The 286032-nt window shown below is 45.0% G+C and overlaps 5 protein-coding genes, 1 long non-coding RNA gene and 8 other non-coding genes across 18 annotated transcripts; 9 read left to right on the forward strand and 5 right to left on the reverse strand.

Annotated features, from left to right (window-relative positions):
- Window positions 1–35709: 35709 nt before the first annotated feature.
- Window positions 35710–62643, forward strand: LOC122681622 (lipopolysaccharide-binding protein-like). The gene is made up of 15 exons (XM_043883874.1): window positions 35710–35840; window positions 36539–36653; window positions 39721–39849; window positions 40675–40830; window positions 43625–43688; window positions 46671–46734; window positions 47812–47903; window positions 50659–50835; window positions 53248–53457; window positions 54636–54806; window positions 57400–57467; window positions 58912–58957; window positions 59872–59935; window positions 61130–61206; window positions 62106–62643. The coding sequence occupies exons 1-15, from the start codon at window positions 35717–35719 to the stop codon at window positions 62136–62138; spliced, it is 1590 nt and encodes a 529-aa protein (XP_043739809.1). The 5' UTR covers window positions 35710–35716; the 3' UTR covers window positions 62139–62643.
- Window positions 50298–50461, forward strand: LOC122682347. The gene has a single exon (XR_006337359.1). It is a non-coding gene; the product is annotated as a U1 spliceosomal RNA (small nuclear RNA).
- Window positions 62644–66059: 3416 nt separating the features above from the next.
- Window positions 66060–66191, reverse strand: LOC122682302. The gene has a single exon (XR_006337319.1). It is a non-coding gene; the product is annotated as a small nucleolar RNA SNORA71 (small nucleolar RNA).
- A 1592-nt stretch (window positions 66192–67783) lies between these two features.
- On the reverse strand, window positions 67784–67916 carry LOC122682298. The gene has a single exon (XR_006337315.1). It is a non-coding gene; the product is annotated as a small nucleolar RNA SNORA71 (small nucleolar RNA).
- Window positions 67917–68911: 995 nt separating this feature from the next.
- On the reverse strand, window positions 68912–69046 carry LOC122682299. The gene has a single exon (XR_006337316.1). It is a non-coding gene; the product is annotated as a small nucleolar RNA SNORA71 (small nucleolar RNA).
- Window positions 69047–83056: 14010 nt separating this feature from the next.
- Window positions 83057–89024, forward strand: LOC122681981. Its single transcript, XR_006337180.1, has 5 exons — window positions 83057–83207; window positions 85082–85274; window positions 87074–87146; window positions 88366–88543; window positions 88630–89024. It is a non-coding gene; the product is annotated as an uncharacterized LOC122681981 (long non-coding RNA).
- LOC122682301 lies at window positions 84464–84598 on the forward strand. The gene has a single exon (XR_006337318.1). It is a non-coding gene; the product is annotated as a small nucleolar RNA SNORA71 (small nucleolar RNA).
- On the forward strand, window positions 87669–87802 carry LOC122682300. Its single transcript, XR_006337317.1, has one exon. It is a non-coding gene; the product is annotated as a small nucleolar RNA SNORA71 (small nucleolar RNA).
- A 5296-nt stretch (window positions 89025–94320) lies between the features above and the next one.
- Window positions 94321–95479, forward strand: LOC122682033 (spliceosome-associated protein CWC15 homolog). Its single transcript, XM_043884724.1, has one exon. It carries the CDS (start codon window positions 94450–94452, stop codon window positions 95143–95145), a length of 696 nt encoding a protein of 231 aa, XP_043740659.1. The 5' UTR covers window positions 94321–94449; the 3' UTR covers window positions 95146–95479.
- Window positions 95480–104125: 8646 nt separating this feature from the next.
- RALGAPB (Ral GTPase activating protein non-catalytic subunit beta) lies at window positions 104126–193323 on the forward strand. Of its 4 annotated transcripts, none has more exons than XM_043882952.1 (31): window positions 104126–104364; window positions 119159–119374; window positions 122411–122613; window positions 129730–129893; window positions 131396–131582; window positions 134815–134946; window positions 139298–139476; window positions 140771–140919; window positions 141046–141262; window positions 143680–143715; window positions 144930–145131; window positions 148033–148200; window positions 148713–148827; window positions 149196–149343; window positions 151160–151224; window positions 152874–153003; window positions 154814–154935; window positions 157964–158146; window positions 159277–159428; window positions 165172–165359; window positions 168505–168611; window positions 170289–170441; window positions 172820–173029; window positions 176836–176994; window positions 179885–180050; window positions 182430–182552; window positions 184042–184178; window positions 185573–185681; window positions 186434–186512; window positions 188594–188742; window positions 189214–193323. In XM_043882952.1, the coding sequence occupies exons 2-31, from the start codon at window positions 119189–119191 to the stop codon at window positions 189405–189407; spliced, it is 4512 nt and encodes a 1503-aa protein (XP_043738887.1). In that variant the 5' UTR covers window positions 104126–104364; window positions 119159–119188; the 3' UTR covers window positions 189408–193323. The 4 variants fall into 4 exon arrangements, with proteins under 4 accessions (XP_043738887.1, XP_043738886.1, XP_043738888.1 ...); XM_043882951.1 differs by having other exon boundaries at window positions 104127–104364; window positions 154802–154935; XM_043882953.1 differs by lacking the exon at window positions 143680–143715 and having other exon boundaries at window positions 104127–104364; window positions 154802–154935.
- On the reverse strand, window positions 152144–152226 carry LOC122682314. The gene has a single exon (XR_006337330.1).
- Window positions 152302–152443, reverse strand: LOC122682326. The gene has a single exon (XR_006337341.1).
- A 3318-nt stretch (window positions 193324–196641) lies between the features above and the next one.
- Window positions 196642–205070, forward strand: ADIG (adipogenin). The gene is made up of 3 exons (XM_043885039.1): window positions 196642–196820; window positions 202318–202450; window positions 204684–205070. Exons 1-2 carry the CDS (start codon window positions 196694–196696, stop codon window positions 202434–202436), a joined length of 246 nt encoding a protein of 81 aa, XP_043740974.1. The 5' UTR covers window positions 196642–196693; the 3' UTR covers window positions 202437–202450; window positions 204684–205070.
- A 70319-nt stretch (window positions 205071–275389) lies between these two features.
- On the forward strand, window positions 275390–282056 carry SLC32A1 (solute carrier family 32 member 1). Of its 2 annotated transcripts, XM_043883744.1 has the most exons (3): window positions 275390–276576; window positions 277086–277733; window positions 280126–282056. In XM_043883744.1, exons 2-3 carry the CDS (start codon window positions 277341–277343, stop codon window positions 281311–281313), a joined length of 1581 nt encoding a protein of 526 aa, XP_043739679.1. In that variant the 5' UTR covers window positions 275390–276576; window positions 277086–277340; the 3' UTR covers window positions 281314–282056. The 2 variants fall into 2 exon arrangements, with proteins under 2 accessions (XP_043739679.1, XP_043739678.1); XM_043883743.1 differs by having other exon boundaries at window positions 275390–277733.
- The last annotated feature ends 3976 nt before the right edge of the window (window positions 282057–286032 follow it).

The following is a 286032-nucleotide window of genomic DNA, read 5'->3' on the forward strand; positions in this document are numbered from 1 at the left end:
ATAAATAAAAATAATAAATGAATAAATAAAATTTTTAAAAGAATCCATTGATCAGGAATTCCCTGGTGGTCCAATGGTTAGGACTTCGTGTTCTTACTGCCAAGGGGCCGGGTTCAATCCCTGGCCCTGCAAGACATGCCAAAAAAAATCTGTGGATCATCTTGTATGGGTCTATTTCTGGACTCTATTTTGTTCCCTTGATTTGTGTCTATCCCAATGCCACTGCTTTGATTACTGCAGCTGTATAGATAAGTAGTAAAATCAGGTACCGTGATTCACCTAAATTTATTCTTCATTTTCAAATGTTTTAATTATTCTATCTCCTTTGCCTTTAGGTATACATTTTGAAATCGGCTTGTCTGTATTTACAAAAATCCCTGCTGGAACTTTGATAGGAATTATGTTAAACCTATAAGTAAATCTGGGGAGAAATGTCATCTCTGTTATATTCAGTCATCCAATCTGTGAACACAGTCTATCTCTCCATCTATTGAAGCCTTTGATTTCATAACATTCCATTGTTTTTATCATAAAGATCCTGTACATATTTTATTAGATTTATATCTAAGTATTGCATTTTAGAGCTATCGTAGATGGTATTGTGTTTTTAATTTCCGTTTCCAATTGTTCGTTGGTGATATAGAGAAATAAGACTGATGTGACTGATTTCTGCGTGTCAGCCTCCCATCATTTGACTATAGGTTTTTTTATTCCATAACAGCATTACTGGATTCCACCTCTTAATCTCTCATGAAGAAGTTCTGCTTCAATATTCATAGATTAAATTAGCCCGTGAATTTTGCTGCATTGTCAGGTTTTGATACTTGTCTTTGCTCAGGCTGCTATAACAAAACACCACACATGGTGTGGCTTTAACAACAGAAACTTGTGTCCCACAGTTCTGGAGGCTGAGAAGTCTAAGATCAAGGTGCCAGCCAATCTGGTTCCTGGTTAGGGTCCAATTCCTGGCTTGCAGATGGTCATCTTCTGGCTGTGTCTTAACACAGCAAGAAGAAAGGGAGATGTCTCTCATGACTCTTTTTATAAAGGCTCTAAAGGAAATCAAGCCTGAATATTCATTGGAAGGACTGATGTTGAAGCTGAAGCTCCAATACTTTGGACACCTGATGTGAAGAGCTGACCCTTTGGATTAAACTAACCAAATTCAGAAAGTCTAATTTTTTTTTTCATATATTTTTATTAGTTGGAGGCTAATTACTTTACAATATTGTAGTGGTTTTGCCATACATTGACATGAATCGGCCATGGATTTACATGTGTTCACCCTTTGGAAAAGACCCTGATGCTGGGAAAGATTGAAAGCAGGAGGAGAAGGAGATGACAGAGGATGAGATGGTTAGACAGCATCACTGACTCAATGGACATGAGTTTGAGTAAACTCTGGGAGATGGTAAAGATCAGGCAAGCCTGGTGTGCCGTAGTCCGTGGGGGTTGCAAAGAGTCAGACTGGACTTAGCAAGTGAACAACAATCCCTTCACAAGTGTTCAGCTACTTCTATAGTTATTAGTCTTCTGGGTTTTCAATGTCTTCTTAAGCCAATCCTGGTAATTTTTATTTTTTAAATTTATTTTGATTTTAAATCATCCTGATTTTCAAGAGGATTAACATTGCATCATTTTAAATAGGCTTTCGTAATTTTCCCCCTTACCTTTATTATGCATGATATCATGCAACAATGGAAAAGAACAAAGTAGATCTATCTGTGCTGACATGGAAAGATCTACAAGACAGAATGGGAGGGAAAAAAAGCAAATCTCAGAAAAAGAGAGAATTCATTTTTAAAAATAAGCTTTTAGGGACTTCCTTGGTGATCCAGTAGCTAAGACTCAGCACTCCCAATACAGGGGTCTGGGTTCAATCCCTGGCCAGGGAACTAAATCCCACAAGCCACAGCTAAGAGTTTGAATGCCACAACTAAAGAAACTGCATGTCGCAATGAAGTGAGAAGATCCCACACACTGCAATTAAGACCCAAATAAATAAAGCACAGTCAAATAAATAAATATTTTTAAAAGGTAATTTAAAAATAAAAACAAGCCTTTGTTTTGGAATTAAGATCTCCTTTTCGTGTATAAAATGGCTATAAAATGGTCTGAAAAGATACCCACTAATATCTAATTGTGAGCAAGAGGGAATTCTCCTGTGGGCTTCTTTTTAGAAGGGCTGCTCATATTCCCTCCAGGTGCACCCCACACACCCATCTAGGGCCTGAGACTTCCTTCCAGACCAGCCTTCATATTCCTGGGGCCCAGAAATTCCTTCCAGAGTCTGGGGGTTTGGGGTGCCTCGCCCTAGGTACATCCTCCTGAGGTTGGAGTGCAGCACTGTTGTGACCACTGTCAGGCCCGGTCAGTCACCAAAGGGCACTGTTTGAGGGCGTGGAATGTGCAAATTGGAGTCTCCATGTCTGTATGCAAGAATCTCTGGTGGTGTAGACAGAGCCGGCCACACGAAGAGAAGGGAGGCCCTACCACCTTGTTCTGGGAAGGAACTCTGGAGAGTCCAGAAATTCTAAATCCAAACCTGGTTCCCCAGGTCAAAATGAAAGTATATTTGTCCAGGTAGGAGGATAGAACATTTTATTTAACTGTTTGGTGGCTGGATTTACAAAAAATATATAAATCTATGGCAGGTGGGCCTTGGTCTGACTCTTGTCCTGGACACCACCAACGTCATGGAGGGTCTGGTTCATCCTTGCTACTTCTGGACTTCCCTGGTGGTCCAGAGGTTAAGAATCCACTACCAGTGCAGGGCACAGGGGTTCCCTCTCTGGCCCAGGAAGATTCCACATGCCACAGGGCCACTAAGCCCCTGTGCCACAACTATTGAGCCTGGGCTCTAGAGCCTGCAATTACTGAAGCCCACAAGCCCTAGAGCCCATGGTCCACAACAAGAGAAGCCACCACAGTAAGAAACTTGTGCGCCGCAACTAGAGAAAGCCTGTGTAAAGCAACAAAGAACCAGCGCAGTCGATGATTAATTAATTAATTAATTTTTAAAAATCATGTTACTCCTGGGAGAGAGGTGGAATTTGAAGGAGGAACGGGGAGAAAGGGTGTTGTGGGTTGAACTCTGTCCCCACCAAAATTCATACATTAAAACTCTAAACCCCACCCCCACCCCCCGTATCTCAGAATGTGACTGTATTTTAGAGATGGGGCCTTTTAATGGGGGTGAGTAAGTTAAAATATTGGCTGGGCCCTAATCCAAAGTGAGTGGTGTCCTTATAAGAAGAGGAAACTTGGACACAAAAAGGACTCCAGAGGCTCATGGACAGAGGGGCAACTGTGTGAAGGGGCAGCAGGAGGGTGCCGGAGCCTGCCGGCAAACGAACTGGTCAAGAACGCAATTACCAGAGTACCTAGGAAAAATAAGACTCAGAAAGAAGACTCAGAAAGAGAAAGATGGGGTTGAGAGGGACGGAGTCCGCTTGCGTCTGACTCCGCCAAATTTATTGAAGAATACCACGCCTATCTATACTCTAACAGGAGTTACTAAGAATAGATCGAGGGTTTTTGCATACGTGCAGAGCTACAGATGTTTTAAATTCCCACACTTAAGATCAGTAAAGCATTAATTACCCTAGCGCCCAACATGATTAAGATCATTAGAACATTAGATAGAAAACAGGCTTCATCAATAGAACATTAGATGGAAAACAGGTTTCTAGCATGATGAGCTTATCAGCACCAGAAAAACAGGCAAAAAGGTCACCGGTGTGTTTTTTCCCTGAAGGAGACAAATGCCAGTCTATACTTTAACAAGAAGGGGTGGCAGGACAAAGAGAGACCTTTTGATCTCTCTTAGAGCCGTAAGGGGCCTGTACATTCAGGCCGGCTCCCTGCAGGAGGGCAGTTGTCTGCACCCCAAGAAGAGAGACCTCAAAGGAAACCAGCCCTGCAGGCCCCTTGAACTTGAACTTCCACCCTCCAGAACCACAAGAAGGTAAATTTCTGTTTCTTAAGCCACCCAGCCTGTGGTATTTTCTTCTGGCAGCCTGAACTGACTTTAATTTTTTACTCTATTTTTTCTTCTTTGACTTTTATGTCTAATGCCTGTGTATCTGTGCATTATTTATGTAATTAGAAGATACATATTAAAAAGTTCCTTTATCATGCTTATCTTTCACTTCTCATCCTAATTATGTCTTCTCTGTATGTGGTCTTTTTCCCTTTGATTAGGCTAGCTAGTGGCTTCTCTGTTTTACTGTGTGGGCTTTTTTCCTGCAATGAATCAGCTCTTCCATTTACCAATTCTACATTTGTTTTGTATTTCGACTGATTATTTTCTGCTTGTCTTCATTCTGCCCTTCTTTCCTTAGAAGAATTTTGCTGCTCATTTTGTATTCCTGATTGGAATGCTTATTCACTTATATTTGTCTTTCTTTTTCAGAAAAATAAGTGTTTATGATGAAATTTCCCTTTCATGATGGTTTTAGCTATATCTTATTGCTTTAGACACAGAGTGCTTGCATCTTTTCTTTCCAAACTGGTTTCAACTTACAATTTTGACTTTCTTTTGTTCTCAAATGGAGTTTTTAATTTGGGGGGGAGGTGCAACTAGAGATTATCATATTAAGTGAAGTAAGTCAGAAAGCGAAAGATAGCATAAGATATCACGAATATGTGGAATCTAAAATATGACACCAATAAACCTATCTATGAAACAGAAATAGAATCACGGACATAGAGAACAGGCTGATGGTTGCCAAGGGTAGGAGGCTGGGGGAGGGATGGAGTGGGAGGTTGGGGTTAGCAGATGTGATCTTTTATATATAGAATGGATAAACAACAAAGTCTTACTGTATAGTACAGAAAACTACATGAAATATCCTATGATAAAGCATAATGGAAAAGAATATTAAAAAAAACTTGTATACATATATGTATATATATAAAATCACTTCGTTGTATAGCAATAATTAACACAACACTGTAAATCAGCTATATTTCAATTTTAAAATAAATAAACTTTAAGGAAGAGGTTTTAATTTTCCATGTGCTTGGGCTTTTGCCTCATTTCTACTTTTTAATTCCTGCTTTTTTTACTTGATAGTCAAAGCGGTCTCTACTATATCTTTTTGGGGAGAAAGGTGTTGATATTTTCTCTATGCTGTGCTGTGCTTAGTCACTCAGTCATGTCCAACTCTTCACAACCCCTGGACTGCAGTCCACCAGGCTTCTCTGTCTATGGGGATTCTCCAGGCAAGAATACTGGAGTGGGTTGCCATGCCCTCCTCCAGGGGATCTTCCCAACCCAGGGATCAAACCCAGGTCTCCCACATTGCAGACAGATTCTTTACTGTCTGAGCCACCAGGAAAGACATTTTCTCTATAGCCATGGTCAATTTTTCTGAATATTCTCATGGGTGTTTCAATGAAAGACACATTCTCTGTTTATGTTTTCATTTATTGACATGATGCCATATTATCACTCATATCAACCTGATCCGTCGTTTGATTCAGATCCTCTGTATACCCCTGTGGCTCTTGGTAAAGCCCTTTTAGCCAGTGTGGTTCAGAGGATTCATCTCTGTTCAGCTGGCATTGTATAAGGGTAATGGCAGAGTGTCCTTCTCACCTCTCTCTCACCTTGCCCTTGGCTTGTTGGTTTGATACTGGAGCCAGCTCAGAGAATACAAGGCTGTTAATGTTATGGGGTCCTCCTGCCAGCCCAGGTTCCCATCACCCCAGGCCTTGGGGACAGTCACAAGGTATGACCTTCACTAACACTCTAGAGTCCTCCGCTGCTCTGAGTTCTCATCTTTCCAAGTAAAGATGTTGGCCAAACCCTTCCAAACCTTCTCACTTACTTTTAGGAAACCTGCACCTACATGATATCTGAAAGATAGACAGGGGCTCCCCATGTCTTCCTTAAACATGTTACAGATAGTTCTGTGTGTCTAGAAGGCGCTTTTGACCATTTGCTCAACTCTGTCATGTTCATTACAGATGACACACTCTTCTGTTACTTGCTCCGTCATTTTGTCTCACTGCTGCTATTGTTCACCTGATAGGCGTTGGAAGGGGTCATCAGGCCTGTCACTCTGCCACCTTCTCCTCCTCATACACATCAAAGCCAATTGCTTCTGTCTCTTGCCACTTTCTGTGAAAGCCAATATCTATCTGGATCTTCACTAAATTGAGAGACTATGTGCTGAAGTGTCTGACACAAAATAAAAGCTATTAACTCCGCGGATCCCTGGGGACACCTCAAAGGTCATTCTGAAACTAGAGTTCAGCGGGAAGCCCGTGCGCCTGCTGATGAGGAGAGACATGGCATGTTAAAACGCCATTGAGACAGAATACGTGGCTTCAATCATATACCTCGGGGACAAAGAGATGCTCCCTATTGTGTCCCCCACAGGCAATTCAGTGTGGCTTCCAGGTAAGCAGCCACCGTGCTGCTCTGGTTTAATAATATTCCTCTTATTTTCCCCAGCAATACCAAGGAGTCTGTTGAGCTGTCTATAAACACAGTATTCTCAAATCTCCTTTGCTTATTCTTTACTGTTTTACCTTTCTCGTTCCCATTTTGTTCTTTTTTTCTTTCTTCTCCTGTTCCTGTAACAAATTCGGAAGCACCAGTGTTTCCAAAATCCAGGAAGTATTTTTATGACTCTTTTTCTTTGCTGAAGATCTTATTAGCTCTTTCTTCTTGTCTTGTTTTTGCTCAGTCGTGTCCGACTCACCGTGACCCTTTGGACTGTAGCCCACCAGGCTCCTCTATCCATGGGATTTCCCAGGCAAGAATACTAGAGTGGGTTGCCATTTCCCGACCCAGGGATCAAACCCATGTCTCTTGCGTCTCCTGCATTGCAGGCAGATTCTTTATCTGCTGAGCCATCAAGGAAGCCCCTATTAGCTCTTTCTTTAATCATAATTCTCATCTTCTCATAGTATTTTACAAAACAGAGGAAATTCTCATTTACTGTAACCGGCAATTATTATATAAAACATTCTTCATGTGTATTGGTCAGCTTTCAGCAGGTTGTGCCGCAGAACAAACAGCTCCAAGATCTTAGCAGCTGAGCCCCACAGTGGTTTATTTCTCACTCACATGACATGTCGGTTGCAACTCTGCCGTGTCCTCTTCCTTCTGGGTCTGGGCTGCAGGAAGAAAGGGAAGATCAAAGTGCAAAAGGGTCAAACTAGCCAAATCTAGTCCCTTTTAGAGGGTTTTTCCAGGGAGTCCACCCTTTCCTGTTTTGGGTGGGTCACCCATCAGCCTCCGACAGTGCAGGCAGCTGCTCTAGCACCTGCTCCTGCAGTATACAGCAGCCGGCAGCACAAAAGATGCTAGTAGCTTCCCCCAGCATCCTCACCTTTGGCAATTTTGTATTCAAGTGGCTTCATTGAGATATGTCAGTGGTATCAGGAAAGCTCTCCCTGGTATGAGAGAGGACAGTTTTCTGGCAAGTTCTGCCAGCACAGACCTCAGGGATTTCTCTGCAGCCCAGTGAACCAATCCTACAGTCTGGACCTCAAGCTGGAGAAGGGCGCAGGGGAGGGGAAGCTCTGTCTCAGCCCTGAGTGTGGAAACTGCTTCTTATATCTGCTATTTCACTGTATTCTTCAGAGTTCTCTTTACTTCTTGCTAGCCAACCTCTCTGTCTCCCAATTCATCCCACACCCACCCTTTTCCATCACTTCAATCCTCTGTACTAGTCAATAATCCTTTATATTAAACTTTTCCTATTCAAATTACCATGCGGTTTTTCTCCCCTGGTTGAATTCAGACTAATACCCTGGCCCAGCTCACATCTCATTGGCCAGAACCAGCTGCCAGTATCAGGAAATGTAGCTCCTTAGCTAAGTGAGTGGTCACATCAACTAACCCAGGGATCTAGTAAGAAGGAAGAAGGGGAGTTGAGATCTTTCATAAACAACAGGCAGTGTCTGTCTCAACAGCAGTACTTATTGATAAGGACGACTTCCAGATCTCCAGACAAACTTCTCTGTTTTCTAGGACACTTCCCTTGATCACACCCATTGGGGAAAACCCCCACCTGCCCACATCTCCAGGTGAAAATTCTTACCTGTCCATGTCTCTAGGCTCATTTCACACCATCTTCCCCAATACCATGGATCCCTTCCCTTAAAAATCCCCTTGATGCAATCTCTTAGAAAAGGATTAAGTAAGCAGAAACAAATTCAACAAGTATGGTTTGTTCTATTATGAGCATTACAGACTGAATGTCCCACAGTATCCCCATGAAACAAGAGGGAAGGGGGCTGGGCACAACCTTTAAAAGAATGACAGTCTTTGGATACAATATAAACTGGTTAGAACCATCTAGGTCCAAGATGGTGGAAGATTCGACTTCCAGTAGACCTTGAACTTCATTTTATGCTCACTGTAATATATTAGCATATGCTAAATGACACCAGGGCCCTGACAGTTCCAAAAGAAAAGTGAAATGTAAAACTGTTAGTCACTCATACAGTTCTGAGGATAATCATATAAGACCAAAAAGTGGGTGGTAGCCTAATTTCTGGAAATCTCCACCCCTTCTGCAAAATAGTTGAAATAATCTTCCCACTCATTAACCTATGAAATTACCCAGCCCATAAAAATTAACCATCTCATATTTTGGGGCCTCTCACCTTCTGAGATGGCCCACACTCTATGGAATGTGTATCTCTCCAAATAAAACCACTTCTTACCTATTGCTTTGTTCCTTGCTGAATTCATTATGTGCTGAGACATAAACAGTCTGAACTGCATAAGTGAAAAAGGGAAAAACAAATATTGTACATTAATGCATATATGTGGAATCTAGAAAAATGATACAAATGAACCTGTCTGCAAAGCAGAAATAGAGACACAGAAGTAGAGAACAAACATATGGACACCAAGGAGGGAAAGGAAGGGTGGGATGAATTGGGAAATTGAGACTGACATTTATACACTACTATGTACAAACTAGATAACCAATGGGAACCTACTGCATAGCACAGGGAACTCTACTCAATGCCTGTGGGGACAAAGAGGCAGGATATGTACACATACTGCTGACTCACTTTGCTATACAGCAGAAACTAACAACACACTGTAAAGCAACTAAACTCTAATTTTAAAAAAGAAGAAGAACCTGAACTTCAGTAGGTCTTGAGACCAGCTGTGTGATTTTAATTAAAAGACAGTGGGTTCAATCCCACTGGGTTTTGGCCGAGTTCAAGTCCCAATCCAAGTTGCACAGTTTCACCTCCAGTCTTTGAAATCTCCCCAGTCCTTCCAGCCTCCCGGGGTCTAAAAGACAGCCGTCCCCTTGGCCCTCCATGTGCTATGGCCCAAGTTGGGACTGCTTTCCTGGACATTTGAAGCCCCCTTAACAGGGACTTACACTGTGTCTGTTCCTTGCAGCTCCCTGCTCAGTTCCCCTGGTCTCAAAGCAGGAAAGAGCATCTCTTCTTTTCTCAGGAGGCTCTCCAAGCTCTCAGAGCCTATGCCTTGATGCATTCATTATTGCCCCCCATCTGCTCCTCTAACTTAAGTTTAAGTTCCAGTCAAGATGGTAGCAGGAGGTGGTGACAGAGACTTACTCTGTGACTGTGAAGAGGTTAACAATCCCCTCCTTGGGGGTAGTTGTGAGGGTTAAAAGAGAAAGTAACAGTCCTGCTAGTCACCCAGTACATGCTCAGTACATGCTGGTTGGAGTATTGTTGGGGTATCATTTTACAGTTTCTGGCTAATTCTTCAGAAAGAGGGGTTTTACCTCGAGGAGCTTAGGAAACTCCAAGTGAGTTCTGACTACTTTGAGGTCCTGGGGCATCAAGGGAAGTCACTGTGAAGGGACAGGGAGGGATAGCAGAAGACAAGCTGCTTAAACACGTTAGCTTGAATTCACAGGACGCTTCACTAGATCTTTCCAGAAGCAACATTCAAAGGGTAGACTGCACTGCCATCTACTGGCCATGTGTTAGATTGTTATGGCTGAAAGGAACATAGGCATGTAGACAGCTGGTTGCCTAGAATGCTGGTTAACCACTCAGTTTCCCCGGCCACATTCTCAGGGGGTACTGGGTATGTTTATCAAGTTCCTCAGGGGAATCTAATTATAATTATATGTAATGATTATATATATCTATTATATATAATGATTATACATATAATTTTGATAAAGAGTATTGAGGAACTCTTTGTACTATTTTTGCAACTTTTTAGCAGTCTGAAATTAAACTAAGTTCGAAAAATTTTTTTCACAGCCCCACTGAGAAAATGGTGATGTAATGCTCCCATAAGTTCAGTCACACATTAAAACCTCACCTTTTAACAGAGCTCTTAGTAGCCACTGGGCTTGTGCTAATTGTCATGGTTTATCACAGCAATCCTATAAGAGCAAGGTTATTATTACCTTCCAACTTTCACACGAGGAAAGCTTCACCTCAGAGGGGTGAAGTGATCTGCCCAAGGTCACACAGCTAGTAGGTGAATGAACTGGAATGGGATCTCTTGATCCAGAGTCATAAAAATCCAACTAGCAGCACATGGAGGACAGGGTTCATATTACTGAAAGGGCTGGGGACCACTCCTGTGGTTGCCAGATTGAACTCTACCATTTTCTCAAACATACCTGGCCTTGACTCTGCCTCTGTCCCGCCCATTGCTCCTGGATGCCCTTCTCACTGTCTTCAATGTCCCTCCCCTACATATTCTTGTGGGCTGAGACACCTCTTCCCCCATAGTTCCTTCCTAAGCCCTGTACCTAGGCAGGCACTCTCCCCACTCTGCAGCCCTGTAACCCTACACTTGTCTCTCAGACACTGTCCCATTCTCCATCTCCCACTATAATTCTTTGGCGGAGGCAAAAGGGTGTAGTTATTGCTGGCTCCAGCTCTGGACTCGGATAGGCCTGGCTTCTAAGCCTGGCTCTGCCATTTACTGGCTGTGTGTTCTCGGGGAAGTCACTTCACCTCTCTGAGCATCTTAGAAATAAAACAGAGCTATGATAACCCAACTCACTATAAAGAGAAAGAGAGGACTTCTCTGGTGGTCCAGTGGTTAAGAATCTGCCTGCCAATGCAGAGGACATGGGTTTGATCCCTGGTCCAGGAAGATTCCACATGCCATGGGGCAAATAAGCCCATGCGTCACAGCTACTGAGCCCACACTCTAGAGCCCACATACTGCAGCTACTGAAGCCTGCATGCCTTAGAACCCATGCCCTGCAACAAGAGAAACCACCACAGTGAGAAGCGCATGCCCCACAACTAGAGAGTAGCCCCTGTTCACTGCAACTAGAGAAAGCCCTAACACATCAGCGAAGACCCAGCACACCCCAAAAATAAACAAATCTTTTTAAAAAGAGAGATGAGCTATTACACAACGTTTCCTATAACATCTGGCAAACAGCAAGTACTTAAAAAATGTTAGTTACTATTCCGATGTCCTATCTCCATAATGACTGTTTTAAATTTCTTCAGATAAATCAGTTATAAACACGTGCCAAAGTTTTATTTCGATCATGCCACAAAGCCAAGTCACAGTTCTCTTTTGTTAAGGACATTCCCCAGGAAAAGAAGATGGCTGGATAAGCATTATTAAACTGAATACAAGACAAAGAATGTCTGATAATCAGCTGAGTGTTTGGGTAGCTGATTTCCCCAAGGAGGTTTTAATCTTGTTAAAGTTTATCAGAAAATTGCTTAAGCATTTATCAAGAATGCTAATTTCCTCCCAGAAGGCATTTGTGAATTGCATCAAGCAAAAGAGTTCTATGCTGGATCGTGATGGGAACAGTCTTCCCTTAATCAAATTCATAATAATCAAGGCTGACATTACTTGAGGATTCACTATATGCCCAGCCTGGAGCGATGTCACAGGCTTAGCCTTGAAGCAGATCCTGGGTGCATTTTGTCATTGTTCCCTGCTCCCACTTCATTCAGGGTCAGACCATGCAGGAGGCTACAAAATGCTGATGGAATGGGTGAACGGGAGCAGCAGTCATCACAGCTCAGGCTTTTGCATGATGTGGGATACCCTCTCCTGACCTGCAGACCAGCGAGATGGAAACAAACAGGTTTCTGAGAATAGAAACCATTCACTGTACCCCCAATATAATGGGGTATAAGTAAGTGCTATTCGGGAGGACAGGACTTGCTTAGACTTTCTGGTCCAGTACTGTCAACTAAGTCCTTTACCAGCTAGATGACAAGGTGCTTAATTCTGGCCACAGAGTCCAACAGAGCAACCAAAGCTCATTACCAAGCATGGATGCCTTTCCTCTGACAGACAATAAAGAGTTGGATCCAAGTTGCTCATTAGCTTCTTTAGGGACTTGTTGGACATCTTGCCACTGTATGAACAAACAGATGGACTTGACTGTTGGCCGCGAGGATATTTAGGAAGGAGCAGATCTACCTACTCATTGTGAGAAGCAAAACACTGTATCTGAAGGGGGTGCACTGCCTCCCAGCTGGTTTTGGAGGAAGTCAGGGGTCTTCAGAGTGTGGTGCCCTAACCAGCAGCATCAGCATCATCTGGGGATTTGTTAGAAATGAGAAGTCTTGGTCCCTACCCCATATCTACTGAATCAGAAGTTCTGAGGTGGAAGCCAGCACTCTGTGCTTTAACAAACCATGTAAGGACTTCCCCGATGGTCTGGTGGTTAAGAGTCCACATGCCAATGCAGGGGACATGGGTTCCATCTATGGGCTGGGAAGATTCCACATGTCAAGGGATAACTAAGCCCATGGGCCACAACTACTGAGCTCATGCTCTAGAGCCTTTGCTCTGCAACAAGAGAAGCCACCTCAATGAGAAGCTCAGGCACCACAACGAAGAATAGCCCCTGCTCATTGCAATTAGAGAAAGCCTACACATAGGAACAAAGATAGAGAGCAGCCAAAAATAAATAAATTAAGTATTTAAAAAACAAGCATTTCAGGTGCTTTGGGTGCACATTCAAGTTTGAATTGTTAGTTAGTTCAGTCGCTCAGTCGTGTCCGACTCTTTGCGACCCCATGAATCGCAGCACGCCAGGCCTCCCTGTCCATCACCAACTTCCGGAGGTTACTCAAACTCATGCCCATTGAGTCGGTGATGCCATCCAGCCATCTCATCCTCTGTCGTCCCCTTCTCCTCCTGCCCTCAATCCCTCCCAGCATCGGGATCTTTTCCAATAAGTCAACCCTTTGCATGAGGTGGCCAAAGTACTGGAGTTTCAGCTTCAGCATCAGTCCTTCCAATGAACACCCAGGACTGAGCTCCTTCAGGATGGACTGGTTGGATCTCCTTGTAGTCCAAGGGACTCTCAAGAGTCTTCTCCAAAACCACAGTTCAAAAGCATCAATTTTTCAGCACTCAGCTTTCTTCACAGTCCAACTCTCACATCCATACATGACCACTGGAAAAACCATAGCCTTGACCAGATGGACCTTTGTTGGCAAAGTAATGTCTCTGCTTTTTAATATGCTATCTAGGTTGGTCATAACTTTCCTTCCAAGGAGTAAGCATCTTTTAATTTCATGGCTGCAATCACCATCTGCAGTGATTTTGGAGCCCAAAAAAATAAAGTCTGACACTGTTTCCACTGTCTCCCCATCTATTTCCCATGAGGTGATGGGACCAGATGCCATGATCTTAGTTTTCTGAATATTAAGCTTTAAGCCAACTTTTTCACTCTCCTCTTTCACTTTCATCAAGAGACTTTTTAGTTCCTCTCCACTCTCTGCCATAAGGGTGGTGTCATCTGCATATCTGAGGTTATTGATATTTCTCCTGGCAATCTTATTCCTGCTTGTGCTTCTTCCAGCCCAGCATTTCTCATGATGTATTCTGCATATAAGTTAAATAAGCAGGGTGACAATATACAGCCTTGATGTACTCCTTTTCCTATTTGGAATCAGTCTGTTGTTCCATGTCCAGTTCTAACTGTTGCTTCCTGACCTGAATACAGGTTTCTCAAGAGACAGGTCAGGTGGTCTGGTATTCCCATCTCTTTCAGAATTTTCCACAGTTTATTGTAATCCACACAGTCAAAGGCTTTGGCATAGTCAATAAAGCAAAAGTAGATGTTTTTCTGGAACTCTCTTGCTTTTTCAATGATCCAGCAGATATTGGCAATTCGATCTCTGATTCCTCTGCCTTTTCTAAAACCAGCTTGAACATCTGGAAGTTCACGGTTCACGTATTGCTGAAGCCTGGCTTGGAGAATTTTGAGCATTACTTACTAGCCTGTGAGATGAGTGCAATTGTGTGGTAGTTTGAGCATTCTTTCAGATTGCCTTTCTTAGGGACTGGAATGAAAACTGACCTTTTCCAGTCCTGTGGCCACTGCTGAGTTTTCCAAATTTGCTGGCATATTGAGTGCAGCACTTTCACAGCATCATCTTTTAGGATTTGAAATAGCTCAACTGGAATTCCATCACCTCCACTAGCTTCGTTCGTAGTGATGCTTTCTAAGGCCCACTTGACTTCACATTCCAAGATGTCTAGCTCTAGGTGAGTGATCACACCATCGTGATTATCTGGGTCGTGAAGATCTTTTTTGTACAGTTCTTCTGTGTATTCTTGCCACCTCTTCTTAATATCTTCTGCTTCTGTTAGGTCCATACCATTTCTGTCCTTTATCGAACCCATCTTTGCCTGAAATGTTCCCTTGATATCTCTAATTTTCTTGAAGAGATCTCTAGTCTTTCCCATTCTGTTGTTTTCCTCTATTTCTTTGCATTGATCACTGAGGAAGGCTTTCTTATGTCTCCTGGCTATTCTTTGGAACTCTGCATTCAAATGGAAATATCTTTCCTTTTCTCCTTTGCTTTTCGCTTCTCTTCTTTTCACAGTTATTTGTAAGGCCTCCTCAGACAACCATTTTGCCTTTTTGCATTTCTTTTCCATGGGGATGGTCTTGATCCCTGTCTCCTGTACAATGTCACAAACCTCCGTTCATAGTTCATCAGGCTCTCTATCATATCTAGTCCCTTAAATCTATTTCTCACTTCCACTGTATAGTCATAAGGGATTTGATTTAGGTCATACCTGAATGGTCTAGTGGTTTTCCCTACTTTCTTCAGTTTAAGTCTGAATTTGGCAATAAGGAGTTCATGATCTGAGCCATAGTCAGCTCCCGATCTTGTTTTTGCTGACCGTATAGAGCTTCTCCATCTTTGGCTGCAAAGAATATAATCAATCTGATTTTGGTGTTGACCATCTGGTGATGTCCATGTGTAGAGTCTTCTCTTGTGTTGTTGGAAGAGGGTGTTTGCTATGACCAGCGCGTTCTCTTGGCAAGAATCTATTAGCCTTTGCCCTGCTTCATTCTGTACTCCAAGGCCAAATTTCCCTGTTACTCTAGGTGTTTCTTGACTTCCTACTTTTGCATTCCAGTCCCCTATAATGAAAAGGACATTGTTAGGTTAAGTTGTAATATATCTCTTCTTCTCTTTCTTTGCCTCCATCTTCTCTACCTACCCGCCTCCCATCATCCCCCATCCTTTCTCCCCTAAAAACAACACCTTCTCTGAATCCCCTGGGATTGAATCTAAGCACTGAGCTGGATTGTGAGACTACTGGGGGATCACCGAGAAAGATGCAAGATGATTAAACTCCAGAACATTGTCACATTCTCTCAGCTGAACCTTTGAGAGCAGGCCTACCTGGATGAGCTAGAAGACAGTTTGATGTCTGAGGCCACAGTACCACACGCTTCTGAGGCAGAAACAAGATCAGCCCACCAGAGTTTGGAGTCTGTGCTCTCCTGGAGCCAGCCTTACCTGCTCAAAGATGTTTGGAGCAAATAGCTTAAGGGAAGAACAGCAAGTGGGAGAAGAGGTGGGAAATGGCTGTAGGTGACCACAAAAAGGCCTGGCTCAATGGAGCCATTCAGAGAAAAATACAACCGTTGCAGCATCGATCTATGGAAATGTATCAGCATGTACTGGGCTCTTGAGTTGATTTTCTGAAGGTCTGGGAGGTGATACTCAGGAGATGTTCAAGGAAAGGGTGGCTCTTGAAGACCGGAGAACTTGGGACACTCATGAGACACCCACAAAAAGAAGACACAGTCCACTGATTCTTTCATATGTTTATATTTATTTACTTAATTTTTGGCTGTTTCAGGTCTTAGTTGCAGCTCTCAGGCTCTAGAGTGTAGGCTCAGTAGTTGAAACATGTAGGTTTAGTTGTCCAGTGGCATGTGGGATATTAGCTCTCTGACTAGGGATCGAGCTCAGATCTCCCACACTGGAAGGCAGATTCTTAACCACTGGATGACCAGGGAAGTCCCCACTAATTCTTTTATTTATTTATTTTTTAAAGTTGCTCAGTCGTGTCTGACTCTTTGCAACCCCATGGACTATACAGTCCACGGAATTCTTCAGGCCAGAATACTGGAGTGGGTAGCTGGTCCCTTCTCAAGGGGATCTTCCCAACCCAGGGATCAAACCCAGGTCTCCCGCATTACAGGCGGATTCTTTACCAGCTGAGCCACAAGGGAAGCCCAAGAATACTGGCGTGGATAGTCTATCCCTTCTCCAGGGGATCTTCCCGACCCAGGAATCGAACCAGCATCTCCTGCATTGCGGGTGGATTCTAATTCTTTTAATAAACATTTGCAAATCGCCATGGCGCATGTTGGATTTTAGGCATAGGGCAGATCTAGTACCTCACTCTGGTACTGTGATCCCTTCTAGCAAGCTCTCCAGTCAGCTCCACAGACATCTCTGGGTCTGCTTAGACCACTCAGGATCCCTGGCAGCTCATGCAAACTAAATTCCAAAGCCTCCTGCTCTGGACTGAGCCAAAATCAGATGTTAAAGCCTAACCCCCAATCGATGGTAATAGGAGTAAGAAACTAATTAAGGTTAAATGAGGTCATAAGAGTGGAGCTCTAATCTGTTAAAATGAGTGTCCTTACAAGAGACACTGGGCATATATACAGTGGAATACTACTAAGCCTTAAAAAATGAACTATTGTCATTTTCAACATCATGGATGCACCTGGAGGGTATAATGCTAAGTGAAATAAGTCAGACAGAGAAGGTCAAATGCTGTATGTTATCACTTTTATGTGAACCCTACAATATAAAATAGGCGAGGGACTTTTCTGGTGGTCCAGTGGTTAAGACTTCACCTTTCAATGCAGGGTACAGGTTCAAGCCCTGGTGGGAGAGCTAAGATTCCACATGTCTCTGGCCAAAAAATCGAAACATAAGACAGAAGCAATATTGTAACAAATTCAATAGAGACTTAAAATGGTCCACATCCAAAAAAATCTTTAAAAATAAATAAGTAAGTAAAATGGGTAGAACAACAACAAAAGACATAAGGGAAGCCTTTCTCTCTCCTCTCTCTCTGTCACGTGAGGACATGGTGAGAAGCTAACCATCTGCAAGGCAGAATCTATGGCCAACAGGTGCATGAAAAGATGTTCAACGTCACTAATCATCAAGGAAATGCAAATGAAAACCACAATGAGATATCACCTCACACCTGTTACAATAGCTATTATCAAAAAGACAGGAAATAATAAGTTTCAGTTGATGTGGAGAAAAGGGAACCCTTGTGCACTGTTGGTGGGAACGTAAATTGGTGCAGCCACTATGGCAAACCACATGGAAGTTCCTCAAAAAAATTAAAAATAGGACTACCATACGATTCAGCAATTTCATTTTTGAGTATTTATTCAAAGAAAACAAAACCATTCATTTGAAAAGATATATGCATCCCCATGTTCACTGCAACATTATTTACAAAGTATGAAAACAACCCGAGTGTCCGTCAGTGGATGTATGGATAAAGGAAGTGTGGTATAGATATTCAGCTATAAAAAAGAAGGACATCTTGCCAGCTGTGAAAACATGGGTGGACCTTGAGGGCATTATGAGAAGTGAAGTAAGTAAGACAGAGAAAGACAAATACTGTATGATCTCACTTATTTGTAGAATCTAAAGAAAGAAGAAAAAAAATAAGCTTATAGATGCAGAGAACCAATTGGTGATTGCCAGAGAAAGGGGCAGGGAGTGGGCAAAATGGGTAAAGAGAGTCGAAGGTACAAACTTCCAGTTATAAAATAGGTAAGTCATGGGGATATGATGTACAGCATGGTAACTATAATGAATAATACTGCGCTGCATTCTTTTTCTGCATTTTTATTTATTTACCTTTTTAAAATTTATTTTCGCTGCATTGGGTCTTCGTTGCGGTGTGTGGGTCTCTCTTGTTGTGGAGCACAGGTTACAGAGCGAGCAACCTCAGTATTTGCAACGCGCGGGCTTAGTTGCCCCATGGCTCAAACCTGCATCCGCTGCATTGGAAGATGGATTCCTTTTTTTTTTTTTTGGAAGATGGATTCTTAACCACTACTGGACCACCAGGAAGTCTCCTGATTTGAACTTTTAGAAAGCAATTATCTCATAACATTTTCGGGGAGATGACTGAAGTTTCTGTTATGATGATTGTCAGAGGCATTTGCAAGAACTAATCTGACTTAAGTTTCACTTGCGTTCATGAAATAAGCTAGATTGATTTTTTTGCTTGCATGCTTAGATGGTTTTGCCTACTCGGGGAATTCTTAAGTCCAGTCTCCATTTTAATTTTTAACATTTCTTTAAATCATTGTTTGTAGTATGCAGTCCAATCTAAATTTAAATAATACGATGACAATGAGACACATTGGAAAGTCTCTTGAGGGGGCTTCTGGTAGTTTTTCGTTCCTAAGAAAGAGACACGAGAAAGAAACGGTGTTTCTGTTTTTCCTGTGGGTGCTGTCATGTCTGGATACACCAAAGCAAACTTGAAAGCAACCAGAAGATGGTTAACACATGGAGATGAGCAGGTTCAAGAGAATCACAGGGAAGCAGAGCAGAACCATGAGCACACTGCACCTACAACCCACCTGAACACTGCCCCTCTTGTTACAATGGATGATAAATTTTCTTATTGCCCAAGCCAGAGGGTATCATGGATTTTGATTCCTTGCTGCCAAAATCCTGATACTCACTCCAACTAAAATTTAAGGTCTATAGGGTAGCAACTCTGCCCATTTTGTTCCTGGCTATATCCCCAGCCTCGAAAATACCACCTGGTACATGATAGATGCTCAATAAATCCTTGTTAAGGAATTAATGGATGAATTCGTTAAGTGGAAATAATGATATCCATTTGAGATGACTGATGTGAAAATCCTTTGAGAAATGGAAAGCACCAGGCATAACAACCCGTTATTAACTATCACGGTTATCTGAGAAGAGCAGCAGCCACCATTCCAGGCAGAGGGGCTGGCCCGAAGCTTTCTGGTTGTGCTCAGCACCCGCATAGCCCAGTGGTCCTCAAATATCAGCCCCTCCTTCCCCACCTTCACAATTTTTCCTGAGCCAAAGATCATTTATACCATTATGTACTAGTTCATCATTAAGACCCTATGAACTGGCAACCCCAGGCCTAAAGCCATCTTTGATACCATCAAGATTGCAGGTCAGATTTGGATAGCAAGAACAGAGTTGGCCAAAACATCAATTCGGGGGGCAGGGAATTTGATTTCAAACCTCTGCCATTTACTACCTGTATGGTCACAGGCAGATACATATTTTCTAAGACTAAGTGGATCCATCTGTGAAATGAAGATGCTGCGATCTCATCAGATGCTTGCGAGAATTGAACACAATCATTTATACAAAGAAGCTCTCTGGAAGCAGTAAGTAAGATGTATATGTGAGGGGTCTTGCGTGGTGGTCCAGAGGTTAAAACTTGAACTTCCACTGCAGGGGGCCTGAGTTCTATCTCTGGTCGGTGAGCTAAGATCCCACATGCCATGAGGTGTGGCAAAAAAGAGTTATGTGTGAGTAATTGCTCAGGAGACAGAGTCCCCTGAAATTCAGCGGATATCACCCCCTTCTACCTGTCACACACTTTTTCCTTCCACCCACAGCCCTCTTTCTTCACCAGGCTGTCTCCACTCTTCTCATCCATCTCAGTACCATTCATATGGGGGCGCACACACATATGTTCTTTGCCCTGCTTGTCTGCCTTCCCCACTGGACCACACAGCAGGACGCATCACATGCCCAGCTCCTTGTTCCCCCAACCACATCAGTACTTGGCCTGGAGCCTTCCCAACCAACACTTGCTTCATCTTTTTCTTAAGTTCTCTTCCCACCTTCTTCTACTTGAACTTCAGATACACTGCGGAGGAAAGTTAGATGGAGACGGTGGAAACATTTCCAAGTTCATGGGTTTGAAAAAGAATGCCCTCTTAAAGCTGGATGAGAAATCACTGCCCAGGCTTCTGAATGTCAGAATCTCTGGATGTACTCTGAGAAGCAGGAGGCCACGTGTGTCCAGATGCTCCAACACTTTTCATTTCTGTTCTATTTCCTCCTTCTTTAAGGGAAAGGCCATCTGCACTTTTTCCCAAGCAGCCTTGAGGGAAACTTAAGCCTATATGTGGGAAATCATTAGAGATTATTTTCTTATATTTTTATCTCCCCTTACTTTCAGGCAAGCTAGTTATATGAAATGTCTGAATAAAAAGGACTCATTGGACCTCCTGCACTTTCCTTTCTTGCTAAGTTTCCTTGGGCATACACCTACAGTTTGCCCACAGAAGCTAGTAGAGAATGGACTTGTGGACACAGCGAGAGAAGGTGAGGGTGGAATGAATTAAGAAAGTAGTTCTGACATATATACACCATCCTGTGTAAAATAGTTACTGGGAAGCTGCTATATAACATAGGGAGCCCAGCCTGGCACCCTGTGATGACCTAGAGGGGTGGGATGGAAAGTAAGGGGCAGGGAGGCACAAGAGGGAAGATGCATATATATATATATACCTTATATATATACCAGTTATGACTGATTCACACTGTTGTATGGCAGAAACCAACACAAAATTTTTAAGCAACTTCCCACCAATTAAAAAAATTTTTTAAAGAAGCATATGCTATGTATGGCTGATTCATGTTGACGTTTGGCAGAAACCAACACAGTACTGTAAAGCAATTATCCTTTAATTAAAAATATTTTTTTTTTAAGAAAAAGAAGCATATGGGAAAATCTTCAGTCCAGTAGTGATGTAATGAAAGACACTACCCTTATACCAACTGTGTCCCCTGTGTGAGTGCCAGGGGGAAAAGTCCCTCAAGTCTGCAGCCAGGAAATAAATGCTTTGCTTCTTAAGCGCAATTGGTACTTTTTCTGTGCCATATGTAAGTCTTGTTTTGCCACTTTGCTTTGGCTGTAGGGAAGCTCAGCGTCTACCTCTAATAACCTCTTACACACAGACTTTTCTTCCAACTTCACCTCACTCTTCTAACCTATTTTCTATCATCCCTGATTTCTTTATTTTCAGCTTACTATCATGTTATTCCTTTTGTAAGATGCTTTAAAGCCTATTTAAGTGAATTGATTATAGACATAAAAACATTTTGAGCCTGGTGTGCATTACTGAGCAGAGTTCATCTTGGGCACCTGGAAGAATTAGCTTGAATACATCTGAGCCCAAAGGCCATGTCTTTGAAAGCAAAATCTTGGATTTTGGATAATTCTTGGTGGATAATTCTCACTTACTCAACCAACTTACATTTCGTCGAGTGTGTAACCTGCTCCCTCTGGGTCCAGGGATGCCACGCCTCAACCAAAAACATAAAAGTGCAGCTCCTTGGTTCCTAAAAAATCAGAAATGATTTTTAAACATAAAATTGTCACGTCTTGTGGATAAGAATCCGCCTGCCAATGCATGGGACACGGGTTTGCTTCCTGATCCAGGAAGATTCCAAATGCCTTGGGGCAAAAAGCTTCTGTGCCACAACTACTGAGCCCACCCACCTAAACCCTGTGCTCCACAAGAAGAGACTCCCCACCGCAATGAGAAGCCCATGCAATGCAACGAAGAGAAGACCCCACTTGCTGCAACTAGAGAAAGCCCTCACTCAGAAATGAAGACCCAGTGCAACCAAAAATAAAATAAATTTTTGGTTTTATTAAAAGTGCCATGTCATTCCGCCATTCCACTTATGGGTATAAAACCAAAAGAATTGAAAGTGAGAACATAGATATTTGTACATCGATGCTTGTAGCAGCATTATTCAAAATAGCCAAAAGGTAGAATCCATCAAATGTCCATCAACAGATGAATGCCACATAAACATACTATGGTATATACAAACAATGGAATATTAATCAGCTTTAAAAAGGAATACCATTGGGACTTCCCTGGTGGTCCAGGGGTTAAGACTTTGCCTTCCAATACAAGGGATGTAGGTTTGATCCCTGGTTGGGGAGCTAAGATGCCACATGCCTTGCAGCCAAAAATCCAAAACATAAACAGCCGCAATACGTGACAAATTCAATAAAGACCATTAAAAACGGTCCACATCCAAAAAATTTTCTTTAAAAAAAAGATTACCATTAACATATGCTATAAAAGGATGAACCTTGAATACAGTAATGACAAATGAAAGAAACCATTCACAAAAGGATAAATATTGCATAATTCCACTTATATGAAGTACTTAGCGTAAGTCACACTCATAAGACAGAAAGTAGAATAGTGGTTACCAGGGGCTGGGAGGCAGAGGATGGGAAGGAGGTATTTGATGGGTAGTGAATTTCAGTTTGGGAAGATGAAGAAGTTTGGAGATGGATGTCAGTGACAGTTGCACAACAATGGGAACGCACACAGAACTGCCACAGAACTGTACACTTAAAAATGGTTAAAGTGGCAATCTTCTTGCTATATAAAACATATTTTCCCACGATTCTTTAAAATGTTTAAAGACAAACATTGTATGATATCATTTGCATGTGGAATCTAAAAAATGGTAAAAATGAACAGAAATAGAGTCACAGATGTAGAAAACAATCTTATGGTTACCAGGAGGCAATGAGAGGAGGGATAAATTGGGAGATTGGTCTTGACCAATAGCAGACTAACATATACATATAATAGATAACTAATAAGTACCTGCTATATTGCACTGGGAACTCTACTCAGCGCTCTGTAATGACCTAGATGGGAAAAGAACCTTAAAAAAGAGGGGATGTATGTATACGAGAAGGAGGAAACAGACAGAACAGGCTCTGTCTTGAAAGCAGGACTCCATCTTGGGCCAGACTGTGGACTTTGAGCTACATGCCCAGTATCTATGGAAACGACATACCAACTGGAAAACCAGGCCCCAAAGGAAGAGCCCCAGGGCTCTCCATCCCTAAGAAAATACCCTAATCATCTGTGTGACCGAATAGAATCATACATTCTTTTATGCTTATTGAGGAACGACCACAAGCCTATTGATAACTGTCCACTGTTAACTACCTAGGCTTAAGGCATATGAATCATGGGCTAACTTTGATTGTATCTTTCTTTTTCCTTTGTTCAGACTAGTTTCAGGGAGTTTGGGGAGGTGGGTTTGGGCACGTAGGCTTAAGGTATATAAGGTTTTCACAAAAACTGGTCAGAGTCCTTGGCTAAGAGGAGACTCTGCTTTGCGCCTGCCAGTGTAATAAACTGCACTCCACTATCTGCATTGTCCTTCTGAGTGAGTTTGCTTCCTGGAACGCGTGGCTACAACATATGTATGCCTGATTCACTTTGCTGTATGCCTGAAACTAACACAATATTGTAAATGAACTATTATCCAATAAAAATTTTTTTTAATGTTTAGTGCCTCTCCTCTGCCAGTTTTGAGCAAAGAGAATCCACTAAAACAAAGATTCCTAAACATCTCAGACCTTACCAAAGAGTTAAGGAATGTTCAGAGGAGATTATATAATGCACCACCCAGGAAAAGATTCTCTAACCTACATTCAGCATTGCCATTCTGAAAGGTCCCTTGTGGCCACCTTGAAGCCTGAGTTTGCTTTTACATTTTCACCCTACTCATCTCCCTCTTCATTTTGGTTCCTCTCTGGTCCCTCCCCTCCTCTGCATTTCAACTCAGTCTGTTCTGCAATTTCCATTTCCCTCCTCATTTACAATTTAAATAAGTTCAATTGTCTCCAATATCTACAAACTTGCATTCCGTGTCTTCCACTGAATGGAATCTATCACCTTTGGAAGGCTGATGTGATTGTATGTACCATTATTTCCGGGGACCCAGTCAGGTTGAACTTGAAAGAAAGTGTTCAAGGATTTAAGTGGCTAAATAAAAGGCTAACTTACTTCACAGCCTGGATAGTACAGGTAAGGGCACGGTCAACCCATTAACATAAAGACCTGCTCCAAATCATATAAGCCTACAAGAACCACATAGATTATTCTGCCTTTCCAAGGTAAACCCCTCCACTGGAACGCTTACTCTCTTCGAGATTCTGTTTTATTGATAATCACCCTTCTCAATTCCATTTTCTCCTCTGTCCTCCCAGTGGCTTTATGTGTCAAGAGAACATTGGGTTCAAGCATTGGGGTTCAAATGTCCAATGAGCTAAAAAACAAAAACAAGTTTTCCTCAACTCCTACCAGCCCAATGGTTCGTTGCGTGCGTGCTAACTTGCTTCAGTTGTGTCCAGCTCTTTGCGACCCTATGGACCGTAGCACCCTAGGCTCCTCGGTCCACGGGATTCTTCAGACAAGATACTGCAGTGGGTTGCCACGCCCTCCTCCAGGGGATCTTCCCACCCAGGGACAGAAGCCACATTTCTTGCGTCTCCTGCTTTGGCAGGCAGATTCGTTACCGCTGTCACCAACTGGGAAGCCCAATGGTCCTTTATCTCATCTCATATTTTTTTAGAAAGAAGAAGCCTGTAAGAAAAGTCCTCAACAATGGAGTCTGCATCCACAAAGGTCAACCTCCCAGAGCACAGACAGAATGGAGAAGGATGAAGGGTAGATCTATAGAGGCCAGTGGAGACTAACCAGCCGCTTTACCCTGGCAGATTTTCAATGCCATCCAAACACAGAAGACTCTCATATTTATATCTTTAGCCCAGGGACTTCCCTGGTGGTCCAGTGGTTAAGACTTTACCTTCCAATGAAATGAGTACAGGTTCCATCCCTGGTCCATCAGCTAAGATCTCACATGCCTCACGGCCAAAGAAAAAAGAATGAAACATAAAAGAGCAGCAATATTGTAACAAATTCAATAAAGACTTTAAAAATGGTCCACATCATCAAAAAATCTTAAAAAAATAAAATTTAGAGGCTGGCCAGGTTCAGATTTGGGTTTGTGTCAAAAATACTTACAGGTGTCTGTGTGCTTCTGTTAGCATCAAATTAGGAGTTATATAATATCGCTTGAGTGCAATAAGCACACCCACTGTCCAGATCTTGATTTCTAAATACTATTCTTCCATAAAAATAAACCAAGATCCTTAGAGAAATGACGGATCTCAAGGCTGAGGCAGACAAAGCATAAGGTGAGTGTGAAATACCTTCTTCCCCCAGAAGGTAAGGAAGTATTCTAAGAAAGATGGAGACATGTCAGAAGGACATGCAGTCCAGCTTAAATGGACTCCCACTGGACAAATCTGGTATAACTCAATATCAAAATAGATGATGATATTAAAGAATTATAACCCAAGGAATAAAATAAAGATCCATGAATCTGCACTAATGTAAACAAATAACTATATAAGTAAATAAGAAGGAAACACTCTTCCTTCAAAGTGCAATGTCAATTAATATGCAACTTCATATTTGGTAGGGATTTATTACAAAATAATTTAAAATTTATAGAACAGTTACAAAAACAGAACAAAGATCTCCTATATACATTTCACCAAAATTCCCCAATTGCTGTTTCACTATATTTAACTACCAAAACATAGTCTTGCATAGTTGAATTACAGTATGCAAATTTCTACCCTCATTACCCAACCAAAGTCTCCTTAGACATGTATGTTGGCATAGATATGAAAGTATATCCTTACAATAATTTTTTGGCAGTGGAATTAATGGATTAAGTGTCCTCAACTCAAATATTATCCAGTTGCCCTTTATAATAGCTTCCTAGAGCTGCCATAACAAATTACTACAAATATGGTGGCTTACAACAACAGAAATTTATTCTCTCACAGTTCTGGAAGCCAGAGTCCAAAATCAAGGTGACAACGGGGCTACAATCCCTCCAAAGACTCCAGGGAAGATCCTTCCTTGCCTTTCTCAGCTTCTGGTGAGAAACACTCACCAGAAACACTCCTGGTGTTCCTTAGCTTCTGACAGCATCCTTTAGATCTCTGCCTCCATCTTCTCAAGGCCTTCTTCCCTATGTGTCTCTCTGTGTATCCTCTCTTCTTACAAGGACACTCTCATTGGATTTAGGGCCCACCCAAGTCCAGCATGACCCCATCTCAGTCCTTATCTTAATCATATCTGCAAAGACCTTATTTCCAAATAATGTCACAGTCTGAGGTTTCAGTAGGAATTTGGGGGCCATACTATTTAATCCACTATACCCCTCTGAAATATGTGAATTTATACTTTTGAATTGTGGTGTTGAAAAAGACTCTTGGGAATCCCTTGGACAGCAAGGAGATCAAACCAGTCAACCCTAAAGGAAATCAACCCTGAATATTCATGGGAAAGACTCATGCTAAAGCTGACGCTCCAATACTTTGGCTACCTGATGCAAAGAGTCGACTCACTTGAAAAGATTGAGGGCGGGAGGAGAAGGGATGAAGTGGTTGGGTGGCATCACTAACTCAAGGGGCATGAGTTCGAGCAAACTCCAGGAGATGGTGAAGGACAGGGAAACCTGGCATGCTGCAATCCATGGGGTCACAAAGAGTCAGACACAATGTAGCGACTGAACAGCAGTAAAATTACTCCAAGAACATGATGAGTGCATTTGACCCCACATTCCTAAGCTTTAAAAAAAATTGTTGTTGTTTAAGATCAGCCTCTGTGGCTTCCCTGATGGTCCAGTGTTTAAGAATCCGCCTGCCAATGCAGGGGACACGGATTTAATCCCTGGTCCGGGAAGATCCCACACACCACGAAGCAACTAAGCCTGTGCCCTGCGACTACTGAGTTCACATGCCAAGAGCCTGTGCCCCCCAACAAGAGAAGCCATCACAGTGAGAAGCCCGCACACCACAGTGAAGAGTGGCCCCCACTCACTGCAGCTAGAGAAAGCCCTTGTGTAGCCATGATGACCCAGTGCAGCCAAAAATAAATTAATAAATTTAAAAAAAAAAACAGGATCACCCCCAGTGAACTATCCCATGAGGGGACCCAGAAATTCCTAAGTTCTCTGGAAAAGCAGGTGCCCAATTACATCCGTGAACTCCTGCTCCAGCCCTCCCGTCCTGCAGCTGCTTCAGGCCCAGTGGTTCCTACATCTGCCCTGGGTGACTTCCAGAACTCCTGGGAGGAAGAGGAAGTGCTTGCCCTCGAAACCCCCACATCCTTGTTCTGCAGGTCAGTGAGAGGACAAAGTTCCATCCTCCCCCTGAGGAGGAATTACAGCAAACCTTGCTGACACATACAAGCAATAACTTCCAGGCAACCATGACAGTCCTCGGGGAAACCCAACCCAAGAAAGCACAGTCTGGCAGCCCTTAAGATCCCATGATATCCCTCTTCTTCATGTTCATAAGAATGTTGTGATTTCCAGTGTTTCTTTTTTTGGGGTTTAAAACTTCCACCTCCTTCATCTTTCACAACCCTGGGAGACCACCACGATCAGCCAGGTTTTATAAAAGGACTGCAAACATTTATAAAGGGATACAGTTTCCCCAGATCCCACACTGAGTTGTGGCAGAACCGGTGTCCCCTGCACACCATATGACCCTCTGCACTGCTAAGCATCTCCTCTCCCCTGCTCCCCTCTCTGTCTTTGTGGGATAGATGGAGCTGACACAGGTTTAAGACCACCTTCGCTTTCCTCTTGGCCTGACAAATCCAGAGATTATTTTAGCTAAGTACGTGGTCGTCTGTCTTGTGGCCAAGATGGAGAAAGTCAGGGCTGGGTGAAAGAGCATTTCAGTGGGCTCTGTCCCACCTTGTTTTAAGTTTGGAAGGAATAAAATGAAATCCAAGGAGAAGTCCTTCTAAATTTTATCTCTATATATACAACCATATATAGATAGAGAGAGAGGCTATATAGAGAATGAAATAAGCAAAAATGAATATATCTTATAAACAGAAATTTATCATGATGCAGCTGCAACCAAAGAGCATTGGGGATTGCCAGAAACTACCAGAAGCTATGAAAGGCAAGGAAGGATTCTTCCCTAGAGTCTTCAGGGAACGTGTTCCTATTGACACCTTGATTTTGGACTTCTGACCTTCAGAAGTGTAAGAGAATAAATTTCTGCTGTTGTGTGACATCCGATTTGCAGTAATTTTTGCAGCATCTCTAGAAACCTAACGCACCTACCTTATAAGCAATGGTGAGGATTAAATGAAACGATGCTTGTCAAACACTTGGCATAATGCTTGGGCACAGTAACGTTGATCATCCTTACTTACATTATTTAACTCTGTGCTTCCCTTTTCTAACCTCGTATGTATTTGTTTATTATCTGTCTTCTCCAACAGACTGTCCCATGAGGATAAGGACTGTGTCTACTTTCACTAATACATTCAACAAACATATATTGAGCCCCTATCATGTGCTCTGTACAGAGTTGGGGATACAATGATAAACAAAATTGGCCTCCATCCCCACCTCCCTGCAAGACATTCACAAAGTGATGGAAAGGCAGACAATTAAAAATAATTTTTAAAAATATGGGAATTCCCTGCTCTTCAACTGCAGGGGGCACAGGTTCAATTCTTGGTCCTCAGGGAACTAAGATCCTGCATGCCATGCAGCCTAAATAAATAAATCATCAAGAACAAGTTTTAAATATTAAGTGCAAGGAAGGGAATGGAGATTCTTTGTCACTAAAACTGGTCAAGCATCTCCTACCAGACCACCCTCTCTTTCTTTATTTTTTAAAATTTTATTTATTTAGTTATGTTTGGCTGTGCTGGGTCTTCATTGTGGTGTTCTGGCTCCAGAGCACGCAGGCTTAGTAGTTGCAGCTCGTGGCCTTGGTTGCCCCATAGCATGTGGGATCTTAGTTCCCTGACCAGAGATCAAACCTGTATCTCCTGATTGGAAGGTGGGTTCTTAACCACTAGACCACCAGGGAAGTCCCCTAGACCACCCTCCCTTACATAACAACTCTAAACATCGGACCAATCTGAAAACCAACTCTCTAAAGGCCCTGGAGAGAAAGCCACAGTGGGGAGATAACTTGAGGGAAGTTAAAACTTGAAATAAGGGGTCAGCACTTGATGCTTCCCATTTTTATGGCTTTTAATATGAGGGAAGGCCATGCTCTAGCTTGTTTGAAGAACGCAAAGACAGAGTTTTTGCGTTCAAAACCATAGTGGTTGAAAGTGAAGGAAGAAACCTCTCAGAGCAAAAGGATCCTCAAATTCTGTGTATAAACTGTCTAAATCTCTAGCCAACTCCTCAATTGTGCATGAACAACACAGACTCTAAACAGCCCAAAATGAAAGTCACTCAGTCTTGTCCGACTCTTTGCAACCCCATGGACTATACAGTCCATGGAATTCTCCAGGCCAGAATACTGGAGAGAGTAGCCAGTCTCTTCTCCAGGGGATCTTCCCAACTCAGGGATCAAACCCAGGTCTCCTGCATTGCAGGTGGATTCTTTACCAGTTGAGCCACAAGGGAAGCCCAAGAATACTGGAATGGGTAACCTACCCCTCCTCCAGAGGATCTTCCCGACCCAGGAATTGAACCGGGGTCTCCTGCATTACAGGTGGATTCTTTACCAACTGAGCTATCAGGGAAGCCCCTAAACAGCCCGATTATGGCTAAAATAACTGAACTAAGGTTTTCTTTGCTGCCTAACAAAGAGGAGGCCAAGTTTTCAGTTAGATCAATCAAAGTGACTACCTTCTTAAAAAAAAAAAATTAATACTCTTCAGAGGAACCTAACAGAATCAATTGCTTTCACACCTCTCACAATGTCTAGGATACATGCTAAAACACTCAACGTGTGAAAAACAGAAAAATACAACCTACACTCAAAAGCAAAGACAATCCAAAGAAATTAACACCCACAGAATCCAACCGTTGGAATTAGCAGACAAGGATTTTAAAGTTTTTGTTGTAACTATGTTCCAAGACATAAGGAAAAACTGCTGAAGATGCGTGAACAAATAGGACACCTCAGCAGAAATATAGAAACTTTAAAAAAGAACCAAATGGAAATTCGAGACCTGAAAACAACAATATCTGAAATTTTAAAAAATAAACTGAATGGACCTAACAGCAAATTAAATATGGTAGAAAAAAATAAAAGAATAAGCAAGTTCAATAGGAAGTATCCAATTTGAAGAATGGGGGGTAGAGGGGGGTGATTGAAAAAATAGTGAACTGAACCTCAGGAACTTAGGCAACATCAAAAGACCCAACTTACATGTTACTGTAGTCCCAGAAAGAGGGAAAAAAAAAGAATGAATAAGCCAGAAAAAAAAATACTTTTTAAAGAAATGCCCGAAGTTTGCAAATCCCCTGGCAGTTCAGCAGTTAGGACTCCATGCTTCCACTTCAGGGGACACAGGTTCAGTCCCTGATCTGGGAATTAAGATCCTGGCAGCCGCAAGGCACAGTCAAAAAAGAAGAAAAGGCCAAATTTTTCTCAAATTTGGTGCAAGATATAACATTGCAGTTTCAAGAAACTCAATTAAACCTAAGCAAAATAGGGACACTGTTGCTTCTAAGGTTAGTTCCCACAGACATTTCACACTTGCACACAAATACATTTGCCCAATGATATTATTTACAACACAGTTTGTCATAGCAAGAATGGAACTAATTCAGATGTCCATCAAAATGAGGCTGGTTAAACAGATTCTAGAACTTTGATATAACAGAATATTCTGCAGTTATTAAAATGGAAGAGCCAGATTAGTATGTGCTGATATGAAACCATCTTCTGAGCTTTATTGTTTGGTGCAAAAAACAAAGTGTAGAGAATTTGTGTTATCGTGTATGCTTCTGTGGTCACGAAGGGCTTCTGGAAGGGTTAGAAAAACCCTCCCCTAGAGAAAGGAGATGGAGGACTGGGAACAGGGAAGGAAGGGTTATTTTCAACCTTTTGTACCACTTTTTGTCATGTACAGATACTGCTTATGAAGATAGTTTTTAATCAAGTGAGCTAGAGCTTTAGCCCCATCCTGGAAGAAACAGGTGAATGAAATTAAGCCCAGATAAAGGACCAAAGACAGACACAATGTCCTTGCTGCAGATTGAGGTCTGTGTGGGCCAGGAATGAACCCAAATAGAGGACAAGTTGTCCCATTGTGGGGGGAAGGAAAAAATGCCAAGACCAGGCCACCCATGGGTGTTCTTGGATTATAGTGAGCTCCCAGCCCTGGGGAGAAGAGGAACTTGTGTGGAGAGCAGTGGGCAGATCAATTCCAGAATGAGATGGCAAAGGAAACACACCCAGGTGCCCGGAAGGGCTGGAGGAAAAAGCACCTTAAAAATGTCTCGAAGGCATGTGTTCAGCCCACAGCTTTTGAGGAGCTTTAACTCTTGAGTTCAGAAACATGAACTTCCAATTTCCTGGCTCTGCCCCAAGTTTCAAGTCAAAGGAGAAGTGAAAACTATGATTAGAAGATTTCCTCTATTGTTGGTTCCACATTTTCAGCAAGACAAGGTATCTCATAGGATGGTCCTCAAGGCAGATGACCTCACTGCCCAGACTCAACAGGTTTGAGCACTCTGCACATTCCCAAATGTTGTCTTATTTGATCCCCACAATGATCCTGAAAGTTTCACAGGACTGTGCCTGTGTGGGGGATGGGACACAGGCTCACAAAGAAACATTCATACAGAACCTTGACTCAACTTTCAGCATCGCTATGACTTGGCCATCCTTACTCCTTATAGCAGTTGGGACATTGTTATGGATTGAACAGTATCTCTCACAAATGCATATGTTGAAGTCCTAGCCCCCAGGACCTGAGAATGTGACCTTATTTGGAAATAGGGTCATTTCAGATGTAATTAGTTAAGATGTGTCATTAGGGTGGACCTCTTATGCAATATGTTGGTGTCCTTATTTTTTTTTTAAAAAAAAGGATATTTGGAAACAGACATACACACAAGGAGAATGCCATGTGAAGATCAAGGCAGAATTTGGGGCAATGTGTTTGCAAAGGCGAGAAATGCCAAAGCTTGTCTGCAAACCATTGAAAGAGGGGGAAATGGCTGGCTGTACCTGATTACCTCTCCCAGCCCTGGCAGGTAATGCCACCAACACTTCAATCTCAGATGTCTGACCTCCACGACTCTGAGGAAATAAATCTCTGTTTAAGCTATTAGCTTTTGGTACCCTGCTATGCCAGCCCTAGCAAACTAGTATGGGCAGTATGTTCTGTCCCCTAAATCACTGGAGTCCAACCCCATTGTGCATCCTTCACGCAGATCTTCTCCATCCTCCAAGGGCTGCTGGACCTCCATCTAGAAGCCAAACATGACCTGCCCACTCTCAGCTATGCCTTCCCCACATCATCCTGTGGAAGAGGGGAAAGGATTCTCGACTGGTCCATTAAAGTCCAAGCAGAGGGAAACTAGCAGAGACTGACACCTCCTTCCCTAATTGGTTATCTGCTGAGTCCAGGGCTTGCTGAGGGACCCTATTTAGTGACCTAGAACATTGGTGAGAGAGGCAAAGATGCTCCGGGCAGACAAAGAAGAGGCATGGACCACCTCTCTGAGATGATCCCATCTTCCAAAGGGATGCAAAACTGGACGCAACACTGGCCACAAGTATAGCTTTGAGGGCATGAATTTGGGGGCTGCAGGTAGAGAATGAGTCTCTCACAGACTGGTTCTTGCCTAGACAGCTCTTTGGAATTGAGTTCCACATGGATTGAACTTATGGGGCCTCTGTTCCTCCACTGGAGCTGACAGATATTGAGCTTGGTCAGTGGTGACCCTCAGGAAGGGTCACCTTCATCACCACTGAAAGAAGCAAACAGGAGCCCCAACTCCTCCAGTTAGCCTCCCCTCCCTCTTCCTTACAGGAACAGAGCAGGGAAGAGGGAGGGGTATGTGAAAGAGAAGACCACCCCTCCACATAGACAGATGCACACACATGCAGGTACACGCTCATGTATAAACATGTATACACACACACACATACACATGCTTGCTCCAAGCCATGAGAGCCACGGAAGCCTGCACAGAAATAGAGGGAAAACATTAAGTAGAAGATGGGATTGAGATTTTACAAGGACTGGACTACATCTCTTTTTTTTTAAAGATTTTTTTGATGTGGACCATTTTTAAAGTCTTAATGAATTTGTTACAGTATTGCTTCTGTTTTATGCCTCCCAGTTTTGGCTGTGAGGCATGTGGGTCTTAGATCTCCCTCCAGGCATCGAACCCACACTCCCTACACTGGAAGGTAAGTCTCAATCACTGGACCTCCAGCGAAGTCCCAGACCAAGTCTTATTAGACCAAACATGATTTAAAAGTGACAGAATCAGGACTGAGATGTCACGAAGTCAGCCGCCTCTCCAGGGAAAATAAAGAATTTAACAAAGCGTGCATTCGTACATGCTAAGCTGCTTCCATCATGTCTGACTCTTTTTGACCCTATGGACGGTAGTCTGTCAGGCTTCTCTGTCTGTGGGATTCTCCAGGCAAGAATACTGGAGTGGGTCACCATACCCTCCTCCAGGGGATCTTTCCAACCCAGGGATGGAACCTACAACTCTAATGTCTCCTGCATTGGCAGGTGGGGGTTTTTTCAAAACCACTTGTGCCACCTGGGAAGCCCCTAACACATCATAGGGATTATCAATTACTAGAAAACAAAACTATTCCATGTTCATACAAAGACTGGATAACATGGCCCTTCAAGAGGACACGCCCCGCCACTGCTCACGCCTCCTCGTCTGGCGCTCTGTCCTCCATCCCCACCCCCACGCTTTACTCTCCAAAAATTCTTCGTGCCTTCCAGAATGTGCAGTGCTTTTTCAGGCTTCCATGCTTTGGCCTGTGCTGTGCCCCCTGCCTGGGGTAACTTTCCTCTCTCTGTCTGTTTTACCAAACCCCTACATGGACTTCAAAACCAAGCTTGAGCACATCTTCTCTCTTGTTTCCTTTCTGTGCTCCCCTGGGCCCTAGCGGGTAAGCTGTCAAAGCACCCTCCATACTTCCTAGTACTTATCACAGTAGAAACATCTTCTGATTTGATGGGGAGGAAACAGGAACTGGGAAGACACAGAAGAGGAATGAGAGTAAGAGTTTTCCCTGTACATCTTTTTATATCGATTGATGTTTGAACCGTGTGAATGTATTTCCTATTTACAGGAAATGATTGATGTCTGAACCGTGTGAATGTATTTCCTATTTACAGGAAATTAAACATGCAATACAAGGATTGTTCTAGCTGCTGTGCGGAGTACTCCTCCACAATAAAAAGGAGAATGAATTATTGAGACACAAAATAATATGGCTTAATCTCAAAAACATAATGCTATATGGAAGAAGTCAGAAAGAATGCATATTGTATGAATTGATTTATATGAAGCTTTAGAAGAGGCAAAAGGAATCAGTGGCAACAGGAAGCAGGTCAGTGCTTCTCTGGAATCAGAGAAGGTGGAACATGATTGAGAAGAGCCAAGAGAACTTCTTGGAGTGATGGAAATTTTTTATCTAGATTACAACGTGATCACACACGTGATACACGTGTGTCAAAGCTCACTGAAATGTCCACTTCAAATATGTGTGTTCTACTGCATATAAATTATACCTTAAGAAGGTTGTTTTAAAAACAACATAGGTGGAACTTCCCTGGTGGTCAAGTGGTTAAGACATTGCCTTCCTTGGTGGTTCAGCTGGTAAAGAATCTGCCTGCAATGCGGGAGACACCGGTTCGATCCCTGGGTTGAGAGGATCCCCTGGAGAAGGGAAAGACTACCCAATCCAGTGTTCTGGCCTAGAGAATTCCACAGACTGTATAGTCCACGGGGTCGCAAAGAGTCGGACTCGACTGAGCGACTCTCACTTTCCAGTGCAGAGGGTGCAGGTTAGATCCCTGGTCAGAACTAAGATCCCACATGCCTCGCAGCCAAAAAATCAAACCATAAATCAGAAACAATATTGTAACAAATTCAATAAAGACTTTAAAAATGGTCCACATCAAAAAAATAATCTTTAAAAATAATAAAAACAACTTGGGCAAGAAAAATCCAAGAGCCTGGGGTCTAGATTTGTGGAAGCCATTTATTATTTTCATGACCTGACTTGAGATGGTCTTGCATGACGCAAGTGGAGAACAGCAGATTCCAGCAGAGCCAGAATGTGGGCTTAGCAAGCTTGGCCAGTAGAAGAACCAGTTGGAAAGATGGATCATAGCCAAGTTGTGGGGGCCTTTGCTGCCAGGCTGGGTGTTTAGATTTCAGTCTGTAGATAGTGGGGAATGAATGGAGAGTGTTCAGCTAGAGAGAGGGGCATGGGGAGGCTGGCTCCACTGGCAGCCCTGGGCAGCAGCTATTGGAAGAGGAAGCGGCTGGAGTTTGTCCTATTACTTCTGCTCTCAGGCCAGAAAGAAACCTCAAAAAGTTTCACAAGCAACCTTTGCCCTGCATCTCAAACTGCTGAAACTTGGGCTGCCCCAAAGCCTTGAACTTTCTCAGCCCCTCCTAGCTGGCTCAGTTCCTCATCCGGCCCCTGGCTTTATAAGCACCTAGGATTCTGCTATCACCTTCACTAACGGAAGCTCCTACAAAGAGACTCTGACCCATTCCTGCCCAGGAAGGAGCTGAGGACGGGATGATGGCCAGACCATACTACATGGTAGTGGCTCTACTGTTGCTGGCAGAGTTCACCAGGTTTGGAGAAGGAACCCCTAATCCCGGGTTCGTGGCCAGGATCACCAGAAAAGGCCTGGAATATGGTAAGAGGAAGGTGGTGATTCCTCTGGGGCTCCTTGTTGACCACCAGAGTGGTGTGGTCATAGGGTTGAGGAATCACAGGCTAGGGTTCTGCCACTGCCTGGCTTAGAAACCTTGGGTATCAGCCTTAGAAACCTTGGGGCTTCAGTTTCCTCATCTTGAATGACAGAAGCCAAGGATAGGACTAGATCAGTATTTCTTCCAAGGGTGGTCCATGTACCACCCATGTTAGAATTGCTGGAACACATATAAAATGCAGGCTCCAGAGACCTAACCAAGACTGGTTGAAGTTGGATCTGGATATCTGCATTGTTCACATGACCCAGGCAATAGTCAAAACCCTAAGGTTTGACCAAACTGCAGTCAGTGATTCCTCAAAAGCCCCACAGTATCCCACTATCGCTTCCATGACCTTGATCTGGATGAATAAATAACAATGATTGCCGCTGACCTGGCACTTTGCATTCATGATCGAATTTAATACTCAGACACAGGTTAGTATCATCATCATCGTTGTTGTTGTCACCATTTTACAGATGGGGGAACTGAGGTTCAGGGGGTATAAGGAGATCGCTTGGGATTACAATAGTATGCGGTAAATCCTGCATCTCATCCCCGTCCACATGACTCCAAAGCCTAGCCATTCAACTGTTATACTTAGCTACCTCCCACTGAATGTGTTAACTCTATGTCCCCCCAGCCCGTCAGTATGGAGTAGCCACCCTGAAGAATGAGCTGTCCACCATCAAGTTGCCTGATTTGTCAGGAAGCTACGGAATCGGTTGGCTTGGAAGCGTGAACTATGTGTTTAGTGGGTGAGGTCTCTGTTCTCCCCCACGGGGGCAGCAGAGGGGGAAGAATGGGGACCTAGGGTCATGGGGAAGGGGGATAAACATTGGACCACCACTTGGACTAAAGGTAAAGTAATCATGGAAAGCTCTTGTGGAACTTCTGGAAAGTGCTATGTGTTTTTTGAATCATCTGGATTAGAAACCATTCATCAGTTCCTATGTCAGTCCTCCAAAGATTTTTGCAGTCCTCTGGATTTTTGCTCTACCAGGGAACTCTGGGGGCTTCCCTGGTGGCTCAGATGGTAAAGAATATGCCTGCAATGTTGTAGACCTGGGTTTGATCCCTGGGTCAGAAAGATCCCCTGGAGAAGGGAATGGCAACCCACTCCAGTATTCTTGCCTGGAGAATTCCGTGGAGAGAGGCTACAGTCCCTGGGATCACAAAGAGTCGGACACGACTGAGCGACTAACACACAGGGAACCCTGGTTACTCTCCAGATCAGGGACCTGTTTGAGACGTACCATCCACCCCTCAGAGCCTGTTAGGAGTTGCAATCAAGGACTTTAAGTCTTTCTGGACCCTGTCCACATTTTATTTGCATACTACCCCTTGAAGATAGCATCCACACACATCCCCAGTAAGAAATGAAGCAGGAGCCTCCTGGTCTCTGGTTAACAGCCCTGGTTCACTTTCTCCCTCCCTGTGAGATACAACTGACCTTACACTCCCTCCAACTTTCTCGTATTCAGTCCTAGAGCCCTCACCCCTTACTCTTTTTTCATCCATTCTTTGGTCATATGAATTCTCCTTCCCCAGCTTCCTCAGTGTCCAGAATAGGTTCTTGGGGATCGTTTATCCATCACTGACAGAAAAAGCTGCTTTTTAGAATCCTTCTCAAGTCTCTCAAGACAATTTCCCTGAGACAGTCAGCAAAAAGAAGCCATTTTAAATTTATGCATACATACAGAAAATATCCAGGACCTGCTGCTTACAGGGCGATGCTCCTTACCACAGCCCTAGAGCATGCCCTTGCGCTTGTTCACGCTGAGTTACTGTGGTCTGTTAGCATCCGGATCTACCACCAACTGTCAGCTCTCCAAGGGCAAGGACTGGGTTTTGAATCTCTATAGCCTCTGTGCCTGGAGCCAGGTCTGACAGAGCAGGAGGATCTCAAGGAATTTTTGTTGAGTGGACAAATAAGTGTTGCTCTGACAAGAACCACCAACTTAAATGACCACAGTGAGTAGTGAAGAGGAGTGTGCCAGGCAGGGTGAACGCGTCCATCAGGCACTAGCTGGGAAAGCAGAACCCGTGCCAGGAACTTCAGTGGAGGGAACTGCATATAAGAAATTTGCTACAAAGGTGTTAGAAGAGTTGAAAAGCCACTTTGGGAATGATGACGCAACCTAAAATTAGCAGCAATGAAAAGCTACTAACATCCTTAAAAGCCAGAGAGAAAAAGACTAGAAATATCAACACAGTACAAGATCCAGGATCTCTAGGTAGGAGCTAAGATCGTGAAGGAAGGGGTGGTCTGCAGGAGCTGCCCCAATGTGGAAATGTAACCACTACCAAGACACAAATTGAGGCAGAGAGAAGGAGAAAAAAATATCCTGGCTTTCTCCCCTTTTCCTAACCGCTCATCACTCCCCAATGCATCCCATTGGCCAGTCCTAATCAGATTTCAGTTGCAAAGAATTCTGGGAAATGTAGTTTGCCTGCATCAATCCCAGCTAATATATGTCAGAAGAAGGGACGAACAAGCAATAGACCTGTAAACAAACAAACAAAAACAAATGACCAGAGCAATGTTTACCTGGAAGGCACCTGCCCTGTAAGGGGTCACTGCTGCTCACCTGCAGTTGATTGAGGCTGTAAGGGAAAGTCAACTATGTTTTTTGTTTTGTTTTTCAAGAGAAGCCAGACTTGTACGTTTTTTCCTTCACATTTTAGGTGGAAAACTTTCCAATCTTAAAATGTGGCAACCAATTCAAAATTTTTAAAACGCTATAGGAAAAGAAAAGTGTATCTACATCATACCTCTCATATGTATGTCCCACAGGTCCCAGCATCTAAATCGTGAGCCCTTATTTGTATTCCAAGTGGATGAGGGTGGGAAAAGGGAAGCTGAAGGATACATAATGCAAAGGATACATAATGCAAAGCCAGCTCACAGTGTTATGAAAGTGAGATCCAGATGCTTACCATTTGAAAGGGAAAAGTTTGGTGGAAAGGAAAGTTTGTGCTATTTCAGAAGCCAGAAACCAAAGAAGAGGTTCCAAAGGCCAACTCCCCACTGACAATCAGTGGGCGAGAGTTTCAGGGGTGTATGGGTGGAGGGACCGGGCTGCATGCAGAAGCAGCACAGTCAGCTCTGCCAGTCATCCTGGAATTGGCCATTCAGTGGTCTGACCAGCATCATCGTGACTCTTTTAAGTACCATTAGTCTATAGTTACAGGGTTGGTTTGTTCCCATTTCTTGGAGGCTGATTCTTGGAATTACGTCATAGCTACCTTCTGGTCCTCACGTGGTTAACTTCTTCCACATAGTGGGGGTTTCACTATATACAAAACGGCTCAAAGGATAAGGCTCAGAATATTATCTAAAGCCCCTGAGGAGGAACTAAAGGTTCTTTCTTTAATGACTAAACTATTATTGTTTGGTCTGGTTTGACTGTTTTCCTTTGTTCATGCGTTTTCTCATTTCTCCGATTAAATGTATTCTTTGACTAAAGTTTTTCTACAGAAAGGCAGGCAGATGGCATGGGGGCAGGGGCAGACCATCCACAGGATCCTCGAGGTGGTGAGAATCCAATAAATAGGATAGACAAGGGCAGTTTGTGAGGGTGGATGTCAGAGGCGAGAGGAAGGTCTTTGGTCTTGGAAGATTGGGGAAGAAAGGCTTCCTGGAGGAGGTAAAACCTGAGCAGACCATGAAGGATGTGAGTGAAATTATTTCTTTGTCCTTTTTGGTTTAAGTCAGTAAATTTAAAAGAGTGTGAGAGGCTGAAAGGGGACTCTCAAGATTCATTTGGAGGACTGATGTGCCCCTGGTTTTTCTGAGTCTGATGATCTGTCTTCCTTCCCTAGAATGAGGATCCATCACTTCTTACTCCGGAACTCCCAGCTGAGTCTACAGCCAAGACAGGGTATCAGAGCCTCCTTGTCCAATAACTATGTATCTGTCAGTGGGAACTGGAAGGTGGAAAAGTCTTTCATGTGAGTAGTACTGGTATTAGACTGTCTCTCGACTTTGGGCAAGGGCATATCCTTTCCTGGGCTTCCCTGGTGGCTCAGTGGTAAAGAATCCACCTGCCAAGTAGGAGACATAGGTTTGATCCCTAGGTTGGGAAGATCCCCTGGAGAAAGAAATGGCAACCCTCCCCAGTATTCTTGCCCCAGCGACAGAGGAGCCTGGCAGGCTCCATGTGGTTGCAAAAGAGTCGGACACAACTTAGAGACTGCATAACACGAAACAAAATGTCCTCCCCTACTGGAATTCCCTTTCTGGGTTCTGAAACCTCTCCAGTCAATAAATGACCCAGATCTGACCATCCCTAAGCCTTAGTTTCATTATCTGTAAAATGGGGTCAATAATAACCCACCTCATAGATGCAATTGTGGCTTATATAGAATAACAGTTTTAAGGCATTTAGCAGTGTGCCTGGCACACAGCAAATACTCAGCACCAGCTGTGTGTACATGCTAAGTTGCTTTAGTCGACTCTTTGCAATCCTACGGACTGCAGCCCGCCAGGTTCCTCTGTCCATGGGGATTCTCTAGGCAAGAATACTGGAGTGGGTTGCCTTTTCCTTCTCCAGAGGATCTTCCTGACCTAGAGATGCAACCTGCGTTTCTTATGTCTCCTGCATTTGCAAGCGGGTTCTTTACCACTAGCGCCACCTGGGAAGTTTAAAAATTGAGACTCAGGACACACAACTAGCTGGTGGGGTCTGAGAGACAAACTTGGGTCTGCATAAGTTTGGCTCATCTTCTGGGAGGTGACTGACTCTATACCCTTTGCTTCTCATTTCTCCCACCCAGTACCCTACAAGGTACGTTTGATCTGAGTGTGGACGGCATTTCCATCTTGGTTTCTCTGAACTTGGGCAAGGACCAGTCTGGGCGACCCACTGTCTCCGTGACCCGCTGCCACAACTCCATCGGCCATGTCAGTGTTGAAATTTCTGGATACATGAGGTAAGTGACCCCCCAAACACACTTTCTGGAGATTGTCAGAGCTGCCTCAGCATCCAGCTCACCCAGGGGACTCCTCTGATGGGACATAAGAGCAAAACTGAGGATCCATCAAGGTCAGAGGCCAATGAACTAAGTAAGGCCTAGGGGCCAAATCCACCTGCCAACCATTGTTTAAATTTATCTATTTTTAAGTATTCATTTATATATTTGGCTACACCAGGTCTTAGTTGTGCACATGGGATCACTGATCTTTGTTGCATGTGAGATGTTTAGTTGCAGCAAGTAACTTCTTAGTTGCGGTTCATGGGATCTAGTTCCGTGACCAGGGATTGAACCTGGGCCCCCTGCATTGGGAACATGGAGTCTTAGCCACTAGACCACTAGGGGAGTCACAGCCACGAGTAAGCAAATTTCACTGGAACACAGCCATGCCCATTCGTCCAGGACTGCTTTAGTCTGACAACAGCAGTGTTGAGTAGTTGGCAGAGACCACTTGGCGTGCAGTGCCAAAAATATTGACGATCTGGCCCTTTAAGAAACAGTTCGCCAATGCCGGGGCAAGACTGTCTTTCAAGGCAAGCCAGCATTTCAAAGTGATTTCCCTAGAGGGTCCACTCAGTGAATAAGGAATGAAGGGTGGTGGTCTGTGGGATGACAGCCTCTCACTGTGTTTGGGTTGGCACTGCACCACTCAGATCCCAGCAGGACACAGAGGGCAACTCAAAAGGCTTAACTGACAAGAGCCAGTGGCAAACAAGAGGGGAATATTAACTGGAGTGTGGGCAGGATTAAGGAGTGTTCAGCAAGGGAGGCAAGGGGGTTACCAGAGCCTGAAAGAACTGAAATCTCAGAGGAGGGGACAGAGGACAGGACTATAGTGGTCCAACAGACAGGTGCCTGGGTATAAGTACCCCATCTCCTCTCTGCTTCCTGCCTGTGCCTCCCATTAGCCAAAACAACCAGCAGCCAGAGAGCAAGAGAGTTTGGGAGATGAATCTCTAGACATCAGCCCTCCAGGACACAGAGAAGAACAGAATGGAGTTGGCAGGGGAGCTTCTTGCCTGGAAAATTCCATGGACAGAGGAGCCTAGTAGGCTACAGCCCATGAGGTCACAAAGAGTCAGACATGACTGAGCAACTAACACTTTTGCTTTTCAAAACATATATAATTAGTCCTCTATAACTACATCTTTAGTTTGGGAGTGAGGGTTTCTTCCTGTCATTTGTTACTATAAATAAAGCTACAAGGATAACCTTGAGGAATAATACCATTTTATACCTGGTCATATAAACTCTAGGATTTATTCTTAAATTGCTATGTGCATTTTTTAATTTTAATATTTACCAACAAATTGCCCTCCAAGGGACTTGCTAGTTTTCACATCCATTAGCAAGGTAAGAAAGTACAATCGCCATCACGGGCAGATCATCAGAGATTAAACTTTTTGCCAACCTGAAAGGTAACAGTGTCTCAGCTTTAGTGAGTGTCTATCTTGTGAATAATGTTGTGCATCCTTAAGAGTTACATATTTCATGTTTTCTAAACAGATTCTTCATATCCATTCTTATTCTTCTCCCCAAGAAATCTTTAAACTTTTGACATACAAATTCACCAGCCTCCTTTAAGTTGCAAGTTACAGAAATTCAACTCAGGTGTTTAAGCATTGAGAATGGACTTCACTGGCTCCCATATACCTAAAAAGTCTGTGCATGCTCAGTCACTAAGTCATGTCAGAGGATTTTGCAACCCCATAGACTGTAGTCCGCCGAGCTCCTTTGGCCATGGGATTTCCCAGGCAAGAATACTGGAGTGAGTTGCCATTTCCTCCTCCAGGGGATCTTCCCCACCCAGGGATTGAACGCACATCTCCTGCATTGGCAGGCAGGTTCTTTACCACTGAACCACCAGGGAAGCCCCAAAAGCCCATGGAGGAAGCCAAAGCTGTGATTGGTTTCAGGTGTTTGATATTGCCAGGAATTGCTCTGTCTCCTAGGTCTAGGTCTGCTCCTTCTCACTCAGGGTCCTCCACTCTTAGAGTGGCAGAGATGGTCACAGGAGGCCAGGTTTCCTTGTCGGTTAGAGCCCACCATCTCAGCAAGCAGGAGCAGCCTTTTCCATAGGGCTCCAGGTAGATCACTGGCCAATGAACTTTAACCAAGTTCTCATTGGTCACTGTGGGGTCACAAGACCATTCCTTGGATCAATCATTTTGGACTCTTACTGGCTGAGCCAGGGTCTAGGGCCCACCTCTAGACCTAGGGGTTAGGAGTAGGGTTAGTCCCACTGAACCACTGGGACTGGAAACAGGAAATGAGTGGATTTTAAGGAAGGAAAAGAATATTGAAGATGTTGATGTATATAGTTAATACCACACCCCTACCTAGCCTACTCTCACCTATATTTCTGATTTAGCAGCATACTATGGGTCACCATCCCTCGGATTAAATTAATCTGGCCAGGTCCCTTCTTGGACTATCACACAGGAAAGCTCAGATCCATGGGTCACCCTTCTCTTGGGAAGTGAAAGTGAAAGTGTTAGTCACTCAATCGTGTCTAACTCCTTAGGGCTCCATGGATTTGTAGCTGGCCAGGCTCCTCTGTCCATGGAATTCTCCAGGCAAGAATACTGGAGTGGATTGCCGGTGCCCCGCTCCAGGGGATCCTCCCAACCCAAGGATTCAACCCACATCTGTGTCTCCTGCTTTGACAGGCAGTTTCTTTACCACTAGCGCTCCCTTAGGAGTCTCAGCCAATCATAAAGTGGGTTCTGACCTGATTTCCTCTTTTCTCCAGCTGGATCCTGAACCTCTTCCATGAAAGAATTGAAAACAATGTCAAAACCATCTTGGAACAAAAGGTAAATAAAAGGATGAGCAGATTTGTAGTTAACACGCAGGTCATCGGCATGTACACGTTTGGTGTGTAGACACAGTCTTGGCTCTTAAATATGTTGTCATTGGAATTTGCTTAGCAAAACCTTCTTCATTCATGATGTAAAGGAGAATATCATGGCTTTCCCAGATTTGAATAACCACACGTGCTAAATTGACATTTGGAACTGATAGAGTGATATCTTTGTTACAAATAATGTTCGACATGGAGAAGTGACTTTAAATCCTTTCCTCATACCATATACAAAAATCAACTCCAGGTGGTCTAAGGATTTAAATGCCAAAATAAATCTAAGAGTTTCAGGCAGAAAACCTAGGGTATCTTTCTCATCTCAAATAGAGGAAAATATTTCTCAAATAATGTTCCCTCTCCTGACCCAATAAAATGCACCATATTGAAAACAGCAGTGAGGTCAGCCCTTGGTATCTCTCACTTCTCCAAAAAGCCTTGGTCTTAGAGGCAAAGAGGTACCTCTTCCATTTCCTCTCTGTGTATCTTTGGGCAAATTGAGGGACCCCCCTGGAGTCTCAGTTTCCTCATTGGTTAAATGGAGACAATGACCCCTATTTTGAAGGGAGCTGTGAGGATTTAATTGGATAGAGGTACACTGGGTGTGTTCAGAGGGCTCACGTTATTACTGTTACAGAGTCATTTCCCAACTGGGTTTCACCTCCTTGAACCTTCACTGTTGAGCTCATGAGCTCTGTGAGCAGATGCTTTAGGTTTAAATCCCAGCTCTGCCACTTCACTGGCTGTGATGCCTTGGTTAACTGACCTAACCTCTCTGGACCTTAGGATTCTTACCTATAAACTAGAAATAGGGCTTTCCTGGTGGGCCGGTGATTAAGACCCCCCACTTCCACTGCAGGGGTGGGGGCACAATTTCCTTCCCTCGTTGGTAAAGTTCTGCATGCCGTGAGGTGCAGCCAAAACAGTAACAGAAATAATCATAGCACCTACCTTGGAGGGCTATTGTGAGGACCATACAACATCATAGCTACAGGCACTGACCAGTGCCTAGTACAGAAGAGGAGCTAGGTAAGGGGGGCAAGCTTAAAAAAGGGGGGAAGGCAAGCTTATTTTCATAGACATGTATGCTCCTGTAGCCTTGTGCAGCAGGTTGAGGCCAGAGGCAAGGGTGGTCTCTGCACTACCAATATAAGAAACATGGGCCAGAAAAATCCAGGGACCATGTGTCCACTGGGAAGCGGGGCAGGTGTCAGAGAGGCTAAGCACAAGAACAGACAGTCTCCAAGGATGCGGTCTCTGACCGGCCTCCACGGGGCTATGAGTGCAAAGCCCCAGGTGGCTCTGCAGAGAAAGGGGCGTGGGGCGGATGGATTCAGACCTGGATGGGCTGGCTGCCCAGGTAGCACTGCCTTTACCCTCTGCTTCAGGAGAAGCCAGGGCAGAAGTTTGCATCAAACAGTGGTTCCCAAAGTGGGGAAAGCTCCCCCGAAAGGAGAGTACTGAGGCTTCAAGCCTCAGTGCTAAATTATGCAGAATGATAAAATGAACAAGGGATTCCCTATGTGGTCCCTTTTCTCTTTCTTCTTATGTCAAAGGGGAAGTCTCCATTTAGGGCTAATATGTGCTGAACACTTTCCTTTAACAAAGAGGGGGCATTATCTTGTGGGCAGCTATATCTAGCCCACCTTGCAGAATGGCTTTTCAACCCCTTGGACTCTTTTTCCCAGGTATATCCTGTTTATGCCACGGGATAACAGTTTCCCTTTGACAACAGTGATAGTTTTCTGTATTTTTTATTAAACGTATGTAGTTTTTAGGGGCTTCCCTGGTGGTTCAGACAGTAAAGAATATGCCTGCAGTGCAGGAGACCAGGGTTTGATCCCTAGATCAGGAAGATCCCCTAGAAAAGGAAATGGCAACCCACTCCAGTATTCTTGTCTGGAGAATTCCATGGACAGAGGAGCCTGGCGGGCTACAGTGCATGGGGTCACGAATCGAACACGACTAAGTGACTATATAGTTTTTAAAAGGCCACTTGGTGTAAAAGAAATATTAATTACATTAAGAGGTAAGAAGGGAAAATTCATAGAAATGGTATAGATATGGAAACGTTAGGAAATGACAAGCTTCCAACTTCTGGGATCTCCCATTCTTGACACGGAGGAGGAAGCTGGTGGCTGGCTGAGGAATGGAATTCTCTGACTGTGCTTTGGGGCGCCCTCTGGTGGCCCTAGTGAGTACTGCCTGCAGACCGGCCACCGAGCTCCTTCACGGATCCGCGAAACCCAGATGGCAAGGAATCCCAGCAGGAAGAGGGCGAAGGAGCTGGAGGATGGGGTGGTGGAGCCTCTGATATAAGAGCTGCCTCCTGCACCTAGAAGCTCTTCTGTTTTTTCCCTCTGATCTCTCTCTCTCTTTTTTCTTTTTTAAAATATTTTTTTATGTGGAGCACTTTTAAAATCTTTATTGAATTTGTTACAAGATTGCTTTTTGTTTTATACTTTGGCTTTTTGACCACCAGGCATGTGAGATCCTAGCTCCCCAACCACACCCCCTACATTGGAAGGCTAAGTCTTAACCACTGGACCGCCAGGAAAGTTCCCCCCACCAACGCCTGCTGTCTAATAAATGCATACTGCACTTCTGGGCACTTAGCAACCAAGACATTGAACTGAAGACCATGACAATAGCAGACCACAGGGTAGTGCTGACTTGAACACCATCTGCTTTTAATGAGGGTTCCAGAAAAGTCTAGAAACTTAAGCTGGGCAAACACAAATGGGCAGTGACCAAGTGCTGTGGTTGATGGAGGTCTCGTCTCCGTTTTCACCATATTTTCCCTTCCCTCCACTCACCTACCTACAGGGTGGGCATGTGACCCACAGTTCCTGAAGCAGCGGTGGGGAAGTGGGCAGGGACATGGCCTGGGAGGGAGATGGGGAAGGCCTCACGTGGCTGTCTCGTCCACTTCCGGCAGATCTGCAAAATGGTCAAGAAGTCAGCAGCCTCCCACCTGGAGCCCTATCTCCGCACTCTGCCAGGTTTGGAGGCCCCTCTCTTCTCTGGGTGCCGTCAGGTGCCTTGGCACCCAGCACCCCTGGGACCATCACCGTCATCTCCCAAGAATCCTGGGAGAGTTTTCCCCATCAAGTATCTCTCCATCCTACATGGTTGGACACCTGGGGGTCTGCTCTCTGGAGATGGGGGTATGAGGTGATCGAGGGTGGGGACTCAGTAACCTGCTGGGTGCACAGGTGGGCATAGGATTACAAATACATGGGAGAATCACATGCTGACTCTGTACTGGCTGCTTGAACAAAACAGGGTTGCTCTGAGATTTCCATGCACCCCTGAGCCTTGCCCATCCGACCGCCACAGGGACCTTGTACAATCATACATCAGGTCAGGTCCTCCCCTCTTCTTAAAGCCATCAAAGACTCCCCTGACTCTCAGAATATCGACCCCGCAGTGGGTGACGCAGCATTGCATGGGCAGGCCTGACCACAAGCTTCATCTTGCTCTGGGCAACTTGGCTGCCACATGGGTCCCTGTGATTCCACTAATACACCATGTCCCGTGCTTCTACAAGATCTTTGCATGTGTCGTTCCCTCTGCCAGGAACATCCTTCCCTGAGCTCCCCCTTCTGCCCACCCTGGCAACTGATCAACACCTATTCCTACTTCAGATCTCGGCCCAAGCAAAACCTCCTCTGACTCTATATCCCCTACTTACCACCTTTATATGGCTAGCATCATCCTGTGAATTTATGATACCTAGCAGAGTTGTGATTTTATATCTGTTTGCTCAAATACTTGTCTTTTTTTCCCTTCTGGATTGCCAGCTCCAGAAGAACAGAGACTTTAACTCTCCTACTAACCTGTTTCATCAGCCTCTTGCATTCATTGTGCCTGGTATATAGCAAGGACTCAATAAATATTGAATGAATGAGTGTATGAAGCACTCTCTTTGTGACTGAAGTTACCTTTATCAGCACCAGCCCCATTTTCACTCTCCAAAGGCTATATGGGAAAAGAGCTCTGTAGATTTGCACAGTGCACAACTTGAACAACTGTGTTTGGCTCCCTTGTTCATAATGCTGTCTGTCTCCTGCTCATAGTCACCTTGATGATTGACCAGATTGCCGGCATTGACTACAGTTTAGTAGGAGCTCCCCAGGTGACCTCCCAAGGCCTGGATACACCCTTCAAGGTAAGGGGCTGTAGAGAAAGGGCCTTGGAGCCGGGGGCTGACAGAAATCCAATTCTCCCTCTCAGAGTTGGCTTCTACTCTCCTCCAGACCTTCTGCTTGTCAGTCCATGTCCCTGACCAGTGCCCACAGTGGGAAGATGTGATACACAGCCCACACTGCAGAACAAAACCTAAGATGAGGTCTCTGAACCAACATAGTAAATCCATCTGGAATTCAGAAGACCTGAGCTCAAATCCCTAGCACGTGTGTGCTGAAGAATCTTGGAAGAATTACTTAACTTTTCTGCGCCTCCATGGAATTCAAATAATAATAGCCTTATATCATAAAGTGACTACAGGAATTAAATGAGATGTGTCTAATGTGCATAGCCAAGTGCCTGGCATGTAGTATACGCCTTACTCCCTATGCTAGACTGAAGAATGGCTCCCTTAGATGTCTGTGTCCCAGTCCTCAGAATCTGAACATTTTACTGTATATGGCAAATGAGACTTTGAAATGTAAGGTAAAATGTTTAATTAAATGAAGGATCTTGAGATGACAAGATTATCCTGGATTAATGGGCTAGCTGTTGTCATCACGTACTGTGCTTAGTCACTCAGGGGTTCAACTCTTTGTGCCCCCAGGCCCGTCTGTCTGTGGGGATTCCCAGGCAAGAATACTGGAGTGGGTTGCCATGCCCTCCTCCAGGGGATCTTCCCAACCCAGGAATCGAGTCTCCTGCATCACAGGCAGATTCCTTACCAGCTGAGCTAACAGGGAAGCCGGTTGTAATCATAAGGGTCCTTATAAAAAGGGAAAGAAAGAAGTTGCTCACTCGTGTCCGACTCTTTGCGACCCCATGGACTATAGCCTACCAGGCTCCTCCGTCCATGGAATTTTCCAGGCAAGAGTACTGGAGTGGGTCGCCATTTCCTTCTTCAGGGGATCTTCCCCACCCAGGGATCGAACCTGGGTCTCCTGCATTGCAGGCAGACGCTTTACCATCTGAGTCACCAGGAAAGCCCCTTATAAAAAGAGGGTAGGTGATAAAGGATAGGAGGCTATGTGACAACAGAAGCAAGAGCTTGGAACTAAGGGTCAGAGTGATGCAAGGAAGGGGCCAGAAACTAAGGAATGCAGGTGGCCTCTACAGGGTAGAAAAGGAAGCAGATTCAGCCCTGAAGCCTCAAGAAAGAAGGCAGACTTGCCAACATCTTGAGTTTTAACTTCTGACCTCCAGAAACGTGAAGGACTACAATCTCTGTTGTTTTAAACCATTAAGATTATGGTCATTTGTTACAGTGGCAGGAGGAAAAGAAAACACCCTGTCTTAATTCTGGTCTTTCCCACAACCCCTGTTGAGCTAGGTCCTAGAGTGTCACCCCTCTCCAGTTTTATTTATTTAACTAACACCTAACACTTACAGGGCTTCCCCGGTGGCTCAGACGGTAAAGTGTCTGCCTGCAGTTCGGGAGACCTGGGTCCGATCCCTGGGTTGGGAAGATCCCCTGGAGAAGGAAATGGCAACCCACTGCAGTATTCTTGCCTAGAGAATTCCATGGACAGAGGAGCCTGGTAGGCTACAGTCCATGGGGCAAAGAGTTGGACACAACTGAGTGACTTCACACTTTCTTTACATGCTTTTTACTATGAGTGTGCATGCTACGTCACTTCAGTCGTGTCTGACTCATTGCAACACTATGGACTATAGCCCGCCAGGTTCCTCTGTCCATGGGATTTTCCAGGCAAGAATACTGGAGTGAGTTGCCATGCCCTTCTCCAGAGGCTCTTCCGACCCAGGGAGCAAACCTACATGTCTTATCTCCTGCTTCGGCAGGTGGATTCTTTACCACTAGCGCCACCTCGGGAAGCTCCTCTTACTATGTGCCAAGTGCTATTTTAAGTATTTTCACAAATGTTAATGCATGTAAATTTCATACCACCCCTATGAAGTAGAAGCCATTAGCATCATCCCCACTTTTTTCATTAATTTTTTTGGGCGGTGTTGGTCTTCGTTTCGGCACATGGGATCTCTGCTGCAGCGTGCGGGGTCTAACCCTGCGGCACACAGGCTCTCAGGTCAGAGGGCTCCAGAGTGCAGGCTCCGTAGTTATGGCGAATGGGCTTAGTTGCCCCATGGCATGTGGGGGTGTTAGTTCCCCAGCCAGGGATCGAACCCGCATCCCCTGCCTTGCAAGGCAAACTCCTAATCACTGGACCAGCAGGGAAGTCGCGCAACACCTCCATTTTTCAGGTGAGGGAGTTGAAGCACAAAGAAGTCGGAGACTTTCCCAAGATCCCAGAGTGAGTAAGTGGCAGGCCAGGATCCAAAACCAAAAGGTTAAGCTCCAGAATCCATACTTTTCACTGGATGGTGCTCCTTCCCCTGCATCCTGAGCCAGGAAGAACATAAGACACAGCCCCCACCCAAAAAAATAGTCTATCACGAAGGTGGTTTTCCCAGGGCGAGGCTTATCCATTGCACTCCGGATGTGCTGACCCCTGCGATTTCCCCAAATGTGGGAAACTCGACTGCATAATTTGTGGTAGTGGGGGACAGCATTCGCGCTTTCCCCTGAAAAAAAAAGAAAAAAAAAAAATAGTCTACGATGGGAATTTCAGGTAGCTGTTAGGGTCTACGTACTGTGGGGCCAGATGAATCGTCCAAGACACCAGCCCTACAGTCTAGAGAGGAATCGCCAGCCCAGCCGCCACCTGGGCCTGACCTCTTCTCTGGTAGGAACCCTGGAGGCCGCTGTGTCCTTCTGTCTGCAGGGTGAATTCTTCAGCAGAAACCGGAACTCCTCAGTCCCCTTCGATGCTCCGCCCATCAGGCTGCCCCAGAAACATGACCACATGATCTACTTTGCTGTCTCCGAATATGCCTTCAACACGGCCAGCAGGGTTTACCACCAGGCCGGGCAGATGAAATTCACCATCCAAAATAAGCATGTGAGTAGGGGAGGGAGGAGGCTGGGGGTCCCCAGAGAGAGCATCAGACGGGACAGTAGATCCACTGTGAGTGCTCTGGGGAGCCGGGAGAAGAATGTGGAATTTGGAGCCTGCCAAATAGGGCTTCGAATCCAGGCTGTGCCTCAGTTCCCCTCTTTGTGCATGTGTGCCTATTTTACCCCAGGGATTATATGAGAGACAGCCTGTAAGAACTTGGAGTCTGATGCATGTATGTATGTTAGCTATATTAGCAGTATTTTTTTTTCAATTTTTATTTTTGGCTGCACCATGAAGCATGCGGGATCTTAGTTCCCCGACCAGGAATCAAACCGGCACCCCCTGCATTTTGAGCTTGGAGTTTTAACCACTGGACCGCCAATAAGGTCTCGATAGTATTTTCAAAAAATAACACAGGCTCTGGTGTGTTGTATTAGGTACTCCAAGAAGCAGATGCCAAGACAACTTCAGACTTATAAGAGATTTATTAGGGAAACACCTGGAGAGATAACGGGCATTGGAGGACGGCGCAGGTGGGACGAGCCCTTAGACAGAGATGCCTGTGAAGCAGAGGGAAGGCAGGCAGATGCGGCAGAAGTGCTGCTGTGTGTCTAAGTCTCAGCTAAGCCGAAGGGGAGCCACAGCACCAAGCTTGCTCATTAGAGGAGTGTGTATCAGGCGGGCGTCAAAGGAGTCTGGCTCCAAGGTGAATCCTATGTGTGATCTTTCAGATCCACCTGCAGGCAATGACATTAAGCTTTCCGTGGCAGGTCTCACCCAGTCCAGACTTGGTTCATGGCCAGTGTTTGCTAGTTTTCAGAGGGACGTACTCTTAAGGACTCAAGCCCGTGCCTCGCCTGCCAACTTGCTTTCCTAGCCTTGATACTTCCCGTTCAGAGGCCTATTTGTGGATGGGGAGAGGGCGTAACTTCAGCTGAGATCCCTTCCTGGGGGCCTTGAAGACAGTTTTCTCCAGTTTGACTCAATAGTCAATATTTTTTCTTTTTGGCCTCCTGGTCCTTCCCCGTCTCCTCCACCACCTCCCACTGGGTCCATGATGGTATCCTATGTCCTGCCACAGGGAAAAGGGGGCCACAGCGGGGCCAGGGTCCTTTCTGGTTTAGCCTCTTGCTTCCTCTCTCAGAGTAAGCAAATGAAGCCTTGATTGTGACTTTCAGTTTGACTCGTTGTCTTAAGCAATCACCTCGAATCCTGAAATCTGACAAAATTCTCCATCTCTACCATGTGGGCTATGCTCAGTCAGGGGCTGGGAGCTGTCTGGGAGAGGGTGGCCCCAGTGTGAATGGTGTGAGGCCTGAGTGTGAGGCAGGGGGTGTGGGGGCCTGTCAACCAGCTGCCTTGCTCACAGCTGATGCCTCTGAAGGGAGATCTGAGCAGGGTACCCTCACAGCCCCGAGTTGAGCACTGTAGTAAGTGCTAAATAGAGTTGGACTCTAGAGAAGGCTGAGCGCCAAAGAACTGATGCTAGAGAAGACTCTTGAGAGTCCCTTGGACTGCGAGGAGATCAAACCAGTCAACCCTAAAGGAAATCAACCCTGAATACTCACTGGAAGGACTGATGCTGAAGCTGAAGCTCCAGTAGTTCGGCCACCTGATGCAAAGAGCTGACTCATTGGAAAAGACCCTGATGCTGGCAAAGATTGAGGGCAGGAGGAGAAGGAGGCAACAGAGGATGAGATAGTTGGATGGCATCACCAGCTTAATGTAGTGAAATGAGCAAACTGCGGGAGATAGTGAAGGACAGGGAAGCCTGACATGCTGTAGTCCATTGGGTCCCAAAGAGTCAGACAACTTAGTGACTGAACAACAGCAACAAGAAGCTGCCCAAATGAACAGTGGGGATCTTTTTTCTCTTTTTTTAATATTTGTTTATTTGGCTGCTCTAGATTTTAGTTGCAGCATGTAGGACTTTTAGTTGTGGCATTCAGGATCTAGTTCCCTGACCAGGGATTGTACTTGAGCCTCCTGCATTGGGAGCATAGAGTCTTAGCCAATGGACTACCATGGACGTCCCAAGGCTGAGGATCTTAAAGGGGGAAGAGATGGAGGAAGGTGTACTGTGGACGGGTATAAAACAGGGCTCGCCAAGCTGAAAGATGAGCAAGTCCAAAGGCAGGGGTAGAGAATAGCACCATGAGAGACTTCTGGCCAGAAAAAGAGTTTGGGGGTGGGGAAAGCCATATCTGAAAGCACATTAAATCCAGACTGTGGTGGTTACCAGCTCTTGTTGGCCCTTTAGGGGAGAATCCTGAGAAGTGATGAATAGCAATCAAAGACATTTATTAAGCCCTTCCTATGCTCCAGGCCCTGCAGTTAGCTCTTTACCTTTAGAATACCTCGTTCAGTCCTCGCACACCCTGTACAAGTGCTATTATGATCATCCTCCTTTTCCAGATACAGAACCTAACGAAGTTTATCAACCATAAGTCAGCCCAAAACTGGCGGAAGCAGCAGCTGAGGCCCCGCTGCCAGACCTCCAAGTCCATGCCTCTAACTACTCTGGTGTCCTGCTTCTCAAGTGGCTTCCTGCTTGGTGTGCTGCAGATTCCCTTGGACTTCCCAATCCAGCTGCATACCAGCTCATTCTGGGCCATTATTCCTCAGGTAAGACCTTAGGACAAGCCCATTGACATGGGCCAAATGTTGAGATTGTGTGTGGACATCCATGAGCTGTGCATAAACTTTCTCCGAACAAACAGCTTACTTATTAACATAGTGAATAAAAGTAAGCTATTAAATAAGTTATTAAGATTTTTTTTTACTTCAAAATTTCCATCATTCTCTGACTTCTAGAGGCATAAAGACACAGGATCCAGATTCAGATTGCCTGTGTTTGAATCTGGGATCTGCTGTTTCCTGTCTTGGTAACTCGATCTTGTTGGGCCTCAATTTCTTCATCTATCAAATGGGAACAACTCTAGTACCTGCCCCCACTGAGTTGCTGCTGGGTTGGCCATTATCAAATGGGAGATAACACTCAGCCAGGACAAACATTCAAGATCCTTCCAGGGTGCAAATGGGACACATTGGGCAGGCTAATAACTGGGGGCTAGACCAACAATCAATATTTGTTTGCTGTTTATGTACGGCAGAGCTGAAAAGTAGCAGGAGCAGAGTGGAGAAGAGTTCTCAGCCTCCCCTCTCTTGAGCCAGGCAATTCAGCTCTGGCCCCAAACTTGCACACTAGTCTTAACACAGTGTAGGAGGCAGTATAGCGACCATCCAGTTATTGGAGCTTTCCCATTGTGGTATTTCTACCCATCCCGGATACATTATCAAAGTGCTCTTTCCAATCATAAAGCCATCCACTGAAAAAGAGTTCTAAAAATATAATTGCAAAAAAATATATATATATATATAATTGCCTACTAACAAATATTTTGAGAATATTAGCTAATTTTTTCTCTCACTATTTTGAGTGTCTTTTCTTCTAAATCGGATATTGTCACATGTATGAATTTTTGTGTCCATTTTCATGGAATAATGTGAAACTACATTTTGTGTGCATATCCCCATTACTATTGAATTTTAACATGTATTCATTTATTTATAGCCATTTGTATTTCTTATCAACTAAACTGCTACATTAACCATTTAATATATATTTTTAACCTTTATTTATATATACATATAAAATTCCCACCATCCTATGATTTTCCACTGCCAGTTCAGGGCCCTTGAAGATTTGAGTTGGGGTTCTGCCCATCTGGCCTTCCCCAATACAGCTCAGGGTCCCTCTGTCTGTCTCATATCCTCCCCTAGTATCGCCCCTATTTTTCCAGCTGGCCAGGTTGTATCCTAATATGGAACTAGAGCTTGAGACGTCACCTGAATCAGCTCCATTCCTGACATTCACTCCCGGAAATGTGACCTTCATGCCAGTGATGGACATCCAGGCCTTCGCTCTCCTGCCCAAATCTGCTGGCCGCAAGCCCCTCTTCCAAATCAAGGCGGTAAGTCTGAATCTATCCGGGGCAATAAAGGGTCATGTTTGCTATGGGTAGAAGCCCCTCCCTTGGTTAAAGGACTGGGAGACTACACAGCTGAAGTAGCTGAAGGCTATTTATTTCTGGTGTGTTTTGAGTGGGTCTTGCACACTTGGTCTGAACAGCCAAGCTTCCCAATATTGCTAATCAAATCATAACACTGTCAGAGTTGCAAGAAACCTTAAAAGTCATTCACTCCAGCTGAGGTGGAAATTTTTAGCTTTCTCACTGTTACAATTACTTAATTTTAAAATTTATTTAATTCAAAGCATTGTTGTTGTTGTTGTTTAGTTGCTAAGTCATGTCAGTCTCTTTGCAATCCCATGGACTAGAGCCCTCCAGGTTCCCCTGTCCATGGAATTTTCTAGGCAAGAGTACTGGAGTAGGTTGCCATTTCCTACTCCAGAGGATCTTTCCAACCCAGGGATCAAATACTTGTCTCTTGTGTCTCTTGCATAAACCTATTTAAAATGTTATAAATAAAAATCATCAAATTACCTTTTTAAAGAAAGTATAAAATTTAAAGAACTTTTAAAATAGCAATACCCTCCAAATTTATTCACAGATTCAACACGATCCCTATCAAAATCCCCTCTAGCTTTTTTGCTTTCAATGAAGGGAGTGCTGTTTCAATCCCTGATCAGGGAACTGAGATCTGAGAACCCACATACTGCGTGGCAGTATGTGGGGCCTAAAAAACCAAATAAACAAACAACAAAACCTTCCTTTCTCCAACCAAAGAACCAGAAAAATGAAGTCTAGTAAAATAGAAAACTTTTAGACAATAACTGTTTTACCATAGCTTCCTGGTGGCTCAGATGATGAAGAATCTGCCGGCAAGGAGGGAGACCTGGGTTCAATCCCTGGGTCAGGAAGATCCTGGAGAAGGGAATGGCTACCCATCCAGTATCCTAGCCTGGAGAATTCCATGGACAGAGGAGCCTGGCGGGCTACAGTCCATGGGGTCCCAGAGTCGGACACGGCTGAATGACTAACACTTAACTTATTGCTAAACTCCAGAGAGAAAAGAATAAGCGAACTAGAGAATAGAACAGTAGAAATCACCCAATCTGAATTACAGGGGATAAACAGACCAAAGAAAAAAAATGAAAAGAGCCTCAAGAACCTGTGGGACTATAACAAAAGATCTAATATTCAGGCCATCGGAGTCTCAGGAGAGGAGAAAGTGGGAGGGGCTGAAAAGTACACAAAGAAATAATGGCTGAAAATTTCCCAAATTTAGTAAGACACAGACAAAGCTACAGATTCAAGAAACTGAGCACATTCCAAACTAGATAAACCCAAAGAAATCTATGCCAAGACATAAGAATTAAATTTCCGAAAATTAGAGGTAAAGAAAAAGTCTTGAAAGTAGCACGAGAAAAAGAACACTTTATCTTAAGGGAAAAACTTTTCCAGTGGCAGCATGTTTTTCACCAGAAAACATGGGGGTCAAAAGAAAGTGACGCTTTGTTTTTTTGTTTTTCATTTTCTTGGCCGAGTCATTCAGCATGCAGGATATAGTTACTCAACCAGGGATCAAACCTGCAGTGGAAGTACAGAATCCTAACCACTGGACTGCCAGTGAATTTCCAAACATGATATATTTCAAGTGCTATCTTAGCTCAGGCTCCCACGACAAAATATCCTAGACTAGCTGACTTAAACAATATCAATTTATTTCTCATAGTTCTGGAGACTGGGAAATCCAAGATAAGGTCGGGAAGTAACACACATTCCATTGCCCAGAACTCAGTCACATGGCCATACCTAACTGCAAAGGAAGCTAGGAAATGTAGTCCAGTGGGTTGTCTTACGAAACTTGAAGCCGACTCTGCCACAGACCCTTCCCTGTTCATCTTCAATAGTTCTTGGCCACTGTTCAAACTGATAATGACCTTGTCTATGCCTGAGCGGAAGCCAGCCTTCTGTCCTTTGGTAGGACACAGTGTTCCATTTTTCCTACCACAAGTCTCTGGGCTATCAATCAGGTTTCAAAGTGGAGCTGTTCAGTGATGTTGCCACAAGCATTCATTCAGGTGTTGCAGGTAAGATCTCACCTCCTGGAAAGAGGAAATGGACTCAGGTAGAACAGCTAACCATCACAGATAGGACAGGCTTTATGGAGCCTCCAGATACAGTCACCTGGTTCAATCCCACATCTGTAACAGGTCAAGCTTAATCATTAAACATAGACATCAATTACTGGTGTCTTTAAACGTCCCTAGAGCTTGGGGACTCTGAACTTTTGGTGGCCTGCTTACAGATGGACAATCTCCCCATTCAAATGCTCTGTCTTTAGTCTGGGCTTATTTCCCCCTTCCTGATGCTTCCATGAAGATGGAGATGTCTGAAACCGCAGCTCACCTCTCTTTAAAGTCATCTGTGGAACTACCAGCCTCCTGCCTCCTCAGTCCATAATCCTTAAGCAGCTGCTTTTTGCTCATATGTCCCACATCTGGCTGTGGTATCTATTTCTGGAGATTTGTCTCTTGTTCTTGGACCCAATAGCATGTCTTCTTGGGCCAAGAATCTGGATCATCCTCTTTTGCTTTTCTAGAGTACCAACATCTCCATCACCATCAATGGGAACTCCAGCAGGATCACTGGTTCATTGGCCACAGGGAGGTAAGAGGCCATGGGTTGGGGAAGAGGAGAGAAGGGGATGGATTGGCACTTGTCCTAGCAGTGTCCTCTGTTCAGAGCCTTCACCTGTGACCCACATTTCATCCAGTCTGGGCTCTGCTCCTTGCTGAGGTACACATGCAATGGGTTTCCTAGAAGAATGAATTCCTGGTCTCAAGGTTAGATGCTGTTGGCTCATATAGACTGCCCTGACCCTGTTAAAATTAACATCTCCTTAAGAGATCTTTGAAAAGAGAAGTGGGCTTCCCTGGCAGTCCAGTGGTTAAGACTGTGCTTGCAATGCAGGGGGCATCAGTTTGATCCCTGGTCAGGGAACTAAGATCCCAAATGCCAAGTGGCCAAATTAAAATAAATAAATACAGGAATAAAAAGTAAACAATGAGCTTTCGGGGCTTTTGGAGGTCCTGGAATTCGAGTTTATGCATATGACTTGGGGGGTCTCTGCAGTGTCAGAGGAGACAGCCAAGGGTTTAGACTATGAGGAGACAGCAAAGTAAGGAGGATTCGTGAGGACCTCACACAATTTTACCAAGGGATTATCAAAACTGCCCTGCCCTGTGAGCAGAAAACAGAGAGACTGATCCAAGGTAATTAGAATTTCTGAACAGGGGGACCAGCTCAGCAGCCAAGGAAAAGCCTGTGAGGAGGGAGATCAATATGGCAGGTGGGGGGGTTGAGGTTTGGCTTTTATAGTGACGGAAGTCAACGTGCCAGCATCATTTATGGTGCCTCTCTTTTCCATTTTTATTGTCTATTGCCATGCTGTAAAAGTAACGCATGCTCATGGCAAGGAAAAAATTGGAAATTACCAAAGTATTAAAAAAAAAAAAAGCAGACAAAATCCCTCATCATTTTGCCACACAGAGATTATCACCATTAATAGTTTCATGGTTCCTTCCAGTTTTCTTATACATTTTTATATCGTTGGAGGCATTCATTACCACTTTTTTTTGTATTTCACTTTTTTCTGGTTAATATTTACATTATCATAATTTCTTCAAGTTACCAAAGAGCCTCAGTGAATGTTATTTTTAACAATGTCACTTCTTAAGTCACAATGCATGCTTCATATTTATTTCTCTGACTGCATCAGGTCTTAGTTGGAGCACATGGGATCTTCATTTCATCACCCGGTAGTTGTGGTGCAAGGACTTACTTGCCCTGTGGCATCTGGGATCTCAGTTCCCTGACCAGGGACTGAATCCCTGCATTGCAAGGTGGACTCTCAACCACGGGATCACCAGGGAAGTCCCACACAGTACATGCTTAAAGGCTTAAATCCACAAGCACACTGCAGAGGAACCCTTGGGTGTCCAGCCTCCAGAAATGCCCTTGCCCACAAGCACCACACACCCCACTGGTGAGGGAACTTGGGAGAAAGTACCAGCCATAGCGTGGGGTGACCTGTGCTTCTCTTTCTGCACAGTGAGCTGAAATTGGAACTGAAGCACTCCAACATCGGTTTCTTCAATGTGAGTTGTTTTCCTTCATTATTTCTTGAATGTCCTCTCCAACCAGGGCTTCATGGGAAGAAGCTTCATGGAAGGGCTCCAGAAGAAGCAACGAGGTCCCAGAAAAGATGCACTGTAGTCTTGCAGGAATCAGGATATCACATCTGAAAGTTAATCATCCCAGTAGGGCAAAAAGAGTGATGGGACATGAACGTTCAGAGCAGGAGTTTTGGAGGACAATGGGTCTGGGCTCGTCCATCAGCTCTGCCACTTCCCACCTGTGTGACCTTGGGCAAATCACTTAGCCTTTCTGAGCCTGTTTCTTTGACCATAAAATGGGAATGATGATAGCATCTATCTCTAACGGGGACTGCAATTTGAAATGGGGCAATGAATTTAGTAAGACACCTTGACCAAATGTCACACATATTACACTACACTCTCAGTATATGTCACTATAATAATGGCCAGGTGCATAATCTCTTCTCAAAAGCCCTTGAGACAGATGGGTTTCAGAACTGGGAATTTTGGGGAGGTACTGTGGAGCATGCCCCCCTGGATCTGGGGCAACATTCTATAATCAAACATAGTCATAATTTCGCAACAAAATTTTAAAACATTCAAATAAGGTAGAATTTAAAAAAACAGAAACAAAAAAACACCACTAAATAGCACCAGGACAGTTCAAGTCATGTTTTGTCACAAAACGTGCCTGTGTACACCTGTGGAGAATGAAGGTCAGAGATTTGGGATTTGGGAATTGTGAGCGAGGAACCGTTTATGTGTCATGGTGATGGTCATTGTCAACCTCTCTTTTGTAAATGGGATAACAGGCTGATGTTTTCAGAGTGGGGAGTCAGATGCTCTTCCCATGGATTTCTGTTTTTATTCCTGTCTTACTTGATACCTTTGCTCTGGCCCCTCCTCTGCTCCAGGTGAATTTGATGGAATCCATCTTCAATTACTATGCATTCCACATTATATACCCCTCTCTCAACGGTAAGAATAGCTGCTACTACCTGCCCCATGCAAAAGCTGAATTCTACACTTTCTGTAGGATTCATGGTTCATTCATTCATTCAACAAGGTGAGCCTCTCTTCTGTGGTGGCTGGGGGACTAGCAATGCAGGATCTTTGCCCTCATGGAGTTCACACGTTGTTGGGAAGGGGGACATGTGAACGCCAACAGTTAGATAAACGACACCATAGAAGAAAGCTGTGGGAACTAGAGGACTGCAGGAGCTAGGAGGAGGCGCTTGGAACAGACTTGGAGGTCAGTCTAGAGGGCTGGGCTGAGTCCCAAAGCGCAAGGAGTTAGGCCAAGGGAGGCCGAGCATTCCAGGTAGCACTGTGGAGAGCACCTGGAGTTAGCACATTTTAATTTTTTTAATTTATTTTTGGCTGTGCTCGATCTTCACTGCTGTGAAAGGGCTTTCTCTAATCGTGGCGATCGGGGCTACTCTCCAGCTGTGGTGCTCAGGCTTCTCATTGCAGCGGCCTCTCTTGGTGCGGAGCACAGGCTGCAGGCAGACGGGCTTCAGGAACTGTAGTGCGTGGGCTCAGTGGTCGTGGCTCGTGGGCTCCAGAGCGTGGTTTCAGGTGTGATAGGGCGTGGGATTAGCTGCCTCACGGCATGGGGGGATCTTCCTGGACCAGGGATGGAACCCTTCTCCCCTACGTTGGCAGGCGGATTCTTAACCACTGGACCACCAGGCAAGTCCTGGAGTTAGCACATTTGGGTCCTAGGGTGAGGAGAGGTCACTGACTTGCTGGATGACTGTGATGGAATTCTTGGGATAGTGGCTGCCTGTGAGACCAGTGGGCCTTCTCTGATGCCAGGGCCTTCTCCAACTGGCCTCACCATCTGGCTTTTACGACCAAGAGATACGAGCCGCAAAACTGGCCTGGAAAAGATAAAGTGGAGGAGATGGTGGTCCTTGGGGTTGAGTCCTTGCATATAAACACCGCTCACTGCATGTCCCAGCCCAAGTCACTTTGGATAGCAGATGAAAAGGGGCTCTTGAAGGGGCCAGTAGAAGCTTGAGGCCGAAGAGTGGACAGATGTGCCCTGAATCCAGTAGCCCACCACGGGTCAAAGCAGCCCACTCTCTCCTTAGCCAATTGCAAATGCAATGGTCTGCATCTTTGCATCTCCTCTGACCAGCCCACCGCTCTCCGCTCTTTATCTTTCAGCAAAGCTTGAGGAGGGCATCCCACTCCCTCTGCCAAGGGACACCTACCTCAACAGCTTGGAGTTCCAAATCCATGAGGTCAGTGGGAAATGGGAGTCTGAATTGGGAGCTCTAGACCTTCTGAGATGCTTGCTTTAGAGCTGATGGATACTTGGGGGAGTCCCTGACTCTCACATAGATCCTGAACTGAATCCTCATAGGAAAAGAATAATTTTGGTTTTAAATTTTGGAGTATAAATGGCAGGTTTTGATGACCTGGAATCTTGGCTTCAGTAAAATAGCTCAGTTCCCAATAATTCAGTTCAAACATAATGGAACCTCTACAATGTATAAGGCCCATTAGCCATTGATGGCAGGATGAGAGGGTGTAAAGGGGTCAGATTAGATGAACCACTTATTGAGCTGATAAGGGGCCACCTGAAAAGCCCAGAATGTCCATGGCTGGGAGTCCCCACTAGGCCCCTGACCAGGCTTCCCACCCTGGATGTGTGGTCCTGGAGAAAACCTGATGATGCTTTCTGGTGGAAGAAACATACCAGGGGCCGAGCCAAGGACAAGCATAGGACACTGATATAAATCCAGAAACACTAGTTTACCAGTGACGTCACTGTGTAATGCTTCTTACTCCAAGGTAACCCTGGGCTACATCCTTAGACATTAACTATGAGAGGGGAGTAAACTCAACCAGCACTCGTGTGTACATGGTTCTCCCAGGGGGGTAAAAAAAAAAATTGAAGCAGGAAAAGGACATTCATGGATGTCTTCCAGAAGTCAGATCAGGAAATTGCAGATGAATTCCTAGGGGCAGGCAGCTGAGGGGCACAGTGTTTAAGGCCTCCAAGGGCTTGGTTTGTAGGCTGACTTGGTTTTTTATTCAAGTGAGCATGTTTTTTCCTATAAAGGCTTCCCTTTCAGGAAGCTCTGATGCCGTGTGGCTCAGAAAATGATCTTTCTCGTCTTTTTTGCCTTCTCTCCAGAACTTCTTGTTCTTAGGGGCCAATGTTGATTAGCCTGACGATGGAAGAGTAACTGTGGCTGGAAGAGTGGATGACACAAGTGGACTGCCCTTGACTTTGCGGGGATCGAGGCTGCCTCTTCTCCCATGAGTGTCCCCTGTCCTCATGGACGCAGGAAACGTCCGACGCCTGAAGACATACCTGACTTCCACCACCCCTTCCTGTGTCCCTACATACCCTCTTTCAGTTGTCCTCAGCCTTTCTCTGGGGAGCCAACTCCAACTCCTTGCCTGTGGTCCCCTAGAGACAACTTCAGTGACGGAAAAAAGTATGAGCAGTGTTCAACCACCATGCAGCCCAAAGCATCCTGCTCAACATTAAACATACATGTGGAACTTCGTACATGTTATTTGATGTCATTGTTAAAGAAGCAAGTCAGACAGAAATGGACTTAAAGCCTTGTTCTGCTACTTTCTTGATGTAGAAGACTCACTGAGACCACAGACCACCCAGCGCCTATACAGGCTACAAATCTATCCAATAAATGATTTCAATTTGATTTGCCTGCTTCTGTCCCTGGGCCTAGTGCTAGAAGAGGTGGGATCAGAATAACAAAAACACATGGTCTCTGTTTACGTCAATCTTACAGCCAAAAACAGGAGCCAGCAGATTTTTTTCTGTAAAGGTCCAGAGAGTAAATCTTTTAGTCTTGGCTGAATATATTGTGTTTTAACTACTCAACACTTCTGTTGTAACAGAGAACAGCCTGCTAGAGTGCGTGTGGCTGTGTTCCAGTAAAACTTTATTTAAAAAAACAAAACAAACAAAACAGGCGGCCAGATTTGAGCAATGGGCCATAATGTACAAACCCCGGTCTAAAACAATCCACCAAGAATAAAAGGCATTTATAATACAATTAGCAAATTACTATCATACTCAGTTACAAAAGTAATAAAGAGCATAGACTTAGGGCAAGTGTGACCTGCTTTATAACTGTGGCTACATCACCTCTTTGCTCTCTTAGCAAAAATCTATTGAATCTCTCCAAACCCCAGATTTCTCTATTTTAAAATAGCATGAGAGGACTTCCCCAGAAAATGATAATGAACCAAAGCCAAATATTATCCTGGAATGCTTGGTTAGCAAAGAAAGTTGCCATTTTTCCTGCAGATTACTATTTATTGTTCTAATTATGGGCTGTTTCCTTCTCTGCTTCTGCATCTTTTGGCAGCAAAGGATTCCCCTGTTCATGGGTTTTCCTGGCCAAGGTCATTGGACAAACCCACTTTTCCAGCTTTTCAGGGTAGAAAGAAGCATAACCCCTCCCACCAAAAAGGCCCACTTCACATATACAACCTCTTCTGCTGGCAGGAGGCATGCTTATTGCTTTAAAATTTTTATTTTTGGCTGCTCTGGGTCTTTGTTGCTACATGCAGGCTTTCTCTGGCTGCAGCGAGCAGGGGCTACTGCTTTATTTTTAATGTCAGCAGACATGTAGACTGACTGACAAATACCTCTGAAAAGGGACCGCTGCCTGGAAGCTGAGAGTGAAGGATGACACACACAGGTTGGAATTCAGCGGGTCCTCTTGGCTTCTGCCCTCCTGGGTTATCTAGGCCAGCAGCACAAGCGGGCAAGTCTTCCTAGTGACGTACAGCACCTGCTGGGCTTCATGCAGGGGCAGGCCCATCACAGGATACCCTAATAAGAAGCATCATACCTCACCAGTTTAGAAAGTCAGCGATGCTTTGGTTTGTAGTTGACAGATACCCAGTTTGACTGGCACATGGGCTTACTGCCTCAAGGCATGTGGGATCTTAGCTCCCTGCCAGGGATCCAACTGGTCCCCTGCTTTGGATGGCAGAATCTTAACCACTGGACCATAAGGGAAGTCCCAATACCGTGTATTTTACACCCCAGACAAGCTGACCAACTTGTTCCAGCTTTCCCAGGACTTTCCTGGTTTTGGCAACCAAAGTCCCATGTCCTGGGAAACCCCTCAATCCCACGCAAGCTAGGCCAGCTGGTACCTGCTGAGCCCACCCCCCAGCTTTCCCAGTGGCATCGGCACCTGTCTCACTCCGGCACCCTGGTTCCTGTCAGAGCCTCGACTCTCACAGGTCCTGACCTGAGCCAACCACCAGCACTTGCTCATCTCCGTCCGAACACAACACCTCAAACAACAGCCCATGTGCCAAGCCTCAGGAGTAGGATGGAAGGACTTAACGGGTAAAAAGGATCCGGCCTGTGACCCACGTTCACGCTGCCCCACCTTGCTGGCACGTGGCTTGCTGTGGATTTAAAACACAGGTGAGGTGGTGTATAGTTTATTGAATGGGCAAGTGGAGAGGAAAATGATAAACAGCTGCCAACTCAGCAGAAAAACTCCGGGTCACTGAAGTCACTGAGGGACTGGGGCCAGCCTTCTCGGTCCACACCCTCCAAGGGCAGAGCTCTCAGCAGTGAGAGCAGCTGAAGGGGACCCGGGCCGCCAGTCCCAGAGCCTTGCCCCGGATCTCTAGTGCTGAGAGAACACGGCTCCCGTGACACTGTGAGCAGATGGCGGGCAGCTCTTCACGTGGGAATGGCACTCTCCATTCTCTGCTCCACTGGTATCCACAAACAATAGGGATCTACAAAAAAGGGCAGGCAAGACCAATGGTTGGGAGCTCCCATCTGCATAGACTTAAACCAGCCAACCCTCCGGAGGGCGGTTCCCAGCCGATGGCATTAACTCACCAGCCAACCCTCAGGGGATCGGTTCTCAGCTGGTTCAGTTCCCACCTCAGGGAGAAATACCAGCCATTCCAGATCCCAGGTGACCCCAAGGTCACTGACTCAGGACCTTGGGACTTCCTCAGCCACCTCCAGATCTACGGCTGACCTAGGAGGGAAGAACCATATAAGCATTTAGTCTCCAGCACCATCTCTTCCCCAGGTAACATCACTGAGGGTTCCAATCGACCAGGCCCAAGCTTCCAATTTATGCAAGCTCAACTAGAAATCACCAGAATAGATGCGGTAACAAAGAAAAACATCTCAAAAGTTTGGTTTTTACAACAACGGATTTTCTTTCAAGCACCAGATCAGGGCAGACAGACTAGACTTTAGTGCTGTCAGGGGCCCGGACACCAAACTCCCACTGTATCTTCATCAAAGGATGGACCACCACCCTCAGGAGCTCTCCCACCGTCATCCTATTCTGCAAAGACCCACTTAATACGGCCCGCCAAGGAAAATGGAAAGGCTGGCTGAGGAGCCCCAGGACCAGGGACTGGACAGGACAAGCCTCTGATGTACGCCAGGGGAAGAGGGCAGGTTTGAAAGCCAAGGGAACGCTCAGGCTGCCTACCGAGTACCCTGTGGCTCACATCTAACAGTCTCACTACCTTCACATTATGAGATGCGAATAGAGACACCTAGCAGAAAAGGATCAAACACGAATGCAGACAGGAGAGAACTAGACATGAGCCCTCAGACCAAATGTGGGGGAAGGGAGGCAGTGGTGAATGGGACCCCACCTCACCTTTATCTGGGAGCCGGACACACCTCTTGGGGTGCCATGTTGCATCTTCGGAGCACATTAAGCGAGGGCACTGGTGGAGGGTTTCTGCCTCCCACCGAACACATCTGCAGCACAGACAAAAGGCAGGTCATCAGCCCTCTGCTGATGAGGGCTGGGGGCTCCGTCAGCCACACCAACAAGCATGGTCAGTCATGGGCTGTCTTGAATAATATATTATGGGTTGTCCACACTCCTGTTAAGTCCACAGAGCAGAAGCCACAGTTTACAGCCCTCCCTCCCCACCCCATGCTCTTTCGCGCCACATGAACTTATTCCAGTGTGAGGACCAAATATGTGCTGACTGGTTTCTGCCAAGAGGCTCCTGAACTACAAAGACAAAGTGAACCCCTGCAAGTCCAAGGACCAGCAGAGGTCTAAGCTCTGAAGGGAATGGCAGGAGAAAAAACTAGTGTGTGAAAGCTCCAGGGTTCGGAAGGGATGGCTGGGCCCTTCAAACACGGGGAAAGGTCTTTCAGGGACTCCTCTCCCTGCAGTATCGATGACCAGGGCACGGGCAGCCCATAATCACTTTCGATGCAGGAGCAGCAAAGGGCAGAAGGGGAGCCAGAGAGGACAGGAGGCTGGCGCCAGGGGCCTGGGGAATGCCCGAGTCAGGGGCAGCAACCCAGCCCTGCCCAGTCGCGTCGAGTCCCAGCAGCTTTGCAGCACCCTGCCAAGACCCCACAAGACCTCCCTGCCAGGGGAAGTCAACACACTTCCAGCATAAAAAACAGCTTTCTGGCTGAAAACAATCAGGATGTTGGTCAGGACACAGCCATGAAACCTGTTTTAAAACCTTCACAGCTATCCTAGCTTCCCTTTTCACGAAGGTGGCTTCTGAGATGGGGGTCACAGGGCTAGAGGGGTTCAGAGGTGGAACCAGAGCCTCTGGTGCGTAGACCCACATGTTCCCCATCACAAGACTTGGAAGGGAGGTGCCCGGGGAGCCCTTCTCCCAAGCAGGTTTCTACAGGGCCCTCCCCTGTGTACATGGGAGAGACCGCCTCACACCAGGATGCCTCTGTCACCCCACTTCCCCTTACATGATCACCCAAGCCCCAGGAAACATGCAGAAGACTTTACAAAACACACAGAACTCCACAGAAAGGTCCAAACACCTTACCTGGGGCCCCGGGGCCTAGCGCCCAGCTGGCATGAAGATGGTGCCTCCCGTGGAACCTCTGTGCACAGACCCATCTGCAAGAGAAAGGCCATGAACGGGCGCGCAGAGCAGGTCCTGGCGGTCAGAGAACCACCGGCACAGCGGCTGGCAGACTCCAGCACCCTCACAGAGGGCTGTCACCGTAGTCCCTGAACCACCACACTACTGTCTCCAAAAAAGGACAAGGTGACTCTAGGAAGGGGTGTGCAGGTCATCTGGACAGGATTAACCCCCACGTCATCCTATGGGGCAACTGTGATGGATCTGCTGCTCATCCGTCTTGTTTTAAAAACAACATGCTGAGGTCAGGGTTTGGGGAGCAGCCCGTGGCCTACTGGCAGTGACCAGAATGGATCGGAAGGGCTAACAGGTGTAGGGGGAGGGCCGTGGGTCCACCATTTACTACGAGGGTTATGTACACATGTATCCTCAACGACACTGTGCCCTGTCCAGTCGGTTACTAGAAAATCACCCTCGGCAGGATTAAAGGCAGGTAACAGTAAGCCTAGCTTTCATTAGAGAAACAACACATCCAAGGGAGAAGGAAAGGAAGCTGACCCAGCAGGCTGGCTTGCAAGAGGGCATGGTGTCCTGACCCTCCGCAATGGGAGGAGTCTGATCTCCTTGCAACAGATAGGGCATCTCTACCTCTTTGGGTTTTTTTTACCCCCTTCTATGACCAGCTGCTATAGCCAGGCATCAGACACAATGCAAAGAGGCACTGCCCTCAAGATCACAGCATAACGGGCACGACCAGCAAATCAAGTTTTCCAGGAGGAGTTAGTGCTGGGTGATGGGGCTGAGGATGTGGGAAGGGGTGCAGGGAGGAGGCAGAGAAAGCTTCCAGGAAGGGAGCCCTCCCCTGCCAGCCCATAGACTCCCGAGGGAGGGGCGTGCTCGGGAAGAAGGGCGCTCAGTGAGCACACAGCAGTGGGTGCCAGGAAGCAACACAAATCGGGGGAAAGACAGACATGTGCGAAAGTGCCAGGGTTTGCAAGGGACAGGATGGACCCTCCAAACACGGGGAAAGGCTTTCAGCAATTCGTCTCCCTGCACTATCAATGACCAGGGCACCGGCAGCCCACGATCACTTTCGAATGCAGGGGCAGAGAAGGGCAGAGAGGGAGCCGAGCAGAGGCCACTGCCAGCATCCTGAGAAGCGGCCTGAACGAGGAACAGACCAGCAGACGGAGCACTGACCAGGCTCACAGCCTAAGATGGCAGATCTACTCTGGATCATTTCCCAATCCCTGCCAAGAGCCGAAGGGAAGACTGGCGGCAGAAACGCGGAGAACCCCTGGGTTCCGAAGGAGTGAGTGAACACACCACCAGGATCGAACAACAGACAGAATTCTCGCTCAGGCTCACCGACAAGCCCTCAGCTGGTCACTGGGTGTGAACCTCCATCCTCTCAACATCACTGCGGCCTCCACCGGGGCTCTCAGCAGCAGAAGAGCGCCGGGCCTCCAACCACACCCTCACTCCCCACACCTCTGGCCTCCCAGTCTGCACAGAACTGGGAGGATGAGCAGGACAGAAAGCACAGAATGAGCAGGGCACCACTTACCTGGGTCTCAGTCTCGGCTCTCCCTGAGGACAACTCTCGCCCAACGGCAGCCACGTGACACTCCTGCGGGGGAAAAGAGCCCGGCAGGTGATCAGCCCACCGGACAGGAAACCACCATCGTCACCAACAGGAAAACCCGGGTGTGAATGCTGGGGAATCCGGCAATGAACCCACGACAGCCTGACTCCCTCTACCCTCAGTCCGCCTCAGGCTTGGCCACTGTGACCGCGACTAAAGGACTGTCTGGTTTGGAAGGGACAAGCAAGGATCGCCTGAATTATAAGGAACATTCTTGCAACTTTTCCTCAGCCCATATTACCAACAAGCAATACAGGCAGCCTGTATCACTTCAAATCCAGTGGCAAACAAGGTCTCAGGGCTGCTGAGACCTGAGGCCAGAGTCATAAGACCACAGCAGTGGCAGACCCCACCCACATTCTTTCCCAAAGCCTCACAGAAACCAGCACTGAGCCAGGCAGACAACAGACATTAGCTGCCAGGAGGCGTCTAAAACGGCGGTAGGAGGGAGAGGGTGTGTGACAGCTCCAGAGTTCAGAAGGGACAGGAGTGAACCCTCCAAACACGGGGAAAATGCTCTCAGCAATTCCTCTTCCTGCACTATCAATGACCAAGGCACCAGCAGCCCACGATCACTTTCGAATGCAGGGGCAGAAAAGGGCAGATGGGGAATCAGGCAGAGGGGCCCAGGTTAGCAGCCAGCTCTCCACCCACGCAGGGGAAAGCTGCCCAGCCGGGCCCAGGACCCCAGGCACTAGCCTCACTGCCTGAAAAGGTTCTACTGCCCACCCCCCCTCATCAAGAGAAGCCAGGGGAAGACCAACTCTGGTTCAAAAAAAGGCCTCAATTACTCATCCACCCCACAAATACCAACTGAAGACCTACTACATGCCAAGTACTGTGAGTTCAAAGACAAAGAAAAACACAGACCCGGCCTCTGCCCTTCCGGAGCGATTGTCATTTTCCCCCGCGAAGGAAAGGAAAGCTCAAGAGAATAAAGGAACTCACCCCAGGTTCCCTGGCTAACGAGGAGCTGAGTCAGGATCTGAACTCAGGCCTGCCTGGCCCCCAAACCCAGCCCCATCCTCCTGCACAAGGGCTTTGCAAGGCAGGTCCCAGAACCCTCAAGCCCAAGAACCACCCCCTCGGCAGTAGGGCAGGAAGGCCACAGCTCCAGCACTGCCCCAGGGGACAGCTCAGTCCCTGGACGCGGCGGGGCCGCGGCAGGAAGTGTGGGTCAGGGTCCTGCAGGAGAGGAGGGGGCGCCGCCCGAGGCAGGGTCTTCAGCTGCGCAGGCCCTGGCCCGGGAAAGACAGGGGAAGGCCTTCGGTGCGAAGCAGGGGCCCAGGAAGCCAGACTGCTCTTCTAGGGCCCTGGGGGCGCCCTCAGTTAAAGTGGAGGTTTGCACACTTTCCCTTAGAGGTTACCGAGGGGAAATGGGCCAATGGTCACGAAGATATTTGCCCTGCAACCGACAAGCGGCTTCAGGGGATGAAACGCTGGAGTCGGAGGTGATGGGATGTGATCGGGGGGGCGGTTCTGGCGCACCACAGGTGCTGTTCACACCGGCTCCGCACGAACCTCCCTGCGAGACCTCGGGCCCACGCATCCTCGGACCCGCTTCTGACCGTCGGCGGGTCCAAGTCTCCCCACGGATGGGTGAGGCCAGGGGACCCCCATATTCTGAAGCGGCGTCGGCCGGAGGCCAGACGACCAGAGGCCCCTCTGTCGAGAAGACAAGTCCCGAGAGACCCACACGCATCTCAGGGGACGGGCTCGGAACCGGGAGCGGCCCTGGGCTCCAAGGCAACCTGCGGCCTGCGCTCCCCGCTCGGGTCTGTTTCCCCTTGGGCTGGGGAGGGAGCGGGCCACGTGCCCGGCGCTCCCCGCAGAGGACTCACCCGGGGTGCCCCACGACCAGACGGCGCTGGAGAGCGGTGGAGACAAAGCCGACAGTGCGGGAAGATGCCGGTGTCCGCGGATGAACCCGGATACGTGCAGATGGTGTGGAATCCATGACGAAACGTGGACAAACGGGCAAGAACCGCCTTCACGCTCACAGCGACGGCGGAAATGAAGCTGAGGCGGGGCTTGCGGCCTAGACCGGCGTTGCCTGGAGTGGATCCCGCGCAACCGGTTTTGCAGCGCCCTCTTGTGGAGTGGAGTCCAAGTTCTGCGTTGCATGAATGGGTAATTTCCAGAAGCAGCCTGGAATTTTGGCAGTAACGTTCCTTCACCTGCTCTGCTTTTCTTTGTGTTCTGTTTGTTGTCACTGACTTGTCATTAATCTGTAGGAATGGCTCCTCTTCTACCTGTTGTTGTTTAGTCGCTAAATCGTGTCCAACTCTTGCAACCCTATGGACTGGTAGTCTGCCAGGCTCCTCTGTCCCTGGGATTATCTGGGCTGGAATCCTGGACTGGGTTGCCATTTCCTCCTCCAGGGGATCTTCCCGACCCAGGGATTGAACCTGCATCTCTTCCGTCTCCTGCCTGGCAGACGGATTCTTTACCAGGGAGCCTAAGACAGGAACTGTTATTAGCAAGAGCTCACGTTTATCGTGTTGAGTTTGGACAGTAGGGGTTTTATCTGACTGACCATTGTATTCAGAGCACCTAGTTTCCGTGGCTGGCTCAGTTGAACAAAAGAATGAATTCTGACTGTGTATTCATTTGGACCTCGCCAGACTAAAATAGTGTTCCAATGACCTGCAACTGGAACGTGAGGATGACAGGGAGATAAGCCTAGTGTGGTGGGCAGGTGCTTTGCTAAAAGGTCACCCTAAAAGTAAAAGCAGCCTTGAAGCTGCTTTTGATCAAGAGGGACTTGATCATATTTGCGATTGGGGACCTAGTCAGATTTGCATTGTTCCGGAGAAGACAGAGGTCCCAACCTCTTGAAGGCGCTGCAGACAGACTTGAGATGGGGCTCATGGCCCCTAATCACACAGGCACTAACACTGTCTGCATCCTCGGCCCAGTGTATCTCTTAGACCTGAAGCAACCCTGCCATTAACTCAGTCCACATTCTGAACTTCAGACAGTCCACGTGTGTCTGAGCAAGGGTCTCATTCCTTCACATTCCCGATGCTCACTAGGTCACTAGGTCAGCGCAATGTGCAAATCAAGGCCTGACTGATACAACAAAGAGGGAAATAGGCGGAGGTGGTTTCTGAGGGTGAAAACACTCCATCGCTGTACCTGGGAGGAGCCGGTGCAGTTCTAAGACTGTGAGAACCTTGGGTGTCTCCGTGAGGGGGAGGAGTCGTGGGATGCTGTGGCTGGCGGGACACTGGACGAAGGAGCCAGGTGTGCACACAGCCCTGGTGTCCTCTCCTGCCTCCTGCTCTTGCCCTTACTCTCCGTGTGGCTATGACCTAACTTTGTCCAGCCTTAGTTTTCCTTTCTGGAAAATGGGCAGAGTCAGAGCTCCCCTCCTCATAGCGATTGCTGTGAGGATTAAATGAAACAGTGCACATCCAGAACATAGCACCGAGCAGATGGCCAAGCATGGTAGTTGCTCTACGTAAGTATTTTTGAAAAAGTCCAGAGTTTCTGTCACTGTGAGGACACCATGGATTATCTAGGACACCATGGGATTATTTATGATGGAGAGAGAGTGTGCTGTGTTTGAAGGGTCTAAAGGCAGTGCTATCCGGTAGAAATACAATGCCGGCTGAATGTGTAATTTTAAATTTCCCAGGAGCCACATTAAAAACATTAAGCAACTATACTCCAATAAACTTAATAAAAAAAGAAAAGAAAAGTAAGATTAAAAAGGGGTGGGGAGGCTTCTCTCATAGCTCAGTTGGTAAAGAATCTGACTACAATGCAGGAAACCAGGGTTCGATCCCTGGGTCAGGAGGATCCCCTGGAGAAGGAAATGGCCACCCACTCCAGTATCCTTTCCTGGAGAATCCCATGGACAGAGGAGTCTGGCAGGCTACAGTCCATGGGGTTGCAAGAGTCGGACATGACTTAGGGTTGCAAGAGTCGGACATGACTTAGCGATTGAACAAGCACCAAGATTAAAAAAAAAAAAAGATACAAAATGTGTAGAATGTACATACAACAAGGTCCTTCTGTATATAGCACAGGGAACTACATTCAATGTCCTGTGATAAACCATAATGGGAAAAGAGTATAAAAAAGAATATAGGGGACTTCACTGGTGGCCCAGGGGTTAAGAATCCGCTTGCCAATGCAGAGGACACAGGTTTGATTCCTGGTTCAGGAAGATTCCATATGCAGTGGGGCAACTAAGCCTGTGTGCCACAGCTACTGAGCCTGCATGCTGCAACTACTGAAGCCCGAGTGCTCTAAAGGTCACGCTTCACAAGAAGAGAAGTCACCGCAATGAGAAGCCAGGGCACCGCAACCAGAGAGTAGCCCCCGCTCACCAAAACTGGAGAAAGCCTAAGCACAGCACTGAAGACCCAGCACAGCCAAAAATAAATAAATTAAAAAAATTTTTTTTAAAGAATATGTATATGGAGTCACTTCGCTGTACACCAAAAACTAACACAACATTGTAAATCAACTATATCACAATAAAAATAAATAAAAAATTAAAAAATACCTAAAAGGTGAAATTAATTTTAATAATATTTTTTAGTTAACACAAGCTAATCAAAATATTATTTCAATATGTAACCAATATTTTTAAATTATTAATAGGGTATTTACTATTTCTTTTCCTTTGCACGTAGTCTTCGGAATCAGCGCATGTTTTATACCGACAGCACGTTGCCCCTGGGACTGGCGATATTTCAGTGCTCTGTGGCCACACGGCCTGGTGGCTGCTGTGTCCATCAGCCCAGGTCTCAGGCCATCTGGCTTCGATCAGCCCTTTGGAGCCAGAGGACAGAAACAGCAAGTGGGAGGCTGAGAGCAAGTCCCTTCCACAGGCCCCACCCTCGAGCCTGGGACCTCCTAAGAGGTCTCCTGCACCAGTCGGATGGGGAGCCTCATAGTTCTAGGCTGGAGAGTAAGAGGAAGCTGCCTTCAGAAGGCTGGGAAAGGTCAGAGCCATGATTCCAATCTAGATAATCTGCATCTTTCTGCCCGTGATGCCAGGGAGGGAATCTGGGCGGGCTCATTTCTGCATCCCCAGTGTCTAGAGGAGGCTGGCCATCTAAAAGGTGTGGCTGATGCTTGTCGTTCGTGTAACAAGATATTAAAATAGATATTTCAGCCGAGGTACCAAGGAGGCACCAAAATACAGGAAAGAATAGCTGAACAATAACAAACCACTGTTGTAATTTTTGAAGGTTCTCCACCTGATAAAATGGCAGCTGCCTTCCTAAAAGGGTATTGGATTAGATGTAGAATTTAGGAAGAAATAACTGGAAAATGGTTGCTTGTAACTCAATCCTCTAGTTTGAGGGTATTAACAGCATAGTGGGGCTTCCCTGGTGTCCAGTGGTTAAGAATCTGCCTTGCAATGCAGGGGCGACCGGTTCGATCCCTGGTCTGGGAAGATCCCACGTGCTGCCGAGCCGCTAAATCCGTGTGCCAGAACTACTGATCCCACACACAGCAACTACTGAATCCACATGCCCTACAGCCGTGCTCTGCAACAAGAGAAACCACCACAATGAGAGGCCCACACACTGCAACTAGAGTGTAGCCCCTGCTCTCTGCAATTAGGGAAAGCCTGTGCAAAGCAATGAAGACCCAGCACAACCATAAATAAATATATACTTTTTTTTTAAAGTACAGTGTTAGACATGAAAAAGAGGGAATTATGGGCTCTATGTCTTAAAATAGTCCCTCCTCCTTTGCCCCCAAGAGGAAGAGTAGGAGAAAGTTCCTTTTTCTCTGGTGATCCTCATACCGGGAGCTCCAGCAGGAGCACCTCAGAGCTTGATAAATGTCACCTAGCGTTGGAAAGCCCAGGTGACCTGTGCCCAACCCCTTCCTCAGTCAAAGGTACATTGTCTCCTTCGGCAGGTGTAGAATCTGGGGTAGGACTGGCTACCTGCTGCCCGAGAGGTTCTACTTTAGACAGAGCCTGCTGGGGCAGGGGGTCCCCAAGAAGGGGGCCTGTTCACATCACGTGGGGTTCAGTCAAAGGGCACCAGGAGGAGGATCTCTGAAGAACTCCTGAAATACGGGCCAAGGGAGAATGCACAGCCTTAATTTCAGGTCCAGCCTGGAGAGAAATGTTCCCCCATCTCACTCTTCAATTCACCTGATCCTGGAGGTGCTGGGAGTGGGGGGTAGGAGGACTGAGCAGAGACCTGGTGACTAGAAACACATCTGGATGAGAAAAGGGAGAAGGTTCCCATCCCTTCCGAGCAGACAGCAGCGCACTGTCTGCTTGGTCCCAGACAGTGGAGAGCAGAGAAGTCCTAACTACCAACGGTCACTGAAAACACGATGAATATATGAGATGAACATTTAAATTAATGGAATAGAAATCATGTTCACTATTTTTAGTAACACAAGACTTATTACCTAAGAAGGAACAGAGAAGTTATGAGGACTGCCTGATATTTTTCTAAGGATAGGGAAAAGATATTTCCATTTAGAAAGTTTAAAGAGAGGCAAAATATATATATATATATTTTTTATGATGACATATGAAAAGTCTCACTTTCAAAATACTGATCGCATTTATAAAGGATAGGGCTGTGACTGGGAGGCCAACATTCTGTCATCTTGGAGTTTGTGACCTCACAGTGGCTGAGAGATTCCTGCTGCCTGGACTTGGTGGGGCTGGGGTGGGGAGATGAGGTCTCAGCTGGCTAAACAGATTGTCCCAAGGAAGTGATGCCCAGGGTCTAGGCCTGAAGTTAGCAGCTGGCCTGGTGAGCCCTGCAGGAGCTCCAAGCTCCATCCCCACACTAAGAATGAACACCATACTGGCAGTTCTGATTATTCTGTTCCTCGTCCTCCTCCTCGTCTTATTGATGCTCTGTTACTACGTCTTTCAGGAGGAATAGGCTTGGGCTTCTGCAGCCTGGGACTGAGGGCCAGTGGTAGCCTTGGCCAGTCCAGCCGCCCAGGGCCTCTGCTGTCCTGTGGCCCGGGTCTGGGCCTGTTTGGGGGTCTTCAGCAGCCCCAAACCCTCACTGGATGCTCGGACAGACTGAGATGAAACAGAGGGTCTCTCTACCAGGGTCAGTTCCCACCGAGGTCCCAGCACCCCCACTTCCCTGGGTCCCCTAGCTGGGTTCTCTGACTCCCACGACCTCTCTGTTACTAGTCTTCCTTCTGGTTCATTTTTATCCTGGGCTGAAGGCCACTGATTCTGGAGAGGGGGTCAGTGTGAGCTCACTGAAGGTTTAAGTGGCTCAGGCCTCTGCCATGGGGGCAGACAGGAGAAGAGGTGGCTTTCTCCCTTCAGAAACTGGCAGGCTGGGCCCTGGGGGACCAGAGTCCAAGAGAAAGACTGATAACTTTGGCTGGTGACATTGGACTTTCCTTCATTCGGTGTTGGACAATCCTTGAATACAAACTTTTTGACTAATGACTCTGGATGGTCTTAGCTATTTAACTTGAGTTTCCCTGAACAACAGTTTTGGGCCTCCTTTGTTAACTAAATAACTGAGATGTTTGTGGCTAATTAACTTAAACTTTCCTGGCTTGAGAATCATTAACTATTTTGCCTGAATACTTGAGCATTCCAGGATAATGATACTTGATTTTGGCTCATTCTCTCTCACCATGCTAGTTGACGATATCAATTCTTCACTCTTTTTCAATATTTATGTATTTATGCGTTTGTTTATTCGGCTGTGCTGAGTCTTAGTTGCAGCATACAGGACCTTCTATCTTTGCTGTGTTATGTGAACTCTTAGTTGCGGCATGCGGGATCTAGTTTCCTGATCAGGGATGGAACCTGGGCCCCCTGCATTGGGAGTGCAGAATCGTAGCTTCAGGACCACAAAGGAAGTCCCCAATTCTTTACTTTTATGACCTTGGGTCATCCTGGTCAAGGGCAGCAGACATCCCTGACTAATTTTCTGGAGCTTCTAGGATAAAAATAGAAAAATTCTTCTATGATTTCACCATTATGTATGAAATTAACTGATGGTTTCCCTGGTGGCTCTGTGGTAAAGAATCCGCCTACCAATACAGGAGACATAAAAGATGTGAGTTCAATTCCTGGGTAAGGAAAATTCTCTGGAGGAGAGTATGGCTACCCACTCCAGTATTCTTGCCTGGAGAATCCCAGAACAGAGGAGCCTGGTGGGTTACAGTCCACTGGGTCAAAAAGAGTCAGAAATTAAAAAAAAAAAAAAGTCAGATATGACTGAAGTGACTAAGCACAATGTTATATGATGTATATTCTATTTTTAGATTTCTAAGAATTTTTCTGGTTATGAATATTTTTAATCAAATTATGATAACCATGGTAGTAGCTAAAATTATTACTAGTTTACTGTTTAATGTAAGACATCAACTACTGAAAAAAGCACTCATGGTATTCACATATTTCAATGCATTATTTTACCTATTTTAGTTTTTTAAAAATATTTATATATTTATCTGGCTGCATCGAGTCTCAGCTGCGGCACACGGGATCCTCATTGCGTCTTGTGGGATCTTTCTTCGCCGGGCACTGACTCCAGTTGTGGCTCAACGGCTTAGATGCTTCATGGCATGTGGGATCTTAGTTCCCTGACCAGGAATCGAACCTGTGTCCCCTGCCTTGTAAAGCAGATTCTTAACCTCTGGACCTCTTGATGAAAGTGAAAGAGGAGAGTGGAAAAGTTGGCTTAAAGCTTAATATTAAGAAAACTAAGATCATGGCATCTGGTCCCATCACTTCATGGGAAATAGATGGGGAGACAGTGAAAACAGTGTCAGACTTTAATTTTTTGGGCTCCAAAATCACTGCAGATGGTGATTGCAGCCATGAAATTAAAAGACGCTTACTCCTTGTAAGGAAAGCTATGACCAACCTAGACAGCATATTAAAAAGCAGAGACATTACTTTGCCAACAAAGGTCTGTCTGGTCAAGGCTATGGTTTTTCCAGTGGTCATGTATGGATGTGAGAGTTGGACTGTGAAGAAAGCTGAGTGCTGAAAAATTGATGCTTTTGAACTGTGGTTTTGGAGAAGACTCTTGAGAGTCCCTTGGACTGCAAGGAGATCCAACCAGTCCATCCTGAAGGAGCTCAGTCCTGGGTTTTCATTGGAAGGACTGATGCTGAAGCTCCAGTACTTTGGCCACCTCATGCGAAGAGTTGACTTATTGCAAAAGACCCTGATGCTAGGACGGATTGAGGGCAGGAGGAGAAGGGGACGACAGAGGATGAGATGGTTGGATGGCATCACTGACTCGGTGGACATGAGTTTGAGTAAACTCCGGGAGTTGGTGATGGACAGGGAGGCCTGGCATGCTGTGATTCATGGGGTCGCAAAGAGTCAGACACGACTGAGTGACTGAACTGAACTGAACTGAACTGACCTCTGGACCACCAGGAAAGTCTCTTAAATTTTTGAATTTTAAGATAAGCATAAAAATACTCTGGTTTCTCTTCAGATCGTATAAATCTTTCCCCTTTTAAAATAAGCATAACATAAAATTTACCATCTTAGCCATTTTTAAGTATTCAGCTCAGTAGTGTCCAATACATTCACATCGTTGTGCAGTCAATCCCCAGAACTCTTACCATCTTTCAAACTGAAACTTACAGCCATCAAGTAGTAACTCCACTTTCCCCAGCCCCTGGCAACCACCATTCTACTTTCTGATTCTGAGTTTGACTAATTAAGGAAACTTGCATAAGTAGAATCTTTCAGTTGTTGTTCTTTAGTTGCTAAGTCATGTCCAACTATTTGGGACCCCACGGACTGTAGTCGGCTCGGTTCCTCTGTCCATGGGATTTCCGAGGCAAGAATACTGGAGTGGGTTGCCATTTCCTTCTGCAGAGGATCTTCCCGGACCAGGTATCAAACCCACATCTCTTGCGTCTCCACCATTGGTAGATGGATTCTTTACCACTGAGCCACTAGGGAAGCCTGGAATCACTCAGTATTTGTCCTTTTATAACTGGTTTATTTCACTTAGCATAATATCATTAAGGTTCATGTATCTTATAGCATTTGTTAGAATTTCCTTCCTTTTGAGGGCTGAATAATATTCCATTGTGTGATAGACCACATCATGTTTATCCATTCATCCGTCAATGGACATTCGAGTGGCTTCTACTTTCTGGCTATAGTGAATATATTGCCATGCACGTGGGTGGACAAATATCCCTTAAAGACCCTGCCTTCAGTTGTTTCGAGGATATATCCATAAGTGAAATTGTTGGATCCTACAGCAATCCCATTTTTAATTTTTTGAGCAACCACCATACTATTTGCCCTGGCAGCTGCACCAGAGAGTTCCCTGGCAGCCTAGTGATTAGGATTCAGTGCTTTCACTGCTGTGGTCTGAGTTCAATCCCTGGTCAAGGAATTAAGAATCTGCAAGCTGCATGGCACAGGCAAAAAAACTCCTTTTCACACAGTAGCTGTGCCATTTTGCCTATTTGACCTACTTTAGAGTTGAAAAACTGAGACTCAGAAAGATTAAAAATTTTTATGTGTATTGAATTTATTCCCCAGGACTGCCATTAGAAAGTACCACAAACTGGGTGGCTTAAAACAGAAATGCATTCCCTCACTATTCTGGAGGTTAGAAGTCCAAAATCAACGTGACAGCAGGGCCATGTTCCCTCTGAAACTCTGGGTAAGATTCTTCCTTGCCTCTCCCTAGCTTTTGGTGGTGCCCATCAACCTTGGGAGTCACAAGGCATTCTCCTGGAATGCCTTTCTCCTTCCTTGTAAGGACACCGTCTTATTGGATTAATGGTCCTCCCTCTTGCAACATGACCTCATCTAACTTACCTCTTAATTACATCTGTAAAGACTGCTTCCACAGCAGGTCACATTCCCAGGTACCAAGTGTTATGACTTCAACATAACACCTTTTGAGGGGTCATAACTCAATCCATCATATCTTGTCTTCTTCCCAATTCTGTGATATCTACCACACTTTTGACGTCATTGCAATAAACTACTAGACTTCCCAATAGAAAACCATGCTTGCATTTGTGGGACAGAACTAATTTGGTGGATTATTAGACCATAAGCTTGGAACAAGGCAGATACAATGGGTTTCTTTCATTCATCCCTATACCTCCCGGTCATTAAGTGAAAGAAGTGAAAGTGAAGTCGCTCAGTCTTGTCTGACTCTTTGCAACCCCACGGACTATATAGCCTACCAGGCTCTGTCCATGGGATTTTCCAGGCAAGAGTACTGGAGTGGGTTGCCATTTCCTTCTCCAGGGGATCTTCCTGACCCAGGGATTGAACCTGGGTCTCCTGCAATACAGGCAGACATTTTACCGTCTGAGCCACTAGGGAAGTCCCAGTCATTATACAAATAGAAAAACAAAAAGCATTTGTAAAGGGGCATAGCTTTTCCAGTGCCTTTATGGGGAAAAATCATTAACTGAACAGTTGTTTGGGGAATTGTTTAGATGGTAGTTTTCGTTGTTCCTTTTTTAATTTCCTGCCAGTCAGGCTGCCTGCCATCTGTTGGCCCCACCCACTAGCACAGTGTCGGCACAGAGTGGAAGCACTTACTTACCATGTATTGAGTGAATGAATGAACAGAAGGTTCATTGGCAGAGCAGTGCCCTTGCCCCCTTTTTGCTGCTACTGTTCTGTTTTGATGACCAGTAGCAAGTGGCTGGTGGCTTCTCCTCCCCCAGAGCCTCCTTAAGCCCATTTTGTCCACTCTTGAAAGAGCCTTGCTCCAGGCAGACCTAATCATCAGCCTACTCCTGTTCTGGATAGGTCCCCAACACATCCCCGCCAGCAACAGACCCACTTCAAACATCCATCCCTTCAGGAGTTTGCAGAGCATGCACTGCAATTTTGTTTTGTATTTAACGTCTGCAGACACATTGCTGACTGACAAATAAGGCCAAGCCACTGAGCATGGACTGTTATCTGAATGCCCCAAGCAAAGGTTGTCACACTACTTTTATTTCGAGACTTCAACATGCTGCCCTGTTTGCTGCAGTCTCGTTAGGTAGGCCAGTGTCGTAGATGAGAAAGTCATCTGAGATAAACACACACAGCGCATCAGGCAACTGCTGACCTCCCATGCTCCATGCCACTGGTGGAATACCTTAATAACTGGCTATGGACGGACTTTTCACCAGGAGTGTTGGAGACAGAAACCTAACTTATGCTAACAAAAAATTACATTATTGGGAAGCTTATATAATCAAACAAGAGGAAGGGCAGAGGTGGAAGTGAGCTTCCAAGGTGACAAACACCAGGGACTGAAATGCTACCAGGACTCTGTCCTGCATCTCCCCCTCTCTCTTTCTGTGGACTTCCGACTTTACATTTACTCCATTTCTTGCATGTGAGGTAGCAGGGGGATACATGCTGGGTTTTCCCTGAAGTACACATCCATCCACCTTCCACTGATGGGAGGCAGGATCACCACATATGGTTGTGCAGGTTGAGCACTGCCCAACTCAGGGACATGCCATTCATATTATAGTCTCTTGCTGAGAAGCAGAGATATTAGGGATGCTTGGTTGAACATAGAAAACACTTGATGCTTTCCTAGAGCATCCTTCTCTGGGCCAGCAGAGTCATCCTATGTTCTACCATCCTGAAGGAGGGGGGAATTCAAAAAATCTCCATTCTAATCCTTAAATGGTGGGCCCTTCTAATGAAGACTCTTGGGAATATCTTTTTTTGCCCCTCACATGCTGCACAGCATGTGGGATCTTAGCTGCCCCACCAGGCACTGAACCTCGGCCCCGGCATTAGGAAACTCAGAGTCTTAACCACTGGACCACCAGAGTAGTCCGTGGAAGTATCTTGAAAGAGCAACACTTGGGGGGAATTTTCCCACAAGCTTCATGAGGACAAGTGGAAGATATTAATAACTAAACCTGTGACAGTGTAACCCGTGCAGGTCCATTAGAATAAGAGAAAGGTTTGCAAGAAGTAGAGGGACCTTCAGAGAAATGCAATTCTTAACTCCACAATCTTGGAACTCTCAATTCTCAGCTACTTTCCAGGCCAAAGGACAGGCACTTCCACCTTTCTGTAGCTGGGGGAAGAGTCACCCCTCTGGGAGGTGTCTCATCTCACGGGTGGGTTGGGAGGTACTGGCCGTGCAGAGGTGCCTAGGTGTTGAGCATGCATACATCTCAGGGTCTCTGTGGCTTGCCCTGCTTGGGATGCTTGGCCAAGACCCTGCTCCTTCCTGGGTGAGCTCACTGGGTAGGCAGGCCATACCCAGGGATACAGTGGGTGGAGGGTGGGTAACAACAGTGAAAGGAAGAGGGGCCGAAAGGTGGTCAAATCTGAGCTGGGCCCTTTGTCCGCCTGTTATACTGATCAAGCCTGGTTCTACCTGAGATTTACCAATATATTTTTAGGATGTTTACATTCCTAAATAAATTAACTTATAATTTATGTTTTCTTTTATTGACCTTTTCTAATTTGGGAATTAGGTGAACTTAGAACTGTTTTCTCTTTTTCTCTTATCCAGGAGGCTGTATAATATAAAGCTTTGTAGAACTTACTTATTAAGACACTCGGTTATGATGTTTTCTTTATGGGAAGACTTAACTACTGATTCAATTCCTTACAGTGTTATGAAATTGTTTGGGTTTTCTATTTTTTCCTTAAGACAATTCTGTTAAATAGTTTCCAGAAAAGTGCTCATTTTACCAACGTTTTAAATTTTACGAGTAAAAAGTCAAATAGATTGTTCTCTCATTTTTTTACTTTCTGCTCTGATTGTACCAACTTCCTCATTGCTAACATTGTTTGGCTCTGTTGCTCTAAATATGATAATGCTCATTTTCTGCTATTTTAGTTTCTACTCTTGTTGTTTTATTGATTTTTCACTTTGGATCCTTTCAGTTGTCCTTTTTCTCATTTTTTAAGCCCTCAGGAGCCAGGAGCTGACTGAGACACATGGAATTTTTCTTACACTTCAGAATCAAGTGAGCCGCTCTGCCATTACAACAAAGAAAATTTCTCTTCCTTCTCTTGAATCAATATTTAAAGATCATCTATTACAGGCCATGCAATGAGATGCCCCATCCAGTTTCTAACTTCTTCACATCCCAGCACATACATCCACTCCCCCATCCTTACCCCAACATCAGCTTCTTAGTCTTTCTCTTCCTCCCTTTTCTGAACATCTTCCCATTTCCTTTTTCTGTTTGAGTCCTTCAAAACCCCAATAAGGCACACTTCCACCGTGAAGCCATCTTAATTTGGAAATTGGTTGAAGTATGAGTCTATTCATAGCCCCACAACTAGCCTCCAAGCTCTTCAGGATCCACACTCTCTCACACTCGAGATACAAAGTTAAAGAAGAAAGTATAGTTTTCCCAGCTTCAGCCCCCCACACAACACTTTGTCAGGAGAAGGCAGGACACCATAATTGACGTTCCCAGCAAGACTGAATTCAACAGGAAGAGTGAATGCCACAGAAAATCAGAGAGAAGAGAAGGAATAGACAGGTCAAAACTACAGACGTCCTAACCATTTAATAGTCGGATGGATGGTTGGGGAGATGGAAGAATGCTTGAATACTTGGCGGGGCAGAGTTTCAACTCCGATCCACTAGGGGGCGCGAAGAGACTGCTAGCGCGGGGTCCATCCGGGGATTCGCCGCTCTAGGCCCCAGCCAGACTCTCAACTGCAGTTCCGTCAGCGCCCAACAGATGGAGGGCGGGTCCTGTCTCCGAGTCGCCGGGAACCATTCAGCATCTTCTTACGTCGTCCAGTTTGACCTGCAGCCGACAGTCTTGGCGCCCCGGGTGAGTCACTGCAGGACAAGGCCGGTTCTCCGTCCCCCCCCCCCCCCGCCCCCTACAGGAGGGGAAACAGGCCCGAGGGGTCGGGGAGTGCAGGTCAGCTTCAAGCCCAGTCCCACTCTTGGTTCTGAGCCGGTTCCCTTAGCTGCATGTGGGCCTCTCTGCACTCTTGTTCTTGACAAAGGGGCCTCAAGTCACCGCACTACCGGCCGGCGCCGTTTTGGAGCGTCGGGTCCTGGGCCTCACTCGCCCGGCGGGGAGACTTGGGCCCACCGACGGCGAGAAGCGGGTCCGGGGATGCGTGGGCCCGAGGTCTCGCAGGGAGGTTCGTGCGGAGCCGGTGTGAACCGCACCCTTGCTGCGCCAGAGGCCCGGATCACATCCCATCACCTCCGACTCCAGCGTTTCATCCCCTGCAGCCGCTTGTCGGTTGCAGGGCAAATATCTTCGTGACCATTGGCCCATTCCCTCTCGGTAACTTCTAAGGGAAAAGTGTTCAAACCTCCACTTTAACTGAGGGCGCCCCCAGGGCCCTAGAAGAGCAGTCTGGCTTCCTGGGCCCCTGCTTCGCACCGAAGGCCTTCCCCTGTCTTTCCCGGGCCAGGGCCTGCGCAGCTGAAGACCCTGCCTCGGGCGGCGCCCCCTCCTCTCCTGCAGGACCCTGACCCACACTGCCTGCCGCGGCCCCGCCGTGTCCAGGGACTGAGCTGTCCCCTGGGGCAGTGCTGGAGCTGTGGCCTTCCTGCCCTACTGCCGAGGGGGTGGTTCTTGGGCTTGAGGGTTCTGGGACCTGCCTGGCAAAGCCCTTGTGCAGGAGGATGGGGCTGGGTTTGGGGGCCAGGCAGGCCTGAGTTCAGATCCTGACTCAGCTCCTCATTAGCCAGGGAACCTGGGGTGAGTTCCTTTATTCTCTTGAGCTTTCCTTTCCTTCGCGGGGGAAAATGACAATCGCTCCGGAAGGGCAGAGGCCGGGTCTGTGTTTTTCTTTGTCTTTGAACTCACAGTACTTGGCATGTAGTAGGTCCTCAGTTGGTATTTGTGGGGTGGATGAGTAATTGAGGCTTTTTTCTTTTTTTTTTTTTTAAACCAGAGTTGGTCTTCCCCTGGCTTCTCTTGATGGGGGGGCGGTAGAACCTTTTCAGGAAGTGAGGCTAGTGCCTGGGGTCCTGAACCTGGCTGGGCAGCTTTCCCCTACCTAGGTGGAGAGCCGGCTGCTAACCTGGGCCCCTCTGCCTGATTCCCCATCTGCCCTTTTCTGCCCCTACATTCGAAAGTGATCGTGGGCTGCCTGTGCATTAGTCATTGATAGTGCAGGGAGAGGAATTGCTGAAAGCATTTTCCCCATGTTTGGAGGGTTCACGCCTATCCCTTCTGAACTCGGGAGCTGTCACACACCCTCTCCCTCCTACCGCCGTTTTAGATCTGCTTCCTGGCACCTGGAAGCTTACTAAGTGCTGTGAGGCTCAGTGTTAGTTGCTGAGAAGCTTTTAACTCATTGTTGACCAGGGGATTTTTGCAGAAACTAATGTCTGTGGCCAGTGATTTGTTATGAAAGTGATATTGATGCATTTGCAGTCAATAATGTTTGGGTAAAAAAAAAAGTACTAATAATAAGTCTCTGGTCAATAATGTGTTAAAAAAAAAGGAAGATAAAGCATGGGCTGTTTCTTAGAAGCTGGGGCTGGTTGTGGAGCCACTGTTTGGGTAATTTTCACCAAGAACGTCCCTCCAGAAAGCCAGGTCCACCTCCCCTCTTTCCCCTTTCCAGGTCCTTAGTCCAGCTTGTGGTCTGGAGAGAGGCTTGACATGAGGTGAGGATACTAATCATCCTTCATGGGAATCATTGGTTTTCTTGTCTTTTGCCTGTCTCTGCTCAGATCTCAAGGTCAGTGCCGTGAGTGTCACCTGCTCGGTGCCTGGCAGGTGTCTGGTGCTCAGCAGCTGTGCACCATCTGCCCAGCAGGAGAGAAGGACAGGACAGACACATCCCAGTGAGGTGGCGTGGCCCATCACATCATGGAGAATCAGAGAAAGACTGCTTGTGGCCAGCCAGCCTGGGGAGAGGTGGAGGTACTTCCTGTCTTCTCTTCTTGGAGTTGTTCTTCCTGTTGACCAGTATTTATCCATTGGAGTTTCCTTGGCATGAGACAGAGCCCAGTCTACTAACAGAGTGTTCCCCAAGGACCTGTGGTTACGGTGGCAGGAATGAGAACAGTAATGCACCTGGACAGGCTTAAATAGACACCAGACCTCACCTCTGCAAGAGGCCTGAGGTGCCTTTACCTCCTCACACACACCCCCACCCCCTAACCCCTAACCCCCTGCCCAGGCCAGGCATGGCCTGTGAGGCGCCACACACTCGCAAACCTGTCCTGGACTTTCTCTTTCTATTCAGGATCCAGCTTCCAGAATCTGTACAGAGTCATCTGAGTTTGCACAAAAGATGATCTGAAAAGCCATCTCTGTCTCAGATGCAGATGAGTTGTGGTCCTATGTGGAGTAGTGAACTCCCACCCTGGGAATGAGAGGTGTGGCTCGTGAGTGGGGAACACAGCCCATGTTTGTGAAGCAGCCAGCTTCTCAGAGAACCCAGGTACTCTGCCTGGGTTCCAGGACATGTGGTGACCAGGTGGCATCTAGGTTGATTGTTGCAGAGGAAGCAGCATGGTGCATGGGGGTCCCTGAGAGGTGTCCCCATCCTGTCAGGAGGCAGCTGGCTCAGGTGAGTTCTGTTCCCTGGAGATCGGGGGCTTTGCCTCCTGCAAGGTGCATGAGGTCCTGTGTGGTCTGGGAATAGACAGAAGAGAGACAAGTGTGCCTTGGTCCTGGCACTCAGCTTCACCCTCTCTGGGGTCTTTGAGGACACACCTGGTTCCTCTTTGTGTGCGTGGTCCTGAGAGCCCTTGGGGAGACCTTCCTCAGATTGTTACGTGGGCAGCAGAATATGTGGAGCGGGGAAAGGATTCTGACATGTCCCCTGTACCCGGGTGTCACTCACTTCTCTGCCTCCTCCTGCCTCTGGGACCTTCTCCTATCTCTGGTTTCATCCTCCAGAAAGCAGGACTACAGTGAGGCTATTTGTCTCCGGCTTGTGTCATCCCGGTCTGTTACAACCTAAGAACCCCGTCACTTTTCTTTCAGAGGTGTCCTCGCTTTGTCTGTCCCTTCTGGGCTGTGTGGAAGGCTTTTTAGCAGGACTGGAAGCAGATACTGGGTCCTCATGCTCAACTGGGCTGACTGCTCCAAGCCTCTGCCACTGGCCTCCTTTTTCAGTAAGCCCTATGTCCTTTTCTGCCGCTGCACTTGGAAGCGATCCTGGGCTGCCGGTGGCCTGCTTACTGGTAGTGCAGACAGAGCAAACATAGCAGGGGTGTCTCGCATCCTCACTCCCTAGTTCTGGGACATTTTTACACTTCTGTGTCTCTTCTGCCCACCCCTCGGGCCTCCAGGGCCTCGGGGTCTGCTGGGGTGTGCTAGTGTCATTGCTGGGGCATTTCCTTCTGGCTCCTGCTGTTGGGAAACAGGCTCCTTTTGTGTGTTGCTTAAGTTCCCCTTGATGCCCAGTTGTCAGTCGGCCATAGCACGTTCCCATAAATCTGGCGATGGCATCCTTTTCTGCCTGTTACTGATCAGTTACACATCAATCAGCATTGGCACCCTGCCACAGATCATCCACTGTCTCCTTCTTCAGAATTAACTACTGTTTTTGTGTGAAGAAATAGCATGTCTTTTCAGGAAATAACAACAGCCAACACTTGGGGGATGTTTACTGTCTGGTAACTCTTGTGCTAAGCCCTTTCCTGGTGCCTTTGCCCTCCTATGAGCAGGGGCAAGTCGAGCACTCACCCTTGGCTTCTGGTCTGTTGCAGACGAGTCCACTGTGTGCAGAGGGGTCATGGAAGCTGTCGCGTCAGGAGCATTCTAGACCCCGGTGTCCTTGAGGTAAGATCTCTGGTCCATTCTCTAGAGTGTTGGGTCCTCTCACACGGTGGTCGTGTGTGTGTTCCCAGGGGCTTTGGGTGAAGATCTAGGGGAGCTGAGAGGTGGGATGAAAGCAGCATCCACAAGTCCCCAGGTCCACTCACCACCCCAGCCCCGGGCAGCCTGGATCACGTCTGGCGCTTTGCTGTCTTCAGCGGCTGCTGCAGGGATGACACCTCTCGAGTCCCATTAGGGCACTGGGAGTTATGGGGTATCTGCCCTCCTCCCCGGAGTGTGGCCAGAAGCATGTGAACCTGGGTGCCAGAGATTCTGCCCCTGGGCTTGAGGCTCCTTTGACCGCCATCTCAGTCAGCATCCTCTTCAGAACCTGGTTTCTGTCATTTGAAAAACCACAGGTGTGTCAGAGGTGACTTGGTGGTACCCAAGACCACGCGAGTCCTGTAATCTCCAGTCATAATGTTTTCCCAGTGTTTCTGCTCAGCATCGGGCTTCTCCTCCCAGAGCGCTCTCTGCCCCCTATGCACCTGCATTCAAAAGAGACCACGGGCTGTCTGTGCTCTGGTCGTTGACAATGCAGGGAGAGAAATTGTGGAAAGCAATTTCCCGAGTTTGGAGGGTCCGCACCTGTCCCTTTCAAATGCTGGCGCTTTCCCACACCCCGGCTTCTCTCCAGCCCAAGCTTCCCCCTCAGCGTGGCCTCCTGTTACCAGAGCCAGGCCGTGGCCGTGTCAGGCTTTGAGACGTTAGGGGGTGTAAGGAGCCAGGCTGCGTTAGGCATAATGAACACGCGCGATGTCAGGTGGTGTGTGGTCACTGCTGTAAGATTGTCAAGGGGAGCAGCTGTTTGGAGGAGGCGGTGGGCCGGCCTTGGAAGGACTGAGACGTGATGACCACAGGACGGACTTCGGGGGGAGGGGAGGAACATGAGGATGAGCTGAGGCCGGGGTGAGTGGCGCACCTGGGAGTCAGATGTGCAGGCAGGTAATGGAAGTGTGGGGGGAGGGCGGCTGGCGGTGGCGGTCCCCCTCTGACATACAGTGGGGGGCGGACCGACCAGGAGGAGCTCCTGAGTGCAGGCTCTCCAGCTGTCTGTCTGCCAGTTCTGACATTTGCTCTGTTGCCCTCAGAAGGTGCATTTTTTAATAGATAATGTTCCTTTTGACTCTTCTCTGGGAGCTTTGAGTTTGCTGTGACTGACTGTTTGGGGGCATTCTCACAGATGTTGGCTTGAAGAAAGGCGAGGTAACATCGGAGAGCAGCCCCGTGTCGTGACCTCCTGCCCTGTGACCTCCCCATCACGCTGGGGGTGCTGCCTTGGAAGACGCCTCAGGGATGGGAGCACTGGCCTCTCAGGATGGTGAGCTGGGTCCCAGCTCTGCTGGAGGAACCTTCTCATGGTGAGTTACTGCCAAGGAGCTAAGTTGGCCTGTGTTTCTGAGACAGACGTTCCAAGCTGCCAGCCTCATCTGACTTCCTCCTCTAGGTTGTTTTGGGTCTGATCACAGACGATGGCGTAGCAGACTGAAGAGGGGTGTTGCTGCATGACCACCGCCAGACCTTCTTCTCCTGTTGCCTCAGCACAGTATGGAAGGACTCGGCCCCGTGTGACCAGGTCAGGGGCCTGGGAAAGGCCTGGGACTCTGGGGCCCTGGGATTCACAGCTGGAGACCTTCAGCTGGTTCTGCCCCTCCCCAGCAGGTGCCACAGGGCACGGCAGACCCAGAAGACTGGTTTCCTTCCATCTGGACCAGGCCCTCCAGTGGCCTCCATGTCCCCCTCTCTGTTCCTGGTGTAACTTTTAGAACCAGGGGTTCCTGTTGGAGGCGTCTGTGCTGGGCATCTTGTCCTCTCACCCACTTCAATAAATCATGAAACTGCCCTGCCGCTTGCTTCTTTTGTTTCCTTTAATCCCTGCCTCCCTCTGCATAGCTGGGTGGAGAGGCTGTGGGTCACATGGGCAGGTCTTCCAGTTTCCACTCACTGAGACTTTCTACCTCACACACTCCTGAGGCCTGACCTGGGGATGAGATGTAGAATTGCGAATTGCCATGGGTTTGAATGATCCCAAGTGCTCTGGGGGCTCAGGTTTCGGAGAGAAGGGAGCTGTTAAGAGTTGTTGACAGAGAAACGTTTGCACCAGGGCTTTGGAAGGATGAGGGTGGGCTGGACGTAGAGACAGAGTCAGGCGCTGAATTTTTCCAGGAGGGCAGGAGAGCCCTGTGCTATGGGGTGGAAGTACATGGGGTGAATTTAGGGAGAGGGTTTTGAGCAAGAGTAGAAGAGGGATGTAGTAGGAATAGCTGCCCGCGGGAGGACTCTGGGGGTGTGGTGGGCAAAGGCCAGGTGTTGGGCTTACATAAGAGTTCATGGTTAGTCAGAAATCCAAAGTGTATTGTGACTTCCCTGGTGGTCCAGTGGTTCAGACCATGCTTCCACTGCAGGGGGCACAGGTTCAATCCCTGGTCAGGGAGCTAGGATCCCACATGCCATGCAGTGTAGCCAAAAAAAGAGGACATGTTTTTGACCATTCAGCTTCTTCACTTTCAAATTATAAATGATGCTCACCCCAACCCAGCCTCTTAGGTCTGCCTTCTGCCACCCTTGCCCACCTGACCCTCAGCCCCAGGAAAGGTCTCCCACTGTCCAGGGAAGACACCTGGGGCCTCTTCATGGCCCATGGTCTGTGTCCACCCTCATCTCACAGGTCACACTCCAGAAGCTCCACATGCCGAGCCATGCTACTACATAATGTTCCTGACCACGCCGCCACTTTGCGAGCCTGTGTACACGCCTGGAAACCCCCTTTCATTTCAGATGCTTGCCTGACTCAGCTTGTGTCACTTCCTGCAGGAAGCCTTCACTGGCTAAACCACCGCCCAGCCTGGATTCCCTGCCCTTCCTTTCATTCACATCAAGAGTCGGTTTTGTGCACAGTGGGCTTCTCAGGTTCGATCCCTGGGTCAGGAAGATCCCCTGGAGAAGGAAATGGCTTTCATTCACATAAAGGGTCAATTTTGGGCAGGCCTAATTCTAGGAATCGGTAAATGGAAGAAGGCAGAAGAGCAAAAACCCCTGACTTTATGGTGCTTCCATTTCAGAGGACAGAGACAGACCATAAAGTATTAAAACGTCTAGTATGCTAGAGAAGGACTAAGGGAAAAAACAATTGAGCAGAGAACTAAGACAGGAAGCCTGAGGGCAAGCTGGGGGTGTGGCCCTTTGAGTCTGGAGAAGGCCTCCCCAGGAGGTGTGATTTGAGCAGAGTGAGGGGCGCTAACCTCCGAGTGTTCTTGTGCACCAGCTGTCACAGCATGGACTGGGGCTGGGAGGCATCTTTCCTCTGGGATACAGGCCCGGGGAACGGCAGGACTATGGCTACTTAGCAACATCTGCCATGTGCTGAGGGTGGCGGCCGAATCAAGCTGGGGTTAGCTAGTCAGACCAGGCTGTGTGCATCGGGAGGGCAGGCTCTCCACTGTCAGCTTGGGCCCCTTCGCCCCACCCCCATCCACAGTCATCACCCAAGGGCAGGCCTAACCTATGACCTGGTCAGGGAACTAAGATCCCGTGTGCCATGCAGCGTAGTCAAAAAAAAGGACGTTTTTGACCATTCACTTGTTCACTTTCCAATCATAAGTGATGCTCACCCCAACTCAGCCTCTTAGGTCTGCCCTAGGTCGAGGACCAAGAGCAGTGCTAACCAAGCCAGGCATGTTTTCCTTTTGAGCTGACTGTGTCATGCGTGCTTGCTCACTCTTTTGCAACCCTGTGGACTGTAGCCCAGCAGGCTCCTCTGTCCATGGGATTTTTCCAGGCAAGAATACTGGAGTGGGTTGTCATTTCTTACTCTTGGGGATCTTCCCAACCCAGAGATCGAACCTGTGTCTCTTGTGTCTCCTGCATTGGTGGGTGGATTCTTTACCACTGCGCCACCTGAGTTTGTCAAGAGCCTGAGTAACTGCTTGCAGGAACAAAACAAAACAGGAAGAGATGGAGGATTTAAGTCCCTTTAACAGCAGAGTCCAAGACTTCCCTGGTGATACAGTGTTTTAAGCACCCACTTTGCAGTTAATGGGACCTGGGTTCAATCCCTGAGCTGGGCAGATTCCACAGGCTGTGCAGCAACTAGGCCCACGTGCCCCAACTATTGAGCCCAAGTGCCTCGGAGCCCATGCCCTGCAACAAAAACCACTGCAACGAAGAGCCCTTGCACCACAAAGTAGAGGAAGTCTGCGTGCAGCCACGAAGACCTGGCGCAGCCAAGAATAAAATAGAGCCCGGAGGTGCAGAGAGGTGAGCTCCTGTTGTAGGCAAGAGAGCCACTTCTGGAATTCCTACAGGGACAGGATGAGATTCCAATTTCTAAACCACATTCATACTGCACAAGGCCTGGCTCTGAAGTCAGAGCAGCTCTCAGACTTGATATGAGGCCTGGGGTTCAGCTTTCCCTGAATTTTTACAAGGTGTGGTCGGTCATGTGACCAAAATTCCCATCTTCTTTTTCTTTCTAAGAGCCTTTACTTTCACCATCACTGTGCCATTAAATGAGTCTCTGCTGATAACAGCCTATAGTGTGTTACAAGCATAGTGGCTGACACAGGTGAGGAGCTCAATGTATATTTAATAAAGGATGAAGCCAGTGGTGGCCTGGACCATGGGTACAAGGAATAGTTCACCAAGGCCCCTCTGTTTCTGTCACCTCAACTGCCATGTCACCAGGATACCTAATTCCACCTACATTAGGAAGAAACCTAGGGAAATCATTAAGAGCCTGTTGGATTTTTTTTTTTTTTTTTTGGCTGTGCCCTGCAGCACTCGGGATCTTAGTTTCCTGACCAGGGATCAAACCTGTGTCCCCTGCAGTGGAAGCACAGTCTTAACCACTGGATCGGCAGGGAAGTCCCAAGAGCCTGTTGAACTCTGATGTTGTCCCTTAACTGTTGTGGGGCCTGGAGCACATTATTTTGCCTCCTTGAATCTCAGTTTCTGGCTCTGTAGTTTGACCATTATAAGGACCTACCACAAATAGTAACAATGAAACAAGATGATGCCTGCTAAAGGCATAACACAGTACCTACCTAACACTGAGTGCTCTGTACACATCAGCTGTTTTTGATGAGTCTGTCTAGCTTGCTGATAGTTAAAAATGAATAACAAATATAAAATGTCATTATGACAGACTCATCTGTTAATGTGACACCATGAATACTTACTTCTGTGTAGATCTGCAGGCATTCCAGTGGGGCTGGTGTTAATCATCTCTATCATGGAATGAACTTTTATTAAATTCCATGTGCTATACTAAGTGAGCCTGTGTATATAATTACTTCACTTAATCTTCACAACCAGCCAGTGAGGTAGACTTAATTATCCTCCATTTTATAAATGAGGAAACTGAAGCTCAGAGAAATGAAGGGACCTGTCTCCCTTCCAATGAGCAGCCCAGCTGGTTTCCATCTCCTAGTGTATGAAGTAGTGAAAAATGTTGCAGGCTGATTTCATAAATAGCACAAGCATACGAGGTTGTCAGATGCTTGTTTGTACTGGAAAACTGGAAATTAGGATATTTTACTATTCCCTCCATCTGTTTCAAATTATTGCCTATTATCCAGTCTTCCTAAAATATTCCGCATTCAAACCACCAGTCTTGAGGACTGAACTTGTGAACCTGAAACATACAGAGACGATGGGCATGTTTCAGCCAATGCCAAAATATTGTGTGCATCTCCCTTATGGTTGTGTCTGAAGCAGGACTCATCCTAGCTCTTCCAAGCTTGAGGATACTTTTGCAGGGTACGATTCAAGTGACCTAAGAACAAGGATTAGGGTCAAGAAGAGCCATGAGGGCCTTCCCTGGTGGTCTAGTGGTTAAGAACCCACCTTCCAAAAAAAAGAAAAAAGAACAAAAAAGGAAAAAAAAAAAAGAACCCACCTTCCAATGCAGGAGAAGCAGGCTCTATCCCTGGTCGAGGGACTAAGATCCCACATACCTTGGAGCAACTAAGCCTGAGTGCTGCAACCACTGAGGCTGCACATTCTGGATGACTAGAGTCCCTGCACCACCATGCAAGGTCCCACATGATGCAATTAAAATCCTGCATGCTGCAACTAAGACCCGGTGTAGCCAAATAAATAAACAGTTTTTAAAAATACAACTAAAGTAAAGGTTATTTTAAAAAAAATAAAGAAGACCTATGAACCTAACAGCAAGAAGCAGAGACATTACTTTGCCAACAAAGGTCTGTCTAGTCAAAGCTATGGTTTTTCCAGTAGTCATTTATGGATGTGAGAGTTGGACTCTAAAGAAAGCTGAGCACTGAAGAATTGATGCTTTTGAACTGTGGTGTTGGAGAAGACTCTTGAGAGTCCCTTGGACTGCAAGGAGATCCAGCCAGTTCATCCTAAAGGAAATCGGTCCTGAATATTCACTGGAAGGACTGATGCTGAAGCTGAAACTCCAATACTTTGACAACCTGATGCAAAGAACTGACTCAATTTGAAAAGACCCTGATGCTGGGAAAGATTGAAGGCAGGAGGAGATGGGGACGACAGAGGATGAGATGGTTGGATGGCATCACTGACTCAATGGACATGAGTTTGAGTAAACTCCGGGAGTTGGTGATGGACAGGTAGGCCTGGCGTGCTGCAGTCCATGGGGTCACAAAGAGTTGGACACAACTGAGCAACTGAACTGAACTGAACTGAACTGACCAGAGGCCCTGGTGAAGCCACTGGTGGGAGTTATACATAGTAGAATCAAGCCAGGAGAATGGAGAGCTGGGAGAATGAAGTTTCATTTGTCCCTGCAAAAAAAGTCTGAGAATCGGAATACAAGGATCAATAAGAAAGTTTCTGCCCTCAGGGCTTCCCTGGTGGCTCTGCGGTAAAGAATCTGTCTGCAATGCAGGAGACACGGGTTCCATCCCTAATACAGCAAGGTTCCATATGCCATGGAGCAACTAAGCCTGAGTGCCTCAACTGTTCAGCCTGTGCTCTACGGCCCAAGAGTTGTAACTGCTGAAGCCCACGAGTGCCCCAGAGCCTGTGCTCTGCAACAAGAGACACTATTGCAATGAGAAGCCCACATACCACAACTAGAGAGTAGCCCACAAAGCAACAAAGACCCAGTACAGCCAAAAATAAATAAATAAAATTATATATATATATAAAAAGAGGTGTCCCTGGTCTCCGGCTGGTCATCGAGAGCGCAGCGCCAAGGCGGCTCTGCAGAGGGCCGCCCCTCGCCCCCTGGGATAGGGGAGAAGAGTCAGCGGGTTCCCTGTGATAGCCTGGAGCATAAAAGATGACAACAGCAGCTCGGCCAACTTTTGAACCTGCAAGAGGTGGAAGAGGAAAAGGTGAGGGTGATTTGAGCCAGCTCTCAAAGCAGTATTCAAGCAGAGACCTACCCTCTCATACAAAGATAAAATATAGACAGACCACTCAGGATGCCCCTGAAGAGGTTCGAAACCGTGACTTCAGGAGAGAGTTGGAAGAGAGAGAGCGAGCTGCTGCAAGAGAAAAAAACAGAGATCGGCCAACCCGAGAACATACAACCTCCTCTTCAGTGTCAAAGAAGCCCCGATTGGACCAGATTCCTGCTGCCAACCTTGATGCAGATGACCCCCTAACAGATGAGGAGGATGAAGATGAAGATTTTGAAGAGGAGAGTGATGATGACGACACTGCAGCTCTTCTTGCAGAGCTGGAAAAAATTAAAAAAGAAAGAGCTGAAGAGCAGGCCAGGAAGGAACAAGAACAAAAGGCTGAAGAAGAAAGGATTCGTATGGAAAACATTCTGAGTGGAAACCCTCTTCTTAATCTCACTGGCCCATCCCAGCCTCAGGCCAACTTCAAAGTTAAAAGAAGGTGGGATGATGATGTTGTCTTCAAGAACTGTGCAAAAGGTGTAGATGATCAGAAGAAAGACAAAAGATTTCTAAATGATACGCTTCGATCTGAATTTCACAAAAAGTTCATGGAGAAATACATTAAATAGTACAGTTTTATGTGCTGAATTGAAGGCTATAACATGTAAATGATCTGACTTCATTTTGATTTATTTTTCCCTCCCCACCCATGTCTAAATTGTGTATAGGCTTCCCTAATTTTTAGTTCCAAAGTATCTTTTCCTTTATTGATTAATTACTTGGTAAGGACTTGGGAATTGGTTTAACCCAGTTTCCATCTCAATATTTCCAGTCATGTGTTTTCTCTTAAATATGGGAAAAGAAACCTGCTTATAACAAATATTTTTAATAATCTAAATAGCCAAATCTGTGTCCCCAACTTGTTTGTTGAAATGTATGCAGCTAATAAAACATTGCATATTTTAAAAAAATAAATAAATAAATAAAAATAAAATAAAAAGAAAGTGTCTGCCCTCCCAGGGATCACATACAGCTTTAAGTTCTATTTCTAGGTATTTATGCAACAGTCACTGTGTGCGGGCCTGGCTCTAAGATGCACACAGAAACCCTGAGCAAAGCTGAGGAGGGGCCTCATGGAGTGTACAGTCTAGAACATTACATGCCACACATGTAATTGACAATTTAAACAAAAAAAAAAACCCTAAAATTTTCCTAGGCACTGCATTTAAGAAATAAAAAGCAGATGAAATAATTTTAGTGATAGATTTTATTTCATCCACTACATCAAAAAATACTGTCATTCCAAAATTATAATGAAGGTTAAAAAATGATTGAGATGTTTTCTTTTTTTTCCCAAACTCAATATTGGAAATCTGGTGTGCATGTTATGCTTACAGCATGTCTGGGTTATGCTTATAGCACGTGTGGCTGGTGGCTACAGCACAGATCTAGATGATGAGGGGCTCAAGGCTAATTCCATCAAAGAAGAGTGTTGCAAACATGCCTCCTTTACTGGAAGACCGCTGCATCTTGTAGGGGCCTAAAAGAAGCTGCTCCAGCCTGGGTTTGCCATCCCCTGGTATCCCTCTTCCTTATCTAGTCAGAGTGGGGCCAGGTACAAATCAGGCATGCCTGATGGAATGCCTGAGGCATGTTCCTGAGCTTTCCTGAGGCAGGATGCCAAGTTCTGCAGTGCTAGCCCAGCACAAGCCCCGCCTCCCAGTGTTAACCTCCGTGTGCCCGAAACGCGTTCATTCAGTTACCACTTGTTAATTGAGCACCTACTAACTACCAGCCTCTGTGCTAAGTAAGCAGTGGGAACACACACCAGTGAACATAGATAGCGGACAGCTCACAGTACCATCATGATAAACAAGTAACCCACAAATGAAGAAAACATTAAAAACTAAGACAGACTTTCCTGGTGGTCCAGTGGCTAAGACTCCAAGCTCCCAACATAGGGGCCCGAGTTCAATCTCTGGTCCAGGGAACTAGATCCCACACTGCCACAACTAAAGATCCTGCATGCCACAACTAAGACCTGGCACAGCCAAATAAATAATTAAAAAAAAAAAAAGATCACTAACTTGGGAAACAATGCAAAAAAAGAACAAACTATAAGAACGCTATGGAGGGCAAGTGACAGGTGCTGTGAGTCTAAACAGGGATACCTGACCTCTTGGGGGTCAGAGAAGTTCTCTCGGAGGAAGTAGAATTAACTGGGCAGAGGAGGAGTGGTCTATGTGCAAAGGCAGTGTCAGGGATGCTGGGAGGTGCTCTAACATGGCCATTGTGGATAGTGAGTGCCACAGAGGTTTAGGGCAGCCACCTGGAGTGGATGGGAGAGCCCTGGCTTCAGAGTCACACAGACCTGGTGCAACTCAGCCAGAAACTTGGGTGACAAGTTTCAACTTGTCTGGGCCCCAGTTACCTCCTTTAGAAGGACATGCATGCTTGCTCAGTCGTTTCAGCCGTGTCCAACTCCTTGCGACCCCATGGACCGTAGCCCCCCAGGTTCCTCTGTCCGTGGGATTTTCCTGGCAAGAATACTGGAGTGGGTTGCCAGGCCCTCCTCCAGGGGATCTTTCTGACCCAGGGAGCAAACCCATGTCTCTTCTGTATCCTGAATTGCAGGCGATTCTTTACTGCGGAACCATAGGGGAAGCCCTTAGAGGGACATGGTGAAGATTAAACAGAGGGATGTATGAAACTCTTGATTTACCAGCTGCCCTGCCTCATTAAATTATTGACCCTTGTTATTATTTATTGAAGGGTCTTCTGCACCATATCAAGAAGATGGCCAAGTTTTGTGTTTGTTTCCTTGTCTTGGGGACTTTGACAGAAAGATGCCCTGGAGAAGGAAATGGCAACCCACTCCAGTATTCTTGTCTGGAAAATTCCCTGGACAGAAGAGCCTGGCGGGATATAGCCCATGGAGCTGCAAAGAGTCAGACACGACTGAGCATGCACATAGGCATCACAAAGGGGACTTTGGAGTTGAAAGTTCTATATTAGAAGTGTTTGGAGAAGTAGAGGCAGAGCTCTCCCCTTTAATTTTTTCCTGACTTTATTTTTACTAGAAAATTTGAATGATATGATTAATAGGCTTGACTTTTAAAAATGAACATTTTATTGGGTTGACCAAAAAGTTCATTCAGGTTTTTTCGTAAAAAATTATGGGAAAACCTCAATGAACTTTTTGGTCAACCCAATGTTTTTGAATAGTTTTAGATTTGCAGAGAAGTTTAAAACCTGGTACAGAGCGTTTCCATGTATCCTTTAGCCAGGTGTTCCTAATAAGCACATTTGTCAAAATTAAGAAATTAATATTGGTATTAAATACTATTAACTCCAAGCTCAACTTGGTTATCCCCAGTTTCCCCACTCATGTCCAATTTCTGTTGTTGTTGTTGTTCAGTCGCTTGGTCATGTCCAACTCTTCGTAACCCCATGGACTATAGCACACCAGGCGTCCCTGTCTTTCACCATCTCCCGGAGCTTGCTCAAACTCATGTCCATTGAATCAGTGATGCCATCCAACCATCTCATTCCTCTATCGTCCCTTTCTCCTCCTGCCCTCAATCTTTCCCAGGATCAGGGTCTTTTCCACTGAGTCGCCTCTTTGCATCAGGTGGCCAAAGTACCAGGATCCAATCCAGAATACCACATTATATTTAGTCACTATTTTTTCCTTATTTTCCTTAACCTCTATTCTGAAAGAGTTTCTCAGTCTTTCCTTATTTTTCATGGCCTTGACTGTTTTTTTGAAGAGTGTTGGTAAAAGTATTTTGTAGAATGTCTCTCAGTTTGGGTTTTTCTGATGTTTTCTCATGATTAGACTGGAGTTATGGGTTTTGGGAAAGAGTATCACAGAGGTGAAATGCCACTCTCATCATGTCATATCAGAGAGTACATGACATCAGCATGCTTTATCACCTTGATTACTTGGTTAAAGTGGTTGCTGCCAGACATCCCCACTAACTATTTTTCCCTATCCATACTCTAGTCTTTGGAATATAGGCTTAATTTTGATAGATATTTTAGAGAACATATTTAGAAATCTATGCTCAACAATGAGAGAGTTTATCTCTTTCTCAAGCACATTTGGAATATTTACAACTATTGACCACGTTATCTGCTGCAAAGCAAGTCTCAAATACCAATGCATCAGAATCACACAGATTAGAATATGTGACTACAACATAAAGACACACAAGCAAAACGTCAGGGCTTCCCTGGTGGCTGAGTGGTAAGGAGTCTGCCTGCCAATACAGGAGACATGGATTCTATCCCTGGTCTGGGAAGGTTCCACATGCTGTGGAATGGCTGAGCCCATGCTCTAGAGCCCGGGAATCGCAACTACTGAGCTCACGTGCCCTAGAAGCTGTACTCCACAAGAGAAACCAAAGAGAAGCCCGAGCGCCGCAGCTAAAGGTGTAGCCACGTGCACAACCAAAACAAACAAATAAATAAAGACAATACCTTAAAAAAAAAAAAACTTTAGACAATGCTTAGACTTTAACCATAATGAAAATACTACATATAAAAACTTGTGGAATGCAGCTAAATCGGTATGTTAAGGAGAAGTTTATAACTGCAAACGACTTCATTGAGAACTTCTCTCCAGTAAAGGGAACATGTGACTCAGCAGCCAGTAGACTTCCCTGCGCTGTGGACAGGAGTGTGGACAGGACTTCAGAGGGTTGCCCCCCAGTGTTCTGGTCTTGGGCTCTCCACCAGGACGTTAGCCTGGAGAGCCCTGACAGAATCAGAACCACAGTAAAACACTGAGATTGAACTGCCCACCATGTCCGAAAAGTGGAGGTACAGAACAGATTCTTTTCAATTTTACAGAGAAAAGGGATGAGATGTGTTCCCTATCGTAGCTTTGTGAAGTAAGTTGGCCTTGTGGTTTCTGTCAGAGGTGTTAAGGGAAACCAGAGTTTATGTTATATTTGATTTAGATCCGCTAAAGACATTGCTTTGTTGGGAGCAAGCAATTTATCATTTAAAAAAAGCTGTCCTTTCCAAATCCAAGACAGACAACTTCCCAGTAGTGAAAAAAGCCACACAAAAATACAGGTTTAACCTCTTTTTAAAATAAAAATTTCTGAGTAATGAAGTTTGCTCCAGTGTTACAGGTGTTGCCTGTAAGTGCTACCTTTTTTCAGAGTGTGCCGCCTCCTTATAAACATCTCACCACTTCTAATAGACCCTCTGCGGGTTCTGCTCTCACAGGTTTAGCTGTGTTCCGCTTGAGGCGAGTCAAGACTGGGAAATACAAAGCTTCACAAAGACATCAGTGGGAAGAGTGCACTGGCATTGCAGAGCAACATCTCAGAAGTCCGCAGAGGAGACAGGCATGGCCGCTTTTGCCAAAGGGAGTGAGGTGACCATGCCGGTGGCCAGCTGGGGAAGAGACTGCAGAATACACAGAGTCAAGGCCATCTACTGCCCTTCTCTCCACTGCTCTGGCTGCAGTAGGTCAGAGAGGCAGTGTGGTCTGAACAGAGCGGTGCAAGCCAATGCCTGGGCCCATGCTTGCAGCTCAAGCATCCGCAGGGGACTGCTGGTAGCTCAGAATCTGAAACCCAGCCTGGTTTCAATGTGAGTGAGAATCATCAAAATCAGCATGTTAAAACCATTTTGGCAGCCCAATCGTTCACAAATTGGTGAAAAAATTACTGCACCAGATACCAAGAGTGAGGTCCTCGCCAGGCTGTCCACTTGGAACCACAGCTGGCTATAAGGCTCATGACATAAGTCCTGCAGTATCTCAGGGCATCTGGTCAACCCACACATACATGAGAGAAGGGTGAGGGGTAAGATAGAGGGTCGAAGAGTTCCTTAAAGAGAAGAAATGGAGAATGAGACCCACAGGGGATGGATGTGGTCTGGGACTGCTTAGTCCTGCTTGGATGGCACTTCTGGCACTGGTCAGTCCCAACCACTGGAGGGAACCTTAGAAAATTTCAAGTTAGAAATTTCTGGCTAACAGACCCCTCATGGGGACTGGTCTAACTGGGGCACCTGACCAAGATGGCATTGTTGTCCTAAGAAAAGCACTTAGAAAACTTTGAGGAATACCAGTCCAAAATGAAGTACTGCTTGAAGCACAGGGTCTGGGGCAGGGTACCCCTCGTTGTGCTAAGTCGCATCAGTTGTGTCCAACTCTTTGCAACCCTATGGACTATAGACCTCCAGACTCCTCTGTCCATGGGGATTCTCCAGGCAGAAATACTGGAGTGGATTGCCACGCCCTCCTCCAGGGGATCTTCCCAACCCAGGGGATCTTCCCAACCCAGGGATCAAACCCGTGTCTCCTATGGCTGTTGCACTGCAGGCAGATTCTTTACCGCTGAGCCACCAGGGAAGCCTGGGGACGTCTTGCCCAGGTCTAATAATGGTTACTACCACTACCAGTGGATATTATTCATTAAGACTTTAACAGTCCAGCAAGAAAGTGGGTTCAGTGCTGAGCCAACGAATTTTCCACCCACTCACCTATCTATCCAATAAATGTTCACTGAGCACCAACGCTGTGCCAGTATTGTGTTAGGTTCGGGAGAAATACAAGTGGGTCTTCTCAACCATTATCTACACCAAGCAAGTTCAGCTCAACTAAAAAAAGAAAAAAAGGAAAAAAGAAGAAATTGGCTACAGACAACATACTTCTCATACATCTGTTCAGTTAACAACTTTTCTCAATTATGGCTCTTGAAAACTGTCCCAGTTACTATGATTCCATACAATTTACCCTAAAACTTAGTGGTTTAAGACAATGACAATATTTATTTTGCTCAAGAATCTGCTGTTTGGGCTGAGGTTCTCTTGTCTTTGTTCTGCTTGATTTTAGGTGGGCTGGCTTGAAGCCTGGGGACTGGAATCATCTGAAGGCTTCCTCATTCACATGTCTGGCCATTGATGTTGTCAGCTGAAACATTCTCAAGTTGTCAGCTGAAACATCTCCATATGCTCTCTTCCTGTGGTCTGAGCTTCCTCCCAATATGGTAACTGGGTTCTGAGGGTGAGCATTGCAAAAGAGGGTAAGCCAGGTGGAAGCTGTATCCTCTTATCCTCTTTATGACCTAGCCCCAGAAGTCACAGAGTATTGCTTCTGCCCTATTGGCTATAACAGTCACAGCTGCCAACCAGACTCAAGGGGAGGGAGTATGGATCCCATCTTTCAGTGGGAAGATGTTGGTTCCATTGTAAGTACTGGGGGATAGACAATGTATATTGGTGTCATCAATTTAGGAAAAAAGTCTGCCAGAAAAGTTGATGTAACTGTTCCATTTCAGTTTCAGATGATAATTCCCCACTTTATTCTACTTTTATAGTTAGATTTACGATGGAGAACCAATCTGTTTTGGAGAATCCAAATGTTTTTACTACATAGCATTTCACATCTCTTCAGTCTATTGTGTATGCATACTTTTCCCCACGTTTCAAAGTGTTCTGATATTTAGGCTTCATTTTCCCTCAAGGTGCCTTGTGTGTGCTATAATTTTATTTTTATGTTGGTTTAAGAGAAACCCTCAAAGTTTTTTTAAAAAACTGATTATGAAAAAGGTGCAGAAATATCACCTTTAAAGAATGACTCACATGCATCTTTCCTCCACCTCCCCTGCCCCCACCTAATATTAAATCTTATCTTCTTGGTCAGTGTATTAGTCCTTACACCTTACATTTTATGTAGAAGTCATATTAGTCCTTATATCTTACATTTTATGTAGAAGTCATATTCTTAATTTAAGATTATTTATTTATTGCTTATGATTTTTGTTTACATTTTTTCATTGCTATATTTTTTGTTTAAAATATTTAGGTGTCTTGAGTTGGAATTAAACATTTTTTTCCTCATCAAAATTAATGGAAATATAATTTTTTTCATTTATCAGCTTTTCACTTAGAGGCAGAATTTGCAGGAATGAATTAAAGTCACCAGGTAAGAGACAAGATTATTTTCATCAACTCCCCAAAGGCTCTGACAGGTTCCCAGTCCTCTATGTCTGTCATTTTTCCAGTTTCTATCATCCATCGCTCTTCTAATTTGTCACCTCCATTATTAGCCCCTTACCTGTCTGTTATATTACAGGAGTTCCATATTTATCATGTTAGGAATGAGTCTGATTGCAAGTAACTGATAACTAAAAAAAAATTGTGATCTAAATAAGAATCTCCCCCCACCCCCCACCCATTCCCCTATAAAACAGGAAGGCAGTCCAGGGTTTGTGCAGCTGCTTGAGTATGTCCCAAACCAGGCTTCTTTTGTCCTTCTGTTTGACCTTCCCTAGCACAAGCCTCCTCATGGTGCCAAGATGACTGCAGTACCTCCAGGTGTTGTGCCTCAGTTCCAAGCATGAATTAGGGGAAGGGTGAAGCTCACAAACTTCTCCAAAGAGTTCCTTTTTATTTTGAAAAGGAAGCTCTCCCTTGAGACTTCTACCTATATCTTATTGGCCAGAACTTTGTCTTACTGCCACTCCCAACTGCAAAGGAAGTTGGGAAGTGTGTGCTTTGCTTTCCAGCCTCTGTAGTTTAGAAAAGCAAGTTTAAGTGGTTGGAATAAATATTGAGAGCTTCTCATAACATTTGCCACGAGGTGTTTAATTGAAATGTATAGCTATGATTCACAAAGTGACCTAGATATAGCTCTCCTCTAGCTACTTTCGTGTGTGTACAAAATCTTAAACACTCTTTTCTTTCCATGAGGACTCCACTTCCTTTGTCACTCTTTGCTCCATGGTCTCTTCTGAGGGTAAGGAGGAGGAGTCAGCATCTTCTATGCTCCATTCTGCTCTTTTAGATAGTGACTGCAGCGCTATTACCCTGATCCCCACCTCTCTGAATATCAAGGACAATCTCAAGGCCAGGTTCTCCCTCCTCTTCTCTTTCAGCCCTAGTTTCCTCTTCTACACCCTCAAGGCACTTGAGCTGTTATCTCTCTAATGGCATTTATCACTTTCTTCATTGAAGCTGAAACCAAACGATTGGAAGTGGTACTGTTTACGAAACGTGTGGTGCATTGTAGGTGCTCAAATTGGTATCTCTTGCTATTATTACTACTAGTAGTAATGTCTTATTGCCTTTATCAGACTCAGCTCCTTAATGACAGGCTCTGAAGTTGATGTCTGATTCATCTTGGTAACTCACATCTGGCCTGGAATTGTGCATTGCTCATAATGCTATAAGGGGCGGGGGGAGCGGTAAAGGCCACATTTCAAAAGAACGGTGCTGTAAAGGTGGGACGTGAGAAATTCCTGGAACCTGAGTAGGAGCTAGAAACTTGCAGAGAAGACCTTACTTCGTTCGCATCAAAAACAGGCAGAGTTCCGACTGATTCGTACAGACGCAGGTGGACCGCCTCCCCGCCCGTATTGCGATGAGGTAGGAGTATCCGTCACTCCACTCCTGCTCTTCTAGATCCGGAAAAGGAGGAGGGACTATGTCCCGCGCGCGGCGATCTGGGATAGCTGCGCACGCGCAGCTTCCGGCTCCGTGTCTTGGGAATTATTTGACGCCGCCGTCTGGGACCCGCACAAGTCTCTGATCAGGCGTGCCGCGCACGCGCAGTGGCCGAGTCGGCTCGGGGAGTTATTTGACGCTGCCGCCCCTGGCAGTCGGAAGTTGCCTGAGCAGATCCCAGCCGGCCGGCCCGACTGGCCTTCGTCGTCCCCGGGCGCCGTGGGAGAGTCGCTGACGAGTGGACAGAACGACCGCCTGAGGACAGCCGGCCAGGGCAGCGAAAGCGCCGGTCCTATGGCGCGGGTGGCGTGAGGCGGAAGGCCGAGTGCGGCCGGCGGCGGCGCCCACCCCAGCGATGCGGGCCCCGCCCGTCGCCTCAGGTAAGCGGGCGGGCCTCCAGGTCTCGGCCAGACCCTCCCCTCTTCTCCCCTCAGGCTGGTCCAGGGATGTCTAAGCCTTGTTTCTCGGCCCCGGAGGCTCTAAAGGCCCGGCCTTCGGAAGCGCATCTCATTTTTGGGGGGGGGGACCCACGGGGTCCGTGGGAGCTTGGCCCAGGAGTCGGTGGCCTCTGTCGGGTCTGCTCAAACCCGGGGTGGCTCTTGAGAGCTGCCCTGGCCGGGAGAAGCTCTTTCCTGGCAGCCTGGGGGAGGGGGCGGGTCTGGAGGGGAGCTAGACAACTCCGGCGAAGAATCTGGTCCAGCAGCAAGGTTGGTCGAGTGGCTGCCGCCCTGTGGGGACGATGCTGCCCATTGTATGGTGACTCTCGAGGAGGAAGAGTTAATAATGAAGATGAACAATTAGCCCTTCTTTAGCGCTTACTATACGCCGGGCGTTGTGCCAGGCCATTACGTTCACCCCATCCAAGTTAACAACAACTCGGTAAGGGAGGATGATTATCCCCATCTTCCTGATGAGGCAACTGAGGCCCGTAATGGTTAGGTGACAACTATGCCCAAGGTCACAGAGCTGGTAAATTTGACTCCAGATTTAAGTTCTTAACTATTAGGTCAGTGGCTCTCCAACTTCGCTGCACGTAAAAATGACCTGGAACAGCTTTTAAAGATTTCTGATGCACAGGTAACAGAGCCAGGCCATTTAAATCAGCGTGTCTGGGAGGGGAGCTGGGGGGCGGGGGGCGGGGACGACGCCAGACAGCGGTATTTCTTAAAGATCCGCACCCACCCCCACCCCCCGCCGCCGTGAATTCAGTGTGCAGCAAAGTTTGGGAACTGCTAGATAATTTTGCATCTCAAGAAAACGTTTCAGTGTTTCTCCAGTTTAACTGTGTAGGATAATCTTCTGGGACTTTTTTTTTAAAACTCTGGTTCCACCCGCAGATAATCTTTTCATTAGGCTCATTGCACCTTGTGAAAGCCTATTGGGGGTGGGAAGTAACTTTCTGTGCAGGATTTCCTAGTCAGCTGGACCTTTTAAAGTGCCTACATCTCCTGCGAAACTGTTACCTTTCAATTTTCCTAGATACACAGTACTCACGGATATAGTGTCTCTGATCTCAGGGTCTTGTTTGCATATGTTGTTCTTTGCCTAGACTGTCCTCTTTGGTTTCTCCCTGCGCCACCCAAACACACACACTTCTGCTGTTTTCTTACACACGTGCACGGAGCCTTTTCTTCCTATCTTTGGCTGCATAACTCCCAGCGTTTTTAACCTTCAGGATGCCTCTATCTGTGACCCTTCCCCTCCAACCCCTCACTCCCAACAACCTTGGGTCTTTCCTATCTGCTCCTTAGCATGATCCTAATGAAATTTACCAATGATCTTTCTATGCCATATTTCTCTTTCTTCTGCTAAGATTGTGAGCGACTTGGACCATCTTTTCTCATCTCTGGATTCCTCCCAGTGCTTTGACATACAGACTCAACAAAGGTTTTACTGAATGGAATGTCTGAGTCCCTCTTATGCCACATATTGCATGCGGCAAACAGATCCTTCTCTATTTTCATATTTGCAAAAGGTGTTTGGTAGTTCTTAGTCTACAGAGTTTTGCTCTTTTTTGCTTGAAAATACTCTAGTTAGGTTAATTAATTTCCCCAAGTTGAATAAACACATTGCATTCTTAGCACTTGAATTGCACTAAGTTGCACACTTAGCACTTAGGGACACACTTGAAAGGACTATGTGCAGTCAACATTGGTTGATTTTTAATATCTAGTTTCATCACAAGCAGATACAATCAGTTCTGTAGTGGAAACCTTTTTTATTGCTCTTAGACTTTTGTCTGTGTTCCCTGCTGAACACTATGCTGTCCAAAGTAAGTGTTTAGTTATCATCCACTCAGTGTAATTGGGCTTTCCTGGTGGCTCAGAGGGTAAGGAGTCTGCCTGCAATGCAGGAGACCCGGGTTCGATCCCTGGGTCGAGAAGATCCCCTAGAGAAGGGAATGGCTACCCACTCCAGTATTCTTGCCTGGGAAATCCCATGGATAGAAGAGTCTGGCAGGCTACACCCCATGGGCTCACAAAGAATTGGGTACCACTGAGCAGCTTAACACTTTCAAATGTTACTACCTTGTTGGCACTTGGTAAATACTAATAGATGGAATTGCTGCTGGTAGTTCATCCTATTACTGGGAGGGAGATTTTAAGAAATACTTAACAAAGATTGAAACCTTGATGTCAGAAGAATTGACAGTATATATTTATTACAGAATGCCTGAACTGCTATTGTCCAACATATTTACAAATTATAAAGGAAGGCAGGCTGGTAATTCAGATTATATTTGTTCTTGGCTAGTCTTAAAACCATGTAAGGTTTATAAGAGTGAGTGAGTATGTGTGTGAAGGTCATTATGAAGAGGTTTTTTGACAATAAAGATTTTATTGCAGTTAAAGATGGTGAAGTATAGGGACTGAATAAAAAGCACATTTCATGTAATGGCGCTCTTTACATTATACAGATTGTTATAGAAAGATTTTCTTGGTTCAGTTTTATATTGTTTTCTCAAATTTTAGGCTAAGGCTAATGTAGAAACTGATGGAATAATTTATGTTAAATCCAGATACTCAAGAAACTTGCCCTTGTTTCTCTGATCAGATGTCGCAGAGTATCCCATTCTGGCCTCAGCACATGAAAGAAACTCAATCTTTAAGCCTCAGGTTTAAGTCTCTAGTTGATCCCCAAGAAAAGGTGAAAAACTACACAGACTCAGTTGAAGACCAAAAGTGACTGTAATCATGAGAGCCTGAGGACTAGAAATGATTCTTTTAAATACGAGGTGCCCATCGGAGTTAGTAGATGTGTTGCCTGACATCTGTAAAGACCTTTCAGATAGAACACATTATTTTCTTTAAAAAAAAAAAAAAAAAAGAATACATTATTTTCTTTGGTGCAAGCTGATTAAGAGTTTTAGAAATAAGGTACATGGAGTTTAAGTTTTTATAGATGAAGAAAGTTGGTAACTTGCTCAGGACTACATGGTTGGCTGTAGCACATCCAAGACTAGGATGCAGGTCTTCTTGCTCTGTACACAGTATCCCCTTCCACCCTCACGCCTCTCGTAAGAGGATGTCTTGTTTCTTGTGTGTGTGTGTTTTGGGGATGGGGGAAGTGGACAGCGTAGTGTGCTATGGTTGAGATACTAAGTTAGATAAATAGTGGGTGCTTTTCATCGTATGACATGTACTTTGCTGTATAAACTGGGGATGTTACGATAAATAAGACACAGCTCCTTTCCTTCAGGAATCTATAGTCTAATAAGGGTTGTAATAAAAGTAAAAGTGTAGTATCTAAGGCAGCTTTGCCAAATAGAAATTTCTGGAACTGTTCTATATCTGCACTGTCCAATATGGTAGCCATTAGCCACATGTGATATGGAGGACTTGAAATTTAACTAGTGTAACTGAACTGAATTTGTAATTTATTTCAAATTTAAGTAACATGTAGTTATGGTTACTGTATTAGAGCAAGTGTGAGACATCAAAGATGAGCATGAGCATTGTGGTGGTGATGGGGACAGGCAGAGTATTCTTTTGGGAGGGGGGTAGGCTAGCAAAAACTACCTGTTTTCACTTTTCGGAAGAAATGCAGGCAGAACTTGTCTCTCTCTCTTGTAATTCAGGCATGTTATAGGATCCCTAACAGTAAGAATCTGGTGTACAGGTGAATACATTCCTTTTTGGCCAAGGTTGATTGATATTTGCCATGGTGGTCAACAGGACTACAACAGAAATATGAAATATGTTCTTTTTGTCTTTGTTAGTTATAAAAGTTCTATGCGTGACCTTGAACACATGTATGTGCCTTAAGATCCAGCATTTATTTACTCAGTTCATTTATTCAGTGTTTTGGCACCCTATACCCTATTTTTCCTTAGAGAAATAAAGCATGCCTGATAGTGTCTATCTTGAATTTGTACTACTCAGAGTATGTTGACTTACGTTGCTTTGTTTGATCCTTCTCCCAAGTCACTGTAGCTAGGTACTGCAGGTATTCTCCCTGTTTTAGAGGTGAGGAAACTATGACAAAGAAATGCCAAGTGACTTGTCCAAGGTCATATGGTGAGGTGCAGAGTCCGAACAAAAGAAGGAGCATTGGACTTCACGGCAAGAGGTGGAATTTCTTGTCCAGCTCACCTGTTGCTTGATGTGACTGTGAGCAAGTCATAGTGGCTAGTGACATCTGTCTTCTTAACTTCCTGGGCTTGTTACGGAATTAAAGTGAAGTAACGTGAGAACTTTTTGAAAATGGTCAATTGTACAAAGGTGCATTGTTATCCAGCACGATCTGCAGTAGTTTTTTTGTTGTAGGCTGTTCCCTTCATAAATCATCGCCTCAGTTATCATATTGAATGCTACTGTATCATGGATTTATTCATCGTGGGTTTCTCTTCTTCACCATGAAACTTTTTCTTGAGCAGCCATTGTGTCGTATTCATATTTGCCTCCCTACATGTTAGGACAATATCTGATACGTAGCAGGTGTTTTATAAATGTTTGTTCAATGAAATAACTGATGTATGAATTTATTTTACAAAGTTAAAAACAATTGTTTTCTGTAATTAGATTTGAAGTGCCTTAGGAACAAGAATGATGTTTATTCATTATGATATTCCCCATGCTTGGTGTATAGAAGGCATGTAATAAATATTGGCTGAGTCAGTTGATGTAATTAATGCCAGACTGTGGTCTTAGTGTATCTACCACCGTATTGATCATTTTGGTAATTTGTCAGTTAGACCAGACCTTCATGTTACTCTGTGGTAGTTCTTACAAGCCATAAGCTGTTACCTAGCACACAATAACCTGACATTAGAAACATCCAGAGATTACCTAGAAAGTGGATATGTGTACAGTTGGGAAGGATATTAAGTGATCTTCAGGGGGGCACTGTCATTTTTGCCTTCCTCCTATCTGGTAAAAAATCCATCTGCAATGCAGGAGACCCTGGTTTGATTCCTGGGTTGGGAAGATCCGCTGGAGAAGGCATAGGCTACCCACTCCAGTATTCTTGGGCTTCCCTTGTGGCTCAGCTGGTAAAGAATCTGCCCGCAATGCGGGAGACATGGGTTTGATCCCTGGGTTGGGAAGATCCTCTGGAGAAGGGAACAGCTACCCACTCCAGTGTTCTGGCCTGGAGAATTCTGTGGACTGTATATAGTCCATGGGGTTGCAAAGAGTCGGACACGACTGAGCAACTTTCACTTTCAGTTCAATATCACATTTACTTCTGGAGTGTTGAAAGTGGAGACTTTGCTGCTAGCAGCTCAAGTTAATAGCCGACAGCCCTGACAGCTGGGAAGGAGACTCATAAGAACCTTAACATAGCAGTCAAAGCTCTCAACCATCTGACTTCAGTTATGTCTTCCTATTTCACCACAGCGCCCAACCCTCCCTGCCATGTTCCCATCCTTCCTGCCCTTCCCTTCCTCAGTGTATCAGACATACTGGAGTCTGCTTTTCTGCTGTCCCCTCAGCCTGTGTTGGATACTTCCATCAAATTTCCTTAGTAGGAATTCAGTTCCTGTTGTGTTATTCCTGTGATAAAATTAAACGTTTTCTCATCTCTGCCCCCAGTTTTTACTACATTAATTTCAGATCTCCAGTCCTAGTATTCATAGTCTTTCATAATTATTATCATTATAATTATAATAATGAACTTATTCCATAAATTCAAGATAAGTCACTGCTTATCTTGAAACCCTACTGCCTTCTGTATGTAGCTTTCTTTTCTGCCAGTCTAGGTTTTTAGTTTCTGATGCCATTTTTTGCTACTTGACGCAAGTGTCCTTCCTCTTATATATTAGCTGCCCCTTCTGATCTCTTATCCACTGCATTTTCTTATCTCTGTTAAAATTTATAACCTTCTTTCAGTACCCAATTCATATGCCCCATGTACTGTAGTCTTCCCTGATCTTATCCTTTTGTTTTCCAGCTCAGCCTTTCTTTCATCCAAAAGTAATCTTTTGTCCTCTAAACTTAGAAAATATCTTGCCTAAAGCTTTTCTTGTTTTTTTTTTTAAGGGGGTGTTCAGAACTTGAATTTTTTAACTTATGTTAGTTATTTATGTATTTTTTTAACCTCCTCAATTAGACTATAAACTTATTGAAATAGTAACCAAGTCCTAGTAATCTGTTTCCTTCCTGATCTACTGCATTGTACATAATAGATGGTTATTAACTGTCTATTGAATAAGTCAACTTGATGCCAGTGTCTGAATATTTGTGTGTATGGTGAAGTCTACACATATATACTTACCAATTCTTTGACATGTTGTTCAGTCACCAAGTCATATCTGACTCTGCAGCACGCCAGGCCTCCCTGTCCCTTACCGTCTTCTGGAGTTTGCCCAAGTTCGTGTCCGTTGAATCGGTGATGCCATCCAACCATCTCATCCTCTCTAGCCCTCTTCTGCCTTCAGTCTTTCCTAGCATCAGGGTCTTTTCCAGTGGGTCAGCTCTTTGCATCAGGTGGCCAAAGGATTGGAGCTTCAGCTTCAGCATTAGTCCTTCAATGGGTATTCAGAATTGATTTCCTTTAGGATTGACTGGTTTGATCACCTTGCTGTCCAAGGGACTTTCAAGAGTCTTCTCCAGCACCACTGTTCAAAAGCATCAGTTATTCGGTGCTCTGCCTTTATGACATGAAGAGTTATTAATTAGGGGCTTCCCAGGTAAAGAACCCACCTGCCAGTGCAGGAGATGCAAGAGACCATGGGTTTGACCCCTGGGTCTGGAAGATCCCCTGGAGGAGGGCATGGCAACCCACTCTAGTTTTCTTACCTGGGAAATCCAAATCCCATGGACCAAGGATCCTGGAGGACTACAGTCCATAGGGTCACAAAGAGTCAGACATGACTGAAGTGACTTAGCATGCATTCATGCTATTAATAAGAACTTATTATATCAAACTGTACAACAGTTCTACTCAGCTAAAACTACTCATATTTTTTCTGTGATCCTTCTAATTTTCAGTCATGAATGTTTTTCTCGTTGTAATCATGATATATACATCCCCCCATACATGTTCCAAACATCTTACGTGTCTTGATTCTCTAATCACCACAACTCTAAAGTGGGCCGTTATCCTACTATTATTCGCATTTTACAGATAAGGGTGCTCAGATGCAGAGGTAGAGTAACTTTTGTAAGATTTCTTAGCTTGCAGGTGGTGGAGTTGGGATTTGAATAAAAGAAGCTTAGTTCCAGAGTCCTGGCTTTTAACCAGGACTATTTGTTTAACTATATGTTTAACTCTTATTTGTTTTCATGCTTCTCATCTCTATGTCTACATTATAGTATATAGAGTTAATATGCCCTAATTATGAAGGTATTCCATTATTGATGGACAGTTAAATTATGCTCACTTCCCCATCTTAAGTGCAATACAACAGTGAATGTCTAGTGCATTTCTCTATTGAATTGTTTTTATGAGGATAAATAAGTGATATTAATATTACGGCGTCAAAGCACCTGATATTACTATGTCTCCTACTGCTGCTGCTGCTGCTAAGTCACTTCAGTTGTGTCCGACTCTGTGTGACCCCATAGACGTCAGCCCACCAGGCTCCCCCGTCTCTGGGATTCTGCAGGCAAGAACACTGGAGTGGGTTGCCGTTTCCTTCTCCAATGAGTTAAAGTGAAAAGTGAAAGAAGTCGCTTAGTTGTGTCCAACTCTTAGCGACCCCATGGACTGCAGCCTACCAGGCTCCTCCATCCACAGGATTTTCCAGGCAAGAGTACTGGAGTGGGGTGCCATTGCCTTCTTCCATTTCTCTTACTATGTATTGTGAAAACATTCATGCTGTTCTTGGGTGAATGGTTAGAAAAATGGCATCAGCCCGAGGTGCCTTACAGATGTGTCCGTTTAGTGGCAGGATAGAACTAGAAACGGTTCCATAGTGAGTGGGCTAGGCAGTCAAGGCCCAACAGGATTTTTGACTTCGGAGAGGCTGATGCTGATATGAACATCCCTGTCCAGGAGGACCTAGACTATGTAGCACTTCTGGTTCCTAAAACTGTTGACGTTCTTTGAGATCTCTGGGTTTGGTGTTTGGATAGCCTGAGCTGTCCAGCAAGAGGAGTTTCTTAGTTGTGTGTTTGAGAGCAGCTGACCCCTGACAAAACCGAGTCCAGCAGGACTTAGCCTGCCGGATCTGCCACGTTACACTCGACCCTCATCTTTTTTCCTCCCCTAATGGCAGCAACCATGAAACCAAATGATGTTATAGGACCTCCACAGATAGATTAAAACCCCAGGCCCTGGGGCAGAGATGGATTAGGGTAACTTCCAGGGTGGCAATGGCCATTCATAATATATGCTTCCCTACCTTCCTTCCCCAAGAATCATGCTAATTCAGTTATCAAAACTAGCATATGCTTTTATCTTTGTTCAGAGTCATAAATTGACCCATGGGTTCTTTTTAGCTTGCATCCTGTTTTGTTTTGTTTTTTAAACTTGAGTCAGCTGAAAACATTTAAAGAGTAGACTTTACAGAGAAGTTCAAATTTTCTCTGTGTCTCTTGAAAAATTGGGTTTGCATTCCTTAAGGGTAATAGTTGGCTAGGGCTGAGTAGTGACTGTGCCATTAAAGAGAGCTTTAATTCTCTAGTTTGCCACAATGCCCACCCTACCTACTTCACAATTGACTGTGTTTAGTTTCCTAGACTGTAGGTTTGCATCATTCCCAGACCTAATATTTGGTAATGACTGCTTCACTGTGTTGAAATTAACACATAATATATAACCTAACAATACAGAAACTAAAGATCTGTGAAACTAACAGTAACAAATTAAAACCATGAATTAACTATCCTTCCGATAAAATTGGTATTTTAGTAAAAATGCTCAGGTCCAGCTATCCTAGAGGACATATAAAGTGGTCAGATGCTTGTGTCTGCTTATAAATTGAGAAGTAAGGCAGTAATATGGCACTTCATATTTGACATTTTGAAATAAGGGCTAAGTATATACAAAGTTCTTATGATTGTGTTCCTGAAAGCAGTGTGTGGTATTAGCAACTCAGATACCACAAAATGCTATCATTTTTGGTGATGTGATTGTTCTGAAATGGTGAACAGTTCTTGGTATAGTAAGGTTCTGAACATGAAAAACTTTCCTCAGGTTGCAGGGTTAATTGTGTTACTGGAAAATTTGGTGTATATTAAAACACCACTAAATATTTTGTATATATGAGTAAAAGTTAGATCTTTAGGCTTAGACAATTGAAAACACAATGATTTTTCTGGCAGACATTAGAAAGTCAGGTAAAATGTAGCATAGTTGTAGCATAATTATTCATTGTGCAGTACTATCTTCTGAATTATAAGAAGATCTGCCCATAAATAACCTGGATCTGCCTGTAAATAACCGGTAGCATGCCCTGATCATAATGTTAACCAGAAGTGCACTTAATGTTTCCCAGATACCCTCCGGGGGGTGGGGGGGCAGTCCTTTTTTTAATTAAAAATCTTTCCCTTAAACTCTTGAAATGTGTCCCATTGGCCTTACCTCCTAAATCAGAGTGTGGTTTTATCACACATTTTGCTAGTTTAATAGGTACGAAAGGATACTTTTTAGTTGCTTTACTTTTTGATTTTCTTATTTGTTTCCAGTGTTTATTTTCTCTTCATTGTTTTATTTAACTTGCCTGTGCAGTTGGCCCTCTCTGTTGGTGGTGCCGAATCTGCAACTTCACCCAACCAGGAATTGAAAATATTTAGGAAAAAAATTTTCAGAAAGTTCCAGAAGGAAAAACTTGAATTTACCATGTGCAGGCAGCTTTTTATATGGCATTTATCTTGTATTTACAACTATTTACATAGCATTTTCATTGTATGAGGTATTTATTATAAATAATCTAGAGATAATTTATATGGGAGGATGTGCATAGATTATGTGTAATTACTTTATGTAAGGGACCTGGTTGTTTGCGATTTTAATATTGTCAGAGGGTCCTCAAACCAGTACCCCGTGGATACCAAGGGACAGTTGTAATTACAATGTATATCTTTATCTTAATATTTTTGTCTTTTATGCATTTTATTGAAGTTTAGCATCTGTATTTTTCTATTGATGTTACATGCATTTAAATATTTTAATTTAACCTTTTCATTGTGTCTTTCTATTCCTGTCTACCTTACATGTTTCTTGAAATGTGATAAGCATTTTTAAACATTTATTTCGTTTTCTTCCATGTAATCATTTAAACATTAATAGATTTGAAGAATTAAAAATCTCTTACATTTAAAAACTTTAAACAAAATTTTAAGAAAAATTTAGGAGCTATTAGTCCTGTTTGATTGGTCTTCCAGAGTGTTTTTCAAGAAAGATACTCCTGTCTATACTTCAGAATTGAGAAGGGTGGTAGCTGTTTCTTAAAAGCAAATTCTCAGGCCCTAACCCAGACCTATAGAATCAAGCTTTTTAGGGATGGAGTTTTGGAATCTGCCTTTTAAACTAGAAGGGCTATTCTTATGTGTACAGTGGAGTTTGAAAGCTAGCTTGTCTTTTTTTTTCCCTTAAAACACTTTTTCTGCTCCAATAATGTATTGCCTGGAATGGACACTAAATATTACTTAAATATTCCTTAAATATTTGAAAACCTTCCAACTACTTTTTTTTTTTTAACTAATAAATACCTTAAAGCGAATGGACATTTTCAATTTTTTGTTTGTATACAGCATGTAAAATTTTGGACTTCCTTCGATGGCATAAAGGGAACAGCTTCTAACATCTTCCTTTTCCCCATTGGTAAACCTTGGCATTCTAAAACTTTCAGTACGCACTGTGTGCCAAGGACTTCTCAAAGATTCAGGAAGTGAGGTTTCCCCTCAAAAAGGTTGACACACTTGTGGTAAAAGATATCTTTACAAAGCTAACGAATAACCTAACGTGACACTTAAAATGCATAGCCTGTAATAGGCACTCAGAGATGGGGTAGAGGGGTGATTGGAGGATCAAAAAAAAAAAAAAGTTTTCCCAAAGAGGATACTTGAGCTGTACCTTGAAGGGTAGAGACTTCATAAGGTGGATTGAAGTGGGGTACAGCATGAGTTGTAATAATAAGGTGTGAAAAAACTTGTTGAGTTTGAGCAATCATCAGTAGTTCTTGGGGCCATTGCTTGGAGGATGGGATGGGAACGTGGCAGTAGAAGATAAAACTGGGAAGGTGGATAAGCAGTTTCAATTAGAATTTCAGCAAGGTTTTTTCCTTTATTTGGATAAAATCATCTTAAATTTTATATAAAAGAGTAAATGCCTGAGGATACATAAGAAAGTTTTGGAAAAAAAATAGTCAAGGTAAAGGGAGCTTGCTTTCTAGATACTAAAACATTGTATAAAGCCACTGAATTTAAATCATGATAACATGAGCATAGAAGTAGACAGATAGTTGAACAGAAGAGGTTTGTAAATTTCTACATAAATGGGAATTTAATATATGACAAATTGGTATTTCAGGTCAGTAGGAAAGGGTGTGATTTTAAAAAAATATATTTGACTACATCAGGTCTTAGTTGCGTCACTCGGAGTCTTTTGTTGCGGTGCCTGGACTCTAGTTGTGGTCTGTGGGCTCAGTAGCTGCAGCATGCGAGCTCTCTAGTTGTGTGCTCAGACTCCAGAGCATGTGAGCTCAGTGGTTGTAGTGTAGGGGCTTAGTTGTTCCACTCCATGTGGGATCTTAGTTCCCCAACTAGGGATCAAACCCATGTCCCTGCATTTCAAGGCAGATTCTTTTTTTTTTTCCTTTGTTTTTATTAGTTGGAGGCTAATCAAGGCAGATTCTTAACCGCTGGACCACCAGGGAAGTCCCAAGGATGTGTTTTTAATAGATGATGTTGACACAACTGACTATAAATCTTAAAGGAAATAAAATTGGATCTTTCCTGTAACACTTACAGAAGTAAATTCCAGATGGCAAAAACTTAAATGTGAGGACCAAATTATCTTTCTTGGAAATCTAGTAGACTACATATATACATTTTAGGGTTATGTTTTTAAACTTTTGAACCTAGACCCATAATAAATATTTTATGTATTTTATATTGTGACCCAGAACATACGCATATATAAAAAATGAAACAAGATTTCACAGAACTTTGCTTACCTTTACTGTGTATGGTGCCTTTATTATATATTCTATTCCATATAATTAAAAAGTATTATCTCTTAGATTTATTTTATGACCCACATTTTGAAAAGCACTGATATGAAGGATAGGAGGGAGAAATCGTCTAAGGCAGACTCAAAACTAGAAAGGTGTAAAATAAAAATATATTTGGCTAGAATAGTGAAATTTCATTTTATACCTCCAAACTGGCAAATAAATAAATACATAAGTAAATCTGATTCTTGACAAAAGATTGGGAGTAAGAATGATGGAAAGGCTCTCATCCATTCCTAATGTGAATGGGAGTTACTACAGCTTTTGGGGAAGCGATCTGGCAAGACCTGTTAACATTAAAAATACATATACTCTTTGATCCAGTAGTTTCCCTTGTAGAAATTTAAATGCCACTGATTAAGGATATATAAACAAGCCTATTTTTTGCATTGTTATTTCCTAGTGACAAAAAATGGGAAATGAAGTAAACATACTAGGAGTATTCTATTTATTATAGAAAATGAGAAATGAAGTAAATATGTTAGTTTTTTTCTCCTGAAAAAAACATTATTAGATTGGTTGAATAAATTAGAATAGTACATAACCATGAAAAAGAATCTGTTATTAAAAGAAGTATATTTGTGAGGTACTGGTGAATGGGAAAAAGTATATAGTTCCTAGCTTTGTGTGTATATAAATTATTTTAATATGACTGAGCAAAATACAAGAGGACATGTTAGATTGTTTAAATGGATTATCTATTCTGGGAAGTGAATTACTTGGCTAGGGAATGAAGGCAAACAAATGAAAAGGGTGAAAAATCACACTAAAACAAAAAACCCTGTAGTATAATGTTCCTGTGCATTTAGGTAAGAGATTATAGTGTGTGTATGTATATTATACTGTGTACTATATGTATATGTATTTATGTGTATATATGCTTATTTAAAAAGGTGAGAAAAAATGTATGGGTATAAGTTGTCCTCTGATGGAATGGCACCCTATCAGAATTTCCCCGCACCCTATCAGAGTTTCCCCTTTTTTCCCTTCCAGTTTTGAGAGAGTTATTTTAGGGCAGCCAGGGTGTGGGGGGACACCAGGATACCCTTGTCGGGGGTTCCTTATAAATCCTAAGGAGACTGAGGCAACTTGAATAGAGTCTTGTATCCACCCATCCTTCACATTGTAGGTACCTTGTTTGATGCTGATTCATCCCTTCTGCCTTTGTGTTTTCAGGGACTCTTGTCAGAGGGGGGCCGTATCCTCTTGAAAAACACTGGTACTTGTTGAGCCGGAATGAGGTTTTCTAAGATAAAATTAAACAAAGCTACCCATTTGAAGAAAAACTAGGGATGGAACTTTTTAAAGTTTAAATGTACCCTTAAGGGAGGGGGGTTCAGGATGGGGAACACATGTAAATCCATGGCTGATTCATGTCAATGTATGGCAAAAACCACTACAATATTGTAAAGTAATTAGCCTCCAACTAATAAAAATAAATGGAAAAAAAAAATGTACCCTTAAACTCTGTTGGTTGGTCCAACAGATTTCAGAGCAAGTAGAAAGTGAAAGTTTACAGAAATGAATTGGAAAGGACCAATCATCCTTGATTTGCTTCATGAATATGGCATTTGTGATTATAATATTTACATTGTAATCACATAAATAATGTTTTCTGTGGCTAGAATTTTTTATTTGTGTAGTAGACTTAGATATCATTTCATAGAGAATATACAGCATTGGGAAAAGCAGTCTATATCCTGGAGAATCTATAGGCTAGAGAGGGGCAGTATGTGCTCCGGTCAAGATCATGGTCCGTGGAGCGCAACAGATATGGACTCAAAACCCAGCTCTATCATGTTATGGTTCTGAAGCCTCAGGGAAGCAGCACACCTCTCTATGCCTCGGTTTTTTCATCTGGGAAATAGGGATAATGTGACTTAATTTTCACAGAGTTGTGATACTTTCATGAGCAGTAGGTAATATATGCTCAATAAGTGGCAGGTATTAATAGATTTTCTGAGGGATACTGAGTTCCAGGTGTTCCATTACCAGAAGAGGGTATGCCACTGCTGTAAAGAATGAAATGTTCTCGAAGAATTTTATATCTGATTTAAGGGCAGTGGTGGGAAATTGCAGGGGTCTGTTCCTAGTATGTAATAGGTACTTGGAAACTGTTGACTGAAAAATCTGTGGCTTGGAGTAAACCCTTTCCTTTGTCTCCCTTTTCTACTTGGAGCATACCCTTCTTCCATCTTTTTCCATCCTGAAACATGGAATGAGGAGGATTCCCTCATGCCGTGAGTGCCCCAGATCTGATTATTTTATCCCCTTGCACGGTGGCCATCTGCCCCAGCTCTCCTCTGGGCTTCTGAAGGCTCTTTTTGGGGAGGTGCTCAGACAGCTGCTTCCCAGGGTCTGCCTTTCCTACCTTATCTCACCAAGAGGCTATTGAGAACATTCTCAAAACATTTAGGTGTTTGTTTTTTTTTTTTTCCCTCAGTCATCTCGAGGCAGCTGCTTTATCGTGCTATTTAGGGTAAATATGTATTTTAGTTATTTTTATTAGCTTCCAGCAGTATAATCTGATGTGGAATTCTCTTTTGTCTTTTCAGGTGCCATTTGGATAGTCCTTTAGCGGCACGATGTACTCTGAGTGGAGGTCGCTGCATTTGGTGATTCAGAATGATCAGGGCCACACCAGTGTGCTGCACAGCTATCCAGAGAGCGTTGGGCGAGAGGTGGCAAATGCGGTGGTTCATCCTCTTGGGCAGGCCTTAGGTGCCCCTTCAGTGGCTGGGAGTGAGAGTTTGTTAAAAACTGACAAAGAAGTAAGTGTTTCTTCATTTCATTCTACTATGGGAAAATATGTTTGTTACTGCATAATTTATTTAACATTTTATAGGCTTCCCTGGTGGTTCAGACAGTGAAGAATGTGCCTGCAATGCAGGAGACCCAGGTTCAGTCCCTGGGTCGGGAAGATCCCCTGCAGGAGGAAATGGCAACCCACTTTAGTATTCTTGCCTGGAGAATCCCATGGACAGAGGAGCCTGGCAGGCTACAGTCCATAGGGTCGCAAAGAGTTGGACACAGCTGAGCAACTAACACACACTTTTAAAATGGATTTCTGCTCAATGGAGTGTGACTTCTTAGTTTGACCTTAATTGGGTTGCGAGTTAGAGCTCAAGAGTTTGTGGGAGTTCAAGGAATAGATTGTACCATTGTGCTGTTGGGACTTCTGCTAGCTGGACCCAGTTCTCCTTCTCCACTTGAGCTGTGTGCTGAGCAGACTTGGATGTCAGGACGTCAGGCCCGTTTCCCCAAGTTCTAGGCTCAGTCTTCAGATTTCTGTTCACAGGTTGTGTTTGGAAGGTCTTCGTGTTTACCTCTAAAAGGCCTCTGACCAAAGGCCTGTCTTGTGTGGTTTTCAGGCTTCTCATGTGCATTGAGCCTGAGGCTCTCTCGCTGTCTCCATCCTGACCTGTAAGTTTCAGAGTACTGCAGAGCAGTTCTGTCTGTATGGCTGTGAGCCCAAGTGGTTGGAATGGGGTTTACGTTTGCTGTCCCTAAAGATGAGTTTTTGGAGGGGCTTGGCCTGGAGCTGGTCCTCTGTTCTTGGGTTCAGGGGACTGACATTAAAGTTAAGTTGCTTTAAGTTGGACTTAACCTGCCCATCCCTTTTCACTTAAGTTCTGATTTCTCCTGAGGAAGAGATTAGACTTAATCCAGGTATAAGACCACTCTAGATAGACTGAAGATTATAGCTCAGGAGGCAGTTTATTTACCCTCTGTAGGCCATGGATTACCAAAGGGGAAGCCTTTCATACTGAAGAGCCTTTTCTTCTCGGAGTGCCCTGGCAGAGACCTACCCTGAGGAGTAGCACTTGCCCTGGTGCTCTCTCTTCTTGGTGTATCTGTAATTCCTTGCTGCCTTCTCCTGGGAAGAGATGGCATGTGATTAGGTGGTGGTGTTCAGTGCAGCTCTTTCTACCCTCGAAAGAATAAGAGATAATAATAGTTCTTAAATCCAGTGTCCTCTCAAATTACATAATTGAACTATTGTGTGAAGATATCACCAAAGGTATACCTTCTCCTTGGTCTTTCCTCTGATAGTTAGGAACTTGGCAGCCTCTTTTAAAATTCTTTCTCTTGTTCAGCTTAATCCTGCTCCGCACCCCTCCCCACCTCATTTGTGATAGCCTCACAGTGTTGTTATAGTTGCTTTTAACATTAATTGCTGTGGCATGTTATTTTCTATTATACTGTTGTTACATATTTTCTACCTATGACCTTTGTAGTTTTGTTCTAAGCTGAAAAATTTCAGTACATGTATTTATCTTGTTACATTCAGCTTTAAACTGCTGAAATCTTTGTGAATCCTGAATTTCTGTTTTACAAGTTAGTTATTTTTTTAGTTTTGTGATTTCTGCACATGGTCAGCATGTAATCTGATTTTCTCTAAGTTAAAATCTTGGCAGAGCCTTTGGCATGCCATTGGGCATCTTCTTCCAAAATGATCTTGTTACAGTAATCCACTGCTAGTCTCCCACGTTATTTTGACCAGTTACAAATCCAGCTATTCTACCTTCTTCTGGACTATATGTTGTCTCCATCTTGGGCACAAGGACCAAATTTCTTAAAGCCCAAATCCCCCTTTGCTGGAGAAGGCTTTTAATGGCATGGTGAGAATAGCTTTAGATTTCTAGGTCAGGGATCTAGTTTTCAGCTCCAGCATTTTGAAGCAGATGCTTTGGGCCAAATAGCTTAATTTGCTAAACTTCAGTTTTCTTATGTCTAAAATGAGGATAGTTTACCCTTTCACATGGGTTATTCTGATGGTTAGATAATATTTATGAAAGTGCCTCGGAAACTGATTTTAAATCAGTACCAGATTTATACCAGCTGCCTTCATAGTAACCCTCTTAATAGAGGAATGAAGCTTGTCTAGCATGACTTGTTCTTTTTGAGCAGGCTAGTTCCCACTGACCCTTCTTCCCTTTTATAAGTACTCACTGATCATCTGCTTAGTAATTTGTCCCAGAGTTTTGTCTGGAATTCACTTAAACTTTCCAGTCTACATTATCTGGAATATAATTTTATCTTCTTTTGCAAGTTGGACCATTTTCCCCTTCTCATTGTACCTTATTCATTCATGATTGCTGGCAGTGGTTCAGCACTCTCTTAGACAATTTCTCTCAGCCTCTATGATTCAGACAGGTCAGGAGGCTGGAAGTCATTTAGTGTAGCTAAGTGCCTTTTTAAGGTGTTACCCACCTTCAGTCCCTTCTGACCTGTGTTTGATCTTGCCCTGCCGTTTAAAATATTATTTTCTTTGCCAGATGAAAATAGTTACACAGTAAGAGTTGGACAGTTCATCTTCCTTCCTGTTGTTTGTTAAAGTTGCATAATCTGAAAATGGAATATGATTAAATTTATGTAAATGATTTCCTAAATGGCACATACCCACATGCAAATTAAGTGGAGGAAAATATCTAAAATTTTCTATTTCTGTGCATCTAATCTCTGTGGAAAGCCAAGATGACCTGTACTTTTTATTTTACATAGCAAACAATAATAATGTCTAAGGGGTGAAAGCCAGTGTAGGCTTGATAATTAGAAATAAGCACATAATTTTTTTTCTTAAATCTTTTACTTAGAAAGTGTTGTCTGAGTATGTCTTATACATGGGAGGTGCATTTTCTAAAATTAATCTGATCTATGTTGAGATGAATATACTTCAGTTGAGAGGTTTTTGGCAATAAGAAGTTAACTTTTTTTTTTTTTAAGAAGTTAACATTTTAAATCAGTCTACTGATAAACAGGGAGGGATGTGTAATAATTCTATATCTATATTTTCTTTTGTTTAGGTAAAATGGACCATGGAAGTAATTTGCTATGGACTGACCCTTCCATTGGATGGAGAGACTGTAAAATATTGTGTTGATGTATATACCGACTGGATTATGGCTTTAGTGTTACCGAAAGATTCTATTCCTTTGCCAGTTATTAAAGAGCCTAATCTATATGTTCAAAGTATACTAAAACACCTGCAAAATCTTTTTGTACCAAGGTAAGCTATACTAGCCTATCTGGCCGTTATCCAGATCATAGTAAAATATTCATCATTGTTACTTTTTTATGTTATAGGAACTGATTTCATTGTTAGTCCTTTGAACAGTAATTTTCATGTTTTTTTCAGTTAAAAAATGTGTTATTATGAATGAGAGAGATGGGCTTATATAATGTTTTCTAGGACTCTTTAACTGTGTTTTCATTTTAATAGCTTTTGGCTTTGCTTCTAAGATCTGATAACTATTAGGTATGAAAATACTGTGACCTCTTTCCCTTACAGTCAAAAAACCCTACTTTTGCCTAACATAATTCTTATCTAAACTTAAGCTAAAGGATAACTAAGCCCTATACCTTAAAATGAATCTTATGAGAATGAAGACATAGAAGCAAGCAGATTTGAAATTATGGGCAAATTTGTAGTAGACCAAAAGAATACTTTTGACAACTTGTTACTGAGTTTTTCTCCTACCTTCTGTGACAGAGACCTTAAATATTGTAATGTACGGTTGCCTTACTTATGTCTAAAACATTATGTCATTTTAAAGGATTTTGGAAATAATAGAAAATGGAGAGGAAAACATTAGTTGCCTACGCATTTGTAGGGATTTCCTTTGAGAAAAACCTGTTTTCATCTATGTGTGTGTTTTCTTTTTTGAAAATGTCTGTGGAAGGGTCAAGAGGGCTGACGTCCATCCTTCTGGAAGAGTTCTGGTTAGGACTTTTGGTCTGTCAGATGATGAGGGACTATGAATCATCGAAAAAACAGCTCTGTAAATTTTAGCTTTTTAAATTTAGAAGGAAGATTGCTTTGGAAAATCTGAATTAAAAAAGAGAATCTTCATTATGTGCTGTGATCTATAGGATCAAGCATACCTCTATGATAGATCTATAGGATCTATCATACCTCAAGATATTGTTGGTTTGGTTCCAGGCTGCTGCAGTAAAGAGAACATTGAAATAAATTTTTTGGTTTCCCAGTGCATGTAGAAGTTATGTTTATACTATACTGTTATCTGTAAGTGTGCAATAGCATTATGTCTAAAAAAAAAAGTACATGTTTTAATTTAAAAATGCTGGCATTGCTAAAAAGTGCTAACTATCAGCTGAGCCTTTAGTGAATTGTAATCTTTTTGATGGTGGAGGGTCTTGCCTTGATATTGATGGCTGCTGACTGATCAGGTTGAGTGGATGTGGCAGTTTCTTAAAATAAGACAACAGTGACATTTGCCACGTTGATTGACTCATCAGTTCATGAATGATTTTCTGTAACATGCAGTGCTATTTGATAGCATTTTGCCTACAGTAGAGGTTCTTTCAAAATTAAAGTTAATCCTGTCAAAGCCTGCTACTGCTTTATCAACTAAGTTTATGCAATATTCTAAATCTAGTTTGTTTTCATTTCAATAATGTGCACAGCATCTACACCAGGAGTAGATTCTGTCTTAAGAAACCACTTTCTTTGCTTATCTGTAAGAGGCAAGCTCCTCATCCCTGAGAGTTTCATCATGAGATTGCAGCAGTTCAGCCCTATCTTCAGGTTCCACTTCTAATTTTAGTTCTCTTGTTATTTCCACCACATCTGCATTCACTTCCTCCACTGAAGTCTCAAGCCCCTCAGAGTCATCCATGAGGATTGGAATTGGCTTCTTCCAGACTCTTATTAATGTTGATATTTCTACCTTTTCCCATGAATCATAAATGTTCTTAATGCCATTTAGAATAGTAAATCTTTTCCACAGAGTTTTCAATTTCTACTTGAAATTGGAAATATCCATCAGAGGAATCAATGTCTATGGCAGCTGTAGTCTTACCCAATGTGTTTTTTAAACAATAAGACTTGAAAGTTGAAATTACTCCTTCATCCATGGGCAGCAGAATGAATGGTAGGTTAGCAGGCAGCATTTATCTCATTGTACATTTCAGTGTTGACTGAAAAAAAATGCACAGCCTAAAAGTTGAGAATTACATTTTATTCATTGGACTTACTGAAAACTATAACCTGGATATAGCCTCTCAGATGCTCAGAGGGAGTGTTCCAAAGAGGTAAGGAAGGAGCAAGGATATATAGGAGTTTTGCTGGGAGGAAAAAAAAAGCTGTGTAGCAGAACATGAAAAATTACTGCTAGTCAAAAAAAAAAAAGACATCTCAAGTTAATGATTTTAGTGCCTTTCTTTGTATAGGAAGATGTAAGAGTTTGAGCTTATTGAAATTATTCCTTTGATATCCATCTGAACTGTGTAGGCCCAGTATTTTGTTTCCCTCTGTCCTGAATTCCCCTAGGGTGTACTGTAGGGGGTGGCTGTAGTGACTGGTGGCTTTATGGCCACAACGTTGTTTACTGAAATGGCAGGCCACATTCCTTGTCCACATCCATCAGAGCTCTTGGATGACCAAGTGCTTTGTAAATGAGCAGTAGTATTTTAAAAGGCATCTTTTTTTTTTCTGAGTAGTAGGTCTCAATAGTGGGCTTAAAATATTTAGTAAACCATATTATAAATCAGTGTGCTGTCATCTAGGCTTTATTATCATTTATATGGCACAGGCAGAGTAGATTTAGCATAATTCTTAGGGGTCCTAGGATTTTCAGAATGGTAAATGAGCATTGACTTCAACTTGAAGCCACTAGCTGCACTAGCCCCTATTGAGAGTCAGCCTGTCCTTTACATTTTTGAAGCCAGGAGTTCTCTCTAGCTATGAAAGTCTACTTAGATGGCATCTTCTTCCAATAGAAGCCTGTAGTCTGTTTTGTCTCCCCTGAAAATCTGTTGTTTAGTGTGGCTACTTTCATCTTCCTTAATTATCTTGGCTAGATCTTCTGGAGAACTTGCTACAGCTTTTACATTAGCACTTGCTGCTTCATCTTGCTGCTGCCCCCTGCCCCGCATGTACACCTTTTTTTTTTAATGGCGACAAGCTTCTTTCCTTCAACCTCATGAACCAACCGCTGCTGACTTCAGACTTTCCTTCTGCAGCTTTCTCACCATTCTCAGCCTTCACAGAATTGAAGAGAGTTAGGGCCTTGCTGTGGGTTAGGCTTTGGCTTAAGGGAATGTTGTGGTTTGTTTGATCTTCTATCCAGACACTAAAACTTTCTTCATATCAGTAATAAGGCTGTTTCTTCTTATCATTTGTGTGTTCATTGGAGTAACACTTTTAATTTCCCCTCAAAAGCTTTTCCTTTGCATTCACAATTTGGCTTACTGATGCGGGAGGCCTAGCTTCTAGCCTGTCTTGGCTTTTGACCTGCTTTCCTCACGAAGCTTAGTCATTTCTACCGCTCTACAGTGCTGTGTTAGATTTTGTTATACAACAAAGTGATTCAGTTTTGTGCGCGTGCATGCACACACACACACACATTCTTTTTCAGATTCTTTTCCATTATAGGTTATTACAGGATACTGAATATGGTTCCCTGTGCTATTACAGTAGGTACTTGTTTTTTCTACAGTAGGTACTTGTCATTTCTAGTTTTTGATTTAAAGTGAGAGACATGATTCTTTCTTTCACTTGAACATTTAGAGGCATTGTAGGGTTATTAAATGGCCTAATTTCAATATTGCTGTGTCTCAGGGAATAGGGAGGCCTGAGGAGAAAGAGAAGACAGGAAAATGGCTGGTTGGTGGAGCAGTCAGAACACATTTATCAGTGAAGTTTGACATCTTATATGGGCATTGTTTGTGGTGCTGCAAAATAATTACAGTAGTAACATCAAAGATCACTGATCATCAAATCACTGTAAAGATATAGTAACAATGAAAATATTTTGAAAATTACCAAAATGTGGCAGAGACACAAAGTGAATGATGCAGTGGGGAAAATGGCACATATAGACCTGTTTAGTCAATGTAGGGTTGCTACAAGTCTTCAGTTGGTAAAAAACCCCACAATATTGGTGAAGTGCAATAAAACAAATTACAGTACATTGAGGTATGCCTGTTAACCCCTTAATCTTATCGCCCCTGTCACCAGCCACCCAATTCTACTTCTGGTGGTGTAGTCATTCAGTCATGTCCAACTCATTGCGACCTTGTGAACTGCAGCACGTCAGGCTTCCTTGTCCTTCACCATCTCCCGGAACTTGCTCAAACTCATGTCCATTGAGTCGATGATGTCATGCAACCATCTCATCCTCTGCCACCCCCTTCTCCTCCTACCCTCAGTCTTTTCCAGGTTCAGGGTCTTCTCCAGTGAGTCGGCTCTTCACATCAGGTGGCCAAAGTATTGGAACTTCAGCCTCAGTCCTTCCAATGAATGTTCGGAATTGACTTCCTTTAGGATTGACTGGTTTGATCTCCTTGCTGTCCAAAGGAATTTCAAGAATCTTCTCCAACACCACAGTTCAAGTGCATCAATTCTTTGGTGCTCAGCTTTCTTTATGATCCAAGCCTCACATCTGTACATGACTACTGGATAAACCATAGCTTTGACTATTTGGACCTTTGTTGGCAAAGTGATGTCTCTGCTTTTTAATACACTGTCTAGGTTACATTTGGGTGAATTAAATGCTGGTTGTTTGTATTTATTGATTTCAAATAGAAGTTATAACAGGAAATGGTGGCAAGTAAGTGGTAGGAAGACATATTGTTTGTAACTGAGCAGGTTCTTCTAAAATGATAATACTTTTAATGCTTTCTTATTATCTCATTTAGGAGACTAATTTACTAGGCTCTTTCTTAGTAAATGGGAGAGTTTCATGGGTAGTATTGTCTCCTCTTTGTACTCTTACCACCTCTCAGTGCTCAGTTACTTTTATTGATGAGAAAAATCAGTTGCATTTATATTAATTAGGCTTTTGCTTTTCTCTTTTAAGAAGCATGACTGCCATATAAATGGTTCATTTTACTATTTGGTAATTAGCTTGTTTTCCCAAAAGTGTGCGTAATTCTGAGAGGGTGCTGAACTGAGTATTAGAGTTCTCCTGGCTAATTGTATCTTAGGGAGCTAAATATTTTCAGTGCTAAATATCGGGAGTTATGATCTTATCTCCTGTTATTGGGAGTTTTTTGTTTTTGTTTTTTGAGTCAGATAGTCACAAAATCAAGTTTACTTAATTAGTTGTTTTTATGAAAACTAACACTCAAAATAGAGGAAACAGCCTCTACCACTTTCCTAAAGATTAGGTCAGAATGGATGTAGCCTTTCTCTTTTGCCTGTCAGTTTGATTTGGGGGAGCACATAGCTGAGTGAAGAGTGACCCATCATTTAAAACTGATTAGGGTCTTCATTGCTCGAATACACTGTACTTTAGAAAGTATGATGTTCTTCTAAAGCAGTGGCAAACTTTTTTTGTAAAGAGGCATACAGTAAATATTTTAGGCTTTGTGGGCCATACCGTAGTGTCTGTCACAACTATTCAACTCTGCTGATACAGAGAAGCAGCCATAGACGATATATAAATAGCATGGTTGTGTTCCAATAAAGTTTTTTTTACAAAAATAGATGACAGGCCAGATTTGACCCACAGGCCATACATAGTTCACCAGCTCATGTTCTAGAATAGTTTTTCTAAAGTTCACAAGTTGCTTTTGGAAATATTAGGGGGAGAAGTGCATTTTCCCCCTTTAGGTCGAAAAGAGCATTTTTGACCTTTCTATTTCTTTTTCAGTAAAGATTACCTTGTTTCTCTTAGCTGTAGAAACTTGGACACTGCTCTTGAATTTAGGCTGTCTGAGTGATGCCACAGTACCTAAGAAGCAGATGTTTCCTTCTCTGCACTAGGCAGGTAGTACTAGGAATGGTAGGTAAGCCTGGGTTACCATTTGGGAAGTTTGTAGTGTTATTGCTAGCTTGTAAGAGTGTCTCCTCCAGGACCACAAGTGGTATTTTTATTTCTTATTCTGGGTTTCCTCTTATATGGCTACATGAGTTTTGGGACTATTGTATATTTCTTACTCTTGCTTAGTAGCAGACCAGCAGACACAAGCTTGAGCCTCTTGGCTTCCCATGGTCCGGATTCACCTCAAACTGGACATGGGACATCTCCCTGTTCTTGGGGACTCTTGTCTTTCCCTAGGTGAATGTCTCATCATTTCACTTTAGGTCTGGCTTTTTAGGGGGAACTTAGGGTTGTCATTTTCTTGCAGCTCTAGTGTAAGTGTTTGGTTTTATGGGTCGTGGCCCAGAATCTGAGAATCTTTATCCTGAGGTTGTGATGGAAGTTCTAAGAGCACTCACTTCATTGTCTGGATTTCTCGAGGAGGCTCTGAGATTCCCTCCTCTGATAGAGACATGTTTTATTAATTCTTTGTGACATGAGTTATGTAGAAACTTGGCCTCAAGATTTATTTCAGTAATATTAGTTACTTGCCTTGGTTTTCACATGGGAACTCTGGAAGCCAATTCACTGTTTGCCAATGCAGTAGGTTTACTGTGATTCTTGAAAATCTTAAGGTGATCCATGTTGGACAGTGGGGATACGGGCTGGGACTTGTACTTTTATCTTCCTCCTCAACCCTAGCCCTGATACACTGATGTAATAATACTGTTGGAGAAAAATGGTGTTGTGAACTAAAGAGAGTTATAAAACTTCTTTGGGAGTATCTTCGGTAGCTTTGGGTTAAGTTGCCTTTTTTTATTAGACCTGCAGTTAGCAGGTGCTCATTTCTGAGGAAGTTGTCTCTACATCCCATCAGTTTTGGGGACCTGTTAGGATATTTCGTTTTTTAGGCTCTTCTCTAGCAGACATGAACTTCAAAGGGATTGTGAGCATTATGAAATTCATGCTGAATTCTTGTGAACATATGTTTAAAATTTTTTGAAAGAATACGAAGGCATTCTGCTGTGTGAGCAGCAGAAGTGGCTGTGAGTATTTACTCATTCATTCAGCAGAAACCTATGGAGTATCTGTCGTATGTGCCAGGCACATTTCAGACTTAGAAAACCCAGAGGTGAAGTCCACTTTCTAGTATCCTCCCTCTCCCTGGGAGCTTTTCAAGCTCTTTAGGAGTGGTAGGTTTAGATCCCAGAATGCCAAACTGCATTGGGGAGGAAGTAGCTTTGAACTGAAGAGGGTGTGCCTAGTTCTGTCTGCTGGTGCTGTTAGGGAGTTGCCTGTCTTTAACTGTTGTATTCTGTCCTTAAGCTTGTCAATGATATCTGATCTATCTTCTTTAGACAGGAACAGGGCTCCAGTCAGATCCGACTATGCTTACAGGTCCTAAGAGCCATTCAAAAACTGGCCCGTGAGTCATCCATTATGGCCCGAGAAACCTGGGAAGTCTTATTGTTGTTTCTTCTGCAGATTAATGACATACTTCTAGCGCCACCAACTGTTCAAGGTTTGTTAATTATTTTTTCTGATTTATTGCTGAGCTCCAAACACAGTTTACTTTTAGACTCAATGAGTAGTAGACTCAGTGGGGATTTAAAATTTGGCACTACAGTTGACAAACCAATATGAGGAGAGACTCAGTGAATTAATATATGTTTGATAATGACAGTAACAGTAGCTTGTTCATTGTATTAGGACAGAGCCTATTTAAGAAACAACTAATGTACCTGATTACAAAATAGTTATCCAGGTAGACTGAAAACTCGATGGCTGCAGAAGATAATTTTGTTTAGCAAATGAAACCTAGAAAATCTTAAAAGTATTCTATTTGGAAGTATGACAAGTATGTCATTCATTACCTAGCTATCAAAAAGCCTTCAGTTTTATGAGTTTAGAATGTATTTTAAGATGTCTTGCTTTGTATAATATAGCACAGTATACACAGACAATAAGTTGATAATTCTAGTTCCAAATTCCCCTGTTGCTTATTCATCTGTGTATTCTTTTTACTAACACATGTGAGTATGCTTGTGCTTTCACATAAATGCAGTGTCCAGGAAGAATTTTAGTGTTGAAAGGGACTCCATAATAGAAATACCCTGTCTGGGATTGGCAATGAGCTAGCCAGACAGGTACTGTGCCTCTCTCTTAAACAATCCCCATGCCAGGGATTCAGCACCATAAGTCAAGCCATGCATCCCCTTCTGGAGCTTATTATTGTTGAAACTTCATTTTTGCTCATTTGAAATCCTTAGAACTTATCGTTCTCTACGGAAATCCAGTTTGCCTTCTATGGCTAGGCAGAGTACAGACCGCTGCTGTTCTCCTTAGTTCCCAGGCGTGGAACCGAGAAGCAGCTCTGTTTTCATGGTTGAGGCTTTGTCCTGCCAGAACCAGACCTTTGACTCCCTTCTTTGTCTCCCTCTCCCTTGAAGGGTGGCTTTCAAACACATGAAGCATTTTATAGCAAAGTTTGAAGGTAGGAAGTCTCAGGTATTTGTTCTGATTCCTTTTCTTATTGGCTGTGTGAACTTGGGCAAGTTACTTAAATTTCCAGAACCTGTTTTCTCATCTTCAAAATGGATATAGTTGATAATTGGTAATAGATATTATTGATATAAAAACCTACCCTGCAGAATGAATGTGCGGTCACGTGTATGAGCTGTGTGGCACAGACACTGGCTAATAGCACTCGTTCATTGTAGGCACTCATCCTTTCCCTTCTTCCGTGTGTGCTCCTGTCTCACTACTGGAAGGTTAAGAGCTTCCGTAAGAACCCAGCAGGGCCACTTGAAAACTTCCCACATGATAATGGGTCGATGTGTCCATGATTTCCTTCATAAGAGCTCCTTAGAGTAGTTTTTTGTTCTTACTATTAAGTGGTTATTTGAAAGTCAAAACTTAACATTGCAGTTATTTTCATTTTTTGACCAGTTCTCCCAGATCAGTGAGTTAAAGATTCTGCTTTACAAATAAGTATGCCAAAGATGTTTTCTTTTTGTTGGTAAGGTGGCATTGCTGAGAATCTAGCAGAGAAGTTGATTGGTGTTCTCTTTGAGGTTTGGTTACTAGCATGTACGCGGTGCTTCCCAACACCTCCTTACTGGAAAACAGCCAAGGAGATGGTGGCTAACTGGAGGCACCACCCAGCAGTGGTGGAGCAGTGGAGCAAGGTCATCTGTGCGCTCACTTCAAGGTAAGTCACCGTCATCAACTTGCCTTCTTTCATCCGTCTGGCCGTAGTCAGCCTTCCCCTAATTCCGTGTTTTTCTGGGATTTATGGAGTACATGGTAAAAACCTCTATTCTGTGTCTCTTATTATTACACTTTAGTTAATAGAATCAATCAACTTTTAAAAATAGATGTAGCAGTTGGCCTAGTACCTGTCTAATCTAAAACCTTTTAGATTGAAAAAGTATGTTGGAGAGGTAGATGAATTCTGAGCCCTACTATTCCCACTGCCCGAATCCCACTCTAATTCTAATTATTAAAATGTTTAGAAAGAAAGTGAAAGTGAAGTCGCTCAGTTGTGTCCGACTCTTTGTGACCCCCGAGTGCTGTAGCCTACCAGGTTCCTCTGTCTGGGATTTTTCCAGGCAAGAATACTGGAGTGGGTTGCCATTTCCTTCTTCAGGGGATCTTCCTGACCCAGGGATTGAACTCGGGTCTCCCGCATTGTAGACAGACACGCTATGGTCTGAGCCACCAGAGAAGTCCAAAATGTTTAAGATCATTGTTAAAAAAAGCCAAAGAAAGTTATAACAGAAAGAGTTAAGTTCACCAGAAATCTTATTATACGTAATTTTACAGAAATAGGATCATACTATAATGTTCTCGTCTGTAACCAAAGTAGGCAGTTTTTTATAATAACGATTTTGTTTTTTGGGTATTTTTTAGCCATTTGTATATAATATCATCACTATTCTGTGAGTAAACCGTTAGGCTTCATTTTTTTCAGACTTTTTTTTTTCATTTCTTGTAATATATGCTGAGCATTCTTTTTTAAACATGATCACAATACCATTATCATACATGAACAAAACATTAACAGTTTTCTAATATTGATAAGCTGTTGAGTGTTGAGATGTTGCTGAATGTCTCAACTTTTTAAAATACTTGATTCCATTGAGTCTCTTTTTTTGGGGGGGGCGGCCGGGGCCGGTGGTGGTCGGGGGGTGGAAATACTTGATTCCATTGAATCAGAACACAGACAAGGTTTGGACATCGTATTTAGTTGACATATTTCTTAAGCCTATTTTAAACTGTAGGTTCCTGCTCTCTCATTTTAATATCCTTGCAGGTTTTTTTGTTGTTGTTCAACTGGGTTGGTTTGTCTTATTGCATGCTTCACATTCTGGATTTTTCAGATTATGTCCTAGTTGTGTTAATTAATATGTTCCTCTGTCCCTTATATTTCCTGTCAGCTGGTGGTTAATCTGACAGGAGACTGGAGGCTTACTCTGATTTAGACTTAATGGGAGGGTTAGTGGTGGAGGTGGGAACAGATAATTTATAGATGGTATTATGTATCAGAAGATAGATTGGTCTTTTTATGAGTTAACATATATATCTTTATCATCATTTAAACTAAGATGAATTTTTGTTTATTCTGGTATATCTTTCTGAATGTCACTATTATGAATCTATTTTTAAATAATACATCCTTTTATCTTGATTATAAAAGTGCAATACATGCTTATTATGGAAAATTTGGAAGACATAAGGGGGAATATCCATCACTTAAAAATAACCAATCTTTGAATATATTTTTTTCTATCTTATGTTTTTTAAAAAATCAATTCGAGATTATTCTATATAGTGTTACCTGCTTTTTTTTAACTTGATGTCTGATTCTTGTCCCAGTAATTACATGCACCTTTTTTCTTACGTAGATCTCAAGATCCTATTTTAAATGGCTTTATAGTTTTTCATTATATAAATGGAATTATATAATTCATTTAATAGTTTCTCTGCTGTTTTGATAGTTAAATTGTTCTCTGTGTTTTCCTTTTTAAAACTATTGTTGGGAATTCCCTTGTGGTCTAGTGGAGAAGGCAATGGCAACCCACTCCCGTACTCTTGCCTGGAGAGTCCCATGGACGGAGGAGCCTGGTGGGCTGCAGTCCATGGGGCTGCTGAGAGTCGGACATGACTGACTTCATTTTCACTTTTCACTTTCATGCATTGGAGAAGGAAATGGCAACCCACTCCAGTGTTCTTGCTTGGAGAATCCCAGGGACGGGGGAGCCTGGTGGGCTGCTGTCTGTGGGATCGCACATTGTCAGACACAACTGAAGCGACTTAGCAGTAGCAGCAGTAGCCAGTTGTTAGGACTCTGTACCCTCACTGTCAAGGGCCTGGGTTCAGTCCCTGGTCAGAAAATTAAGATCCCATGAGTCACTCAGTGGGGCAGAAAAAAACAAAACAAAGAAAGCTAAATAAAGAAGGATATAAAAGTAAAAAAATATATATATTGTTGATTTGTGAGTACTTTACACTTAGTCTTTGTATGTATCCTGGTTATTTTATTAAGATATATTTAGATTAGCTATAGTAAATCATAATCTATTCTGAATATAATAGATTAATAATTAAGTCAAAGGGCTTTGAACAGTTTTAATACATTTGGAATATTAGTATTTAGTTAAGTAATTGAATTGTCAAATTCAATTTATGGGACACATACCATAAATTCTAAACTTCATGTAAAGTTATGTTGCAGTTGTTATGAATAAATTATAATAAATTAGTTATGTTGAAGGCATTTGCAGTGTGATGAATCTTTTAAAAAAGAATTTATTTTGTATGACTATATAATCAACATAAGTGTAATTGTGCATGATTAAATGATTTGTTATTTGCAGTTACAAATTAAAATTTTAAATAATTTGTAATTTTATAAAATTACATATAATTTGAAATTTATAGTATACATTATAAAATTATATTCTGCATAAGTGTTCTATACAGTGTTGTATATTACATACTATGTTATATATAATAAGTTATGTTAAAATTTATAATATGAGAAGCAATATTTAATTTATAAAATCACTTATCATTTTATAATTATAATGAAATCATATAAGTAAAATAAACTTACAATTAATAAATTATAAAGAAATAATTTTATAAGTAACAAATTTATAATATAAATCATATAACAAATGTATGGACTAAATTATAAATATTAATTATTTAAATAAATTAATAAATATTTTAAAATAATTTTTACAAAACTGAAAGTCCTCTTCCAGTTTATTTTATAAAATGGTTTTCATTTATTTTACTCACCTCAGTGAGGTATAATACAAGTTTCATCTATTTTGTCCTATCATATTTATCTTACTATATTTTAATGCTTGAATGTATCTTCAGTTCTGTTAAAATGAACTTAGTGGTGTGATTTTTTTTTTTTAATTTTTCAGATTGCTACGCTTTACATATGGTCCTTCATTTCCTCCATTTAAAGTTCCCGATGAAGATGCCAGTCTGATCCCTCCTGAAATGGATAACGAGTGTGTTGCACAGACATGGTTTCGCTTTTTACATATGTTAAGGTACCCTTGTTGTTGTATTTCATGTGTCCTTACCCACTAAATGTCTTAGGCAGGAACCATACTATAACTCCTTGTTGGAGTTCACAGTGTGGCTGCTAAGCCCAGGGGTCAGATGGAGCCAAACTGGACAGTACACTCATCTACGTCACATGCCCCTTCCGTCCTGGCAGGATCAGGCTCTCCTCAGCTGCTCTTGGGCCGCACTCTCTAGGGGCTTGTTCCCTGCAGTAGGTGAAGCATTTGTTCTCTTGCCTGTTGCTGCTGCCTCTGTGACAGTCTCTCTTCCAAGACTTTGTCACGTGCTGTGGGGGTGAAGACTACCTTGTTCCTCTCTGTGACCAGCACTGACTGATCAGTCTTATTCTCAGGGCCTTTTCTCTGGTAGCCTTGTTTAAAATTCCACTAAGGGAACAGTATAAAATTTCACAGGAACAAATTGCTAAAAGTAATAATACGTCATGCTCTTTCTTTCTTATGATATTGTTTTCAATTCAATTTCATTGCTTCCTACCATTCTCTCTTGTAGCCCCATCTTTGTGCTCTGTGGAACTTTAATTCTGTTGTGTGCTGTCTTGATTCATAAACTTTTCCCTTGCATTTCTTTTCTTTCTGGTTTGATGAGCCTCATTTTTCTGTTTGTATATTAGTGATTCTGAATTACTCTGTATGACCTGTTTATAAATTAGGGATCTTAACTATTTTCTGTCATTTTATTTTTCAGTTTGTAGTTTGTTTTTCATCTTTCAGTGATTTTAGTTTATTTTTTTACATCTACCTTTTTCTGTGACCATTTTCTGTTTCCTTTAAGATTAGAAAGTCTTTTGTGTACTTTGATCAGGTAGATACTCACCTGTACTCACTCACTGCTTCTGACTTTGTTTCCTTTTTGCCATTAAGTTCATTTACATGTATGGGTTTTGTCTTTGGGTTGCATATTATTCCATTGATCTTTTCATTCATTCTTATAGGAGAGTCACACTTAATTACTTTAACCTTCTGTAGTTATTGGTATTTGGTAGAACTAACGACTTTTCCCTTTTTCCACTTCTTAGAATATTTTTAAGAATCCCTCTTGCCTGTTTAACATTTTAGATGAATTTTATAATCCATTTGACATGTTATAAAGCACATGTGAAGAGAAGAACCTCACAAAACCTGTTGGGGTTTGGAGTATACATTAGGGTAAGGAACATGTCCTGCTTTAGCAGATGAACCTGAAAATCTTAGCAGCGTAGTACAATATGTTTCATAAAAGCCTTGGGTAAGGAGCAGCTTTGCTTAGGTAGTTGTTCAGGGCCTCAGGCTGGCAAAGACTCCACCATCTTCAACATGTGGCTTTATCAGGGCATTAACTCTGTAGGCAGAAGCCTCTGTATCTGGCTAGAAGATGGAAAAGAGAAAGCAAGGAAAATTATGTAGAAAGTTTTTATGGACCGGCTCCTACATTGATGTGAATCACTGCTACCCATATTCCTTTGGCTGGAACTCACATATGCCACATTAAATTACAAGAGAGCATAGGAGGAAAAGAGAAATTACCAAATAGCTAAGCAATTCTCATCTCTGCCAAAGATGAGAATTGTATTAGCTTGTATTATATTTAGAAGCAGCTGACATCTTAATATATTGTGGTTGCCTTTTAAGAGTAGGTGTTTTTCTTTTTAAGAATTGTAAATATGTTGTGGAAGTGTTTTGTACATATGCATAATTTTTTTTTGCCATTATTATTTATATTTATTGCTGATGTTGTGAAAGGCTTTTTTTTCTATTGTTAAATCTTGCAAGTGGCTATTGCTGCTGTAAAGAAGATGTTTTACCTATTTTACTTTTGTATATTATATTTGGGGTTTTAAAATGCTGTATTTCACTGATTCTTTTTAGATTTCTAGATATAATGGACACATGTATTTGCACATATCTGCAAATAAAAAATGTCTCCTTTCTAGTAATTTATACTTGAGTCTGTGGTAATTCATTAAAAGTGTTTTGGTTGCAGTAAGACCTGTGTATGAGTTCATTTTCTACTACTTTTTCCTTTGTGAGCTTGAGCAAGCAATTTAGTCTTTCTGAGTCTCAGTCTCTTTTTAATCTATAAAATGGAGATAATAATAGTATCCATCTTGTTATAAGAATTGAAGAAAATGTGAAACAGTGTATCTAGTATGTGTCAGGTGCTTGAAAAGTTGCCATTTTTGTTACAATAATTTTTGTATGTTTTAGTGGTCAGAATTTCTACAACACTGTTGTGTTAAAATGACACTGTTTTGACATCCCTCTTTTCTGATTTTCATTCAAATGCCTCTACTGCATGAAATTTTGAATGGGGTGTTGGTTGTTAATATTAGATAGTTACTGTTTCTTGTGTTCTTGATTTCATAAGCAATTAAAGAATTTTAAATTGAAAAATATAAATGGGAAATAGTGCTGAATTATTTTCAAGTCATATTTTGGGATTCATTTAAGCAATTAAATATCTTTTCTTCTTTTATCTATTGATAGTATATTAATTTTTTTCCCCAATGTTGAATCATCCTGTATCGTTTAAAGATAAGTTCTGCTTGATTATGGAATGTTGTTCTTTTAATATTTTCCCAAATTATCTCTCTTTCTGTTTTTTGACTAATTTATATTTTGGCAACTTTAAAAAACTTAGGAAACTTCCTATCTTTTTCTGTACTCTATTGTATGAAAGTTATATATTCCTTAAGAGTTTGAAATACGCCGCCAGTAAAACTGTAGTAGTGGAATCTTTTTTCATGGTAGTTTTTTTTTTTAGTGGTAGTTCTTAGATAGTCTTCTCCTGCTCCTTCGCTGTTTATTTCTTTACTTTTGGTTGTGCTGCGTCTTTGTTGCTGCAGGGGCTTTTCTCTAGTTGCAGTGAGCGGGGGCTGCTCTGTTGCGCTGCACGGGCCTCTCATTGGGATGCCTTCTCTTGTGGAGCATAGGCTATACGGCGCGTGGGCTTCAGTAGTTTTCAGTGCGTGGGTCCGGTTGTTGTGACTCCTGGACTTTGGAGCACAAGCTCAGTAGTTGTGGTGTGTGGGCTTAGCTGTTCCATGGTATGTAGGATCTTCCTAGACCAGGGATCGAACCTGTGTTTCCTGCATTTCCAGGCAGATTCTTTACCACTCAGCCACCAGGGAAGCCCCTACTCCTTCACCGTTAATTGATCTCTTCATACTCTGTCCTTCTTGAGCTGAAAGAATGTTTTAGTCACTTTTTTTTTGGATATACAGAATAGGAATTTGAACAAATGCTGGTGAAAAGGAGGTTATTGTATGATGATAAAGAGGTCTCACTGGGCGTCAGGAACCAGTGAACATTCATACTCGTGATTGGAAAGATCTGGGCAGCCTTGGGATAGGCTGCTCTATCATCTCTCTCGGCTGTTTTGCTGTATGCGTGTGCCTTGCTCTCTTTCTCTGGCCCTGAGGCACATAGGACCTTGGTTCCCCAACCAGGGATTAAAACTGCATCCCCTGCCCTGACGGCAGATTCTTAACCACTGCACTGCCAGGGAAGTCCTTAGAGGCTTCTTTTCTCCTCTACCTCACAGAGTGAACTACAGTTCTATGGATACAGTATGCTAATACTTGAAGCCCCTTTCCATACGGGCACACACATTCCTCTGTCCTCACTTTTATTTACTTGAAATTAAGAGTCTAACTGGATGGAAAAAGGTTTCAAAGGCCCAGGTCCTCTATAAACCCCTGATTTTTATTCCTCAGCCTAATTCTTTTGATCTTGTAGCTAGTGGAAGTTCTTTCCAAGTGGCTGGCTATGCGTTAACTAACGTTATTACTTTGAGTTGGAAAGGCTGTTTAATGGACACTTAAGCAGACTGTTTTGAGTGAAAACATAAATCTTTTTTTCAGTGGAAATACTCAAGCCCAAATATGTTGTTTTAAATATATCAAAATGTATGACTTGAGTGCATGCACAAGAATGTAAGCACTCATCCTGATTTTCACAGAGTTTTTTAAAAATTGGAAATGTAAATACTAAAGTAAAATTTCCTCCATGATGTTCTTGTACATTTATTTATAATTTTACCATTCTGTTGCTTAATTCCAAACATATAGCAATATATCCATATATGCTTTTAAAAAATTAAACATTACTAGTCTTATTTTGGTTTTCATTTTCTGAATAGGCAAATGAAGTTTATGTAAGCACACTGCAGGTCTTCTGTAGAGTTGATGTTTGCTTCCCTAGCCTATTAAACACAGATTCATCTCCTCTCTGAATCAAATAGGTACACACAGCCCTGTTCTTAAAATTAGATTGCATGCATTTTATTGCTAAAGAAATTTCTAAATGTATAATTAATTCTTGCTCTCTCTTTTGATAGTAATCCCGTGGATTTGAGTAATCCAGCCATTATAAGCTCTACTCCCAAATTTCAGGAACAGTTCTTAAATGTGAGCGGAATGCCACAAGAATTGAATCAGTATCCCTGCCTTAAACATCTGCCTCAAATATTTTTTCGTGCCATGCGTGGAATCAGCTGTCTGGTGGATGCATTCTTAGGTGAATTTTGTGTATGTTGCTGGATGTTTGAAGATAATTCTAGAGTCTGGTTTTAGAGGCTATTAGGGGACAGCCCAAAGAAAAAGACAAAGAGATTTGACTGCCAAGTAGTAAACTAGGAAAAATTACTTGCAACTAATGTAATAACCTGAGTGTTTTTGTTATTATTATATAAATGCTGGGTAGATCAGGTGATGCAAAGAGAAAAGAATATGACCCGGTAGATAAGTGGACAAAGGCTATGAATAAATAATTTGCAAAAGAAAGAAGTGTCATTTCACTAATAATCCTAGAAAATACAGTTTAAAATGTGTTAGGTATCATTCTTACATGAATCATTAGGAAGCAAATTATACATTTTGTGAAACGTTGTTTTAAACTGCTTTTCACATGAAAAGTCAGAATTTTTTTAACCTGTTAAAGAGCATTAATATTTAATGTACTCGGATGCTCAGTTGTGTCCGACTCTTTGCAATCCCATGGACTGTAACCTGCCAAGCTCTTCTGTCCATGGAATTCTCCTGGCAAGAATAGTGGAGTGTGTTGCCATTTCCTCCTCCAGGGGATCTTATTGACTCAGGGATTGAACCCGCATCTCTTACATCTCCTGCATTGGCATGCGGATTTTAGTGCCACCTGGGAAGCCCTTGATATGTAATACCTGTCATTTAAAAAACATTTGTTATGTGTACTTAATATATTACAGAGGTATTACAGAGGTAATACATTAGTTCAGTTAAGTTTGGCTGCCACTTGATCAAAAATACCAGTGGTTTAAACAGGGTAGCTTATTTTCATACATGTTAAGCCCCAGGCTAAGCTGTACAGGGCTGCTATGGCAGTTCCACCATTGTCAGAAACCCAGGGCACTTCCATCTTCTGGCTCTTCTTCCTTTGTGGCCACTCTCATGGGCCATGATGGTTGAAAGAGTTCCAGCCATCCTTTTAGTAACTGGGAAGGAAGCCACTACCTTTGATTGGTCCTTAAAAGACACTTAAAAGGAGGTTTTTCGAGAAGACTCACCCAGTAATCACCCACTTCTCTGTGGTCAGAACATGGCCACATCTGGCCATAAAGGAGCCTTCAGAATGTAGTTGTTTGTTCTGGGTAGCCGCATCCAGCTGAGTTTTGTGTTCTGTAACTCAGGAAGAAAGGATGGGTGACAGCTGGGAGGCAGCTTGTAGTCTCTGCTATACTAGTCGGTCCTGAGCCTTCACCAGTGTTGCTTGAGGCAGATTTGCTGACCACATATTTTGAACTATGAAGAATAACTCCTTTTGTCTTTCTTTAAAGGCATTTCTAGACCCCGATCAGACAGTGCTCCTCCAACACCCGTGAACAGACTGAGCATGCCTCAGAGCACTGCTGTCAATACTACCCCGCCACATAACCGGCGGCACCGGGCTGTTACTGTGAATAAGGCCACCATGAAGACAAGCACAGTAAGGCTTCATCACTATCATTATACCATATACAATTGGCTGTTTAATCTGCCATCCTTTTAAAAAGTCCTGCTGTTTTCGCAAACTTCTTGTGACTGTGGCTATACTCTTGTGTTCTTCTAACAGGTTAGTACTGCTCACGCCTCGAAAGTTCAGCATCAGACATCCTCCACCTCTCCTCTGTCAAGTCCAAATCAGACTAGTTCAGAACCCCGGCCACTGCCTGCCCCCCGGAGACCAAAGGTTAACAGCATCTTGAATCTCTTTGGATCATGGTTATTTGATGCAGCGTTTGTTCACTGTAAACTTCATAATGGGATAAACAGAGACAGCAGCATGACTGGTAAATATTGCCCAAGAAATACGTTACCATTTTTTTCTTTCCTTTTTTTTTTCTTTTTTATCTTTCCTACCTGCAAGATTAATATGTATCTTAAAAAGTTCTCTGTCTCTGACCAAGCAGTGTCTTGTGCTTAACCCCTTCCAGCTGAAGTAATTTTAAACATTTTCCTACGTGTCCTTTTCATGTTTATTCTATGAGGTTTGGCTTTTGTTTGGTTTTATTAGACACACATCAGGTTAGCCACATTTTGTTCAATCAGATTCCTTTCAGTAGGTGACCTGGAAGTTCCCTTCATGTCAGCCAGGATAATACTATTGATATAAAGAATTAAACATGATTGACCGGAAATTTATTCACAAAAAGTGTTTTCTTAGATTTTGACAGCCATTCACTCGTTACTACATATAAATCAAATTTCTGCTTCACAGAAGACTGTTCTTTTAGGTTTCAGTCTAGAAAAGTTTGTTTCAAGGGCACATTTTAAAAAAATATCATTTTTAAGACTAATAATTAATAACTCAACCTTGATATCTTCATTTAGATTTTATTACAGAAATGAAACTCTTATCTAAATCTGGTCTATGTCATCTTACCATTATAGTTGTAAGTAGTGGCATTAGGGTGCAGGATGGGAGGGTGGGGTCCTATAGAATATATTGAATATTTATTACTGAATGAATAGAGCTGAATAATAATAATGGCTAACATTTATTGAGCTGTGGTTACTTTGTACCAGGCACTGTGCTTTATGCATTAATTCTGCTCTATGTAATAATATAATTAATATTGGTTGATTGGTAAGAAAAGCACTTTTCCCCTGGGGTTGGAAAGAACTTGAGATAAAAGGATGCCTAATTGCATTAGATGATGCATCTTCTGTGGTGGCTCAGACGGTAAAGAATATGCCTGCAGTGCAGGAGATGCGGGTTCTATCTCTGAGTTGGGAAGATCCCCTGAAGAAGGGAATGGCAACCCACTCCAGTATTCTTGCCTGGAGAATTCCATGGAGAAAAGAGTCTGGTGGGCTACAGTCCATGGTGTCGCAAAGAGTCAGACCCAACTGAGCGACTACCACACACAATGCATCTCTGGGGAGTGTTGATTTCAAGGATAAAACTAATAAAAAAGCCATAAAGGTCTCTTGCTTTCTCTCAGAAATAAATTGTTTTCTTTTATATATCATCTCAGAACTAAGGGTCTATGGCTGTTAGCATTATACACATGTAATTATTCTGGATGTTCTTAGAAATCTTTAAATAATTTTTAGAAGAGTAGTGGATATAAAGGCATTTTCAGGAATATAATTTGAGGTTGCATGATTGAGTTTAGGGATTCCTTGTTTGTTTTGTTCCAATTCAGATACCTTTTATTCTACCATTTCATATTTTATTTACAAGTTTGACTTATGGATAAGTAAATGTATTTATTTGATGACTAAATGAAAACACTTAAAAAACTTCTATTTTCTTATGTTCATGTGCCTTATATTTTGAATTTTATGACCCATGTTTATGTTTATTGTATTATATTTTCTAGATTGAGTCAGTCATATATTTATTTTCACTAAGATATAATTCTTTTACAGTGTAACTTTTGGGTATCAAGCTGTTGACAGTAAAATCCCTGAATCCAGAGTGGTTCAACCTGCTGCTTTTTTGGTGGGCTTGCTTAAAGGGAACTTAGAAATCTTCCCACTCAATAGGGAGTTTTTAACAGCTTTGCTCATCTTCTAGTGCCAAAAGATAGAAACTAAAATTCACATCGTATGTGGGCAACTAATTCTTCTTTTCAACTCCTAACCATTTTCCTTGGTGGGGAAAGGATAGCAGCTCTTCTCCGACCTTGTGTTCAGAGATGAGAAAAGCTGTTGTATTACTCAGGAGATAGGAGGTGTCCAGACAGTTGAATGGGTTAGAGTCCTTTTGGGTGCTGCTCTTGAGGTTTTGGGGGTGGTGGAAAGTTGGAGAATACTGACTCTGTTAGTCTGTTTTCTAAGTACTGGCTGCCATCAAGGAATTCTGCCATATAGTTCACCTCTAACAAAATGTTTGCTTTTATGAACTAGTTAGCTTTAGATTTACATGACAGTACACAGTGCTTTGTAAATGTAACATTGAGCTGGGAAGGGTTAATGAACTAAAATTTTAATGCACGTTATGGGCAGTTCAGAACCTCAATTCCTTGTAGTTGTGTAATTTTCTTCGTTCATTGTTTTGCATGATACAAAAATCATAATTTTGGATCTGAATGCACAATTTCCTGTTTTTGAACTAGCTTGTGGTATCATAAAGCTTTTAACCTAACTTTTAAAAAGCTAAAAAGCTTCTTAACTTATTGTAAAATTTCACCATCTTTAAAGTATTTTATAATTACTGCTGTCCTTTGATTTGTTTCCATTTATTTCTATTATCTTGCAGCATCTTTTATCCAAATTCTTCTTTCTTATAAATCTTGTAAGTAGGAACCAGAAGCTTCTCCTTAATTGCAGTCATGTTTTTATTTTTTTCATAATTCCATTAAAATTTTTGATTGTCATTGTCTCTTGTAGTTTTTGCACTTGGGAAGAAAAATACTTTTCTGTGTTTTGAATGGGGAAGATTGTTGGCAAAAGCAAATTAATCTGCCTGAATCAGTCCCATTATTTTTGTACACTAGTCTGGTCATGTCATGAATTCCAGGATTTTGCACTAACTGTGTTTTGGCTTTTTTTTTTTTTTTAATTTAAAGCTTAAGCTTATTTTTATACAGATTTAGTGTTTGATTTGTATGCATTCTGCATGTAGTGTTTTTCAAATGTATTATTGCTGGATACCTTATTCAGGACTAAGAATGGCTCATGGGAAGTTGCATAAAGATTTATGCTTGACTCTGCATTCTGTTAAATCTATTACTATAAAATAATTTAAACATTTCATGTAGAGTGATAAAAGATTTCAGAGTGACTTTCAGTACACAATGAAATCTTTTCCTAAAAACACGAGCAACTTTCGAAGGGCTTCTGTTTCAGTGACAACAAATGACCATGATAATCTTTCTTACCCAATCCAATTTTCTGATTTATCAACCTCAAGTTAGCTGCTGTCTGTGGTTGTTAAAATTCATTCTCATTTTGCTTGGTTGAGCAATTCTTTGGTGTGTGTTTTGGAGTTGGGTGGGTGGTGGGAATGCTGTCTCTTCCTCCCTACCCATTCTGTCCTTAGCTTGTCCTCTCCCTAAAGTATATACCCTGGCATGGGATTACCCATTCAGTTATGATGTCTGCCTGGGGTAATGTGTAAATTGCAGCACCTATTTTTCTTATTGTTTAAGCATCACTTTTATTGGGAGAGGAAAAAAACAGAAAAGCCAAATTCTGTGTTATATATCTGTATGTGTGTGAATACAGATATATATAAATGTACTCTGCTAATCAAAAATTCAGTTGAAAAATGCTTCTTGTTGAATCTGTTAACTGATAGTACCACTGTAAGCTAATTGTTACCCCATTTCAAAGATTTCAGAGAGCCCTTTAAAAAAAAACTTAAGACCTAGTTGCTAAACAAAAGCATTATTGGATTCTATTCAAGTAGCTATTTAATGACACCGACATTTGATCTTTGTGTCCAGGGTCCCATGAGCCTATTTGCATATCAACAAATATAATAAAACCCTCCTTTTTTCTCCCCAGCCATTACAACACAAGCTAGCATGGAGTTTCGACGGAAAGGGTCACAAATGTCCACAGACACCATGGTTTCCAATCCTATGTTTGATGCAAGTGAATTTCCCGATAACTATGAAGCAGGAAGAGCTGAGGCTTGTGGGACACTGTGTAGGATTTTTTGTAGCAAGAAGACTGGAGAAGAGATTCTGCCAGCTTATTTATCCAGGTCTTAGAATTTTTTTGTTTATTTTTCTATTTGTATAGTTGTGATAGTGAAAGTCTGTTGTAGCATGGCTTGATAGGCTGAATTGATAAGTAAATGTTGGTTTGAAATACCTGCAAATGCATGTAAGTAATTGAAGGTTTTGCTTGAATTCCTTTTGACCTACCGTACTAGATTTGGTGAGGACGCCCAATAAATAAAATACATCTCTTATGTTAGATGTATTTATTCCAACTTATTGATATTTAATAATTATAGAGAAATTTGGAAGGGCCACACTCAACTTTTGATACATTTTTTTTCCACAGTACTAGACACTGTAGATGATCCAAAAATGTTAGCTGTCAATCCTCTCTCTAAGGAGCTAATTTTCTCAGGCAGAGCCATGTACACAAGTAGTACCAGTCCAGCAGCGATAGGAAGTTGGCAGGAGAAAGACACAGATGAAGTGCTATAGACATTCAGAGGAAGCAGCAGCATACACTTGCTCTGGGGGTTCAGGAAAGAGTACAGAGAGTTGGATGATTGTGCTGGACTTACTAGATGGGTAGTTAACTTAGACTGTGTTAGCAAGTTGAATGGGGTCATTTTATCCAAATCTGTGCCTTCAGCCAGTCGTTTGAATGTCTCTGCCATCCATTCTGTTGCTTATGCCAGAAACTTGCCATCATTTTAGGCTTCTCTTCTCTCCCTCTTTATCTTTAGGTGGTCAGCCGACTCCTGCCTTTCTTCTACTTAACCCTGTTTCTAATCTCTCCACTCTGTCCCCACCATGACACTTCAGGCCTTGTCACTTTTTCCCTAAATTAGCTGGTAATGGCCTCCTATTTTTCTTGACTCTCTTTTGCCCTCCTCAACTGATCATTCACACAGCTGCTGAAGTGATATTAGAAAGAACATTCAGGTCTCTGGGTACATACTAGAGTCTCAGGAGAGAAGATTAAACTGGCTCAGAAAAAGTAGAGAATGTAGGTAGAAACAGAATGGTACATGCAGGGAACTAATCAGGAGTTAGTAATAATAAGCTGTTGACTTTAATGGAAACCCCTCTTCATGTGACTTAAGCAAAAGTTTGAGAAACTTATGCTATTTAATATCTTCTAAGATCAGGACATGCAGCAGGGTCTCACGAAGGGCAGAAACCAGGGGCTAGAAAGTATTCGGGGACCAAAACACCTTTCTTCCTTTCTGTTTCTCTGTCATCATGGTCTTCTAGACTGCCTCATTCTTCTGTTACCTGCATATCAATTTCTTACATTGCAATGTGTTTCTAAGTTCCAAATTTCCATGGCCTTTGCCTTAGTGACACAAAGGCCAGTTATTATTCTGAATCCCAATTTCAGATTCCTGGGAAAGAGGATCTGATTAATCAGCTCTCTGCCTCTGGTCTAGTCAGCTACAGCTGTGAAGGTGGTTCATACTGCATACAGGCACCCTTGTGGGGGTACATTTCTTAGGAGAGACTGTGGGTTGGGGTGGTACTCCAAATGGTGTCAGCAGCAGTAAGGGAGAAGGCTGTGACCATGAGCCTTCCATCTGGCCCATAAGATTGGATGGGTGGTAGTGTTACCAACCAAAGAACAGATGTGTGAGGGGGCCAAGGATGGGCTTAGTGTTGAAGCTGTTGAATTTGAAGTTACAGGTTAGCTCCTGTAAGGTGCCTGTGGGTTATTTATCAACAGATATTTATAAAGTTCCTGTTTTGTGCTGGACACTGTGCACAGGGAGTTCTAGAATCAGACTGTGCTGTCCTCGGGTCTCCAGGGTGCTTTGGGCTAGTGGACGTGGAGTTAGAGACTAATTCCACTATGTTTGCTGGCTTGTGTATTGTTTAACCAGACTAACAGCTTAGGGAGCCAAGGTTGTCAGCAGGGAACACTAGTATTACGAGGCATGTGGAATAAGATTTGTTAAAGGAACTAGACATAGACATCAGAGAAGAATAAGAGAAGAAGGGAGTACTCAAAGGGTTGAATGCTTTCAAAAAGCAGAGTAAATTAACAGTTAGACATGTCTTTTGGATTCAGCAATTGAGAGGCCACTGGTTATTTGTTATAATGTGTTTTTAGTTGAGTTCCAGAGAGGGAAAGTAGATTGAAATGCGTTCAGCAGTAACCAGGAGGTGAGGAGTTTTGTGGAGAAGGTGCCTTTTATAGTTGAAGAGTATACCTATATAGTGTCTCTTAAATGATAGAAGTTTGAATGCTTAGTTCTTTGGGGGTTAGGGGAGGATATTGAAAGTAAGGTACACTTAAAGTACATTCCTTAATGAATTCTTACTCAGGGTGACCTTCATACTGTGCATAAAGGGTCAAATGAGGTTTCTTTCTTTCATTGTGCCCCCAAAATAGCAGGGGAGTGGGAAAAGACACAAGACACTTTTTTTTCAGGAATTTTGGAATACCGCAAAATTTTACTGACATGAAATTTAATTTGGTAATTCCTCCAATTTATTGATAATTACTGCGGCCTTTTGTTTTTGGTTCTTCCCTGGTGGCTTAGGTGGTAAAGTGTCTGACTACAATGCGGGAGACCCGGGTTCAATCCCTGGGTCAGGAAGATCCTCTGGAGAAGGAAATGGCAACCCACTCCAGTACTCTTGCCTGGAAAATCCCACAGATGGAGGAGCCTGGCGAGCTAACCTGTAACTTTGAGTTGCAAGGCTTAATTAACACTGCAAGAAAGTGTAATAGACATGAATCTCTTTTTTTTCTTTTGATTAAGAAATATAACTTGGTTCTTAGTGTATTTGATTCTGAATTGTTCTAACTCCATTAATGCCTTTTAAAGGATAGAAGTAGTGAAGATTGGAAATAGAATTTAAGATGACTATGTAGAAAATATTAGTGATTATGAAAACGGTTGACCAGCAGTTTGTTTAAAATTTTTTTCTTGCTTTCCTAGATTTTACATGCTTTTAATTCAAGGTTTGCAGATAAATGATTATGTGTGCCATCCTGTCTTGGCCAGCGTTATTCTAAACTCCCCTCCTTTGTTCTGCTGTGACTTGAAAGGGATTGATGTTGTGGTTCCTTACTTTATTTCAGCTCTTGAAACCATTTTGCCTGACAGGTAAGCTTTCATCCTGTACTAGTATGTCAGTTGTTGGTTTTGGCCTGGTCTGTTTTGGTGCTTCCTCCCCGATTTCCCAGTTTCTCCTGTCCAGTGGTCTTCGTAACCCAAGGGCTCTCAGGCCGCATTAAATGACAGTAGAGCATCCAGACCCACCTTGTCCCTGAACTTCAGTTCTGATTTGTTCATGGGCGTGTTGAATCCTTTCTGGCCTGGTATAGAGGGACAAGAGTAGCCCCAGCCCAGAGGTCTTTTGTAGCGTAGGCCTGATATTTAAAATCAATCCATCAGATTCTAGTTCAATTCCCTAACAGTTTAACAGGGTGATTCTCTCTCCCAAACACACACAAATTACAGAATATAAACTCAGTGGAAAGTAGTTTCAGCATTCTCTGTAAAACCAAACCCAGTACTTGTATTGTGAAAAATTAACATAATATATATTTGGCAATAGCTAAAAACATACTTCAGTTCAGAAATACTAATAGCTATTTTTTTTTTTTTTTTTGCAGAGAACTTTCAAAATTCAAAAGCTATGTAAATCCAACAGAACTGAGACGATCTTCCATTAATATCCTGCTTTCTTTGTTGCCCCTCCCACATCACTTTGGCACAGTCAAATCTGAGGTAAGGTTTTATTAAAGTTCTTCATATTCTGTATGTTTTGTGTGCTAATTCAAGTCAAATTATATTTTTAAGCTGGAGCAGGAACTTTCTTAAAAATTTCAGATTATTTCAAGTGAATCAGCAAAGTTGATTTGTGAAGGTATTTCTTCTGTCACTCAACCATTCTACTATTTCATGTGGTGAGAGGCTAGTGTGTCTGATCCCCTATGTTGTGTAAGTTAGTGATAGACTTAGCACAGTGGCTACCATCAGTCAGACTGAAAGCCCTGCTCGTTGGACTGATCCTTTTTTTGTCCACTGTAGCAGTTCCTACAGGACTGGAGTGTGCCGCAGCAGGTGATGTTAAATGTTATTTGTTTCTTCCACAGGTAGTCCTGGAAGGAAAGTTTAGTAATGATGACAGCTCTTCTTATGATAAACCAATAACTTTTTTGTCACTGAAGTTGAGACTTGTGAATATACTAATAGGTGCCTTGCAAACGGAAACGGACCCCAACAACACTCAAATGATACTAGGTTTGTGTTCACACATTTTTTTTTAAGTGAAAACCCAGATCCTGTTGTTGACCTCAGGCATCTTGAGGCAGGGGTCAGTGATGGGAACCTAAGCGAAGTACAGCCCTACTTAATTCTTAATCAGAGGCAGAATTGTTTGCTCTTAACCGTGAATAAAATTTGAAGAGGTAAGGTGAGGGAAGGAACACATCAATTGTCTTGGTAGGTCATGTTGGCTTAGTTTTTTGTGTGTTCTTTCTCTTTCTCTTTCCCTCTTGCCCTTCCTCTCTCCTTGTGTCCCCTTTTTCTCCCCTTTCCTCTCTGCCATCATTACTTTTACCTCTGCCTCTTCCTCCTGCCTGTTAGAACATGCAAGTTGGGTGTAATTGTGGAAGTCATGACAGAACCTGCCAAGAGGAGATTGAGTAGCAGCTGTTTCTGTGCCTCCTCCCTTTTCCCTTCTTGTTTCCTGTTGGTTTTCTAATCATACTGTCTTGAATGACTTTTCATCATTATGGCCACTTCTATATTTTAAACCCTTATCACCTTTCAACTTGGTTACTGCAGCTGTCTGTTACTGTACTTTTTTGTTTTTTAATCAAATCCAAGGGAATGGTCCTAGGTGCAGGTACTCTGAGGAGAAAGAAGCAAATTGCATGGCTTTTATCCTTGAGCAAGTCTCATTGCAGAGATTGAAACACCTTCCCAGAGTACTCAGATAACAGCAGAAGGCAGTGCTGTTTGCATGTCATGTTGGATGTCTTTAGTGTTGAGAGAGAATAAACTGAAAGAGCAAGGAAATTTCATAGGGGAAAATGGAAATTAAATTGGATCTTATAGGGCAGGATTTGAATAGGCACCAGTGAAGTTAGGATTTCGTTTCAGGAGGGGAAATAGCAAGGCCAGAAAATTTGTGGTGACAGTAGTGGTTGGAGTGGGTGCGCGGTAAGTATAGTGTGTTATGCAGCAAGAAGGGAGAATAAATAGAAGAGTAAATCCTTTCATTTTGGAAAGGAGTTTAATGAACAGAGGTTAAATCTCAATATGAGAGAGCCTCCAAGTTGTAGTTTTTTAGATTGTTCAAAACACATAGCACTTGAAATCAGATTATTTCTACAGTTGATGGAGTATTTAGTTCTGCTTTATCCTTGTTCTGTAGACGCTCCCTGTGTATGTTCCAAGGAAGAGTCAATTGTCACTCTTGCATAGTTTGGCAAAGCTATGTCTGTTCTTTCAATCCACAGTGCACGGGAGCACTCCCCCCGCTGGGATGAGAAGTAGAGTGCAAGATTCACCATCTTGTTTCTTTACTAGTTCCTAGGGCTATGAGTTCCTTGGTGATAAATACATGCAGCTTGCCTTCAGAATATGCAAGCCCTTGCCCTGTGGGCAAGCCCTAAAAGCATTCTTAAAAAGCAGTTGGTCAGAAAGATATAGCTGTGGATTTTCACTTTGTTATTTTATACTGAAAAGATCAGAATCTGGCTTTTAAAATGTTCCATAATATTTTTCTTAGTTTATATTACCCATGAAATTGAGATGTTTACATCTAGTCTTTCACACCAATTTAAAAATTGGTCATGTTTTTATACAAAGCAAAGTTTGACATTCAGATTTATTTTTAAAAAATGTCATTTTAAAATTTGGGGGGCAGATCAGAATTAGGTCATTTTTGCAGAGTTTCTTTTCTGACCAACTGATGGATTTATCAGTAATCTTATGGAATTTCCAGGAATACTCTGTTAAAATCATATTCTTATCTTTGCTGTTAATTGAGATATTTTGTCCATTTTTGTATTCTTGTCATGTATTTAAATGTATTTTTTTGTTGTTTCAGGGGCAATGTTAAATATTGTTCAAGATTCAGCACTTTTAGAAGCCATTGGTTGCCAAATGGAGATGGTAAGAAGCATACAACATGTAATTAGTCAGAGAATATCAACTTCTGTTTTTATGTAAATTATATTCCAAAATGTCTGTCCTTGTGTTCTTAAAGGCATTTGTTTGTTAGAGTCAGCTCATTGATTCAGAGGGTCCTTTTAAAAATATTACCTGTTTTGAGGTTTCTTATCTTTCGGTGTCTCATCAGGTCCCTGAGAGATTCTGCAGGAGAGAAATTCCAGCTAAACACTGTCTTTACTCCTGGACAGTGTTTACCTAAAGCTTTTATGTCTTTTGCTGTGTTGGTGAATTGGCTTGAATAATCTAGAAAAATCCCCATACTCTGTGATTCCTTGTATCTGTAGTAGATCTAGTGTTGGCTGTAAACAGCATCTAGTTTATCCTTTTCTATCTCAGCTGCTCTTTCTGCCCTCTAGACCAAAGTTTGAAGGTTTCCCCAAAGCACTAGTGCTTCTAAATCAGAAATACTTTCCAGAGACTCCGATGCTCCCTGCTTCTGTCTTCAAGACATGTGATCCCTCTACCTGGAATAGAGGCAGGCAGTTGGTGGGAGGTGAATTAACCGAGTATGCTGGGGTGAGATGAGTAGATGTAGGCTGGGTGATCAGATTATCATTAAGGAAATTATGTTCATGTCCCACTAGGTGGCTAATAACAGTCACCTTACATGGATAAAATGAATTGTGTTTGTAGGGGAAATGAGGGAAGTCTTCAGCAGATACCTTCATTAGCTCCTGTACATATAAGAGTTGATCTTTATCTATCTATAGATAAATACTAATATATGCTAAATATACTAATCATATATTTATTGTTTGTGTATTTTATGTAACACTGGAAAGTTACTGTTATTTGTTTATTTGTGTTTTGTGTTTTTAAGATATATTCCTTTTTTTTTTCTTTTTTTTTTTTTTTCTTCCGGTCTCAGTCCGTTCTCAGAACACGCTCCATCACCTAGTTCCCAGAACTCAGATTGCGCAGTGGTCACGTCATCATCGATCAGGGCTCGCAGAGCGGCAGGGGCCACCCTAACCACACCCAAACCTTAGCCTAACTGCCTCCCCCTAACCTCCCAGCCCCCGGGTCCCTGGCCCCATTTCGCCTGACACGTTTTCATAATCCTCTCAGGCTCCGGGCCGGCGGCGCCGCCAGTCACGGGCCCGATCATATAAGGAAAATACTGCGGCCTCATCCGGGGGCTGCATCGTGGACCCGGGGGTGCCCTGTCCCCTACGCCACTCGCTACACCCACACCTGCAAACTTCCCTGCCCCACTTCGCGCGCCCGGACCTCCCGGGCGAGTTAAGATATATTCCTATTCTGAAGTTTTGCTTGGGAGGCACTAGGGTATTTCTTTACAGACCCAGAACCATTAACTATTGAAGTCTAGTGAAGATGGAAAAAGTCTGATCCTTTTAAACAGCAGCAAAGACGATTCCAGAATGGGCACCCACTAATCATCAGACCCTTGATACCACCAGTAAATGGTGTTTATGTAAAAACACCACAACAGTTTTAATCCTTTGTCAATTTTTATCTACGTATCAGTTTGTGCTATTTAGCTGGCACATTCCATTTTACCAGCATGGCTTTTAGTGATTGACTTCTGTCCATACTTGCATATTTGATTCATTTTTTTTTTTGACTAGGGTGGTGGAGAAAATAACTTCAAGAGTCATAGTCGCACGAATAGTGGTATTAGTTCAGCAAGTGGTGGAAGCACAGAACCCACAACTCCTGACAGTGAAAGACCTGCTCAGGCTCTCCTGAGAGATTATGGTAAGCCATGTTTAGTTTAGTTTTTTTTTTTTAATCTAAAGTTTATAGAATAACTTTTAATGCCCAGTTATATAAAACAAGCAGAGAAATTTTAAACTAGATTTTCATGTTCATGATTTTTATGTACTTAATATAGCAGAGAAGCTATTAGTCTAAAACATTATGAAAAAACAGATCTTTTAAATATAGCTCTACAGTTTTTAGTAGTTAGATTTTGGATAGTTTCTTAGATTTTATAAGTGATTTATAGGAAGCATTTCTGAATTCTGTACCAGGTGCTAATAATTTAGAGTCAAAGAGGATTTAGGCACTGCCTCAGTCTAATGGCAGAATTAGTCAGTATTTCAGTTTTTGCAGTGTAGTGAGGATGGGTAATGGTTTATGCATTAGATGGCAACCCAAAGGAGAGTCTGCCTTTGTTTTTGAAGCCTGTATACCCTACTATGTCTGGTTAGATTCTTCAGTCACAAAGAGTAAGGAAGCATTTGCAAGTAGAGCATCCTATTCTATAATGTCCTTTACCCTGGCCAGTTGCCTTCTGGGTTCTGTTGAATTTGTGGGTGCCTTTATGCATAATTTTTATGCATAAATACTAGTGGTGTATTGAATCTAAGATTATTAATCCAACTAGATTGGAATGAAATCTAGCTTCTTAGATGGAGTTTAATTTTTTAATCATTTGGAGAATTTATAAGCCCAGGAGTCCAGGCATGTTTCAGTGGTTTAAGTGCTATAAGTATCATTCAGCTTGTCATATACATAAGGTCATTATGTGGCTATTTAACACATTGAAATATTGCATTTATGAAGAAGTTATTTAAATTGTTATTTTATTCACTATGATTGGTTTAAGTATAGGTGAAAATTTGTTTATTTTTCCTGCTTCTAAGACACTTTGAAACTAAAGAAGTTTTTGCATTATTATATGTGTTCTAATATAAATGTTTGAAGTGGTTATTGTTTGTTTCAGTATTTTGAACTGGTGTTAGTGAGTTCTGCTTGTAATGTCATAAAATAGTTTTTACTAAGAAATCCAGATTTGTGTTAGTGTCGCATGAATGTCTCTCTTTAATGATCATTCCTTTTTCTGTTGTCACTGCCCTCTTTCTGATAGGATCGACAGGTATAATGTCCCTAAAGCTTCCTTTATAAATTTAATTTGTCCTAATTTATTATTAATTGAATAGTAATTACTTTTAAATATAGAATTGGAGGCTACATAAAAACACAGTAACTTGATTATTTAATTTTTTAGAGTATTAAAGTTGTCTCAGAGAATTAAATGTTCAAGTTTGCTTGAAAAAGCATTGCATGTGACTTCTGATGATATAAACCCTGAAAATAATTTCAGCAGATGCTTTAGGATAATTCCCAGCGTCTGAAGAGATTCTGAAATTTGAATTCCTTTCTCTGTAAAATTTCAAGGAAATAATTGATAGCCTTTTGATTGTTTCAATGTTTTTTTTTTTTAATGTAACTGTGAGTTAATTTGGAAATGTTGAGATTTATACTCTTATAAGAATGATACTGAAGCTTTCAAACCCCAGTGGATGTCTGTGTGAGAGTACCTGAGCTGGGAGCTAGAAGCTGCTCTGGTCCAGTGTGTGTGCCCTGCGCACCATTGTTCAGTCAGGCTGAGATGCTCAGGCCAGTGGGGCGGGGAACAAGCACTGTGTGGGTGCCCGTCATGCTCACTGTGGCTGCTGTGGTCTGTGCCTAGTGGAATGCTGTGCTTCTCGTTACTAATGCTTAGTTGTTTTCCCTCCCTGTGGGATGTGGCATTGGGGTTATATCCTAGCTCTTAATACAGATTCAGCTGCTGGGCTCCTGATTCGCAGCATTCATCTCGTCACCCAAAGACTCAACTCCCAGTGGCGACAAGACATGAGCATATCACTGGCAGCTCTGGAGCTCCTCTCTGGACTGGCAAAGGTGAGGTGACAGTCCCTTTGTTTTAGCCCAGCCGCCTTGGAATATGGCTCTTTTTTCTGTATCTCCTGACCCACTTCGTGTGGGTATTGCAGTCTTGATTATACTCATCACAGTTGATATTCAAGTGTGCAAAAATGAGCTTCCAAGTGAGATTTTACAAAATAGTCTACTTTTTTGTTTAATCGGGTCAAAGGGTGTGAATGATATTTTTGCTGTTAGATGATAGGAAACATTTCAATACTTTCTCTTTATTTGCACATTGTGATAGAATACTGGTTGATTTTGTGTTTACTCATAATACCCTTAAATTTTCAGCATGACATTTTGTGCCATTATAAGATCATCAATCATCTAATTTTAATGAATAAATACAGATTTGGCAATGAAAGAAAAATTTATCCTAAAATACACCATTTGGGCCTACCTGTGACTCTTCCATCTTCCATTATCAGAAATAAATGAAAGTTGGCTGTACTTTCAGATTTCTTTCCCAACTGTTTATCTATTTTGTGGAATCTTAGAGTTGGGTGTCCATTTGCATTTCTCTCTTTTTTTTAAATTACGGCAAAATTCACGTAACATAAAATTAACCTTTTGATGTGAACAATGCAATGCCTATTAGTACTCTCACAGTGTTGTGCAACCACCCCCTCTTTGTGGTTCCAAAGCATTTATCACCCCCAAAAGAAACCCTGTACCCATTAAGCAGTTGTTTCCTGTCTCCCTTTCCCCTTATCTCTAACAACCACCAGTCTGCATTCTGTCTCTATGGATTTACCTATTCTGATATTTCATAGAAATTAAATCATACAGCCTGTGACCATTTGTATATGGCTTTCTTCACTTAATATGTTCTTGAGGTTCATTTATGCTGTAGAAAAAGTCTCAATCTCATTCCATTTTGTGGCTAAATGATGTTCCATCATATTTATGTACCAGTTTGTCTACCTGTTCCTCTGTAGCACATTTGAGCTGTTTCTACCTTTTGACTCTTGTGAGTAGTGGTGCTGCTGTGAGCATGCGTGTACATGTGTTTATTTGAATGCCAGTTTTCAGTTATTTTGGTTATATAACTAGGAGTGGAATTGCTGGGTCATATGGTAATTCTGTATTTAATTTTCTGAGGAGCTGCCAAACTGTTGGCCTCAGCAACTGAATCACTTTACATTTCTACCAGTGATGTAGGAGGGTTCCAGTTTCTCTGAATCTTCACTAGCATATAAGTGTTTTCATATCTGTAAAATAGGCAGGATTATCTTGTGTGTAACAGCTGGTGATGTGAGGATGAAGTGAAATGAAAAATGTAGAACACTTTGTAAGTACAAAGGTGATATACACACATAAGGTGATACTGTCTGAGATGGTAAACTTTAAGCCCTCATTTTATAGATGAGGGGACAGGTGAGCAGAGGCTGTGACTTACCTGAGTCATGAAAGGCAAAATAGATAAGAAAACCTGAGGTGTTCTCACCACCACTTAGAGCTTACCTTTACCTCAGAGATTCTCAAGCGTAGATGTAATGGCCGTAGTTCTGTGAAGAGCAGTTATTTGATGTCGGAGGTAAGAACAACCGTTTGTGAGATGTGCAGGGCCACATGGTCTTTGAGAGCAAGATACTGTTGCCTGTGACCTTCAGTACACTTGCAGTAGTAAGGAATAATTAACCCTAAATGGAGTGCTGTCTAGACCTAACAAATCATGAAGGGCTAACACTACCTGATTTCATGACTTGCTATAAAGCTATGGTAATCAAAACAGTCTGGTATTGGAATAGGTTAGACAGCTGGATCAGTAGATAGAATGGGGAGTCCAGAAATAGATCTGCATGTGTATGGACATTTGATTTTTGACACAGGTGCCATGATAATTCAAAGGAGAAAGGATAGTCTTTTCAGCCAGTGGTGCTGGAACAATCAGATATTTGTGTACCAAAAAAGAGAGAGAAAGGACTGTTAAATGGTGTAACCATTTTAGAAAACAATCCCCTGGAGAAGGGAAAGGCTACCCACTCCAGTATTCTGGCATAGAGAATTCCACAGGGGCTTAAAAAATGTGTCCATGGGGTCTCAAAGAGTTGGACACGACTGAGCGACTTTCACTCACATTTCACAGGGCCTTAAAAAACTAAACATACACCTATCATGTGATCCAATCAGTCCACTCTTAGGAAGTAAAAGAGCATATACTCTTACAAAGTCTTATACTTAGCAGCTTTATTTGTAATACTCAGGAGCTAGAAAAAATCCAAATGTCCAACAGGTGACTGGATAAATTAATTATGGTATAATCCATATAATGGAATACTACTCAGTAGTAAAAAGGAATGAAAAATTGATACACACAAGACTGTGGATGAATCTCAAAACAATTATATTGAGTAAAAGAAGCCAGACTCTCCCCCCACTGCAAATAGTCTATGATTTTATTTATAAAAAACTATAGAAAATGCAAGTTAACCTATAGTGACAAAAAACAAATCAGCAGTAACCTAGGGAGTGGGCAGAAAGGAGTCGGGGGGGGTTTTTTTTGGTGGGGGGCAAGTGTTATAAAGATGCATGAGAACATTGAGGGGTGATGAATATGTCTGCCATCTTGATTGTGGTAATAGTTTACAGGTGTATACTTAGGCCAAAATTTATCAAATTGTACACTTTAAATATGTATAGTTTTCTATATGTTAATTATACCTCTGGACAGCTGCATAGAACTTTGTAGCCCATAGAGCATCACTACGGGGTGGATTAGGGGGCTTAAAAAATGTGTGCATGTTCCGTTGCCAGCTTTTCTTGTGATCTGTGGCAGTGATGAGTAGTTGTATCCCAGCAGTTTAGGTTTTAGAGCATGAAAAAGAATGCTAAAATGAAATTTTATTGTTATAGGGTTTGAAAAATGCCCTCTCTTTTTATAAAGTATATATGATAGTACATCTGAAATATTATATTCTCAGAAAGGCTGGGCCTCAGTGTAGAGGCTTTGAAATTGGTACCATGGTTCTTGGCTAACTGTTCCCCAAACAAATATGCTCAGGTGAAGGTGATGGTTGACTCTGGAGACCGGAAGCGAGCCATCAGTTCTGTGTGCAGCTACATTGTATACCAGTGTAGTCGGCCAGCTCCTCTTCACTCCCGGGACCTGCACTCCATGATAGTGGCAGCTTTTCAATGTCTCTGTGTCTGGCTGACAGAGCACCCTGACATGCTTGATGAAAAGGTTAGTTTACTTTATATTAAAACAGAAAATAGGAACAAAAATGTATATTGGGAAAATATCTTTTAAAAGAGAATATCTAAATTTAAATCCAGTATTGCATACTTTAAGCTGAATATAACTTGTTATATTTCAGGAGAACACTTATCCTATAAACTATCATCATGCTTATATAGTTGATCCTTGAATAACATAGGGTTGAACTTTGTGGGTCCACTTACATGCAAATTTAAAAAAAAACTGTAAATACTGTTACATGATTTGTGATTGGTTGAACCCATGAGTGTGGAGCCGTGGATAGGGAGGAACTGCATATATGGAGGGCTGACTTCAATTTATATGTGGAACAGGAAAAAAAATAATAATTTATATGTGGATTTTTTATTCTGCTGGGGGTCCATGCCTCTAACTCCCATGCTGCTCAGGGGTCAACTGTATTTGATTGCAGATTAACCCGTAGAGAAATGCTTTGAAAGATGAAGCTTTGGCTAATTTATCTACGAACAATCAGGGTTTTTTCTTGAAAGGATGGTAGCCTTGAGATGGCCAGAAGATACTTTGGTCACCTATCATCAGACCAGAAAGGGCAGTTGATAACTAGGCTGCAAACCTAGAGAACACCTTGTTCGTAAAGGTTGTTTGTAGCTAAAAATTTCATTTCACACGTTTCTTTCATTTTAAGTAAACGCAGATTATCTAGGCTGCTTTCTTTTACCATTGTTCCATGTAATACTTTCCTTATGGGAAGACAGTTATAAAAGAATGCATAGTGTAAATAAGAGATACCAGGCTTATTGGAAAATTACACAGAGCTGTATATAGTTTATAACAATAATACCATTGATTAAATCTTAGTCATTTGCATGATGATGTATAGCATTAGGATACCAGAAATTGCTTTAAAACTATCCAGGTGTAGCTGAATTACTATTACATCTCTTTCAGTTGGCTTTCACAATTTATAGTCCATGGAAATTTTATAAGAATGATGACTGATAAAATTGAAGTGAATTTATCATTACTTATTATCTAGATCTCTCAATACTCAAATTTAATCTTTAAAGAAAAATTGGGGGGGGGCAAGTTTATTTCATTAAATTACTATGAAACTAATCTGCTTTTCCTTTTTCTAGGATTGTCTTAAGGAAGTGCTGGAAATTGTGGAACTGGGTATTTCAGGAAGCAAGTCCAAGAACAGTGAGCAAGAGGTCAAGTACAAAGGTGATAAGGAGCCAAACCCTGCCTCCATGAGGGTCAAGGATGCTGCTGAAGCCACCCTAACATGGTATGAAAGTGACATCACAGGGGTTGTGTCTCGGGGTTAGAACAGATTAGATGTGATCCTTTGTTGTTTCATCTCCTCCCCAGTTGTTCAGCATTAAGTGACATAACCTGATTTAGGATACTTTTCCCCCAGAAATAGAAAAGAAACTGTCTTGTTCTTTTGGACCAAAGAAACCAGGAACTTGAGGCTAAAAGTTTGGGTCCTTGTTTTTCTATGCTGGCTGACAGTAATTCAAGTCATATCATGTTAGAGCTAGAAAGGATCTTGGAGAGCCTTACCCACACCCTCACTCTGATGGCTGAGTCCAGAGACTTTGATCACACCATTACCTCTTCTGCTTTCCAGCTTAGAGATTTTTATTCTGTGCTACACCATTTATATTACATGTGATAGGTTCATTCAGCCAAAACTTATAAACATCCTCTTATGAACTAGTAATAGAATTGTAAAAATAAATCAGATTTAGTTACCACATCCAGAGAGCTTCTATTCCAATAGGGAGGAGTAAGATATGAACACAAATATCTATAATATTAGCTAGAGAATAAATGCTCCAAGAGAAGGGGTACATATGGAATGCAGCTGTGTTGGAAGAAAGGAATGAATACTTTTAGATTCGGGGAAGTCAGGTTCCTGAGGAAAATCACATTGACCTGACTCTCAGAGAAAGGATAGTTTGAGCTATAAGTCAGATTGCAGAGTGGTTACGGCAGCAAGAGAGAATTCCTATTTCAACTACTTTGGTAATGAAGGGATGGAGACAGGTTGGTATCTTGAAAAAGTAGCAGAGAGAGTTGAAAGAGTTTATGTTTGGCCAGTTAGTTAACAGAGTAGGAAGAGGGAAGAAAGGCAGTTTATTAACTGAAAGAGATAGGTGGAGAAGATTAGGTAGAATTGGTACAATTGGGAAGAAGTGTCTTATGAAAGGGTAAGTGTGGATGAAGATCTAGAACAACATAAAAAGCAGGGAGGAGAAATGTCAGGTCATATTAAGTTGGCTCATCTTGGTTTTAGTAAAAGCGGTAAGACAGCTTGAGGGCTTCCCTGGTGGCTTAGTGGTAAAGAATCTGCCTGCAATGCAGGAGACAGGGATTTGATCTCTGGGTCAGGAAGATCCCCTGGAGAAGGAAATGGCAAGCTACTGCAGTATTCTTGCCTTGGGGAATGCAATGGACAGAGCAGCCTGGTGGGCTACAATCCATTGCATCACAGCAGAGTCAGACACAACTCCATGACTACACAAGAAGACAGCTTATAGAAGATTTGTATGCAAATGAGCCTTTTCCAAGAGAACTTGGGGCATGCACAATAAAGTTGGGTTTATTTCTGTTCCTCATGGGCTTAGGTTATTCAGTAAAATTTTAGAAGCATGCTTGCTTTAGTTCAGTCCTGCTCACTGTGCTAATACTGGGCTTTCAATGACTGTGGACGTTTGGCTAACAGCTGGAAAATCAGAAAAATGTGTTTAATTACTAGAAATGATTAAAGTCCAGAGAGAAGACCATGCGTGGTCTGGGGTGGACTTAAGAATATTATTAAAAACTAAGATCTGATGTGTACCTTGAAGAGTAAAAGGGATATGAAGAAAGGGGGAAGGCTGTTTCTCACTGGGACTCTGCATTATATAAAAAAAAGTTTGCTCCATTCTAGCCTATGGATGGGACATTCCATTGAGAGCATGATTGGCAGTGAGGATTGGATATGAGCCCAGAATGAGCAGAGACTCATGCTCGTAGTCCCCAACCTAGGCAGTAGCTGTCTAGGTGGCTCATCTTATCTCTGCTGGCAGCTCTACAAAAGGCCTCATGTCTTAAAAAGGGCCTGGTCATGTATGAATGTGAGAGTTGGACTGTGAAGAAAGCTGAGCACCAAAAAATTGATGCTTTTGAACTGTGGTGTTGGAGAAGACTCTTGAGAGTCCCTTGGACTGCAAGAAGACCCAACCAGTCCATCCTAAAGGAGATCAGTCCTGGGTGTTCATTGGAAGGGCTGATGCTGAAGCTGAAACTCCAGTACTTTGGCCACCTCATGCGAAGAGTTGACTCATTGGAAAAGACCCTGATGCTGGGAGGGATTGCGGGCAGGAGTAGGAGGGGACGACAGAGGATGAGATGGCTGGATGGCATCACTGACTCAATGGGCATGAGTTTGAGTAAACTCCGGGAGTTGGTAATGGACAGGGAGGCCTGGCGTGCTGCAATTCATGGGGTCGCAAAGAGTCAGACATGACTGAGCGACTGAACTGAACTGAAAGAGTCATCATGAAACATCCAAAACCAATTTTCTCTGTTCCCACACAATTAGAACTTTGTGTCAGTATCATGACTGTTTTCCAGCTATGCAAACTTAAAATTTTGACTCTTCCTGATTTATCTCTGTTTTATCTGTCATTCCTCATATGAAGTCAGTGACCAAGTCTAGTAGACTTTAATTTTGGAAGTATTTCCTCCATTCCCTCAGACCTCAGCATCCTAGTCCAGGCCCTTCTCACTTTCTGTCTGATTTCCCTGTTTTCAGTCTCTCTTTTCATTTTGCATTCTGTTACTGGACTCATCATTTTAGATACTGTGCTTATTCTGCTGTGTGAGTGTTTGAAAACAGTAGAAGATTTCTGTTTATTGCCATATGGTGTGACATTTTTGGTTTGGTGTTCAAGGCCCTCCTTGAGTCCCCACTCAAACTGTGATCTTTCCTAGCACAGCCCTTCTGCCCCAGCTGGCTGGCCACTTGTGGCTGTGAACTGCGTTTGTTCATACCTGTCTGTCTACTTCCCCTGCGTTTTAGGACTTCCCTCTCCTCTTGGCCACATCCTCCACAGTTAACTGCTCACATCACATCTAGCTACCTCTATGGAACCTTCTTTGATTTTTCTCCTTCTTTTCCACACCTCTGTGTTCATTCAGTTTGACCCAGCCACACTACATGAGTTCTATGGTGTCATGATCACACCTGGTCATATTTGATAATGTGCTAGTCTTAGCTCCCCACCCTGGGAGCTTTTTACACCCAGTTCCCTTTTTACATTCCTCACAGTGTGAGCACACAGGAGATACAGAATGCAGATCAGCTTGTTGGTGTTTTTCCCCTTGTTGTATAATATACATTAGGACTCTTGGAAGTCATTTCAGTAGTCCCTCTGCTTAGTGATTTTTAAGAGTTATTTACCAAGTTATTTAGCCTCTAATTTTGGGATATTTTAACCCCCCCTCCAAGTGCCCATTTCATGTTAATTGTTGAAAACTTGGTGTTTCCATTGAGCTGAAATCTCTCCCACTTTAACTTCTACCCATTTGTTCTGATTCAGACTTTTGATCATGAAATCCTTTTTTTCCAAGGAGTGGGGATATCTGAAGACAATGCTTGTGTTCTTTTGTTTGTTTTTTATTTTACATTTTGGCTCCATTCCCTGGTAGGTGGAATCTTAGTTCCCTGACCAGGAATAAAACCCACACCCCTGCATTGGAAGGCAGAGTTTTAGCTGCTGGACCACTGAAGGAATCCCAAGAATGCTCATTCTTTTCTCTTGCTCTTTCTCATTCTTTTCTGCCAGTACCTTTAACTATTTTTCATATGACAGGGATTTAAAGTACTTTTTATCCTAGTCATTTTCCTTTCAGTGGCATTGGTCTGACTGTGTACCTCTTTAAAGGGTGATCACCTTTAAACTCTGTAGAATATTGTATTTTCATTAAAATTGGGTTTTTGAGAACCTAGTCAAGCCAAACCTTAGAGGCTATTTTTTTTTTTAAACACATTTACCTTTTGTCTTTCTCATCCTGAACACTTGTTTTGGGGTGTTTGGGTGTAATTATAGAATTTTACATTTAAACTTGAAATTTCTTTATGTAAGATTTACCTTATTATTTTTAATCTTTTAAGACTCTTTTGGATCCCAGCTCTTACTCTGATAACATTAACTCTGCAGCTCAACTTTAGGTCAACTGCAGATTTAATGAGCCTGTCATGTGTGTCCTAATCAGAAACTCTGATAAGAATATTGAACAGAAAAAGACTGACAAAGCACATGATAAGAGATTTCCTTTCTGGTTCACAGGGATTTTAAAATCTTATCTATAAGTTTTTAATGATACACTGCCAAGTAAGTTGCACGTCTTGATTTCAGAGATACTTCTCTGCCTTTCTAGTCTAGTCATTATCGAGAAGAGAAAATGTAGTTAGGCTGGTGTGATTTGATCTTAGTGACCTATTCCCTTCCCAGCATCCTATTTGATAATGTCTTAAAATCTTGCATGAAACATAAACTTACATGGTCCAGATGCTTGTGATAACCATCTCTGTTCCATATTAGAAAGCCTGTGTTTTTCCCATTACTGGTTTTCTACAAATCCTTAGGCCTGAACTCATCATGAAATTCTCCTTGTCCTTGAAATTCTTCGATAGTCCTCGTCCTAGGAGGAGAGAGAATGGAGGGAAAGTATCTGTTGAGCAGTGTTGTCTTCTGTTATCAGAGAGATTTGGGTTCAAGCATTAGAATGAAAGAGGAGAGGCTACTCAAGCTGAGAATTGCAATGATGAAAGTAGTAGTGGGGAATACTAATTTTGCAAATGAGTTGCTTTGGAAGTGTCTGGTGATATTAGGACCACAAGATAAAATCTGTATGTGTTCTTAAGATTCTTTCTGTGTTTCAGTTTCTTAATTATGAAATGGGAATAATAATGGTACCTATTTCATAGGGTTGTTACAATAACTAAATAAAATGTTATGTGTCAAGTGCTTAGCTCCAGACCCTGGCACACAGTAAGTGGTATTGTATAAGTTATTACTATTGTTCCTTGAAGACATGCAGGGATCTCTGTGGATGTAGACATTTTGGAATGGTTAGGCTTGATCAGTTGAATTTTAATTTAAAAGGTATTTTTTTCTTATATATTTTCATTTAATAATTACAACAGTTCTGTAAGATGTAACTACTAGTGCATCAAGTACCTTGTCTGTAAAATGAGGATAGCTATTCATGGCCACACAGTGAGAAGGCAGCAGGTCTTGGTTTCTGGTCTTTTAATGATCACTTATCTCTTCTGAGCCTGAGTTTCCTCAGCTGGAAAGTTGAGGGGACTTGGCTGATCTTCAGATCCTTGTCTGGGTCTAGAATGCTTTAGCTAGCATAGTCCTTAAACCTGGAGTGTGCATATTTTTAAAATATATCTTTAGGAGCTTCATGATTTGGAAATATGATTGGCCAGGTTCCCTGGGGAGCAGGCTTTGAGAGAGAGAAATTTGCCTGTAAGAGGTTTATTGGAAAGTGCTGTCAGGATCAACCCTTGTGGGGGAATGAGGGAAGTCGGACTGAGCAGAGGGAAGAACCAAACTGTGATACATTTGCAGCAAAGAGCTCTGGATCTGGGCTGGCCCTTCAGGAGTCTCTCATGTTGGGGCCCGGGTACTGGGTATAAACCCTTATCCCCTGGCATCAACAGTTCACTGGACATGAGCTGTCCCAGGAGGAGGCTGTGGTCTTGGATAAGGAGGTTCTCATTGGCCTCTCCAGGACTCAGCTGAAAGTTAGGGCCACCATCTCCCTGTATCTGGGGCAGTGGATCTTTCCAGTTTTGGAAAGGGAATCTGTACAGCACACCACAGCATCCACCACAGGGAGTAAATCTGACCCTCAAGGAGGAAGCATGGCTGTGGTCAGATCAATCTAGAGAGACCGAATGATGCATGAGGTAAAGTTATGGTCTTGCTTGGGGAATTAACTGTTATCTATTGCATTCTCTCTAGTATTATGCAGTTGCTTGGCGCATTTCCTTCACCCAGTGGTCCTGCCTCTCCTTGTAGTCTGGTGAATGAGACCACTTTGATCAAATACTCCAGACTGCCAACCATAAACAAACATAGTTTCCGGTACTTTGTCTTGGATAACAGTGTCATCCTGGCAATGCTGGAGCAACCTCTTGGAAATGAACAGAGTAAGTTTCAGCACTTTGGGCTTTTTCCACTGCTAAATCAACATGTCTATCAGTATTAGCAAGCTGTCTCTGGGATCGGGGAAGGAAAGACAAATTCTAAGTAATTTTGCATTTGTCAAAAAAGGCTTCTAGCTGATGAGATAGGAGCGACTGAAAAGCAGAGGGTCAGATAGTGGAATATACCTATGAAATAGAATCTTTTAGAGGTTCTTTTTTTTTTTTTTAGAGAAATACTGATTTTAATTCAACATAAGGTAAACTCTAGGCATCTGTCATCTTTCAGCCTAAAAATTAGCAAAACTGTTGAAACAAGGCACAATTTTTCCCCATACTTGTTACGTGGCTCCAGTTACAAAAAAAAATTATGAAAATGTTTAAACAAAAATAGAAGTCTGAGATTTTTTTTTAAAAAGTGAATTAAAAAACCTCCCACAAAACCTGTCAACATTGTTCCTTATTCTACAAAATAGCACCAGTAAGAGTAAAAGGTGTTAAAAACCATTACGACAGCATTTCTGAAATGCAGCTTGTCTGACCTCCCATTCCCCCTAAAAAAAAAAAAAAAAAATTTATCGATTCTTAATGTATATCTTTACCAGCTGAGCCACAAGGGAAGCCCAAGAACACTGGAGTGGGTAGCCTATCACTTCTCCAGCAGATCTTCCCGACCCAGGAATCGAACTGGGGTCTCCTGCATTGCAGGCAGATTCTTTACCAACTGAGGTATAGTGGCTCAGACAGTAAAGCGTCTGACTACAACACAGGAGACCCGGGTTCAATCCCTGGGTTGGAAGGATCTTCTGGAGAAGGGAATGGCAACCCACTCCAGTATTCTTGCCCCTCCCCCAAAAAGGGGGCTCAAAGAAATATTTTGGAGAAGGAAATGGCAACCCACTCCACTATTCTTGCCCCCCCCAACAAAAAAAGGGGCTCAAAGAAATATTTTGGAGAAGGAAATGGCAACCCACTCCAGTACTCTTGCCTGGAAAATTCCATGAACAGAGGAGCCTGGTAGGCTACAGTCCATGGGGTCGCCAAGAGTCAGACACAACTGAGTGACTTCACTTTCACTTTTTTTGGGGGGGGCGCTTCCCTTGTAGCTCAGTCGGTAAAGAATCTGCCTGCAGTGCAGGAGACCCAGGTTCGATCCCTGGGTTGGGAAGATCCCCTGGAGAAGGAAATGGCAACCCACTCCAGTATCCTTGCCTGGAAAATCTCATGGACAGAGGAGCCTGGTGGGCTACAGTCCATGGGGTCACAAAGAGTCGGGCACGACTCAGCGACTAACACTTAACAATGTATATCTATTAGAAAAGAGCTCCATAGCTTTATAAAAAGTTTATTTTGGTAGAATATTTTCTGTTGTTCCCTGTGTATGAAATCATTGTTCCTCTTCCTTCCTTCTTGACCTTTGGATCCTGTACCTCTCCTGTCCCGCCCTCACTCCACATTGTTCTTTTTCGGTTATTGTTGCCACCCAGACAGGCTGGAAATTGGAGGAGTCATCTTCACCTGCTCCTTCCTGTTTTTCCATTATGTATTTGGTGTCCAAGTTTCTCTTCCCTTAGTGACTTTGGCATCTTCTGCTCTCTGCATTCCTCCCAATACAACCAAATGCAGGACTTTATTATTTCTAGATTATTGCAGTTGCTTCTTGCCTGATCTGATTGTCCCTCCTTTCAGTTCCAAAATTCATTACCCTTCCCTCCATCCTACTTGCTGCCATTGCAGATCCGATCATGCCCATGCCCTCCTGAAAATCCTTCATTGATTTTCCATTGATGCAACATGCACTGTTTTCTTCCCATCTTTCCCCAAGTTATAAGCATCTCAAGGTGTATTACCACTGCGTTACCAATGCAGACTGCTTAAAGTACATTTTTTTCTGATGGTAATTGGAATCAACCAATATGTAAAGGAAGCATGTTTTTAGAGAAATGCTTATTGCTGGGAAGGGGAAGGAAAGTGAAGATTACAGAATCTTTGGGCATACAGGGACCCAGGGAATCTATAGATGAAGAAAGTAGGGCTCAGAGAGGATATCTGACTTGTTCATAAAATGAAACTAGATGTCTCCCAGAAGTTCAGGGAAATACCATCAGAGGTGTCCTTCATGTTGTGGTAAAATATAGTGCTTTTAATAAGAACTAGATCGGGCTTTTAATTGTTGCCCAACTTTAGAAGCACTGGTCCCAGGTCTTTCCTGCAGGTACCTCATCCTTCTCTACCTTAGACCTGGGATTGCTTGACTTTTTTCCTTGGCTTGTATCAATTATTCTTGACTCCTCCTGGTTCCCACTCCCAAGCTATCTGCTATAATAGTCTGTAAAATCCCAGTCTCCCTTCCAGGTTTCCTGGTCTGGGGGGTGTCAACCCTTTTCCAAATTTTTTAAGACTCCACTACTCTCATTCTAAATGATTTCATTGCATTGAAAGTCCACCAAAAATATAAACAATTGGGATTATTTAGAACAAAAGTTCTAAATAATTTTAAAACAAAAGTGAGAGAAATTTGAACAAGTTTGACTGTTTAGACCAGAGGCAAAAAAAGGGAATAGGAAGAAGGATCTGGGTGCTTAGGATGTCCATTCTGCATTGATTCTCCCTTGGGATGAAGCAGTGCCTGCCGGTGTTTCTGCTGTACTGGGCAGCAGCACACAAAGGCATGGGTGGATGTAACTTCAGCTTCACAAGCACCCAGCCTGTCTTGTGCATTTAGACCGTCTGCAGCACTGACAGTTAAAGAGTATTTGCCAGGATAATGTTTCCAAAAAATGTGTGTGTGTACTGCTGGAGGTATGTGATATGATGTTAACTGGTATGTCGGTAAACATTATTTTATGTATTTTTAAGCAGGTGTTTTAAAAATATATAATTAGCACACCAGAGTTCCTGGTTTTCCTTTTAAGGATATAATTTACCTTTTAAAAAAAAGAAAAAGGGAAGAAAGAAGTTACTAAAGAAAGTAAGATAATAGGCACAGCGGTACCTGGATATGGCAGAATCCGCAGAGGTGGTTCACTATGGAGAAAAGCTAGAGAAGCACTGTGCTAGGGCTGTCTTTATTAGAGGCTCTAAAATTGACAGCAGGGGTATTGTATATGTTGCCGGAAATAAAAACTTTTTCACCAACATTTTATTCTAGATGATTTTTTCCCCTCTGTCACTGTGCTCGTCCGGGGAATGTCTGGAAGACTTGCTTGGGCACAACAACTTTGCCTTTTACCCAGAGGAGCAAAAGCAAATCAGAAGGTATCCATCAGAAGTTACAGGGGAGTGGCTAGGAGTGAGTGCCTGTGTGTGTGTTTGTGTGTGTTGTGATTTAAAGGTTAAATAATATTCCAACAAAAATCACAGAGAAAATAAATATTTTTGATCCTAGCCAGGTTCTCAATGAGTTCACATCAGAGTCATCTTAGGAGGCTAGAATGCCAGGTCCACTGAAATACTCTTTAAAGACATCTTCAAGGCAGGTGTAATTTCAGAAAGCTTTCTGGGTGACTCTGATATCCACTTAAGATTAAGAACTGCTCTTCTGAGTATGGCTGAGTGCCTTTGCTGTCCACTTGAAACTGTCACAACATTGTTAATCAGCTATACTTCTAAGTAAAATTAAAAGTTAAAAAAAAAGAACTGCTGTTCTGAACAGTTGCCCCAACTTTTTTCATGGAATGTTAAATAAAATCTACGTACATGCCATATGAAAAAAGTTTGGCCAGATCCTAGATGTCTCTGTAAATAGTACTTAGTTTCTAATTGTTTCATTTAACTGTATAACTGTTAATATGCTCTGTAATTTTTTTAATGTGCTGTATAATTTAATGAAGTCTTTCTTTGGGGTGGCACAGTTTATTTTTTTATAACAGTTGTAAGTATGTGAATAAAATTTGCTCATGGGAGAAAGTTGGAAAATGAAAATAAGAAGAAGCTATTTTATTGTCACTCTTCAGAAGTAGACAGCCTCTGTTAATGTTTTAGTGGATTTTCTTCCAATCTTTTTTTCCCTTTCTGTACCTAACACTTCAGTAGCGTTTAGTCATTTTTGTATACTGCTCTTTTCATTTTTTATCACATTGTAAGCTTTTACTTAACGTTATTAAAAATTCTTTAAAACATGGCTTAATAAAATTTTACCAGCATTTGAGAGAGAAACTCACAAAATTATAGAGCATACCTAAAATAACTTAACATTCCAGATGTTGCTGTTGCTTAACATGTGTTTGCTCTGAGGAGCACACGCCTGTTTTCTCCTAGGGGCATCATAGCAGTCACCAGTCTGTCAGCAACACTGAAAGCCACTCAGTCCCGTTAAAGACTGAGGAGGAAGGAGGTCAGAAAAGGCCCTAAAACCTGTTTGACAGTTTAATATGTGCCATATATTTTTTTATTTCATTCTTGGAGCAGTCTTGTGATGTATTGTTTCCGTTTGTCAGATGTGGAAACAGAAGTCACATAGCTCATATATGTTTATTAAAAGAGGGATTCGGAGCCATGAAGACCTAGGTTTGGAGCCAGACTTTTTCAGTTAAGCCATGCTGAGTTTCTTATTATTGAATTCACTGTCTAGAGATGCCCAGTGGATGTAAACTTGTATGATTTGAGAGTCCTTGGGGGAAGAAGGAAGTTTGAGCCTTAAATTTGGAAATGCCTTATCTACCAGCTTATCACTGAATGTGGAAGATTCAGGCCTGGTACAGTAGAGGTCTGTAACACATATATCAGTCGCAAAAATCTATAAGTTGATGAACATTTTTATAAAAATAAAGAAGAGTACACTGGTGCCTTTACCATTAGCAGTAGTATTTGTAGATTTTTACTGAGATTCTGTGTTTTGTAACCCTAGGGAAACACAGACATCTAAGAGACCAGGGAAATACATGTCATTTCAGACAGCACCAAATGTAATAAGCGTAATGTTTTTTTTAACAGCTTTTTGTGCCTGAACCTCGTCCAGTTCCTAAAAATGATGTTGGATTTAAATATACTGTGAAACATCGACCATTTCCTGAAGAGGTGGATAAGATTCCTTTTGTGAAAGCAGATCTGAGCATTCCAGATTTGCATGAAATCGTCACGGAAGAAGTAAGATAAATTATTACCAGCTGTTGTTAAGAGAATGACTATAAACATCCTTAAACAACTTCTGCAATTGAGATACTGCCTTTGTTCGGTATTCCTGGAGGTGACTCTTAAGATGACCTAGATGTTTGTCATCTAGGAGGTTGCCATGTAGTAAGACAAATAGATTGTGGCTAAGTGAAAGGAACTTGACATTGGGCTGCCAGTGTCCAAAGGAACCAGTCTAAAGGAACTGGACTGGTCTGTGGTTTCATTAGTATGAGGGCATGATCCAGCCCTAGTGGAGGATATTTGGAGAGGGGAGACCAGTTCAGAGACCATTATGACAACTCAGGCAGGGGATGGGAGGACTGCCTTATTAGTAGTGGAAACTTTAAATATATGGCATGTCTCATAGAGATATTTTGATCTAGACAGTCTTGGATTGATGAGGGATAGAAAAGAGCTGAAGAACTTTAGATTTTAGGCTTGAGTGGCAAAGATAACAGTGCCATTTATAGAAATACAGACATTAGGAAGAGGACAGGTTTGGGGAAAAAAATTACTTGGTTTTAGATTAATCTAAGCACTTAACTAGATTAAATAATTGGTTGCTTAGGTCAAGGAAGAAGAGTTCTAAGAAATGAAAGACAGGTATGTCAGGGCATGAGCGAATAGAAGGGCAGGTATGGAGGCTGCTTACAGTATCAGATGCGGGAGAGACTGGGGGAAGGAACACTAAGAAGAGGCCCCTGGATTTTGTTGTGAAAATGTTGGTGACCTTTGAGAGCAAGTTCAAAGGAGTATTAAAGTGTAAGGTCTGGGGAATGAATGGTAAATGAGGAAAAGGCAGTGAATATAGGCTACACTGTTAACTGTTAGCAGTAAAGGGAAGGGTTGTTGTTTAGTTGCTAAACTCATGTCCAACTCTTTGCAACCCCGTGAACTATAGCTTGCCAGGCTCCTCTGTGCATGGGATCCTCCAGGCAAGAATACTGGAATAGATTGCCATTTCCTCCTCTAGGGGATCTTCCCGACTCAGGGATTGAACCTGCGTCTTTTGCATTGGCAGGGGAATTCTTTACCACTGAGCCACCAGGGAAGCAAAAGGTACAGAGTAGGAAATAGAATGAGGAAATGGCCTAGTGAAGGAAAGGCAAGGCTAGTTTTTCTTTCTTTTTTTTTTTTTTTTTAAATTTAAGAAGAATCAGAACTAGAAGGAGCCAGTGAAGAAGGGTCAGCGCCTACACTGTGAGGCAGGCTGGGGAAATGATAAGTAATAGAATAAGGCCCTGGAGGCAATCAGGTCAAGAATCTGTGATTGTATCTAGAAAAGGGGCACTTCTGGTAAGATAGGAGAGGAGAAAGGTTTAGGTTCAGAGACATTTAGAGGTGGAAAGAAGGGAAATTGAAGCTGCTTATGTAAATTTTAATCTTAGTTCTTAGAAATGACGTAGGGAAGCAAAGATGCTTCTTAAAATTGCCAGGCAGCCCAGCTAGATTACGTAGTATCATCTGTAGTGAAGTTACTTAACTCATTCTGCTGACTTTCTTCAAAAGCTCTTGGTATCCAGAGGCATAAGTAAAACATTTGAGTGAAGTGGAGATTGGCCAGGTGAATAAGGAAGCATAAGGAATAACATAGCCATTTTATATGCTTAGAAGAGGGTATGAAGATGTCAGATTTGGGGATCTAGTTTTGGCTGGGACATTGATGAAGCCAGAAGGCTTGGAGAAATAGAGAGAGGGGTTGTGTACCCCACAGCAGTGGTGAAGGGAGAACGGGTGTGCAGGTGAGCTGTGAGAAAGGGGTTTCGGAACTGGAGCTCTCATCTGAGATGCAGATTGTGTCACGGATGGCCAGAGTTGGGAGGGTTGAGGAAGTTGTAGGAATGTAGGCCAGGCTGTTCACCAAAGAGGATGAAATTTTAAATAGGATAGATCAGAAGGAAAGCAGAGGTAACTCCCAAGAGTATAGCAGCTAATCCATGCAATTGTGGACTTCAAAGAATGAGGAGATCCTTGCAGGACAAAGATGGACAGGGGTCTGGAAGAAGAGGGAAAGTGATGTGGAAGATGGAGGGGACATGGCAGAGAATGGCAACTCTGCCCCCTTTCTTGCCAGTGTAAAGGGAAGCAGAGGAAGAATGGTTTCACTTATAGCGAGGAGATAAAGGAGCCATTTTTGAGGCTGTAGGGACATTCTTGGGGTTTTATTTTAACTCTAAAACATTTTTGCTTGGTTTACGCATATTTGCTCTTGGTTGTATTGAATTGAAGCTCAGTGTTAATCACTGAAAATTATCTTCTGTTTTGTTGCTTATAGCCTTATTTTGATTTAAAAATTAAGATTAATCCTGATATGATAATTCCCCCAAAATGAAATGTTCGGTTTATTTCAGTTAGAAGAGAGACATGAAAAATTAAGGAATGGCATGGCCCAGCAGATCGCTTATGAAATACACCTTGAGCAACAAAGTGAGGAGGAATTGCAGAAGAGAAGTTTTCCTGATCCAGTTACAGATTGTAAGCCCCCACCTCCTGCCCAGGAATTCCAAACAGCACGTCTTTTCCTTTCACACTTCGGATTTTTGTCTTTAGAAGCATTGAAGGTAATTTTCATAAACTTCTATGAGTAAATATTTTGATAAATTAACACTCAACTGATGATAGCTAAAGCATTTTTGTGAAGATGGAGAATTAAAAAAAACAAACTATTTAAAATCTTACCTTTCATACAAGGAAATAAAATTCTGTGATGCTGCAGCTTACAATATGAGCTCCAAGGCAGTTTTCCCATGAGTGTATTCAGAGTTCTGTTGTGAGAGCTGCTTTGATAATATATCCACCTCTGACTTTTCCTAGGTGCTGTAGGACTCATGTTATATATGTTAATGACATCTGTAAGCAGTTAGAAAAAGAATGTTAAAACTTTTCCCCAGTAAACTTTATGAGTGAAAGTATGGGCTACAGTTGACTCTGCTCTTTCATGCCACTTTTGAAAAGGAATGAGTGTAAACACTTAATTAGATTCTGCAGTTTCTAGGGTCAGACTGTCTTGGTTTATGTCCTGGCGTCACTACTTACCAGCTGTGTGATCTTGGGAAAGTTACCCAACGTCTGAGTCTTAGCTCCTCATGTCTGAAATAGGGGTGATAAGGGTGTCATCTCACTGTGGTCGTGCCAGGGGTTTCATGTAGTACACAGAACAGTCAGCCAGCCTGTAAGGTAAATGTTGCCATTGTTCTTAATTTCACTAAAACAGTTTTACCAGGAAAGTGGTGGTATCTCTATTTCACAGATATAGAAACAGGGCCTCAAAAATGTGAAATAGCTTCCATGTATGTGAATTCAGAATTTGTACTAAGGCCTGTTTGTTTTGAAAAACACAACTGAAGATTGCCAGGCAAGAAGTCACTTATTGCACAAGTTGCCCCCTGCCTTACTCTCTAGCAGCTACTTGGTTGAAGACCATTTAACTTTTAAGAAACATAGAGGGGAACATTGCTGTCTTGAGTTTGGATTTCAGCATGTAGATGAAAAATATTTTACATTGTAGAAAATTGAATAAGTGGTGGAGAGTGAAAAATAAAAACTCTTAAAATGCAGAAGAAAAGAACAGAAAGGGGAAAATAATGAGAAATGCAGTGGTAAATGTGGAAGGAAAGGAACAAAGATACAACCTTACAGATGATTAGTGATATTCCTAGTGGAGAAAATTGGACAGAGTAGAAGCAGTAAATAAAAATATTCTAGAAGGAAATGATTGCGTGCTGTGGACTGAATGGAGACAAGACAAATCTCTGAGATTGCAGTTTTCCTTTCATGTTATCTACTGTAGTTGAAATGTTTAATCTTTCAAGAAAATAATTGCTGTACTTTCTCACCTGGGTCAGAACATAGGAAAAAGTCAGAAAGTAGCCTGATTTATTTTATGAATCTTAGCGTATCTCTAATAACTTAAACCTGACAGAACACACATGCTAAAGTATGTACAAAAGTATTAAGGAAAATACTAATAAAACTGAATTCAGCAGCATGTTAAACAAATTAACTTCTACAACCACATAAACTTTATCCTAGGAATGCAAGGAGAGTCAGTTATTGGTAAATATTAGTAAATATATAAATTAGTAAATAAATAAAGTTATTAAGAAAATAATTTGATTCTGTCAACAGATCAGTCAATAAAGCAGTCAATATTCAGCAAAACAATATTTAGTCTGATTTTTTAAAAATGAATAAACAGCCAAAAACTTCACCAGGGCCAGTAATGCAGATCTGTGTAAATGGCAGCCCATTTAGGAAACAAGATGGAGAATGAGGAAATGTTTAAAAAAAAAAAAAAAATGTGTAGGGAGATTCCCCCAGTGAGTAACATCTTACCTGACTATAATAGAGTAGAAAGGTCGATGAAATGCTAAAAGAAACTAAATAAGGGAAAAAACCATTGGAAAGGAAAAGACAATTCCCAGGTAATATGATTTCTAATTAGACAGCCATGGCATCGACTCAGTGGGCATGAGTTTGAACAAACTGCGAGATAGTGAAGGACAGGGAAGCCTGGCGTGCTGCAGTTCATGGGGTCACAAAGAGTCGGACACGACTGAGCTACTGAATGACAACAAGAAAGAGAATCAGTAGAGTGTCTAAAGTAAATGAAAGTTAAGATCACCACATATGAAGTACAAATATTAATGACTATAGCTGTTAATATCCAGTTAGAAATACAATGCAAAATAACTGTTACAACTGTGATACTGACAAAAGTTATCCTAACAAAATTTATTAGGAAAAACATAGACCTAGAGGAAAATACTTTAAGAAGTTATTAAGAGATATAAAGTACATGCATGTTATGTTCCTGAGTTAGAAGATCATCCAGAAGAACAAGCTGATGAGGTAGCTTTTAAAAAAAAAAAAGAATGAGGAGCCCTTGTCCTATAAGATGTGTTGTAGCACACTGCCAGACTGTGGTTCCCTCTCCATGATTTCAAAGTGAAAAATGAAAAGCAGAACGTTTTTTGTATGTTTGTAGAAAATTCATTTAGTAGAAAAATCTGCCCTGAATTGACACGAGGCTATCTGTAGTCTTTTTTCATAGTGTGAATGCTCTTCTATTTGACTGCAGAAATAGCAATGTCTTTAATGACAGGGTGTTGCCTCAGCCCTTGTTTGGAGTAGGAAAAGAGTAATCCTTGCTATCTCTGAGGGATGCTTTCCTGAAAAATACCATGGATGACACAACCTGCTGGTCAAGATCAAGATCTCAAAGAAGATAAGGGATGGGGGGGGACGGACAAAACAAGAAATGCATAAAAATTAATAGACTATTTTTAAAAGCAGTTAGGTTTGCAGAAGATCCGAGTAGAAAGTATAGAGAGTTTGCATATAACGTCTCTTCCTCCACACACATAGTTTCTCCTCACATCTTGCATTGTTGTGACATAATTTGTAACAATTGACGAACTAGTATCAGGTGGATTATTAACTGAACTCCATAGTTTACATTAGCGCTCCCTCTGTATTGTACAGTTCTGTGGGTTTTGGCAAATATGAAATCACATATGTCCACCATTATAGCACTGTAGAGAAGAGTTTCACTGCCCTAAAGTCCACTGTAGTCTTCCTAGTCATCCCTCCACTTCTCTGGAAATTCCCCCAACTCCTGACAACTACTGATCTTTTGCTGTCTCCACAGTTTTGCCTTTTCCAAAATGTCATATAGTTGGAATCATATAGTATGTAGTCTCTTCAGATTGGCTTCTTTCACTTAGCAGTTTGCATTTCAGGTTCCTCCATGTCTTTCTGTGACTCGATAGCTCACTTCTTCTTATCATTGAATAACATTCCGTTGTGTGGATTTATCACAGGTTACTTATCCATTCACCTACAGAAAGACTCCTTGGTTGCTTCCAAGTTTTGGCAATTACGAATGAAGCTGTTATAAACATTTGTGTGCAGGTTTTTGAGTAGACGTTTTTAATTCATATGGGAAAATATCAAGTTATGCAGTTGCTGTCCTGTGTAGTAAGATTATGCTTAGCTTGGCAAGAAACTGCCAAACTGTCTTCCAGCATGGCTGTACCATTTTCCATTTCCACCAGCAATGAATAAGAGTAAAATACATACTAAATTTTTTCTAGAAAGTTTGGTGTATTACAGAGATGATTGGATTTTAAATTAAATACATAGTATGATCTCAACCATCTTTAACAAAAAAAGGCAAAAAAACTGGAAGGAAGTACACAAGAATGTTAAAAGTTTCTGTAGTTTGGGATTATGGTTCTGCTTATTCCTGTCACTTTTTAATTTTTTTTTTTTTACTTAATGTTTATTAAACCATGAGCAAGTATTGCTTTTATAATTAGGATAGTGCAAAGAGATGATACCTTCTCCTTTCTTCCTTTGGTGGTAGGAACCTGCAAACAGTCGTCTACCTCCTCACCTTATTGCACTTGACTCCACGATACCTGGATTTTTTGATGACATTGGGTATCTGGATCTCTTGCCATGTCGTCCCTTTGACACAGTTTTTATTTTCTATATGAAGCCAGGTCAGAAAACAAACCAGGAGGTAAGATTTCTGGATTTGAGGGGTAATTTTTTATGCTGTAAATTGAAAAAAATTTACATGACTTGCACTTCTCTATGGTGGAAGGTGAGTTATTCTTGATCCTTAAAGATTTCTTGTAATCAGTTCAGAAACTGAGTTAAATGAAAACTATGATGCCTAGAGTCTTCAGTCTTTTGACTCTCAGTGAATGTGATGTAGAGAACTAGAGCATGTCTTCTTACCTTAAGGAATTCAGGTTCATAAGACACAAGTTAACCATGAAAAGCTAAAGTTAGGCCTTACTGCCCAGCAACAACTGTTTACTAACCATCTTCCCTGTGGCTCCCTCAATGTGCCCAAGTGTAGAAGTGATAATACCCTTTCCTCTTGAGGAACGCACTCCAGGTAATTTCACGAGGAAATAATTTTAGTCAAAGTATGCACAGTAGGAGAAGAACGTCTGAAATAAAGTAAAGGATAAAAACAAAATAAGTAAAACACAGTTGGATACATGTAACAAAGAGACTAGGAGAAGGATGAAGACAAATATAAGATAGGTGAGAACAGAAAACTGAGAGCAAATGTCAGGAGATCAAGTGTCTAATAGAGATAAATGGTTGAAACATGGATTGGACAGGTAGTTACCAACTGTGACTAAGAGAGGACCAAAGAAAGAAGTGTAATATATAGAATGTATTCACATGTGTAGAGCACTATGACTGTATTATCTTGGAGTTTCACTATAATCATTGTAAGACCATTAGCCAATCAGATTAAACACACTTGAAGAAATTTACCAGAATTACAAAATGTTTATACTAGAAGCATATTTCAGATTATTGGCAAACTACTAGAAAAGGAGAAGATTCTTCTCATTTCATGTTAGTGATTCAGTAAATACTTACTAAGTGTCTGCTGTCAGGTGCTTGGGTTCTAGTGGTGAACAAGATCTACAAGGTTTCTGGACTAATGGAACTACTCTTTAGAGGGAAAGACAGATGATTAAACACACAACCGTGATAAAGTGTGCTGATAGGAACATGTTACAGGAGCCGTAACATTAAAACCTAACCTGGTTTGAAGAAGACTTCCTGGAAAAAAAGACTTTTAAGCTAATGGTATGAGGTATACATTGACAGTAGGTTAAAAGGTAGAAGTGGGTTGTCACTAATCAAGAAACAACATGTGTAAAGGCCCTGGAGGTGAGAGAGAATTTCATTTTCATAAAATTCATTATTGGTTCCAATTTGTTTGGAGCTTGGGAGGCTACTGGTAGCCAGAGATGAGACTTACAGACTCAAGTTTTTTGGAAGATCCTCAGTAGAAGTGGATTAAATGCAGAGGGTGCGGATCTGTTTTGGAGGAAGTCTAATGCATGGTTCATATGAGAGTAGTGGAGCCATTTTCCTCCTACATATGGAAGAAGACACAAACCCTTGAGGTAATTCTTACACCAATTGAGTTTCCTTAGCTTTTTAGGGACCAAGGGTGACTAGAAAACAATTCGATTCCCAGAGGCCTCCTTTAGAATGGCTGAGTCCTGCCTTCCCTAGCCCCACCGGGAAGATTTAGATGAATTTCTAGCTGTCAGTCAGCGGCCTGCAAGTTGAATTTAACTTACTTATTGTATCTTGGCTACATTTTGAAATTGTTTAAAAGTCTCACCTCTGAATAAAACAAAACTGGGAGAAAACAAAAACTGGCTGTCAATCAGTTTCCTGGCACTTATAAGACTATGAAGGGATATGGGAAACTAAATAGGTACACTTCTGAAGAGAAGTGTTTAAGAGATGAGGCCTGGCAATGATGCCCGCTAGATTGAGAAGTATTTGATGTAACCCCATATTTTGACTTTGTTAGGTTAGCATTGTATGAACTACATCAGTGATCTGTGGGCTGGCTACATTAAAAGTTACTTGGGAGACCTCTTGAAAGTAGTAATTCCAGGATCTTATCTCTGCTGATCTGATACAGAGGTTCTGGAGTAGGCTAAGAAAATCTCATGTTTAAGAAATTCCCCGGATGATTTTGATACACTACCTTTCTCCGCATTTCATTTTTAATTTGTAGAGGATTTCTCATTTTCCTTCTTCTAGCATTGGACTTTGAACAGCAGCACTGTTGCTGTTTTGAGCCAAATAATTCTTGTGGGAGCTGTTCTATAAAAATAGGACATGTAGCAGCATCTTTGGCCTCTGCTCGCTAGATCCCAGCAGTGCCCCACCAGTTGTGATGTCAAAAATGTCTCCAGACACTGCCAGATGTCCCCTGGAGAGCAAAATCCACCTCATGAGAACCGCTGTTTTAGAACAAGGGACTTTTCTTTCTGGGGCCCAGGAATTAAATTTGGTACCTGGTGAAGAGGAGAGAGCCTTCATTGTTATCTGGGATGGTTGTATTCTCTTCTTTGAACCCAGAGAAGAATGTTTTCCCACTCATTTATTAATTATAGCTAGTCATTATTGAATTTTTAATAGGTTTGTGCCTTTTATAGCATTTGTCAAGACTTGTAGGTAAATAATCACATACCTATGTGAAGGCAGTGACCTAGTGTTTTTTGTTTACTTTTAGTAAACATATCTGGCTCAATAGTTATTTTGCTAGGGAGAGAGTTGAAGGATTTTCTAGCTTTATCTCACTTAATCTTCACAGCCATCATTATTATTCACTTTATAGATGAAGAAACTTAAACAGTGGGGTTAAGAAACTTGCCCAAAGCCCAGCAAGGATTTGAACCCAGATCTATATAACCCAGAAGCATGCATATTTAACTGCAGTCATATGTATAGTCCTCAGTTTATTCTCGTCTGACAAATCAAGTCCAAGCTACTTCAAAGAGAATTTTTATGAAGATACTTTGATATGCTCTTTTGTTTCCTTCATTATAGTTAATGATTGGTATGTATTTCAGATTTTAAAGAATGTGGAGTCTTCCAGAAATGTTCAGCCACATTTCCTAGAATTTTTGCTCTCCCTTGGATGGTCAGTAGATGTGGGCAAACACCCTGGCTGGACTGGGCATGTTTCCACCAGTTGGTCTATTAACAGTTGCGATGATGGTGAAGGACCTGAACAAGGTAAATCTCATATGGTCATTTGTTTTTTCTTATTTTGTTACTCTTGACTTTTCCCCTTTAATATGAATTTGTAGTCTTATGAAAGGAAAAAAAAAAACCAAGCAGAGGTATGGGATGGAGAAGTCTCTTTCCTCTCATCCTCACAGGAGATCACTTAATAATTGTATCATCTTCCAAACATTTTCTGTTAATATGAGGAATAATTATGTATGTACATATATAAGCATGTATGCTATATACATACATTATGACAACTAATATAAAATTAATGGCTTAATTATCACAAGGTTGGTAAATTTTTTATAGTGGGAGTGACTAAATTCCATTTTCTATAGCAATATTATAATAAATTTAGATTATAGCAAACAATAGTTTCCTAACAAGTATACTTTGTCTAATAAATACAGTTTTTCTACTAGCAGGTATGTTTTTTAGACTTTGTGGCTATCATTTAAGGTTACACTGTTAGGACATTATATAAAAAACCTTTGTAGTAAACAGCTGACTGAGAGATTCATACACATCGATGCAAATCCTCCCGAGGAACTGTAATCAGGATAGCAAGTACCAGAGCAACTATAAGTTTAAACTTAAGGCCTTTGCCCTACCTGGCTGGAGCTTTCTGTTCTAAGGGCCCTTGAAATCACTGGAAAGTTAGTAATACTTCTCTGAAGTGGGGAATGACTGTGTCTAGTGCTTTGAATTAGCAGAGTTCCTCTGTCAGCAAGATTATGCTCTTAAGTTTCCCATTAAATATCATTGTGACTTGTGACATAGTTTTCTCCTGCTTTCAACCAAGGTTGAATCAAAGTATATGAGAATATGCTCTAATTTCAATTGCCACATAACCTTTAATAGTTATGCTTAAGTGTATTTATCAACTAAATTCCTACAAGTAGAATTGATAAAAGATTTGCACATTTTTCAAGTTGATAAATGTATAAATGTATCACTTGGATGCTTAAGATTGCAAGTAACAGAAAACCTGACCCAAACTGGGCTAGATTTTGAAGGTCATTTGTTGCCTCATATAACTGAAAATTCCAGAGATTAGTGTACAGTTTTGTTGCCATTTGATCGGCACTTCTGTTCTATATCTCTGCAGTTTTCTTTTAGCTCTGTTTTCCATGTGTTGGCTTTGTCCATCCTGGCTTTCCTCACAGTGCAAAAAGGCCATTCCAGGCTAAAGCCATTCACATACCACACTAGTCTAAAGAGGAGAGGTTAGCTGGGTCTCAGAACCTCCCTTCTCCCAAAGCCAGAGATACACAGTGATTAGACCACCATGAGCCACCATTAGACTACCTCTGTGGCAAGAGAGGTGGAATGACCCTGATAGAGAGATGTGAACGAGGAGGCGGGTAGAATGAGTGTTGGGGCAGTAACAACAGTATCTGCTATGGTAGACACAACGCCTGCCCAACATCTAAACCAGGAGCCAGCACCTACAGCCCATGCCTGTCTTTGTAAGTAAAGTTTGTTGGCACTCAGCCTCACTTGTTCATGCATTATCTGACTGCTTTCACACTACAACAGCAAACTTAAGTAGTCATGGCAGAGACCATATGACATGCAAAGCTTCATTTACTATCTGATCCTTTGTAGAAAAAGTTTGCTAGATTCTGGTCTAAACTTCATTTGCCACTTCCTCACCAAATTAGGTGTCTTCTGATCTGTTAGGTGAGTTTTCTATTTTTAATTATGATTGAGTTTCAGCATCTTCTCATATTTTTATTTCTTAGCCGAGAACTACTTGTTCATTTCCTCTTCCCAATTTTTTGTCAGGTTGTTGGTCTTTTATGTAGGGCATTGTGTTCATTTTAATGGAGAACTGTACCAGCTCTCAAGAGTGTTATTTTGGTTAATTCTATCTTGCTGACTTAGAGAAGATACTATGATTAAAGTTGCCTGTACATTTTCATATTATATCACTGATCACTGGAGAAAATGGCACAGAAGCAAAGCTGAGGAGCAGTAGAGAGACCAGGGACAGAAATGCCCATGAGCAAGTGTACACACACGCAGGCGTCTGCCCCACCTCCCTTCAGAGGGACTGGGTAGTCTCTCTTTTAATTACTGTTACCTCTTCCGAAAAGACGATTCCCTGAATCTGCCCGATACACATGAACTAAGGTCCTGTTAATCAGGAGTGATCTGATTTAGTTTCAGAAACCGTGAAATTAAGATTTTATTGTTTAAAGTTAGTATTAAGCCATTTAATGAACATTCATAGTTTATTCTTCTTACACATTAATTCATGTTGGAAATGTACCTTCTATTTATTATTACTTTTTTTTAACCAGTTAAAATTTCATGTAGCAGGGTGATACTGGTTTTCCCAACTTTTTAGAGCAGTAATGTAGTGTTTCTCATTCGTAGATGAAGTGATTTCCTCTGAAGATGTTGGGGCTAGCATTTTCAACGGACAGAAGAAGGTGCTGTATTATGCCGATGCCCTTACAGAAATAGCTTTTGTGGTTCCTTCTCCTGTGGAGTCCTTAAGTAAGAGAATTTTTTTTGTGGTACTGGGTTTTTTTTTTATGGAACAATTTTTGTATTCACTGGTTTGTGCAGTATTATTGCACTGGGAGAGATTCTGAAGTCATCTAAGACATTCTTAAGCTTCAAAGACATGATAGCTTTTAGATTATGCAGAGGTGTGGGGTGTTAGTTCCTTTTAACTAAAGGAAGGTAGGAAAAGACTAGAAGACTGATCCTGTAATAATAATTTTTAAATAGCAAAGGAGATCCACTTTGACCCATTTGTTTAACTTTCTTTAATCTGACTAATTGGACTTCCCAGGTGGCTCAGTGGTAAAGAATTTACCTCCGAATGCAGGAGACGTAGTTTCGATCCTTGGGCTGGGAAGATCCCCTGGAGAAGGAAATGGCTACCCACTCCAGAATCCTTGCCTGGAAAATCCCATGGACAGAGGAGCCTGGCGGGCTAATGGGGTCTCAAAAGAGTTGGACATGACTTAGCAACTAAACAACAACAAATCTGATTAGTTTAACTAATACCTAGAAGCCCTGTTTTTCATTTTTCTCTCTAATAAGTGAACCCCCACCTGTTTCCCTGTTTCCATGTGAGAGCCTTTGTATGGAACCCCAGAGAACCCTGCAGTTCGAGGCTCATGGTGGTAACTGCCTAGTCTTCTAACACTGAGGTGGAGAAATTCCAACCTAGAAAAGGTGGCCATCAAGTGTGTTCTTCTCAAGGATCAGGAGTGATCATTACTTCTCAGTCTGAATTCTTAGTCTTATTTTGCCTTGAATCTTTGCTTCTTGCAAATTAAGTACATTACTTTGTGCCTGACCAGACAGGAGATGGAAAGCTTCACCTTCTCCATGAGACCGTCCATAGGATGGGATGCTGCACATCATGCTTTCACATTTCTCATTTCTAGGCTAATGACTTTTCCTGTACCCTGCTTTGGCTGCTTCTTAACCTTTGTACTTGGACCCTTGATTTTGCACTAGAGGTTCCTCCCTTTCTCTTCTCCGGAGCCAGTTGTGTCCCTGGAAGGAGGGCCCTTCCATGGTCTAGGCCAATGTCTGAGCAGCTGTTTGCCTTCATGTCAAGGCTGTGATCTCCTGCCTTAATTCCAGAAGCCAGGCCCCAACCGTCCTCTGTGGACTGAGTCCAGACCTGGTGTCTCTGGCCCAGCTTATTTGCACCAATTCAGTAGAGCTGGAGCCAGCAAATTATGGCACACAGGCCAAATTCAAAACACTAAGAATGTTTTTTGCATTTGTAAAGGGTTGTAAATAAAATAAAGAAGAATATGCAGTGAAGACCTATATAGCCAGCAAAGCCTGCAATATTTATTACCTGATCCTTTACAGAAAAGGTTTGCCAACCCTTCCTCCATAAGCAGTGCTTTGCTTAAGTAATTTAAGTTGTACTGTTAACATAGTTAGTTTAATAAACACATTTGCTCTAACGAAGTAGTAGGTATTTTATTTATATATATTTTTCTTCACCCTATAGCTGATTCACTGGAAAGTAACATCTCAGACCAAGATAGTGATTCAAATATGGATCTTATGCCAGGAATTCTGAAACAACCATCCCTGACACTTGAGCTTTTCCCTAATCACACAGACAATCTTAATTCCTCACAGAGGGTAAGTCACTTTGTTGATTAATCTCCAGAAATTTGTAGTGAAATGGAGGTAATTAGGTAATTATAGAATCACACCTGAAAAGCTTTTAACTTTAACCCAGAGAATAATTATATCTGTACTAATTCATTAGGATCTTAATTTTTTTTAATCAAATTTTCATGATTTTCTTCTTTTCAGCTTGCAACAGATGATTCACTCTAATTCCATCTTTGTTGTTTTTCTCTATTTAGTCATTTCGGTTCCATGCTTGGTCTTTCACCCATTCCTTCTCAAGTATAGGTTATTATTTGGTCCCTGAAATATCCAGTAAAGGTACAATAGTGTATATTTTGTAGCATTACTCATGCAAAATTCATCTTCAGTCTGACAGCGCACATGATGGCATTTTGAAGAGTAATCCAGTGTGTGAATAAAGGCACCGAGTGAGGTGACGCAGCAGCTACCACAGGAAAAGAGCATTTTGGTTTTACACTTTTCTCTTACCTTATCAGTGGACGTTACATCTTTGTCTGTGTTCTCCCCTCGTGTTATCTCCTAATCCTTACTGGAAAATGACCAAGTAGTATAGGAAGAGTATAGGATCAGTTTAGAGATGTAAGACAGTTGATATAGAATAAATAATAAAGACCAAAGAAGTGTTGTGCAAACTTGTCTGAAGCCCTTCTTCCATTGTAAAGAATTTTAATTTGGACCTCTCTACACTTAAAATTATTTTTAATATAAGTATTTGCTTAAAAGATTATGGGAAGGGTTTCACCTTTAAAATTGATTTAGGAAAAAAAGTTAGTTTGTATAAAATTCTGAAGTAGACTGATTTTGAAAATCATAAGTTGCTACATTTAAAAAAGATTTCACAGAATACAATTTGGAGAAGAGCAAGATCGGTAAAGCACCATGTTTTTATTTACCACATACTTTGCAGACTACTCACAAACTAAGGGGAAAAAAATTCATATCATTATCTCAGTAAATACAGGAAAAGCAGTTGACAAAAATTCAACACTGAAAAGATCCCCAGGAGGAGCAGTGATGTTACTCTGATAGAAAAAACATACTGCCTTCTGGTCACAGAGGTAGACTCAAATCCTCTTAAGTGCTCATTAAGATGTAGCATGAAAATTTTGTTTTTATTAATGTCAGTTATAATTGTTCAGTATTGCTTATCTTTTTTTTATTTGAATATTTTAGACTTTCATTGCCTTGTTCTAGTTTGAGACTTGATAAACAGAGAAACCAAAGAAGGGCTTTTTTGCAAATGTATTTTATACTTTTTTCCAGAAGTGACTTCCCATGATCTGATCCTTATGTCTCGGGTAGCTTGATGAATGTATGATTGTAGTTTTATTAAGCCAGTTTTTTTCCCACCCTCTTCTGCTTTTCTCTGCCTCATCCAGCTCAGTCCCAGCTCCAGAATGAAGAAGCTGCCTCAGGGTCGCCCTGTGCCTCCCCTCGGACCCGAGACAAGAGTTTCTGTAGTCTGGGTGGAACGCTATGATGATATAGGTATTGTGCAAGGACTTTGTCCATAAACAAGATTTTGGTAGGATGACAGTGACTTGCTGAATGTCTAAAAGGAGTGGCAACATAGGCCCTATATGGTGGCCAAGAGCTAGGACTGGAGTTCAGGAAGCCTGGGTTTCATTACGCCTTAGGTGACTAATCTGTTAAATGAATGACCCAGCACTTATTTCATAGTCGTGAAGATTTGATGGATACAAAGCCTTTAGGTCTTTTTGGTATGGCAGATACGGTTTTTGGCCACTTGGTCCCACTTCATGTGGCTCCCAGTCACCCCAGGACCTCTGGAAAGGGGAAGGGGGTTCACCTTCCTCACCCTCTTTCCACAATCTTGTTTCAGATTAATTGGTCCTTAGGGATTCCACTATGAATATTTTTCTCATGATTTTTATGTAAGCTGCACAAGAACATTAGAAATGTGTATTTACCCTAGAATCTCATTCTGCTCAGAGTTCATATTCATAGGAAAGTATAATGGTTGCTTTCTAACACTTCTAAAGCTCTTTCCAAGCCCTCCAGGACTATAGATTACATTCTTTAAAAACTCTGTGCTTTAGATGAACTTTTCTAAAATATGCCTTGAGGGATTTTTTTTTTTTTAATTTGTGAGGAATATTTAGGGCTATATGTTTTAGGAGAACAAAGTCCATATATTTGTTGTCTGCTATGTAAAGAGTTTAGGAAATTCAGTTTTCTTGAAGGGAGATACTAAATGTAATGCCATGATTTTCTTCCAGAGAACTTTCCCCTCTCAGACCTGATGACAGAAGTCAGTACCGGTGTGGAAACTACTGCGAACAGTAGCACTTCTCTGAGGTACTCCCTCACCTGCTTGACGTTTGTCAGTATTGACTTTTAAGCACAGAGAAAGCCATTTTTATAATACGGTGATTGTAATTTAATTAAGAAATAATGACTTTAATGAAACAAAAGGGATGAAGGCAATAAGAAGTAAACATAATTATGGGAAAGAATCAAAAAAGTTTGTAGATAAATGCACAAGGTGATCAAATTAGCAGGGATTTTTAAATGGCATAATTAATTGCTGTTTTACATTTATCTGAGGCAGAAAGATGGAAAAGTGGAGACAAGTATTAATGAAGAGTGATAATAGAGTAGCAGTATTAGATGGAAATAATGGAGTTACATTGGTCAAAACATTCTGGCTAGATAGCAGTTAAAGTATCCTCGTCACATGAGCTATTGAATGGAAAAATATTTCTAAATAAAACAGGATACTAACTTTATTATAATATTAAGATTTTTATTTTAGCTGCTCATGCACAAAAATGGATTAAAAACAGAATAGTAAAAATGTGTCTGTGCAGGCTTTACCATCTCAAAGCTTTTTGCTTGTCTTGTCTTTTGTTTAAACAAATAATTTATATCAAGCTTAACTTGATATTTTAGCTTTGAGTAAATTCCTTCTATTTTCCATGTTCTGGTTTATATTGCATATAAAATGAATTTAGTCTAACGTTAGAAAGATGGCTTATTTTAACATTATCATGTTAAATTTCTAGAATAGGGCAAATCATTCCTAAAATTTCTGTTTTTTATGCCAAAGTATCTTAATGCAAACTACAGATTTTCTAACATTCTGAATACATCAGTATACACCTCTGAAAAATTAACACTTTTCAAATATATAAAGATAACATTATCAGAGTAATAAAGTTAATCATAGTTCCTTAATTTCATTTGGTAGCCAGTTCATATTCAGATTTCTCCATTTCCCCTAAAATAGTCTTTGCAGCTGGTTTGTTCAAACCAGCACCCATTTCAGCCTTATATCCAGTACTCATTCCTTCAGGTCCCTTTTAATACAGAACAGTCCTGTTTTTCTAACTCCTTTTTAGCCTTCTTTTTTGACACTGACTTGCTAAAGAGACCAGAAGAGATTTCATGAGGCAAACTTTACTTGAACTAGTTCAGAAGAGAACTTTTAAGTGTCTCGTGCTGTTTTTTGTTGTTTTACTTTTTAGGTCAAAAGTGCTATAATATGTTTGGACTGTAAAATTTGTATTTTACTAGTAGTTTAGCAAAGTTTAGAATTTGTCTTGGGGACAGAATTAGTATAGGATTGATTTTTATTAGATGTCTTGAAAAATTGACTCTGTTGCTTTGGCCAAAATCACTTTAGAAAGAAGGCTTATTGTGTTACAAAGCAAAAACAAACCAAAACCCTGACAAATAGCATCAGAGAGTTACATGGGTATGTCTGGATGCACTGGCGTATCCCCAACACACATGTCATTCAGTCTCCTATGGGTGTGGTTGCTTGCCTTGGCACCTGTTGCCTGTTCAGAGGCTTTGAGGGCTTTGGCTGTGTCAAAATTCAGCCGTTTTTCACCTCTGCTGAGGAGGACACCTGCAACTGCCCCAGACTAAGGTGCTCCCAGCCTCCTTCCCCAGCCCCTAAAAAATTATGTCAGGGATTCCCTTAGTGGGCCTAAGCTACCTTCCCACTTGCTCTGAGGTGCTAGTCTTGAACATGGTAGAATTCCCTGCCCTCTGGCCAGCTCCATTTTTGTTCCCTACAAGGAGGAGGAACTGAGTGAAAGCCCCACAGCTGGCTGCTAGATTGATTATTCCGCACGATGTATTTTTCTGGCCTTTCCTTCCACCCGGTGTCCCCAGTGGTTTTCTAAGCACAATTTTAGGCCCTTGTTTTTGTCAGCTTCAAAAGGCTAACCCGAGTGATGGGCATGTAGGGCCAGATGTTGGTGCGGGGGCTTCCACATGGCCTCCCAGAAAGAAGATTTCCGAGCAGACTGATCACTTGGCTCATGTAAACACTGCCTGGCAGTAGTTCCCTTGGTATTCTTATATCACACATGGGGGACCACAGCTCTTGAATATCTGGAGTAAAAGGAGTGTTCTTTTCTTTTCTTAAGATCTACTGCTCTTGAAAAAGAAGTTCCTGTCATCTTCATCCACCCTTTAAACACTGGATTATTCCGGATAAAAATTCAAGGAGCCACTGGAAAATTTAACATGGTCATCCCTCTTGTGGACGGGATGATTGTCAGTAGGCGAGCGCTCGGTAAGCCTCATATGTAGCTGAAGGATTGAAGTTTCTTTCTTTCTTTTCTTTTTATTTAACATTTTTATGAACCAGAAAGAAGTAGAAATAGGAAATGGTAATATTACTTAATAGGTCCCACATGTAGAAAATGCTGTGGCTTTTATTTATAAGAGGAAGCATATTTTGTTCTGTTTTGAAGTATGCTTCAATCTAGTAAGTACGAGCAGAACTGTAATTCACAAACTTCCAGTATTGGAAAATGAATATAGTCTGTTTGTAATGGGCAGGAAATGGGTTGTCAGGCTAGAGTTTGATTCTGTTTTCCTCATCATTGTGTTTCTTCTGACAGTTTTATCTGTCTCTGTGAGGAGTTGTGTAAATGGAATAAGATAGTTTGAGTTTGCCGAAAATAGTTTGCTTGAATACTTATAGTTCACTTAGCTACCTGTTTATTCACGTTGATTTGAATGAAAACCTTCTGTTTTCAAGGTTTTCTGGTGAGGCAGACTGTAATTAATATTTGTAGAAGAAAGAGACTGGAGAGTGACTCCTACAGCCCACCACATGTCCGCCGGAAACAGAAGATCACCGACATTGTCAACAAGTACCGGAACAAACAGTTGGAGCCAGAGTTTTACACTTCACTTTTTCAGGAGGTTGGACTCAAGAACTGCAGTTCTTAGACCACTATCTGTCTAAGACTATTGAACTCTAGTTTGGGGCTATAATATCAAAGCAAAGCAATTTGATAGGTGATCACTGTAAAAATAAATCACTCCCCAAGAGCTTACTGTATAATCACCGGAATAGAAGAGACACATTATAAACCCATTTGAGAGAAGACTTTTTGGCTTTCTAGTGAAATGGGCTCCCAGACACAATCATATTCCTGCTGGTAATGATGATACACATTTTAGCCATAAACTTTTCTTTCAAAAGTGACAATTTCAGTTAAATACAAGCCTTTTGAGGAGAAAGGCTTTTATGCATCTCAGTTAAACACGTGCATTGGTAGTTTCAAATTTGCAGATTAGAAGTTGAAGATAGTTTTATACCTCACTTTTTAGGAGGTTGTGTTCAAAATTAAAATCTGTCTCAGAATCGTCCAGGACATTTAAAGACTCATGTTGCTAGCATGGAGGAGAAGGAAGGAGATCTCAACTTTCTGCTCACTCGTAGGTCCATTTGTCATCCATCTGTCATCCAACAATCGAACTGACAGAAAGGAACAGAAGTGTTTTTTGCTCAGTCTAATATTAAAATATTTCATAGTTTCTAGATTTCAAAAAGTTATTCTCATCACTGCAAAGGTCTGTCTGAAGGCCTCAGTTTCTGGGCAGCCCAGGAACGGATCTGAAATGGAGGCACGGCCTGGTCCTTTAACAGGGATACAGATGGAGTTTGTGGAGTTAAAAGTCAGAAGTGACACCTCCCCCCTCTTCATTATTGTCTAGCTCAGAGACAAAATGACAGGTTAACCGTTTGTAATTCCTTGGTAATTTCTTGGTTAAATAGTAAGAAATATAAATTCATGGCACAGGTTTAAACATTTTTTGGTTTCATCCCTTGTCTCTTATTTCAGGACCAAGCAGGAAACTGCAGTAGTTTATGAAGGATTCTAATTTGGGGTTCAGGAAATAGCCTCTCCATGCTCCTAATTCAGATCTCTCTAGAGAGCTGCTGCATTTCATCATAATTGAAAAACATTAGAGACCACCTCCTAGGGTGGCTGCTTTTAGAAACAGCTGTTGTCATATTTTCTGGACTTCGCCAGCTGAAGGCGTGACAGATCCCTGCCCAGGTTTTTGAAATACTTCTGTTACCTCGCTGCTACTTTCCTGCCAGGGATAAATGTTCTGAGGTGGCCAGACCCAGAACACCCTTACAAGGATTCCTGTTACAGTGCTAGGGTGTACACTGCTCATTTCTCCTATTCTTATGTTTATTAAGAATAGCATAAGAATATTTATGTTATTTTCTTTTTTATTAAGGTTATTTTGTGCTAAGAAGATAAGTGACATTTAAAAGTCCAAAGAAGAATGATCACAATTGTGTAAGGGGTGATTTCCTACTTGAACTCTGATGTCAGTAGATTCTGTAGGTCAGGACTACAGTGAGCTGTTTGGTTCGATGTTTCGGTAGTTTACTTAGAGGACAGGGGATAGTGTAGGACCTAACTCCCAGTGCAGATATTTCTATTCCAGAAGTATATATTGATATCTAGGAGCAAGAAATGTGGGCATAGCAGCTCTCCAAGTTTGCCTCACCTTTTTTCTTCCTGTTTGTTTTAAGCTCAGGTAAAGGTAACCTCTTCCTTCTATGACTCCAGTTTCCATTCAGGGTATAACATTTGATTTTCTTTTTAATCTGGGCAATAAATTGATGCTCCCCAAAATAATAATAATAATAAATTGATGTTCCTAGATGGTAGCAGTGGGGGAGGGGGATGTATGATTAGTAAGTTCTACTCTTAAATTAGTTCCCCAGCTACTAAGCTATAGAGTGAGGTTTAACAACTTTCATGGAAATTCCAGATTGACATTTCTTGGGGGGAAAATGGGCCCTTCTTTCTAATAGGTGTGGGCAAAGAAGGCTATAAATTAATGTGCAACTTGTAACATTCCAGAAGCTAAAAATAGCTGGTGTAGGTATGCCTCCTCAGTGTGACCCTTGAGATGACACTTTGACCTTTGGCATAGTTCTACTGTCAGGAAAGCATACTGTGGTGTACGTGTTAGTGGTGGGCTTCATGATGCTTCAGTTTGCTCTGATTTCTGACAACTCTTTGTAATTCTAATGGCTTTGATAAGTCAGAGAACAACTGTGTTGAGTGCAGTTATGATCTGGAAGACTCTGTGGTCTTCCAGGGAAGACAGGATGGAATCAGGGCTGTGCTGCTCCCAGAGGCATGAAACCCCAGTATATACAGCACAGAATACAGGGTACGCACACTTCATCAGGTGCTGGCTCCTTCTGCTCAAATTCACATCTACCTAAAAAGGGAGTGGTAAGTACGCTTGGACCTTTCACTAGTGTAGGTGTGAGTTTCATGGTCACTGAGATCTCTCAACTGCCTTTGTAAAAATCACTTTGAGTAGAATAACGCCAGAGGGGCATATTTAGTCCCAAGAATAACCTTTAATATTCCACTTGATGTTTGCTAACAGAGGTTCAGAACTTTTCGGGGGGTCTTTGGCTTGAACAGTTCGGTTGCTGCTGTAACAGGTGAACCAGGTCATGGATGAATGTCACATTTGGTGACGGGGAATGTGTTACCCAAGGGACAGAGGCAGGTAGCCCCTCGTAGTCCCTTCTCACATTTGAGGGGAAGGGGCTCTCTCCCCGTGTCTGCCTGAGAGCACCAAGGACAGTGAGGAGTGCTTTTGCGTTTTCCTGTTCAGCCAGCTCTCTTTGTCCAATGCTTCTTCCTGAGACCCCCTCCTATCCATTGGCCCTTTGACAGGAGTCGTTACTGGTAGGTTGACCCCCTCCCTTCCTGGCAATACATACACAACACGCATGCACGCTCTCTTGCATTTCCACGTCCTCAGCTGCCCTGAGGCAGCCCTTTGGACTCTATAAAACAAAATATGTCTCTGGGCCAGTAACGTCAGTTCCCTACAGGTTGCACATGTGAGGCCTTCATGAGTGGTTACTTCCTATATACACTGAGGAAACATTTGTCGAGTTCTGCAGAGTGATTTTTAGAGAAGCAGAGTCTTCAAGAGTATTTAACTTGCATTGGAAGGTAGAACTTTACCCAAAGAAAGTGGAAGTCGGCCTTGCTCAAAGACATGTTTCGCACTGGACAGTAAAAAAATGTATCAGAGGTAATTTGACACTCCTGCTGGTTGTTCTTCATTCAGCATTTTAAAACCTGTTCTGGTTATATTTTTCCAAAAAGAATTGGTTTACATGTTTACATAAAGCGGTAAGTTGTGTTAGATGGTCTGATTTAGGGATTTCCATGACAACCTCTTGTCCCGAGATGGAGAGATGGGAGGTAATCCACCCATTTAACGTGGAATCAAACTGTGGGTTCTCAGTAGCAAAAGAAGCCATGTACTGTATAGTGTTTTTCTCAGAATATCAACTCATGTTTTTTCAGATGCTTTTCTTTTTTTAACGGTGAGGGAAAGGTATAATTTGGGATTCCACAGTGCCTTGCATACAGTAGGCGCCCAATAAATATTTGTTGAAGCAAACCAAGTTTCCCAAGTCCTTGTCTCTTGCAGTGACCAAGAACATCTTTCTCCTCTGAAGGGCTTGGCAGTTGTGGCTAAAAAATAAACAGTATCATTATTTGCTTGAAATCATATACACAATTTGTATGAATTTTGGTATGTTGCCAAGACATGATCTTTTTCTTATTGTATTTTCTGTAAATATTTCTGGCACTGAACTGTAAAGTAAAGGCAAAATGTAAATATGAAGGTGTCCCGTGTACCCTCGCCTCCTGTGTTTCCTCTTCGTCGGTTAGGGAAGAAGGCCCAGAGGCTTGTTTGTATTTATGCAGACCCTTTGTCCAGAAGAAACCCATGGAATATTGAATGTAATACATTTAGTCAATTAAATTTTAAGGAGATTCTTATCTAACAATGTCACGTGTGCTTTTGGTTTGACTCTTGCATGGGTGTGCTTCAGAACTTACATCAGTGGGTTTTTACCCTGGTTTTGTAAGAGTATCATGAAATACTTAAAATTCAAAATTTTTTATTTACTTTCTTTTTTTAATTGGAGGATAATTGCTTTACAGGGTTGTGTTTCTGCCGTACAACCATGTGAATCAGCTATATATACACACACATGTGTATCCCCTCCCTCTTGAGCCTCCCTCCCTGCCTCCCCCCAGCCCTCCCTCTAGGTCATCACAAAGCACCGAGCATACAGCAGCTTCCGCCCACCGTTTATTTCACACATGGTATTGTGTACATGTCAGTGCCACTCTCTCAATTCACGCCCCTCTTCCCCTGCTGAATCCACAAGTCTGTTCTTAACATCTGCGTCTCTATTCCTACCCTGCAAATAGGTTCTTCCATACCACTTTTCTGGATGTCATAAAATTTTTTAAAGTTAAAAGTACTTGGCCTTTTATGCTGAAAGGAGGTCATGTAACGAAAGCAGTGCTGTCAAAAGGCCCACCTGACAGAGGCTAGCAGTTGCCACGGGGCTGGCTGGCTCTCTGTGTCTTGAGAACCAGAAATGCCGGCTGTGCTCCCTCCCTGCAGAAGATCCGAGCTCTGTCAGACTGGCCAGTCAGGAAAGCAGACACCCGGGGGGGCCTCCTCTGCCCACTGGTCCTCTGAGCAGAGCTGGCTGCAGCACGTTCCATGGGGCCCATTAGCACCCAATGCCTAGGTCACAGGTGGTGGGTGGTTGTGCCACTTGAGCACACAGCTATGGTGCTGGCCTCTGCCCAGAGCTGCCCCGCCAGCCTGCTGCTGACCACGTGACATTAATGTGTGACTTCTCACAAAGTACGCCTGGAAGCTGGGAGCTGCCTCCACTGCAGCCGTGCATCCACACCTGCTCCCCCCAGGACCTGCCACTGTGTCCTGGTGGCCACGGGAGCTTAGCCCTGGGCTGACTGCCCAGGGGCCCTGTTTTGGGGTCTGGAAAAGAAATGAGGGCTCAAATCTGTCTCAGCTACGTTGCTCAGTTCTTTCTGACCCCAGCCCCTTCAGGACCCAGGGCCGAGAAATCATCCCAACCCAGACTACCCATCTCCTCTACTCTTGGCCCCAGGGTCCTCAATGGCACAGCTCACCAGGGGACCATGCTTTGAAGATACACTTTCTAATGCCATCTGCCTTGACCTCTGCTGGGGACTCTGGTCATTCCACAGCTGGACTAAGATTCCCTCTAAACACACTGGCTCTCCGAGCCCCAGCTGTTACCCACTGTTTTGCTGAAAGTTTTCAATTATCTGTTTGGCTGTGCCGGGTCTTAGTTGTGACACAGGATCTCTACTTGAGTCATGTGGGATCTAGTTCCCTGACCAGAGATGGAATCCGGGCACCTTGCATTGGGAGCACAAAGTCTTAGCCACTAGACCACCAGGGAAGTACCTGTTTTGCTGAAATGTTAGTTTTGTTTTAGGTTCAATTTTTACTTTTGTCCTAGACTTGTTAAACCACTCATTACACACAAACAATTTCAACTTTTTATAGCTTGTTTGACTTAATTTCAATATATAGTCATTAAAAGAAACAATAGAGAAAATAACAGCATATATATCACCAAATTGGGCTGACCTACATCCAGACTTGAACAGCGCTGGGAAGTCCCTGGTTAACAGCAATCTGGAGTCCCAGTTGGGAAAGGGTCCCAGGTGGTGTGGCCACCCCATGGGAAAGACTTCAAATTGCAGTTTTAGGGGCTCCTGCTTGTAAACCCAGGCTGCAAACTGATCACTATCAGTTGATAGGCAAAAATGCAGCTCTGGTTTTACTTTAGTTTTTAACAATGCTTTTCATTTCACCGTGTGAGTCAGGATTTTGTTAGACCCTGGGGGATTGGCCAGACCTCCAGGGGCTCAAGAATTCCAAGGCCCATTCCCTTTCTTATCTAACGTGCTGCCTGACTTGCTGTGCTTGCAAGCAGGCCTGGAATCCAGGCAATGTCCAGGTAAATCAGGGGCCTGCTCTCCTGCTTCTGAAGCCTGAATAAGACTTCCTCTATTTTAATTTCCCTAACACCTGCCCCATTTTTACAGTGGTGTACCCCCCCTGCCCTTCTCCTTTGGTCAGTGTCTTCTAAGGAGGTCTGTCCACTCCATGTCTCCCCTAAGTCTACCACCCGCTTCCTGTAGCTGGTTCCCCAGCCTGGAACTGAGTCTGCCTGACTTTCCAACCTGTGCTTCACTTGATGCCATGGTCTCAAAATCAAGTCAGCATCAGACTGGTTGCCCATTGATGTGTGGAGTCCAAGCATCACCCCCAGAGGTTCTTACTCTGCCAAGCAGGGTGAACCGTGCCATTCGGCCTGTTTCCTAGGTCCCCTCCCCCCACCCCCATCTGCTGGCACTGGCTGAGGCAGGTGGGCCAAGCACTCTCTCCTGGCCAGAGCCTCCCTCCAGCTTAGGTGCTCTCGGGCCCTGGGTAGTCTGGAGCCTCCTTCCTGCCATGGGGCCTGACTCATGGAGCTTTCCTGACTACTTTACAAATGAAAGAATGAGAGATAAAAGAACAAGGTTAGTCTTGGAGGGTTTTCTCTGGTGGCTCAGATGTTAAAGCGTCTGCCTGGAATGCGGGAGACCCAGGTTCGACCCCTGGGTTGGGAAGATCCCCTGAAGAAGGAAATGGCAACCCACTCCTGTACTCTTGCCTGGAAAATTCCATGGTCTGAGGAGCCTGGTAGGCTATAGTCCATGCGATCACAAAGGACACGACTGAGCAACTTTACTTTCACTTTACTTTCAAAGTCTTAGAAGCTCTTCACCAAAAACCCTAATAAGGAGAGATACAGAAGTTTCCAGATTAAATAATAGTCATTTACTGGCTGGCTCCAAGAGGAGTCTGTGACCTCAGATAAGTGAACACCCTCCTGGGGGCAATTTGTATCCATTTTTTCTAACTTTTAGCACCTTGGCGTGCTAAGGATTATTTCCATCCTGCAAGAGGATTGGGGAGTAAGGAAATTCCAAGTGGAGAAATGTACTTGGAATTGGTTGTCGTATATATAAAATTCATGATTTCTGAACAAGCAAGAAGATTGTGATCCCACAGCATCTTACAGGGATTTAAACCCAGGCTGGCCTGCCTGGGAGCCTGGGCTTTTGTTCTCAAACTGTCCCACAACCCTAGCTTCTGCCCACTTGTCCAGAACAGCTTTCTCTTGGCCTGAAGGACAAAGTGGCTTCCTTGTTACGTCACTGGCTCAGTCACAATTGGGCTGAGAGCAGAGCGTGGCCCGGCCCGCCAGGTCCCCAGGGCAGCCCAGGCCGGCCCGGCCTAGCCGCACACGCACCATGAAGTATCCTCTGGTGCCACTGGTGAACGAGCTGACGTTTTCTTTCCTGGTGTTCTGGCTCTGTCTGCCCGTGGCCTTGCTGCTATTCTTGCTGATCATCTGGCTACGCTTCTTACTCAGCCAAGGTGAGCTGCCCAGGCCGGGCCCTAATCCTGGAGCTGGGCAGGGCATGGAACAGGGTGGGGTTGCTGAAACAACTGTCAAGAAAAGGGTTTCCTTCAGGTGTTCTAGCTGCTGGCTCTGCATTAACAGACAGTCACCTGCAAGAGAAAGGACTGACTTGCTAGTTTAGAGTTTCTGAACCTGGAGTCCCAGAGTGAATCTTGAGTTTGGGAAACAACACGTATGTGTGCATGTCTGTGCACAGGGCCACTGCTAGTACAGACAGTCTTTGGTCTGTATGAAATTATTTTGAGTGTGATTGCACATTTGGTTAAGGTATTCTAGATAGAAGATAAAACAATTTACTATTGCACTACAATAAAAATACATTTACGGTAAAATAAACCTGGAGCAGAAATGTACTTGGACTTGGTTGTCATATATACAAAATTCATGATTTCTGAATAAGCAGTAATCATGTACCACTGGTAATAAGAGCTATTAATATCAAAATATATATGTAAAATATATTTTATATTTTTGTATTTATAAATATATAAACAATAACAGAACTATACTTTTTGTATGAAAGATGGTATCAAATGTAAAATGTGTCAGCATGATAGTGAACACTTTCTGTTTTTGTGACCAACCAGTAATTTAGGAGGAACTGAATCTTAATAATAAATAAGCAAATACAAAAAGAAAACAAGGTGTCCGTTCAGGGCCACCGCTAGCAGATAAGTCTTTGGTATAAGCTGGAAAGAGGTGGCCCCTCTGGGCTGATGAAGCAGTAAGTGCTGTCCCTCCTGTGGACGCAGCCAGGGCCAAGGCCCCAGGAGTAGAGCCTGGGCTGGCTTTCAGCCCCTCTCTGCCCTCAGCCTGGTGCTTTTTCAATCAACAACGAGCTGGATGGGTACAGCGGCCTTGGGCATTTAGCAGGTACCCGGTGACCACTCTCTGGAGTAGGAAATGGCACCCCACTCCAGTATTCTTGCTTGGAAAATCCCACCCACCGAAGAGCCTGGCGAGCGACACACAGTCCATGTGTTCGCAGTAGGACGTGACTGAGCGCGCATGCGCACACAGACACCCCTCACACGGTTTCCGACTCAGATCGTGCCGCAGGGAGGATGTGGGTTTCTGTGGGACCCAGAAGCCGGCTGACATGTGTCCTGAACTCAGCTAACCACCCAGAGGAGCAGGAGGCAGGGCGAAGCTGGCCTGAGGGAGGCTGGGGGCGGTGGGCCAGCGGGGACGGGGCGTCAGGAATGACACTCTGCTCCCCAAGGCTCCCGGCCACTCCCCTCACCCAGGGACCTCTTCCTGGGGACCGCTTGACCCCCACCTCCTGCTCCGCCGCCCCATCACCTTTGACCAGCTGGGCAGGGAGGGCGCTGGGTGTGCTGCCAGCTCTGCTCAGATGGCGTTCAGACCGGCAGAGCAGTTCACCGCCTACTTGTCCCATGATCTCCAGTGTGGGGGCGGGGAATTGTGCAGTTGGGAGTTCCCGGCGAGGGCTTCCAGAAAAGTGTCTAAAGTGTGTTCTCTTTCGACTCCCAGGGTGGACCGCAGGCTGAGGGCTGTTGTCATGGTGTCAGGTAGAAGGCAGAGCCCTTGTCGGGGTAGTGGCAGTAGAAGCACGCCTCTCTGGCGCCTAGGGGAGGTGGGCCCAGGTTTCGGCCTCGCCCCTCCCCCTCCCCGCCCCCCACCACCTGCTTTTTTTGGCCGAGAGACACAGCCTGTGGGATCTTAGTTCCCCGACCAGGGATCTAACCCACACCGCCTGCATTGGAAGTGCAGAGTGTTAACCAGTGGGCCACCAGGGAAGTCTTCTGCCTTGCCCTTAGTTGTAACATAGCTTTTTGTGAAAACTGTACTGGGGCCTGATGCTAAACACTTGATGTGTATTATTTCATTTAATCCCCAGGATAACCCTGTGAAATAATCCCTATCGTACAATTGAGGAAAGTGAAGTTTGGAGAGAAGCAACTTGCCCAAAGCTTACACACCTATAAAACACTTGAGAGTGCCCTCTGCTTCCCGTGTGGGCTCCGCCACCTACCAGCTGTGTGACTTGGGACAAGTCCTTTCTGAGCCTTAGTCTTCTCCCCTACAAAATGGGGAGGATAATGGCCCCTTCCCTTTAGGCCTGTGGAAAGATGCATGTCAAGGGCAGGGTACACGGACACACATGGCACCTAGCAGGTGCTTGAGGGCTGAGAAGTAATCCAGGCAGTGTCGAGGTTAGAGGACGTGTAGGCATGGCTTTGGGTGACTCTTCTGGAAGGTGGGACACCGTCCCTGAGGTCCAAGTCAATAACTTCCTCCAGCAGTTCGTTCTCCTTGGAGGCTCAGCTCTAAGCCATCCACAACCTGCCCTGTTTGACCCCTTCTCTGACCAGTGTTCACCCACCGACATCTCACGTGGCAGTTTGAAAGACATCCTTTTGTTAATTTTGCAATGAAGAGAAACTGTCCTAAAAGTGAGGGGAGTAAGCCTCCCCAGGGCCCCTGTCTTCTTGGAATTCTCAGTATTACTGGGTCTGTTCTGTCCTTGTGCTGAGAATTGGCTGAAACCCAGGGTCTGAGTCTGCCAGGGCTTGCTGGGCTGGGACTCCGGGCACCCTGTCCAGGGGTTTCTATTCTGCCCTAGATTTCTTGATTGGGATCAGTCTGGTCTGGAATCCAGTATGAACAGCAGGCAAGAGGAGTTCTGGCTCCCCCCTCCCCATCCCTGTTTGGCCCGGCTCAGCGGGGCAGTTTCAGAGCCCAGAAGGCAGAGGGATGAGCACCCATGCATCCCATAAGGATGGAGGCACTTTTCCAAGTGCAGTTGGGAGCAAGTGGGTAGGAGGAGGGAGCTGCCTGGTGAGATGAGAGCAGAGGCAAGAAAAAGAAAAGATCGTGGCAGCTGAGCCCTGAAGGGCGGGAAGGGGAGTGATGCCAATCCCTAGCCTGACACGGGGAAGCAGGAGGTAGCCTCTGAACTCTGCCTTCGAACAAGGGCCCCAGACGGAACTGCACAGGACTGTGGAACCTGCCTTGGAGTCCCAAGCTACCACAACCTGGTGGAAGCCTGGTGGTTTCACCTTTCCAAGCTTCCTTCCTTGCAAAAGATGAATAACACTGGTAATTGCCTTCATGAAGTTGTTAAGAGGATCAAATGAGAAAGAGCGTGTAAAACACTTAGCACAGAGGAAAGAGGGACATGGAAACTCACATTACCATGTGTAGAATAGACAGCCAATGGGAATTCGCTGTGTGGCTCAGGAAACTCAAACAGGGGCTCTGCGTCAACCCAGAGGGGTGGGTGGGGAGGCAGATGGGAGGGAGGTTCAAAAGGGAGGGGATACATGTGTACCTATGGCTGCTTCATGTTGGTGTTTGACAGGAAACAACAAAATTCTGTAAAGCAATTATCCTTCATTAAAAAAAAAAAAAGCTCAGAGGATGTGTTCAAAAAATAGTCACTGTCTCTTGGGAGGAAAAGTCACTTCATCACACTGATTTTATTTTTTTAAATGATCTCAGTTCTTCTTTAAAAAGATTGATTTGTTGATTTTTGGCTGTATGAGGTCTTTGCTGCTGCATGCGGGCTTCCTCTAACTGCAGCGAGCGGGGTTACTCTCTTAGCTGCGGTGAGCAGGCCTCTCATTGCGGTGGCTTCTCTTGTGGCGCACAGGCTCTGTTGTCACGTGGCATGTGGCATCTTCCCGAAGCAGAGACTGAACCCGTGTGCCCCACATGGACAGGCAGACTCTCAACCGCTAGGCCACCAGGGAAGTCCCTCACACTGATTTTAAATTACAGTAACTGCTAACGTTGTTGAAAGACTGTTTAACATATCTCACTTGTCACTTAACCCTCTCTATACCAGAAGCTATTATGATGCCCATTTTACAAAGGAGGAAATCAAGGCTTGGCCTTTTCTTGGCCTGCATTTGAGGGGCTACTTTCAGCCTCCTTTACTTCTCTGTAACCGGTGAAACACCTTGAGTATACCAAGAAAAAATAATAATCTCTCCCATTTGCCTTCTTTTCTCAACGTGCCTTTCAGAGATAAGCCATGTCAGCAAGCTCATGTGCCCATTTAATAATACATGTAGGTTTTTTAAAAAATGGGAGCTGTGTTCTTTGGGTTTTTTAAAAAGGGATTTTTTTCTTTAATTATATATTTTATAGAAGTATAATTGACTTACAATGTTTCAGGTACACAGTAAGGTAATTCAATTATACATATACACAAACAATGCATACGTGTATATGTATAGCTGAATATGTATATGTATATTATTTTTCAGATTATTTTCTATTATAGGTTATTACAAGATACTGACTGTAGTTCCCTGTGCTATACAGTAAGCCTTTTTACCTGTTGCACACCTATTTCTTAAATTAGAAATCTAGCATTCTATTCATACTAAATCAAACAAGTGGAATCAAAATGTCGTAATTTTTTTAGTTAGGCAAAAATTCATAAATTTTCTAAAATTCAAGGGATTCTATCATATACTTCTCTGCAACGCCATCGATTGGGCTGGCCAAAAAGTTCACTGGGAAGGAGGTTACTGAAAAACTCGAACAAACTTTTTGGCCAACCCAATAATACACCACAGACATCCCGCAGGCAGAAGGATACAGATCTAACGTGTAACAGCCACAGGATGGAGGGGTCCTGCAGTGTGAGTGAGCCACACTTCGTCGCCCAGACCTCTCGTGATGGACACACACTTGGTTTCTGGAGCATTTTAGTGTGTGTGTGCTTCACCAAAGAACAGTGCTGTGAGAAAAACCACTGGACACATATACTCAGATCTTTGTTAATGAATGGACAGGTGGACCAATGGATGAACAGGTGGGCAGGCGGGCTTGTGTCTCCTCAGTGTCCCCTCCTGGACCATGTTCAATGCAGGTAGGTCATTTCCTCAACTCTAGGAAACAACTCCACTAAGAAAAAAAAATTTATTTATTTATGGCTGCAGTGGGTCTTTGTTGCTGCTTAGGCATTCTCTAGTTGGGGCAAGTGGGGGCTACACTTCATTGCAGTGCATGGGCTTCTCCTTACTGTGAGCTCTAGGGCTTGTCAGCTTCAGTAGTTACAGCATGCGGGTTCAGTAGTTGCAGCTCCAAGGCTCTAGAACTCGGGCTCAATAGTGATGGTGCATGGGCTTAGTTGACCCACGGCATGCGGGATCTTCCCAGATCATGGATCAAACCTGTGTTTGCCGCATTGGAAGGCGGATTCTTTTCCCACTATACCACCAGGGACGTTCTAGGGTCCTCCCTCTTCTAGAAGGTTGCTATTTCGTGGGCCAGCCTTCTTTTTTGGTCTCTGGCCACCATTCAAGGCCCTGAAATCGTCCTGGGAGGACTGTCTCTTGCGTCATGATTCTGCCTTGGCCCCCTGACCTCAGATAAGGCTGCAAGGATGACTATATCTGGCAGGGGGCTCCTTTAGCATCAGGAGTAGGAGATAAGAAGTGACCATCCAAGTGGCCTTGTCTTGTCCCTCCACAGATTCAGAGGAAAATGACTCAGATGTATGCCTCGATTGGGAGCCTTGGAGCAAAGACCCTGCCGAGTTTTGCCAGGAGGAGATGCTCCACAGCCAAGAGGAGGAGAGGCCCTGCTGCTGAGCCTATTCTGCCGGGTGAGGCCCCTCTGAGGGTTGGAGAGTTGGAACCAGAAGCCTCAGCGCTGCCCAAAGCCTAGGACAGCTGCCATCCTAGAAGTCTGCTCCCTCCACTGTGCTGGAAAGCTTGAGGTCTCTGCTATCAGAGAACCTTCTGCCTTGTTGTGTGGGAGACCTGGTTTTGCAGGTTAGAGGACCAGTCACCCCTGCCATAAAGGGAAGGTCCCCCTGCCTTTCATCTCTGTGACCTCACCTCCCACCACTCTCCTTAGAATCTTTGTACTGGCTCTTCCCTCTGCCTGGAAAATTCTCCTCCAGACATCCCTCACCTCGAAGGTCCTGCTCAAATGTCACTTTTTCAGTAGGGCCCCCCAGCCAATCTCCTTAATACTAATTTCTCTCCCCCTCACTTACTCTGCTATAAAATTTCTTTTGCCATGGCACTTAACATCCCTGACATGCTCGATAACTGACATCTCTCTTCCTAAGCATCCACAGCAATGCCTGACACAATGGGGGCTCCATAGATATTTGTAAGAGGAAGGCAAATGACATCATAACAGTAGTGATAGTAATAATGGGACTTCCCTGGTGGTCCAGTGGTTAAGACTTTGCTTTCCAGTGCAGCGGGTTTGGGTTCAGTCTCTAGTCAGGGAACTAAGATCCCACATGCCTCAGGTCCAAAAAAGCACATTAAATAGAAGCAACATTGTAACAAATTTTAAAATGGCCCACATCCAAAAAAAACAAAAAACAAGAAAATACAGTAATAGTAATAATAATGGGTGATAGTCACTGGGTTTTTAAGAGGTGCTAGGACCCTTGCTAAGCACTCGCAAGCTCATTTACAGAGTCCCAGATGAGGGAATGTGGAATGGCAGTGCAGTTAAATAATTTGCCCGAGTATCAGAGTTCTACACACTCCAAATACCTCTTGCTTTAATCCACCCTCTGAGCTGTTATCTGTCCACTCGAGGCCTTTTCATGGCTAGAATAGGATTCTTCCTTCCCTTTGCTTCCTCACAAAGCAAAACACAGCACCCAGTCGTTTCCCAGCTGGTCCCCATATCCACAAAGAGCGCTGCCATTGGTTGACCCAGCTGCCTGAGCTGCAAGCCCAGGAGTCAGGCTTTATGCCTGTCTTTTCCTCCTACCCACGTCCAGTCCATCAGCAACATCCTAAACGCCATCTCTCACACGTCCACTTCTCTCTGTCCCCAGGGCCACCATGGCCGCCCCCAGGTCAGCCCGTATATCTCACTGCTTGTCATCAAATGTTGTCCAATGCGGCAAACACAGGTCATGGAGGAAAGAGGCGGTGGCAAGAAGCAGGGACCTTCACTCAACCTCAGAGACACTGATTCTTAACCTTGTCAGGTCACGACCTTGACAGCTGAGGGCCCCTTTCCCAGAAAGCCACACACCTGGCTACGCACTCCAAGTTTTGTGTTCAGGGCCAGCTTCACAGTGGTCACCTGCGTAGTCCCACAAGTTTGCCTGTTCAGGGGAGCCTCGCGCTTTGTTTAACCTTCTGCTGTCCTCATCTTGAAATTTTTAATTTATTTTGGCCACGCCATGTGGTTTGTGGGATCTTAGTTCCCCAACCAGGGATTGAACCCAAGCCCTTGGCAGTGCAATCATGAAATCCTAACCACTGGACCTCCAGGGGAGTCCTCTGAAATTCATTTTTTTTTAATTCTTAATTTTTGAACAAGGGGCCCCGCATGTTCCTTTTTTTAATGGGTGCCACAAATCACATGGCCTGACCTGTTTGTGTCCAATTATTATTATTGGAGTATAATTGCTTTACACTGTTGCGTTAGCTTCTGTGGTACAACCGAGTGAATCAGTTCTATGTATACATATATCCCCTCCCCCTTGAGCCTTCGCACCCCATCCCACCCCTCTGGGTCATCACAGAACACCAAGCTGAGCTCCCTGTGTTAGGCAGCTTCCCACTAGCTATCTTATTTTACACATGCTAGTGTATATAGTGCACACATTAATGGGGTCAGAGAAGGAGACCTTTGGTCTCTGCCCTAGAATCCTGTCCCATTCTTTTTTTTTTTTTTCCTTTTAATGTTTAATTGGAGGATAATTGCCTCATAATGCTGTGTTGGTTTCTGCCCTACAACAACGTGAATCAACCCTAAATATACGTATGTCCCCTCCCCCTTGAACCTCCCGCCCACCCCCGTCCCATTCTCCCTGCCCACCCCTCGCTTACTCTTTCATCTCCCTGTCACCCTAGACCCAGCGTTTCACTACTTCCCAGCCTGGTTCTCCTGGCGTCAGTGGGGCCGTGGCCGTGGCCGACGGCGATGGGAGACTCTCCAGGGAGGGGAGAGGACTTTGGCGAGTGAGGTGCTCCCCTGTGACCCCAGTTTGGCTCCTCCACTGATGGACACACAAACGCCTCCAGAGACCCGGCTCTCCTCTGTTACAGATGACCTCCTCGGCCCCCCAGGGAGGAGCCGGAGCGTCTTATACTGTGAAGACAGCATAAGCGGGCCCTCGGGGAGAAGCTGGCCAACAGCTCAGAGGTCTGCCGGGGCAGGGCTGGGCCGGAGAGCGTGGATCCGTATTAAAGAAACAAAGGGGATTCCTGGGCTCAGGGGACCCTGACAAACCTGCTGGGCCTGATCAAGTCCACTCATTTGACAAGCTGTGGGGCCGGGGGCAGCCTTGGCACCGGGTGTAGTCCTGGCACTAACTTGTGCCATCCTGACCTTTGGGGATCTGTTCCCATCTGTCCACAGGGCTGGCAGATCATGCTCTGAACTTCTGTTCTCTCATTTCAAGCACAAAGTCACTCTTTTTTTTTTTTTTTTTGGCCACGCCACATGACCTGTGATCTTAGTCCTCCAACCAGGAATTGAATCTGGGCCCTCGGCAGTGAAAGTCCTAGCCATTGGGCCACCCAGAAATTCCCTCAGTCTCACTCCTTGATTAGTCTTCAGGTTGATTTTAATAACAAATATTCATTTAATAACTATTACAAAAAGAAGAGCTCCCGGTTAGTGAATGCTTACTGTGTACCGGGTGCTTTTCCAGGCATTTTCTTATACACATGATGGTTTTGAACCCTCAGAAGCATGCAGTGAGGTAGGGCCTTTGGTTTTCCCTGGGTGACAGATGGGGAAACTGAGGCACAGAGTTGTCAAGCACCTTGCTCGGAGTCACACCGGTGGGCCTGGGATAGAATCTCAGCCCTGACTCTAGTGCCAGCCCTGCTCCACTGTGCCAGTTCTTCTCCAGGGTTGGGGGGTTGGCTGTTGGAAGAGAACATGGAGGAGACACAGCGCTCTGACCTTTCCAGAAGCCCCGTCTCTGCACCCCCACTGGCTACGCAGAGGCAGCAGGGTTGATGGGCTGGAGAATAGGACAGACCCAGGGGGTCACCTGGGTCGTCATCTTTGTCCCCTTTCTCTCAACCGATGTCCCACCAACCCCCACAAGGAGAGAGAATAAGTCTGAATCATTAGAGCCAGAATTTTTTTTTTAGTTCATTAAATGGGCAACTTGGTTTTTTGTTACCTTTTTATTTTATATTGGAGAACGTGCTTCTGCAGGCAGGCTTGACCGTGTTCCAAGGAAGGATCAGAGCAAAGTTCAACCCCCTGGGGAACTTCCAGAACCTCTCTGGAAAGCCCTGCAGAGAAGCCCGTCAAAGGAGCAGCCACCGCTCAGCTGTTGCAAGTTGTCGTCCCTCAGGGACAAGACCCCAGGATAATCCTCTCTCGGTTTTTTTTTCAGTGAGGAATTAGAGCTAGAGGATTTTAAAATGTGAGACCTCCCCATGTTCAAAAGATGGCAAGCTACACTGAACATGCTAACATCCCTTTGTTCAAATGATGGCAAGCTATATTAAATGTGCTCTAACATCCGCTAGGGGGAGCCACTCTGCTACTTCTAATGGAGCTTGGAGGATCCTGATCTGGTTGGGAGCATTTGTCTTCTTTGGGGTCATGGGCAGCACTGTAATTTCCCCTAGTCACCTGAAAAATGCAGCCGGCCACTCCCTCCGAGAAGTGCTATGTGAGAATTTTGATGCAGTCCATCTGTTCCCTCCCGACTCTTGAAAGTTTCTGTACAGTTCTCTGAGCCTTCGTGGCATAATGATGCTTCCAGCAGAGTGCCCCAACTTTGGCTGCACAGTGGAACAAAGTGGGCAGCTTCCAATTATGCTGATGCCCACGTCCCATTTCCAGTGGTTTTGGTGCCACTGGTCTGCAGTTTTGCCTGGGCATCGGGACTTTGAAGGATTTCCTGCGTGATTCCAGTGCACAGTCAGGGTTTAGAACCACCGGTCTTTGGGTCTGGTCTCCACATCTAGAATGCAGTTCCTTGGCCCAGCAGGTCTCCTATTTCTCTGGCTCTCACCCACCTTGACCAGATGAAGGGATCACCCACAGCTGTGCTTTTCTCTGTCTCCTGGCCCAGCTTCAGCTCGGATTCAGGAAGCTTATATTGATTCTATTTCAACATGTTTTCATCTGTGTTGTCTATAACACAAAAAAGCCATACTTGAAAAATTCACAACCCAGAGATCAACTCTACCAGACTTACTATGTGGAAGAAATGTGGTTAACATCACTGGACAATTCAAAGAATGAGCACCCGGCATGAAATGAACCCGTCTGGTCTTAAGGGTACCTTGAAGCCATGTAGGAAGATTGTGATGAGGCTGTGGTCCAGGCCAGAGAGGAGGGGTGCTTCAACCAGGATGGTGGGAATTGGGGGAAGTGGGTGAATGCAAGAGATGTATGAAGGATTGAATTATCTAGAGGTTTAGGGAGCTCAGCCTGGCACCCCGTGATGACCTAGAGGGGTAGGATGAGGGGTGGGTGGGAGGCTCAAGAAGGAGGGGATATATATATATAGTTATGACTGATTCATATTGTTGTACGGCAGAAACCAGCACATTTTAAACCAAATATCTTCCAGTTAAAAATAAAAAAAATTTAAAAATGAAACAAAATTATCTAGTGTCTAGTCGGATGTGAGGGCTTCCCTGGTGGCTCAGCAGTAAAGAACACACCTGCCAATGCAGGAGATGCAGGTTCGATCTCTAGGTCGGGAAGATCCCCAGGAGAAGGAAATGGCAACCCACCCCCGTATTCTTGCCTGGGAAATCCCATGGACAGAGGAGCCTGGTGGGCTCCTGTCCATGGGGTGGCAAAGGGTCAGACATGATTTATCAACTAAGCAACAACAAATCGGATGTGAGGAGTAACAAGAAATCATTTTCAGGAATGGCCTTCGGCGCACTTGAAGCGACCATCTGGTAAGACCAGAATTCAGAAAGGGGAGCAGAGTTTATGGAGGGGAAAGAATGGGCTCAGATCACTTCCTTCACTGTGGCTTCCACAAACCATAGCGCACAGCACTTGAGACCACTGCATCTGGGGCTTGCAACCTGGATTTGAATCCTGGGTCTGCAGCTTGCCGGCTGGATATGTGTAGGTGGGCCATCTACTCCTGGGTCTGTCTTCCCATCTGTACACTGGGGACAGTAGCTATCACTCTTGAATATTTAAATGATGCCTGCACGTGTCTGGTGCTGGGCATGTAGTAGTAATAATTCGATAAACATTGACAACCTGAGATTGCTATTCACACTGTTCACTGAGGATCTGTGAACTTTTCTGCATATACTGCACATCAATAAAACACTGAAAACAAAACAAACACAAAATCACCTGTTAGTGATGCTCGGAACAAATTCTGTGGATGTGCTGAGTGCTCTTGTTCTCTGGTGGAATGAGGGATTTGTTGCCGCACCGCATCCCATGACTTTGGGACAGCAACGCCATTGGAACTGTTAGGGTTTAATTTGACTTCTTTTCTGCACCCTTGTCTGACGTCCTCAGAAAGTACACCCAAAGAAATGACTGCTCCTCCCTCACCGCTTAGCTGTCAAAACGGGGTCACAGGTAATGAATTTTGTTTTGGGTTAGTCACCGCAGTTTTCAAATTGTCACGAAAACAGCTAGAGGCCCATTATGGGCCTTTGTGATTCCAACCAAATCACAAAGCAACTAAAGAAATTGTGCTGTGTACTAGCAGGGGTTTCCAAACAGACGCGGGAGGTGCCCAGATGGGCAGTTTTGTCCAAAAGTACAAATCAAGCTGAACGGGCCCATTTTATAATGAACCGGGAATCGGTCTCCTTGAAGCTTCTGCTCGGTGAAATCAGCCAGGTGGTTGCCCTGGGCAGAGTTGGTGTCCTGCCTCTTTCTTCGGGCACTGGTGGACCTGAGGTTGCTTTGTCTCACCATCTTTGAAGATGGTTCAGGATGGGAGGGTGGAGCTCAGCGTTCGGGCAGGATCCTGCGGGTAAGGTGCTGGCGAGACCGGCCACGTGCAGACTGAGTTCGCAGGCGCTTGTTCACACATTATAAGGAGTTTCAGGGTGACGGCAGTGAGCGCTAAGCCCGGCGGGACTGCCGAGGCACAGGCTGCCGTGGGCTACACGTCACACACCCGTGGTGCTGGCCCTGGGCACTGGGCCACACCTCCAGAATGTGGGGGGACATACACGGGAAGAAAACTTATGACCAACCTAGACAGCATATTAAAAAGCAGAGACATGACTTTACCAACAAAGGTCTGTCTAGTCAAGGCTATGGTTTTTCCAGTGGTCATGTATGGATGTGAGAGTTGGACCATAAAGAAAGCTGAGCGCCGAAGAATTGATGCTTTTGAACTGTGGTGTTGGAGAAGACTCTTGAGAGTCCCTTGGACTGCAAGGAGATCCAACCAGTCCATCCTGAAGGAGATCAGTCCTGGGTGTTCATTGGAAGAACTGATGCTGAAGCTGAAACTCCAATATTTTGGCTACCTCATGCGAAGAGTTGACTCATTGGAAAAGATCCTGATGCTGGGAAAGATTGAAGGTGGGAGGAGAAGGGGACGACAGAGGACGGGATGATTGGATGGCATCACCAACTCAATGGGCGTGAGTTTGAGTAAACTCTGGGAGTTGATGATGGACAGGGAGGCCTTGCGTGCTGCAGTCCATGGGTTCGCAAAGAGTCAGACACGACTGAGTGACTGAACTAAACTGAACTTGAACATGGGTGTGACTCAGTTCTGGGGCTTTTTAGTCTCCTCCACCTAAGTGGCCTTCATTCTCCAGGGCCCTGGGAATCCTCCAGGCTTCACCAAGGGGCTGTTCTGTGAAGTGAGAGAACCCGCACACCTCTAAACATGTCCATCCATTTTCCTTTCCAGCCTGAGGACAGTAGGAAGGGACCCTGAGGCAAAAACTTGGGCCCTAGAGTGGACTTTTGCTTCAGCCTGGAAAAATCACTTGCTGGGGCAATGAGCCTTAGCTAGGAAATAACTTCCTGGGGCAATGGGTCTGAGCTCTAAGCCCATTTATTCAATCCCGGGGCTTGCATTTGAGTCTGGGAAATCACTTGTTCGGCCAAAACGCCTGCGTCCTCAGCCTCCAAACTTGCTTTCCTAAGTCAGGATCTCAGCCCTGGCTTCCTAGGCCATTGCTACTGAGCGGACTGGGTCTAACTGCGCAGAGGTTCTGTTCAGAAACAGATGTTCTGTTTCCCCGCAGCAGCAGAGTCTGAAAGGCTGCAAGCTCAGGCTTGCAGTCGGTGGGGAGGGGGGCGGTGCTGGGGAGGAACCTTCAGCATGGACTCCACTGACTCCAAACAAGCTGTGCTGCTCCTGCAGAGAGGCAGGTGGTCCGGGGAGGCACCTATGCCTGAGGCAAGGGCTCCTGGCTGGTGAGGATGCTGCCCAGAGGGCTGGTGGCCAGGCCCCATCTTGAGGCACCAGTACATGGAGAAATGGAATATTTCCTGCCGTATCAGTCAACAAGGATGTCACAGCCACCAGCGATTGCAGCCATCACAGATGGTGAGCCGGTAAGCCCTGAGGGAACTCAGGAAGGAAAGAACACCTGCCATCTAGCAGCCATTGGACTGTAGCCACTCCCAATAGTGAGTCCTGAGGAAGTGCAAGATGTGAAAACACAGGATGCTGGCCCCAGAGAGCTGAGGTGCATATCAAAGGAATGATTTCAGTGAGCCCAGACTTGAAAAGAACTTCCCATACATAGAAAAGAGCTAACTTGAGTTACCTGGTTTTCTTTAAGTTGCAATAATCTTTTGATGTTCAGACCACCTGCCTCTGTCTGGGGAGATTGCTGCCCAGGAAGCCCGAGGGTGGGTGTGGGCTCTGCTCTTAGTTCATGGGCCCCTTTAAAGGCTAAATGGCCCACCTCCTCTCATCAAACTAGTGCTTCAGCCCTTCGTTCAACAAATACATATTGCCAAGCTGTATTTGGGGGACTGGGACAGGAACGAGGCCCCAGTGACCCCGCAGGCTCTGCCTGTCACCCCGGCGGCCTTGCTAAGACTTTCTGGCCAGGTTGCCTTTCTTGATGGCCCAGATATGAAAACTGAAGAACAGCAGTGGCCGACAGCCCCAGCTCTGCGACGGGGGACTCAAGACCTGACCGTGAAAGAAGCACGCAGACAAGAACAAGGCGACGGACGGCCCCGAGTGGGTGAGTGCCCCCTACTCACCCACCCCCTCACCAGGTGGAAGAAGAAAGGGGCAAGGGGCAGTGGGAGGGCACCTGGTGGCCATGTGTCTGATCCTCCGCATCTGCAAGGACTCAGGACCAGGCTGCCAGGAACGGCGCTGCCGACTGCCACAAGGGGGCGCCCCGGGCCCATCGCAGCGAGCGAGGAGGCGGGGTCTCAGAAACTAGGGAGGTGACCCGGCTGAGCAAGGCGGAAACGCTGCGGTGCACCGGGGTCTTCTGGAAGCTATCGCGCCTGCCCCGTTTGTAGGCAGCTCTTGTGTGCTTTGCCAAGGGTTGGGAAAGTGGGTGTGGAGTGACTGTGGCGAGAAGCGGGCAGTAGAAAGGAAGGGACTCCTGAAAAGTGTTCCAGGAGAAGTCTAGAACCAAGAAGTTGGCAGTGTCACCTTGTGCATATGTTTATATGAACCTGTCTGCGTGGGTCTGCAGGTGCCCTGCACGCACTTCTGTTGTGCATGAGTGTGAACGCATGTGCACACATGTTTCTGTGCCTGTGTTTGTGTGTGCACCCTTTGGGGGACATTGTGAATGTGGACATGGCATGATCCGTGCACACAGCTGGTGTGGATGGCTATGTATGTGTGCATCTTGTATTTTGAGCGTGAGTCTTTGTGAAAGTGCACGTGCATGAGCGTTTACACACACACACATTTGAATTACAGGCATGCAAGTGTGTGTTCATGTGTAGGAATCTTTCTTTCTCTGCAGACACCCAGAGTGGCAAAGATCTGGCAGCCTGGCCGATCAAAGGTCCCCTGGAGGTGGCCCGGTTCACCCGCACCAGAGTGGCCCACATCCTCAGACAGGTTCACAGAGCGTTTCAGTCCTGGATCACAGGGTCGAGAGAGCAGAGAGGACACAGACAGCCTCCCCTTGCCTCTTACAGGAGCCTCTCCCCTGTAGGGAAAGGGTGCAGGTAAGGGAGGGGTCAGCACCTTGGAGCTGAAGCCCATTGAGGGGAGTCGTGCAGGCTGTTGGCCATTCCGTTTCTGGGGAGATCTGAACTGGGTTCTCCAAGCTTCTTAGAGAACTTCTTGGCTCCAAATCATAATGATAATAGCCATCATTCATTCATTCACTTGACAGGTCTTTAATGAATGCCTACTCTAGACCAGGCACCATGTGGAATGCTAGAATCACAACGAAAATGACGGGAGCCCTGGACCTACAAGTTCACAGCCCTGTGGAAGACATAAGACATGAGTCAAATAGCCACAGAGTAAATATCAAGTTACAAACTGTACTGGGTTGTATAAGAAATATAAGGAACAATGGGAATGTAAAACAAGTATAGTATAGTATGGTATAGTCTGGAGAATGAGGTAAGGCTTCCAGACACTGAAAATTGCACGTGCAAAGGTCCTGAGGCAGCAGGCCACAGAACTGAGAGAGGATCCATGGGGATAATCTACAACTGTCACTCCCGGATGTAAGAAACAGCTTGAACACTCAGGAGTCTCCTGATAGAACTGGCACGAAGGACTGTTGGACTGTCGGTTCTTAGCAAGTATCTAGCCCAGTTCCTCTTGTACAGATGGTAAAACTAAGGCTCAGAGAGGGGAAGAGCCTTGCCTAGAGCTGCACAACAAATTGGGGACAGATTTGGGAATTGAACTCGGGATATCCGTAATTATCATATGATAATTATATGATCCTTTTGTACTGATTATCATTAACATAATACTCATTCAATATTCACAATCCATCTTGACTCAGAATTTGCCCCTCACTGCAGGCTCTTGTCCTCATCTATCACCCCTCATCCCAGCACTCCCCTAGCTTTCATTCTGATGTCCAGCAGGAAGGGGCCTCGTGGTGGGGGACCCATGGCTGGCCCTCCCCCAGGGCCATCCAGCTGCCTCTTCCCTGCCTCTGGGTGCTGGCCTCTGGCTCTCTCAGGAGGGTCCTTTAGTCTCATCTGCCACCTGGGACCAAATATCACTGAGACCACCACTTCCAGGCCTGGGCTCCATGCGCAGTGGTTGGTCTTACCGCCTCTAGAAGAACTAGCAGTTTGCTTCTCTCTGTCTTATAGCAACAGGTTCACAAAGTCGGTCAACATCCTCCTCTGTGAAGTCAGAGGGACTATCAGTAAGTGCCTGATGGGGAATGGGTCTGAGCCGAGGTCCCTGGGAGCTGTTTGACCTTGAGGGCTCACCGGGCCCCTCTGGGCAAGGCCAGAGTCCACCCTGGGGTGAACCTCCGCTTCAGGCCTCTGTCTCCTGTGAAACCAGGTGGAACCTTGCTGTTAGCGCAATGTTCAGTTTGTGCACGCATTAGGTTCCGTCCTGGGGTTTGGAGTTTTGACTGGAGCTGGCTTCAGGCATGGAGGGGGCAGAAATTTTTGTTTAGTGTGACAGCTCTTAGCACCTCCAATGAAACTGATGTTTCTGGGCCAGGCTAGCTGAAGCCAGCCTTCTCTGGAGCCAGTGGCTATGGGTTCCTTAAGGAATTCTATATGAGCACAGGCAAAGTCGTGAACAAGAATCCATGCAGGTCTAAGTCCACAAGTGGTGTTGGCATAGAGCAATCATGGGGTGGGAGCCCGCTGTGGGGAGTGCATGGGAGTGAGGGCCCAGCTTGCATGAGCCCAGGCAAAGTTTGCCCCAGTCACCAGAGCTAGCCCTCAGATAAAGGGATATAGACGCTCTTCTTTGCTCCTGCTATCATCTTGGTCCAAGCCTCTGTCATCTCGATCCTTTTGATGATGGTGATGGTGGTGGTGATGATCATGGTAGTGGTGGTGATATGATGGTACTAAGTCTCGGTGGCTTCAATGCTTTAAAGAAAAAAATGGCCATCCTGCGTGACATGTGGGATCTTAAGTTCCCCGACCAGGGATCAAACCCCCACTCTCTGCAGTGGAAGTATAGAGCCTTAACCACTGGAGCACCAGGGAAGTCCCTTCTATGCCTTTTAACTACTCTCTTTCCTTGCCCTCCTGTCTGTCCTCTGTACAGTGGCCATGGTGTCCCTGGTAAAACAAGGGACAAAAAGCCCTCTTACTGAAAGCCTTCCAGAGAGATGCCACGCCACTTCAAGTGTTAATAGTATCCCAACCCCTTACTGGCCCGTGAGGCCCATCTGTTGTGTCTGCTGCCACTTCACCCACCCTACTGGCCTCATGAGCTTCTTTTCCATTCCTCAGAAGTACCAGGTTCATTCCTGCTTTGGGACGTCTGCATGGACTGTTTTCTCCTCCCAGAACATTCTCCCTTCAGCTACTCTCACAGCCAGCCCCTTTCATCTCCAGGTCTCAGCTCACATGCCACTTCCTTCCAGAGGCTTTCTCTGACTACCTTATTTGAAGGTGCGTGTGTGCTAAGTCACTTCAGTCGTGTCTGACTCTTTGCGACCCCATAGACTGTAACCCACCAGGCTCCTCTGTCCATGGGATTCTCCAGGCAAGTGTACTGGAGTGGGTTGCCGTCCCTCCTACAGGGAATCTTCCCAACCCAAGGATCAATGCTTCCTCTCTTTCTCTTTCTCACCACCTTAATTAATTTTCTTCTTAGCTTTTGTCACTGCCTGAAATTATACTTAATTTTTTCTCATCTGAGACCCTGACTGGGATGCAGCCTCATGAAAGCAGAGACCACGTGGGACTTTGTCCACCTTTGTGGATATAATGGTGCAGAGTAGGTGCTCAGTAAAAATCCACTTGCTGAATGAACAGATACATGAGTCCTTTCCTGCTCCTCTGTCGGTGTCCTCTGGAAACTATTGTTTTTGTCACCTGAATTAACTCTGATCTCCCTGGTGTGATGTGTGAGAATGAAGAAATGCAGGACTTCCTTGGTGGCCCAGTGGCTAAGACTCCTTGCTCCCAATGCATGGGGCTAGAGATCGATCCCTGGTCAGGGAACTAGAACCTGCATGCTACAATGAAGAACTAGTGCAGCCTAATTAAATAAATATTAAAAAAAAGAGAGAGAGAGAGAATGAGGAAATGCACCTGAAGGACCTATAGCAAGTGCTCATTCAGGACTGTCATTATTATTATTAATTATCAACAAAAGCCAGGCGGCCTGTGATGGTAATGAATGATATTATCTCCCCCATGGTTCTTGGCACCTGCGCTGGTCCCATGGCATACCTCACTCTCTCATTAACAAGGCTGGGATGCCAGGGAGCTGTGTGGTTGGAGGGAGGATCCTCCTCCTTAACCTTGACAGGAGGAGGGGCACGTGCCTCGGTGGGTGCTGGGAGCCCAGGCTTGGCTGCACTGAATTTGCCCATTAGCCATCAGCGGAGGAGCCCAGTTTAATCACATGTCAGTTTCCTCATTCATCTTTGGCGCTATCCGAGGCCTCATCTTTCCCCACCCTGTGGCATCATGGTGATTGATGACCTCACACCAGCCCTGCTGCTGGGTTAGCACAGCTCACAGTGGGTACCCAGCCTCTCAGAGCTCTTTGCAGCCTGGGGCTCACTGGGACTGGAATCACGTTTCTTTTAAGGAGCCCTGTCATGGACTGAATTGCATCACCCACCCACTCCCACCCCCAATTCATATGATGAAGCCATAGCCCTCAAGATGACTGTATTTGGAGATCAGGTTCTAAGAAGGTAATTAAGGTTAACTGAGGTCATAAGTGTGAGGCCCTGATCCAATAAGACTGGTGTCCTTATAAGAAGAGACACCAGTGCTCTCTGTCTGTGGGCACAGAGAAAAAGCCGGGTGAGGACATAATGAGGAAGCAATGATTTGCAAGCCAGCAAGAGAGTTCTCACCAGAAATCAAATTTTCTAGCACCTTGACCTTGGATTTCTAGTCCCCAGGACTGCAAGAAAATAAACAGTCTGTTGTTTTAGCCCCCAGCCTGAGGTATTTTGTTGTGGCAGCATGAACAGACTAAAACAAGCCCTTGCAGCCTCCAGCTTCTGAGAGGTAGGAGGACGGGATTTGAAAAGATGACCTCCAATGGCAGCGCTTCCTAGGGCGAATGGTGAAAATGACCGCTGAGCAGAGGAGGAGGTGTCTCACCCGGCATTCAGGTGAGTGCCTCCCCGGAGTGGCAGCGCTGAGACAGGGCCACCCTGGGCCTGGCTGGTAGATAGGGCTCCAGTCCAACTCCATGGGACTGCAGGTAACTTGCCCAAGAGAGAGATTCTTGTGCTATCTCTACACCACCGAGAGTGGGGAAGATGAAACGAGGGAGTATGCAGTCACTTGGAAATGACATTAAATGCCCACTGTGATCCCAGCCCTGGGCTAGGCTGGGGCCAGGGTAATAAACAGGATGAGTCTCAGCCCTCAGGGCACTCACAGACTATCGAGAGAGACACACTAACTTAGAAACAAATGATCTCACATTGTGATCAAGTTCTGAGAAAATGAGGCAGACAAGAGAGATGGGAGGGGGCGGGGAGGGGGAGAGAGAGAGATTGGGGTGGGGTCGGGGTAGGAACATGAGTGGACCTTTGTTTACAGTGGCCAGAGAAGAATCTTAGCTTTGGGGCCCCTGGAAACAGATTCTGAGCCACGAGCTGATTCTGAGCCAAGAGCTGGAGAGTGAGTATTTGGGAGGTGGTCCCAGGAAGACCCAGTGAGAGCAGAGATCTGAGATGGGGAAGGGCCGGAGCCAGTGAAGGGTGTGTTTTTGAGCAGGTTACAGCCATGACCAGCTGGGGCTAAATGCTGCAGGGATTTCTGGGAAAATGTGTAAATGTGCCTCTAATGCAGGCCAACCAAGGAGCAAAGAGGATGAAGTATTATCCACCGATTCTTCTTTGTTGGGTTGAGTGTTTCTCCCAGGTGTGTTAACTACCTGGCTCATCCGTCCCATCCCGCGGACTCCGAGGTTGGGCATCTTCCTGTGTCAGAGAAAGACACTGGGCAGAGAGAGTCCTGGGTGCTGGCAATCGGAAGCCTTCATGGTGGGCTCCAAGGGGCGTGGGTGGGGTTGATGTGTGTGGAGTGTCTGCTACCAAACTCCTCTCTGAGGAGATCACGCTGGAACCGACATCAAAATGATGAGAAACCAGCCATCGGAAGAGTCAGGAGAAGAGGTCTGTAGGTAGAGGGAAGGAAAGGTCTCAGCCGTGGCCATTGTTGCTGGAGCATCACTTGCCAGGGCAGAGAGATGGATCAAGACTCCCTCTGAGAGATTACCCAACCCTCCCTCCTCACCCCCTTCATGCAGACTCCTCCTACCCTTTGTCCTCACCTGCAGCAGAGTCACTCCACGACTGTCCCCTTGCTCCTCCTCTGCTCCCCATGTTGGCCCCACATTTTCTGAGCTTACTCTGTCTTCTTTGGCCTCAGAGCCTTAGCTTGTGTTCCCTCTTCTGAGAATGCCCTTCCACCCCATTTCTGCCTGATGAAAACCTCCAACAGGCAATCAATAAAAATTTCTGTTGAGAACCAGACACTGGGGATGGAGCATTGAATTAACACAGACCTTCATCTCAGAGTTTGCAGTCTACTGAAGAAGAAAAGGAGTTAAAATGACACATCCCACAAATTGCTATTTGCAGATTACCATGGTATTGCTAATTACAATTGTGGGGAGTGAGGTGAAAGAGAGGGGAAATGGCCTAGCTCTGAAGTTTTCCAGGAGGCTGAACTTGAAAGATGAACAGTGAGAGGTGGAATACCACTCTGGGCGGGAGGAACAGTGTGTTAGGCTCTGAGTGGAGGAGATCCTGAAAGGCTGGTGTGGCTGGAGCTGAGAGAGGGCGAGGGGACAGTGGGCAGGCTGGGCAGAGACTGGAACTGGATCCAAAGGTGTTTGGGGAGACTGAAAGGGTTTACTAATTAATTTATTTTTGACAATTATTTATTTATTTTTATTTTTGACTGTCTTGGATCTTAGTTGCGGTATGCAGGATCTTTTGTTGTGGTGGTTGGGCATTGCAAGTTGCCCCCCTAGGCAGTATTAGTTCCCTAACCAGGGATTGAACTTGCATCCCCTGCCTTCGACTACCAGGTAAGTCCTGACTGGAAGGCTTTAAATCTACCAGATCAGTGGCCTGAGAATTCTGAGACCACTCCCAGGTTTGCTGTTAGCAAATCTACATTTGGCCCCAATGCCCTGGCATGGGACGGTCAGTTGGTCTGCTCTGGGGGACGGCTACTGCCCCAGGCCCTTTCAAAGGGTCTCATATGTTCTTCCAGACCTTCAATGAATTCCTTCCTATCTGGGAAGCCTTCTAACCTTGAAATCAGAAGAGATCTCACCTCCCATGTCCTCCCCTCCCCACACTTGGCTCTTGGCATCTTAGGGGCACTAGTGTGAAGGGGAAAGTTCTTCTGAGGGCAGGGCAGCCCAGGCTCAGCGGGAAGGGGGCTGGGGGGTGAGGGCCGGTACCTGGCTGTGGGCAGGTGAAAGTGTTAGTTGCTCAGTTGTGTCCGACTCTTTGCCACCCCATGGACTGTAGCCTGCCAGACTCCTCTTCAATGGGATTCTCCAGGCAAGAATACTAGAGTGGGTTGCCATTCCCTTCTCCAGGGAATCTTCCTGATCCAGGGATCGAACCCCAGTCTCCTGCATTGCAGGCGGATTCTTTACCTCCTGAGCCTGTAGACTCTCCCCCTATACCTCCCAGGGTCCACACCCCTGCTTGCCCCTCAGACCTGAATCTTGCAGGATATGTGTCATCGTGATCTATAAGGGACTTCATGACTTCATCCACAGACTTGGTAAGGGAGGGTCTCGTGTCCTGATTGTCAGGTCTGGGTGGGAAACAAGCTGACATCCGCTGCTGTGCTTTGCATGTCCCCGTCCCCAGAACCAAGGCTAGGGTGGTAGAAATGAGATTCCTGGCAAACCCATCCTGCTGCTCCCTGCCCCCTCCCGGGGCTGCTCAGAGGGTGGGAGATGCCTTCTATTGAGAACCCCCCTTCCCACCCCAGCCACTTTGCCTTCTGGGGGAGGGGAAGGGGAGCCACTTTCATTGTCCCTGAACACTGGCTGGCAGGGGGCCCAGGGAGGGGGCTCCCCAATAGTGAATCTGCAGCTGCCTGTCTTTAAGGTAAAATTACCGTAATTACTCCAATTACCAGCTCCATCAAGAGCTTTGGACTGAGGAGGCCGGTGAACAATCAGTTCTGAGGAGTGAGTCACCGGGGTGGGGGCACAAATTACAGGAGAAGGCGGCGGTTAATGTTAGAGCTGGCCCTCGACTGAGGTGGGGGTGGGGAAGTGCAGAGAAGTCACGGTTAGCCAAACCCCACTTTACTCTCTCAGTGCGATTTTTTCTCCTATGTTGGAAAGAAATTCAAAATAAAACTGTCTGGCTACTCCTTTCACAGAACTCCCCACACCTCATGGCCAACTGACTTGGTTCATCTTCACCTCCTATGAGAGTTAAAAGAAAAAAATAAAAATGAACCAAAACAAAGGAAGAACACCAACTGGTATCTCGTAGGATCTTGCCCTGGGCCAAGCCCTGTGCCAAGAGCTTTTCAAGTTTCGTCCTTTCCAACCCCCTGGAGCACGTTCAGTCCATTTTACAGATGTGGGCATTGCAAGTTTCCTCTTGGCCTAGATGCTCCAGACCCCAGACCCTGGGCGTGGTTTGCCTCTGCGCCCCTCATCCCTGCCATGTCTGTTCTGATAAATCTGCTCTTTAAAAAAAAAAAATTCATTTATTTTTGAATGCATCAAGTTCTAGTTACAGCACTTGGGATCTTAATTGTGGCTCATGGGCTCAGTAGTTGCCCCAAGGCAAGTGGGATCTTAGTTCCCCGACCAGGGGTTGAACCCTCATCCCCTGCATTGGAAGGTGGTTTCTGAACCACCAGCCCACCTGGGAAGTCCCTAAATCTGCTTTTGGCACACACACGCAAGACATATTGTGAAGGAAAGAAAGTGCCAGTTTGGCATACTTGGTGGAAAACTGAAAAGATCAGCTGACTGATCAGGCCCCTTTAAATCAGCCCATCTCCTCCCTCCCTGACTTCTCCATCCAACTTGCAGCCTGGACTTTGGGGCCCGGAGCTCCCGAGGGGCCGTTCAGCGTGGACAGTGACCTTCACCACCAGGCTCACCCACCGAGATAGGAAGGTGACCCTGGTCGCCCACGCTGATGATTTCAGTGCTGTGGAGTTGTGTGTATTTCACCACTACTCACAATATATACAGAAAATGTACCCATTTTAACCATTTTGGGGGGTACAGTTCAGTGACATTAAGTACATTCACATTGTTGTACAGTCATCATTGCCATCCATCTCCAGAACTTTTTCATCTTCCCAAACAGAAACTCTTGGGTCCATTAAATAGAAACTCTCTGTTCCCCTCTCCCTCCAGCCCGTACCAGTAACCATCATTCTAGTTTCTGTCTCAGTGAATTTAACTACTCTAGGTACCTCATTTAAGTGGAATCATACAACGTTTGTTCTTTTGTGTCTGGTTTATATCACTTGGTAAAATGTCTTCAAGGTTCATCCATGTTGTAGCACGTGTCAGAATTTCCTTTCTTTTAAAGTCTGAATAATATTTCCTTGTATGCATAGACTACTTATTGTTTCTTTGTTCACCCATTGAGGGACTTTTGATTGTTTTCACTTTTTGGCTATTGTGAATAATGTTGCAATGAGCATGGGTGTTTGAGTCCCTGTTTTTAATTCTTTGGGATATAGACCTGAAGTGGAATTGTTGACTCATATGGTTATCTTATGTTTAATTTTTTTTTTTTAAGAAACCGTCATCCTGGTGTTTCTACTTTACGATAACTAAAAATTACCCCCCCAGAATGATGTTAACTGTTGCATGATTATTTCCCCCATACTCTGAACAAAAGGGACATTCCAAGAAGGGGTGCTCTCTGGTACTCTGCCAGGCTACTCATATGCCCCTTTGAAAAGCATGGCTACTGTTCATGGATTTATTTATTAACTCCACAAATGTTGACTGGTACCATCTGTGTGTCAGGAGCCCCACTACATTCCAGGGAGATAACAGGAAACTGGACACGATATCAGACTCCAGGGCTTACAGCTTGGTTGGGAGGCAGGCGTCGGTGGTACAAAGACCCAGAGCCATTCTCAGAGCCCAGACCCGGAGACGGTGTCTCAGCCCGCAGCGGTGGCGCTTATGGGCTGGCCCAGACTCCGGTGTCCCTTCTCTTCCCTGGGTCTCAGCTTTATCGCCTGTGAAATGGAGGTGACCAGTCTCCCCACTCCCCACTTCACTGATGTGGCAACATGGGACTCCATTCCTCTCATTCTCTTTTATTTCTTAAAATAATTTTATTCATTTATTTATTTTTGGCTGCACTGGGTCTTTGTTGCCGTCTTCTGGTTTCTCCTTGCGATGGCTTCTCTTGTTGTGGAGCACAGGCTCTAGGGTCTGTGAGCTTTAGTACCTGCGGCGCTTGGGCTTAGTTGCCTCACAGCATGTGGGATCTTCCCAGACCAAGGATCGAACCACAGAAATTGTCCCCTGCCTGCAAGCCTGACTCGTAACCACTGGACTGCCAGGGAAGGTCCTCTCATTCTCTTTAAAATCTCTTCCGGCTCTGTGGATCAGGAAGAGAATTATCATGCCCATTGTAATGACAGGCAGACTGAGGTTCGTTGAGGCAGGGCCTGTCCCGAGTCCTCTGCAGGGTCTTTCGTTCGGCGGTCTCCCCCTGCATATCTCCTCTCCTGCCCCCAGTCTTCCCTGAGCCTGTGGGGCACCGACCACTTCTCTAGCTGGGCTCCTGCTGAAGGTTGGTGTATCCTGGCCTCTGAGGGCAAAGATGGGGGGTTAGCGCTTCCTAGGAACCTCCCAGGCCTCCTCCCCCTTCCTTGCTGTCTTATCCCTGGCAGGGACCCCAAGGCTCCAGCTGGGGCATCAGTTCCCAAAGTTCTGGAAGCTGAAAGTCCAAGATCAAGCTGAGGCACGTTTCGTTTCTCCCAAGGTCCCTCTCCTAACCTTGCAGACCGCTGCCTTCTTGCTGCGTCCTCACATGGTCTTTCCTCCGTGCCTGTGTATCCCCACTTGTCTCTTCCTCTCCTTATGAGGACATCTCGGGTTTATGACCTAATTTAACCTTCAGCTCAGTCGTTCAGTCGTGTCTGACTCTTTGTGACCCCTTGGACAGCAGCACGCCAGGCTTCCCTGTCCATCACCAACTCCCGGAGCTTACTCAGACTCATGTCCATTGAGTTGGTGATGCCTTAATTGCCCCTTTTAAATCCAGTCTCCAAATACAATCACATTTGAGGGTTAGGACTTTAACCACTGAATTTTCAGGGGGTGGGGTGCGGACATGATTCAATCTATAGCAAAGACTCAGTAATTAAAAGGAAGAAATGAATGACAAATAAGAGAAATCAGACAAAATATCTACACACTCTATGACTCCCATACAAAATGCTAGGAAAGTCAAAACATGTTTACAGTGACAAAAAGCACTTCAGTATCAGCCTTTGCGGAGGGATGGGTGGGAGACTCCATAGGGGGCTTGACTGCAAAGGGGCAGGAGGGAACTTTCTGGGGTGATGAGACTGTGGCATCTTTTTTTTTATTTTTTTTGTCTCACTGCACAGCACGTGGGATCTTAGTTCCTTGACCAGGGATTGAACCCCTAGGGATTGAACCCCAGTCCCCTGCATTGGAAGACAGGACCTTAACCACTGGACCACCAGGGAATTTCCAAAAATGTTGCCTCTTGACTGGGGTAGTGGCTGAATGGATGTATACATTTGCTGAAACTCGCTGAACGGTAAACTGAAATGGGTGTGTGTTTTATGCTATGCACATTATGCCTCAGTGAAATAACAGATGTCAAACCCTATCTCAAAGGGTTAAAAATAAGGTTCAAGTTAGGTGGTTGTTCAGAGTAGATGAGTTAATGTCTGCAAAGTGCTTAGATTGGAGCCCAGCACAGAGTAAGTGTGCAAGTAAATTGTAACCATGGTAACCTGAAAACAAGACTTTTGCTCAGTAAATGGGGCAAGAGAGAGAAATAAACAGAGGGCATCCGGAGGCATGGGGAGGGGGCGAGGGGCCGAGGAGGGAGGAGGAGAAAGGCAGGGGCTGTGAACATTGTTCCCTGCTGATCCAGGGGGAACGCCCTTATCACCTCTCAGCATCTTCTGGGCTCTGGGGACCAGCCACCGGCCACCCAGCCACTGCTCTGTCCTCAGCCTTCTCTTCTTCATTCATTCATTCATGCACTGAACACGCCCACTGGACTTCCACCCAGTACAATACCAGGGATCAATAGCTGCTTCTGTTTACGGAGTGTGTTCTGGGTGTGGGACGCTGCTCAGTGCTGGATGGTTTAGGATGAGCTGATATTCAACTGGTTTTCACTCACAGAAAAGCAGCTTGTGGTTCAACCAAATACATGATCACGTTCTATTCTCATGACACATCTGTTGAGGAGATATTATTCTCCTTTTTTTGTGGCTGAGAAGGTTGACGTCCATGGAGGTAAAGTGGCTGGCTCAAGGTTCCACAGCTATAGAAGTAGCTGGATTTGAATGCAGGTCTGACTCAGAAACCCTTACATTACATGGTCTTTGTCCTTAAAGTATCGATCCAGTGGGGAGATGAACACATTAAATATATCTCCCTGGGTCTCCCCCTGAGGATTCCTCCCTGAGTTCCCATACAGGCTTCTCTCTGCCCCTTACACTCTGGGGATGAGAGTCCTTGGTCCTCTGAGGATGCCAAGGCCCTTCCTGCCCTACCCCCTTCTCCCTTGCACCCTGGGACATCCCGTCCCTGCCTGGCCTGCCTCTCCCTGGGCCTTGGGGGGGTTGTTGCGTGGGCAGAGCCGGCTGGGCCCCAGCTGCTGCAGTGTTTGTGCTCCTCCGCTGCCCCAGGAGGCGTTCCCATTCTGCCCATCTTGTCCTCACTCTGGGCCAGGCCCTCACCAGCCTTGCCCTCTTTCCAGCCTCCCTCTGAGTTTGTGTTTGTCTTTAATTCACAGCTCATTAGCAGATCAAAGAAGACAGGGATGCCCTGTGTCCAAGAGACCCCCAGGCAGCCCCCTCCTTACACTCTGCAATGCCCTCCTCCTTGGCACGAGGCAAGGGACTCCCCTGGTTGCTCTTTGTGAAGCAAGAGAGAGGCCAGACTCCCCCATCCGTTGCTGGGCCAGAGACCGAGCTGGTGGGGGGCTGAGGCTAGGGTGCTGGGAGGCAGCATCAGCCCCCTCCTCCAGAGCCTGTGCAGGACAAGGACAGTTAATTCCTCTAGTGTTATCAGCTGGGCACAGGCACTGGTTGCATAGCAACCCAGATTGCTCTCTCCAGTGCTCAAAAAAAAAAAAAAAATCAGCAATTTCTCCAATTCCACATCAACAAGATAGAAACGGGCCTGGGGCAGCCCTGACTCCCTGCCCCCAAGTGTGACTTATTTCCTGGGAGCTTCTAGCCATACCCTTTGGTGGGGTCCCCGCTCTTAAGGCCTGCACCTCCTTCGTCCCTCCCACTTACCAGGATGGGTGTAGGAATCACCCTACAATAATCACCCTACACCAATCACCAGTCACCCTACAGTAGCGTGCAGTTGGGTCAGGACCTAAGTCTGGGTTTGTGCAAGGAAATGCGGGGCAGGCCTGGGATCTGGGTTACAGGATGAATTGCAAGGGCCCCCGCCAGTCCTGGCAATAACATCAATTTTTTCATTCACTTAAAAAATATTGATTGCGGGAGGACGTTTGCACACCTATGGCTGATTCATATGATGTTTGACAGAAAATAACAAAATTCTGTAAAACAATTATCCTTCAAATAAAAAATAAATTAATTAAAAAAAAAAAACCTTGATTGTGGACTTCCCTGGTGGTCCACTGGTTAAGAATCTGCCTGCCAATGCGAGTGATCCCTGGTCTGAAAACTGAGATCCCATGTGCCTCAGGGCAACTGAGCCCATGTCCCACAACTACTGAGCCTGTGCTCTGGAACCTGTGTTCTGCAACAAGAGAAGCCACCACAACAAGAAGCCCTTGGGTCACAATAAAGAGTAGCCCACACCTCTGCAAGTAGAGAGAGCCTGTGCGCCACAACAGAAGACCCAGCACAGTCAAAAATAAACACATTGGAGAAGTTAATTTTTAAAAAAGAAGTATTTATTGAGCACCTGTTGTTGTTGCTTAGTCACTAAGTCATGTCCAACTCTTTGTGACCCCCATGGACTGTAACCCGCCAGGCTCCTCTGTCCATGGGACTTCCCAGGCAAGCATACTGGAGTGGGTAGCCATTCTCTTCTCCAGGGGAATCTTCCTGATCCAGGGATCGAACCCCGGTCTGCTGCATTGACAGGCGTGTCCTTCACCACTGAGTCACCATGGAAGACCTTATTTAGCATGTACTGGATACCATAACCTTACACTCTCCAGATTCGGTGGCTTAAAAATGGTGCAAATTCTTTGCCACTCCTCTCCTGGAGAAATAGACTCTATTTCCCTTCTTCTTAAGTCAGTGCTGACTCTATGACTCTGGCCTGTTTGACCAGTAGTATGCGACAGTACTGACACTGTGTAGCTCTGAAACTGGATCCTAGGAGAGCAACAGCTTCTGTCTTTGTCACTTGAAATGCTCCTTCTTGGAATCCCACCACCATGATGTGAGGAAGCCCAAGCAGCCCGTGGAAAGACCCTCTTGAAACCTGTATCATTTGCCAGCCATGTGAGAAAGCCATATGATGGCATGGGAAGCTGAAGAAGCATCCAGTTGAACCCTACCAAAGCCTTGACCCACAGAATGATGAGCAAATAATACCATTGTTGCTTTAAGCTAGTACTTTTTAAATTTTAATTTTTATTTTATATTGGAGTATAATTGATTTGGGCTTCCCTGGGGGCTCAGCTATAAAGAATCCACTTGCAATGCAGGAAGCACAGATGTGGGTTTGATCCCTGGGTTGAGAAGATCCCCTGGAGGAAGGCATGGCAACCTACTCTGGCATTCTTGCCTGGAGAATCCCTTTCTTTATAGTCCAAATCTCACATCCATACATGACCACTGGAAAAACCATAGCCTTGACTAGACGGACCTTTGTTGGCAAAGTAATGTCTCTGCTTTTTAATATACTGTCTAGGTTGGTCATAACTTCCCTTCCAAGGAGTAAGCATCTTTTAATTTCACGGCTGCACTCACCATCTGCAGTGATTTTGGAGCCCAGAAAAATAAAGTCAGCCACTGTTTCCACTGTTTCCCCATCTATCTGCCATGAAGTGATGGGACCAGATGCCATGATCTTAGTTTTCTGATGTTGAGCTTTAAGCCAACTTATTCACTCTCCTCTTTCACTTTCATCAAGAGGCTTTTTAGTTCCTCTTCACTTTCTGCCATAACGGTGGTGTCATCTGCATATCTGAAGTTATTGATGTTTCTCCCAGAAATCTTGATTCCAGCTTGTGGTTCTTCCAGCCCAGCGTTTCTCATGATGTACTCTGCATATAAGTTAAATAAGCAGGGTGACAATATACAGCCTTGATGTACTCCTTTTCCTATTTGGAATCAGTCTGTTGTTCCATGTCCAGTTGTAACTGTTGCTTCCTGACCTGCATACAGGTTTCTCAAGAGGCAAGTCAGGTGGTCTGGTATGCCCATCTCTTGAAGAATTTTCCACAGTTTATTGTGATCCACACAGTCAAAAGTTTTGGCATAGTCAATAAAGCAGAAATAGATGTGTTTCTGGAACTCTCTTGCTTTTTCAATGATCCAGCGGATGTTGACAATTTGATCTCTGGTTCCTCTGCCTTTTCTGAAACCAGCTTGAACATCTCGAAGTTCACAGTTCACGTATTGCTGAAGCCTGGCTTGGAGAATTTTAAGCATTACTTTACTAGAGTGTGAGATGAGTGCAGTTGTGTGGTAGTTTGAGCACTCTTTGGCATTTCCGTTCCTAGGGATTGGAATGAAAACTGAACTTTTCCAGTCCTGTGGCCACTGCTGAGTTTTCCATATTTGCTGGCATATTGAGTGCAGCATGTTCACAGCGTCATCTTTGAGGATTTGAAGTAGCTCAACTAGAATTCCATCACCTCCACTAGCTTTGTTCGTAGTGATGCTTCCTAAGGCCCACTTGACTTCACATTCCAAGATGTCTGGCTCTAGGTGAGTGATCACACCATTGTGATTATCTGGGTCGTGAAGATCTTTTTTGTACAGTTCTTCTGTGTATTCTTACCACCTCTTTTTAATATCTTCTGCTTCTGTTACGTCCCTACCATTTCTGTCCTTTATTGAGCCCATCTTCGCATGAAATGTTCCCTTGGTATCTCTAATTTTCTTGAAGAGATCTCTAGTTTTTCCCATTCTATTATTTTCCTCTATTTCTTTGCATTGATCTCTGAGGAAGGCTTTCTCATCTCTCCTTGCTATTCTTTGGAACTCTGCATTCAAATAGGTATATCTTTCGTTTTCTCCTTTGCTTTTCACTTCCCATCTTTTCACAGCTATTTGTAAGGCCTCCTCAGACAGCCATTTTGCCTTTTTTCATTTCTTTTTCTCAAGATTATCTTTAAAGTGTGAACCAGTTTCTATTTTGTAAATAAGTTCATTCATATAATCTTTTAAGATTCTGTATACAAGTGATATCCCATGATATTTGTCTTTCTTTAACTTTTTTCACTTAGTATGATAATCTCTAGGTCCATCCTTAGTTTTGCAAATATCAATTTTTCATAATTTTTTGACTGAGTAACAGTCCATTTTATATATATATATACACACACACACACACACACACACACACATATATATACCACATCTTCTTTATCCAATCCTCTGTCAGTGGATTTCAGGTTGCTTTCATGTCTTGGCTATTGTAAATAGTGCTGCAGTAAGCATTGGAGTGCATGTATCTTTTTGAAGTATAGAGTTCTCCAAAAACTATTAAGTTTTGGAGCAGCTTATTAGGCAACAGTAACTGAGACACTAGGAAAACTTGCTTTTTTTCACTCATAGACTCCCAGATAGCAGTAACATGGCTTAGGTATCTGATGTTGCTGGGCCTTGTGCTAAGCTCCAAAGTAAAATGCCACTCAAAAGAGTTGAAGTCTAAACTTCTGTATGGCTGGGGAGTATCAAGAGGTGGCAGGGATGCAGGAAAACGGAGCCAGGAACTGAGACAGAAGCAGGTAATGAATAGAAGTAATTTGTAATTAGAGGAGTCAAGAGAGGCAGTGAGGAAGGCATCCTCAGCTCCTGCCTAGTACACATAATTTTAAATTTGGGTACCAGTCTGCTTATTTGGAAGTGGGTGTCTGAACCACATTGGAAAAGATTCTGATGCTAAGTCGGTTTCAGAGAGCTGTGATTGATTAGTGATGTCTGCAGCGGGGAGGCGAGGAGAATATAGACACACACACATACATGTGCCTCTTGAACCCACACTGTCTGCTGGCCTCTATGGCTAACTCTCCTGGGCCTGCTTGAATGCGGAGAGAGGTTGGAAAACAAGGTGTTCAGATAGGTCCTGTGAGGGCTGAAGCCGTGAAGACCCTAGATGTACACTCTTATTTGTGTCCTTCCATGTAAACTAGCAGGGCAGCTTCAGAGGGTTCGTTTTAGTTTAGGTTTTGTTTTGATTTTTCATGTCTCCTAGTCAGTTGAGTTCAGAATTCCATTGTCTCATCCTGTGTGGTTGGGTCAGACTTTCTTGGCCTTTACCACACATCAAAACCACTGATGGAGAATTCCCTGACAGTCCAGTGGTTAAGACTGCTCACTTACAATGAAAGGGGCATGGGTTCAATCCCTGGACAGGGAACTAAGATCCCACATGTTGTACAGCCAAAAGGTTAAAACAAAACCAAACCAAAAAGCCCGCTGATGATGGGCAGCAGGCATGGGGTGGGGGCAGAGTTATGGTGTGTAGGAGGCATGGGATGAAATGGCAGGAGATGAGGCTGGAGAACTAGGTTTCTCAGAGTGTGGTACACTGAACAGCAACACTGGCAACCCGGGAACTTGTTAGAAATGCAAATTCTTGGGTCTTACCCCAAATCTACTAAACCAGAAACCTCAGGGCCAGGACCAGAAACTATGTTTTAACAAGTCCTTAGGTGGATCTGGTGTGTGCTCATGTCTGAGAAGCCCTGGGTTATCAAGAGCAGAGGGAGGAGCCATGGAAGGTCTTCTGTGATACGGAGGGACTCCCGCCTTGCTGCCTCCACAGCCTTCCTCCTTCTTGGAACCCCTTGACAAGAGCTCAAGGGAGGAGGAAATTTCCTCACGCTCTTTTGGCTGCATGCATGGGTGCTAAGTCACTTCAGTCGTGTCCGACTCTTTGCAACCCTATGGACTGTAGCCCACCAGACTCCTCTGTCCATGGGATTCTCCAGGCAAGAATCCTGGAGTGGGTTGCCATCCCCTCCTCCAGGGGATCTTCTTGACCCAGGAATCGAATTCGCGTCTCTTGTGTCTCCTGCATTGGCAGGGGGTTCCTTACCACTAGCGCCACCTGGGAAGCCCAATTTTGGCAGCAATTCATTCCTCTCTCCCACTCTTTTGCCATGTACTCCAGCACCAGTCACAATGGCATAGTCACGGGTAGTTGTGGGCAATTCCTTTATTCCGATGTGCCCATGATGTGTACAGGTGTCACATCAACCTCTCCTACAGTTCAGTCCCTGAGCCCTGACTTGCTAGTGAGATGTGACTTCTGAGTCAATTTCATGTGTGTGAAGACTGTAGAGGGCTCCGCCGGGCGCTGATGGATTTGCTGATGGAGCAGTGATGGAGAAGGAATGCCATGGAAGCATCTTCCACCCCTTCACCCCAGTTTTTATCTGAAAGTCTTTGTCCCTTATCTGGCCTTTCTGAGATACCCCTCTTCCATGAAGCCTCTCTACCTGCCACTCCCCACCTTCATCCTGATTATGCCCCTCCATCACTATGAGCTTACAGCCCCCTAACCTTGTCCATTGCAGCACCTTTCATGCTATTCTCTGATTACTTGTTTAACTGTTTCTTTCTCCACCACAAGCCTGGGACCTTGTGCATCTTACTCAGGGTGACATCTCCACAACCCTGCCCACAGTAACCTCTATTCCACTTTCAGCATCACGCCAAGGGCTTTATGGGCATTGTGTCAATTAAACTTGATACTCACCTTATGAGATAGGCATTTTTTCATCCCCATTTTATAGATGAGGAAACTGAGGCACGGGAAGTAACATGCATTGCCCAAACCCACAGGGCTAGTGAGTCACAGACTGCCTGCCTGCAACAAGATAAACACATCTTGTTTTGTGAATACTACTGTTATTTTTGTTTTTGTTCCAGGGAGGGGGAAGATGAAAAAATTTCCTGAGCATCTTTTTTTAAGATTTATTTATTTTTGACTGTGCTTTGTCTTCATTGCTGTGGGCCTTCTCTAGTTGCAGTGAGCAGGGGCTACTCCTTGTTGCAGTACAGGAGCTTCTCATCGCGGTGTCTTCTCTTGTTGTGGAGCATGACCTCTAGGCAGTAACCTTCAGTAGTTGTAGCACACAGGCTCAGTAATTGCAGCTCATGGGTCCACAGCGCTGGCTCAGTAGTTGTGATGCACACACTTAGTTGCTCCGTGGCTTGTGGAATCCTCCAGGACCAGGGATCGAACTGTGTCCCCTGCATTGGCGGGAGGATTCTTAACCACTGGCCAGGGAGGTCCTTCTTGAACACCTTTCTTGGTCCCTGGAGTCTGCAGCCATCTCCTGATCACTGGCCTGAAGTCCTAGCAACACTGCTAGCGACACTGAGGAAGGACCTGGCAGAGATGAGTCTTGTCTGGGACCAGGGACCACGACGTTTCGGGGACAAGGAGCCAGTGTCTCTGCCTAAACTCGGCCATAGTCCAGGGACTTCAAGGGAACTGTGCCTGCAGGGCGCTGACTGGCAGCTCTGGCAGATAGCATCTCCCAGCTCCCGCTCTCTTCAAGCTACAGTCATTAGCTCTGCAAATTAGCATCGTAATTGCCTCTTAACTATTCATAGCCATGAAAGAGACCAAGATGGTCCTGCCCATCCCCCTCTCTGCCCAGAGACCCCCTCAGCCTCCCTCTCTGGCTAGGAACACCCCCTGCCCACCCTCCCAAGAAGGTTCGTTGCAATCTTGAACCTCTATTGCTCCATCCCCTGAGTGAAGGTGATGATTCAAATCTCAGAGGCCCATTGAGAGGCATGGAAAAAGCCGGGCGCAGTTCTTGGCACCTGTGAGCGCTTGCTGTTGATGCTATTGTTCTCAGCGAGAACAAACATTTGCAAGTCGGTGGCTTGGCCCCAGGCTAGCACTCAGGTTCTCTCTGCAAAGAGTTTAGAGCTCTTCCTCCATGCTGTCTCAATCCTTGACTTTATCTTTCCCTGCCAACCAGACCTGGAGGGCTTGTAATCACCAGAGCAGACAGTAAACAAGACCTTTCCTAAAGGCATTCTCCTTTCTCATCATAATTAGAAGATTTTTAGTTTAAACCAATCAGGGCTTAATTAAACAGGGGATTTGCCCCAACTCTGTTAACCACTGAGTCATTTAGTTTGAGGCTTCCCTGGTGGCTCAGCGGTAAAGAATCGGCCTGCCAATGCAGGAGACATGGGTTTGATCCCCGGGTCCAGAAGATCCCCAGGAGAAGGAAATTCTTGCCTGAGAAATGCCATGGACAGAGGCGCCTGGTGAGCTACAGTCGGTGGGGTCACAAAGAGTTGGATATGACTCAGCGACTGAACAACAACAACGTCTGGTTTATCTGTTGTAAATGTAAAGATGCACTAGAGTCGTGGTGAAGGGACTGATGTTCAAGCCCAGCTTCCTGGGTTCAAATCCAGTTCTGCCACTTCGTGCAGGTTGACCTTGGGCCAATTACTTGAGGTCTCTGTACTTCAGCTTCCCACTCTGCAAAATGAGGATGAAAATAACAAACGCTTCCCCGTAGGACTGTTGTAAGGTGTCAATTGGTCACTATGTGTGCAGTAACTAGAACAGTGATACAATATAGTAAGTACTAGGTATTTGCCCTTATTACTTATTAAACATCTTTTACTACTCACTTGTATGGCTTCTGCACTGTTTTAGGGGAGAAAGTTTCTGCAGTGATCATCAGCAAGATGCTCTTAGGCCAGTCACCATCACACGGATCACAGACAAAAGTGCTTTCCTGCCCTTTGTTTCAACTTGAATCTAAGTCAGGCCAGGAGGGGAGAGCCCCAGGCTGGCCCCATTGACAGATGGGAAAATTGAGGCTCAGAAAGGTGAAGTGACTTTCCCCAGGTCACACCGATTGTGGATGGGAGAACCTGCCCTTGCACGCCATCAAGCCACCAGTGCTGGATGCCAAAAGGCAAAGGCCACAGCAGGCCCTGTATCTTCTCAACCCTCGCAGCCCCTGTCATCAGCATCTCCACGGTGGATGCAAATACCAGACCTTTCTTCAAGGTGAGAGGCAAGATACCTGGCAGGGGTTAGAAGCACAGATAAACCGAGTTGATGCAAGGATTAAATAAACAAATGTTTTTAGGGACCAACAGGGTGTGAGGCACATAACTGCACAGTGAGTAATCTCTATTATTATGACTAGTCTTGTTATCGTTTAGCTCAGAAAATCAGCTCTTAATGACCTCACCTAATACACTACTTCCAGGCCTGGATTTTAAATCCCCTGCACAGGTTAATGCTTTGTCCTGGCTTCAGATATATAAATCCTGCTGTGAGAAGGACATGCCCTCTTTAGTCATATTGCAACTCTGCTTTGGCAGAGAAGAAAGTAGCAGCTTGATGCTGCTATGTCTTTAACACAAGCCTAGCACTCCCGATCTCCTTTTTTTTTTTTTAATAATTTTATTTATTTATTTATTTTTGGTTGTACTGGGTCTTCCTCGCTGCACGGACATTTCTCTAGCGGTGGAGCACGGGCTTCTCATTGTGGTGGCTTCTCTTGTTGCGGGGCACAGGCTCTGGAGCTTGCCAGCTTCAGTAATAGCAGTGCGTGGACTCAGCAGCTGTGTTTCCCGGTCTCTAGAGTATAGGATCGATAGTTGTGGCCCACCGGCTTCGTTGCTCCGGAACATGTGGAATCTTCCCAGACCAGGGATCAAACCCATGTCTCCTACACTGGCGGGCAAATTCTTAACCACTAAGTCACCAGGGGAGCCCCGGAACTTCTTTTAAGGAGAAAGCAAGCAGCCTTGACTGGCTTGATTTTAGTAGCATTATGGTTCTTTCATTGTATTTATCTTTATAGATATCTTACCTTTATGGCTAGAGAGACTGGTTTTGCATTTACGGCCGTAATATGAATTCCCTTTTAAATAAATGTAAAAGTAGTAAAAGTTGAAATTTAGGAAGTAGTTGAAAAAGTAAGAGTTGAACCAATTTAAAGAAAAATATTAAGAAAATAATTAATAGTGTGGCTGGCACACAGATAAAGCCTACATTTTGATAGTGATTTGTAGATGATTAAATTAGAGAACGCTGCCTTTATCCAGAAGGTAAGAAGACTGAGCATTCAGAGAGAGGCCTGGAGGAGACTGGACTCTTGTGAGTGGCCCCTGGAGCCAAGCAACCCAGACCTGGGGTCAGCCAAGCCACTGCTGGGGCTTCCCCGGTGGCTCAGAGGTAAAGAATCTGCCTGCAATGCAGGAGACACAAGACATGTGGTTTGATCCCTGGGTCAGGAAGATCCCCTGCAGAAGGGCATGGCAGCCCACTCCAGCATTCTCGCTTGGAGACTCCCATGGACAGAGGAGCCTGGCAGGCTATAGTCCATGGGGGTCACAAAGAGTTAGACACAACTGAAGCGATTTAGCGCGCACACACGCCAGCCACTGCCAACTTCCCCTGGGCGTCCTCTGTCACAGATAGAGAGCCAGATGCTAGTTGAATGTGGGAAGGACGATTTTTATTGTCACGCAAAACAGGAATGTACTATTGCAATATGGAAGAGTCCAGTGTGAACTGAACTCAACTCAAATTTCTACAGAGGTGGCTGGTTGTATTAGAGGGAGAATGAAGGAATGGCAGTTGGGGGGGAACCAACTCAGTGCTCAACGGAGTCAGTGGAAATTTACAAGAAGTGGGAAGAGGCAGGTGATCCATGTGAAACCCATCTGGGTATGCTCCCACCCTCCCTCAGGGGCAGGACACAGTGGCCCATATTCAGGTGTCGGCTGGAAGAAACAATCCGTTCAGTAAGCAATTTTGAGTTTTCCCAGGAGGCACTTTAAGGGGGGCCTAGGGTCATCCTTGCTTTTGAACTGTGGTGTTGGAGAAGACTCTTGAGGGTCCCTTGGACTGCAAGGAGATCCAACCAGTCAATCCTAAAGGAGATCAGTCCTGGGTGTTCATTGGAAGGACTGATGCTGAAGCTGAAACTCCAGTACTTTGGCCACCTCATGCGAAGAGTTGACTCATTGGAAAAGATCCTGATGCTGGGAGGGATTGGGGGCAAGAGGAGAAGGGGACAACAGAGGATGAGATGGCTGGATGGCATCACCGACTCGATGGACATGAGTCTGAGTAAACTCCAGGAGTTGGTGATAGACAGGGAGGCCTGGCGTGCTGCAGTTCATGGGGTTGCAAAGAGTCGGACACGACTGAGTGACTGAACTGAATGGAGGGTCATCCTAGGGAAGTGGCCTTGAGCTGTTAGAAACTGTTCGTGTTTGTTCAAGTCCTTATAGACCAAGGGCTTGGACCAGCTGAGAAGAGGGGTCAGAAAAGCCGGGCTGGAGTTTGGTTAAGGAGAGAATCTTGGTCATCTCCGAGAGGGTCTCAGGCTAACCAAGGCACCACCTGTGCTCCGCATGGGGTATGTGCATCTGCAGGTGTGTCCCCAGCTCCCATTGTCCTCACGTGGTTTCCACTGGGTTTGCTGAAGTTCCACTGGGAGCCCAGAGATTGAGGGTGGGGGTGCTGGTGGGGTTGGAGGTGGAGGTCATCCCAAGATGACCTTCAGAGTGTTTTAAATAATATAATGATGCCAACAGCAATCTACGAGGGCTCACCGTGGCAAGAGCCATCTGCATGTTATTTAATCCTCCCCAAAACTCTGTGAGACAAATAATATTACCCACATTTCACAGATGGGGAAACCGAGGCTCAGAGAGATGAGGTGACTTGTCCAGGGGCACACAGTGGATGCACAGTGGAGCCAGTTGGACCTATATCTTCCTGACCACAGAGTGTTTTTTCTTGAATGGTAGAGAGCCAAAGGATACTGTCATCCCTTCAAAACTTGCCCCCCAATTTCTGGACACTCACTGTCAAGTGGTAGCATTTATTCCCCTCCCCTTAAATGTGGCTGGCCAGGAGCTGAGGGGTAGACCAATGGAGTCAATCAGACACTCAGCTCAGCACCATCCAAAGAAAATACATGGCCGTCACAAATGTAACCCACATATATCATTCTACATTTTCAGTAGCCATATTTTTAAAAAATAATGAGACAGGTAAAGTTAATTTTAGGAATATATTTTATTTAACTTAATGGATCCAAAATATTCATGTCAACATTTCAACACAGAATCAATATAAAAACTTATTAATGAGCTATTTTACATTCTTTCATTCACACTCAAAGTTCAGTGTGCATTGTATGCTTGCTTCACATCTCTAGTGGGGCTCAAGGGGCCACTGGCCACATGGTTAGTAGCTCCTGTAGAGGGCAGTGAACACTTCCATGCCAGGCACTTGGAACCTAAGGCTGGACTGGCCGTGGGGGCCTCAGGAGCCAGGTCAGAGACAACCGGCCCACACTGAGAACCCACCTTCCCTGACCGGACCTGCCAATGAGACGCACTTTTTGACCTGTCCACCCTGCCACCTTCTCTTCCATTAGGGGTTCCCTTGAATCTTCACTTCTCAGGCAGAAGGAGGAGGAGGGGGAGGCCAGGCATTCAGCTGGGTACTTAAGAAAGGAGTAGTGAGGGACAGACTGCCCTGCTCTTAGGAAGCTTTAAATCAGTCAGTGTCTAATAACAAAATTTGATACATGCCTTGAAAGAGAAGGAAATCAACAGGGTGGCATAAGGACTAAAAAGGTAGTGGGAAATTCTACTTCCAAAAGGATGTTCAGGGAGGGCTTCTGGAGGCGGTGACATTCAGCCAAGAGGGTAGGAGCCAGTCATGGTAGAGTGAGGTCCACAGCTTTCCACACAGAAGGAGGAACACGTGCAGAGACCCGAGGTCATGAAAGCGATCAGCGTGTCCAGGAAACAGAGAGGACACTGAAGACGTCGGGGAGCATTAAAGAGCACCGCGGTCCGCGTGGGTTGCGGCGGGAGCAGGGGCTGATCCCACGGGGTCTTGCCGCCATGGTGAAGACTCAGGGTTTGTTCAACCACGAGACGGAAAGGATGGCCTACCCAGTGCCCTGTATGTCCGGAAACACTCGAAGTTGGGTCCAGTTTGGCAGGCCCTGGGGCCTCTAGGGGCCCCAGGCAGAGCTCCTCTCCCTCTCAGTCCAGACTCTCCCAGGGCGGGGGAGGGAACGCTAACGCGCCCCGGATCACCACCACCTTTGATCCTTTTCGCGACAACAGATAATTTTCTATAATTTTCTACTCGGCTCCAAGCGGGTCAGCAAAACCAAAACAATGCTTCTAACTGTCCGCGGAAGGTAGGGGAGCGAGCGAGGGAGCATCCGCTGATCTCCCGCCTAGGCCCGCCCCTGATCCTCCCCCAGGAGCCCCTCCCAGGCGCGAGACTCGGACCGGACCGGACCTCACCTCCTGGCCCAGCCCGTGGCTTAGCGCCCTCCGGGCGCAGGCGCAGAGCGCGGGGCTGGGGGCACTCCGCTCTGCATCTGGCCCAGCGCCGGGCGCTTTGTTCTCTGGCTCCGGGAGCCCCCGGCGAGTGCTGGTCTGGGGATGGCACGTGGTCGCCGACCTGGAGCCCACGGCCCAGCGCCTTTCCTGCCCCGGGTGGCGCGTGGGAAGGGGGTTTGGGGGTGAGTTCTGCTCAGTCCTACGCTAAGCCCCAGGACCCAAGTCTTGCTCACGCCTAGCCCAGAGCTCTCCCTCTGCTTCATTTAGTGTGGATCTCCCTGTTTAAGATCGGGAGGTATTCTCAGGCACTCTGGCAGCCCCAGAGCTGAGACCCCAAACTCGCCTGCTGAGATCCGGGAAGGCCTCCTGGAGGAGGCGAGTCCGCAATGCCCGAAGCTGGGGTGGATGGGGTTTGGTCATGGAGGGCCTGGAATTCGGAGCAAAGGACCTGGGACTGTAACTGAGGGCAACAGGGATCTGCAGGGAGACAGGCTTTCTTCCAGCCACGTACATGTGGCTCCTCCCAGCTAAGACGACCCCTCTCAAGAGACCAGGGGCTCCATGTTGCCCCAGCCAAGCTCAGGAAGTGAAAGTTGCCCAGTTGTGTCTGACTCTTTGTGACCCCATGAACTATACAGTCCACGGAATTCTCCAGGCCAGAATAGTGGAGTGGGTAGCCTTTCCCTTCTCCAGGGGATCGTCCCAACCCAGGGATCGAACCCAGGTCGATTCTTTACCAGCTGAGCCACAAGGGAAGCCCAAGCTCAGGAAGGCAAGCCCAGATCTGAGTGAAAACACAAGCACTGAGTCAGTGATCCCTGGCCTCCCCTGGGTCCATCACTCTACTTCAGGTATGTTACAGCATTTAATCTTCACAGCAAACTCAGTGAAACCCTCCTGTTATCATTATTCCCATTTTCCGGAAGGAGAAAGTGGGGTGTGGTGGGGTTAGCCAGCTTATGTAAGGCCGCACAGCTATTACATGGGAGAGCTGGCATTCAGACCCTCTCAGTCTGACTCCAGGTTCCTCAGTCCGTGCTTTTTCTGTGCTGACCGCAGCAGGAGGCCGGGGGTGGCCAGGCCAGCCCAGCAAACCGTTCTGTGTGCTGGGTGATGGCTGCCAGGTGTGGCCAGGGCAGCGTTTGCTCTGTGGCCGTCCCACCTCTGCTCAGAGATGAGGCAGCCCCTGGGAGGACCGTAAACCCAGCTGAGGCTGAACCGAGATAGCAATCCTTGTCCTCCACTGCACTGTCATTGGACATCCTGTATTCAATCACCCACATATTCATTTCTTTTAATCATTCTCTTCTTGACCGTGATAAAGTCATTTTTATAGCACTGAGAACGTGCGTTTCATTGGAATTAAGCGTGCTGGGAGTCGATCAATTTTGTTGGAGAGTCGGGCTGATAAAGGAAGATGTATTTATATTTCAATGATTCTTTTTAACTGATTGTTCTCCAGGACACTCTCAGGCATCTCTTTCAGGGAGTGAGTGTGTGTGTGTGTGTGTGTGTGTGTGTGTGTGTGAGACAATCTGCATACCCACTTCTAGAACTCTGGAATGCTAAGGAAGGCCACCTGGGAGCCTGTCTGTAGGAAAGGCATCAGACTCTTCAGACCCAGCAAGTGTCCCTGTGTATATGGCTGACATTCAGACCTCAGAATCTCATGGCTTCAAGGACTACAGTCAGCCCTCAATATCTGCCGGTTGCTTGAGTCCACAAATTCAGAACCCATGGATACAGAATTCTCAGATACAGAAGGTTGGCTGTACTATGCCATTTTATACAAGGCAGTTGAGCATCCACAGATTTTGGTATCCTGGGGTGGTCCTGGAACCAATCCCCCGTGAATACAGAGGGATGACTACATGTGAGTTTGGACAATGAGCATTTTAATAATGGCCGGTGGGAATGGAGAACCAGAGGATTCTCCCCCAAATGACCTGCTCTGAGTAAACCCTTATGACCTCAGTTCAGTGGGCAGAGGTGGAGGTGAGGAGGGAAGCTCAATTTTGACTAGTTGAATTTTCTTCTTGGCCAATTGGATGGGGATTTGAAACTGATCACATTTAATGTTAGGAAATGAGTGATGTGACTACTCTGACTCCCAAAATGATGGAGCTAACCTATTTCCTGGAGAAGGGCATGGCAACCTACTCCAGTATTCTTGCCTGGAGAATCCCCATGGACAGAGGAGCCTGGTGGGCCATAATCCATGGGGTCGCAAAGAGTTGGACATGACTGAAGCGACTTAGCACACACACAGCTTATTTCAGGGGCGTTAAATAGGGTTACACAAGTGCTCCTGATCCTGGGGAGCTTCTTTTAAGTTCTTCTATCTGTCAAGGTGATTACTTTGTTATCAGAGCTGGCACTTCCAAGAGTCCAGGTCTGCTGGAGCCTCACAACTAGTGCTTCAGTGGACAACCTGTGGCTGAAAGGAGAGAACCTTGAAAGCAGCCAGCCTGGGCCAGAACTGCCATGTCTAGGGACAGCATGTCACCAATTCCCGTGGGCCCACTATGCCTTGGTACCTAGCCTTGTCTCATCCCGTCACCTCCTCTCATATCTTTCCAGGGAAGGACTTTAGCTTGGAGTTCTGCAGAATGAGAGATGGTTGTCAGGTTTGTGACTGTGCATGAGCATACAGGCCCCTGAGTGTGCATCTGTGTGGGCGGGCTCTGTGTGCACCTGCATTTTTGTGCCGTTTTATGGGTGTGCCTATATGTGTGCCTATGTGCTGGAGTCTCCAGGTGCATGTTCATGCCTGTCTCTGGACATGTGTGCATAGTCCTACGTGCATGTGCCTGTATGACCATGGGAGGTGGGGCCCTTTGATAATGGAAGGAACTCCCACATACTTCACCTGCCCCCACAGTGGAAAGACTTGGGCGTTGGCTAAGGAACCACCTGCAGCCGGGACCCACCCACTGGGTGGCCCAGGATGTCCTCGTCACAGTCTGGGATCTGCTGCTTCTTTCGCTCAGAATTCTGCTGCATGGTCCAACCACTGAGAAGCACTTTATTCCTGCAGCAGGAAGAAACAGTGGCAACCTCAGTTTACCTGTTTGAAGGGACAGTGCAGCCCTGCCCCCTGATTGCCCAGGATCCTAGTATGTAGATGGAGTGGGATTCTCCAAGCCAACCACTGCTTCCCTCTGGTCCACCTGTGAGTGGGAGAGGGCTGTCCATCAGGCAAGGGCCAGCAGTTTTCACCTGACTGTGCTAAGACATTAAGAAAGTCATTTCATCTCTCTGAGCTTCACATCTCTAGTGAGATAGAATACTGTGCAGGACTGTTGCAAATCCATAAAATTAAATCCTTTTTTTTTATTAGTTGGAGGCTAATTATATAAAATTAAATCCTATATAAAATGAGAAAATGCCCCCTGATTGAGGACATGGGACATGTCTTCTTATCTTTGTCCTTTGGTATTTTGTAGGGGACCCAATGAGTGGCAAGCTCCCAATTGATGTTTTCTAAAGGCTTGGACAGGTTTCCCAGGTGGCGCTAGTGACAAAGAACTTGCCTGCCAGTGCAGGAGATGTAAGAGACTCAAGCTCGATCCCTGGGTCAGGAAGACCCCTGGACAAGGGCATGGCAACCCACTCCAGTATTCTTGACTGGAGAATCCCATGGACAGAGGAACCTGGCGGGCTATGGTCCACAGGATTGCAAAGAGTAGGACATGAATGAAGCAACTTAGCATGCATGCAAAGGCATGGACAAGCAGGTAAATGAAGAGTGTCTGAGACACAGTGGATACACAATAAAAGTTAGATTTAATTTTTATGTACTCTGAGGCTGAACTTCTCAATTGTGTTCCACAAAGCACTATTGTCATTTGAAGGCTCAATAGGGAAAAACAGCCATGGTAAAAGGCTGTTTTGAATACTGTAGTTGAATAATTTTGGAATATGGAAGCTTTTAGAGATTCTCAAATCAGTTAATTAATTCAGTGCACATTTATTGAGCTATTACTCTATGTCTGGTACCATTCTGGCTATTGGGAAGGCTCAATAGGGAAAAACAGCCATGGTAAAAGGCTGTTTTGAATACTGTAGTTGAATAATTTTGGAATATGGAAGCTTTTAGAGATTCTCAAATCAGTTAATTAATTCAGTGCACATTTATTGAGCTACTACTCTATGTCTGGTACCATTCTGGCTATTGGGAATTGGAAGAACTGTCGATAAGAGAGGCAAAAACCCCTGCACTTGTGGAACTTACTTTCTAGTGAATATTAGTGTTTCACATTAGGCTCTGAGAAGTCCAGCAGTAAAGAAACCTGATAAACTTTGTTTAATCCAGTGTTCTCCATATTTATTTAATTATGGCATACCCCCCATTTTCTGAAATGAAAATTTAATTTTGCCTAATTTCTCACTACCAGTCCCACTCCCAACTCCAAGATCCAACCCCCCGCCCTCACAAGAACTATGGAATACAGTAACTAAATCAACCAGTTCTAAAGCCAGACTATCTGGGTTCTGAATCACACCTCCAGCACTTATTAACTATGCAACTGGGTAAACCTCAGCTTATTCATGTGCAAACTGACAATCAGCAAGGATTAAGTGAGATAATGCCATGTGTCCAATGCTCAGTAGTGTTCCTGATATTTGGCAATTATTCTTCTAAATGATATTTATTATATTATGCCGGGTCTTCTCAAAATCCATAAGATAATGGCTAAGTTCCTTACATAGTATCCAGTGCCCTACACACCTCCCCAGAGTCATCTGAAATCATTCTCCTTTTGAAAACCTGGTCATTTAGAACCACGTTCCAACTTCCATGGCTCCCAAACAGCCTCCAGTTGGTTCATACCTTTGCTTACATGATGATTCTTCTTCCTAAAATCTTCTGCTCAGTGCTGCCCATCTGGAAGACACATTTTCCAGACTCACTCCTGAAATCACCCTCATTAAATTTGTACTCACTATCTTATCCCTTAACCCCAAGGGATCCACTTGCTGGTTACAGTTGCATAAATTACCAAGGCACTGCCAGTGGGAGAATCACGCAATCAGCAGAGTTACAATAAATAATGATTATTTTATGCCTGTAAGTTTTTTTGGGGTCATTTATTATCCAGAAATGAACAACCAATTCAAGGCCCTTGAAGTCAGCAGCAATTCATCTTCATCTTGACCACTGTGGTGCGGATGAGTGCTTAGGGATCCCTAGAACCACTGATGAAGCCAGAAGTTAGTGAATACCCTGGGTTATCTTCAGCCCAGACTATAGCTGGGATAAATGAGGGACATGCCATAAATCATTAAAAGAAGGACCCTAGTAGGAAAGAAATGTCAGAGAGTATGCCAATCAACAGATCCATTGACAGACACATTGAGCTGTCCAGCGTGCTGACTCTCTTGTTCTCTGTACCTGGCCTCTTCTGCCCCAGGATCACCCCACGCAACCCCTTTTCTAAGTTTGACATCCATCCAAGTAGAATGTTTGTATCTTCACTCTCCCCTCTGCCCTCCCTCTCAGGAACCATCCGACCATTATAATAAAAATCTGCTTTATGTAAATACCCTATCCTCCAAGTAATAAATGCCATTAGCTGAGCCTGTCTGAGAAACCGCAGGCTTTTAAACATCCATTTGAAGATCTTTGAAAGCTCTCTTGAGGCTGTTTCTCATAATTCACTAAGTGGAAGTTGGTAATAACTGTGTTAAATGGCCAGGCCCAGCAATTCACAGGAGGTGTATCTGTTTGTGTGTTTGTGCTGGTGGCAGTGGGGGGGTGGGGTGGGTGGCAGGAAGATGTCCTTTCTTCCATGCTGATCGGTTACTTATCTTTAAGAGTCCCCCTAGGGGCTCAGAGCCCTTTGATGAGCTACTAATGAGAGAGCCAGATCTAACAATTAATTTCCCCAGAGTTATTATTTGTTGTTTTGGCAACAATTCTCTGAAAAGCCTTAATACTCACCTGGCTTCCCGATGGTTGAGAGGAGCCATGAGTTGAGGGGAGAAATGGATTCTACTCATTCAATAATCATCTACTGAGCTGTGTGCTAGGCACTATATTAGATCAAGGTACACACCCTGCCTTCAAAGATCCTTTAGTCTGGTATATGGGTGCAGGGGAGGGGATAAGACAAGCAGATGAATAAGACGTTACAATATATGTGATACAGACTATGGAGGGGACAATGAAGGGAGCTATAGGCGTATGGAGGGCATATAACCCAGATTTGAGGAGTCAGAGAAGGCTGCCAGGAGGAAGAGTCTTTAATGACTGCCTAGAGTTAGCAAGATAAATAAGAAAATAGGGAAAGAGAATGCTCTAAGAAGAAGGATCAGCATGTTCAAAGACTCTGAAAAGAGAAAGAGTATCTATAAAATTCTGCAGAGAAGAAGGAAAGCCATGAATTCTGTCATTTCTAGTAGGAAGTTCAGACTGGTACATTTTATAAAACAGTTGGGCATTATCTAGCAAAGCTGGAGATCAGCAAGCCCTATGACCCAGCAAATCCATTTCTTTCCAGAGGTAGTTGTGTACGTGACATTAGAAGACACTTATACAATGATCATAGCCGCATGGTTTATAGTAGCTAATAACTGGAAGCAACCCAAATACTCATTAAAAATAGAATAAGTAACTGTGGTATAATCGTGAGCAGAATAATATACAGCAGTGAAAATGAATGAACTATAGCTATGGATAGCAGCATGGATAAATCTTTCTTATATTGACAGCAAAGAATAAATATGAGCCCAGCTCAGTTGGTAAAGAACCCGCCTGTAGTGCAAGAGACCCTGGTTTGATTCCTGGTTCAGGAAGATCCCCTGGAGAAGGGATAGGCTACCCATTCCAGTATTCTCAGGTTTCCCTTGTGGCTCAGCAGGTGAAGAATCTGCCTGCAATGTGGGAGACCTGGGTTCGATCCCTGGGTTGGGAAGATCCCCTGGAGAAGGGAAAGGCTACCCACTCCAGTATTTTGGCGTGGAGAATTCCAGGGACTGTGTATTCCATGGGGTTGCAAAGAGTCGGACATGACTGAGCAACTTTCACTTTCACACTTTACATAAAATCCACAGTAAGCAAAACTAAGATACTGTTTTGGGATGCATGCAAAAGTGGCAAAAACTATTTAAAAAATAAAAGCAAGGAAATAATTGACCAAAGCAGATGGAATAGTGACTTATTCTAGGTGAAGGATGAGGGCATAATTATAAAGGATCACATGGGGAGTTTCAGGCAGTGTTCCATTCTTTAATTCGGGTGGTAGTTACATAGATGTCTACTTTAGAATTATTAAATAACTGTGTGCATTTATGTCATAAGTTTTTCTAGATGTGTGGTGTATTTCACAATTTTTGCTTAAATGGATAAAGAAACCCCCCAAAACTATAGCCTCAGTTCCTGGGTCTCAACTTTAGTCACGTCCATGAGAAACCCAGCCTGCTGATGGGAAGGGAGGACTGGAGGTGTCTCAGGAACTGGAGTCAGCATCCTTCATCTATAAAGATAGAGGAGTGGTGACACAGAGGGGAAATGAGTTGCTCAAGGACACCAGAAGGGAAATAATTAGATCTGGACAGGGCCCCCACACTCCCGGATTCCCTACACAGCATTTCTCACCCACTCTACAGCTTTGATCTTTGTAGTAAATTTTCTTGGAATTGCTAGAACAAATCTTCTCAGAGTATGATCTTCCTTCATCAGAATAATTGGGTGCTTCATTAGAATTCAGATTCTGGAGTCACACTCAGAACCTTTTGAATCAGAATCTCTAAAAGTAGAGCCAATGAAGCTGCTAAGAGAGCCTTTTGTGCTTTTCTTATACTCAGTAAAGTTAGAGAATCATTACCCTAAAAGCTCAAAGTCCTTGCATAGGTACAAAGGGAACTCTAGGAAGACAGGGATGGAGAAGTCAATGGGAAAATGGCATAGTAACTCCCCCCTACCCCACCACCAGCTGGAGAGAAAGGTTTTAAAGCTGAAGCATCAAAACAGACTTATCACTAGGGACCTATTGGCCTCTTGCTGCTCTTAAGCCAGAAGTAAGCTTTTATGGCAACAGAGGTGAATCTAATATATCACTTTCTTGCTGGTATAAAGGTGTAAATGTCAATTTCTTCTCGTTTTTGTGAAGATTTGACAAAGCACTTAGAACAGCACCCATTTTAATCAACAAGGAAGCCAGAGAGATCACAGGGCAGCAAGTGTGCCATATCCTATCTGAGCTTTAGGTGGATTTGAAAATTGCACTTTTAATTAAAATTGGCATTTCTGAAGCTCAGAGTTGGAGCTGACTGTTTTGCTGGGGAATTGCAGACCATGAGGCAAACAATCGGAGAGCGAGGTTTAAATGAGCAAAGAGAAAGCCTTGTGTATGAACAAGAGATTTTTATTTAAATAATGAAGTAGAGAAAGATAATGTAAAAATGCCTTTGTCTGTGTTTAGATAGGTTTCCTCAGAGACCCGTGTGATTTTGGCTGAGCTGTCCGAGGTGCTGGCGGCGGGATGAGAGGAAAGCTCGTCAGAGCTAAAGGCCTGGTGCATACTTCTCAGTCTGCAACGTTTGGCCTCCTGCAACACTTTCTTTCCAGTCAATGACAAACACACAGCCAGATGCTATACTACAATGTTACTCATTCAGTAATTCTGCAAAAGTTACTGATCACCTACTATGTATAGTGGATGGGTCTCTGAAGAACTGAAAAGAAGATCAACTCAGAATCAGTGAATCCTGTTTTGTAGGTGTTGCAATGAAACTCGAAGTCGATACTCCAAGATTTAAGGATTTTGTGAGCCAGTAAAGTTTGAAAACAATCAAGGACAATTTCAAGTAAAAGACATTCAAGAACATCAACAGTCACCTACTCTTTCCGTTTTTTTAAATAAAACCCAGCACATTTAAAAACTGAAAAAGTAGGAGGCCATAATCGCAGAATAAAATACAGTTGACTAAAATAGATTTATGAAAATGCACTTCATTGTCCTTATCTCTGTCTTTTCATTAAGAGCCATAGAACATTTTATCATGCACTGGCATCATTTTCAAAACTGGCTTTTGGAAGTAATTGATCCATCAGCCAAGTCCTCAGAAGATAAGTAGTATCTCTATAAATAACCAAATCAGAGGTCTTCTATTTTCTAGGTGCACATCTGACCTCCAGGTTAGCCTGTTAGACAGTCTTGTAAGAAAGTTTTTCCTCTTTCCATAGTGACAGTGCCTTAAACAAGAGGGAGGAGTGTGTCTATAGGAGTGGGTGGGAAGGGATAGAATCACCACTTGTTGAGACCTACTGTGTGCCAGAACTGTGACTGTGACAGACCCTATACTTAATTTATTCCACATAATCTGATATTCACACTCATTTTGTGAGGTGGGTGTCATTAGCATTCCAATTTGGGGGTGAGAAATGTGTTAACATATAACAATTTAAGTTATAATAAAAGATCTCTCAAAGAACAATTTAGAGAGAAATGGTCAATAAATAGCAAAATTGGTTAGAAAAAGTATGTTTTGACCTTCGCATCAGGGGGTTCATCAAACAAATTTCAAACAAGTTGAAATACTTAAATACAAACATATGATGTATTTTAAAAATAGAACATATGAAAATGAAAAGTTGTCAAATCTGAGGAAGAAATAGATTTTCAAAACTTAGAAACAATTGAGAAAAAAGAAATTTGAGCAATTTTAATTTCCTGGATAGAAGGCTTCTATTATACTTTTAAATCTCATTTTGCAAAAGTTGATAATTTATAATTGTGGGTGCTTAAAATTTTAAAGTGAAACCCACAGAGGTCACTCCTGGGGTAGAGGAATTGACTGGGAATCCTATAGGGGAATCTTATTGAGGGAACGTTCTCTGTTTTGACTTGAGTGAGAAGTAACCAAGTGGGATGTACACTTGAGATCAGTACACTTTACTGTATGTTAGTTATACCTTGGTTTAAAGGGGGAAAAAAGGAAAAAGCAAAATCCAATCTAAATTCAGTATGCCTGTTTTGGATTCTTTACTTCCAATTCCCCATGTCAGTAAAATCTCTTGAGACCTTTGTGTTCTGTATGAATTCAAGTCAGACAATACTGACTCAATCCCAGTTCATATGAGAAAGATTTGAAGATTCGAGTTGACCACAAACTCAAGCATATCAACCATGTCATTCAGTGAGTATCAAGAAAATGTTCCAACATCAGGTTTTATTGGAAAAGATACAGTGCCAACCAGGGAATAACAGACAGCTGGCTTAGTGACCATTACCCTGCCAGACTGGCTAATTTTTGAATAAATTAGTGAAACTTACTTATTGTTCTACATGACACAGTATAAGGAGAGAAGCAGTCCAGCCTCAACTTTGGAGTAATAATGGCCAGGGTTTGAATCCCAAATCTACCAAGTACTCATGAAGTAAGTCAGAAAGAGAAAGACAAATGCCACATAATATCACTTATATGTGGAATCTAAAATATGGCACAAATGAACCTATCTATGGAACAGGAATATTAATAGAATCAGGGGCATAGACAATAAACTGGTGATTGCCAAGGGGGCAAGGGGTAGGAGAAGGTTGGATTGGAAGTTTGAGATTAGCAAACGCACATTGGTGTATACAGAATGGATAAACAACAAGGTTCTACTGCATGGCGCAGGAAACTATATTCAGTTTATCCTGTGATAAATCATAATGGAAAAGAATATGAAAAAGGAAGTTTGTGTGTGTATATATATACATATATATATATGACTGAGTCACTTTGCTATACAACAGTAATTAAGACACAACATTGTAATTCAACTACATCAGTAAAAAATATATTTTTAAAAAAGTGAAAAAAAAACAAACAAACAAACAAAAAAAAAGTGACTTCCCTGGCAGTCCAGTGGTTAAGACTTCACCTTCCAATGCAGGGGGTGCAGGTTGGATCAGAGAGCTAAGATCTCACATGGCGACCCCCCCCCCGCCCCAGTCAAAAAACCAAAATGTAAAACAAACAGTATTGTAACAAATTCAATAAAGACTTAAGAAAGCAAGCCAAATCTACCAACTTGTATGACCTTAGGAAAATAATGTCACTTCTCTGAGCTCAGTCTTCTCATTTGCAAAATGGGAATACTAATAGTACCAGCATTGGACGGCTGTTGTAAGAACTAAATGAGATACTGATAATACATTATTAATATGAATAATAAGCTTCATACAGTGCCTGCCATAATAACACCTCCCCATCTTAGTGTTAGTTATTATTAAGTAAGTAAATGTTAGTCATTCAGTCGTGCCCGACTCTTTGCGACACCATGGACTGCAGCCCACCAGGCTCCTCTGTGCATGAGATTTTCCAGGCAAAGATACTGGAGTGGGTTGCCATTTCCTTCTCCAGGGGATCTTCCCAACCGAGGGATCAAATCCAGGTCTCCTGCACTGCAGGCAGATTCTTTACCGACTGAGCTACAAGGGAAGCCTGTTAGTTATTATTAGTTGTATTATTAACTGTGAGTTCCAGGGATCCTCCTTGTATGTCACCTGCATGGGGCTCTGAGGAAGTTCCTTTTTTGAGGAGCTAGGGAAGTTGTGCAATCACTTACCAAGAGAACCAGATTGCCTCCCCCACTTCCCCTCGCCTCCTGCCACTGACCTAGAGATGCCCCAGAGTCTGCAAAGTCTCATTTCGCTGCTTGAGTTGCTGCAATCAGTGTCCAAGGCAGCAAGCAAGGCAGGCAAGGGGGCTGTATGGGAGCGAGAAGATGAAGAAATGGAGAAGCCAGCACAGCTGTGACAGAAGCTCATTGACTCCTTCTCCCCAGGGGCCAGCTCGGCCAGCTGGGGAGGCCTGTCATTAACTCTCTTTATTGTCTGAATTTTTTGCCTCACTGACTCATCTGAGAAGGCAAATGGGACAGGCTTTAAGTCACTGCTTGCAGAGACATTGCTTCATTGGCTTCTGGAACTGGAAGGAGCTGGGATCACTGAGAACAGTGACTGCCAAGGAGGCATTTATACGTGTGAGATGGGAAACTGAGTGTGCACATAATTTGGGGTTTTGTCACAGGAATTCATCCTAAAGATTATGGTAGTCTCTTCCTAATTACACCTTCTTCCAAGCCCAGAGTCTGCTACCACTGCCCTTTGGAAGGTCAGCATTCTCCTTTCTGGCAAGACTCATAAACTCATCCCTTGAAATTTTTTTAATGAGTTCATATGGTGTTCTTCCAGAGGCTAGAGGCTGTGTGGCATGGCATTTGTATGTAGACCTTGATTTGTTGCATACTTGCCATGAAACCTTAGACTCTCTGAGCCTCAATCTTCTTCTCTGTAAAATGGGGTTAATTATACCTGTCTTGAAGGGCTAGGTGAAGATTAATAGTATTAGTCTCTGTATTGAACATATATCAATCAAATCCTAAGCACTTGAATACGAGTTATCTCAATCCTACCCTCAGGACAATCCAATGAGGGAGGGACTATTATCATCCCCATTTTCAGGATGAGGAAACAGACACAGAGATGTTGGGCAACTTGTTCAAAGTAACATATCTCTCTCCCAACTTCCTGCAGGGAACTCATTCTCATAGCTTTTAACATCATCTTTAGACAATGGCTCCCATGTTAATTTTTCCAGCCCCATCCTTGCTTTGCAGTCCAGTCCTTTATATTCAGTGGTCTACTTGACTTGTCAACTTGGGAGTTAAACAGATCTCTCAATTTTATCTGTCCTCGGACAGATGAAAATACTAAGTGATTTTCCCAGGGTCAAATAACTAGAGAGTCACTGAACCAGAGTCTGAACCTGGTTTTTTCTTTTATGAGTTGTGCATTTTATTGAATGTAAATTATACATTAACTTTCAAAATGTACAAGTAAATTAAAGTTAAATTTTAGTTTCTAAAGACACATTGGTGTGAAAGCTGCCATTTAGATTGAATAAAATATTACACTATATAACTACAAGCATGTATTTATGGAATATAACCAATATTTAATCTTAACTATAAATAGAGTGCATGTGTGCTAAATCGAGTCCAACTCTTTGCAACCCCATGGACCATAGTCCGTCAGACTCCTCTGTCCATGGAATTTTCCAGGCCAGAATACTGAAATGGGTTACCATTTCCTACTTCAGGGTTTTTTTCCTGACCTAGGGGTCGAACATGAGTCTCCTGCGTCTCCTGCTTTGGCAGACAGATTCTTTACAACTGAGCCACCTGGGAAGCCCATATATAGAATATAACCTTTAAAAATTGTGAATCACTGTATTGTATACCTGTCACATATAATATTATATATCAACTGTACTTTAATTTAAAAAGTAAATACACACACTTAAAAAACACTTTATATTATAGGGTGGTCTTTGGCAATATACTCACAATTTTGTATATCCAATTGATTTTAATCTTCCTTTTCAATGGTATAATTCCTGAAAATATTGGATTGTGAAGATATATATCTAAGTTTCCAGGGCTTGCTTTATTAGGAGAAGACAAGTTTTTCTCAAAGAATATCAAAATTTTTCAAGGTTATTTTCATTACACTCTACTCATTAAGTATTTTTTCCCTAAGAAAAGTGAGGAACTTCCCTGGTGGGCCAGGGGTGAAGACTCTGTACTGCCAATACAGGCGGCCTGATGAACCTGGGTTTTTACTGTGAAGCTTGAATTCTTGTGTGTTAGTTGCTCAGGAGCCGATGCCGGGCTCCTCAGTCCACGGGATTCTCCAGGCAAGAGTACTGGAGTGGGTTGCCATTTCCTTCTCCAGCTTGAATTCTTGGGTATGCATTATCTATTAATTGATTCACCCGTCAAAATATCCCTCTATATCCTCTGGCTAGTAACCTAGATATTAGATATTAGATAAGATCTAAGATCTTACCTAAGTCAGATCTACCAGATCACTATGTTCCTGAAAGAGTTGGAGTGTGTGACAACTCTCATTTATCCAGAGTATCCAAACCTTTTACCATCTGCTCTCCCCCAACTTACCCAGAGTTAAGCTCCCTCTAGCAGGTGTTCTCCCTCACATCTCCATCTCCACTTTCATCCTCAGTGTGGAGTGCAGCCTCAGACACTCAGATGGGGCTATGCTACAAGACAGTGAAGCATAATGAGATGGAGGAAATTCACACCCATTCAGTAATGTGTGCCAAGTATCTGCCCTGTTTGAAGTTGTGGAGCCTCCACGATTTATGGGGAGAAGAGGTGTTTTGCTCAGGATCACTGAGGGTTGACAGCCAAGCCAAAGTCTGACCTTGGGTCTATACTGCTTTCCAGCTATTCCTTTCACATTGAACCAGCAAAGGCACATGGAGACAACCTTCTATTCGACACTATCAAAAGTCTATTTTCATCACCCCTCCTTAGGATCAGCCACAGAGTGACTACAAGTCAGACCCTAGGTCCTTCCCCGGTCAGCAATGCCCCTGCTGCAGACCATAGGGAACCAAACAATGCCCTGCTGATTCCAGACCAGGAAAATCTAAAGGAGCTTTTTAAGCTAAAAGATGGAAACTAGGACTCTCCTTCTGCAAACATGAGGACACATGAGCCAATAAGTTAAAGAGAGACAAGTTCAAAGAGATACGAGGCACTCAAAGAAGATGAAATGTTGTCAGAAAGGAGTGGAATGGAGGGGAAAATAAGCAGGGATTTCATTATTTCCGAGTCTCAGGCACTGCCATATGCTATAGTGTGACTTCAGGCTGGTAATTAAGCTTCACTCATATTCTGTTTCCTCATTTGTTATATGGGGGATATGATAGCACCATCATGACAAGTTTGGTGGGTGGATTACATGAGTTGCTGCACACGAAGATTTAGCACAGAGCCTGACACAGACAACTAACTTTTTGTTATTGTCACTTCCCTCAAGTTCCTTCTTTGGCCGGTATTGATGTGGAATATCTAATTGCCCCAAATCCTTCCTGTCTAAGATCAGATAAATTTAGCGTCACTCATTCTGCCTTGGCCAAATAGCCAGACTTTTCTTCAACTACTGGGCAAGTTGAAAAGTACAGACCCCTAAATAACACAGCATTATTTGACCTGCAAAAGAATTCTCCTTCCCTCACCATTCTTTCCCCTTCTCTCACCATCCTCTACCTCCTCTATCCCTCTTTTCTTTACTCCCTTTCTCCATCCCTCCTCCCCTCCCTCCCTTCTTTCCCGCCTTGGAAAGCCTCGTGATGCGCTGTCCGTGGTGCTGACTCGTTTTTCTCCCTCGTTCAGCTGGGGAAGGAGGCAGCGGCAAGCAAGTGAAAAGATGTGGAATTCCGCACAGCTGAGTGTTGAAGCTGGGGACAGTCCCCAAAGTAAATTCTGTGCCCTGGGCATGGTCAGAACTGTCACAGTGCCCCTCAGAAAGATACCCAGAGATACTGACCTGGCCTGGAGATGCCAGTCTGGGTATTGCCCCCTCCCCACAGTCATTGACGTTCCAGCTCAGGGCACAGACACCTAGCGCCTTATCTGGGTACCCTAGGGAGTGCTACTGGTATGGTGATGGCTCCACTGGGACGGTGAACGTGGAGCCCAAGCAGGATACACAGGCCGGAGATAAGGCCAAGAACAGATTCCCTTTGGCGCTCAGGTGCTGTTCATCAGAAATCAACAGCCCCACAGCCCTGGCTGGTGACAGGCACAGGATGATAACAATGCCATGTGATCAGTAGCCTTGGAGGACAGGCTGTCACTGGTTCAGAGAGATAAGAGAACAATGAGCGACCCCTCCCACTAGGGAGGGGCCCTCACAGAGCCTACAGGGCAGAGCAGCAGGAGCTGAAGCTTGTCTCTGACCCCCGCACCTCACCAGGGCCCACTCCTCCCAGCAGGCCTGCAGTTCTCTTCTGTCACCCAGGGACCCTAGCCCCCGTTACACACCCACTTTCTCGAGCCCTGTTCTCTGGAGTCAATCACTGTATGTCTAGGGCACAAGTGTTCAACGCTGATAACAGATAAAAGCTGAGTGTGGGGAGAGAGGGAGAGGGGCCATCCCAGCCCGACACGAGAGGTCCGGGACAGGGCCCGGAGGCCCCGCCCCCCACCTAGGCTAAGTCCAGCAGAATCTGCCTGGCACAGCTTTCCTCTTGATGCCAGAAGGAAACCTCATCCCAGCAAGTGCCAAGTGAGGCCTGAAGACACAAATATTTGCTCGGCTTCTGCCCTTCTTGTTCAAATAGGGCTTTGGCTTTGTGGCTGGAGGCTGTCTGCTATAGCAAGGAAGTGAGAAATCAGTGAGGGTGGAAGAGTGTGTAAGAACAGCAATTGCTCATGGGACCAGTAATGAATTCCCCCAGGCTCACAGCTACTGGAATCCATTAGCTCATCAAAGCAGCTAAATAACACCTCTGCCCCTTTAGGAGACATCTGTTCAAACAAAGGCAACCTTTTCGCTCACCAGCAGTCTCCTCTGCACCCCCATGTCTGTCCTGCTCTGATTGTGGCTGAGTCAGTTGAGCTAGATGGTGTGTCGCTGTCTCTCTGTTCCCCAGGCTGTAATACAGTGTGTTATTTCAACAAGGTGTGTTGTTATAACCGAGACCTTGACTCTGTGCTGCTCTGGGGCTGTGTTCTATATGGGTTTCTTTTTGCTTGTATGTAAGAGTCCATGTTAGCTGCTGTGGACTGAATTGTGTGTGGGCGTGTGTGTGCACGTGTGTGTGTGTGTGTGTTCGACAGCAACTTGCTGTGCAACTGTTTTATGTGGTGTGTGGCTGTGTCACCACAAGACTTGAAAGTGGTTTTTTTTTTTCACGCTGTGACAACATGTGTTGCTACGTCCTTTGGTATTGCGCTGGGAGACTTCTGTGGATGTGTGTTTAATGCACATACATTTTAAAATTGAGTTTGTACATGGCTAAATTATGCCATTGGTCATGCACAAAGGGACATGGACTTCAGTTGGACTATGTAACACTCCAAGGATTAAGGAGTGTGCTGTATGTGGTGGAGTTAAATGCCGCTGCAGGGCTCAGTGAGTTTTAGCAAGATGCTTTGTTGTGACTGCTGGTGTGAACACCTAAATCTGATTTCTTTCCCTGTGGACCCTAAGATGCACCTGGCCAGATGTTGCAGATGTGACTGGATGGTAGATGGAGTGAGTACCACCTCTTGACTTCTGGGTGAAGGGCCAGGCCCTAAATCCTATGAAGGACCCATCATGGGCAGAGGCAACATGCAAGAGGCAGCCAACCCAAGAACTAGTCAAGAGAGAAGGACCCTGAAGAGAAGGGATGGGTAATATAGCAACAATCAGACCCAAGGAGGCAGGCAGGAGGTCAGGTAGGGGCAAAGGCAGGGCTTGAAGATTCCAGAATTGACAGCAATTCCCTGCTGCCCCCTTGCCATAATGGGGTTAGGTCTAGGTTAGGACTAGCAAGGTCCACGTGCATCAGATCCACTTGGGATATTTGTTTAAACTCAGGTTCCTAGGCCTGTAACCAAATATACTGATTTAGTAGGACTGGGGTAGGGCCCTGGTGTCTATATTTTTAACAAAAATCCCAGGGGACCACACTTGAAGAAATATTCAATTCCAAGAACCCTAGGAAAGATGTTAAGAACATGAGATGCAGTGAGGATCTCAGGGTGAAAGAAGGAAAGAAGAGAGGGGAAAAGGAGAAAGGGGAGGAAAGATAGAGAAGGGTGATGAAGCAGGCATCACGGTACCCTGCTATATCTCACGAGCACTCCCCATCTCAGTTTGTGTCCTAAGGGCTCTTCCCCTGAGCTGGTGCCTGGGGCACCCCTGAGGGCCTGGGATTCCATCCTCAGCACTGAGCGGCCCTCAGCTGATGCTGCCTGGCAGTGGGGGGTGGGGGGGGGTGGTAAATGCCATGCTTCCTCATTCCTCGGGCAGCACAGGTAGTGTGTTCTGCACTGTCTCTCAGGCTCCCCAGTGGGGTTGAACCCCAGCTGCCCTCAGCAATACCTGCTCAATAAACCCCCCTCCTGTTTGTTTCTTGGCTGGCTTCCCTTCCCTCTCTTGCTTGCGCTCCTACTGGGCTTCCCAGAATCACCTACTATTAAAATCCTTGTCTCAGGGCTGGTATCTTGGAGATCCCAGCCTATGATGGGTAAGAGGAAGGACCCCAAGTCTCCTCAATGTGAAGAGTCAAGAGGTGCTAGGTGGAGCTGACCCATTGGAAGAACAACTGGGGAAGGGAGACCCAGGCTACTGCTCCCATTGGCCGTTTGAGGCCCTCCCTTGCATTGGGAGGAGGGGCTACAGCTGTCTGCACTCACACTGGAGGAATAAGTAGAGATTATCTCATTGCACCTGTTTCTGATCTGGTGTTTGAGATTCCTGATCAATTCGATGGATCCTTGGAAGTGTCCACATTCAGAGCATTCTTGAGAACACAGGGTATGATCCCCTGGGCCTGGCAGTTCCGCTCAGAGACACCTTCCAGGGCCACCCTCTTAGCCCCTGACCTGGGGAGGCAGCAGGGAACCTGGGCAGGATCTGCTGGAAGCTCCAGCTGCTCCAGCCGTGGGGCCTCCTTCCAGCTCCATCTGGATGGAATTCCTCTGCTCAGACTGTTCAGAAGCGCGGCCCGTGCTATCAGATGCTGCCGCTCTCTGGTAAAGCCAGACTGTCTCCCTGGGACAGCCCAGCCATCTGCTTTGGAAATTTCCTACAGGAATGGACTGCATGAAAAAAAAGCCCCTCTGGGATGGGCCTCCAGCTGCCCAAAGGTCAGCCCCTGTGAGTAGAGATTTGGGGCTTTGTTCTGGGGTCACTACAGTGACACTCGCTGACATACATCCAGCCCTTCTCAGCCTACACAGCCCCATTCCAGCCTCTCTCCCATTGCTGGAAAGTGAGGCTCTGGGTCTGATCTGTGGGTCCACGCATCTTCACTAGAACAGTGAATATGTTTCATTGCAGATGCTACCCTGACAAGCGGATGGCTGCCCAGGGCACCATGGCAAGGATTCTGAAGCTGTGTTTGATCTCAGAAGATGATTACAGAGAGGCTTGGTGATGGCTTGGAGCCTGGAGTGGGCAATGTCACCAGACTATTGTTGCCCTCACTTCACATTCCCTTGGCCACCTCCATGCTCATTCCAGACTCAACAGACAGTTCCAGAGCCTGCTGGCAACCTCCTATCTCAAGTTCCTGGTTGATTTTTGTCCCCATTCTGAAGGCTCTCTGGGGCCATGAGACTTGGCCCCCAGGCCACTTGCAGGGCAATTTGGAAATGCTGGGGGGCCAGGAAAGGTAGGGATCAATAATCCACTTTGTCCTTTGGTGGGTCAATTCTGAGTCATGTTCTGCATAATTCCTCAGAGTGTCTCTAATGGGATGGAGCCCCAGTGGTCCACAACAGCAGCTCACTCGTCAGCACACTCTGTATTCCTTGGCTTTCTCCCTCCCCACTCCCTCACCAAGTTCCCTAGGATCATCTCATAAATAAACCGCTTACACCCAAGTTCTTGCTTTGTGAGGAATCTGAACTAAGACAAGAGTGATGGCAAATGCCTCCATGAACCCCAATCTGTAATGAGGCTGTGACCACAACACTTAGTGGCATCAGCTCTCTGCCAGCACCAGGATGGGAGGTGGTGGGGTGGGTACAGAGGCAAATGGGTCAGAGTCACAGCCTTGGAAGGCCCAGGGTGTTGGGGCAGGTGGACACCTAATATTAATCACTATGTCCTGAGAATGCCTAAGAATCAATGCCTTCAAACTGTGGTGCTGGAGAAGACTCCTGAAAGTCTCTTGGACAGCATGGAGATCAAACCAGTCAATCTTCAGGGAAATCAACCCTGAATATTCACTGGAAGAACTGATGCTGAAGCTCCAATATGTTGGTCATCTGATGTGAACAGATGACTCATTGGAAAAGTACCTGATGCTGGGAAAGATCGAAGGCAGAAGGAGAAGAGGGTGTCAGAGGATGAGATGGCTGGACGGCATCACGGATTCAATGAACATGAACTTGGGCAAACTCTAGGAGATGGTGATGGACAGGGAGGCCTGGTGTGCTGCAGTCCATGGGGTTGCAAAGAATCGGGCATGGCTGGGTGACTGCAAAACAACAACAACAACAATGTCCTGAGTAAAGCAAGACAGGGGGAGTGTGGGAAAGACAGCTTATCTCTGGAAAAGGTAATACAACGGGCTGAACCTTAAGGATGAACACGATTCCTTGTGCTCCACATCCATGATGTGCTGTTAGCTCTTCTTCCAGAGGCACTATTTCACCTCCTGCTTCCTGGAATGAGTCTCATCCTTTCAGAATGGCTGTTACAGCTCCAGAACCTCTCTTTATAGCACTCCACACCTCTGGCTATTGCTTGATTTTTTGACCAAACGTCTGACTCCCCCACTAGGTCACAAGTCCTTGTGAACAGACCTGGCCTGGTTTTGTTGACCTGTCAGTCTCCAGTGTGGACAGCGTCTCTTTCCCCTCCTTTAGGCCACCGCCTGAGGTTCGACTTCACTGCCTCTCACCTGGATTCTTGTACCTGCCTCCTCACTGGTCTCCCTTCTTCCTCGAAGCCACTCCGAACAACTGCTGGTGACCCATCCCTGCTTCCCCACCTCCCAGTGGCTGTAGTCAGATCCCCTCCCCTGGCCAAGGGGCTAATTCTGACCTCGATGAAAAGGGATTGTATCTAGTGCTTGAACTGTTCACGCCTACCCACTGAGCCACAGCCCTGCCCCGAGAGTGCCTCCATGTACAAGTTGGTGAACTGAAGCAGAGCTGTCTCCTTTTAATCTTGTAAAACTCTAGGATTTCTCCTCCTCCAGGAAGTCTTCCCAACCCTCTTCTCTTGGGCCGTGTTAGGTGCCTCCTTGCTCTGTCCTCAGCCTGCTCTGCTTCCCTCTGGCATCTGCTCTCCAGGACTTTATTGGCTCTGAGTCCTTGCCCACAAGCCCATCAGCCCAGCCCCCTCCAGGTCCCCTCTTTCCCTAGAGACTGCCCTCCTTGGCCCCCCAGCCCTGGCCCAGCCCATGTGGTGAGGTCACCACATTGCCCCTCTTCACAGATCTCTGCTGTCATCCTCACCCTGAAGTGGACGCTAGGACCCCAAGCCCCAGCTCATCTGTGCCCTCGGATTGGAGGCGTCTGGCTCTGTGCCAGGTCAGCTCCCAAATCCCAGGGCCTCCTCTTCTTCACCAGCCTAAGCTGCTTCACCCTCCCCCATGTACTGAAAGCCCTGGTCCCTTTCCAGGACTGACCCCTGCTCCAGCCAATGAAATACTTGCAGTTTCCCAAATGCACCTGTTGCCACCTCTGGACCTTGTTAGTTGCCCTCCCCCTACCCTCTTCACCTGGACAACTCCATTTAGGCCCGCATGGCTCAACCCAGGCGTCACCTCTTCCTAGAACTTTTCACCCTTAAGCTAGAACATCCCTCTCCTCGTGTTCTGATCACGACACTCTTTCTTTGGGTGCAACCTCTCCCCCACGTTACACTGCACTTAAACCACCTAAGGTGAACCCCCCTCTATGACCTTGTTCCAGGTCGTGATCAACGGCTTCCTGATGCCTGATATTTAGAATACAATGTGACCTCATCTCCCCTTGCAGCTCTCATCTCCCCAGTTTGTTTTCTCTGCTCCCTTGCCCCCTCCACACTTGCCCTTCCCTGTTCCCACACCTCGTCTGGAGCTTTCCCAGGTCAGTGGATGAGAAGCGGCCCAGATGCCCCCAAGTGCCATCTCAGCATGTGCCCGCTACAGAGAGGGGTGGCTGGATGTTCAGATGCTGGGGGATGAGAACCGAGGTGCATGCATGGAGTGAGGTGAGGTTGGCACTGCCCCCGAGCTCCTAGAAATGTGGGATTCGGCAGCACTGGGGTGGAAACTCAGACTTGCCACATCCTAGCTGTGTGATCTTGGGGAAAGCACTTCAGTTCTCTGAGTCTTGGCTTTCTCCTCGGTAAAATGGAGGTATTATTATCAATACTTGCTCCGCAGGGGTGCTGTGAGAGTCCAGTGAAGTCGTGAGCAGGAAGTGCTTTGCTTATGCCTGAGGTGTAGTCTGAGCATCACCAAATTGGAAAAATAATTCTCATGAGGCAAGTCAGTTAGAAAACCTCTGCCACTTTTCCAGCCAGAGTAGTGACCAGGAGTGGACTTTTTGCTCAGACCTGTCTGTGCTTGATGTGTAAAGATTCAAGATCCTTCAAGGTCCAGCTTTGGGGGGACTCAGGGACAAGTCCCCTGAGTCAAGCCAGATGCTGTTTGAGAATTTGTGTTGAGGACCTGGGTCACGGAAACCCTGGAGGTGGTGAGGCTGAGGGGGCGGTGGCAATCTTGGCCGCAGGGCTGCAGAAGGGGAGTCTTCAGCTGCTGCCTTTCCTTTGGGTGTCCTCATCAGAGCTGTTCTTAGAGGCAGAATGCTTAAGCCATCAGCCTTGGCCAAAACACAAACTCCCAAATGGAGGATGAGACATCCACCCATCAGCAGTGTCCAGGTAGATGGAGTACCACCTAGACCAGAGAGGGTTCAACTGCAGAACTACATGTATGTAGGTTCAACCCAGCCTACATACCTTCCATTGTCTGCCAGTTCTTCTGCCCAGGATTGTGCCTGTAATTCTTTCATGTCCAGGCTGAGCTCCCAACTTTTGGTGCTGAAGAGCCTCCCATGAGCTCTGGCTTCGACTGAGTGAACTCACCCGTGTATCCTCTGGGCCCCTTCTGGTCTCTAGTTTGAGGTCTTGCATTTGCTTGCAATGCCAGAGGTGTCACATAACCTTGAATATTCATTTCCAACACAGGAGAGGTGAATGAAGCATGACCAGCACAGAGCACTGTCCCCTCATACAGTCAGGGCAGACATCACTAATTGATCAGCTAATTTTTCCCTCTGAAGATCCAGTTAACCTCAGAGTCCAGGGCTCCTGTAAGCCTCTGCCAGATGATTAGTAAACCCGTAACATGCTAGCAAAGGTCTTTGGGCCCAGACATAGCAATGATAATGATAATATTAATGACTGTAACAGTGATGATGGTGACAATGGAGATGACAATGATTTTATTTACAAACATACCTTGTGCTCTGAGGCTTGCGAAGTGCTGTCAACTGCATTACCTTCACAGTGCACCCCTGTAACCCTCAAGATTGGACTTCCCAGGTGGCACAGTGGTGAAGAACCCACCTGCCAATGCAGGAGACCTGGGTTCGATCCCTGGGTCAGGAAGATCCCCTGGAGGAGGAAATGGCAACCCACTCCAGTATTCTTGCCTGGAGAATCCCATGGACAGAGGAGCCTGGAGGGCTACAGTCCATGGGGTCGTAAAAGCGTCGGACATGACTGAGCATGAACAACAACAGGATTTTTTTTCTCAAACATGCTCAAAAGCAAAGTCCCCACAGAGGGGCTTCCCTGGTGGTCCAGTGGTTATGAATTCACCTTCCAATGCAGGGGACATGGGTTTGATCCCTGGTCTGGGAACTAATATATCACATGCCACGGGGCAACTAGGCCACATGCCTCGACTGAGCCCACATGCTCTAGAGCCTGTGCGCTGCAACCAGAGAAAAGTCTGCATGCTGCAACAACGATCTCACATGCTGCAACTAAAACCCAACACAGACATATAAATAAATAATAATTAAAAATTTTTTAAAAGCCCCAAGAAAGTGTTGATGGCTAGGCCTGGGTCAAATTTCTGTCTCTGGAATCTACAGGGTTGGCACCATACCGTAGGAACTGAGAAGGATTATTATCAAATGGGGAGGGGAGGGGATGATCCTCCAAGAGAATGGATTCTGGAGGTTGAAAAAGCACAAGTCTGCAGGCGTATGAGTGCCTCCTCCCCTACCTCTTTTCCTGGACGAGGAAAGTGGTTGCTCAGAGATGGCAAGTGCCGTATCCAAAATCACACAGCCAGGGGGTGGAAAAGCCAGGTTGAGAACGCAGGGTCCTAAAACTCTGAGTTCTGAATGCTTTCCCCTTCACAGTATCCACTTCTCAGAGGCTAAAGTGACCCTTACTATCTTGGAGAAAGCATCCAAGACAGGGCACCCAAGGTGGTGCTGGTAAGTCAGTAAGTACCATTGACCAGGACCACAAGGCTTTTTTCTTTCTTTTCTTTTCTGCTTAAATATTTTTAAAACTTATTTATTTAAATTGGAAGATGATTATTTTACAATATCGTGGTTTTGCCATACATCAGTATGAACTGTCCGCAGGTACACGTGTCCCCTCCCTCCTGAACCCCCTCCCCCCTCCTTCCCCACCCTATCCCTCCAGGCTGTCATCAGAATGGGGTTTGGATGCCCGGCTCCATGCACTGAACTTGCACTGGTTATCTATTTTACATATGGTAATGTATATGTTTCAATGCTATTCTCTCAAATCATCCCACCCTCTCCTTCTCCCACTGAGTCCAAAAGTCTGTTCTTCATGTCTGTTTCCTTTGCTGCAGGGCTTTCCAGGTGGCGCTAGTGGTAAAGAACCCACCTGCCAATTCAGGAGACCTAAGAGATGTGGGTTTGATCCCTGGGTAAGGAAGATCCCCTGGAGGAGGGCATGGCAACCCACTCCAGTGTTCTTGCCTGGAGAATTCCATGGACAGAGGAGCCCAGCAGGCTACAGTCCACAGGGTTGCAGAGAGTTGGATGTGACTAAATCGACTTAGCATACATAGCACACTGCTTTACTGCCCTATATGTGGGAACGTCGGTACCATCTTTCCAGATCCCATTTACATGTGTATCACAGCAGACAGAAGGCAACTCTCCTCTGCCATGGTTCCTTCCCAGATGGCCTGGGCATGGATTCAGAGGGGACAGCAGAGGCCAGAAGAGGAGGGACAGTCGTCGCCCAGCCGTCAGCCCTCCCAGGCCCAGGCGGGAACTGCCCTGCATCCTCCATCTAGGTGACAGCAGGAGTGCAAATAGGCAATTAATTACTGCCTGGCGGCCACTGACTCCTCTTTGCCTCTGTTCAGCCAAGTGTGTAATGGAAATGGGACCAAAACAGACTCTCCTGCCCAGAGGGACCCTGGCCCTGCTCAGCAGAGGATTCGCTTCAGGGGAGCCAGGGAAGGGGCTAAGATGCAGAGGGGAGTTTATCAAATCAATGAGCTTCCCCCGGCACCAGATCCCTCACCTTCCCCTGACTTTGGGCTGCAACACAATCTTCCCAGGGCCCCACTCAGAAGAGGGCCCTCCCTAAACTTCCCTGGTGGTCCAGTGGATAAGAATCCGCCTGCCAGAGCAGGGGACATGAGTTCGATCCCTGGTCCTGGAAAATTCCACACGACGCAGGGAAACTAAGCCCTAGAACAGTAACTACGGAGTCCGCATGCCTAGAGCCTGTGCTCTGCAACAAGAGAAACCGCCACAATGAGAAGCCCACCACCTCAATGCAGAGTAGCCCCCACGTGCTGCAATTAGAGGAAGCCTGTGCCCAGTGATGAAGACCCAGTGCAGCCAAAAATAAGTACATAAATATTAAAAGAAGAAGAAGAAGAAGTAGGCCCTTCCTAGCAGCCTGAGTATAGGAGTGTTGTTGACATTCGTCTCAGACCGTATCCATAGCAATGTGTTGGGGAGTGCACTACATACTTTATAAACATGATCCCTTTAAATCATCGTCAGTCTTTTTGATGTAATTTTTTATCCCTATTTTACAGATGAGAAAAATTGTGGCCCAGAGAAGTGAAATGGGCTCTCAGGGGGTGGGATAATTAGTGGATGGAGTAAAGACCCACTCAGGTCCCTGACTATTCATTTGGCCCAGGGGAGTTACTGAATTTCTCTGTTCCTCAGTTTCCTCATCTACAATGCAGTGATGATGGTCATACTCACCTCACAGGGTAGCTAGGACAATGCTCCATGTGAAACATTTAATGAATTGTAGCCATGTGGCTTTAGGAGGTAGCTGCTATTATATTCTTGTTCTATCATAACTTTAAAATAGTAAATGCACCAGAGGCATAAAGAGGATCGTAACACATACTATTTGCATCCCAGGCACATGGCAAACACCACAAGGTACCAAGGAATTTTTCATTCACACCATCTCAGGCATATTCTTAATCTTAATACCCTGTCTTCTATGTCCCTCACTAGCCAACATCTCAGTTGGTTATTATTTTCTGTGCTTTGTATTAAGAATATAATGGGAATTTCCAGAGGAGCCATGTAAATTCCGATGATGAATTTGCTTTTATAAAACTCAGACACACACACACACCCTTGCTAGAGATTCTTAGAAATCTTCCCTCCCAACCTAGTTGAAAAATCCTTGCCCCAGAATAGGGAAAATTGACTCCCCCAGCCCTCCATAAAAGCAGATTGATGGATGTGTGGGCAAGGTGTAATAAAGGTAAGAAAGGGAAAGACCCCGTCCAGATCACTGTCCTACAAATGACAAGTCTAACTAAGCTAAAGTAAGGGCTTCCCTGGTGGCTCAGACGGTAAAGAGTCTGCCTGCAATGCAAGAGACATGGGTTCAATCCCTGAGTTGGGAAGATCCCTAGAGAAGGGAATGACTACCCACTCCAGTATTCTTGCCTAGAGAATCCCATGGACAGACCCTGGTGAGCTATAGTCCACGGGGTTGCAAAGAGTCAGACTTGACTGAGCAACTAAAACAAACTAAAATGAGCCAGGGACTGCCCCCTCCCCCCACTCACAGCTTGCTGGCGGTGACTTGGCTCCTCCCAGCCTCTGAGCCCTGAGGAAGGGGGTCTGGGCTAATTCATTTCTGCTGCCCCAGCATCTTGCATGGGTCCCAGAACAAAGCAGGAGATTGGTGAGCACCAAATAAATGGATGAATGAAAATGACTTATCTATTTGGGGGAAGCTGTAGAATATAAAGAAAAGAAAGAAGGAAAAATAATTAGAGAATGCTATTTTTAGCTCCTTCAGAATGTTAAGTAGCTTCTCTATTCTGATGTGAAAGATCTCCAAAGATAATTTGGCAAAAAAAAAAACAATAAACCCAAAAGGAATAACAGGGTATAGAATGCACTACCTCTTGTAAAAAAGGAAAAGGACTTTTGTAAAAGGAAAAGGACCTCTTGTAAAAAAGGACTAAAAACGGAAAAGGACAGTAAGAAAATATATTTGTACTTCTTTGTATATTTCCATTTGTGGTGTAGGCAAATGGGAAGAAACCAGTAACAGTAGCTGGGGAGAATCAGAAGGTGGGTGGACAAGAAACAGGCATGAGAGGAGACTTTTGACTATACATTTTATATATTTTTTTCTCAACCATGTTAACAAAACTAAACCAAGAAAGGAAAAAAAAAAAAAAAGGAAATATTCGCTCCAAGAAAATGCTAACTGAGAGTGGCCCTCTTGTTTGGAGAGAAAACAATGCTTAGTTAATACCTAGTTACAGCTCATCTTCTCAGGGACTTAGCTTAATTAAGGGCTTGGACATCCCCTAACCTATTGATCTTGGCCCAGAAAGTGTTAGGTGAATTCCCCGGAGCCCTGAGCTTTCCAGAATCATTTCCCTAAATTCCACATCTCTCTTGTCATAGCCTCTGCATCCTCCACAATGGCAGTGGGACAGATGGCAGGAAAGAATTCTTGGAGGGGATCAGAGGCCAGCTTAGAGGAGGGGCAGGAAGGGGAAGAAGGGAAGGGCCTGATTACAAGAGGCCAAGGAACAAAAAGAAGGAAACCTCACCGCTGTTCCTGCCTTCCTCACCCCTCCCTGCCACACCCACCTGCTGAGAAACATTCAAAGATCCAATATCTTGGAGAGAGACTTCGGACAACCAGCCGTGAACTCAGGTAGGCACCCTCTCTGATCTCCGGGGGCAGGGAGCACGCCCCTGATGTCAGGGTTACGTTTCTAATAGCCCAGCGTGGAGGTCACACCAATGCTTTGACACAGCATTGAACATGGAAGGCCTAGCTGGGGGAACAGAGCAGGGGTGGGATGTGGGGGGTGGCAGGGATGGGAGGGCGGCAGGTGGGATGGGGCATGACCTGTATCATCTGCACCTGAGGGCAGCATTGATTTAGGAGTCAGAGGGAGGAGGCCAAAGGCTGGGGCTGACTCCGAGGGCCTTGGGTGCTGTTCAGGCACAAGGATCTCTCCCTGTCTACGGAATCGAGACTCAGAGACCCTGCAGAGAGGACCTCCTGCCTCAAGTAGGCCTATGGCTTGTGAATGTCTAACATGAATGCACATCCCCTGCAGGAGGCACTTTGGTGAGCACATTCATTTGACTTTTACATCTCTGCATGGAGGAGGCTCCTTGCCTTTCAGTGACTTCCTTTTTTAGCATTTATTTATTTATCTGGCTGCACTGGGTCTTAGTTGAGGCGTGAGGGATTTTTCGTTGCAACATGCAGTCTCATAGCTGTGACTAATGGGATCTAGTTCCCCAACCAGGGATCAAACCCAGGCCCCTTGCAATGGGAGCGTGGAGCCTTAGCCACTGGAGCCCCAGTGAAGACCCTTAGTGACCTTCATTTAACAGAGAGTAGCCCAACCTGTGAGTCCCTAAGAGAACAACCCCTGTCTTGGTCTGCAGCTGCCAAGATCAGGGCCAGAGGGAGGCCTCCAGCAGGCTTGTGGAGAACCCCATCCTTTGAGCCCTGCCCTAAAGCCCCTGCCGTGAAGTCATCCCCCTGGCGGCGGTGATTGGCTGGGTCTGGGGCGTGGTCTCTGGTATGAACAAATGCCCTTTTCAGAACAGGGTCTGTTCCAAGGATGGATCGCCTATGGGATCCAGCCTCACATCCCCACCTGTGAGTGTCACGTCCTCTTAGGCTGAACATGATCAAAGCTGGTAATAATGACAACAATATTAATCACAGCCTCCATTTACTGAGTATTTACTACAAGGCATGGGACTTTAATGCACATGATCTTATTTAAACCTTGCAACAACCCTACGAACCAGGCAGACACTTGAGCCGCCAGACAGCTGGACCGCCTCTGGTGGTGACAGCTATGACATGAGAGGCTTGGGAGCTGTTGGCAGTTGTGTTCCCTCGACATGGAAGAAAAAAAAGGGACACGTTAAGGAAACAGAAGTGAGGAACAGAGAGGATCCCTGGTCCCAGCTCCTCTGAGGCCATGCTGCTTCCTGTTCTTCAGAATTACCTAAGGCCCCAGCATCCTCCCAGGAATGCCCCTTTAGACTAAACTAGTGGCTGAGGCTGAGGATAAATGAGAAACTACATTTAATGAGATGCTACATTTTATGAGATAATGCATTTAGCACATTAGATTGAAAAAGGCAGGCCTCAGTAAGTGGTAGCCGCTATTATGTTCAATGAATAATTTTCTTTATTCAGAACAATACACAGTTGAAAATCAGTTGCTATCACTTAAGAGAGCAAAGACCCAGCTCAAATACACACCCTAACAGGCAATCTGTCTGTGTGGTGTAGAAGGGCAAATTCTATTTTCTATGTACTGTTTTGAGCAGGGTGGTATTAGAAAACCCCTTGGACAAGACAGGCTTGTGAGACTAGGAGAGTGGAAAGCATTCCAGTAGAGGGTACGGTCTGGACAATGGTCCAGGGGCTGAGATGAAAAGACAGGTCCCACTGAAGTATAGATGGGGCAACCCGAGACACAGCCTCACTTCTTCCTGGCTCAGGGCTTGGGGACCAGGGATGCCAGGCATACCCGCTTGGTCATGGCTGTCAGGACAGTGGTTTGTCTGGAGGCCCCTGGAAGAGCCTCCTCCATGGCAGACTCTGCGCTGAGCTCCAGAATATAAGGATGAGTGAGACGCAGGCCACACCTCTCTGTACCTGCAACAGGCCAGGGCAAAGCACAGAGCATGGTCAGAATACTTCAGAGGGGCAAACCCCAGGGAATCAATTGAAGAGGGCTTCCTGGAGGAGGCAACATCTAAGCAGTGACCTAAGAAAGCACAGTAAATAATACAAGCTAATATTCATGAAGGGTATAATACATGTGAGACATTTTAGATGCTTTATCCCCTTTAATGTAATCTCTCGGCCACTCTGGCAGGAGGACCTGGTTATTGACAGATGAGGATACTGATGTTCTGTTAGGTGTTAGGTGTTTGTAGCCAGAGCTACAAAGTGAAGATTGGATTTGCAGGTGGCCCTGCCTGCCTTCTGGGCTTCCCAGGTAGAGCTAATGGTAAAGAACTTGCCCGTCAATGCAAGAGACATAAGAGACATGGGTTCAATCCCGGGGTCAGGAAGATCCCCGGGAGGAGGAAATGGCAACCCACTCCATTCTTGCTGGAGAATCCCATGGACAGAGGAGTCTGGCAGGCTATGGTCCATAGGGTCGCACAGAGTCGGACATGACTGAAGCAACTTAGCACGCACTACCTGCCTTTCAGTGCGGGTTTTGGACCACAGAAACGAGAAGAGAAGTGGGAGTGGGGGTGGGAAACAGGCCACTCCCTGGACAGAGGTCCAGTTCTACTGCTGGGTAGGAAGCTGCAAAGGCAGCCTGGGGTCAGGACACACAGGGTCTTCTTGGCTGTGAGTGCAAGGAAGGGAGTTTGGACTTCATCATAAATGTGGTTGGAGGATAGATGGCCAGACTTTAGAACTCTGCCGGGTCCGCATCACGCCCTCAGGTGCCGTCTTCAGTGCAGGGGATGCTGGTGCATAGGCTTGGGGGCGGGGGTAGTCACTGCCTACCTCAAGGACAAGGTTTCCTTCAGGGACCCTCCTGGGGCTGGGTGCCGGAAAGAAGCAGCTGAGGGGCTGCTTTCCAGCTGCCTTGCTCAGACTTTCTTCCTCTCGAGTGAGGAGCGAGCTGGGGCTTCTCAGCCAATCACGAAGCCCACCCTAAATAAGCCATAATGACTCTTGATTGCTCCTTTGTCGCTGGCTGGCTCTCAGCCCCACTTCCATCTGAAGCTGTGGGGAGGGGGAGGGGGACCAGGCAGACCAATGTGTGTGCTGCTTTCCTATTTTAGGATAAATGCATGAGCTGGGGGGGCTGAGCCCCCAGGCTCTCAGAAATCCAGGTGCCAAGCACAGAGGAGTGGGGGTGGGCATGGAAGTGAAGAGAACCAGCTCCTGCAGTGGGCAGGGACTTGACAATCTGCAAGGCATCTCTCTGACTAGAGGGCAGGATCACATCCCTCTTTGACTAATGAGTAACTGAGGCTCCGAGAGAGGTTAGTGTCCAATCATAGATTGTATATAATGGGACCAAGTAGGGTTTCAACAATTAATTCAGTCGACCAGCATTTATTCAGCACCTACTATGTGTCAGGGGCTTCCCTGATAGCTCCGTTGTTAAAGAATCTGCCTTCAATGCAGGAGACCCAGGTTCGATTCCTAGGTTGGGAAGACCCCCTGGAGAAGGGAACAGCTACCCACTCCAGTATTCTGGCCTGGAGAATTCCACGGTCTGTACAGTCCATGGGGTCGCAAACAGTCGGACACGACTGAGCGACTTTTACTCTGTGTCAGGCACTGTACGAGGTGTTAAATATAAACCTAGAGCTTTGCCCACTGTGACCACAAGAATAGCTCACTTTTTTTGGGTAAGTTAAAAAAATTTTTTTATTGAAATATAGTTGATTTATGAGAATAGCTCGCTTTTATCGAGCACATACTTTGTGCCAGGTGCTTCGCTACCTACTTTTCACCTGCTGTCTTGTTAATCCTTCCGCCAACACTGTGAAGTAGGGTGACACAGGTACTTGGAGGGGCGGGAAGTGTTTCTGTCTCCATCCTAAAGGGGCGTGTGGGGAGAACAGAGACTGAGAGGCTGAGAAGATGAGAGAGGTCCAGAGGGGATGAGGGGTGACCTCATGATGGAAGACTGCGGGGGTGACTCCAGGATATCCAATCAAGAACTCACATCCTGTGTAGAGTAGAGAGCCTGGGTGACCCGATCAGAACACACACGCACACACACACATACGTGCATCGTGTTGTATCCTACTTGAACACAAAGCAAAAGCCTCTTGCACATCTTCCTCTGGACTCTGTATGCAGCTCTGAGCGCTGACCAGTTAAACAATCAATGTTCCACTCCTTGCTCCCACTGCCAGGACATCCTTTTAGGACAATCATTTTTATTCCCATTTAACAGCTGAGTAAACTGAAACTAAGGAACCCTGAGTCACCTGCCCGGTCACTCAGCCAGGAGTGGCAGAGTGGACTCTGGGGCTGAGCTCTGAACTAAACTCCCCCTCGGGCTGTCTCTGTACCTGTTTGTTGTGGGTTCCCTCAGTACCTGGCAGAAAGTGGGCAGCAGCTCAGCCCAGCCCCTCGCGGTAAAACGGCAAACCCCTTCCCCCTTCTCCTCCCGCTCCCCACGGCCCAGCTCTGCTCAGAGCTATTAACCAGGTCACGCTGGCTTGTCCCAGCCCAACAGTTCCCTTAATTGCCTTTTTATAGCACGTCGTACCACTGTTCATTATGCTGTCATATTTCCCCTCGAAGGCAGCAGTGGGGGGGCTGAGCCGAGGATGGGGACCCGTGCAGGTGGCAGCGGTTGTGGTGGGGGGGCATCAATGTGTGAAGCTTATTTTCTACTTGGTCAGAATGAATTAAACGCACGCTTCTCACACTTGACTAATACGCGAGCGGCTTTTAAAGGGGAGAAAAAAAATAAAAAAAATCACAGCCCCTGCCCAACAGTTGACAAATTATCTTTATTATGATTTTACTGAAATATGCACAAACATAAAGCTGGGTATAAATCCTTATCCTTTTAGCTTTATACAACTGGAAAAGCAAGCACAGTGTGCCCACATGACATGGACAAAGCTACAAAATCAGAAATTTCAAAATGACACGATTAATTTCACGTGATGGATGATGCCTTGCTGAAATTAAATCGCCACTTGCACAGGGAATATGGTTCTGTATGCTTCAGCATTTCGTTCTCCTCTGTCCTTTTGTCATAAGGCCTATGACAAAGCATCATTTGGTCATCCTGGGGATCTAGAATCTACTGGTAGATTGTTTAGATGTAAAATAACACAACATGAAATCCAGCAATTCTGGGTGAGAGTTCATACAACCCAGGTTAAGAAACAATGTCCCAGGAGCCTTTATCAGCCATGCTAGGCTAAGTCATCCTTGGAGGAAGAACCATGTGCTCTTGGGGCTGGAAAGCCCAGGACACAGGACCTAGCCCTCGAAGGCCACCCAGACTTTTGTGAAATGTGCAAGTTCTCCTGAGTACCTACTCTATGCCTGCACTGTGCCTCCCCCGACTCCCTGTCCCAGGGAAGTTGCCTGGGTGGCTGGGAGGAAGATGAGTGTGGCCAGAGTAGACATATACACCTGTCAGTGCAGGGAGCAGGCCCAAGAGCAGACAGGGAGATCTGCCTGGCCAGTGGGAGCCAGATCTGGACTTGAGTCCCTCTCTGGAGTCCAAGGCCTGAGCCCTTCCCGGCGGACTCACCTAGAAAGTAGAGGTTATAGGATCAGCTCTGGTTCTGGGTTTGAATCCTGGATCCACCACTCCCTAGCTGTGAGATCTTGGGCAAGTTACTTAACTTCTCTGAATGCCAGCATCCTCCTCTGTAATGAAACCAACCCAAGCTCATAGAGATGCTATAAGGCGACAGTGAGAGAACACACACAAAGCAACTCATCCTAGAATCTGGCATGGAATAACCGTTGGCTAACTGTTAATGTTGATACCTCACCTGACTCCAGCTCTCAGCAGAACTGGAAGAGAAAGAAACTCCTAGAGTGACCCCTTAGGCTGGAGATCATAGAGCCATCATGAGTGGGCTACACAGGATTTGAAACTCCGTGCCACATTTTCTGTGTATCTCTAGAGGGAAAATCTTCAGCCTCATCAGGTGTCAAGGAGGCTGTGACCTAGAAAAATCTTAGGCTACTGAGCTAGTGCTAGCCAGGGGCTGGCAGGTCACTCAGTATCTTAGCTTGAGCAACATAACAAAATACAACAGACTGGGTGGCTTACACAACAAACATTTATTTTCTCACCATCTGAAGGCTGAAAGTCTCAGATTAAGATGTGGCAGGGTTGGAACTTCCCTGGTGGTCCAGTGACTAAGAATCTGCCTTCCAATGCAGAGGACGTAGGTTTGATCCCTGGTCGGGAAATTAAGATCTCAGATGCCTCATGGCAACTAAGCCTGTGTGCTGCAACTACTGAGCCCATGCACTCTGGAGCCCACAGGCTGCAACTAGAGAAGTGGAGTGCTGCAACAAAGACCCGATGCAGCCAAATAAATAAATGTTTTTTTAAAAAAAAAATATCCGGCAGGGTTGATTTCTGGTGAAGACTCTCTTTCTGGTCTATATATAGATGGACACCTTCTCATAGTACTCATATGGCAGAAAGAGCAAATAAGTTCTGGTACCTCTTCTTATAAGGTCACCAATCCTATTTTATCAGGGCCCCATCCTGATGACCTCATTTAACCTTACTTATTTCCATTGAGGTCCTATCTCCAAATAGTCACTTTGGGGGTTAGGGTTTCAACATAATGAATTATGAGAGGACACAGTTTGGTTCATGTCACTCAAGGAAATGGGTTATCTGGGTGAGGGAAGGTTTTGACCAGTATTGACCCTTCTAAGAAAGGCTCATCTCCAGTTCCCCTGGCTCCCCAAGTCTAACATCTCCCACTCCCATCATCCTTCCAACCTTCCCCCTTCCCCTGCCTGTGCCCAACCAGCACCATCTCCCCATGTCCAATCCTGCGGTTCCTACCTACAGCCTCTGAAGATGATAGTCGCTGAACCTAAGGATTGTGGGGATTTAAGGCAACAATCCTCAGAGTGCTTTCAAACAATGCCTGGCATGCAAAGAGCACTCACTAAAGGTTAGCTCTGCACCAACAGGTTTGAAGGTCCAGGAGGTCAGACCCACAGCACCTTTACACTCCTGAAGTCCAGGGGCCTAGCAGCAAGGCTCACTGGAGTCACAGCCTCCACTCAGCAGTCTCTCCCAGTTATAACTGGTGACTCAAGTATGCCCAAGGTTGCTGAGAGGTCTTGCAAAGAGTCCTTGAATCTGGGTGTGTACCCCAAACCCTCTCTGTACAAAAATCACTCTCATATGTGTCTATGTATGACTGACCTTCAACTATGTAGAAGGTGATGTAAGCATAAAAGATGAATCCATTTAGCAGAGCTACAGAACTCAGACTTCAGAGCTGGATGTGTTTCCTCAACCAATTATCCTAAAAGTTCAGGATGGGGGGAATGGTTTTGGAATGTGAACTGAATCCAATCCATATGTTTATTGAGTGTCTGCAGTACACTGGGAACCCAGTGGGGAATGAGGTCACCATTCTTCCTGCTTCCCAATGTAATAGAAAACTGTGTTTTCATAATGGCAGGAACTCTTAGTCTAACCCACCAAGCCCGATCCAGGGCTCCTTCTTCAGTTCTAGGCAGCTTCTTCTGGTTTCAAAGGCCAGGCCAGCCTGGGTCCCCAATGTCCCCTGCTCCCTGGTCCCTTCTCAGAGCCATCCACACAAAGGCACAAAGCTGGAAGCCCAGAAGTCATGGAATCCAGCCTCTCTTGCCCTGAGGCCAGACTCCACTTGCTCTCTAAGAGGACATCCAGCCTCTGCCTGCATGCCTCCAGAGATGAGATGCTTTCTATTTCCACAAGGAAAAATGCCAGCATTTAAAAATTCATTTAATATGTTTTACCCTGAACTAGCAGAGACAGCATCTTCACCATCCATGATGCCCCCTGATTTGTCTCACCAAAGGGAGAAGAATCGGGGTCTTTGTTCTGGGCATGGATTACCCACTTGGAGTCCTCAGCCTTGCCGCCTCTCTGCCCTGGTGCCATGGACACAGCATCAGGAAATTGGATTCTGGTTTGAGGCAAGACTTTCTCAAGCCAATGCCCCAGCTTGACGGGGGGAAGGGCAGAGGGTGATTTATAGAGTCAGTGGCTGCCCCTTTAACAGGAAAAGGCTCACCACCATCTATGCTCTGAAAAAGGAAAAGGAGAGGGTCTGTCTGTAATCATTCAGCCCCGAAATGATGCTCATGATGTTGGCTTTCCAGGCCATTGATTCAAGGGCTCCATGCCCCACCCCCATGGTGCTGCCTGCTCTGGGAGATAAGCCTGGTTCTATTTAACCCTATTTATTTCCCCCCCACAAAGTGTCCTCCATCTCTGCTAGCCAGGTTTTTAACCCTTTGGGTACCAAAAGCATCAAAAATAGAAAAAAAAAAAAAATCTCACGATGGGAGAGGGATCCCCGCCCCGGGCTCCAGGTGGTGGGACTGATTCAGAATACAGTTCATAGCACTTGGCAGGGGTCCTGGGAGTCCCTCACTGCTCCCTCTGGGGCAGCCTAGGTCCCCCAAGAGGGTGGGACCTTATGTGGCCCTGGGAGGGAAGCCCCCACCCCCACTCCCAGGACAGACAACAGGGGCTGTTCCTGCTCCCTCACCCCAACTCCCCACCCCATTGTCTTAGTCACAGAACTAGGTTCTGACACTGGCCAAGAGGAAGCCTGTGGCATCTCTCTCTCTTTTGTGCCCCACTGGCTGCTGCCTCTGCCTGGCATGTCCTGCTCTGTCTCCCTGCTGCCTCTTCTAGCATTTTCCTTTTCATGTCTCCTCTGCCTTGTTCCTCTCTTTGTTCTCTCCTCTTTTCCCCTTCGGTGATCACATGGGGGTATTCTTGCTTCTGTGGGTGCCTGGCGATTCATTGGTTGCTGTGAATCTGTGTGTGTGTTCCTGTGCTGGGTGTCCATCAGCGTGTGGATGTGCTGGCCTGTGTCTGACCTGTGTGTGTTGCTCCGTCAATCTGTGTGAATCTACCGATGTACTTGAATCTGTGTGTTGGTCCTCATTTCTTAGAGCATCTGTCAACAGGCTTGTCATGCTCCGTGTGCGAGCAGATGTGTGTATGTGTGTGCTGTGTTTCAACTCAGGGGGCCAAGCGGCTGCAAATTCCTCTCTTGAGGGTGCCCCTAGAGGAGCTAGTGGAAGAATCTGGAGGCTGACAGCTTTACTAGAGCACAGACTGGCTCATGACCAGCTAGGTAGGTCGTCCTGGTGGTCTCCTGAGGCTGCTTGCCAGGCCCCCTGCCCTCTGCCCTCCTTCTGTCCTTCATCCTTTTCTCTTAAGGTCACCCCAGGACTGGAAGGGGTGAGGACAGGGAGGCAAGGCAAAGCCAGAAGGAGTGCATTCAGCTCACTTTGACTCTCAGCCCCAATCGCAAGGCTTTTTCTTGTTGTACATTCACTTTCCTCCCAAACAATGAAAAATGGCCACTGGGTTATAGCAATAACAACAATAATAAAATAATCACTACCATGTATTGGGCCCTTAGCACATGCTAAGAATTTTACATACACAAGCTCATTGAATCACCTCAAGAAATCTAGGAGTCTGTTGTTATTTTCACATTTTAGTGATGAGAAAATGGAAGCTAGGAGATGTTAAGTGAGTCATCCGATGTCACACGGCTAGTACGTGATGGAGCAGGATTTTGCCATAAGGGATGGGCTGTTGAGGAGCTTGCTACACCAGCCTTCAGCCTGCATTTACTGCCAACAGCAGGAGAGGAGGGACGCAGAGGCATTCCTCCCCCAGCGGCTGGCATTTGATTACAGCTGGAAGGACTGGAGTCTAATTTAGAATTGTGTCTCTCTGGACAGTGGGGTGGCCAAACACCAAACAAAGAGGGAGAGGGCACGGAAGGACAAAATGAGATCGTGGAGGGAAAGTACAGTGGAGGAGCATCAGAGCTCCTAGATCCTAGCCTGGCTCTACCCTAGACTCTATGTGACCTTGAGCAGGACACCCTCGTACTGAGCCTGGGTTGGCTCTTCTGTACAATGAGAATGAAAGTGAGGCTTTGTCTGGGATGTTTCAGGGATGGTTTAAAACACTGCAGAGACGATGATTGGCCTGAGTTCTCCCTCAGGTTCTCCCCACCCAGACCCAAGAACTAGGGTTAGGAGTAGTGACAGGGGCCATGCCTGTGTCATCTTCAGCTGGAAGAGAATTACACACACACAGTAGGGCTTCAAGAAGGTTTGCTGAATGAATGAAGAAATGAGTGAATGAATGAGTCCCACTTCTCACTACTAAGAGAACTGCACCTTGGGTCCTATAGCAGTGAACATCTCCAGATAAAAGGAAAGAGAGAATAAGCACTCTGGACCCTCATAAAATCCACACATGAACTGGCAATGCCCAACTGATGCACGAGACATGCAACAGAGGATGAGATGTTTGGATGGCATCACCGACTCAATGGACATGAGTTTGAGTAAGCTCTGGGAGTTGGTGATGCACAGGGAAGCCTGGCATGCTTCAGTCCATGGGGTCACAAAGAGTTGGACACAACTGAATGACTGAACAGAACTGAACTGATGCATAGATGTTATTGATTCACTTGTCAAAGAGGGCATCAGTGACCATCTTCAGGTCTGGGCATGCATGGGGTGGAAGGGGGCACTAGGGGACTCCAGTCCCTGCCCAGATCATCTGTGCAACTAAAGAATTTCACAAGAACAGAAAAGGGAGGGACGAGGATTAGGTGATAGAGATTTTTGTCTCTAGGAATCTGTAGGTGAAAGATTCTCTTTCTCCAGCATCTGGGATTGGAAATGGGGAGGGTCTCTGTATAAGGTGAATTCCTGGGATGGAAGATCAGACTTTTTTTTTTCTTCAAAGCCTCTTTGGAGGAGTGAATCTCTGTTTGGGGGAAGGATCTCTGTCCTGTCTTTGTTCTGAGTCCCATCATTGTTTGGAGGATCTGGATTTGAGAGGGCTCTGTGGAAAGGTTTTCTTGTTACAGTGGCTAGGAGGATGCTTCAGGTTAGGACAGACAGACGATTTCTGTCTTGGTTTCTGCCCGGCGGGTTCTTGGGGAAGAGGGTATTTAAGAGGGTCCCTGGGAGGGATTACAGCATCTCTGCCCAATGTGGTGGAGGTTCCCTATCTGCAGAGGAGCGTCTCAGAGGCTGTGAGGCGCTGGGGGCGGGGACGGGGAGAGGGAGGGAGGTAGAGGGAAGCCTGTCTTGCCCTAGCAGCTCCAACTGGTCAAAGCCCTCAGGCCGCCCTACTTGTGCGCTGACACGAGCTAATCTAGAAATACAGCCGGGGAGGCGGAGACGGGGGTTCTCAGAGAGCCTGGGTCTTGGGAAGGGGTTCACTAGGAGCCCCTTTCTTTTCGCTTCCTTCGGATTCTCCCCATCCTACCCCCAGTCACAGCCACTAGCTCTCCTCCACCTCGGCTGGCAGGGCCAGGTCGCTGACGCTGCTGTTGACCGCTTGAGTCCGGGGACAGGAGCCCAGCTGGGAACACATGGAGCCGCGGACCCGCACGGAGACACGACTACAAAAGGACTCCTACAGGCAAAAACGCAAGCAACTCATTCGGGAATGCATCTGCACATACAATCCAGCACACAAGCTCTGTGCACACAGGGGCTTAGATGAGGCGCAAAACTACACATTCACAGAATAAACACGGTTACCAAATCTCACCCTCGGAGTCCACTCAGATCCGGCCCGGAGCAATAGCTGATACCATGTCGGTCTTTGTCTCTGGGTCTCTCTCCTACTCTGGAGCGCACACACATGCCACCCACTCAACAGAAACAGTCTAGGTTTTCACTGCCCGCGGCGGCCGCGGGGCCAGCAAGGCCGGAGCGCACCGCGCCGCCTCTGCGCCCTGGGCCCTCAGCGAGCCCTTCTTTCCTCTGTGCCAGGCACTGGCTGCGCCTTTTCGCGGCGCCAGCACTCGCAGACCCGCCTCGAGGCTGTCGACAGGTGCCTTCCGTTCTTCCTCCTTCCAGACCCCCAAACGAAAAGAAAGCGAACAGCCAACCTTTCGCCTTCATTCTGCACACGTTTGGAGAACGGCTGGTGGCAAACAAACCGCAGAATCGCTTCCATCGCGGCGTCCCTGGACGGGAGAAGACAGCCCCAGTGGCCGAGGCCGGGGCTGAGCCTTCTTGAGAGTGGTCCCCCCACTTCTGTCGCACCCTTCTGCCTTCAAGGGGGGGAGGTGCTTGCGACCAGGTCCAAGTGCCAGTGATGGGTGCCAGGGAGACAGAGCGATGCCCTGACGGTCCGCGCTGCCGGAGACAGGTAATTGTCCTGCTGCCTTCCCGGGCGTCTGGACCAGTCCTTGGCCAGAGGATCCGGGGCTGAAAGGCTCCCGGACTCTGGACGGGGTAGCCGGGACAGGGGACCGAGAGAATCCGCCCGCTCGGGCCCCCTCCCTCCCGGCGGCTGCGAGATGGGAAGGGCCAGGATCGGAGTTTAGCACCTCCCCCAGAAATGCAGCACTCTGGCCCCCACCCCGCCCTCCGCACCCCTCCTTCGCGCGCTCCCTCCCGCTCCCTTCCGTGGGCGCCCTTCTCCGGTCCCCATCTCGGTCCTCCGGAGTCCCTTGGTGCCCCCAGTCTCTTCTCTTTGCCCCCTCCTCACGCCTCCTGCCTCCCGGTGTTTCTCCCTCCCCAGCACCCCCCACCCCCATCCCCGCCTGATTCCGAGGGGCGGGAGCGCTTTGGGCTGCGCGCGGGTGGGGGGGCCGCGCCAGTTTCGCGTAGCCGCTCTGACGCCGCCGTCGTCGTCGCCGCCGCCGCCCTCCGCAGCCCAGCCCGCGCCCCGCGGCAGCTCCGCAGTGCACTCGCCGCCGCCGCTCCGCCAGCCCCGCTGCCCGCCCGCCGGGTCGGCCTCGAGCGAGCCTCAGACGCCAGCGGAGGAGGTCATGAGCCACAGCGCCCCGGGGCGCCGCGGGGAGAGCGAGCGAAGATAGCGCCCTCGCACCCCCCTGGCCCTCGCCGCCTGGCCGCGCGTCCCCCGGGTCCCCGGTCCCTGCTGTCCTCTCCTCGGGGTCCGCCGCCGCCATGGCCAACCTGCTCCGCAGCAAGCTGTCCAATGTGGCCACGTCCGTGTCCAACAAGTCCCAGGCCAAGGTGAGCGGCATGTTCGCCAGGATGGGTTTTCAGGCGGCCACCGACGAGGAGGCGGTGGGCTTCGCGCATTGCGACGACCTCGACTTTGAGCACCGTCAGGGCTTGCAGATGGACATCCTGAAAAGTGAGGGCGAGCCCTGCGGGGACGAGGGCGCCGAACCACCCGTCGAGGGAGACATCCATTACCAGCGCGGCGGTGGCGCGCCCCTGCCGCCCTCGGGCTCCAAGGACCAGGCCCTAGGAGCTGGTGGCGAGTTTGGGGGCCACGACAAGCCCAAGATCACAGCGTGGGAGGCGGGCTGGAACGTGACCAACGCTATCCAGGTGAGCACGGGATTCCCAGCTCTGCCTGTCCCCTCCCCCTACTCCCCCACCCCCAGTTCTGCGCACCAGACTCTGCCGGAAGCAGAGTCCCTTGGAGATCTCAGCCTCAAGACCCTCTCCTGTACCCGGAATCTCGCCTTTCCTCATCCCTCTCAGCCCTGCGCGGGGATCTACGCCCCCAGGCGGTGTGTCCTCCCCCTGGTCCAGCCCCTCTCCCGCGTCCTCGGCCGCGGGATGGCTAAGCTAAGGTTCGGTCAGAGATGCTTGCCCGGAGACCCTGCAAAAGCGAGGGAAACAGGAGGAGGGGGAGTGTGGAGGGGTGAGGGAGAAAGAAAATCAGGATAGGAAGGAACAGTGTCGCCTGGGACCCCGGAATGGATTCACAGCTGCATTTTGGGTAGAAAGGAAGAGGGGGGGGGATGGCTGAGAGGGGAGTCTCCTCCCCCGACACACATGCGACACACACGCACAGACAGCGCGCATGTACAAAGATAGACACACATACCCACAGCCCCCCTCCCCAACGAAGAGACCCAGGTCACAGGTTCACACGACATCCATCTAGATATAGACCACAAGATCATCCTCAAATGCACCTTCATGCACCCCTACACCCACCCCACAGAAACACATACCTCTACATACCAAGGGCACACACACAAACCTATTTAAACATAACACACGCAGAGATTCATGCATACAGGATCCACCCGCTGTCCCAGGTGCAGTCCTGTCGGGGACAAACAGGTATTCACAAACATGCACACACACACAAACACATACGTGTGACCACACCAGCACAGCATGGTCTTTGGTGCCCCAGCGCTACCTGCCCACAGACTCACCCCTCTCTGCCGAAATCCCTGTTTCCTGGCGACCACAAAAAGGCGACCAGTTCCTCCGCGTGTGACCCTGGCGGAGCCGCCTCCAGATGCTCTGAACCGCCTCTGGTCGTCACCCCATCACCCCGTCACCCCTACGGTCAACCCTCAGTCCCCACCAGGCGGCGCCGGTCTCCACACGGAGCGGGTTTGCAATCTGCACAACGACCCCGAGCGCCGACGAAGGCGGGCCGGCCGCAGCTCGCGGGGCACAGGAGGCCTCGGCCTCGGGCGTCCCCGGGCCCTGCGGCTTTGCAACCCAAGCCCCATCCTCTGTGTCCCCGGAGCGCACGGTCGCTGGGGCGCAGAACGTGGGTTTCCCAGGAGTTGGAGGCCGAGATGGGGTTACTCAGGTACTCGGGCTGCGCGGGACTCCTAGGGGCCCCGCTCAATAAGTGACCCAACCCAAGACGCCTCCCCTTCTAGGGCCGGGCAGGACGGCCAAGCGCAATCAGGGACCGGGGAACCGCACCAGCTTCAGCCGCCGCCCGCGCCTCCACCTGGGGCATCTTTAAAGGGCTCGTTCGGTTGGCCTGGAGGGAGGCCAGGGTGGGAAGCTGGAGGCCTGCAAGCCTCGGGAGCCCTGGATTTCGTTAACTTTGCTTCCCCATGTGGATTCTAAACCTTCGTTCCACAGCTCTGCCCGCCCCATCCCGCAGCTTCTGGTTCTCGACTCTCGCTTGATTCCGCCTTCGACCCAGCGCTCGCGCTCTCCCCGCAGGCCCCTCATCCTGCCTGCCTCCACCCCTCAGTCCCCTTCGTTAGGGGTCCGTCTCGGAGCCCCAATTCCCGCCTGGCCCTAAAGACTGCCCTACCCTGCCTCCCTGCCCCCGCGCCCCCTGGCCTCACCCCACCCGAAAACCTTCGCCGGCAACCTCTCTTTCGCTCACTTCTCGCCCCCCTGAGGCTGGCCTCATGCTCAGCCTCCCTCCGTCCCCGCCGCCACTCCCCCCACCCCCCCGACTCCTTTCCCTCCCGCTGCCGCTTTTACAGTTTCCTTCTCGGGTTTGGCCCTTCGGCCCCTGCGTTTCCCTCCTTAGCTTCTGTGCACCCCATTTCGGCCCCACCTGAGCCTCCGTGCCCCCTTTTCCGAGTGGCCCAGGCCCCGCTCTCCACCTTTCTCCTTGCCCTTTTCCGGCCACGCCCCCTCCAGCCCCTGCTCGCGTTCTGCCGAATCGCCCCCAGATATCACCTCTTACCCTTCCCTCTTTGTAGCTTGACAACCATCTCCCCCCACCCCAGCCCCCTCTCTATTTTCCAGCCACTAAGCACGCCTCTCCTTCTCCGTTCCGTCCTTCGCCATCTCTGACTCAACATCCACGTTCCCCATTAGGCCGCTCTACACCCCCATTCCAGCCTACCCTTAACCTCTCCTCCCGGAGGCTTAGGCCCAGTTCTCACTTCCTTAGCGCGCCCTTCCAGCGACACCCTTAACCCACTCCCCTAGACCCTCCTCCGCCGAGATCTGCCTCCTCTGAGCGCCCGGGTCTGGTTGCCTCTTCGCTCCGCAGGGCATGTTCGTGCTGGGCCTGCCCTACGCCATCCTGCACGGCGGCTACCTGGGATTGTTCCTTATTATCTTCGCCGCCGTGGTGTGCTGCTACACCGGCAAGATTCTCATCGCCTGCCTATACGAGGAGAACGAGGACGGCGAGGTGGTGCGCGTGCGGGACTCGTACGTGGCCATTGCCAACGCCTGCTGCGCCCCGCGCTTCCCCACGCTGGGCGGCCGCGTGGTGAACGTGGCTCAGATCATCGAGCTGGTGATGACTTGCATCCTGTACGTGGTGGTGAGCGGCAACCTCATGTACAACAGCTTCCCGGGGCTGCCCGTGTCGCAGAAGTCCTGGTCCATCATCGCCACGGCGGTGCTGCTGCCTTGCGCCTTCCTTAAGAACCTCAAGGCCGTGTCCAAGTTCAGCCTGCTGTGCACGTTGGCCCACTTCGTCATCAACATTCTGGTCATTGCCTACTGCCTGTCGCGGGCGCGCGATTGGGCCTGGGAGAAGGTCAAGTTCTACATCGACGTCAAGAAGTTTCCCATCTCCATCGGCATCATCGTGTTCAGCTACACGTCGCAGATCTTCCTGCCTTCGCTGGAAGGCAACATGCAGCAGCCGAGCGAGTTCCACTGCATGATGAACTGGACGCACATCGCCGCCTGCGTGCTCAAAGGCCTCTTCGCTCTCGTCGCCTACCTCACCTGGGCCGATGAGACCAAGGAGGTCATCACGGATAACCTGCCCGGGTCCATCCGCGCCGTGGTCAACATCTTCCTGGTGGCCAAGGCGCTGCTCTCCTACCCCTTGCCCTTCTTCGCTGCTGTCGAGGTGCTGGAGAAGTCGCTTTTCCAGGAAGGCAGCCGCGCCTTCTTCCCCGCCTGCTACGGCGGCGACGGGCGCCTCAAGTCGTGGGGGCTGACGCTGCGCTGCGCGCTGGTGGTCTTCACGCTGCTCATGGCCATCTACGTGCCGCACTTCGCGCTGCTCATGGGCCTCACCGGCAGCCTCACGGGCGCCGGCCTCTGCTTCCTGCTGCCCAGCCTCTTCCACCTGCGCCTGCTCTGGCGCAAGCTGCTGTGGCACCAGGTCTTCTTCGACGTCGCCATCTTCGTCATCGGCGGCATCTGCAGCGTGTCCGGCTTCGTGCACTCTCTGGAGGGCCTCATTGAGGCCTACCGAACCAACGCGGAGGACTAGGGCGCGCGGGGGCGAGCCGCGACCGAGCTCCCGCGCTCTCCTCGCTGCCCACCCGCCCCACCCCCACCAACCCCGTGCGCCCCGCTGCCGCCGCGCTTGGGAAGCCAAGCTGTCAACATCTCTGGTTCCTAGTTTCTGATTCTGCGGGTTGGGGGTGGGAGGGGCTAGGGATCCACCATCCATCGCGTCTGCGTTTCTGTTGTCCTTTCTTTTCCACAAAACACCCTGGTTTCGGGGGAGACGGCGGGGCGCATCTGCGGGCAAGGTCTTCTGTCCTTCCAGTAGGGGCCCTGACACTTTGGTCCCTGTCACCGAGGGGAGGGGTGGGAAGGGAGGGAGGGGGGGCGCAGCTCGGTGGCGCGGAAACTTGACCTTGGGGGGGGACATTTCACAGCCATCAGTGCTCGGAATCTGCAGCGTCCGGCCATTTCCAGCAAGAGCGCTTCCCATTCCAGAGACATTTCAACCCCGCAGCGGGAAAGGCTGGCCGGGAAATCCGTTTCGGGTGGGCGAATTTCCTTCAGCCAAGCGGAGAGGCGAGGAGCCGCGGCGGGGCTGGCTTGCCTGCGGTTTTCAGGAATCCAAACTCATCCTGCGCAATTTATCAGGTTGTGGAACTGTTCTACTGTGCGTGTGGTGTGCTCGTGGTGAATAAGGTGAAATGTATATCAGAAAAAAAAATCTATCTCTAATTTAGAGTGCGGTGCATAATTATATCCGCAAATAAAGAAGAAACAAAGGCGCTCGCGGCCCCGGCTCAGTTCTGCATTTTCGAACGCGGGAATCCGGGCTCTGGCCCTCCGGGTGAAGCCATTGGGGGCGGAGAGGCAGCTGTAGAGAAAGCGTCCCGGGAGAGGAGGGGGCGGCTCTCCAGGTGCTTGGGGGACTCAGGCCAAGGAGCAGGCGGTGCGCCCACGGTTTCCGTGTGACCTTGGTCCCCAGCCGCCAGGACTAGGCTTTTTTTTTTTTTTTAACCCATATCTCTTCCCGGGAGTTGGATCCATCTGAGAATTTGGTGGATGCTCTCAACTTCCAATTGTTTTTTTTTTTTTAAGTTTTTTTCTGTGTACAAAAGCCCTTCCCTGGTGGCTCATTGGTAGAGAATTCACCTGCCAATGTAGGAGAGGCAGGCTGGATCCCTGGGTGGGGAAGATCCCCTGGAGAAGGAAATGGCAACCCACTCCAAGTATTCTTGCCTGGGAAATCCCATGGACAGAGGAACCTGGCGGGCTACAGTCCATGGGGTCCCAGAGTCAGACACCACCTAGCAGTTAAACAACAACAAAAGCCCTACTGGGTTTTCAACAAATATCGAAAGACAGCTCACCAGGGGTGAGGACTGTGCTGACTTCCAGGAGAAACTAACCCAGCCCTGCCCTCCCTGAGCTTACAGTCTAGAAGAGGAGACAGGGGCAATTGACAAGGACTCCGAAATCCACAATATGACTTACAGGCTGTAAAGGAAATCAGCAAGGCTCCTGTGTATTTCCCACGGTGGGAACCAACCTGGCCTCCCACGCATCTCTCACCGTGGAGAATCCCCCTTCAGTCCCCTCTGTGTGGAGTTTACACAGCCACAGTGAAGAGATCCGACTGTTTAGATTCACCAAGCACAGCGCTTTATGTTCCAGCCTCTCCTTTTCTTGAGCAGCCTATCTGAGAATGTGTTTACTTAAAATACCCAGAGGATCCGGTTCTTTTCTGTGTGCAGATCCTATTCCAGGCGCAGCCCTTGCGTTGCCTCCATGGGCGTCAGTCTTGGGAACGGTGGGAATGGGTCGTGGTTAGCCTCTACAGATGAGATCTGCGTGCTCAGGACGGCTGGGCCGTTCTCACTGAGAGAAGTCATGCGGGAGGTTTTTGGTCTCGCCCACCAAGGCAGAGGCCTCGTTTAGAACGATTTCTCCAGGAGCAAAGGGCGCACGGGGAAAGAAGGGGGGTACTGCCAAATGCACAGCGGCCATTTCTCCCTGCCTGCTGTGACAGGCGTGGGTGAGTGTGTGCCGCCGAGCTAGAGAGAGAGCAGCCCACGCGACATCCCGGGGGGCAGGGGGTGGCGTGAAGAGCCTTGATGAATGTGTGTGCTCGCCTGGGTGTGCAGACCATCCATGCGTCAGAGGTGACCGCGCACTGCCCTGGTTCCGCAGCCACCCAACGGGAGCGGGAGCGCAAGGGGGAGAAAATTGGGTTCCCTTGGCCGCCCGAGGCTCTGACGATTTAAACGGGGCATTTGAGTTGCCTGCTATCATCCGCCCGATGCCCCTTTGTCACTCTTGTCGAGAGCTGGAATCCTCTGGCCAGAGGATTCTCAGTTTCCCGTCCTCCTACACCTTCTGACGTCTCCCAGGCCGGAGAAGCTTGTCCCCGCCCGGGAAGTCTCCGCTGCTCCTCGGCGGGTCCACGCACCCTTGGGTGCTCTCTGAATCGGAGCTCGGTCTGTAGACTTCAGAAAAAGCCCGGATTTCTGCAGTGGAAGGGAAGGTGGGAGCGTCACGCTGCACCAGCTCCGTCCTTCCCGTCTTTCAAAGGACAAATGAGACACTAAACACGTCCTGGACAGCGGGTGCTACCTCCGCGGACCCGCCGGGAGCCGCTGCACTGCATCCTAGCTCCGGGCTTTGCGCTCAGCTCCCCGGAGCCCGGGTCACCGCCCCCCCCCCCCCAAATCATCCCCCGCTCCGACCCCCTCCTGGGCCCGGAAAGGCCGGGGCGGGAGAGCCAAGTTCCTAGGCGCCCCAAGGGAAACCCTGCCCTGTCGTGGGCAATACACCCACCCCCAAGGCTTGCATTTAGGCCAACGGGAGAAATAAAAGATGAGACCCATCTCTGCCTCCCCCAAGCCCCAACAGCAAAGTGCATAGGTGGAAGCTGAAGAGAGCTAAGTTCTTTGCAGGAATCCGCTGTGAGCTCGCAATCCGGATTCGAATGAGGCAGAAAGGGCCGGCAAGGTTCATTCGGGAGTCGAGCTGAGGAGCGAAGGAATCCACCCCAGGACCCGTCCCCTCCGTCCCCTACCCCCATCAGTTCCTGTCTGTTCTTAGGACGAACCCTGACTCCGGGCGCTTCGGACAGCCATCCGGCTGGGTGGCTTGGGAACCACCAAGATCCTTCTGCTCGCGAGGAAGCCGCCACTGTGTACCGAGCCCGCTCTGCCGCGCCCCCTAGCGCTGAGAGTGCAAAGCTGCCGGCGCTCACAAGGTTCTCCACCTTCAGCATTCTCAATGCTTCTTGCCTCCCTGCCACTCTGGATCCTCTCACCTCCCTTCCCAGTGGATAACGACTGCTTTTCTCTAGTGTTTTACTTTCAGGTCCTCCATATTTCAAAAGAGGGCTTTTGGTGGTCCCCTGCCTCCCAAACATAGAAGGATGCTAATCAGGGACGTGTTTTATTAAATGACAAGCCCTACCCCCAGGAACTCATGTTTCCCACTCTAGGGGCTTTGGAGGAAAGAAGGGAGTCAACAGGGCTTCATGGACACCAGTCAGGAAGTGAAGAGGGGCACAGCTCAACTTTAGGAGGGAGGTTGGCTGGATTGGTTCCAGGCTGCAGTTTGTGTTAGATCTGCTCCATGTGTCTCTCCCATCCTCTTTAGACTCAGGGCATGTTCTTCTCATGACTAATGGTAAGAGGGCACACGTAAAGCCTCTGCTCAGATCACATTTGGCTAATAGTCCACAGGCTAAACGTGAATCCCACGGCCTAGTTCAATATCAATGTCTACAGTGAGAGAGGCCCAACAGAGTCACATGGCAACTGGTATGGATGTATAATCCTATTACAGAGGCGTGAAGAACTGGGAGAAATAATCCAATCTACCTCGCTTATACATAGTGCTCTTTTTTTCCCCCTGGAACGGTAATACTTTCACAAGAGTGAAAAATCAAAAGTATGTGAAAAAGTACGCGGTGAAAAAAGTCTCCCACACCTGACCCACTCACCTTGTCTTTTTCTTTACAGGCAAACTCTTAGTTTCTTGTCTATCTATTAATACATGAAAATACAAGCAAACACTATATATTTTCAATGCCCCCCCCCACCTTTCTCAAAGGGAGTTCCTATAAATTGCACTGTTTTATTTCTTTTAAAAATGTACCTTGGAGATTTTCCCATATTAGTATACAGAGGTGTAGTACTTGAATTTACATTCACTTATATCTTCTGTGTTCTGTTCTGCCCCGCTTTCTCCATTTAATAATGGATTCCTTCAGCTGTGAGATCATGACTTATGTTGGAACACAACACCTTTCATCTGACTTGCTGCTAGACTGGCTCACTGTTTGGCTTAGAAGTGTTCCTAGAGGTTCCTGAGAACGTTTGGGGGGTCTCGTCTCTCCATAAGGATGTTTATTACAGAACCACCTTTTGGACTGCAAGGAGACCCAAACAGTCAATCCTAAAGGAAATCAGTCCTGAATATTCATTGGAAGGACTGATGCTGAAGCTGAAACTCCAATACTTTGGCCACCTGATGCAAAGAATCGATTCATTGGAAAAGACCCTGATGCTGGGAAAAATTGAAGGTGGGAGGAGAAGGGGACGACAGAGGATGAGATGGTTGGATGGCAAAACTGACAAGATGGGCCTGAGTTTGAGTAGGCTCCTGGAGTTGGTGATGGACAGGGAAGCCTGGCATGCTGCAGCCCATGAGGTCGCAGAGAGTCAGACAAGACTGAGCTACTGAACTGGGCCTTTTGTAATTAACTTGCTTTTATCTCTCA

This window comes from Cervus elaphus, chromosome 23 (genome assembly GCF_910594005.1).
Source record: "Cervus elaphus chromosome 23, mCerEla1.1, whole genome shotgun sequence".
NCBI classification, from domain to species: Eukaryota; Metazoa; Chordata; class Mammalia; order Artiodactyla; family Cervidae; genus Cervus; species Cervus elaphus.

Coding starts and splice junctions, on each gene's coding strand:
- LOC122681622 (XM_043883874.1), top strand. CDS start 35,717: ATGATGGCCAGACCATACTACATGGTAGTGGCTCTACTGTTGCTGGCA. Junction 39,850..40,674: donor AAGGTGGAAAAGTCTTTCAT/GTGAGTAGTACT, acceptor TCTCCCACCCAG/TACCCTACAAGGTACGTTTG. Junction 61,207..62,105: donor TGGAGTTCCAAATCCATGAG/GTCAGTGGGAAA, acceptor CCTTCTCTCCAG/AACTTCTTGTTCTTAGGGGC.
- LOC122682033 (XM_043884724.1), top strand. CDS start 94,450: ATGACAACAGCAGCTCGGCCAACTTTTGAACCTGCAAGAGGTGGAAGA.
- RALGAPB (XM_043882951.1), top strand. CDS start 119,189: ATGTACTCTGAGTGGAGGTCGCTGCATTTGGTGATTCAGAATGATCAG. Junction 122,614..129,729: donor CAAAATCTTTTTGTACCAAG/GTAAGCTATACT, acceptor TATCTTCTTTAG/ACAGGAACAGGGCTCCAGTC. Junction 184,179..185,572: donor ATCTTAATTCCTCACAGAGG/GTAAGTCACTTT, acceptor TGCCTCATCCAG/CTCAGTCCCAGCTCCAGAAT.
- ADIG (XM_043885039.1), top strand. CDS start 196,694: ATGAAGTATCCTCTGGTGCCACTGGTGAACGAGCTGACGTTTTCTTTC. Junction 196,821..202,317: donor ACGCTTCTTACTCAGCCAAG/GTGAGCTGCCCA, acceptor GTCCCTCCACAG/ATTCAGAGGAAAATGACTCA.
- SLC32A1 (XM_043883743.1), top strand. CDS start 277,341: ATGGCCAACCTGCTCCGCAGCAAGCTGTCCAATGTGGCCACGTCCGTG. Junction 277,734..280,125: donor ACGTGACCAACGCTATCCAG/GTGAGCACGGGA, acceptor TTCGCTCCGCAG/GGCATGTTCGTGCTGGGCCT.